A 288358-nucleotide genomic window follows, 5' to 3' on the forward strand; every position below is an offset into this window, starting at 1 on the left:
GAGGGAAGAGAGGGAGGGACGGGCCGGGGTGAGGTAGGGAGGGGGGATGGCCGGGATGGGAAAGAAATAAGAAAGAAATAAGTAAAAGACTACCGCCATGATTTAGGTCGTGGGTAGGGAGGGAGGGATGGGAAGGATTAATCAAATCCCTACTATCTACCCGAACGTCCATCTAGCCATCCCTCCCTCTCTTCTCCTCTCTCTCTCTCTCTCTCTCTCTCTCTCTCTCTCCCTCTCTCTCTTTCTCTTTCTTTCTTCCTTTCTTGACAGGGTCTGCCTATGTGGCCTTGGCTGACCTGGAACTCACTCTGTTGACTGGGCTGACCTCAAACTCAAAGAGATCTACCTGCCTCTGCCTCCCAAGTGCTGGGATTAAAAGCGTGTGCCACCACACCAGGCTGGCATGACTCTTTTGAAATCTCACATCCCACCCCCAAATAGGGACTGAGTAATCAAATGCCCAAGACTTAGGACATCCCCCACAAAGTGCCACTGGATTCTCTCCACCCCCACCCATAGCGTTATTTTGAGTACTTTAAGACTTTGAATTTCCAGCCAGGTGGTGGTAACACACACCTTTAATCACAGCACTGAGGAGGCAGAGGCAGGCAGATCTCTGTGAGTTTGAGGCCAGCCTGGTCTACAGAGTGAGCTGCAGGTCAGGCTCCAAAGCTACAGAAAAACCCTGTCTTGAAAAACCAGGGGGGTGAAAAAGGACTCCGAATTTCCGTGGAGTCAGAATATAAACACTCAGTCAGTTTAGAAAACCCACTGTGATTTTGATAAGGCCTGCATCAGCCTTAAAGGCCAGTTTGGGAAGGATAGACATTTTAGTAATATTAATGGCTTTCAGTTCGTAAATAGGATGAAACGTTCAATTTAGTTAGGTCTTCAATCTCTTGGGAATACTTCACAAGTTTATGTTTTAAGCTACTAGTCAGTGTGTGCACGTGTGTGTGTGTGTGTGTGTGTGTGTGTAGAAATGTGTGTAAGAATGTGTGTCTGGAAGTATATGTGGGGGTCAGAGGACAGCTTTCCAGGAGTTAGTTTTCTCCTCCCACCACTTCACTCCTGGGTACCAAACTTGGGTTCTTCAGGCTTCATGGCAAGTACCTCTATTGGCTAACTATCTCACTAGCATGACCTTGAGATATTAAATGTACATATATTATGTATATTTTAGAAAAATCTGTCCTTGAGTATTTCATGTTTTCTAATTATATTGTAAATAGTATTTTTAATTTTTTAGATTATAATTGACATTAAATCTAATTTCTAAAAGCAGTTCATTGCTTATATTGAAAAAAATTGTTAAACTGCCCCCTATATCTTTGGACTTGCTGTATTTACTTAGTACTTGAAATGCTTTCTGCCCTTGGGGGTACTTTATGATTTGTCATGCATAGAATTATATTATTCCTTTTTAAAATTAATTTTCTTTTAGAATTAAATATCCTAGTATGCCAAGCAATGGGACTCACGATGGCGTTTTCATATATCTGCATCATTATACTTTGCTCTACTTAGTCCCTAGTTCTTCCTTTATTACCTATATCCTTCTTCCTTAATATACTATCTAGGATGTGCACTACTCAGAAGCATGATGTGCTGAAAATGACATTCAGGACTTATTTCCATTTCTTTCTTGTGTGGCTTTCTGTAGTCAAGTAGGTAGAAAACTACACACCAAAATTTTCAGACATTCTGTCACCATCGTTCTTGTAATGGTCTGCTCTGTCCCTTTAAGAGACAAGCCACGCCTACTCCCTCCCTTGTCCATGGAGGCAAGCTGATCTTCAGCTTCCAGCATGAGTCCCTCCCTTTTCCATATCCCTCTCAGAGAAGCAGCTTCTGTCTCTCCCTTCTCCCCACTTCTCCCCTTCCTCCCCCCTCTCCTCTTTTCTTCTTTCCCCTCCATAAGGCACTAAATAAATATCCAACCTCACTCTGCATGGCGTGCCTATCCGTGTCTCTGTCTCTCACCCGCCGCATGGCTCCCTGCCCAGGACCAGCCACCTTCAGAGACCTACGGTGTGGTCTTGCAGTGTTGCCCATCTGTCTCTTCTCATGGGAGTGGCTGCCCCATCGAGGTGTCTCAGCCATCACATATCTCCCTGCCTGGGGGACTCATGGTTCACTGCAGCCACCCAGGGAACTGCGCCATCCCTGCCTGGGACTGGCTGCTCTAGGGAGCTGCCTGCTGCCTGCCGCCACTTTGGGGACCTGCGGCATGGCTTCATGGCCCGTTGCCCACTGCAGCCTCTTGGGGATCCTGCGGCATTTTAATTATTTTACCATTACAGTTCTATTTTTGATAGATTACCATTACTTAGATCTACCTGCACACGTTTAGGATGCTGCCACCCTCTTCTTCCTCCTTTTAGTTCTCTGCTGAGGGCAGGTGGAGTTGCAGGCACATGTGGTCTCTGTGTGCATGCCATAGGCCCTGCAGGGGCAGCAGAAGCAGGCTCACACTTCCTGCCTTACAGCTATAGCTTTGCTGGCTTTGCTTGTTTTGAACTTGAGCAGTTCTGAGAGAAGATCCCTAACTCCAGCAGAGGAGACGACGGTTCCCCAGAGAGCAGCATCGTATGAGACATCCCTTGAGCTTGCCTAGCACCCAGTCTTCTGGCATTAATGACCTAATTCCTGTATATTTGTTTGTTTATAAATAAATAACTTTCACTTTTTATTTTTAAAGCAGGGTCTCACCATGTAGCCCTGGCTGGTCTGCAACTCTCTGTGTAGTCCAGGGTGGTCTCTGCCTCCAGAGTGCTGGTATTAATGGTGTGTGCCACCATGCCTGGCTAATTCTTGTTATTAAATCTGTTTTAAATAGTTCATTTTCTATTTCCAGTATCGAATTCTAGCTAACACAGGTGATCAGGACAGTTATTCAGCAAAAGTCAAGGTTGCCAATTATTAGCAGAGATAAAGACAAATTGTCATTTTAATTAAAAATAATCAAATTGATGGAGAGAGAGATTGACCAGGGTCTCAAAGAGAATCCAAAGCACTTTTCCAGTTACTGTACCCCACAATAGTACCTTCGTGTTGAGGTGGGAACCCTCACTCTGGGGCCCTTAAGGTTCTCCTGATTCCCCTGTCCCTCAGAACAAGCTTAGCCTCTCAGAACACAATGGTCTCTACTGTGCTCTGGGACCAAGAAAGATTGTAACTCAGGACAAAGCTACCTTAGCAATGACAATTAGAGGGACACAGGGACATGGAAGTGGGGCAGTTCACAATTTGAGAAACTTATTTGAAGATAAGTAAAAGATCAAGTTGTTCTATGACTATTATCTCTATATTTATGTACATATATTCATTATCCCATGATGTAAAATAGTTAAGAATGTCTTTCCCCACTTGGAAGGCAGAGGCAGGTGGATCTCTGTGAGTTCAAATCCAGCATGGTCTACAAGAGCTAGTTCCAGGACAGGCTCCAAACCTACAGAGAAATGCTGTATTGAAAAACCAGAAAAAAAAAGACTGTCTTTCCCTGTGGAGAACCATAAATAATCAGACAAGTTATGTAACCCCTTTGTAGGCACCTACACTGATATTTCTCACCAACAATGTTCCAGCTCCTGCTTCCACTTGAGCTCTTTGAGTGACGAGAGGTGGGGCTGGAGAGATAGCTCAGAGGTTAAAAGCACTGGCTGCTCTTCCAAAGGTCCTGAGTTCAATTTCCAGCAACCGCATGGTGGCTCACAACCATCCAAGATGAGAGCTGGTGTCCTCTTCTGGCCTGCAGGCTTATAGAACACTGTATACATAATAAATAAATCTTGTCTCGAAAAACCAAAAAAAAAAAAAGTGATGAGAGGTGTATCATTTCACCAACCCGTTAGTCCACTGTAAAATACTTCTCCATAATTTTTCTGCCGGAGAGAAGCACGCAATCTCTTGCTACTCATTTCAAAGCATGTCTGGCATCTCACACAAAACCTCATTGACAGGACCCATAGTAACCAAAGGTCAGAAAGTTGGAACTTAACTTCTGTTTCTTCAAGGTTATTGTCAACAGTTCAAATAATGGGTCAGAAAGTTCTGCTCTCTCAAGGTTATTGTCAACAGGTGTGGCTAATAGCCAGACCTTGTGCTCCAGGAATAGAGAAGTAGATCTGTTCCTACCTCTAACGAAAGTCTAAGGATCCAACTAGGTTCTTACTCCCTTAAGGAGATAACTGTGGATTCCACCCAGAGAGTGGTTTGCCTACAGAATGTTTTGGTCTAGGGTGTGAGCATTTCTTGTCTTGTTCTGGCAACAGAATATTTTTAATATTTAATGTAGTCCACAACCTTCAACTGCTTTGTCCATTTCTGTGTATCACGTCAATGCCGTTTTTATCTTACTCCGACCTTTTGGAGTCGGGGTATATTAAGCGAATGGAAATTAAACACGGGTGATTTCAGTATTCACTGAATTCCCTCCCAGTATTGTCCTATGTTTTCTGTTTGTTATTTTCACTCACATCTTCGTTCTCTTTAGTTATTTTCTAATCCCCATGCCCCCCACCCTGGTAAGTGGTGTCCTCGTCAAAGCTGGTCTCTGACAACTCAGCTTTCCCTTAGGGAATTACATCACTTCTATCATAGGAGCTTTTCATTGGAGAAGACCTGTGAGTGGTGCCTCCCACTGGAAACCCTCATAAAACCAGGCCTGTGACCTAGGTTTGGCTAGCTGTTCACTGTATTAGTCACGATTATGTTACTGCTGAGACTGAGCAGCTCAAGGGAGGAGCGGTTTATTTTGGCTTTCAGTTTTGGGGGTACAGTCTGTTATGGTAAAAATAAAATGCCACAGGTCCCTAAGTGGCCCTGGGCCACAGGGGGCAGAGGATCCCAGGCAGGGAGTCCTGTGGCAGTGCAGTTTCCCGAGTGGCAGCAGTGGGCATGGGGCCAAGAGGAACTGTGTGTCCCAGGCATGAGCCATGTGGTGGGTGAAAGACAGAGACCTGTTCGGCACGCCATGCAGAGAAAGTTGGTATTTATTTAGTGGGTTATGGAAGTGAAGGGGAAAGGGGAGAAGGGGAAGAGCAGAGAGAGGCAGAGAGAGAGAGAGAGAGAGAGAGAGAGAGAGAGAGAGAGAGAGAGAGAGAGAGAGAGAGAGAGAGAGAGACAGAGGGGTGGGGAAGAGAGGAGAGGAGCCATGGTAGCAGCTACCTCTTCAGGAGAGAGGAAAGGAAGGAGCTCAGCTGAAAAGGGAAGGAAGATCTACCTGCCTCAGTGGTGGAGGGAGGAGGAAGTGGGTGGGGCCTTGTCTCTTAAAGGGACAGCACAGACCATTACATTCCCATCCTTTTTTATAATAAAAAAGTGGGAGGTTAAGTACAACAGGTTAAAGGAATTGGGGTGGCAGATTCTCAGGACTGCTTCCTGCTTATTTGTGGGCATCGTCTTGGGGGTGAACCTGAGAAAGCTGGGTGCTGCTCACATCCTGGCTCTCATTAAGATGGTGGTAAGGTCACCTGATCTTAGTCAAAATGGTCACATGTTGTATGGAAAAGCCACATATTTTGAGCTGCAGGAGTTTTAAACACAATAACAAGAGAGATCTAGAGAGGCTCGATCTGCCCTGCTGCTGAGTCACTGCACGACAAGCTGCGGCAGGGAGCAAAGGCTGGAACTGATAACAGCTGCCTTGCGGATCCGACTAACCTTGTCGGTTTCCACAGGACCAGCGGTAGCCGTGGCAGGGACAATTTGAGGAAAAGCAGAGCTGGCAGGACACAGGCAGAGCATTCACAGGTGGGTTTATACCATAGTTGAATACGTGAAAACAGTGAATGAACACCACAGGGCCTGTAGAAGAGCATTCTCTCTCTATAGGCAGGGTGTTCTCTCTATAGGAAGAGCATTCTCTCTCTATAGGCAGGGTGTTCTCTCTCTATAGGCAGGGTGTTCTCTCTCTATAGGCAGGGTGTTCTCTCTCTATAGGCAGGGTGTTATAGCCTGACTGGCTCCAGTCTGGGCGACTTGGAAACCAGACAGGCTAGATGCCGCTCTCAGCAGTCTCTCACGGTGGGTACCACTGACGAATGGTCCAAAAGAAAGGAAAAGAAAAGAAAAAGAAAAATCCGAGGGACCCTGGGCCCCAAGGCAAATGCACTGCTCAGTGTGTGCAGTGCTAGTGTAGGAGGACTAACCCTGGGTGGTCTGGTCACGTCCAGAGATGAATGTCAGCGAGGGACTCAACCATAGCCGTGAAGGCTGTGGTTGGCTAGACTGGAAGGGGAAAACTCACCACCGAAGCCACTGGTGTGTGTAGAAGTCAGCGTTCAGGCAGATGCAACACAGAGCTGTTGAAAAACAACCTGGTTCCAGAGCCCAGGGTTCCACGCATCCTCCGCTGGCCTGCCCGCTGCTGGGAGGGAATGTGGAGTGGAGAGAGCCTGGCCAAGTCACAAGCACCAAATGTTATGGTAAAACTAAAATGCTGCAGGTCCGTCCCAGAGTGGCTGCAGCAGGTAGTTGGCCGCAAGGAGCTAAGGTCGTAAAACACCGCAGTCCCCTGAGTGGCCTGTGAGCCATGAGGGCTTGCGGGTCCCAGGCAGGGAGCCGTGTGGCGGTGCAGTTTCCCGAGTGACAGCAGTGAGCAGTGGGTCGAGAGGAGCTGCAAGTCTCAGGCAGGGATCCACATGACAGGTGAGAGAAAGACCTGTTAGGCAGGCCATGCAGAGAAAGTGGGTGGGTATTTATTTAGTGGGCTATGGAGGGGAAAGGGAAAGGGAGAGAAGGGGAGAGAGAGGCAGGCAGGCAGACACAGAGAGAGAGGGGGAGAGAGGGAGGAAGGGAGCGAGGGAGGGAGGGAGGGAGGGAGGGAGGGAGGGAGGGAGGGAGGGAGAGAGAGAGAGAGAGAGAAACAGAGGGTAGAGAGGAGAGGAACCACGGCAGCAGCTACCTCTTCCAGAGAGAGATGGAAAGAAAGAAGCTCAGACTGGAAGCAGAAGGAAGATCTGCCTGCCTTGGTGGTGGACACAGGAGGGAGTGGACGGGGCTTGTCTCTTAAAGGGACAGGACAGACATTACACAGTCGGTGTGACAGGGAAAGAATGGTGTTTAGGGTCGCAGGAGTGTGTGGCTGAGACTGCTCACATCTCACAGGACTGGCACTCAGAAAGGAGCAATGCTGCTGTTCAGCTTGCTTCCTTCTGTTTTTTTTTTTTAATTAATTTATTTTTTTCTAATCATTCAGGACTTCATCCCATGGGAGGGTGCGGCCCTTGTTTAGGATGTGTCTTCTCCCCACAGTTAATCCTCTTTCAAAACAAGATAACAAGCATCAGCCAAAGTTGTCTCATTAAAGTCCTGCTCGTTTCTCAGACGGATCGAGTTAACAATGACCGCATTGAAGCTGAGCGTGGAGGGCTGCATCTGAAATAAACAGTAACCAGGGTAACACACTGATTCTGGGAGCAGAAAGCACAGCGACTGTCTCCTACCCAGGATGTGCAGGACCTCTGTGTCGAGGGGCCTCCAATTACCTCTCCAGTTCACACCACATTTTCTCAAGATTGGGTTCCAAGATTTAAAATATCAAGAAAAGTGTGTGGTGACCCCTACTGGTTATAGTGGGAAGAGCTCACTTTAGCGGAAAGGAACAAGACTCAAAGCTGCGGAAGCCGTGATGCCAAGCGACTCGGAGCATGAGGTTAGAGTCGGCCTGTTTTTTCGGTCTAGTTCATAGGACGTCTTGTTCTTGTTCTTGTGCCCTTGTAATAATGTGATGCCGCTTTTAGACTTCGCAGTTTACATTGCTGTTTTCATAGTCATTTTGAAATTCTAGGTTCCTGACAGTTATGAATCTTTTCTACTGTGTCACTGAGTCAAAATGTTATGATGGAGGAGAGAAGAAAGGAGAGGAGAGGGGGGGAGAGGGGGACAGGAGGATAGAGGAAGAGGAAGGAAGAGGGAAGTGTGATCAAAAGTGAGTTCCAGTGTAGCGCAAGTAATAAAAACCAGAGACAGATATTGGGGTTCAACCTGAAGTGAAAAGCAAAGCAGCCAGCCACTAGAGAACTGTTACCTCTAGGAAATCTTCAGAATGAAAGAGAGTGAGTTCCTGTATCATCCCACTTTATATTCCGCTCTAGTGCTGGGGTTAAAGGCGTGCACCACTGCCCAGTCTCTATGGCTAGCTATTGCGGCTGCTGGGATTTAAGGCCTGTATGACTTAAATCACTGCCTGGTCTGTATGAATGAGTAGTGTGGCTAGCTTTGCCCTCTGACCTCCAGGCAAGAGCTTTATTTATTAAAACACAAATAAAATACCATTATATTCTAGGACAATTGGGGCTACACGGAGGAACCCTATATTGAAAACCAAAAAGGAAGAGAGAGAAAAGAACTGAGAACTGATCCTTGCTGTGGATTAACAATGAGAGACAGACAAGAAAGAACCTGCCAATGAGGGTGACACTAGCTGGCCATGAGACAGAGGGAGACCAAAAGAGTGTGACATGTTAAAAGCTGCTAACTCAAAGGAAGGAGAGGAGACTAGAGAAGAGGAGAAGGCGGGGAGAGCAGAGGAGGAGGAGGAGAGGGGAAGAGTACCAATAGAGGTGAATTCCACCCTTCCATACCTGTTCCCTCTCTTCCCTTCACCCGGGGGTCCTGATGCTATTCTCTGGACCACGGAGATTTAAAGCATTTTTATTTCATATACATATGGACAGGATCTCACTATATAGCTTGGTCTATCCTGGAAACCACTATGTAAACAAAGCTGACCTGGAACTCAGAGTTAGTTCCACCGGCCTCTGCTTCTGGAGTGCTGGGATTAAAGGTGTGCACCACCATGCCTGGTATGTGTTATATAGCCTAACTCTATGAATCCCAAATCCTGGTTTTATACCAGATGCAGATGCTTCTCTTTTCCTCTACTGCTCACCCCGGCCTAAGCAGTTTTCACTCTTGCCTGGATTGCTGCAATAGCCTTTCTGGCTTGTCTGCAGGTGTCCATCGTGCCTGTTCTCTCCAGTGTACTCTCAACGGAACTGCCACGGAGACGTCTTTAAACCATGTTTTGACATGTGCCTGTTTCTCTCTCTACCTATAACCCTCACCATGGCTCCCAAACCACTCAGGTACTGTCTAACGTCTTTACAGTCATCAGAAGACAGTTCTTACTCTGTTATATAGACAGTACCCCCCACTAATTTTTATTGAGTGGATTAGAGCTTTCTAATTTTTTTCCAAATCAACACACTAGTCCCACCGATGCTTTTTCTGAGGACCCGGCAAGCAAGTTTCTTCTCTGACCAGGTGGTGCTTCACACCGTTTGCTTTCAGTCTCCTTAAAATGTCACCAAAACCCAAGCAGTGTGACGCTTTCTCCCTAAAGTCCTCTAGCCCCAGGCTTCAGGTTCTCTTTGCTTTACGGCCACATTTCATGTCATGGGATCACAATTTTTCCAGCGAATGAAAATCCCCTCATCTTTACCCAGAAACTAACATTAATCTGGATTGTTCCCTTTGCTCATAGGCAGTCGGTGTTTTCAGGCTATGTAAGGATTGACCCACAATGACCTTGCTTCAAAGAATTTGATTTTTTTTTTCAAAGAAATTTGCATCAATGTCTCTAGTTGCCCAGTCTTGCTACTATGGTGACACTTTTGCTTGTTCCTACTCTTTTTCAGTCATATTTCCCACCGAATCCTTCTTTACTTTTCAACGGATGTGTATCGTGGACATTTTTATTACTTTTGTAGCTGTGGCGATTCGAATGTGCCATCTTAACACTTTTCCTACTAGGACTAATTGCAGGAAGGAAAGTGAAATGGGTTTCAGTAGACCTGCGCAAACCTGCGCACGATCTCATCTGCTCCCTTCGCAAGGAAAATTAAGCTCAGCTTCTCTGTTCCATCATTGTGTGTAGGATGATGGTAGCTGGCGACCGTTACTCAACACCATGATTTTAAAGTTCCAAAAAGGGACCACTGACATAAAGCAAAATAACCAGAGACTCAGAATTGAATCACAACCAAACTAACGTTTCTTTTTCTGTTACGTGTGCGTGCGTGCGTGAGTATGTGTGCGTGTGCGTGTGCGTGTGCGTGTGTGTGTGTGTGTGTGTGTGTATACATGCAAGCAAGTACACCTACTTGTGTGTGCTGGTGCCCATGTTTGCGTGTGGTGTTTAAGTAAGAGGACAACATTGGGTGTCATTCCAGTGACACTATTCTTCCTTCTTTCCTTCTTTCTTCCTTCTTCCTTCCTTCCTTCCTCCCTCCCTCCCTCCTTCTTTTCCTTTCTTTCTTTAGGAGAAAATGGGTTTCTCACTGACCTGGAACTCTCTAAGTAGGCTAGGCTGACTGGGCAGGGAATCTGAGAGATCTTTTTGTCCTCACTTTCCCACTGCTAAGAGGACAGACATGTCATCATGTCCCTTTTTTTTAAAATGTGGGTTCTGAGCAAACTTCAAGCTTAGAAGTCAAGCTTTTAACCCACTGTGCTATCACCTCAATTCAGGTCCTTTTCTTTACAGTAAATCCTCACAGTGTTGGGGATTGGTGAGTAAGTGGTATACCTGGATTTGAGTCTCAATAACTAGTTGAGTGAGTATACCCTGGATTTGAGTCTCAATAACTAGTTGAGTGAGTATACCTGGATTTGAGTCTCAATAACTAGCTAAGTGGAATTAGACAATTAATATAATCTAACAGGCTTTATTTGCTTAACCTAAAAAGTTGGTAGAACTTACTGACATATTGAGGTACCTCTCAGCTCTTAGAATTTAAAAGACGTCTGCTGAGTCACACAAGAATATTAAGCACGCTATTTACTCATTTGTCTTCATCAGGTTACATTTCTGCCGGCTTTTAAAATGGCTCTCGAGATGTCTGTGCCGCATTGCAGATAAGGAGTGGAGGTTTCATCCCTGGAAGGGAGTGTCGTCCTAAGGGAGTCCTAAAACTCCCCACTGACACCAACAAGGCTCAAACACGCCAAGCAACCATAGGCTAAAACTAGAAAGAATTTCCCCTTTACCAAACGTTAATTTTCGTAGCTCAGCTCTCTGCCCCAAACCTGAGTTAAAGATGATAATAACAGTCATGAGTCTCTCTAAAATGAACATAATTAACCTTTTCTTTTGAAATTTAAAACATGCAGAAAGTTGCAATCATTTTTTTCCTTCTAAGAAAAAAAAATGAACCATTTGAATTTCTATGTAGAAAGAATCAAAACTCCACAAAGAGACATAAGTGCTGACTGAGAGGAAGGAATGACAGGTGGGGCATCAACTCAAGCTCATTTCTTGCAGCTTATTTTTTAATGAAAACATGATTGAACATTTGAGACAATTAAAATAGATGATATGCTAGTCAGAACCCTATTTTAAGTCGAAGATTAAATGTTTTTAAAGTTTTATTTCTTTGTGATTGTTATCTTAGTAGTAGCACATGTGCGTGTCATGTCACGCATGTCGAGGACAGGGGACAGTTTCATGGAACTGGCTCTCTCCTACTTTTACGTGGGTTCTGGGGTCAAACTCGGGGTGTCAAGCTTGCCCCGTGTGCGGGCTAGTGTTTTGTTAACTTGGCACAAACTGGAGTCATTTGGGAAGAGGTGAGAAAATGTCCCCACCAGACTGGCATGCAGGCAAACCTGTGGGGCATTTTCTCAATTAGTGATTGATGTTGGAGGGCTCAGTCTTTTGTGGGTGAGGATATCCCTGGACAGATGGCCGTAGGTGTGTAAGAAAGCAAACTGAGCAGACCAGTAAGCCACACCCTTCACGATTTCTGCTTCAGTTCCTGTCTCTAGTTTCTTGCCTTGAGTTCCTGCCCTGACTTTCTTTCTTGAGGGACTGTGATGGAAGTGTAACCTAATAAACCACCCCACCCTGTGGCTTTCGCTCTTGGTGTTTTGCCAAGCAACAGAAACCTGACTAAGTTATACAGCAAGTTCCTTTATCTGCTGAACTATTTTTCTGCCAACTGCTTCTCATTACTTCTTAATCAACAGACATACATTTGAATTCTTTAATGTTGTGGGAGTGTCATCACGCTAAGGCTTTGGTAGAGAGAGTTCAGCATCCACAGGGTGAATACATGACCGAGGAGAGGTTTCCAAACTTTGATTGACAGCTGTTAACCTGTCACACTCCCTTGATTTCCCTCTGTCTCACTACCAGCTAGGTATCACCCTCATTTACAGGTTCTTTCTTGTCTTGTCTGTCTCTCAATGTTAAACTACAGCAAGAATCAGTCCTCAGTCTTCTTCTCTCTCTCCTTTTCTTTTGGGCTTTTCAATATAGGTCTTCTCTGTGTAGCCCTGGTTGTCCCAAGAATTCTCTCTGTAGACCAGGCTGGCCTCAAACTCACAGAGATCCGCTTGCCTCTGACTCCTGAATGGTGGGATTAAAGGTGTCTAGGACCAGCCTTGACAAAAATACCACTTGCCAGGGTAGGGGTACGAAGACATGAAAAGAATCAAACAGAAAAGATAGAATGGTACCAGGAGTGTCAGTGAATGATGAAATTACCTACGTTTAATTTCCAATTGCCTAAAAACCGCAACCCCCATGAGGCAGGAGTAAGATAAAAACTGCATTAAAATGCTACAAGGAAATGAACAGACCAGTTGAAGGTCACGGGCTACATTCATAGTCAAATATTCTGTTGTTAAAACAAAGCAAGTAACACTCACATCCTAGACTAAAACATTTTGTAGGCAAACTACCCCCTGTGTGGAATCCAATGATTTCTCCTTAAGGGAACTGGAACCTTACTTAAAGTTTTAGACTTTTGTTTGAGGTAAAAACATATCTACTTTCCTATTTCTGAAATACAAGGTCTGGATAATATCGCACCTTTTGACAATAACCTTGAGAGAGCAGAACTCTCTGATCTAAATCTAGGTGGGACCTTTGTTTGAGGTAGAAACACAAATAACCTTAAAGGAATAGAGATAAGTTCCAGTTCTCTGACCTTTAATCAAGGTGGATATAGGCTCACGTGTTTGGGCCTCTACATAAAGGTATGTGCCGCTACTGCCCGACCCTTTTCTCTTTCCTAATCTTATAATTTCTACAACTTTAAAATTCTACTCTGTGATGCTGAAGCTCGCCTTACTTCCTCCCAGCTCTACACTCCATAAACAGCTGCTTCCAGAATCCCTTTATTTCATAATCACAGGCATCACTTGACTCCTCAGGAAACTCACTGTAGTAGGCTGCTACAGCTAAGTAAATAATGTCTCTTTTTCTCTGGAGACCCAGCCTCAGACTATGTAGTCATTACTGGTTCCTTCTGAAGATGTCTGGTGTGGGAAGTCCTTCTGTCTATGTGTTGCTTGTATTGGTTAATGAATAAATTTGTTTCAGCCAGTGGCTTAGCAGAAAAAGAACTAGGCGGGAAAACTAAACTGAATGCTGGGAGAAAGAAGGCGGAGTCAAAGAGAAGCCTTGGAGCCACCAGAGGAGAAAGACATAAGCCGCCAGCCAGAACCTTGTGGGTAGGCCATGAGCCTGAACCTCATGGTAAAATATAAAATAATAGAAATGGGTTAATTTAATATGTAAGAGCTTGCTAGGAATATGCTATAGTGATTGGCCAAGCAGTGATTTAATTAATAGTTTCTGAAATGGATAATTAAAATGCTGCGGGATTCCTGGTGGCAACAGGCAGCAGAAACACTGCAGGTCCCCAAGCCATGGCAGCGGGCCATGTGGCGGCAGGCAGTGGGCCCTGAGAGCAGTCAGTCCCAGGCAGGGATGGCTGCAGGTCCCTGAGTGGTGGCTGGTCTCAGGCAGGGAGACATGTGGCAGTGGGCAAGAGACAGAGACATGGATAGGCATGCCATGCAGAGTGAGGGTGGATATTTGTTTAGTGGTTATGAAAGGGAGGGGAGAAAGGGAGAAGAAGAAGAAGAAGAAGAAGAAGAAGAAGAAGAAGAAGAAGAAGAAGAAGAAGAAGAAGAAGAAGAAGAAGAAGAAGAAGAAGAAGAAGAAGAAAGAGAGAGAGAGAGAGAGAGAGAGAGAGAGAGAGAGAGAGAGAGGAGAGAGGAAAGAAGGGAGAGATGGAAGCTGCCTCTCCAAGAAGGAGACAGAAAAGAGAGAGAACTCAGGCTTGAAGCTGAAGATCAGCCTGTCTCAGCAGATGGGGGAGGGAGTGGGCGTGGTTTCTCTCTTAAAGAGACAGAACAATCATTACAGTTTCTGTGTGGTTATTTCAGGAGTCTGAGTGACCAGGAAACAAACGAGCACACTCCTAGGACAGATATCCTTTCCTGGGATCCATGACCCATTTGTAAGAAGATTCTGCTTTACACTGTCTCAAAAAAAGAGAGCTAGAGAGACACAAGGTGACTAGCGGGTACAAAAGTACAGTTGGATAGGAGCAGTGAGTTCTGCTGTGCTCCTATACAGCAGGTTAGGGGGTTGGGGGTAACAAATACGGACTGTACACTTGAAATGGCTGCAAGAAAAGATTTTGAATGTTTTCACTATTATGTAAAGATAAATGTTTCAAGAGATATGGATAACTTGATTTAAATATTCCACTATATACACATGCATTGAAACATCAAATGGTATTCCATAAATACGGGAATACGGGAACTTTGAATGATTTTATGTACCAGTTAAAAAAAACAAGCAAGCGAACTGGAACTAAATCCAGGCATGCTGAAACATATCTGCGGTTCTACCACTCATAAGGCAAAGGTAGGAGGACTGTGAGTTTGAAATCAGCTTGGATATTATGTAGCTAGATAGATCTAGTCTCAAAAATGAATTAAAAAATTAAAATAAAGCCGGGTGGTGGTGGCGCATGCCTTTAATCCCATCACTCGGGAGGCAGAGGCAGGCGGATCTCTGTGAGTTCGAGACCAGCCTGGTCTACAAGAGCTAGTTCCAGGACAGGCTCCAAAGCTACAGAGAAACCCTGTCTCGAAAAAACCAAAAAAAAAAAAAAAAATTAAAATAAAATTAAAATGAGATAAAGACATACCCAGACTCTCAACATCTCTCTACGGACTACCACCATGCCCTAAATCAACACCTTTTTCATAATTTTTGTGTGTTGGTTTGAATAGGAATGGCCCCCCCATAGAATGCTTGCTCCATAGGAACTAGCACTATTAGTAGGTTGTTGGAGTAGGTGTGGCTTTGTTAAAGGAAGTCTGGCCTTGTTGGAGGAAGTTTGTCACTGCCGAGGTCAGCTTTGAGGTCTTATATGCTCAAGTTATGCCCTGTTTGTGACAGGTCACTTCCTGCTGTCTGCAGATCAAGATGTGGACTCTCAGCTCCTTCTGCACCATGTCTGCCTGTATGCCACTATGTTTCTTGCCATGATGATAATGGACTAAACCTCTGAAACCGTAAGCCAGTCCCAGTTAAACATTTTTTCTTTATAAGGGTTGCTGTGGTCATGTGTTGTGGGATAACCCTTTTCTACACTGTAAAGTTGCATCTCTGCCTAAGACATCTTTTGATTGGTTTAATGAAGAGCTAAATGGCCAATAGCTAGGCAGGAGAGAACAGGCAGACCTTCTGGGGGTAGAGAGAAGAACTAAGAGTTAAAATCTAGGCGCAGGGTTCACCAGAAAGACACTGAGGAGTCGGACACACAGAATGGAGAGGTGAAAAGCCATGTGGCAGAATGTAGGTTAATAGAAATAAGTTAATTTAAGTTCTAAGAGCTAGTTGGAAACAAGTCTAAGCTAAAAGCCAAGTTTTAATAGTTAATAATAAGTCTCCTTGTCATTACTGAGGAGCTGGCAGTCCTAAAGAAAGTCGGACAAGAAAGTCTTACTACAGTCATGGTGCCTTTGCACAGCAATAAAACCCTAACTAGGACAGATCCTAATGTCATTTGGTAACAAGCGGTACCTTCCATAAATTTTGACTGATCGATACAGCTGTATTGTTATCTACTGAAAACACAGTAAGCTAGAGCCAGAAAGGATGAGACTTTCAAAGGCCACATAGAGCTGAGGGGCGGAAAGAAGGCAAGTACAGAAATACCCGCGAAGGGCAGCAGTTAAGAAGGCGCGCAGATGCTTTGCGTGTCTCGCGGGCATGCTGGTGCTAATTCACTGTACTTCCCCACCACAGTTTATAGATGAAAGAACCAAGTGGACTGTGGTGGGCTGGAGCGAACAGTCACCCGAGGGGCAGAGATCCCAAGAGTGGCTTAGGATTTTGGACCTCATTGGCATCTCAAAGGACAAATAACAGAAACTCCCTAAGTTTTAGCTTTCCCATTTATAAAACTATTGGGTTATTTTTTTCCCTCCGAGTGGATGTAAAGATGAAATAACATAATAAAGCTTTTTGTAGGCTATGAGGCCGTATAAAATATTACTGCCGTGAGTTGGAGAACTGGAAATAGAATTCAAATCCAACACTGAGAGCTTCATCCATCATTTTTAAAGTGAAACATTTTCTAACTTTTTCCATATGATCGAGGCAATTCCCTCACTTGCATAGTTACAGTAGGATATAAATACCAGTCGTGGCATATGTGTGCTGTTTACTTGAAACCCGTGACTGCTCCTCACCTGTTTGAGTTATATATAGAAAAGCAAGACAGACGCTCTCACGACAAAACTTCCTTGGCAAATTCTCATACTAACATAGGATAAGAATTTTGTCTAACGTTTCCTAATACCCTGTTGCATTTCCAGTATGTTTATTCTGGCTTCTTCCTTAGAAGTGTTAGCATTTAAACAGAAGTTGAGCAATTAAGAGGAGAAATAAATACCAGGAACTTTGTAGATGAAAAACGAGCAAACACATCCGTGAGGCACTTCACGTTGGACTTCCAGTGATAACATCGATATAGGAGTAGTGTGTCGCTGTTTTGATCATCTGTGAAGTGGGTGACTATGTTTCCTAGTTTTCTCATTGCTGCTGCGTGCAGCAGCAACAAGACTAAAAGACAAAGCAATCGTGAACAGCTTTTGTCTTCCTCGGTGCCCCCTTCCTGATTCCTTCCTCTTTAGCGTGGATTAGAAAAGTGGGGACACCAGGCCCCCAGGCTTTCACTTTACCTGTAAAGATACTAGGGGACCCTTGGGATGGTGGGGAGAGCTCTTCTAACCAGGATGTACCTCTCAGCTTCCAGCAGAGCCTAGAAAACTTGTTCCTCTCAACATAGGCTCAGGGACCTTAGCACTCCGGAATAACCTATTCCCAAGCCCCTCCTCCCATGTGTTGGTCGACCCCACTTTCCTGTGTCCCTTGCCTCCACTCTTAATAACAACCTCACCATCGCCAGCTTTGCTCCAGGAGACTAGTGGATGTCTTTCTGGTGCTGTCTGCCTCACAATCTGTCAGAGACCTCTCTCTCCCTCCCTCTCTCCCCATTGCTGGGGACCACTTAAACAGCCCTCCTTATTCAGACCTAATTCTGCTGCCATGGATCTGTTCCTAAGCCCCGCCCCTTACCTTGCTGGTTTTTTCCTTGGCAGGAACAGCGATTTTCTACCTAATGGAGCACCCAGTTCATCCCTCTTGTTGCCACACTGGGCACTCTTCCAGGATGGAAAAACAGAAGGATGGAGGGGTGGCTGCTGTTGTGCTGTCAATTACTCTAGCTCACCAGGGCTTAGAAAAACCTGAAGCAATTCAGATCAGCTTGATCCCCTTCAGGAGAAACTCGATTCTTTGGCTGTTATGGCTCTTGAATTGATGGTTCAAGATCTCCCTGATTCTGCTAACAGAGGGATGAGTGCCCTCCTCTAGGAACAATGCTACTTCTACACTAACAAATCCAAACTGCTTCAAGAAGGTTCCCGAGACTTAGGGAACTGGCTCAAAAAAAAAAAAAAATCATTAAACAGATTTCCTCTGCCAGACCGTCTCTTGGTTCCCTCCCGTTCTGGCTCTTCCCACAATCATGTTTCTCCTTGCAATCCCCATCCTTAGTTTACCCAGCTTTGAAACATTTGACTGTAGCATGAGTATTCAAAACCCAGAGACAGATACTGGGGTTCAAGTTGAAGATCAGAAAAGCCAAACAGCCAAGCCACTAGAAAAGTCTTACCTCTACCGAGGCTGGGTGACTGCAGACTGAGCCCTCCGCCTCTGTCTCCTCCTGTCTTATGTTCCCCTTTAGTGCTGGGATTAAAGGTGTAGGCCACCACCATCTGGATCTGTGTCTGCATTGATCCTGTGTAGCCCAGGGTGGCCTTGAATTCACAGAGGTCCATCTGCCTGTCTCCAAAATCCTGGGATTAAAGGTGTGTGACACCGGTGCCTGGCCTCTAGTGGCTTAGTTTTGCCTTCTGATCTTCAGACAAGCTTTACTTATTAAAACATAAATAAAATACCACCATATTTGACATAAATTCCTCTTGGAATGCATCACTGCCTTCACTTGGTCCAGCCCACAGTATGAAGCAGAAGCAATCCTGCTCTCAGAGTCATTCCAGGCACCCCAACTTCCAAAGGATGCATTTTCTTCCAGCCAGCCAGAAAACAATGCCCCTTCCCCCAGTGTCTGTAATAAAACCCTCACCCAAACCAGGGCCATAAAAACAAGGCCCTAGGCATCAAGAAACTTGCTGCCGCAGGAATTCTGGGAAACAGCCAAACCCCATCCCATGCCCTGGGACATAGGGGTTAGCTTACTTATAACAATTTGCTCTCCAGGTAATGATTCTGGCCCTGTTGAAAGTGGGTGCTCACTCCCAGGAGAAGGTATGAATATATTTTCATTGGAGCTCTGTGCTTATGACCCCTACTCCTCCTGCTACTCTCCCCAAACTGAACCACCCACACTAATATAGTGAGGAATTAAATACCAATATAACCAGGTGGGAACAGACCATTTCAAACCATAGCAGGTAGTTATGAGAAATTCAAGCATCAGTTTGTTACATAAAAGTAGGCTAATGTCTTTCTTTCTTTCTTTCTCCTTTCATTAACACATTCATACAATTTTGTAATACTCAGAAATTCCAATATATAGTTACCACACAATTGGTTATTCCATCCCGAAACACATACTCAAAGCTTTGAAAATGGATACCTAAAAATCGATGTTTATGATAACATTTTGAATAGTAAGCAGATGTAGAAACAATGAAAATACTGGTCCATGGATGAATAGATAAATGAAATGTGGCATGTTCATATAATGAGATATTATCATATAAAAAGACGTTACAACATGGGTAAATCTTGAAAACACTGTGCTGGGTTAAAGGGAGTCAGGTAAATGGTCACATAACTTTTGATTCTTCTCCATGAGTTACATCCACAGAGGCAGGACAATGGCTGTCCACGGGCGGGGGTGTGGGGGAGTAGGAAATGGGGAGTTCTTAATGAGTCTGTGGTCTCCTTTGGAAGTTGTAGTGATATTTTGTTTGTAGTCTAACAAATAAAGCTTGCCTGAAGGTCAGGGAGCAGAGCTAAGTCACTAGTTAGTCATAGAGGCCAGATGGTGGTGGCACCAACCTTTATTTAATCTCAGCACTTGAGAGGCAGAGGCAGGTAGATCGCTGTGAGATTAAGGCCAGCCTGGGCTACTGCCTAAAAGAGAGACAGAGCTCACACAAAGGTGATCCTAGCACTTGGGATCCCACGTCTTTAATCCCAGTATTACGGAGGTGGTGATATGGCGGGGAGGAGAGAGGAATAGGAGTATGAGGCAGGAGGAGACAGGAGCTCAGATGCAGTCTGAGGATTCAGTCTGAGATGCAGTCTCTTTCCTAGACAGAGCTTAAGTCTGAGGATTTGTAGAGACAGAATCGTCCATCTTGTCTGAGCATTGGTAGAGGCTGCTCTGCGTCTCTCATCCTTCAGCTTTCTCCCCGGATAGCTGACCCCAGGTTTAATTATTAGAACAATTAGAATTTGTGCTACAGGGAGTGATGAAAATGTTTGGGGACTAGATAGGGGCGACAGTTGTGCAGTAATACGAGTGTCTTAAATAGCATTTGTATACTTCAACAAGGCTAATTTTATCTCACTAAGGAAAGAATTTCATTTCAGTAAGAAAAGCCAAAATCAAAACTAAATCTACCGATCTGGATAAACAGAACTCTGTTTAGTACTAGGGCCAGAAAGGCTAGTCTTCTAGGAAATAAACCACAAGTGGGATCTTTGACCAGACTATTGGGTTTCGAAAATCATGTACACAAAGTTTTCCAGTGAAAGCCGATGCCAAGATTGTACAGGACAGTCGATCATAAGTGCCTCCCTCAATCAAATTTTCAGAGACATGGAGTTAAGTAAATTTGAGATTGTATTCCCTGTCAAGTATCTGGGTGTAGCTAAGATACAGTTTCATGCGTTAGCACTCAGCCAGCCTGGAAGCTGGAGTAATGTTCATTTGGAAAATGAGGGGCAAGCCACAAATGATGGCAAGACAGTGACAGGGCTGGGGAGGTTCTCCTGAGGAAGTGTCATGTCTGCTTAAGCACCAAAACCGAGGGGAATCACAACCCTGTATTAGCTCCCTACGTTAAATCACGCCCTCGGCACCCACGAAGAAAGGGTTTTGTTGTCGTGTTGTAGACCAAATGAGATCATGCTTACAAAACTTCTTGTAAAACATAAATTTGCATATTAGCATAATGGTCATGTTTTATTCATGTGTGGCAGTAACCAACATGTAAATACCATACTTGGATGTCATTTTCATATACTATGTATTATTCATTGTTCTCATAAGAATTTCTTAAGTACTTGTTGTTTGCTAAGTAGGGAAGGCACTATGTCAACATTTTAAAAGAATACATTGAGATTCTGAGAGCCTAGGATTTGTGCTTGGGTGTATCGCTTGGAGACAGACAGAGACCTAAATTTAGTTCCTGGTTCATTCAAAAACCCAAAGTACTGAAATGACCAAGATCTGTGGTTGACCTGCATTAAGTCACAATGTGATTACTATCTAGGGCAAACTTTGAACAATTCTATTTCCGTCTGTGTAGAAGAGTTTTGATTGTTTTTACATGGAATTACCAGGAAACATACTACCAACACAGACAGGCACAATGACGGCCTTTGCATTACAAACAGTTACTGAGTGCACATTGTGCATTAGGCATGGCACTAAGTATCATGCAGACAATTAATCCCTAAGATAGTCATCCGTGGAGGATTTTGTATATACAGAAAGGAAGGCCCAGAAACATCAATTTATCCAAAGTCAGAGAAGAAAATAAAAGTTGTCTAGCAATCCCTGCAGGAGTACATTTAAGAGTTCATGACAGTTGAGGTAGGATCAATAGATATTGTATTAGTTACTTTACACAATACTCAACCAAAATGTCTGACCATAGGAACTTAAGGAAGGGTTTATTTAGGCTTATAGTTTGAGGCCAAAGTTCATGGCAGCCAAGGAATGAAGCCGAAGCCTGAGGCAGCTACCAGGCCAGGTAGTACATAGTACCAGGTCACTACTATGGCCAGGAAGCAGAAAGTATGGATGTTTTGTGCTGAGTTCACTTTCTCCTTTTTCTCCAGTCTAGTATTGCAGGCCATTGAAGGAGCCCACTTTGGGTTAAGGTGGGTCTTCTCACATCAATTAGCCAAACCTAGATAAGCCCTTACAGCGAGTAGGTGACATTTAGATCTAGACATTGTTAATCAGTGCAGATCCTGGGGTTCCGAAAGGAACCAACAGAGTGGATAATTATGTTGAACTAAGATAAAAAATAGTAGAAAAGACAGAGCCAATATCCAGTTTTATATAATACCAAAGCACTTTGCTATAGAGGCCCAGTAGGTTTATGATAATTTGATTTCCAATCCAAAAGTTAAGGTAATAAATTTGGATCATTATAACTATAATATAGTGTCAGATACTCAGGTCCACTTGTGACACTTAAAGTCTCAGGGATAAAGAAAAAAGGGAAGTAGCCTTTCATATGGAAGCTTTATTTGAAGACAAGGCAAGATTTGCTAGAAAACAAGAATTGAGGTTAATATGTATTTTTTTCATACTTTTTTCCTACTATGGGATGCTGGGTATTAAAAAGCTAGTATCTGTTTTTGACTAACCTATTCCATATAGATACTTTTATATTATAAGGTAGAGCAACTCAGATAAAAGCTATTGGAATGTTTCATACATAGTGCTAGAATTGTCTACTAGCTTCTGGGGCTTAAGTACTTAAAAAATATTAGCTATGTTAGGATTTGAGAAAAGGGAGGTACTCTTTACTAAAATTGTTTTTTTGGGGGAGAAAGTTTGTCACCTTACCACGCATCTTTCCCATGCCTCAAATATTAATCTTATTCTATTATAGTCTGCAGCTCACTACCTACTTCAACAAATGTGTACTGTGCTTCTAGTGTTGAAAACAATAGACGCAAAGTTCCTCTGTAGATGAGCTTACAGCCAAAGGGGGCAATAAAATATTTCAAAACAAATAAAAATGTTTATTAATTATTGTTTGGATAGGTGAGAGAGGAGAGCAGTAGAATGGTGAGCTTGTCTTTCTTCAGCCAAAATGAATCAGACGATAGCGAGGCTCTCTGATTTCTCCATGACTTTTTTTTAAGGTCATCATCATGCTCAGAAGAAGAAAAAACACTTTTAAAAAGTTAATTATGTGTGTGCACACGTCTACAGAGTAGTTAACGACTTTCGAAAGCTGTCTTGTGAACGATCTATCCCATTCCTTCCGAAAGAAGTCTCTGAAAGTCACTTTAAAAAAAAAAAAAAATACACGCAAAAGAGAAAAGGAAAAGGGAACCTAGAGTCAGACAGCCAAGCGGCCAAGCCGGGGTCTCTCCTCTCGGTGTGGTCGCAGCAGGGATCCGAACTAGAGGAGCGTCGCCCGCCGTGAACTTCAGGGCCGACGTCCTCCGCACGCCCGCTGCCCGGTGGCGGGACCCCGGGGAAGAGGTCAAGGTGTGGTGGTGAGAGCGGAGGGCGGGCGGCTGTGGAAGCCCGGGGCGCCCGAGGTCGGCGCGGAGGGCCGGGTCGGGCGAGCCGCCGCCGCCGCCGGCGCTCAGGTGGCGCGCTTTCCCGCTCAGGTGAGCTCCTCCCGCGCCTCCCATTGGCCGAGGCGCCCGTGGCGCTGGCCCGGCGACGCAGCCCGGTCTAGTTCAGGGTCTAGGGCGGCGCGTCACTTCCGGTAGCGCGGAGCTTGTAAAACACCCTGGAGAGAAAATGGCGGCGGCGACGGCGGCGGCGGCGGCCTCGGCGCCCCAGCAGCTTTCGGATGAAGAGCTTTTCAGTCAGCTCCGCCGTTACGGGCTGTCTCCGGGCCCGGTGACGGAGAGCACGCGGCCGGTCTACCTCAAGAAGCTGAAGAAGCTTCGCGAGGAGGAGCAGCAGCAGCAGCAGCAGCCGCAGCCGCAGCAGCAGCAGCAGCAGCAGCAGCAGCACCGGGCGGGGGGCCGCGGCACCAAGACGCGGAACAGCAATAACAATAACACGGCGGCCGCCACGGTCGCGGTCGCGGGGGCGGCGGGCGGCGGGGTCCGGCCGGGCCCGGGCGACCTGTCGTACTCACGGACCCCTGCGGGCCTCGGCTCCCTGGGAGGACCCGGGGGCGCGGCGGGCGTCCCCGCGGCGGCGGGCAGCAAAGTGCTGCTGGGCTTCAGCTCGGACGAGTCGGACGCGGAGGCCAGTCCGCGGGAGCAGGCCGGCGGCGGCGGGGGCGGGGGCGGCGGCGGGGCCGGCGCGCGGAGGGACCGGGCTGCGCTCCAGTACCGCGGGCTCCGAGCGCCGCCGGCGCCCCTGGCCGCCAGCGACGTGACTAACAGCGGCCACCCGGCCGAGCGCAGGAAGCCGCCGCACTCGTGGTGGGGGGCGCGGAGGCCCGGCGCGTCCGAACCGCAGCCGCCGTCGGGCCACGACGGCGCCGCGGAGGACGTGGACGAGGAGCTGGGCGACGGCGACGAGAGGGATCCCGAGGCCGACGAGCCGCTGTGGGCCGGCCGAGCGGTGAACGGCAGCCGGCTCCTCCCGTACAGCTGCCGGGAGCACTACTCGGACTCGGAGGAGGAGGACGACGGCGACGTGGCCTCCGGCAGACAGGTATTAAAGGACGACTCCCTTGCCCGGCATCGACCCAGACGGAGCCACAGTAAGCCTTTCTCGGCGCTGACGGCTAAATCTGGCGGCAGCCGGCAGGAGACCTCGGTTCAGGGAGGGGGCGGACAAGCGATGAATGACAGGGCGGCGGCTGCCGGGAGTCTAGACAGGAGCCGAACCCTCGAGGAGGCGGCGGTCGAGCCGGGAGGAGGGTGCGACCCAGTGGACTCCAGCCCCATCCCTCGATTCCGGGCCGGCGCGAAGAAGCTGTCCCCGCTCCTGGCCCCGGCGATCCCCGACATGGACTCAACCTTGGAGTCACCCACAGGTTCCCTCCTCAAAACCAACAATCACATAGGCGGTGGGGCCTTCGGGGTGGAGTCCCCCGGTGTGTACGCCAACAGCCTCCCTCCCAGTGCGGCCGCGGCCGCCCCTCCGTCACTCAGGATCAACCACGCCAATCACACTGGCTCCAATCACACCTACCTGAAAAACGCATATGGCAAGCCGAAGCTCTGCGAGCCTGAGGAGGAACTTCTTCAGCAGTTCAAACGGGAAGAGGTGTCTCCGACGGGGAGCTTCAGCGCGCACTACTTATCCATGTTTCTCCTGACTGCTGCCTGCTTATTTTTCCTAATACTGGGACTGACTTACCTAGGAATGAGAGGGACGGGCGTACCCGAGGATGGAGGACTCCGTAAGTATTAAGTGAACTCTGAGGGCCCCGATTGTCAAATGCAACGTTGCTAGTGGTGACCTTTCCCTGCAAGAAAGTTAACACCGAAAATACCACAGAATACATGCATCGTCTTTCTATTGAGAAGGAACAGTATTGCCAATCTCAGAATGATATCTTAGGATTGGTTTTTAAGTTTTTCTGCATGGTGTATTGTTAAATTCAAAACAGCTTACCGAAGAAGAAAACAATTCTAGCAAGAGGCACTTGAGTGTCTTAATCGCTTTTAGTTTTTAGTAACTGCAGATGTCGTTTGCTCATAAGGTTTGAAGTATTACCATTTTTAAGCGGTGCCATACACGCAGCGTTTGCTTTTTTAAATGCGTTACGATTGAAGAGACTAATGTACAGTTTCTTGGAATTCTGGTACACACAATATAGGTAGGTCTGTAGCTGAGAAGGCAGCAGGACACACCTCTTAATTCACGTCTCAGTCGTGAAGACAGTCGTGGTAACTTAGCACGTGGAGCTTGGAGTCACATTTCCTTGGTAGGAAGGTGTGTGCATTCATTAACGCCAGTCTTCCTCTGGACTGAGTCATCAAGACACAAGCTAATAGGTCACATCTTTCAAAGACGATAACCACTGTGTGTTCTGGCCGACAGAAGGATGAAGTAATTGGTGTGTGCTATTTTAGACTGCATGGTCAGAGGGGATGCTGTTTGAGGTAGACCTAAAGCTGGAAAAACAAAACAAAGTAGCATTGTAGAGGAAAAAACAAAACAAAGTAACATTGTAGAGAGACCGCTAGACATTGTGGGCAGGGATCACAAGAAGGGGGAAAGGATTGAATGGGGCAGGAGACTTGCTGTAGTTACTATGGTCGGAACTCCTTTCCTAATCTAGATAACCATGCTAATATGGACGAGGATGAGATTACTAAGATTGGATGTAAATTAGTGTATAATGGACTGTTAGGTTTCTTCTCATTTACCCTGACAATTTTCTCCTAACAGGCATTTAGAGTATATGATTTGTATTTATAAAGCTGACTTACTGTATATTTTATTTCACAATAGTGGGATGGATGTAGTTAGCAGAGTTAGTAGTGTGAGCTTTGATTTCGGTATAACCAAGTCCAAGGTTTAAATACATAAATGACCACAATACTGTTGAATTATAGGCTTGCAAGAGCAGTCCTTTCTTGCTTGCTTTAATTGGCTCTCTGGGAGCTAGAGTGATGTACTGTGTCCTGCCTTAAATATTTGAGAGGGAAAAAAATAGCATTCTGGAAATCAAACTCAGAGGTTAAATGACATTACCTGTCATTGGTCGCTTTTTTTGCATATTTGTTTTTCTGGCCCTGAGTCAGCCATCTGGCCATTATCTGAAACCCAAGTGTCTTCCCAACAACTCTCAGAAAAAGCTGTTTCTATGAATTGATTTTAGATTTTTATCTAACTAAGAAGCCCACATTTTTAACATTTTGTGTGATATCTATAGATCGTGTTATAGATAAGAGGGTATCTTTATTGTTCGTAAGAAAATAATAAAACATTTGGTAGGAATTCATATGGAATTACTGATGAGCCAAATTATTAAGGTCACTTTCATATCTTTTCCACCACTTTAAGGTGATGAATGATTATTGTTCTGTCAGGCACTAAAATTTCAAGTTGGAAAGAAATGCTGGGACTCTTCTCTTCTCTTCTCTTCTCTTCTCTTCTCTTCTCTTCCCTTCCCCTCCCCTCCCCTCCCCTCCCCTCCCCTCCCCTCCCCTCCCCTCCCCTCCCCTCCCCTTTTCTCTACTCTTTCCATAAAGAAATGGCCCACGTATGTCCTGGATGGAAAACTAAGGGTAAGTAGCTGAGAGGATGAAGGTCTTGGCTGGAAGAGCCTCATTCTCACATGCTAAGGTAGAAATACCTGCCAACTTTGTAGTTGTGAGGGTCAACTGAGATAATTTATTAAGCGTAAGATATTTATTAGAAGTTCAGATGAAGTTTGCCGTATTTTTGGTAAATTAGAGTGTATATGTAAGAAGGTTATTAATGTGAATTATGTTTACTGTGTTTTTTAATCTATTTAACATTATCAATTCCGTTAGCTATACCTTGAAGCAGTTGATGCAGAAGTTTGAGTTGATGCAGAAGTACAATGAATCCCTTGTTCAGTTGACATGCTATAAAGCATGGCAGAAAGAAGTGCCTGCTAGTTCTGTTAGTTAGGTCACTTAATGGCATTAGGGTTTTCAGATTGAACGTTTTCACTCTCTGTATTCTGAATCTTTTGTCTGTTTTAATGTTTAGCCATAGCGTTCATTGGTCAAATAGTGTAAGTTTTACTATAAGTAATAGCGTGACCAGAAGATTGTAGGGTTATATGTGACTGTAAGCTTTTATTAGTTATCATTTTAATTACATAATGTATAATGGTCTTTTAAGTTTTTTAAGTAAAAAGTTCTTAGTTATTTTGGTCTTTGCAATTTTTCATTAATATTTTAATTATTTAAATTACTTTTACTCATTAAATTTCTGAGTTTGCTTTCATGTCTGTAGAGTTAGGTATCAGCTAAGATGATCTAAGCTTTACCAATTCCAAGGATTAACACTTTTAACTTTAAATACTACCAGAACGACTCGCACATTAGCCTGCAATAAAGTTGTCCTACACACGATTAAATCATGACATCACATTAAAAGAAAAGAGAAAACAGAATAAAAAGAGAGAACAGAATAGATTACCTCTTGTAGATCATTTTTTTTTTTTTTTTTTTTTTTTTTTTTTTTTTTTTTGGTTTTTCGAGACAGGGTTTCTCTGCAGCTTTTTTAGAGCCTGTCCTGAAACTAGCTCTTGTAGACCAGGCTGGCCTTGAACTCACAGAGATCCGCCTGCCTCTGCCTCCCGAGTGCTGGGATTAAAGGCGTGCGCCACCACCGCCCGGCTACAAATCATTCTTAAACAACAAAAGACATTTTTGTAGACAAGGAGAGTGTAATTATATATCCCTTTCTAATTTTGCGGTCCTTCCTGTTCACTTATCACAAAAATAGTAGCTGCTTCCAGAACTTTCTTTATATTTTTCGTGTAAATATAGGTGTGTTGATTTTCATTCAGATAGTATGTGTAAGTTTTCCTTTAAGTGCCTACCATGCCAATAACTTTCCAACAAAGAGGAGTGTTGAACAATATGTGGGTATGTGGCAGACGAAATCACCTTCAGAGCCTACGTACCAGAGAGAAAGATGAAAAATAAGTGAAAAAGTAAGCATTTTAGTCTCGTGTTAGGTTTTGCTGGCCTTTAGCACAAGGAAACGCTAGTATCTTTAGAGAGCTGGGGTGGGGGTGGGAGTGTGATACTACAGACAGGTTCTGGAGGTTCTCCATTGACAAGAAGAGCTCTTTGGCAGATAAACAAGCTGTGTGTTGAGGGGTCACAAAGAATGGCCAGTGTTGCCGGACTGTGAGTGAGGGGAAATGGCACACGATGAAGTCAGTGTTGGCATAGGTGAAGTCATCATGGAAGAGTCTGGATTTTAAGTGACATTAGTCTGTATGTATTAAGCAGCTTGTATTTCCATTTAACATTATGTCATAGGTATCTTTTCCATGAGCTGATTTAAGTATAAAGATGTTTTTTAAACATTGCTTTCACCGCAGGTCTTTCTCTCATTCCGCTAAGTGCTAAGTCTGTGCTATTCTAAAAGTGCTCATGTCTGTATTCTGTAGCTGCTGCTCTCTTCTCAGCACGGCATTCGTTCTCCCCTTCCTGCTAGTTATTGAGTCAGCGGTGGGCTGTCTCCAGTCTGCCTGCAGCCGCCAGTCACCCAGCTGCTCTCCTTTGGCTCACTCAGTGCGTGGCCACCCTCCTTGGCTCTGTACTCCTGCGGACTTGCGTGTTGCCCCGTCTGCCCCTGCTGTAAATATGTTTAGTCTCTGGAAATCTATCTTGAGTGCCATCCTTTATACATATTTCCTAGGGTGTTTCATCCATTCTCAGGTACTACCTCTCAGTTTGTAGTCTTTCATAAACGTCCCTTCTGAATGCTAGACTTGTTGATTACACATCTTTTGGCCATCCCAAGTGCCAGCAGCATCCAGCATTTTCTGTGCTGTCACTTTGGTTTTGTCCTCTAGTTACCGTTGTGATAGTGGTGCTTCCATGTGTGTCCAGAGCCCAAGAGAGAAACTTGGGTTTCTAGATGCCTTCCTAGCCGCCTTCTTACCACCTTCTTCCCTGATTAGTTTGGATGTCTGGTAATTGTAGTTTCTATGCATCTTTTCAATCTTTTTGTTGTTTTGTTTTTTGAGACAGGGTTTCACTGTGTAGCCCTGGCTGTCCTGGGACTTGCTCTGTGAACCAGACTGGCCTTGAATTTAAAAGATCCACTTGCTTCAGCCTCCCGAGAGCTGGATTAAAGGCCTACTCCACCACTGCCCAGCTCAATCTTTGTTCCTATCACTTCTGCTTCTAGGCAGTAGCCTTCACAGTCCATTTCTGTGCTAGAGCAGTATTCCTAAAGCATACATGCAGTTAGTCTTTTGTTTAAAGTCACTTGGTGACTTTCTCTTAGCTACTGGCCCAATTTAAATTTGGTTAAACTGTCCCGAGATTCCGCTTGTTCTTCCTAGCTTCATGGACTACTTAGTCATCGAGTATGGAATGACATTTTGTATCTTCGAACATACTATTCTTTTCCTCTCCTGCTTATTCTTAGAAGTGTGTTTTGTGAGCATTTCATCCTCTTGTCCAAGTTTGGATCATCGCTTTGTGCTTGAAGAGGAGTTTCTTCATCCTTCATAGCGTTTATTACACTGTTTGATTGTGTGAGTCTCCCATGGCAGGCAGTTTATACTTCTTAGGTCAATCTTCCTGTAGGTCAGGTACAGGTTTTATTATTTAGTTTTGGGTTTGAATTTCAGTTCTCTGTTCTTTGACTTTACGGATTGTCTATTGCTAAAAAAATGAGGGTGTTTGATACCTCCCTGGAGGTGGCTTTAAGTACTAAATATACTTACAATGTACATCTATAATAATGTGTAATATATGTCAAATGTTTAGTGCTATTGAAGAAGATGGAAATCATTGTAGTATCCTTGGCACAAATTTGTGACCCAGTAAATTTTGAATAAGTGATCACATATAAAGTCCCCAGCACAGGCCCTTTATTTGTGTAGGTTTGACATCTGTAGATTTAACCACAAATGTTCGTCAGAAATTTACATCTAAACATGTACTTTGTTATTGCCTAAACAGGATGGTACAGTGACTGTTTATATAGCAATTAACATAAATTTATGTCATAATTATATTCATGTACTTTCTGTGTATGGATATTATATAAACATGTCCTTGTTATTGCCTAATGGTATGGTACAAAGACTGTTTATATAGTAATTAACATAAATTTATGTCATAATTTATATTCCATTATTTATATAGTAGTATGCACTAAAAGTAATGTAGAGATCTAGAGAACAGAAGTGGATGAATGAAAGGTATATATAAATAATATGCCCTTTTACGTGACAATTTTCAGTCCAGTAGCCCCATTCATGCAAACTGAAGAACTACTTTAAATACACACCGATGAGCTCAGTGTATATTAAGTATGTTACTCCCATATCAAGAGAGGCCATCCCACAGGAATTTGAACTCTGTCAGCCCAGTCATAGGAATTGGTTAGGAAACAGGTAATATGTGACAAGCCCAGTTCTTTACCCGTGATAATAGAAGAAGCTTGCAGTCCAAGGTAGGATGTAGTTCAGTAGGTCAAGCCGTGGAAATCCACGGAGGATTCAGTGCAGAGAGCGGACATGGTCAGCTGTTCTTCATGGCTAAGCAGGTAGGTAGGTAATGGAGTGACAGAGTTAGTAATAGAAGCACCAAGCATGAGTGCTGTGAAACAGGCTGATAACTGGGAACTGATAGTACTTAGGATAATTGTTTTGAAGAGAGAAATATGCTTATTGATTATTCTCTTTACATATTCAGTCGGAATCGAGAGGTTGTTTGTGCCCACGAGCCTGAGTGATTTAGGATTACTGGTGTCATAGAGAATTAGAGATGCAGAGAGGGCTCTTGTTTGGGAAATGGTACAGGGGAAATGCCTGGAACTGCCCCTGCCCTCTGGGTTACCGCGGAGCACTGGGATAAAGATGAGACTGGAGCTACCCAAGAGGAAAAGGACTGTTTGCTGAAGGAATAGCTCCCTTCCCATACTGTCTTTCTAATTACAAGGCCAAGTGTTACCAGCAAGTGCCCCACTTTGTGGGCTTGGTTTAAGAAATATTTTTACTCCTTAGAGGAATACAGACTAGCCAAGTCTAGAAATTAATACCTAGCATTGACTTGGGGTTAAAACTTGACAAAAATACTTACTGCGTTATTTGTGAAGAATGAAACCAGGGTATCTGTTAGTTCTGAAATTTTTAAAAGTTGATTACTTAGTAAGAATACTTTTTTATACCTCCTAAGAATATTTCTGTAAATTGCAGATGTTTGAACATACCAGTTTGATGATTTTAGAAATTAAAAATCTACTCTAAGAATGTCTTTCTTTTAAAAATTACCTGTAGAATAATTTAAAATTAGAAATTGTCAATGAGAACTTGTTATCCCCATGAAAGTAAGTGGTTTGAGGAAACTCTGGCGGAGAGAACCTGTGTGTGCAAATTGACACTTTAACTTGCTAGCTTTTAAACTACAGAGAAGTTAGCCACTAATCCTCAGCATCCTCATTGTGAAACAGTCCAAAGCGGGAATAACGAAATAATGCATGTCAAGCAAGGCTTGGTCTGTGGCTTTAGTGATAACAGCACTTAGCCCTGTGTGTGCGGTGTTTCATGCTTGAATCCTCACTCTGTAGGTGCTTCCCACTGTAGAGGTGGACAGACAGGGAAGGGTGAAGGAACTGCTCAGGGTCACGGAGCAGTCCTGGATGGGCAGGATTTGAGTGTGTAGTAGCTGTTAGTCACCATGCTAGATTGCCTTTATGTGTGTAAATATGTGCGATTCAGACCATCTTGTTTGTGACCGTTATCCAGAAAACTGAAGAGGTGTGGGTGGGTTAAGCAGATTAGTGTGTGAAATCTAAGACCTGCTAAAAATAATCTATGGAAAGAAAGTACAAAATTATACTCAACTATTAGGGATTGTGTGGAACCATTTATTCTCACTTCAGATTTTAGATTAATTCATAGATATGTGGGGAAGAGCTGTCTGCTATAATACAAACTGTATATAAAGCTATAAGATTTATAAAACTGGTGGGAAAGTCGTGGTCTTCCCTAAATTACCAGTATAAAACTAATTGTTTTGTAGGGGTTATCTTTAAGTGGCAAAGCATTTTAGATACATAATAGAGGTGGTTTTTTTGTTTCATTAAACTTTGTGTTGTTCATTTATTTTTGTTTGTTTTTGTGTTAAGTAGATGTTCAACGGCAGTGGTTCTCAACCTGGGGTCACATGTCAGATATCCTGCATATTGGATATTTGCATTATAATTCATAACAGTAGCAGAGCTACAGTTATGAAATAGGATAGAAGTACTTTTCTGGTTGGGGATCATGACAACATGAACTGTATTTATATAGTGGGGAAGCGTTCGCAGCATTAGGAAGGTTGGGAACCACTAGTCTCTAGTGTTGGTATATAGACTTTAAAAATTAGATGTTTTGATGAGTCCTCAGAGTTGTAAGGACTTAGGGTTTGGTTACTATGCAACAGTGTCTGGGTTTGCATATTGTAATTTTTGAAACATAACTTTAAAAACCATTTTCTGCACATTTGAGTGTCTTATGGAAAAGCTCACCACAACATGTTCTCAGTATAAAGGGCTAAGTGTTAGTGTGGGTTGTCTTTTCCACCTGTCTTTGGTGCCACCATTTCTCAAGTGAAAATTGCATCTATACGTCACACAATTTTAATGGAGATATTATTTCATGCAAGTTTTTAGAAGTAAGGTTTTTGGGAAGAAACATGGAGAATAAATGTGCCCCAAATGAAAATGTTATAAATATGAACATTTACTGCTAAGTTCAACATGTTCTAGACTATTCTTATGCTTATGACAAAATGTCTTGTTGTTAGAATTACCATTTCAATTGTCCCTTCTTTTAGATTTAAAGACTTAGTTGATAAGAGGAAGCATTAGGAACTTTCTGTGTGAACCCCTTAATCTTTGTGAGAGTAGTTACTACTGTGCCTGTGAGAAAATGAGAGGCAGAAGAAAGGAGCAGAGGTCATGGTCAGGGTCCCGCAGCGCAGTGTCAGCAAGGCCCTGAGCTCCCGGCTGGCTGAGCTGCTGCTCGCTGCCTCACTGTTGGGCAGCAGTGGTCGCTGGTGCTTGGCTACACCTTGTGCTTGGGTAAGGAAGTTACTTAGAACCCTTGAGCCTTGGTTTTATATCTGTCAATTGAAAACATAGTAAAATAAGCCTTAGATCCAGCCCATGACTTGTTTTTAGGGGATTTTACCTAAGTGAAGTAAAGAAAGCTGAGATGATCTAAACTGTACTTCTAATAGTGTAAGTTAGGTTCTCCAGCTGTAGTAGAGTAATTTAAGAAACACTGCTTAAGCTCAATGACATGGTTTGCTAATAATGTTAATAAGTAATGAAAATTTGTTAAATTTATAGTCCTTATCAGTGCTTTTAAACTTGTCTCTTATGCTGTCTGAGTAGATAAAAGGGAGCTATTGTCTTATAACACTAATTAGTGTCTTCCTTATTTCCCAGACTGAAGAACCTTTTATTTTTATAATTATATTATTGTGATAACTCATAAAATATACCAGAAGCTAGATTTTAATGGTGCTGAGCACTAGAAGGTAGATTTGCAAGTCAGGTATATGGTACATTAATGTAAAATGTAGAACTAAATTTGAGGTTGAAAATATACTTAAAAATGTAGGTGGGTGTTTTATTCAGAGTTCTTTAAAGGAACAGAACTAATAGAGTGAATATATATTGTGAAAGGAATGGTTAGATTAGGTCACATGGCTGACTAGTCCAACAGTAGCTGTTTGCATACTAAAAAGGCTGAGGACCCTGCACTGCTCAGTCCACAAAACTTAGAGCCTCACTCAGTAGTCCCTGCCTGGCACTGAAGGCCTGGAGGGTGCCTGAGCTGCTGCTGCTGTGTAGTCGGATTGGAAGGCAGCAAAGGCTAGCAGCATGGTTGATGTGTTTACCAGCAAGAAGCGAGGCAGGTAGGCAAAGCAGTGCTTTTTTCCCCTCTTTATATCTGACTGCAACCTGAAGGTGCTGCCTACTTTAGGGAAGGATCATCCTCCCTACTTGCCCTCCTAGACATGCTGCAGTTGGATCTTAGGGTAAGCATCTGCTAATATTAGCTGAGGAATAGTACCAAACAAGTGTTTGCGTGTTAGATGCTCTTCAGATCACTTTCAGAGTAGGGTTAGTATTCTTTTTTTTTTTTAAATTTATTTATTTATTATGTATACAACATTCTGCCTCCAGGTATGCCCACATGCCAGAGGAGGGCACCAGATCTCATTACAGATGGTTGTGAGCCACCATGTGGTTGCTGGGAATTGAACTCAAGACCTCTGGAAAAGCAGCCAGTGCTCTTAACCACTGAACCATCTCTCCAGCCCCTAGGGTTAGTATTCTTATACCAAAGTGGGGATGAACGAACACACTGTTGTTTAAATGCGTACAGTCTAGAAACTGGAAGGCATAACATGGATTTGATAAGTAGCGTATTAAAACCATACTGCCTAAGTTAGAAGGAATCTAAAGTACATTGATATCCCCAGTCTCCTAGATAATTTGTGTGTGACATATAACAACAAATTTATTCCATTTTTAATTGGAAACATCAATGTTGTGATTTATTTGACCAGAATCATTCAGTAGAAATTTAATACAAGTAATATATTCATTTAAAACTTTTACACATTAGGGTGTAAAAGGAAATGGGTAAACTGAATACTAGTAATTAATTAACTTTACTTAATCTGGTATAGCTAGAATATCATTTTGACATAACCAGTGTAGAAGTTGCTGATGAGATATTTTACGTGCTCTTTTGGTGTATACTAAGGATTCAGAACGCAGACAGTCTTATAGTCTAAATAACAGACTGTCGACATTTCTAAGGCTCAGTAGATATGTGGTTAGATCTAGATGTCTCTGAGTTACATTATTGGTTTAATTGGATCTAAGGATTACTAATTCTGAGATGATTACAATGTGCCATGCATTTTGTCCTATATAATTTTGCAGTTGACATTTCTAGTAATATGATGTAGGTTTTGTTATCAATTTACAGATACAAATAATGACATTGTTTGAACAGGTATTCTGTACAAGAGTAGGATTTACAGCCATTCTGATCTTAAGACTCTTGTTCTGTTCCCTGTGCTGCCCTTGTTTAGAGCACAAACACTTCAGAGACAGGGCAGGCGGGTGGCTGACATTCACTCTGTTGCTTCTCATTTCAAGGCACCAAACGCCTCTTTGCATGAAGTGCCAGTGGTACTCCCAGCTGTTCTCATGTTCTTACTGGGTCTATCCCTCCATGCTTACGTTACCATTTCCAGTTTTAAATTGCTTTCCGGTACTCCTGAGATTAGACATAGAAATGAGAGATGGCCTTTCCCGTCTGCCGCATGACTGCGGTGAGGAGGGAAGTCAGCTCCTGCTGTGGGGAGAGAAAACCAATAAGTAGTGAAGCTTGTGTGGGGTAAAGGGTTTAACTTTGTCAGTATTTTGAGAAAGACTTTTGGGAAGCCATTACTCATCACATTGAGTTATATATATTTTATATCATTTTGTAGTGTATTATATAAGGGCCTTTTTTTGTTCAAAAAGGAAAAACAGGCAATCTCTCCTTTTTGCGTTGGTCAAAAATCATGAATTAAACTCAGGTCCTCTGCAAGAGGACAGTGTTCTTAACTGCTGAGCCATCTCTCCACTCCCCTCTGCTCCATTCTTTCTTAAAGCAAACACCTGTGTTGTCTAATATCATTTGTTAGTTTCTATAGAGAAATAATAGACAACGAGTTTCATCACTCACTTGTTAGGTATGAAAGTGTAGTATGGGTCCTAGAGAAAAATAAAAATGTGTGACCATGCTTTTTGAGTTCAAATGTTTTAAAAAATAGAGTATAATAGGATGTAAGTTTGACAAAATGCAACATATCACTTTAAGTGGAAAAAATTCTAGTAAGTCTTCTAGCTAGAGCAGATATTACATGAATATAAGTAAATAGCTTGTTTTATACTTTACGAGACTCTTCATAGATTAACACAGTTAACTCTACCAATCAGTTACAAGGGTTCTGTGTCCAACCCCTATTTCTATATGGGGATTCTGGTTCTTGAAGAAGAGCGGATAGACCTGAGGGGGGAAAATGTATAAATATAAAATCATTTTGGCCGCATAGAATCATTTTAAAGGAGTTTTCAGAGTGTGTATTGCTCATGCAGTGAGGGATGGGGAGGACATTGTTTAGCCGTGCTTCTTCAGGTGGAAGGACAGTTGAAGGAAACTGAGGGTTAGCTAGGCGGGGTGGCGCCTTTATCCCAGCACTTGAGAGGCAAAGGCAGGCGGACCTCTGAGTTCAAGGACAGCCAGAACAACACGGAGAAAGTCTGTCTTGAAAAACAAACCACCACCACCACCACCACCACCCACTCCCCCCGCCCACCCCGAAAATAAAAAAACAGGTGGTAGTGGTGTATGCCTTTAATTCTAGCACTTGGGAGGTGGAGGCAGGTGGATCTCTGGGTTTGAGGCCAACCTGGTCTACAAAGCAAGTTCCAAGAAAGCCAGGGCTGTTATATAGAAGTCTTGTCTCGAAAAAAAGAGGTTCTCCCCCCAAAACAAAAGGGAAAGAAACTGAGGGTTTTACTGTGACTCTGGATTTGTTATTTTAAACATTTAATGATGACTTATTTCAAGGGGCTCTAAGTCTGTTTGTGCCTCTGTTGAGTACTGAAATGTTTAGATTTTGCTTGCATTATTTAGTTCTTCAAACTAACAGATAGCTGAGGGTTTCATGATGGGCTACATCCATCCTTACTCAGAGAAATTTTCTTTGCAGTGCACGCTGGTGAATGCAAAAGATTCTTGGCTGTTCACAAAGGGACAGTGAATGTTCAACCTTAAACAGATCATTTATGCCAACCCCTGTGAGGCTCGGACTACCACAGAGAAAGGGATAGAATGCATGTAAGAGTCAGAAGATGGAAGGGCTGCACATTGCTGTCTGGCATGGGCCAGCTATCCCAGCCATGTTAACATGCTGCCGTGCTGCCTTCGGGTCCTGTACAAGAGCCGACCTGTAAATAGTGTGGGTGGGGAGGGAGCTCAGGAAAGCCCACTCCTTCCTGCTGAGCTGCTGGCTACTAAACCATTCTGGAAGAGAGTCCTTGTCTGCAGAAGTATGCCCACAGGAGAGCCTGCCAGGCTCCATTGACCAGTGTAGATCCATGCTCACAAAGACCACCCTAGAAAAACTCAGTGCGTCACAAAACAAAAGCAAAAGCGTGGAGAAGAACCAATAGGGAGGGCTGGCAGGAGTGGTGGGGTGAGAGCAATCAGAGTATTACATGATAGTTTGCTGAGGAACAAACCTAGTTAGCAAGAGTCCCAGACAACAAAACCCCCTAGTTTTCTGTTTTTTTTCTGTTTTCTTTGTATTGTTAGTATTTGATACCCACATTTAAAGCCTTTTTTTTTTGAAAAAAAAAATACAATCATTATAAACTGTTATTTGGAAGACACACAGGATTATTGCCTCTCCTAAAACAAAGTGAGAGACTGAAAGTCTATGGAGTATGTGAGCTAGAGAGGTTTTAGAATCTTTGTCCTCTTCCCCTTATTTCATGAGTCAGCTACTTTAGATGTGTACCTTTACATTCCAGGTCAGTAAATGGGTTAGCTCCAGGGTCATTCGTGACGAGAATAAAGCTAGGAGGAATGTTCCCCTGAAAGCAAGTCTTACAGGAGCAGACTGGAGATGACTTTTCTGATTTCAGTGTACGTTACGTGCCTGTGCTGTGGAATGAGCGTGTATTTAAAGGGTCAGGAGGAATTGTCAAATTTTCAGGAAACAAATGTGTAATTACTGTTACAAAAAAAAAAATGTCCTGCCTTGTTTGCTGTCCTTACTTAGATCTGTCTGGCTGATGTGACATTCAGAAGTGCTTGCCACACAGGTGCAGCTTTCTTCAGCTGCTGGAAACATTCCCTCTTCTCCCATCCTCCCCTGACGTATAATCCACTAGTAATAGAGATGGGGTTTGCAAACTTGAATATCTCTATATAAACAGATACAACTCAGACCTAATTGGTAATTGAGATGGTTAATGTTAGTGCTTAGATAAATGTTTCCTAGGACTCAGCACTAGTGCAAGGTAATAGTTTCAGAACTGTAAGCCACTGCCTCTGAAAGCCCGCGTCTAGACTCACTGCTCTGCAGAGTGAACTGAGAGGAGGGCTTCTCTTGGTTCTTCAGTTCTGTAACTAAGCGTGGTAACTGGCAGAGAGCCGGGACTTGATGTATCACAATACTGACTCCAGAGGTTACAGCTTTGAAAAACTGATGTCATATGGTAAATGCCAAAGCAATCCTGTGAATGCTTATGTGCCCAGTCTTGTGCAGGCCCTCTGCTTTTGTCAGATAGGGCTGTGACCACTCTTCCCGTGGTCGTCAGGGGACACTCCTGAGAGCATGTGTCTTCCTTCGTTGCAGTGAGAGAACTTAGCGATGAGAACTTGATGCGAGATGTTTTCCTCACCTAAGCACCAGCAGTGCATCTCCAGCCACAGTTCTCTTGTTTTTAATGTCTTGTATCATAAGGAGATTAAAGTTTAATACCTCCAAATATGAAAGTGCTACAGAAAAATGCCTTTTGTGAGTTTTTGTTGTTGTTGTTTGGTTGGTTTTTGATTTTTTCTTTGAGACAAGAAAAAAATACTTTTTGTGTTCTAAATTTACTTTAATTCCAAATGCACAGACCAGAAGGATGTCATGTACACTGAAGCTCATTGTTGTTGGTCTGAGAAAGTGGGAGCAAAGCACCAGTTGCTCATTTCCCTGGTCTTATAAGTAGATATTTATTCAGTAAGTGCTTAGGACTTTTAAAATTACCCAGAAGGACTTGTTCCGTATTACACATGCTTTATTATGTGAACTAGATAAGAAATGCTTCTAGTTTTCTGAAGTTTCTGTCTTCAAGTAAAATACAAAAATGTTTACAATCCTACTTGCTGACCCCTTAAATTGTCTTATAATCTGACTTAAGTTTCTTACTGCTTGCTGTCCATCCCACTGTAGAATATTCTGGCCTATTTCCATCCCAGGAGTAATAGACCAGACCTGCTATTTACTCCCTTCTAGCCTCTGTGTACATGGCTGTTCTTTCTGTGCCTGACCTTCATATACATATTTCAGATATTCCCATGGTGTGTTCCCTCAGGTGTCTATTGAAATGCAATCTTAGGGTGCCATTCTCTGATTATCTTAGTAAATAGCTTCTTTCCATCCAAAGTACTTAGACCTATCTGACTTGCATGCATTTTTAGCATTTCATTTATTTCATTTTATTCATTTTTCAATTTCCTTTTGAATCTCTGTAGAACATAAGTACCACAAGGGCAGGGATTACAAATCTAGACATACCTGGGAAGAGGGAGTCTCAATTAAGGGATTGCCTCTATCAGATTGTTTTGTGGGCATGTCTGTGGGGTCAGTTTATTTCTTTTTTTTTTTTTAATTTTATTGATCTTATTGAGCTCTACATTTTTCTCTGCTCCCCTCCCTGCCTTTTCCCTCCCCTTCAACCCTCTTCCAAGGTCCCCATGCTCCCAATTTACTCAGATCTTGTCTTTTTCTACTTCCCATGTAGATTAGATCTATATATGTCTCTCTTAGGGTCCTCATTGTTGTCTAGGTTCTCTGGGATTGTGATTTGTAGGCTGGTTATCTTTGCCATATGTTTAAAAACCGCTTATGAATGAGTACATGTGATAATTGTCTTTCTGGGTCTGGGTTACCTCACTCAAAATGATGTATTCTAGCTCCATCCATTTGCCTGCAAAATTCAATCCGCCATTATTTTCTGCTGTGTAGTACTCCATTGTGTACCACATTTTCTTTATCCATTTTTCGGTCAAGGGGCATTTAGGTTGTTTCCAGGTTCTGGCTATGACAAACAATGCAGCTGTGAACATAGCACATGGCCTTGTGGCATGATTGAGCATCCTTTGATATTAGTGGGTCTTGAGGAAGGTTGTTTTCTAATTTTCTGAGAAATCGCCACACTGACATCCAAAGGGGCTGTACCAGCTTGCACTCCCACCAGCAATGCAGGAGTGTTCCCTTTACCCCACAACCTCTCCAGCATAAGTTGTCATCAGTGTTTTTGATCTTGGCCATTCTTACAGATGTTAGGTGGAATATCAGAGTTTTTTTGATTTGCATTTCTCCGATGACTAAGGATGTTGAGCATTTCCTTAAGTGTCTTCAAGCCATTTTAGATTCCTCTGTTGAGAGTTCTCTGTTTAGGTCTGTACTCCATTTTTTTATTGGATTATTTGTTCTTTTGATGACCATTTTCTTGAGTTCTTTGTATATTTTGGAGATCAGACCTCTGCCTGATGTGGGGTTGGTGAAGATCTTTTCCCATTCTGTAGGCTGTTGTTTTGTCTTGTTGACTGTGTCCTTTGCTTTACAGAAGCTTTTCAGTTTCAGGAGGTCCCATTTATTTATTGTTTCTCTCAGTGTCTGTGCTGCTGGGGTTATATTTAGGAAGTGGTCTCCTGTGCCAATGTGTTCAGGTGTACTTCCCACTTTCTCTTCTATGAGGGGTCAGTTCTTGATTGCCCACTGGACCAGTGCCATCCCTGGGTAGGTGGGCCTGGCTATGTATAAGAAAGGTAGCTTGAGTAAGCCAGTAAGCCGCATTCCTTCATGATCTCGGCTCAGGTTTTCCCTCCAGATTCCTGTGTTGAATTCCTACCCCTGACTTCCTAAATGATGGTCTGTAACCTGTAAGCCAAATAAGCCCTCTCCTCGAGTTGCTTTTGGTCAGTGGTTTATCACAGCTACAGAAACTAAACCAGGACACATATTTGGTTTATTCAGTGGCCATACTTACATTGTTTAGCATGTAATACTCAGTGCACTGATCTCTTTACCGGCTCTTTGTGACCCATGGGGAGTCCTTTTGAAAGGCCATTAGTTGGTTTGGTTCAGTTTGGAAAATGGCCTCATGGCTGGCTGTGTCCCTGGGACAGAAGTGTGAATCAGGGAGTGCTTGGCACTGTCATTGTTCTGGGGTACAACTGAGACCTGTAGTTCCTTCGATTCTCCTAGAGTAGAAACCAGCTAATACAGTAATAGAGTTCTGCTGCCAGACACTTTTGAGATATGGTCTTGTTTACAGTTGCCAGGTTTCTTCATATTGTTAGATGGGTCACTAGTGACGAGACTATGTGTGGTTTTTAAAAGGATAATTCCTTTTCTCCTTAAAGACCAGACAGTTCCAATGAGGTGATTGGCGTTTTAAAAATAATAATTTTTTTTTATTTGAGGGAAGAAAGATATGTGAACATACTTCTTTCATAAACTTGAGAACTTCATTTTTTTTTAACTTACAGAATTGCCGTGCTTGGATAGAATTTCCTTTAAAAACTTAACCCATAAGGCTATATTTTATTCTTAATATATTGGCATAAAAATTTTTTGACCTTTGACTCAAGGTCAGAAAGAATTCCCCTGTCTTTTTAGATGTACCAGTTCTCAGTTTTAGTCTTGAAGCACAAATCTAGGACATAATGACAGCAGTATTCAACCGACAGTTTTTCTCTGTAGTCTTCTCTGTTACTCCATCCTCCTGCCTTCCTATCCTTCTGATACCTCCAGCCAGCACTTTCAGGACAGGGAATAGCACGGAGTAAATGTGGATTTAACCTAGGCAGCAGGAAGCCTTTCCAGCAGCACTAACTGTGCTTGGCTCCATTCATACAGGCGGGAGAGGCTCAGGGAAGAGCAGTATGTGGCAACCACTCCTGAAGTGCATGCAGTTCTGCCGTCATAGACACATTTGAGCTGGTTTCCCATTTGATGGTGGCAAAGCCATTTTCATATCAAGTGGAAAAATTGCTATATCAGGACTTTCTTCAAAGACTTTAAAACTCACCTTTTCAGGACTACATGTATTTTATGTTTCAAGACTTGCTTTTTGTTCATAAAATTACTGATATTTTAGTATTACTTGACCAATTTATTTTAAGATTGATTAAACAGTTTTGGTAGTATATTGAACTTTATATAGCTTTATCTTAGTATTCAGATTTAACACTAAAATTTAATGCTATTAAAAAGTAGTTTTGCAATCCATGTGTTTTGATTTTTAAATTTAATATTTAAGATTTTACTTTTTCTACTCTTTTGAGAACTTCTAAATTTTCTATCTTTCAGAAATACATCTTTCCCAGTATCGGTACCTTTTTTGTTGTATAGAGGAGGTTGTCTAAAAGACCATTTGGAAAATTTGATAACAGCATAGCAGCATGTATCCCCCCTCCCCCCTGCTTTTCATTGTACCTCATCAGGATGGTCTTGGACATGAACTTTCTTAGAATCAGGCAGTGCTGGTTCCTATGGAACTTCCTGTTTTCTCAGATAAAAATAGAAAAGCACCTCAGAAAGGAAATCTGGTCAGGGTGAACTATGTTATGATATCAGTTGGACTTAGTTGTGGCCTGGATTATATAATATATAATCTGAATAAAATGTGTAAAAATCTTCAAGTACCTTTGAACTTTAAATATGTTTGTATATAGTAAAATAGGTGATATAGGAAGAAGTTCTGGGTAATTGTGAGAGGTATTCTATATTTAGCATTGTAATCTGGCACTGTATTTGGAGATTTTAGGTAGAGGAAGGTTACATGGAAAATACTATAAATTCCCTTTATAATACTTGATTTTCAAATACTGACATCTAATTGGCAACTGCTTTGATCTGTATATATTCTTCTTGCCAATTTTTCTAGATGTTAGCAAAAATCAGGTTTTTGTTTGTATTAGAAGTTTGAATCCTAAAAGAATCACTTAGTTTTAAAGCAACAAGTTAAGGTAGAAACATGATACAGTTGGTAATAATAAAATGGCTAGCATATATGGAGAACCTAGTGAGTGACAGCTGAGACTATGGCGGGCATTTTACAGGGATTATCCCGTTCAGTCCTTGCAGCAGCTGTGTGAGGTGTGTGCCATTGTCACCCCTCCTTAGGGAAGGTTATGGAGTGACCAGTCATTAAGTTGAGGAGGTTTTACTAATACTGGAATGGAGATCTGAGTCGCTGATTCATTGCACCAGAACTCTGGCCTTCAGCTGTGATGCAGAAAAATGAAGAATTAAAGTGAGAATGGCTAGCACAGTTGGTCTTGTTACTTTCCCAGCCTTTACAGCCGGTTTGTTTACATCTTGTTTGCATATGTTCATTGGTTTAACAGTATATGCTGGCTTCTCAGGATACTTGTGGAGGAGGGTTTAAATTCTTGAGTGATGCTAATAGTTCTCTTTTTTCTTTCTTTTCCTTGATAGTAAAAAACCCCTTTGATGAAACATTTGGAAAAATACAAGTAAGTAAAAAATCATAATGCTTATAATTTGTGTCATGCTTTAAAGTGATGAAAAGATTGAAGTGACCATTTATTTCCTAAGGAAGTAACTTTAAGGCCCTTTTAGTTTGAAGCATTGTGTTTTCTCATTCTGGGTATTCCTGCCTCTAATATAACTAAGTCTGACCTAGAACTCCTGACAACTGGAGTGTTTATTGCTTCACTATAAAGACAACTGCCCCATCAAATGGGAGTGGCATGCCACCCCTGTTCTGATGCTTATACTTAAAAGTATCCCTGGTTGTTTTCAGTTGTCTGATATCTTAGTGAGTTTTTTCTTTTGTTCTCATTTTGTCTCTTTTTGGACCTTTGTTCTGTTGATACGCTGACCCATCAGGAAAGCAAAGGTCTGAAAGGGAAGTGGCGAGGCCTTTTAAAGACTCTTCTTCAAGGGGTGAAGCAGTAACCAAAGTTTTATTACATCAAAGTATTTTTGCTTTTCATATCATAGACACTTCGGTATTTAGATATTTAAGACTGATGTTTATATTATAGTACATAATTTTTCACTATAGGAACTGACCATTACATAGATCTGTATCAGAAAGTATTTGTTTTAGTCAGGGCATGTAATAAAGTACAGTGAGACCTGTAGAATAAATAGTATTTCAGATTGCTAGGAGTGGAGCTTTGGGGTAATTTTGTTCAGTATATGCTGTAGAGAAGACATTTGCTTGCAATGAATTTGACAACTGAGTCTTTAAAATGTGGTAGTGTCATAATTGAGGCTTAGTTCAGTGGATTCCAGGAGCCTTAGGAGTACAAAAACTATTTTCTTTGGTATCTTATATTATCACAGATTCAGCGTAAGAATCTTGGGTTTCAGCTCCAGCTTTTACTTCTTGGTGTTTGATTTTGGTTTTTCGAGACAGGGTTTCTCTGCAGCTTTTTCAGAGCCTGTCCTGGAACTAGCTCTTGTAGACCAGGCTGGCCTCGAACTCAGAGATCCGCCTGCCTCTGCCTCCCGAGTGCTGGGATTAAAGGCGTGCGCCACCACCGCCCGGCTTGTGTTTGATTTTTTGAGTTTGAATTATTGTGTTTCTTTTTTTTCCGTTTTTGTTTTTGAGATAAAGTCTTAAGAGGTCAACCTGGCCTTACTGTTACTCTCCTGTCTCAGTTTCCTTATGCTGGGATTACGGGTATAAACCAGTGTTCTCTGCACTTTGACTTTTTAATTTTTGTGTGGAGATAGGAATTGCCTTGATTCATAGTGGCATAAGGATAAGGGCAATGAAAGGGTGGTGTGGCCAAAAGCTGAGGAGCCAGCAGTCACCTCTAGGGTTGAATACTCTGTCTGTCATCATGCCATAATCCAGGAAATGGGGTGAGAATTTGGAGCTTTTTATGAATTTGCTTCTTCCTGTCTTCAGTGATCATAGGTGTACAGACAAAATTATGTTCTCATAGTGTGTACACTTGTTTTCTTGGTTTCCTGGATATGACTGTGGGGACAGAAGGGGAGATGGCAGCTTTTTGACATGTATGTGTCACCTTGTCACATTCTCCGCCTTCTCACCGCGCCTGGACTGGCTCATGGGCATGTTCATCCAGCAACCCTGTTCTGTCATTCATGCAGATATCCCTGCTAATTATGACCTTGCCTCAGTGTTAGACTATCTTCCCTTCCTCCTCATCCCTGATACTGACTGATCTCAGCTACAGTTGTTCTTTTTTGTGTGTCGTTGTTCAGACTACTTGATAGATTCCATAGACCATGCCGCATTTTCTCCAGGTCATTTCTGCCTTCTGCTCAGCAGCATTCCAGTCATGCACAAGTCTGCTCTACTTTTCTCCTGAATTTTCAGAATAAAGACAAACTATTTTTCTTCATATCTAGGCTATTTTTCCTTCAGTTTACTCCTGTTTATGTAAGAAATGTAACCAGTGCTTTCATGGTTCTGTACCTCTTGTGCTGTTTCCTCTTCTTGGAATGCTGGTCAAGCCTTTTCTTCTTGTGCTGGCCAGCTCTATTGCTCTGTCACAAAGATGGGCTTTTGTTTACCCACTCCTCTATGTTTACATTGAACTTAGCAGTTATAATGTGACTCTGCATGGTGGTGGTGGTGGTCTTGAGAACAGGAGATACCTTGTTCGTGTGTCTCACTTTTTCTCTGAAAAAGTAGTTCTTCACTCTAGCTTCATTGAATGCTTCATGCTAATGGTTGGTAACTGTATATGGGGTCATCTTGAAAGTCTAGGACAGGATGTATGTCAAAAGAACAATACAGATTCCTTTAGTTTTACGTCAATGAGTCAGATTAAAACAAGCCATGGAGAATGGCTCAGCAGCTAACAGTGCTTGTCAGCAAGCATGACAACCTGAGTTTGAACATACACAGTGGAAGGAGAGGAACAATTCCTGTATATTGTTCTCTGATGTATATGGGTATTCCCCAGTGTGTGCAACTCACGTGTGTGTACACACAAATTAAGTCAGTCACTTAAACACGGGATGTAACCTGCATGGAAGAAAGACAAGAACAATATATATATATAAACACACATTATATACACACACTGTATACAAGATACATTATACACAATGTGAAATTGGAAGGGTTGCTTTGATGGCTGGGAGGTTATTGTGTGTGAAATCCTATTCTGTAGTTTGTTTTTTCTAAAATGTATTATGTTTAATGATGTGTACATGTGTGTGTCTGTGTGTGGGAATGTGCACGTAAGTGCTGCTGCCTGCTGAGGCCTCAGTTCCTCTGGAGCTGGAGATACACAAGGCTGTAAGCTGCCTGACGTGGGTGCTGGGGTTGACCTCTAGCTCTCTAGAAGAAGACCTCATAATCACTGAGCCATCTTTCTGGCCCCCTGTGCCAACTCAATAGTCCTCAAGAAAGTAAAATAATTAACAGTGAGAATGATAAGGTTCTTTAAAATATAGTAGCTATTGTTTCCATATAGGTTTGTCTTTCAGATTATATAGCTTTAACCATTTTGTCTTGATTTCCTCTTAAATAATTGTAGACATTTTTTTCTTAGAATTGGTTTTTCATAATAACATTTTTTAATTTTAGGAAAGAGAAAGAAATCTTCTGATGAGCACATTATACAAACTTCACGAACGACTGGCCCAGCTTGCAGGTATTTTTTTAACTTTCATTGGCTCCCAAACCATTTCTAAAATTTGTGTGTACACATTGTGAAAATAGAAGTAGTCTGCCTTAGTATAGCCATATTTATTCAATAGTTTTCTTTAGAGAGTTTTAAAAGAAATTTGTACAGATGTAATCAAGGCTTTTTTTCTGCGTGCCAAATATGTTTGATATATGTATATTGTATAAACAGTAGCAAATTCTGAAGTCGTAGATAGCAGTTGAATTGGACAGGCAGTAATGAATTAGAATCTCGAATTAGATACAGAGGTGTAGATTTTCTTTTGGTTTAATGCAGTTGTCATTCATTCCTTTAGTTAAAGTAAATATAGTATTCTATTTTTTTGTTGAATTCTTCTCATATTCTGCTCTTACTAGGTCTACTAGAGTACTCAGGTATCAACACATCTCCAGTCTGAATAATTGAATGAAATTATTAAGTGGGTTCTTACTGTGTTTAATATTTGTAAGCAGTGTCTGCATGCCTGCTGTAGCATATCTGCCTATCCAGTTCAGTATGGACATTATTAACATTTTATCTGTAATCTAAAGAAGTGTCTTTGGACAGGAAACATACAGAGTGGACTGCTGTGTGCCAGTGAGGGCAGACTGGTGACTTCTCTTAAACGTACTTAAGATTCTGACGTTTGTTTCCCATGTCTTATCTAGTTTGCTCTTTAGGTCCATAGTTTTGCTCAGCGTTTTCGGTTTAGAACATTTTGCACATGATTAAATGTTCTCTTTGTACTGATTGGGTTGCCTTTCATTTATTCGGTGCTTTAGCACCTGGAAGTAGGTTGCTGATATCCATGGCTAAGAAATCCTAGTGTTGGCTCAATAGCAGCGTTGTGTCCTAAGTCTGCAGTTTACTAGATCAGCACACGGAGATTGCTCTTTAAAGATGTAGATTTCCTTCCCCAGAGTGGGCATTGGCAAGTTTTTTTTCTATAAAGTGCCTCACAGTAAATATTTGGCTTTGTGGACTAGTGTGCCTCTGTCACTACTATTTTATTTTTGCTTTTACATGCAAGTAACCATAAATAGTCTATTGATCAATTAGCTTGACCATAGCCCAGTGAGACTTCACTTATAAATAGCAACAGCAGGCCACATTTGGCCCTCGGCTGTATCTGCTCACTTCTGGGTCTGTGGAATCTGAGTTTCTGGGGATGCATTGTAGAGCTGGAAACCTGCTCATCCAGCAGCTACTCTTTCCCTTGTCTAACTGCCACCTTCACAGCCTGGCTCCTTGAGCAAACTTGTAAGAACGGACTTTCATTATAGAAAGATGTGGCAGGATTTCACTTTAGTTACTATATTTTTCTGTTGTTTGTTTTGTTTTTTGTATTTTTGGAGACACAGTTTCTCTGTGTAGCCCTGGCTGCCCTTGAATTCGCTCTGCAGACCAGGCCAGCCTCGAACTCAGAGATCTGCCTGCCCCTGCCTCCTGAGTGCTGGGATTAAAGGCCTATGCCACCACATCCAGATTGTATTTTTAGGTTGAAGAAGGTATTTTTAGACTACTTGAAAATAATAGGGCAGCAAAAACTTAGAACTAAAGTTTATTATGAAAAAAATTATCTCTAGTAACCAACCACATATATTCTGGAAAAAAGCTTTGGATTCTCTTCAGTTAGATTAAAGAAGAAAGTAATTTTCTCTAACTTTTATAGCACACCCTTTATAAAGACTAAGTCACAGGTTCATAGGTAGGAATTTTGGCCTACTGTTACTGTTAATCTGTGTTAAACAGTATTCAGGTGTGCACTTCTGCCAGCGGTGAACTTGATTGTGCTCTGAAAGTAGATGTGGCTTAGTGCGGAAGTAAGGTTAGTGCAGTAGTACATTCAGACTCACTCGCGTCGTCGGTGTGTAGGTTAGTGGATGTTTCCCTTAAGAATAACCAACCTTCAGAGTGACACCGCGCCTGCATTGCATTACAGGTCAGAACATGAGAGGAAGGTATTCTTAGTAGACCAGATTCATTTAACAGTAGTTGCTGGAACTGTTTCTAGAAGACATGAGTAACGTTCATCAATCTTTACTGATTTTATATGTATGTGTGTGTGTGTGTATAATTGTATCATTTGTAAAATATTTTAAATTTTAAATTCTCTTTTTTTCAATATTGTACTTATTCCAAATTAGTATGTTAACCTTTTCAGGAGATCATGAATGTGGCAGTTCCAGTCAAAGGATGCTTTCTGTCCAAGAAGCAGCTGCATATTTAAAAGTAAGCAGTGAAATCAGAATTTTAGCCATAGTCTTAAAGTTCATGTATAGCCATACCATTATCAAAACTATTAAGTATTTGATTACTTTAATTGCACTGCTTAGGGCATACTTTTTATATCTTCTTTTATAACTTATTTGCATTATCTGCACTTTGTCATTTTTCATTCCTAAGTTTAGCCTTTGTCTATTTTCTTCATGTTACTCTACCTGAATGGTTCTCAGCCTTCCTAACACTGACCCTTTAATACAGTGCCTCATTTTGTGAGGACCTCAGCTATAAAATTATTTTTATTGGTACTTCATAGCTGTAATTTTGATACTGTTATGGATTATGATGCAAGTATCTGCATTTTCTGATGGTCTTTGGGTGTTGTGACTCACAGATAACCACCGATTACTCTCTTGTACATTTGTTTACATGTACATGTATTATTGGCTAGGTTCCTGGTAAGAGAGAACATGTGGGTTTTTTCTTTCTGAGATTGTGGACATAAAGTTGATTGAAGTGTATTTATATCTAAGGATATAAAGCCAATTGTTTTTCTAGTTCTACTTCTGCTGTGGATTTGGCAGAACAATGTCATGGTTGTTTTGGTGGTGAATAGATTTTGTGTATGGTTAATTTTGGTGTACTTTTTTTTAATTTGTGAAGTTGTTTTGTTTTAATAATGTTTATGCAATTACAAAAAGCAGTCTTAACCACTTAGTGTCGTGTAGGCAGAAATAATCAAAGAAAGTGGAGTTTTTAGTGTTTTTAAGAAGACTGTGTATAAAGAACTGCACATAAGTGTGTCAAGAGCATGACAATAGCTGGGCACTGTGACACACGCCTGTGCTTGGAGCTGCTTGGTAGACTGGAGCAGGGGATGTACTTGGAACCCAGGTATTGAGGACAGCCTGGGCAGCTTAGCGAGACCCCGTCTTACAGAGAGCAAAAGGTAGGAGGGAAATTTAGATAGAATTAAGATAGGTGGGGAACATGCAAGAAAGCCCGCGAGCAGCTAGTCATTTGTTTCTGTCTGCTCTCGATGGGTTTACTCTCAGGGGACTAAGAAGACTTGTAGGTGAGATTTTTCCGAGCTGTTCAACTCATCCTTGAAACTAGTTGAAAAATAATAGAAGGAAAGTGCCATTCTGATTTGTGGGAGGGAAAAATAGAATTTAAGAACCATTCTGGGAAGTTTTATGACTGTCCAGTTCCTTGCAGATAATCCCATAAAGATCCAAATGCTTGCAAATGAAGTGTGATCCAGCCAGCTTGTAGATTGTTGTGTGGGTTCAGTGTGAACAAGTGTCATTCCTCCTACTCCCCCTCTTCAAATATTATGGTTTTAAAAAGTAACATGAGAAAAACCCTGTCTCAAGAAAACCAAAAAAAAAGTAACATGAGTTCTTTCCTGTTAATCTTTTAAATGTATGTACGTACAGTACAGTATGGTAGCTGTATACACATTGTTATATATCCAATCTCTAGGCCATTGGAATATCTTTCTCCCTTCTATCCTTTTCAGTCCATGTGTACTTAAGTCTAAAGTGGGTTCTTTTACATAGAAGGCAGTTGGATGCTTTTTATTCATTTAGCCATCCAGTGTATTGATTAGGTTGCTTCCATTTTCATTTGAAGTCTATTATTGATGGGATAAACTTTTCTTTTTTCTGTTTCTAATTACTTTTCTTATATGAAAAACTTGTTTTCCCATCATGCATTCTCTTTTGTAATTTTTTGTAGTGAAATGCTTTAATTGCTTTTGCGCTTCTTCTCCTCTGTATTTTATGTTGTCAGTTCCATAGAACGTGTCTTTTAGCTCATATATCCCTTAATATGCATAGCTCTTTACATTAACATTTTTAAAGCTTTTAAAACATAATTTTTTAATTTGTATGCTGTAATTTGAAGTGATTTATGCATGTATCACCATTATACAGTGTCTGTATTTATGTGTACCTTTATAAGTGAATTTTATACTTATATGCTTTTATGTTGCTATTTACATCTTTCTTTTAATATTAAATGCCTTTTGACTTTTCTTGTAAGGCAAGTTTAATAGTATTGAACTTCGCAACACTTTTATGGGAAATCTTAGTTTTTGAAGGTTAGTTTTCCGAATATGATATTCGTAGTTGGTAGGGAGTTTTCTTCCTCTTTCAGCACTTTGTATGTTTCGTCTTACTCTCTTCTTTTAAGATTTCTGCCCCCCAAAATCTGTCAATGATCATATGGGTTCTCTTATGCAATGAGTACCTTTTATCTTTAAATTTCTCTTTGCCTTTTCATATTAATAATAATGGGGTGTGTGGTTGAATGTGCATGAGGGAGGCTAGAGGTCAACATTGTCTTCCTCAGTTGCCTCAATTGCTCCCCTTCTTATTTTGAAAAACAGGGTCCCTGAATCTTGACCTCCTCGCTGGTTCACCTAAGCTGTATGACCAGAGAGCTCCAAGGCTCTACTGTCTCTGCCTCCACAGGTCTGGGGTTGTAGCTGCATGTCGGCATACCAGGCTTTTTACGTGCATTCTGGGGATCTGAACTCAGGTCCCTGTGCTTATGCAAGCAGGCACTTCAGCAGCTGAGCCCTCTTCCCTTCTCCCCAGCCCCAGTGACGTTGTCTGTTGATGTGCTCGTGTACAGGTTATTCAGAGATGAGTTTCTTCTGACTTGTTGGGCTTCTTCTATCTAAATGTCTAATTCCTTACCCATATTTGGGGAGTTCTGACTAGGATATTTTCTTTTTCTTTTCTTTTTTCCTTCTTTTCCATCTTATGTTTCCATAATGTCTTCACTTTGACCTTTTTTTTCTTAAGTACCCCTAACTGAATAATATCAAATGATGGAGTTACTGATTTTTTTATACACTTGAACATTTATAATTAATTTTCAATTAATTTTAATAGTTCTGTTATACATCAAACGTGGACTGTTTTTAATTTAATGCATGGTTTATATGTGCATTACAGAAAGATGGAGTAACAATGTAATGCGATCAAGATTAGACCTAGATTCAGATTCTAACACTGCATATTTGTACTATCTCTTAACTTTTCTGAAGATGCTCTGTTGAAAGTGAAAATTTTAAAAAGTGTATTTATATATTTGTACGACTATGACTTGCATTCATGTCTATGCATCATGGGTGTGCTTATTGCCCTTGGAGTTCAGAAGAGGGTGTTGGATCCCCTGGAACTGCAGTTATTGAGGGTTGTGAACTGCCTTGTGGATGCTCGGAATTGAACCTGGGTCCTCTGTAAAAACAGCCAGTGCTCTTAACCAAGCCCTTCCCCAGACTAGAGAGGGAACTGTTAATGTCTCTGAAAATTGTTGGGACATTTCAGTGAGTATATAAAGCACTGAGAGCTTAGTGCCTGGCTCTTACTGTAGCTTCCTCCCAGATTTTACTTCTGTGTTTGCTGAAGTAAATCCGTTCTCTTCTAGAGAACAGTTTCTAATGATAATGATGATGCTTTATTGTAGCTCAACCTTGTTTGTTTGTTTGTTTATTCATTTATTTTTGTCTTGAACTAGGTAGAAGTTGCCATTACTTACAGATTATGTAATGGTTAATAGATTGTTAATAGCCAAAGAATCAAAATGTTGTAAGAATTTTTACTTAAATTAGCATGGGTTCTGATCATGCAGCTCAATGTTCAGAGTAGAAGAATTGGCCGTAGGAATAAAAAAGGAATTGGATTAAGGAGGTATAAAGAGACATACAATAATCAGCAGAAGGGCAAATCTTGTAGAATTCCATTTGATCAAATGATTCCTCAATGAGATCACTGAAGTGATTTTACTGCTGGTACTTGGAAACTGACTGACTTCTTCTTGCTTTTGTATCTAGTTAGTCTCTCACAGAGGTGATAGCAAGATGAGCGTTTGATCATACGTTTCTGGAACAATATGTGTTTATATTTTGGAAGAATAACAAGACTTAAAATTGACTTCTGTACTCTAAAAACTAAAGAAATGGGGTGGTATTTGGAAGTGGAATTTGACTTGAAGGTCTGGCATGCAAGGCTTTTTCAACCTTTCTCTTTCCCAACCACTTGATTGTAACTGCTCTTCAGCAGTACTGTGAGGCTCAAAGAAGTGGGGAGGTGCCCAGAGTTAGACTTGGCCAGGCAGCAGCAAGATGGAGAGTTTGGGTCTACTGAAGTGAGTGTCAGCGTTCACTGGAGTCGTGATCTGACTGTATGTAGTAAGTCATGATATTGATGAACTAGCTGGAGCTTACTGTGTTTTCCAGGAATTATTTTATACGTCACAAAGTTGGATTTTGTTGGTGTTAGGTTTGGTCTGGTCTCTCTCTCTCTCTCTCTCTCTCTCTCTCTCTCTCTCTCTCTCTCTCTCTCTTCTCTCTCTCTCTCTCTCTCTCTCTCTCTCTCTCTCTCTCTTTGATTTTTCGAGACAGGGTTTCTCTGTAGCTTTTTTGGAGCCTGTCCTGGAACTAGCTCTTGTAGACCAGGCTGGCCTCGAACTCACAGAGATCCGCCTGCCTCTGCCTCCCGAGTGCTGGGATTAAAGGCGTGCGCCACCACCTCCTGGCTTCTGGTCTCTTTTTTATTGTTTGTATTTGCTTGTTTTTGTTTTTGCAGTGATGGGGATCGAACCCAGTAGATCAAGTCCCAGGCTTGCAGATGCCGGGCAAACACTCTGACTAAGTTGTATCCAGTTCTTATTTCATGCTACACATTGAGGACTGCACTTTTCTTTAGTTTCTAACTCTGTAGACCTTCACCGCATTTTATAAAAGATTCTAGATTCCATTTCTTAAAGTTATTTTCTTTAAGTATTTAATATTCATCTAGGTTTATGAATGCATATTTGTGTTTATTAGTCTTTTGGGGAGTTTCATTTTCAGGTCTTCAAGTGTTGTGAAATACATGATGGCTGTAATGTCATTCATAGAGTTCAGATAGCTGCCAAAAATACCTCCAGAACAAACAAAAATCACTCAACAAGATTTTTTTTTTTTGCTAAAAATAAAGTCTCAAATTCTAGATAAGTTTCAAGTATTTCTTAAAATAATGTTTTATTTTCAATATAAAATTACTATCGTAACTCACATGAAAATTAAAGGGAAAAAGGTTTTAAATTGGCTGTAGAATGGTAACCGGTAGCATTTTGTATAGCTCTTTTTAGTCTTTTAAAGTGTATCTTTAAAATTAATATGACTGCAAATATCTCCATTTATAAATATTCATATATTTACCTTTAAATTAGTACATTTACCTCTGCCGTTAAACGGCTTAAGTTTTTAAAAAATGTTGGATAATATTTTATTATGTAACTGTATTGCATTGGTTTTTTTTTCTAGTCATTTCCTTAGGAAATAATCCTAGAAAGGAAATTCCTTTTTCAAAGAGTATCAGCTTCTAAAGTGCTTTTGATTCTGTTCAGATTGCTTCCTAATTTAGAATGATAGTTTAGCCTAGTCTAACCTCAGTTTATTTTATCTGTGTAGCAGTATAAGAACTTTTCCCTGCAAACATGGTATCGAACAGTGATTATAAGGCATATACAAAAAGCTTTCTGTTTATGGAGAAATTCTTGTATTTATTCTATGTGTTTATATTATGATTTCATCCACAAAACAGATAATGTTATTTGTATGTAGGGGTAAATGAACCAATCACATCTCAGCCCTTGGCTCAGCTCAAGTGTAGGAGGATGTAGAACTCCTTCCCACAAATGCACACTAGCTTTCCTGGGGTCTAGTGCATTTTCAGTAGTCATGATGAGCAATTCTCAATATGATGCTTCTGGTTTGTTCAGTTTCATTCATTACATTTTATTATCATTTTCTTTATTCTGCTTTATCCTTTAAAAGGAGTTTTAATGAACGTATTTATATAGATGTATTTTTAATCTTACCTACTGCTTTTATTGAGCCTTTTTCATAATTTGGTAGTGAAAGCTGACTTACATTTGTGGAAAGTTGAGAGGTCCCTCTGGTGGAAGTCATAGGAAACACGCTTTGTATTTCCGTGATTGCTTTTGGGAGCATTTTATGATGGTTTTCCTGTGGGGTGAGGGGATATGGGCTTGCCCTGCTTCTAAGTTGCTTTCAAAAGCTGCTCATTTTGACACAGTGAGCAATATTTAAGATTTGTGAGGAATATAGCTGCCAATGCGCCAGGTTATGACCAGAAAAGACTAATAGTTTAGCGTGGTACCTTGATTATTGTTTTATTATTATTGTTGGTGATCATTGTTTTATGTGAAAATTAAAGTATTCTCAAGAGGCCTGTGATGGGGGTAGTACTTTCAGCAAGAGGTTACCTCTTCTGATCATAATGCTTATGAAAATAACATGGTACTCTGGCTTTCTACATTTCTACACATTTAACCAACTCCATTTAAGTTTCGTTTTTTTTCTTGATTCCTTTTGTCTTTCTTCAGTTCTCATTATGCAAAGTTAAATCTTCTAATAGAAATTTGGTAGATGAGAAAAGTATTCTAACGAAAAGTGGGACTTTATCTTTGGCTTTATCAAGTATTCAGTTTATTTTGGTGCTATTTACTGTTCTCAATTTCACAATGATCTAACAAGGTAGGGATCATGAAACCTACTTTATGAGCAAACTAAAGCTTAGAGATTTAATAACTGGGTCACCCAGCTAGAATATGATCAGACTGGGAGTGGAAGGAGAGAGTCTGCTCCTTGTGCTGTTCCACTTCTTCAGTTCTAACTGTGGATAAACATTGAACACTCTAAGGAGGCAGTTAAAAGTAGCACATTTCATAGACAATATATCTTCTTTTCACTAAGTGTATGTATATATAGTTTGTAATGGAACTAAGATCTAGTTCCAGACCTGTTTGATACAGAAATCAACCCTGTCTCAAAACAAAAAAAAGCAGAATTCCTTTCCATTGAGTCAAGTCAGTGGTTAAATCCAGTATTGCTTTTTTTTTTTTTTTTTTTGAGATAAGTATGTGGTTACCCATGTATGCAGTACCTTGCCTTTACATGGGTGCTGGGTATCTGAACCCTCTCCTCACGCCTGTCTTTCAGACTCCCTACCATCTGAACCATTACCCTAACCCAATTAGTAATTTCAAAACAAAACAGTCGTTACCACCGTCAGTGAAGATTTGTATTTTTGTCTCATAAAAGTTCTTGGTTCTGTCTTGGACTTTGAGCTGGTCTTTTACCTGTGTATGACTAACTTCAAAAACTGGGTTGAGAAATGCTGGATTACTGAGTTATTACCATCTCTCCGGTACTGTTTGTTATGCTGTATGATACCACTTAGAAGCCTGTAAGTGCCGTGAACAACACGTGTGAGTTTTCTACTTTATACACTTTCACCTGAAAGTCTGAACTTACCATTAGTTATAGCCTAGGCTGCTGAGCTTCCGGGCTGATGGGTTCACACGTTGAAAACTTAAACCGTCCAAGTGTCAGTAATTTGTCATTTGTTTATTTGAAAATACTGTTCCGTGTATCAAAAGTAAAATCATTTTCACAATGATACTTGAAAACAAATTTAACAAATAGCTAAATCTGTAAATATAATACAACCAGAAAGAAAGTATAGCAGAATATTAATAGTGGTTACATTGGAACCATGAAAAGATGGTGGCTTTTCTTTTTTTTTCTTTGGTACTAAGTTCTATGTTTTTATTATTCTGTTTATGTGATTAAAATAAAAGCAGCATGCTATTTATATGACAGTTTACATAGGACTATTGAGAATGGTTCTCTATTTTTTTTGTTAGGATTTAGATCCTGAGTATGAAGATGTATTTAATACTTCATTGCTGTGGATTTTAAAAAATGGGAAAGATGTTGGAATAAGGTACAGGATTTGATTTACACTTTGATGATTTTGTATACTAAGAAGTAGTTTTTAAAATTTTAATCTCTACCTTCATTATTTTTAAATAGGTGTATTGGTTATGGGCCTGAGGAAGAGCTGGCAAATATAACTGACGTGCAGTTTTTACAGTCCACCAGACCCCAGATGCCTTTCTGGTGTCGTTTTCGACGTGCTTTCATTACTGTAACCCATAGGTTATTGTTGTTATGCTTAGGTAAGTTGTTAGGATTAGAAAGCTGTTATGCTGCTTGCGTCTCACTAAATGTCAGAGCCAAGGGCTTTACTCCTACATCTGTAGATGCCATAAACCACATTGTGTAACTGTGACCAAGTACCTTACAGAAACGACTTACACAAGAAGGGTGGAGAGTGTCAGCCCACGTGGAAGGAGGGTGGAGAGTGTCAGCCCGCGTGGAAGGAGGGTGAGAGTGTCAGCCCGCGTGGAAGGAGGGTGGAGAGTGTCAGCCCGCGTGGAAGGAGGGTGTAAAGTGTCAGCCTGCGTGGAAGGAGGGTGTAGAGTGTCAGCCCACGTGGAAGGAGGATGTAGAGTGTCAGCCCATGTAGAAGGAGGGTGGAGAGTGTCAGCCCGCGTGGAAGGAGGGTGGAGAGTGTCAGCCCGCGTGGAAGGAGGGTGGAGAGTGTCAGCCCGCGTGGAAGGAGGGTGTAGAGTGTCAGCCTGCGTGGAAGGAGGGTGTAGAGTGTCAGCCCGCGTGGAAGGAGGGTGGAGAATGTCAGCCTGCGTGGAAGGAGGGTGGAGAGTGTCAGCCCGCGTGAAAGGCAGATTGGTGGAACAGATAGCATGGTGGCCAGCAAGCAGAGAGGAGAGAGAAGTGGCTGCAGACAAGTATCCCCAACAACCTATCCCCAGTGACTTCTTCCATCTAGAGTCCACCTTCTAAAGTCCCCAAATTAGTACTGTTAACTGGTGACCTGGCCTTTATGAGGAGCCATTTTCATGTTTCAAAGATAACAGTAAAGCTGGGGGTTATTTATGGCAATTGTGGGCCTATGGGCCTAGAAAGTAGTCGTATAAGAAGAGAGATGAAACTTTGTCATGTAAGGTTATAGGAGCAAGTATAATAGTATGTATATGGAAACCTACTTTTTGAAAATAGGAAAGTTGAGTTTATTTTTAAATAATGTAAGCTCTTAAATTTTTGGCTTAAAAATTTATTTTGTCATTTATGAGAATTTTTTAAATTTAGGTTCTTTGATATTTTCATAATTGGGAAGAAGGAACTATTCCCCTTTTCTGTTTTCTTTGTTAGCCCTTTAAACATAATTCAGTTTACTTTACTAGTCTGTTTAGTAAAACTCACTTTTTCTAGTAGTTAATGTTGAAAGGAGAAGAGCCTGAACAGTTTTTATTTTTAATAGTAGGTATTTAAACACTCATCTTTAATATGATGGAAGAACCTTTTTAGAGATAGGTGAAATTTTGGGAAAGTACTTAATAGTTTCTGTGTAGTTTTATTCTATGGGTGGTTCAAACCTTAGCACTCCATTGCTCCATGGGGCAGTGGGGTGGTCAGTGCTATACTAGCGACAGCGTACCTGTCACTGACCACAGTCTTAATGCCAGCCCCGTGAATGTTTCAGGTGTGGTGATGGTGTGTGTTGTTCTACGTTACATGAAATACCGCTGGACTAAGGAGGAAGAGGAGACAAGGCAGATGTACGACATGGTGGTGAAGATTATAGGTACGGAATTTATAAAATCCTAAACTAGCTGTGGGACAGCTACCATGGTAAAGCTACAACATAGTTGTCAGAGTCGATTCACTTGTAAATCTATTTTCAGATGTTTTACGAAGTCATAATGAAGCTTGCCAGGAAAATAAAGATTTACAGCCTTATATGCCGATTCCACATGTTCGAGATTCCTTAATACAGCCCCAGGACAGGTGTGTAACTCAGTACTCAGTTGAGAGGAGTCAGAATGTTGGTACTGTGGAGGCTCGGGTTTCACTGAGAACTGTGACTCCTCCACTTGACTGTGCGCCCCCGTCCTCTCAGCACTTGCAGTGTAATACCATAGCTGGTTTATTCTCATCCCTGCATCTTTTATTCTTGTTTCTCAGTCTTTCTCTTTATCCCCTTATGTTCATTGTACTAAGAAACAGCTAGATTAGCTAGTTAGATTTTTAGTAATATTTTAAGTACTTATGTTGTTATTATTGAAGCTTTTAAAATGAAAGCTAGAATTTAACTTTTTGAAAATCAAAAAAAATTGTCCATATTCTAAAAGATGTGGATCACATCTCATCTCCAGTGGATACTGAGTCGACAACCAAGAGGACGCCATGCTCACGGCTCACCTCTGCAGGTGGGAACTCAGTAACCTTGAGGCAAGGCACAGGCATCTGAGTCATCCTTTAGGTAAACTGCCCCAAGTACATTAGCTGGGGGCGGGGAGACAGGCAGATGACAGGCAGACTAGCTAGTTAACAGTAGCTGTTACTTTAGTCATCGACATTTCCAGAAGATGGCAGGTCAAGAGTAAATCTGTCCTTTTGATTGTGTGATAGGAAGAAGATGAAGAAAGTCTGGGATAGAGCTGTTGACTTCCTTGCTGCCAATGAATCTAGAGTGCGCACAGAAACACGAAGGATGGGAGGTGCAGATTTTCTAGTATGGCGGTGGATCCAGCCTTCTGCGTCCTGTGATAAGATATTAGTAATACCTTCTAAAGTATGGCAAGGTCAAGGTATGTATTTTTAAGCAAAACCAAAGATTTTCTTCTAATTTTTCAAAATGGACTTTATGTAGTTAACCAAAATACTATAGCCAAAGATGTGTGACTGTGAAGCTCCCCTTTACAGCTCCACCATATGGGGCATAAAGGTTAGAACACAGCTGGTTTGTCTGTAGTAGGGCAGATGTTCCTTATCTTTCCCATTTTGTTCACCGGAGCAGCTTAGTATTATAGCTCTAACTGCATTCTTCTTGGTGAACACATGAAATCATTGCTACATTATTACAATCGCTGTTAATGTGTGTTCAGTATACAGTATGTGTGTGTGTGTGTGTGTGTGTGTATGTGCATGCATGACTAACATTCTGTTTTCCAGTTTTTGCCTGCCTTCTTGTTTCTCACTAAGATACCTTTACTGAGTATCTCCCTTCCAAGGATTTTGTGTAGCTCTCTTTGTTGGTTTTCTTAATAGTGTGTGTAGTTTCAGAGACAGATAGTAAATATAAGGAGTTTTGAAGATTATGTGCTTATCCTCTACTATACAGGAGAAGCATGTATATAAAACATATAAAATAATATGGGGATTATAATAGTAAATCCTCTTTCCTACTAAGTACAGTATTCCTAGAAAAGGTAAGTGAAGTGTCTTAGAATTGCATTTTTAAAGTACAATCATATCATCCCCCCGTCAATTTTACTTTACAAAGCTTTAGTCGTGGAGTTGGGTGGGTGAAGAGGATCTGGGCGGAGTTGGGAGAGGGAATATAATAATATAATATAATCAGAATATACCATACGAGAATTTTTTTCAGTTAAAAAAAAGTGTTTTATTGTTCCAAATGCTAAGAACAAATGATTTCCTTGAAAAGTTGCACACAGAAGGACCCTGTGGAACTAGACAGTTTTAACTCATTCCACACGACTCTGCCTGTCTCTGGCGGCTGAGCCCTTCCAGCCATCTCGTGGCTTTGGCAATAGCACCTTTTCCCGGTTTCTCGTCCACACTGAGCTTTTCTTCCAGTCGAATATTGTGTCCCATGCCCCTCCTCTTCCTTCTTCCTACTTCTTATTTTCCTTTTTTCTGGGTTTTTCTGTATTGCAGTTTCTCAAAGCTGCTTTCTTGTTCACTTTTTTATTCACCTTTTCTCATGTGGTGGCTTCATTGCATTTCCATGTAATAACTCGCACGTTTGTAGTTTACATTCATGGTGCTGTTTCAGACGTCCGTACCCGACTGAAAACTCACCTAGGCCATGAGCACTGCAGCTCCACGTGAGTGTGTGCCTTCTCTGGTCCCCAGTCTAGTTAGTGGGGCCACTCCTCTTGGCTGCCCGTGTCCCTGGAAGTCAGTCCTATGCAGGCTTTCCCTGCATCTCTGATGCTCAGTCCTGCGCAGGTCCTGCTGCGTGTGCTGCGTGTGCTCCTGTCCACTTCACTGTGGCACCATGGCCTCCCTTTCCATATCAGTGCCTCTTGGACAACAGAAAACCTTCTGACTGTCTTAAAATCACTTTGCCTGTTTGATTTTCCAAACAATTACTTCAATTTTTTAATATTTAAAGGTAGATCTTGCCATACGAGTGCTCTTAAAACACACGTGTGATTTAAAATTACTCCTATACATTGTTGGGATGCTTGAGATAGTCTGACTTCTCCTTTCCCAGACTTGTCTTTCTGTTCTATTCCAGCCACACTGGGTTTCAGTCACAGTCTCGTCACAGGGCCGGTACATACCTCACCTCTACCTGAAATGTGCTCTCACTCCTCTCCCCTGCTGCTGTAACTCACTCTTCCTTCCTCAGAGTCAGCTTCACTTCCCCAGGGAAATCTTAGCTCCCATTGATGAGGATGTTATTTTTACAACTTCCTGGTTTCCTTAGGACTTAGTGACAGCTCGAATCCCCTGGAAGACACTACCAGTTGTCTGTTTCTTCCACCAAACTATTGGCTCTGGATATTGATGACTGTCTTAATCCACCTTAATTAACTGGCTTATTAAAAGTACACAATAAATATTTTTTAATAAACTAAAAGATTGCCTTTCAACAAAATCGAACAATTTCAAGTAACACAATTATTTTTTTTGTAGCATTTCATTTAGATAGAAGAAATTCACCACCAAATAGTTTGACACCATGTTTAAAGATTCGAAATATGTTTGACCCAGTTATGTAAGTATTATGAAAAGGCATACATATAATTTTTATTTGGAGTATTTGGGTGTAAAATGCATGGTACGTCTATAATGCTGTGTCTAAATAAATTTTTTTATTATTTCTAACTATAAATGTTATGCTTTTTTCCTTTTGTCAAGTCTCAAGCAAAGGGATCCACCGCATGCCTTGCTGATTAGAATATCAGCTCCAGTCAGCATTTGGTTGCATTAGGCAGATTTAAAGTGAAGCTACTTTTCCTTTTGCCCTCCACGTATGACTCGCCCACAGTGAGGCAGCTGAGATAACGTACTGGAACAGGTGCTTGGAAGGTTCGAGCATGCACTGTGTTTGGCCTGGGGCCTTTTGCTTTGGAAAGAGAGACTTGGCGTGTATATTAAATACACGGAGACTTGAAAGTGTGTCTGACAATCAGAACGCAGAACTCCACCTTTGCATCGCTAATGCTGGCACTATAGTCTGCAGAGAGAAGTGAGGCATCTTACAAGTGCCTAGGTAGACAGAGTGACTGAGCTCCTTTGTTAGCTGGTGTGACGGACAGTGGACACAGAGAGGAGTAGCGCAGTTGATTTTCTTTCTCTTAATTTCAGGGAGACAGGAGACCAGTGGCACCTGGCAATTCAAGAAGCAGTTTTAGAAAAGTGCAGCGACAACGACGGCATTGTCCACGTCGCAGTAGACGGGGACTCGCGGGAGGTGAGCGCGCCCCGCCCCGCCCCGCCCCGCCCCGCCTCCTGGGGCGCAGGGCGCAGGGTCTGCGTCTGCTGCTGGTACACCAAGACTTCCTCTCTCTGTTTTCTTTTTGTTACAGGGTTGTGTCTATGTTAAATGTCTGTCTCCAGAATATGCTGGAAAGGCTTTTAAAGCATTGCATGGCTCTTGGTTTGATGGTAAGAAATTTGAATATTACAAGGATTTGGGAAGGAAAATTAGTTGCATCTTAGATTATGCCTGATTTTAAATAGAATAATTTTAGGTTAGAATTTTTTGAATGATTTTAGATACTTTTGCTTTATGTTCATTCTGTACTACAGTTAATTTTTTACAAATACTTAGCATAATTGTATAGATCTAAAATATGATTTTTATCTTGCACAGGGAAGTTGGTTACAGTAAAATACTTACGACTAGACAGATACCACCATCGCTTTCCCCAGGCTCTTACTTGCAACACTCCCTTGAAGCCATCAAATAAACATATGAACTCTATGTCTCACCTGCGCCTTCGGACTGGCCTAGCCAATTCTCAAGGAAGTTCCTGAAAAGACCCCTTCACTCCTAGGACTGTTATTTAAATAGGAAAAGTCCCGTTTGGCTTCCCGTCTTCCTTTTAAAAATGCTTTTTGTATGTAATATTTTTATTGCAGAAGATAGCTGTTTGAAAGTTCCAGAAATCTTAAGGTTCCAGAGGGATTTAGCAGCGAGGCAGCAACGCTGAGTAGGTGGCATAATTGTTCTCTCCAGTTTTTGGAGCTCAGATAAGCCAGTGCATTTGAAGCTGTACACCAGGAACACTGACTTTGTAGTAAGCGTTTCAGAGATGGTGGTTATATTTTTGCACCAAGAAGTGTTTAGATAACCACACAAAAGCATGGTGAAGCCGCTTTTTATATTTCCATAATTTCTTGTGGACTAATGTGAATTTTTGTATACAGTCAGCTGCATAGTTCCTTGCAGGCTACTGTGGAAAAACTATTCATTTCCCACTTAACCTTAGGTTTCTATTGCTTGTAAAAGGTTCATTTGCTGCAGCTGGAAAATGGGGAAATTTATTTGGTTTTAATGGTTACATACATTTGTAAGTGGATGTACATGTACTCAAATTGGCTTTTGTATATATGTATAAATGCTAACGGTAGTGGAAGTCTTGTTTTGTGAGAATGTCTGCATTAGCAGTAAAATAAGCTTTCTATTTTATTCATAATCTAATTTGTGTATATATATGTGCATAGCTGTGTGTTTATATACATATGTAACATGTGCAGTTACATATTTATATATGCACACAGATATATACATATGGCTGTACTGTCATAGATGATCAAACAGCCAAATACCTGGAAGAATTAGATACATGTTTAAAATACTTTTTATAGATTTTTATATAAAAATGCCTGAGTATGATTTTGTGTGAAAGTTCTGGCACCAGTTGTAATGAGTTCAAATTTATGTGAGCAATAAAGAAGCAATTGGCAGATTCTGGAAAAACATTTTGTGAAAAGCTGTATTTATTATAAATACTGGGGCTCTAACAGTGTTATTGGGATTGTCATTTTCCCAGTCTGTTTACAGCTCCTGTTCCATGTTCAGTGTAGAGCAGGCACGTTGTTGCAGCAAAATGTATTACACAAATTATCCTTGGAATGTGGGCCATGAAAGCCTGCAGTGTAGAAGATGCACAAATGGCCCTTGTGCTTCAGTGTTTGTCTCAGTAAAGCCACGTTATCACTGCTTTATGATTTCAGGTCAAAACAGTTACTGATCAAGGTTTTTTTGTAACCTAAAAATTGGCGAAAAGATAACCTTCTGGATATATCATTGTTGGTCCAAATGAATACGTGAAACAGCTGGAATTACCAATCTTAATCTCTGTTTCAAATTTGGTTTTCCTTTTGTTGTATATATGTTTTGCAGCATGACCTTGCACAGATAATGCACGTTTTCTGGCTAAGTGACCATGATGCGCACTATTCTGTAACAGAGAACCTTCGTGCCTTACCTGTGTGCTTTGTGGGCACCATGTTTATGAGGAAGAAATGATTTGCTATCAGAAGAGAATACATTTTAGATTCTCAATCTATGTCTCAGATGTTAATGTGTTAAAATATAAATATATAATATATAAAATAACCAATCTTTCTGTATTTTATGTGCATCATAGTGATTTATTTGAGCTTAGTGACCCATCTTGTAACCTGTTGCAAGAGTGAATGTAAAAATAGTTGTGGCATTTTAGCAGGTCACTGTTGGATGCAGATGCATCTTTTTCTTGCTTCTAAGATATATTTCATGTGAACATTGTACATTTATTATTGTAATATATACTATTATGCAGCTTATTTTACCTGAAACTCTTAAGCTGACCAAGAGTCCTCCCTATAAGACAGATGGGAATGTGTATAATAATTAGGTATTTGAAAAGTTATGGTTTGATGTAATCTGTTTTTTTGTTCTGTTTAAAAAAAGAAGAAAACATTCTAATTAAAAATTTATTAGGTTTTTTAAAAATGCGTCATTGTTTTAAAAGACCTTGTAAAGTGTCTTGTGTCTTTCTTTCTACCAGTGAAAGTAGTTATCTTTATATTAAATCTCTGTATCTAAGAATGAATGTGTGTTTATAAAGATGAGGACCATAAAGTTAGTTTTTTTTGTGAGGTGGAGGTCTCACTGTGTAGCCTAGCCTGGCCTCAGCCTTGGGAAGAACTCCTGCTGTGGCCTTCCAAGTGCTGAGATGAGCACAAAGGTGAGCCCGTGCCAGCTGTCTAATTGTGGCCACCCATTCTCAGCATTCCAACAGTCTGTTAGTGCATATTAACTATGCATAATAATGGGCTTCATTATGATATTTTTATGCATGTAGATAATGTATATTTACCCCTCCCACATTATCCTTTCTTGCCCTCTTCCTATTCTTTTTTTTGTTTTGTTTTGTTTTTTCGAGACAGGGTTTCGCTGTAGTTTTAGAGCCTGTCCTGGAACTAGCTCTTGTAGACCAGGCCTGCCTCTGCCTCCCGAGTGCTGGGATTAAAGGCGTGCGCCACCACCACCCGGCTCCCTCTTCCTATTCTTGCTAAATTCACCTCCTAACTTTTTTCTTTATGAAAATGTCCTCATTTAACCTTCAAGTGTTTGGAAACTCTTTAGGCAGCTAGTTCTCTCAACAAAGACAACAGTTTTATACATTCTGACTGAAAGCCTTAACCCATTATAAACCAATCACAATCAGTTTTTAACTGCTGTACCATTAGATATTTCTTGGTGTTTTAGTCTAGTAGAAGACTCATTAGTCACGTGATAGTCTTATAGCTTGCTAATATAGTCGACATTGGTTGTCTCAGGAATACAGAGATTAAAAAAAACACAGGCTAAAACATCTGGTCACATCTGGAGGAAGAACATAGTAAGTTAAAAGATAATGTGATGTGTTATAATGTGGAAAGAAAATAGGCAGGAAACTGAGATACAGAGAAACTTGGATACATCTTAGTAGGTCAGATACAGAACAGGGGAGTTATGGGCCAAGGCACTGGGTCTAGCATTTGTTAGAGTCACGATGGTAAAGGTCTTTGTCTTGAGCTCTCAGGAGAGCTTCTGTTCTTGTAATAAGGTAGTAAGTCAGTGTGTGGAACCATGTCATGAAGCCTGTATTCATCATGCTCACTGGTGTGTGTATTCCTGAATGTTATCAGAGCCTCCCTCATACTGGGCTTTTATAGTTTGTATAACAAGTTGTTTTTAAGTGAGCAGTATTTAGATGTGCTGTGTGCCAGACATCTTTAATAAGATTCACTCGGGAGGCAGAGGCAGGCGGATCTCTGTGAGTTCGAGGCCAGCCTGGTCTACAAGAGCTAGTTCCAGGACAGGCTCTAAAAAAGCTGCAGAGAAACCCTGTCTCGAACCCCCCCCCCCAAAAAAAAAAAAGATTTGCTTCACAGACCATCCCCTGTTTTCTGTGTCCTGAACTCTTCGGCCATCTACATGGCTTCCTTGCCCTTTCCTCCTGGTCCTACCTCAGCAAATCTCTTTCCAGATGTCTTCTCAGAGGTGCCGACCCAGGCAGAGCATGGGCCGCCGTCCTCAGGCAGTTAGGAGCTGAGAGCAATTGGGAACTGAGACTTCCAGGGTGCTCATCTTTTGGTCTTGAATCCCTGTTAAGGAAACCTGCAGGCAGCATGATAGTCGCATTTTGTTGATTCTTAGATTTAAAAACCAATAGAACCTGTGTGTTTAGATTTATGTTTTCTTCTTAGTCATCAGAGAACTGCATACATTTCTGAATTTGGAAAGATGGGAATTTAGGCATAGAGAACACCGTAACAAAGACAAACTAAAGAACCTCCAGCCCCTAACCCCGTCCCACCACCATCACACACACGCACACACGCACGCGCGCGCGCACACACACGCGCACACTACAGCAGTTGTTCGGGAGTCACTAAGTTTGAAGTGATCGTTGGAAATAGACAAGATAGTGAGTGACCCTTACAAACTTGGAATATTGGCTTATTGTAGAATTCAGATGAGCAATTAATGATTTGTTGGGATAAAAGATTTGAAGAATGAGATGAAATGGGAAAAATTGAATGATTAGCTGGACATTAAGGAACTGAGACTTGATTTTTCTAGTGTAGAAAATCTAAATTCCCAACATTTGGATCATATGGAAATACTAGGTAGGAATGATGATAAAGTGGGTTCACTTATTTTTTTTTTATTTCCCTATGCTACACGTTTAGCAATCTACCTAACCATTTTTTTTTCACAAGCTGAAGGATTTCCAGTCAATACTGCAAAGACAACAGAGCCCTGTTATTAGTAGAGAGAGACTCGGTGATAGTCCCTTTGGTCTCCAGCCAGTAACGTCTTCCGACAGAAAGTCAGAGTATTCTGCTCTATTTTTTTCATGTCATAGGCCTGTTGAAATACTGTTAAGTAAATTCAAATTAAATTTAATTTTCAATATTGGTGTCTACCAGCCAAGCTTAAGTACTCAGTAGCCGCATGTTAACAGTGGCTAATGTTGGCATTTGGCATCTTGTCCAAAGTACACCCTTTCTGTGTAACTCAGTACCGCCCAGGCTACAGTTGTCCTCCGCATACAGGGCTTCTTCTTGGATTCATCTTTTTACAAACTTTTACTCTGGCCCTTCAACACTTCTTTTCTCCGGGAACACTGGTTTTGTCTTACCCGTGAGTATTCTTACCCGTGAGTATTCTTACCCGTGAGTATTCTTACCCGTGAGTATTCCTATCATTAAGACCTCTGTCCTTGCTGAAGCGCTGTTGTTGTATGCCTTCATCTTTATATGACCTCCTTGTTCAGGTTTCTAATCTCTCCTAAGTTACAGTCTGCTTTCTTGCAGTTTATTACTGTCTGGGAGTGTATTGTTTATACGTAGTACTTATTTCCTTTCCTAGAATATAAATCCTACAAAAAAAGTCAGAATTTGTATTGGTTACTAGATTTTTAGGGATCAAAATGATGCTTGACCTAAACTAAGTCTTCAGTGAGTGTATATTGAATCCACCCACAAATGATATTTTATAAACATTATTCTGGGTCTAAATACATTTGTGTTTTGATTCTAGGGAGTTTGGTATAACTTAAGACCTGACTTCTCTGGACTACTTAGCAGAGTTTCACATTTATCTAGGAGAGGTTCATGTGGGTGCACATGTTGGGGGGGGGGGGTCTGTACATGTCGGGGTGCACATATGTTGTGTGCTTTTGGAAGGCAGCAGTCAGCTTCCAGTATCATTTCTCAGGAGCTGGTCACCTTGATTTTGTTGTTGGCATGTGCGTGGGTGTGGTGTGCCATAACTCAGGAATAGAGGTCAGAGGACAACTTTCAGTCTCCTACCGTCCTGTGGGTTCTCGGGCATGCAGGAAGTGCCATGCTTTACCAGTTGCCGTTCCACTCTCTTTGGTTTGGAGACAGAGTCTCATTGTAGAGCTCACTGAGTAGGCTAGGATGGCCCGTCTGCCTGCCTGGGCCTCTCCAGCCCTGGGATGAGAAGCCTGCAGCACAGCAGTTTGTTCTGTGGGGTCCTGGGGACTGAACTCACATTCTCACGATGACGTGGCCAGTGCTTTGCCGACTGAGCTATTTGGATCCCATCCCCCAGTCCTGCAAGGTGTGGTATGTTGTGTTTTCATCTGCACTCACTTTAGAATTCATGCTTCCTTTTTCTCGTTTCTAGTTTCTTCTGTCTCTTTGGATGTTTGGGAATATGTTGCTCCATTTCTGAGTACCTGGAGAATTTCAGGGTAACATTTTGCTTTCTGCTTCTAACTTTACTAATCTATTTTATGATTTGAATCTAAAAATTTGAATTATTTTAGGACTCAGAGCAATCAGGTAGAACTGTGTGCACTTGAAAGGAAGAGTGCTTCCTGCTGAGAGCGGCGTAGTGAGATGAGGAGGCTGGTTGTGCTCACTCAGATCCTCTCCAGGTGCTTGTTAATGATTAGTGAGAAGGCTGTTGAAATCTCTGATAGGAAGCAAGTTTCTTTTTGCTGCTCTGCTTTCCTTTCAGGTTTTGTAAGCTGTATTATCTGGTATGTCAACCCTTGTATTCTTTTGCTGTTTTGATTCTGTATCATAGCAATGGTCTTAACCCCTGGAAATAGTCTTTGCTCTGAATTTACTCGGACTCACCCTAGTATCATTACTCGGGCCTTCTTTTGATTTGTGATAGAATTATCTGTTTTCTCTTTTCACCTTTTTATTTTATTTATTCATACTTTATGTGCTTGGATACATCTGCCACAAAGCGGGTGTATATGGAGGGCAGAGGACAGTTTTCAGAAGTCTCTTTTCTTTCCACCATGTAGGTCCCTAGGGGTCAAAGGGATCAACAGCCTTGGCAGCAAGTGCCTTTATCTGTTGAGCTGTTAATTTTATTTTGTGTCTTTGTATTTAAAGAATGCTTATGTAGGAGTATTTGGGTGGCAGTTATTAAAGTCTGTCTATCTGACTGACTTTTAATTGGATTAGATGCATATTTAAAGTGACTATTAATTTGGTTAGGTTTATTATCTTGCTTTTCGTTATAAAATTTGTCTGTGTTCTTTGTTCTCTTTTCATATATATATATGTACATACATACACACACATATATGCATACACGTGTATACACATGAAAATGAAATAAACTATAGTTCGGTTGGTTTTTATCAAGTATAGTTATTGTATTTTAGCTCCTTTCTGGCCTTTTTTGGTTCTGCTTGTATCATTAGGGTTTATAATACACATCACAAATTGTCACAGTCTACTATTAAGTCAAAATTTACTACTTCATATAAATTATCAGAACCTGTAGAGTATTGCTTTTACCCTCTCCCTTCCCTACCTTCACATTACTGTTTTATTTGTGTGTGTGATAACGTCATTGCCCGTGTCAGCAGGTGCTTTTCTTTCTCTTATCTTGTGCTTAAAATCTATATTAGAATATCTTTTTGTAAATATTTATTTATTATATATACAATATTCTGTCTGTGTGTAGGCCAGAAGAGGGCACCAGACCTCATTATAGATAGTTGCGAGCCACCATGTGGTTGCTGGGAATTGAACTCAGGACCTTTGGAAGAGCAGGCAATGCTCTTAACCGCTGAGCCATCTCTCCAGCTAGAATATCTTTATTAAATTCCAACTCTGATTAAAATTCCAAAAATAACTTAAAGAATGAGTGTAGTTAATTACAGGATACAAAATTGTCAAAGATAGATGGTAGTTTTTGTATTGGTAGTGGTTTTATGTACTAAAGCTGTTAGAAAAAAAAATCAAGAAAGGAATTTAATACACAGTATCTAACAAAAATAAAATACTTAGGGATATATTACCATGGTGTAGCACAAATAATAAAAGCCCAGAGACAGATATTGGAGTTAAACCTGGAGATCAAAAAAAAGCAAAGCAACCAAACCACTAGAGAGCTCTTAACCTCTATGAAGTCTTCAGACTGAAAGGGCAAATTCTTGTCTTATCCTGCCTTATATTCCTTTCTAGTGCTGGTAATAAAGGTGTTCACCACTACTGCCAGCCTCTATGGCTAACTAGTGTTGCTGCTGGGATTAAAGGTGTGTGCCACCACTGCCTGGCCTGTATGGCTGATTAGTGTGCCTGTTTTTCATTCTGGTCATCAGGCAAGTTTTATTTATTCACAAATATTACTACACCAAGGAACTGAAATATATGTAACCTGAAAATTACAAAATAGTGGTGAAAGAAATTCAAGAGTGATTTACACACTAGGTGAAAATATCTCCCATCATGGAAGAATAAATATTGTTAAAATACCCGTACTACCCATAATGATTTATAGAATCAATACAAATTATTGTTCCTTTTTTAAAAAATAGTATAGCTCAAGATAACCTTGAACTTCACTCCCCTCAACTTTACAAGTATTGGGGTTACAGGTATGTGTGCCAATCTGTGCTCAGCTCAGTTTTTGTCTATTTGACTTGACCAGCTAAGACAATCTGATGAAAACAACACAGGAAGCATCACACTAACTGGTGTCAGGACAGTCTGCCAAACTACAGTGACCACGGCAGCTCATACGATGTAGAGGTAGACCAGTAGGCCAAGAACATGCAGTGGGGAAAGGAGTGTTTCCCGTAAGTGGCACTGGAAAGACTACGTGTAGAAAGAGTAGATTGTTACCTCACACTGTATACACAATTAACTCAAAGTGGACAAAACACCTAAGCCATGTAGCCAGAAACAAGCTGCTAGAAGGGAAGAGGGAGTGAAAGCTTCATGGACTTGACCTGGGCAATTCCTTTTATGTTATGACACCAACTCACAGGAAACAAAGGTGAGATACATATACAGGATCATATGAGGCCAAAAAGCTGCTGTACAAGCAAAATTGGAATAAAAAGGGAACCTATATACTCAGAAAAGATTATCTGTAATTTTTGTTTTTTGCACCATAGGGTGAGCTGAAGTATACTGTATCAGGAAGTGTACTATGTAACCCGTACTAGCCACAAACTCACAGTCCTGTGCTTCAGCCTCTTGAATGCTCTGATTTAAAGATGTATAACACTTAAGTCCAGCTCAAAAAAAAAAAATCTTGTACAAGGAGTTAATATCCAAAAATATAAGAAATTCACACAGCAACAAGCAAACACATATCGTGATTAAGAAATGGAGTAAAGAATGTGAATAGATACTTCTTAAACAGCCAACCAGGATGTAAGAAGAGCCATCAGGGAAATGCAAATTAAAGTCAGCAAAGTCCGCTGAGCCCATTGAAAGTCACAGTTGTTGTCAAGGATGTGGAGAAATGGTGATCCTGCACACTGTGGACAATACGAGAGCTGCTGTATAATCCACAGGTATGTCGTTACCATTGCCATAACAAAATACCTAAGGCAGTTAACGTAGATTTCCTTTGGTTCATGACTCCAGAGGTTCAAGTCCAAGACTGAGTTGAGTGATCTCATAACTGTGAACCTTTGGCAAGAATGGTGCATGATGGTGGGGCTCAGTACAGAACAAGTTACTGGCCTTGTGAACCAGAAAGCAGAATTACAGGGACTAGAGGAGAGAAGGCCAGTGTCCCAGCATCACCTGCAAGAGCATGACCCCAGTGAAGGGCTCTCCCAGGAAGCTCTGCCTCCCATTACTTTTGTCTCATTAATTATGTTAGCAGTGAGTGTGACTGTATTTCTCTCATGGTGTTTCTAACTTGAGTTTGTCATTTTGGAGTTAGGTTCTAGTTTGTTAGTTGCTTTTAGCAGGAATCTTTTTGGATGTTAACAATTTTTTATCTATTAATCTATTTTGTCTTTTAAACTATTGAAAATAGGAATTGGCTTTATTTTTTTATATTTTTTTAAAATTTTTATTGATTTTGATTGAGCTCTACATTTTTCTCTGCTCCACTCCCTGCCTCTCCCATCCCCTTCTGCCCTCTCCCAAGGCCCCCATGCTCCCAATTTACTCAGGAGATCTTGTCTTTTTCTACTTTCTACTTCCATGTAGATTAGATCTATGTAAGTTTCTCTTAGGGTCCTCGTTGTTTAAGTTCTCTGGGATTGTGGTTTGTAGGCTGGTTTTCTTTGCTTTATGTTTAAAAACCACTTATGAGTGAGTACATGTGATACTTGTCTTTCTGGGTCTGGGTTACCTCACTCAAAATGATGATTTCTAGCTCCATCCATTTGCCTGCAAAATTCAAGATGTCATTATTTACTGCTGTGTAGTACTCAGCATTGTGTAAATGTACCACTTTTCCTTACCCATTCTTTGGTCGAGGGACATTTAGGTTGTTTCCAGGTTCTGGCTATGACAAACAATGCTGCTATGACCATAGTTGAGCACATGACCTTATAGCATGATTGAGTATCCTTTGGATATATACCCAAAAGTGGTATTACTGGGTCTTGAGGAAGGTTGTTTCCTAATTTTCTGAGAAATCGCCACACTGACATCCAAAGGGGCTGTACCAGCTTGCACTCCCACCAGCAATGCAGAAGTGTTCTCTTTACCCCACAGCATCTCCAGCATAAGTTGTCATCAGTGTTTTTGATCATGGCCATTCTTACAGGTGTTAGGTGGAATATCAGAGTTTTTTTGATTTGCATTTCTCTGATGACTAAGGATGTTGAACATTTCCTTAAGTGTCTTCAAGCCATTTTAGATTCCTTTGTTGAGAGTTCTCTGTTTAGGTCTGTACTCCATTTTTTATTGGATTATTTGTTCTTTTGATGACCCATTTCTTGAGTTCTTTGTATATTTTGGAGATCAGACCTCTGCCTGATGTGGGGTTGGTGAAGATCTTTTCCCATTCTGTAGGCTGTTGTTTTGTCTTGTTGATCGTATCCTTTGCTTTACAGAAGCTTTTCAGTTTCAGGAGGTCCCATTTATTTATTGTTTCTCTCAGTGTCTGTGCTGCTGGGGTTATATTTAGGAAGTGGTCTCCTGTGTAAATGTGTTCAGGTGTATTTCCCACTTTCTCTTCTATGAGGTTCAGTGTGGCTAACATTAAGTTGAGGTCTTTGATCTATTTGGATTTGAATTTTGTGTATGGTGATAGATATGGGTCTGTTTTCATTCTTCTACTTGTTGATATCCAGTTATGCCAGCACCATTTGTTAAATATGCTTTTTTTTCATTTGATATTTTTTGCATCTTTGTCAAAAATCAGGTGTTCGAAGGTATGTGGATTAATATCCAGGTGTTCGATTTGGTTCCCTTGGTCCTCCTATCTGTTTTTATGCCAACACCAGGCTGTTTTCAGTACTGTAGCTCTGTAGTAGAGTTTGAAGTCAGGGATTGTGATGCCTCCAGAAGTTCTTTTATTGTACAGGATTTTTTTTGGCTATACTGGGATTTTTGCTTTTCCATATGAAGTTGAGTATCGTTTTTTCGAGGTCGGTGAAGTGTTTTGCTGGGGTTTTGATGGGCATTGCATTGAATCTGTAGATTGCTTTTGGTAGGATTGCCATTTTTAATATGTTAATTCTATCTACCCAAAAGCATGGGAGATCTTTCCACTTTCTGGTGTCTTTTTCAATTTCTTTCTTCAAGGATTTAAAGTTCTTGACATACAAATCTTCCACTTGTTTGGTTAGGATTACTCTGAGATATTTTATGCTATTTGTGGCTATTGTGAAGGGTGATGTTTCTCTGATTTCTTTCTCAGCCCATTTATCATCTGTGTACAGGAGGGTTACTGATTTGTTTGAGTTAATCATGTGTCCTGCTACATTGCTGAAAGTGTTTATGAGTTGTAGAAGTTCCTTGGTAGAATTTTTGGGGTCATTCATGTAAACTATCATATCATCAGCAAATAGTGAGAGTTTGACGTCTTCTTTTCCGATTTGTATCCCCTTGATCTCCTTTTGTTGTCTTATTGCTCTAGCTAGGACCTCAAGAACTATATTGAATAGATATGGAGAGAGTGGACAACCTTGTCTTGTTCCTGATTTCAGTGGAATAGCTGGGAGTTTCCATTTAGTTTCATGTTGGCTGTTGACTTGTTGTACATTGCCTTTATTATGTTTAGGTATGTTCCTTGTATCCCTGCTCTCTCCAATACTTTTATCATGAAGGGATGTTGTATTTTGTCAAAGCTTTTACAGAATCTAATGAGATGATCATGTGGGTTTTTATTTTTCAGTTTGTTTATAAGGTGGATCACACTGACAGATTTTCATACGTTGAACCATCCTTGTATCTCTGGGATGAAGCCGGCTTGATCATGGTGGATGATGGTTCTGATGTGTTCTTAGATTCGATTTGCCAGTGTTTTATTTAGTATTTTTCCATCAATGTTCATGAGTGAGATTGGTCTGTAATTCTTTTTCTTAATAATGTCTTTCTGTGGTTTGGGTATCAGGGTAATTATAGCCTCATAAAAAGAGTTTGGCAATGTTTCTTCAGTTTCTATTGAGTGGAACAATTTGAGGAGTATTGGTATTAGTTCTTCTTTGAAAATCTTGTAGAATTCTGAGCTGAAACTATTTGGTCCTGGGCTTTTTTTGTTTAGGAAACTTTTGATGACAGTTTCTATTTCTTCAGCAGTTACAGGTCTGTTGAATTTGTTTATCTGGTCTTTTTTTAATTTTAGTAAGTATTTATTCAGAAAATTTTCCATTTCCTTAAAGTTTTACAATTTTGTGGCATACAGGTTTTTGAAATATGACCTGATGATTCTCTGTATTTCCTCCGTGTCTGTTATGTCCCCTATTTCATTTCTGACTTTGTTAATTTGGATATTCTCTCTCTACTTTTTGGTTAGTTTGGATAAAGGTTTATCTATTTTGTTGGTTTTCTCGAAGAACCAACTTTCTCTCATCGAGTCTTTGAATTGTTTCCTTTGTTTGTATTTTGTTGATTTCAGCTCTTAATTTGATCATTTCCTGCCTTCTAGCTCTCTTGGGTGAGTTTGCTTCTTTTTGTTCTAAAATTTTCAAATGTTCTGTTAATTCACTAGTGTGACTGAGGTTTCTGTCCTGCCCAGTTCCATACCAAAGAAATGACACAGATGTCTGCATTAGTTATAAATGAATTGGCCTAGTAGCTCAGACTTTTATTAACTCTTATAACTATGTTAGCCCATTATTCTTGTCTATGGTAACCACATGGCTCTGTACCTTTCTTGGCAAGGCTGTCACATCTTCCTTGCTCTGTGTCTGAATCACAACTGCAGACTGCAGAATCCTCTTCCCAGAATTCTCCAGTTCTTATTGCCCTGCATCTACTTCCTGCCTGGTCACCCCACCTATATTTCCTGCCTGGCTACTGGCTAATCCACATTTTATTAAATAAGTACAAGAAACAAATGTTTATAGGGTAAAACCATTGTCTGACAGCACAGTAGTGTGGGATTTTTTTCAGCTTCTTTATGTAGGCATTTAGTGCTATGAACTTTCCTCTTAACACTGCTTTCATTGTGTCCCATAAATGTGGGTATGTTCTGTGGTCATTTTCATTGAATTTTAGGAAGTCTTTTAATTTCTCCCTTTATTTCTTCCTTGATCCATTGAAGATTCAGGTGAGCATTGTTTAATTTTCATGTGTTTGTGGGCCTTCTGGAATTAGTATTGCTGTTGACTTCTAGTTTTAAGCCATGGTGATCTGATAAGATACATGGGGTAATTCCAATTTTTTTTTATTTGTTGAGATTTGTTTTGTTACTGAGTATGTGGTCAGTTTTTGATAAGGTTCCATGAGGTGCTGAGAAGAAGGTATATTCTTTTATGTTTGGATGGAATATTCTGTAGATGTCTGTTAAGTCCATTTGAGTCATAAATCTGTTAGTACTCTTATTTATCTGTTCATTTTTTTGTCTGACTTGTCCAGTGGTGAGAGGGGAGTGTTGAAGTCTCCCACTATTAGTGTGTGGAGTTTAATGTATGATATAAGCTTTAGACATGTTTCTTTTACATATGAGGGTGCTCTTGTATTTGGGGCATAGATGTTCAGTATTGAGATGTCCTTTTGATGGATTTTTCCTGTGACTAATATGAAATGTTCTTCTTTGTCTCTTTTGATTGATTTTAGTTTGAAGTCTATTTTGTTAGATATCAGGATAGCTACACCTGTTTGTTTCTTAGGTCCATTTGATTGTAAATATTTTTTCTCAATCGTGAGGTGATCGATGTCTGTTTTTGAGGTTGAGGTGTGTTTCTTGTATGTAGAAGGATGGATTCTTTTTTTGTATCCAATCTGTTAGCCTGTGTCTTTTTATAGGTGAATTGAGTCCATTTATATTAAGGGATATTAATGACCAGTGATTGCTCTCTCCTGTTAATTTAGTTTTTGTTGGTGGTGATGTTAATTTGTGTGTTTTTCCCTTCTTTGGGATTTGCTGATGTGAGATCATCAATTGTCTGTGTTTTTGTTGATGTAGCCAACTTCCTTGGGTTAGACTTTTCCTTCTAGTACTTTGTGCAGGGATGGGTTTGTGGCTGGGTATTGGTTAAATCTGGTTTTGTGATGAAGTATCTTGTTTTGCCCTTCTATGGTGATTGAAAGTTTTGCGGGTATAATAGTCTGGACTGTCATCCATGGTCTCTTAATGCTTGCATAACACTTGACCACGACCTTCTGGCTTTCATTGTCTTTAATGAGAAGTCAGGTGTAATTCTGATAGGTCTTCATTTATATGTTACTTGGCCTTTTTCCTTTGCAACTCTTAGTATTCTTTCTTTATTCTGTATATTTAGTGTTTTGGTTATTATCTGGCATGGGTACTATTTTTTTTTTTTGATCCAGTCTGTTTGGTGTTCTGTAAGCTTCTTGTATCTTCATAGGCATATCTTTCTTTAGGTTGGGAAAGTTTTCTTCTATGATTTTGTTAAATATATTTTCTGTGCTTTTGAGTTGAACTTCTTCTATATCTATTATTCTTAGGTTTGGTCTTTTCATGGTGTCCCATATTTCTTGGATATTTTGGGTTAAGCTCTTGTTAGATTTAATGTTTTCTTTGATGTATGAGTCTGTTTCCTCTATTGTATCTTCAGCGCTTGAGAGTCTCTCTTTATGTTTGTGTTTGTGGTTCCTGATCATTTTTCTCACGATTTCTGTTTCTATAGTTCCCTCGGCTTGTGTTTTCTTTATTGTCTCTATGTCAGTATTCAAGTCTTGAATAGTTTCTTTCATATGTTTGATTGCTTTTTCTTGGTTTTCTTTAAGGGATTTGCTGATGTCTTCCAATTTTTTGTTTGTCTATTCCTCCATTTCTTTGAGGGAATTTCTCATTTCCTTTTTAATATTTTCAAACATGGTCCTGAAGTTATTTTTTAGGTCATTTTCTTCTGCTTCATCTATATTTGGTTGTTCAAGTCTTGGTGTTGTAGGGTCTCTAGATTTTACTGGGTGTCGTATTGCTCCTTGTGGTGTTGCGTGTGTTCTTACCTTGTCTACTCATACTTTCCTCTAATTGGTGTGTTGTGCCAGTGAATCCAAGGTTCAGATAGTTGTTCCTCGTGGTACAGTCAGTGCCACGGTTCTAGTTACCCCATTGGTCACTTTGTGTTCCTGGAGGTTGCTCAGCTCTCCTAGGCTTTGCTCTGCTCCCATGAAGTTTGCTGTCTCAGGCCTGCTCTGGTCTAGGTTGTCTGCTCAGACCTGTTTCTGTAAGTGTCCTTGGTCTGGATCTGCTCCTGCAGAGGTCCCTGGCTTGGGGTTTGTCCTGCAAAGGTCTCTGGTTCTGATCTACTCCTTTGGAGGTCTCAGACTCTGGTGTGCCCAGACCCGCAGAGGACCTGGCTCAGGCCTACGGGCTCAGAGGTCCCAGACTCATGCCTGGACCCGCAGAGGTTTCTGGTTTCTGCCTACTCCCTTTGATGTCCCAGACAGACCCCTGGACCTATAGAGGTCCTGGCTCAGGCCTACTGCCTTAGAGGCCCCAAGTTCATACCTAGACCAGCAGAGGTCCTGGCTCAGGTCTACTCCCTCAACGGTCCCAGATTCAAGGCCGGATCCGCAGCGGTCTCTGGCTCTTGCCCCTGTACCTGCTCCTGTGGAGTTCGCTGTCTCAGGTCTGTTCTGGTCCAGGTCACTGGCTCAGTCCTGCCTCCACAAATGTCCCTGGTCTAGATCTGCTCCCTCTCCTGTGGAGCTCACCATCTCAGACCTGCTCTGGCCTAGGTTGCTGGCTCAGACCTGCTTCCACAAATGACCCTGGTCTAGATCCGCTCCTGCTCTGTGGAGGTCACTGTCCCAGGCCTGCTCTGCCCCAAGTTGCTGGGCTCAGTCCTACTCCCGGGAATTGACTTGGTAAAACAGTCTTGCGATTGTGTGATAAATCTCATGTGCTGGTCATGGTTTCCAGTCTTTTTTATATGTTGCTGGATTTGCTGCGATAGTATTTGTTGAGGATTTTCGCATCTACATTCGTAACAGACTGTTGTTTTCTTGTGAGGTTTTGTCTGGTTTTAGTGGGTTAAGACTAGTCCCAGAATGACTTAACAAATGCTCTTTTCAGCTTTTGGAACAGAAACTGATGTGTCCACACCATCATTTTCATAATCTGAGTCTGATTTCTTTCCCTTATCAGCCTAGCTTGTTGACCCTTTCAAAAATTCATACTTTTGTTTTATCTATTTTTCTTTTTTTCTGCATCATTAAATTTCACCCAAGTCTACTTACTTAAGATTTTATTGTTTTTTGATGTCTTAAGGTATTATATTTAGATTTCTGACCTGAAATCTTACTGTCTGCCTTCCATGAGTTTTGGCATCTTGTAGCTCCTTTTCATTCACTGCAAAGTATTTCAGTTTCCCTTGGAATTTCTTGGCCGGCTGCTTGCTGAGAAGTGTGTTCCGTGCTTGTGTACTGGTGAAGTGTGTTCCATGCTTGTGTACTGGTGCGTTCTCAGATTTCACAGCAGAGGCTCTTTGCTGACCTAAGCCCTGAGGTTCAAGGACATCTTTGTATTGGTTCAGCCTTTTCAAATGCCCCCAGGCCTGTTTGGTGGCACAGCAGGTGGCCTTTTTGGAGAGCAGTCCCTGTAGACCTGAGAAGAGGTGTCAGCTGGTGCTGCAGCCTAGGGGTCTCTAGAGATCTACAGATGCCTTTGGGTTGTTAGTTTATGTTTCCTCAAGTAAATGAATGATTTAGTCTAGCTCTGTTATAGCGCTGTGTCGGGGAAACAGGTTGTTAAACTGTTCCTTGTCCTTGGTTAAAGATCATTCTCAGTCATTAAGAAATGGTCTTCTTGGTGTCAGTGCCCACTTGAGTGGAGGCTTTCTAGTTTAGTGATTTGATAGACAGATATGCATCCTGGGAGTAAATTCAACAAGAAATGTGGAAGAGGTACGTGAGAAGCTTTTCCAAGAGAACTCAAAGAGAAGAAAAAGACTTTCCTTGATAGACTTTAACAAATGAGCTAACTCTTCCTTTACATGGTTTAGTGCAATTCTGGTACAGCTCCCATGGCGTGCACTAATCTGTAGTGATTTTAGTTGAAATTCTACAATATCAACTGGAAGAATGAAGTAGGCAGGTAGCATTTTTAATTAAACTATGATTAATAAAATTAGGCTGGCTCTACTAGATAATAGAGCTAATTAAATATGTTAAATTATTAACAAAAACATAGAGCAGATAAAGGGACAGAATAAATGCCTTTATTAAAGGGGATCCTCATTTTGGCTTAACGACACCTAAAGTCACTTAAACCCACCTTAATCAGGGAGCAGATTTTTATAGAAGTTTCGTGAGAGCCTACCTTGAAGTACTTCACTCAGATTACTAAAGTTGTTTATATGTGGCAAGTTAGATTATATTAACTTCCAGAATTTCTTCCTATTTTTTTTCTGACAAAGGTATTTGGAAGCATATGATGGTGACTTCCAAGTGTTTGATTTCTTCTCCAAAGTCAGAATCATTTGTGGAGAATTACCACAGACTGTGTTTTTGTACAAGGCTGTCTCTAGCATGTCTTCATGCCATACAGCTTCAGTCTTTGTCCAGGTCTGTTCTGCACCGACTGGACTCGCCCTACGTAATCTCTGGCCATGCCTGAGGTCTGAGCAGTTTTCCGTCATTCTCCTTGACTTCCTGAGATCTTCCACGTTTTGAAGCCCACCTTTATAGGGTTTCTCCATTGCATGTATATTGCTGAATGACAGTTTTCAAGACACTGGAAAACACATCTTAACGGTGGGAAAATAGATGGTAGGTGCTGGGAAGCAGCGGGAATCTAGTGAGATAGTGGCGTCCTGAAAAGCAGCTTCGTTAAGAATGTTTGGTGTGTAATGACCGAGGAACTAAGCAGAGAAGACCAGTGTTAACAACGGGAGAAGACAGTTCCGGGCATGAACTTAATGCGCGCACACGAAGTTTTGCAAATGAACGTGGAACTCAGCAGACTGCAGCCCGAAGCGAATCTTGAGATGTTTTCTGCCCAGTGTTACCCAGGATGCCACTCATTCTTGACAGCTTCTGAACGACTGTGATGGAGAATTACACTCCGAAGTCAACACTTGTCGGAAACCAAATAAATTGTTGCCTGTGCTAAGGGCTGTTTTTGTTTGCTTGTTTTTCGAGACAGGGTTTCTCTGTAGCTTTGGAGCCTGTCCCGGAACTAGCTCTTGTAGCCCAGGCAGGCCTCGGACTCACAAGAGATCCGCCTGCCTCTGCCTCCCGAGTGCTGGGATTAAAGGCGTGCACCACCACTGCCTGGCGCTAAGGGCCATTTCTAAACAGTAAATGAGAGCTAGCTCTTTCTCTAGGAGGGGATAGAAAGGAAGCAGAGGTCCTCGTCTAGTTTATGACTGTTCCCACATGGCGTTCTGGCAAAGGGAGTTTGCCTGAACGTGCTCACAGTGGGAAGAAAGCGTCAGCACCCTGACAGAAATAGCCCTTAGCATAGGCGACAACAATTTATTTTGTTCCTGACAAGTGTTGACTCTGAAGTGTAATTCTTCATCAAAAGAAGCTGTCGAGAATGAGTGACATACTCGGGTAACACTGGGCAGAAAAGATCTCAAGATTAGCTTCGGGTGTGTGCGCAGTACGTTCATGCCCGGAACTGTCTTCACCCGTTGTTGAAATTGCTCTCCTCCGCTCGTTTCTTCTGAATCACTGCCAGTCTTCGGTAATGACACTCAGACATTTAGAGCTTAATCATCTCAGCACACTGGGAACGGGCCATGTTTGTTTTGGCATGAGCTGGCAGTGTTAGCAGGTATATGGAAAGTCTCCCAACACTCCCAGGTCCCTGTTTGGAAAGAGGGGAGATAATGGAGGGCGTGGTCTCCGGAGTTAGAAGAGTGTTTCCCTTCGCTGGGACCCATAGTGACCTATGACTTCAGGCAAGTCAAGCAGGGTTGCAGTTTGTTCTGTAGCTTTTAAAATTGCCCACCGCGGAGTACTGCTTTTACTATTTCTAAGCTGAGGCTACTTGGTAATAACTTTTAATTTTTTTCTGTTGTGGTCCTTCATATTATTCACACATGAGAGAAACTTGAAAATGTATCAGCTCCTCAGTGCTTCATTTTAAAATGACATCTCAGTTGCAGCAAAGAGAAAGGGGTCAGTTCCTGACTAGGAAGCCGCGGGATAGAAGGGGAACATTTGCAAGGTAGTCTCACTGAATAGACATGGGTGTCATAAGCAGACCACATGGGTCAGCAAATGAGTCCAGTGCACAAGTCAGGTTAATCCGGGAGCAGGCGGTTAGTTTGCATTACTATACTAATTCATCAAATTATCTAGTATAAATCACGCATCATAGCCAAGGCGGGTTAACTCCAGGAGCACGGGGTCAGTTTGCATTAGGATGCTAATTCATCAAATTTGACAGAATAATAATATGGCTGTCTCAAATACCCGATGACATTCAGCATACATACCTTCTTTCCCAGAAAAGAAACTAAACTAGAATTCAAGTTCATAGAATCTACTGGAAGATACATACTGTAAAAGACCTTGTGGGTTTCTCTTGTAGCCCTATTTGGCTTTCTGTTGGACTAAATTTTGAATGCTCTGAAGTCTTTTTCTAAAACTTTTTTAAAAGCTTGTTTGTTTTTTTTTTTTTTTTAAAAAAAAAAAAACTCCTTATTTTTCTTTCTACCGCTGTGACCAAACACCAGTGACTGAAAGCAGCTTGGGAAGGGAAGGGTTTATTTCACCGCACAGTAGTCTGTCATGAAGGAATGTCATGGCAGGGATTTGGAGAGACCTTGGAGGAATGTAGCTTACTGGCTCGCTCCCCAGGCTCACCTTCAACTACTGTTTTTAAAACCTCCCGGGACCACCTACCCAGGGATGACACTGCCCACCCTCTCAAACCAGCCATCAACCAAGAAAATGGCCCCACAGGCCCTTGTAGGCACAACCTGTGGGAGGCCTTTCCTCAGCCGAGCTTCCTCCTCAGACATCCCTGATAGCTTCTACCAAGCTAAAGCTACATAAGCTTCTACAAAAGCTAGATAGTCACTGTGAACGTTTTTCTTTCGAAATAAGTGTATTCTCTTTTTAAAGGATCAATATTTTTGTTTGTTTTGTTTGTTTTTTTTTTCTTTCAAGACAGGGTTTCTCTGTAGTTTTGGAGCCTGTCCTGGAACTCACTCTGTAGACCAGGCTGCCCGCAAATTCACAGAGATCCACCTGCCTCTACCTCCCAAGTGCTGGGGATTAAAGGTGTGGACCATCTCTGCCTGGTTAATCCATTAAATTTTTTTAAAAAAAACTTATTTATGTGTGTCTACCTCCCGCCCCCTTGTGTGTATGTGTTTACACACTGTGCATGGGTGAGTACTCATGGAGACCAAAAGAGGGCCTCAAAATTCTTGGAGTTGGAGCTACAGGTGTTTGTAAGCTACCCTGTGTGTATTCTTAGAACCAAACTGTGTCCTCTGTAACCTCTGGAAGAGTATCAAATATTCCTTAGCGGATCCACCTCTATGATCTGTAGACTCTCTTATTTTATTTGGTTTTGAATCACTATACTTTGCCATAATTTAATTCCTTTTACTGTTTCCCCCCAAATATCTAAAACTTCTTGTGGTAAGTACTTTCACTTCAAAATGGTAAAACAATTAAAATTTATATCTCTTTCCTCAGTATTAACAGCACTGCTATCAGATGCCAAGTGTGGCAGTTTTTAAGACCAGTTGTCCATACTGGTGCAAAACGTTACATCTCGAACATGGTGTCTGCAGTCAGTCCTGTGTTGCTGAACTGTTCCACAGTGTTCTAAGCACGAGGCTGGCCTAATCCCTTCATCAAACAGTCCTAATCCTCGTGGTGTGCACCTTGTAGCCGTGTGCCTCAGTTGTGTGGTGCCGTCCCCAGGGGACCTCAAAGAGCAATGGCAAAGATGAGAAATGCCCAGCGGGAATCCCCACTGCTTCTATAAGCAGGCACACGAGTTGTCGGATCCGAGGCTCACATTCAAAGAGCTTCATAGGCTGCTCACTCTTGTCTTTACTCGTTATTATGCCAATATATAATATTCATTATTATAAGATCTGCATTGTTTCACAATTAAATTTGCCAAGTTTCAATAGCACATCAACATAAAAAATTGCCTTGTCTCATAATCTAATCAGGTAAAAAATTCATTTTCTTTGTCTTCTGTTCTTTAGTTACATGAAATGCTCAAAAACTTCTTTTCTTGGTTTTCCCCCCAAAATTAGTTCAATTTATTTAAAATACTAGTCATAAGTTCAAACCTTATTTGTAGGTATTTATGGGAGAAATACTGCATATATAATTTAAATGTTTAGAGACATTCATGTGTTTTTATTATGTTGAGAAAGTCCTAAGTTCTGTAACCCTCTGTTAAAGGTGTATATTTGTGTATATATGTGTGTGTTTATTCTGTGTGTGTGTTGGTATGTGTGCACTCGTGTAGACTTAAGGAGAGCACCGGACACTCTGGGACTGGAGCTGTGTGTGTTTGTAAGATGCCCGAGTGCTGGGAAGAGCAGCAATCGCTCTTAAGTGCAAGCCGCCTCTCCAGTCCCAACTCTTCATATGATAAATCACATTGTCCTCTGAAATTGGACTTAGGGAGTCAATTCCTGATTACTCAGAATGATAAAAATGTATTCTGATAAATTGAATATCCTAGTTACCTAAGGGTTGACATAATCAGATTAAAGAAAATCGCTACTTTGTGGAGATTATAGTAGGTCCTAGTATTCAACTACATAGAGCTCAGCTCACGAATGGACTCCCAAGGAAGTGTCTCAGTTGGTAGTGTTCATAGCTGACAACTGAGAGGGAAACTTCCCCTTTGACTTGGCTGTTTGGATTACGAGTGAATCGTCTGTCTTGGAAAGGCAATGGAAGTCCCATCTTAGATTCTGATGTGTTTTTCTATTAATCCTTCCCAACTCCATTGTAAGCACTAGAGAAAGGAGAAACCAAAATTTACCCACCCTACCCCCTATTCCCAATTGGAAATTAGACATTGAAAATCAATCCTGATGGCTGGATGTAATGGTGAACGCCTGTAATGCCAGCGATTACTGCTGTTAACCTAAGCCAAAGTTTTTAAAAGTTCTGTGTGGACCATTTATCTATCATCTGGGGTGTTTGTTGGGAACTGAGTCCCTGTACTTGAGAAGGAGCTCAGAATATTAACCACCACCACCACCCACCCCCCCCAGAAGATTCTGTGTTTTTAGTTTGGGACCCCCTTCAGACAGCATCAGGATATGACTGAGGGACACCTTCCTAGAGTTCCCAAATCATCACGAATTTCTTTCTTCCATGAATGTGATTACAGAGGGAAAAGGATAAGGTTGAAATGGATATGCTACTTCCCACAGTAGATGACCAGGAAGTAAAATGGTACCCTGTTGAGGCCAAGGAATTGTAAAGGCAAAGTTGGAAATTACTCAGTGGTTTTCATTCTACCAATGGTACCCGTACTTGATATATATATACTCTCCGATGTATTTTTATGCAAGCATGAAGTCACATGAGATTAGCTGAACACATTTCACTCATGGGAAAGAATTTTTTCTTCTTTTCGTTTTTAGTATTTTGTATCAAGTTGGAACATTACCGAGGCCTCTCTGGGGGCTCTTTCTCCTGAACATCTTGGGGTGTTTTAGAGCTTTGGTCCTGATGCAGTTACATATTTCCATCACTTGAACCGATAATTGTTCCCACCACTGGGAGCAGAGTATTTTTCAAGAATTATTTTTTGTCGTGCCCCCCAATCTATATGAAGGTGGGTGGCGAGTTTATCTGCTGTGTTTTCTCCGTGAGAACTGAACCTTCATGCATTCTAGGTAATCACTCCAACCCCATTGAAGGGCCGGCAACATTTTTAACAGTCACTGTACTTGGAGGCGTCACAAAGCAGGAAAGCTTTGGGTTGGTTTCCTAGCTTCCCCATTGCTAATGAGAGCCCTTCAGGGTCCAAGTCCTGCCAAGCTTTGCATATTTCAGAATGGAATTATAAGGTTGGAGAGACAGAAATTAAAGTTCTTCTTCTGTAGTTTGGGTTTTCCTTTGTCCCACCTCAGTTTCCAAGGGCTGTAGCTTTGAAATGGAGAGGCTACATTTTGACCTGCCTGCCTGACCTGCGCGTCACGTTGCCACAGCTAACGGATTCCCGTAGGTTTCACTAGCTCCTGCTCTCCCACTGAAAGGGCCTCGTGGCCTGGACCTTTCCTTTTCTTGCATACACCACACACTATCCAACCCAAAGCCAGAGATGCATTTGCCTCTGCCTCCCAAGAGCTGGGATTAAAGGCGTGCACCACCACTGCCCAGCTCACATCCACATTCTGATAGACCGTAGAGTACAGTATCAAAATGGTAGAATAAAACTGTAGTTCCAGAATTGGGAAGTTGAGGCAAGGCTGCGGATATGATTCCAGATGAGTCTGGAATAAGACCCCATCTAAAAAAGAAAGAAAGCAAAAGAAAAATAAATACAACCATAACATTACTGAATCACATACTTTGACTGGAAGATAATAAGATGGACCTTGAAAGAAAAATGAATATACCTGATAGAAATACGGACATGGGTGTGGGAGTTCATTTAATGATTATCTCATAATAATAAAAGTGGAGTACCCAAAGTTGGTTTCAGATAAATCACGAATGTTTGAATATGCTCTATACAATATCTCAGACATATTCATGCCAAAAATGATATTCTCTAAGATTCAAATGATTTTGCATATTCTGGTTTATATATGCTGGCTATATTTCTATGGATTTGCTATTGTTCAACTCTAGTCTCACGTTTTAGGCTTCTGATTTCTGCAACACCTTTCTGGGCAGCACCTTCCCTACCTATTGCCTACAGTACACTGCAGAACATTCCAGCTTCTTAGAAGCTATTTTCTTTACATTCCTCTTCCACAAAAAGAATTTATAATCTCTCTCTCTCCCCTCTCTCTCTGTCTCTCTGTCTCTCTGTCTCTCTGTCTCTCTGTCTCTCTCTCTCTCTCTCTCTCTCTCTCTCTCCTTTATAACGTTTTTTTCTCTCTGTGTGTGTTTGTATTTGTAATTTAGTTTGTATCAGGCTCTTAGGGAAGCATCAAGATATGCAAAGAGTGTTGGCTTATTCAAAGAAAGGGCACATTTAGAAAAACACAATTAGCTTCAACCATGACTTCCTTCAGGTATCAGCAGTTCTAAAGTCCTAATAATTAACTTCATCCCCAACATCTTACAGAAATGACAAGTATTAATTTACTTTAAGGTATAAACTAAATCTCAGAGAAGCAAAATGAATTGCGAAGTCCTTCACAACTATCACATGGCATGGAGCTGAATAGCTGTCTGCTACTTACAAGTTGATTGCTCTACTTTTATGACAGCCAGCTTTAAGAGATAACAAACATTCATGTAATCGACTTTTCTGGGGGAGATATGAATGAATGTCTGTCTATTAGTCCCAGACAAAGCTCTGACAGACCAGAGAAATGTTTCTTCTGAAGTTGAGTTCGGTGAACAAATGAGATGTTGAGATTACTAACAGGAAGAGGTGTGACTCAAAGGCAGCCTCAGAGAAGCAGACCCCGGGGATGAATGGGGGGAAGGCTTCAGATGGTTACAATCTGTGGCTCTCCTGCCCAGCATGCAGGTGGCTCTGCTGAAGTCACCACCTCTTCCCCATAATGCTTAATGTTTATATGTGCCTGGAGAAATGGTTCAGTGATTGCGAGCACTTAGTGTTCTTGTAGAGGACCAGAGTCCAGTTCCCAGGTCAGGATGCTCACAGTCATGGGCAACTCCAGCCTCAGGGCAGCTGATGCTTGTTTGCTTGTTTTTGGCCACCACAGGCACCTATACTCATACACACACACACACACACACACACACACACACACACACACACACACAAAATAAATCTTAAAAAATAACTTGAGTACTGGACATGGTAGCACACACTAGTCGCACCAGTAATCCCAGTACTTGGGAGTCAGAGGCAGGAGGATCAGGAGTTTGAAGCCATCCTCAGCTGAGGCCAGCTTAGGCTATGCGAGACTCTGTCTCCAAAGGCAAACAATCCAAAGCCTCTAAATGTCTGTTAGCTTCTGAGTCATACAAGATTCCTTCCAGGATGGAATATTTCCATTTGGAGGAAATAGCAGGGCAACATTCCACCCGTTTCTGTGGCTCTTACATTCTCCCTGCCCTATCTGCTATGATGATCCCTGAATATTGGTGGGGCCATACAGATATCTAATCATTTATAGCTGATCACGGAGATGCCATCCCACAGCAAGTCCCTTAATCCCAATTTGACTAGTTTGGTCCCAACAGTAACCTCTGCCTACTGAAAACAAGAAGTTTCCCTCCATAGGAAAGAGAAAGCAGTAGTGAACATAACACAAGTGGGCATAAACACAAAAGGCAATTTGATAAGCATACTGTATGTGTTTAATGTAACATTGGCAATCGCTTTCCCCATGGGAGTCGGAGTCTATTATCTCCCCAGCTTCAAGGAGTTGCCCTGGCTTACAGAGCTGGCCATGAGCTCCCTCTCCTAGAGTGTGTCTTGCATTCAATAAGAAAGCAGTTAGTTGTACTTTTAACAGCGGTGCATCTTGTCGGGTATGTTGGCAGTTGTGGTTATTTGAATGCGATGTCCCCATGCTTCTGTTTCGGGCATTCGAATACTCGGTTCCCAACTGGGAAGTAGACCACTGGCATCAGGCTTTGAGACGTCAAAGGACTCATGCTATTTCACGTTAGTTCTCTGTTTCCTTACTTCCAGTTTGTTAGGGGAGCTCCCAGCTGCTGCGCCCACCCCGTACTGTCTACTGCCTCTGCTCAGCCATCATGGACTCAAACCTTCTGGAACCGTAAGTCCAAAATAAACCCTTTGTTCTATAAATTGCGTGGGTCACGGTGTCACAGCCACAGTAAGGGACTAATAGAGACGTGTGGCATGTAGCAGGACCATCAGTGGCAATTCTTCCCCATCAGCAGGAGGGACGAGCTTCCATCTCATCCTGGTCAGGTATCTTTATATCCTGCCGCTGAAACATGTGGTGTCTTCAGCAACAGGGTCATACCACCGCTTCCAATGTGTAGTAATAACTTTTATTATGTGACAGACCTCAAGGTCTGCCCTGGCCAACACCTTGTAGGAAGGTGACCTGCCCTTGGTATTAAGATTTTTCATGCAGCAATTAAATAATGAAACTTATTTTGAAAATAGAGGGTTGACACAGCGTCTGAAGGTCCACTGGCATTCAAACAAGTGCCAATTGGTCTTGGAGTTCGGGAGCTGGGGAGTTTTTTTTTTTTTAAGAAAATATTAGCTATTATCATTTGTTTGCCCAAAGAGCAGTGTTGGGAAAAGTGGCATGGGCCGTCTATCTAGTCTACAGCCATTCCTCACGAGCCATCCCGTTTCCTCGTCGTGGGGCACTCCAGTGGAACTGTCACGCGTCTCCCCACCCCTAATGGACTTGGTGGGGCCAGCTTGCACTGCTTGGCTTGGCTGGGTACCCTAGGCTGAATGGTCACACTTTTGCTTGCCACCTCAGTTGACTCTCGAGTTCTGTAGACGAAAGGTTGGTACCTCGGTCATCATTTCTCCGTCAGCCAGATCTGGCTGCTGAACGGACCGAGGGCTGGGTGAACGGTCTCTACACACTCCAGTGCATCCTTCTGCAGGGAGACGTGTACACAGTGTTCTTGGGGAATAACTACCCACCCTTAGGACAAGCTTAATCCTTTTTACCTCTGCTGCTCTTACACCTCTGATGAACTGTTGCTCAGACCCTAAAGCTGTCCAGAACCTCATTAGCACAGGATTGTCTTCCTGTCACCCCCGTCACCTGCCAGGAGCCAGCTTGTCACAGGTCTTTCCCACGTGTGACTTGGAGATGGCCCATCATCTGTAACCTCCTCTCTCAGCATTTGCACGGCTTGATTTCCTACCTCTTTAAGGTCTTTAACATTCCTCCCCAAACACTTTGAGCAACCTTCCCTGCCTTGTTTTTCTTACTTAACATACTAACCATTTTGGAAATTTATCTTGTTTCTGGTATATTTTTGTACAGTAGCAAGCATTCAGCAAACATCTAAATGAATGAATGCAAGAGTAAATTTCCTTTGTTGGGGATATTTTTTTGATTGCACCATATGATTGATGACAAGCAGTTATCACAAAATAGCTTGAACATTCACATGTGAGCTTAGGCTTCTGGTTACGTTGAAGAAGTTGAAGCATTTCAAAAATATCAGTAATTTTGAATATATTGTAAAGTGTAAAAGTTTTAAAATGTGCAGGAAAATTGCTAAACATGAACAGGCTTCCTTAAAAGGTGGTTTCTTTTTTTTTTATTCAAAGTGATTTTATTGCTCGTGTAAACAAGAATTTATGCCACTAAAGCAGAGGCTGTGGATGACTCATATTTCCAGTTGGGTGGGAGGACCCGCTTGGTCTTATAGTAACGAGCCAGCCGGTGAATTCTGCTCTCTATCAGAATCAGGCGGAATTTAGCATCCTTGTCCTTTCTGTTCCTCTCAAGATGCTTTCGGACAGCGACTGCCTTCTTAATCAAATGGTAGAGGTCCTCAGGGAGATCAGGGGCAAGGCCTTTGGACTTAAGGATTCTCAAGATTTTATTACCAGTCACAAAACGGACCTGGGCCACACCGTGCGAGTCCCTCAGGATCACACCTATTTGGGAGGGAGGGAGGCCTTTCTTGGCCAGTTTGTAAATCTGCTCCTTCACGTCGTCAGACGTCAGCTTCAGCCACGTGGGGACGCTTCGACGGTAGGGCAGCGCCGACTGGGACAGGCCCTTCCCGGGAGCGTGCATGCGACCCATGATGGCGGAGGTCTGGCAGCAAAGAGCTAAAAGGTGGTTTCTAAATACAAATGCTGTAGCGCCCGCACTACAGCAGGACGGTACACGAGCCGGGAACTAAGCTGGGGGCTTAAAAACACACGCACACAGATAGACAGACGGGGACAGGGACTTAAAAACACACACACACAGACAGACAGACGGGGACATGGGGACACTGGGAAACGGGTCATCCTTGATATAAGAATGCCCACTTTAGGGGCTGGAGAGATGGCTCAGAGGTTAAGAGCATTGCCTGCTCTTCCAAAGGTCCTGAGGTTCCAAAGGTTCAGTTCCCAGCAACCACATGGTGGCTCACAACCATCTGTAATGAGGTCTGGTGCCCTCTTCTGGCCAGCAGGCATACACACAGACAGAATATTGTATACATAATAAATAAATATTTAAAAAAAAGAATGCCCACTTTATTGTGCTCAGGGGCAGCTTATATGAGCTCTGGCCAAGCCCCAACTCTCGGGATCTTTCAGCTGCAGACCCACCAGCCTGCCATCCAGGTCTTGTGCTCAGAGCAGCTGCAGGCTGCTCCGCGCAGAGGAAAACAAGTTGTTTGCAGAAAATTCAGGGTCTGGTGGTCTGCAGTCCCCAACAAAATGTAAGACCATGGGCTATAAAAAAAAAAAGCTATAAGTCACTTAAGACAGGAAATCCAATAAGGTAATTGTGATTTATAGGTAGTGTGTTTTATAAAGATTGCAGGTTGGTAAGGAGGGATAAAGTTAATAATATTAATGTTGTATTGACATTTTGTGATGTTTTGGATGAAAATGGCCCCCATAGGCTCATAGGGAGTGACATTATTTGAAAGCATTAGGACTTGTGGCCTTGCTGGAGTAGGTGTGGCTTTGTTGAAGGAAGTGTGTCACTGAGGATTGGCTTTGAGGTTTCAGATGCTCAAGCCAGGCCCAAAGGGTCACTCTCTCTTCCTGCTGCCTGCCCTTGGCTCCTTCTACAGCACCATGTCTACCTGCAGAGCTTCCAGCTATGATGATAATGGACTAAACCTCTGAACCTGTAAGCAAGCACCAGATGTTTTCCATGATAAGAATCGCCGTGGTCATGGTGTCTCTTCACAACAATAGGACAGTGACTAAGATACACTTACTGTAGTCTTAACCTGTGCTTACAGGGGACTAATTGCTAAGCATCATCTGTGGTTAAAAAAACCTTTGTGCTCCATTTCATAGATAAAACTATCAAGACTTGGAGATGGTGTTGTTTGTCCACTGTCCTATGTGGCAGAAGTGGTAGAAGCCATATTTGAATCTCAATCAGATGATGCCAGAGTTCACGCCACTGACTCTGAGAGCAGCTCCACCTGACATGGATGGACACTGGCTCAGATTGAAGCCACTTTGATAGACAACAGACACCAGGGTTGGTTTGCACTTAAGGAGAAATAGTGAGGCAAAAGCATATACTCTTAGACATTCACTATGCCACAAGAGCGAAGTGGTTCCAGCGCAAGAAGCGCGCAGGCCCAGCTGGAGAGAGAGAGAGGAGGGTAGCATGGAGTCTCCCCTCGATATTTGTGGCAGCACTCAGCAGAAAGCCGACCCACAGGCTCTGGGTCTGGATTGGGAGCTTGATGCTCTCAAATGTCACCTTCCGTTGTAGAATCTGCCAACACCAAGCAGCTTTGCTGGCTGATGGAGAATTACTATTTCTTCATAATATTGAAACACTTGCTAAATATTTATTACTTGCTGTTGCACATCCAAAAAGGCAGAGCTGGGAGAATCAGACAGTATTTCAATCACTTCAAATCTTTCAAAAATTAAAATCTTTCAAAAATTAAAACACACACACACACACACAACAAAAAAAACCGACAGGGCTTCAACTGTACAAAATTTAAAATGCCCTGCAAGACACAGGCAAGCCATTTTATCTAGAAAAGAAGGGAAATGCTCATGCCCATCCAGTTGTCTCTCTCAGTTAGGAATCCCCTGGATTTTGTGGCAGTCTGTTCCTCTCCAGGGCATATGGTGGCCAGGGACCAGAAGCCATGGCCTTGGCGTTCAGTTTGAAGATTTGAAACAGAAATGTAAAGGTCTTCCATAGTGTTCAGTTCTGGACTCTGTGTCCATCGAATTGAGCACAGTTCTCAGGCCTGTTCCCACTGCTGTGCACTGTTGTGCAATATTATTTTAAGGGCAAAGATGTCTCACATTTGTTTATGCTGCAGAACATTTAACTGTGCAAAGGTGTGTTACTTTGGTTTATGCTGCATTTGTTTAATTATGTAAAGATATGTTGCTTTTGTTTCACCTCGCCTTCCTAAGGCACCTGATTGGTCTACTGAATGGGCAATAGCTAGGCAGAAAGAGGACAGGCAGGACTAGCAGGCAGAGAAAATAAAGAGGAAAAATCTAGGCTCTAGAAGGATAAGAATAGGAAAAGGAGAGAGGAGAGAATGGGGGAGACATCAGGGGCCAGAGCCAGGCAGATGTCAGCCAGCCAGACATAGAGATAAGAAAAGGGAATAAACCCGAGGCAAAAGGTAGATAAAGAGAAACAGGTTAATTTAAGTTGAAAGAGCTAGCCAGAAAACGTACCTACCTAAGCTAGGCCGAGCATTCAAAACTAATAAGTCTCTATGTCATGATTTGGGAGTTGGGGTCCCCAAAGAAAAACCCACTACAGTGCACTGAGGGAGGAGGAGCGTTTCCATCAGTATAAACCCTGTTCTCACCAGGAGTGAGAGCCAGTGCATTCTCTGCCCTGAGACAGAGCCGCAGAATCTGAGAAGCTTGGGAAATCTGCCCTGGGGTGGTACAGTGGTACAACCTCCCCAAAAGGATTATCTTCCTCTCCCGCCAATCACTAACTGGTTTAAAACATTTGGTAAAAGGTTGTTGTATTTAAGTGCTGATTTGGGTTTCTTGCTCTAGCTGGGGTTTTCTGGATAGTAGCAAGCCCTATTTTGCCCATTTTTTTACTTGCAGGACAAGTTGGCGTCCATCCAGTTCCTTTGGGCATGTGGGGAGGGGGGTGGCGTCTCAAAGCTTTGTGTTGTGGCTGGGAGATTGTATTAGGGAGGTGAGAATGGCTTATTAGTGAGGACGTAGCTTGGGCGCTTGTCAGGCTCACACTCCATTTGAAAATGCAAAGGGATTGTCTCTAGCACAACCCCATAAAAAGATCAGGCTGCAGCTCTGGCTCTAGCGCTTCTTGTGTTTTGCTTGTTTGTTTGGGTAGGTGGTTGGTTGTTTTGTTTATCTGTTTGTTTGGTTTTGACTTTTTCCATCATTTTTGTTTTCTTTTTTTTTTACACTTGTTTTTGTTTGGAAAGGGTTCTTTCTGTCTTGCCCAGGCTGTCCTTGAACTTGTAGCTCTGCCTCTGCTTCAGTCTCCAAAATGCTAGGGTCACAAGCTGCTCCACCATGCTCAGCCACTTACCGTTTGTTTCTTCAGCACAGCTCCTGACATTGTTCTGTATGTACTATGTGAGCATTTCATGTTAGCCACAGCTGAACAACTAACAGAGGGTTCGGGTGACCAGAGCCCTGTGACGTAGACTCTGGCAAGAAGAGTGAAAGAGTCAGATTTTTCCCTGTAGGGTATTTGTTTACAAGACACATAATTGGCGAGGGCTGGGAAGGTAGGTGAAGAGACTAGGAGCTGCAATTGTACAAATTACTCTTGTGTTCTGGAAACGTGAGGCGTTAGAGCTGAGCATGCGATAGCCAGCCATGGCTGGCTCTACTGCCCAAGAGTTGATTGTGCTTGTCTATCTTCTCTACACTCTGACCTCAGACACATAGGTGAGTAGGAGCAGTTAGAGCTCGTGAGTGGTGAGCTAATATGACTGGCCCATTCCCATCTCCCCCCACGCCCAGTGTGGTGTAAATGTCTGTCAGGGTGCCACTGGGGCAGGGGAGGGATGGCATAGGAAAGAGGTATACCCAAAAGATGCTCAATCGTGCCACAAGGACATGTGCTCAACTATGTTCATAGCAGCTTTGTTTGCCATAGCCAGAACCTGAAAACAACCCAAATGCCCCTCAACCGAAGAATGGATAAGGAAAATGTGGCACATTTACACAATGGAGTACTACACAGCAGAAAAAAATAACGACATCTTGAATTTTGCAGGAAAATGGATGAAGCTAGAAAACATTATTTTCAGTGAGGTAACCCAGACACAGAAAGACAATTATCACATGTACTCACTCATAGGAGGTTTTTAAACATAAAGCAAAAAAATCAGCCTACAAACCACAATCCCAGAGAACTTAGACAACAATGAGGACCCTAAGAGAGACTTACATAGATCTAATCTACATGGGAAGTAGAAAAGGACAAGATCTCCTGAGTAAATTGGGAGCATGGTGGCTTTGGGAGAAGGTTGAAGGGGAGGGGAGATGCAAGGAGGGGAGCAGAGAAAAATGTAGAGCTGAATAAAAATCAATAAAAAATTATTGTTACTAATTAGGTTTAGGGTGAAAGGGCCTGTAGTGGTTTGAAAGAAAAACAGCTCCCAAAGGGTGTGGCACTATTAGGAGGTGTGGCCTTGTTGGAGTGGGTGTGGCCTTGTTGGAGTAGGTGTGGCCTTGTTGGAGTAGGTGTGGTCTTGTTGGAGTAGGTGTGGTCTTGCTGGAGTAGGTGTGGTCTTGCTGGAGGAAGTGTGTCACTGTGGAGGTGGGCTTTGAGATCTCCTATATGCTCAAGCCACGCCCATCTAGCGGACCACGTCCTGTTGCCTATAAGCCGACTTGTAGGACTCTCTCCTCTGCACCATGTCGCACCATGAAGATAATGGACTGGACCTCTTAAAATGTAAGCCACCCCAATGAAATGTTTCTCCCTTACGAGAGTTGCCGTGGTCATGGTGTCTCTTGGCGGCAATGGAAACCCTAATTCAGGGCATTTAGAAACATTGTGTAGATACGTGGTTACATCCTGGACCTCAGCGCATAGTGGTCTGTAATAGCACCTCTCTTCTTCCCTGAGCCGTCAAAAGTATGGACCACATCCGTGAGGCCTAGAAAGCCAGCTAAGTCAGTGGTTGAGTTTCCGGGTGAGTCTTTACCTCCTGACTGAGACAACTGAGTGTCTGCCGGATACTTAAAAACACAAGAACCCAAGGGAAACACTCTTTAAAGCTACTGCTTTTATTCTTCTTCTTTTTTTAAATGTCAAGAAAACAGACCATAATTACAAGTCCATTGGGGCTTGAATTCCAACACTACTTCACCTGCTTCTGGAGTAAGTTCTATGTCTGTGCCTCATTCTATACAACTGCGAAACAGACAGAAATACCAAGTGTACAGGATTGGCAGGATTCAAAGGAGGCATCGGATGTGAGACGTCTAGCTCAGTATCCGCCGATTACTGTACACCCATTAACTTGAGTCTTCTTTTTCCTCCTTAACATACTTAATTGGGGCATTTAAAGTAACCATTGGCAGGTGAAGCCGGCAAAGTGATCATTAACTTCCCACCCCAGGGGACACAAATCGCTCTGTAATGGCGTCTCTCTCTTACGGCTTTGCATTTGACCGTCATTCGCAGAAATAGTCTAGGCATAGACACAATCGCCACCGTCCTCTGACAGTGCTTTCTCCTCTACGCAGAGCGTCCCTGTCTTTAGTTTATAAATGGCTGCTCTCTTTGTAGTTTTAAATGTTTAGATTATGGGGAAAAGACTGCTGGGAAAATAGAAGAAAAACAACTGCTTATATAATACAAGCTTCAATAGGGAGAGCGAGGAGAGAGAGAGAGAGGAGACAGGAAGAATATTCAGGTTTCCCACTCTATTCCAGCTGTCCATGTTCCTGGTACATAGCTGAATAGTAATGTAATAGTAATATTAAAGGGCCCTTCGAAGGCTGAGTTTGCTCTATTACAGGGTAGTGACTCTGAGTTTCCTTAGGCCATTTGTCCTTAGATCCGCTGTCATTGCTAGTACATAATCTGAAATCTGCCCATTTGTAGGGTGCAAGTTGTGGGACATAATATTTTTTTAATGCCAGATGTTTTAGGGGCGGCCAATTGCAAATGCACTGGGTTTTGGCTTATGGGCCTTCATACTTTGCCAGAATTGAATTTGTTTGGAAATGAGGTTTACTAACTTTCAAATAAAGCATTTTCAAGCACAGTGTGATGTGCAAATTATCTCCCTTTAGTTCATGTTAAAATAATCCACTCTCTAAATCTGTTTGACATTTACCCCTTAAGTGTTTTGCCTCAATTAATCACACTTCTTCAAGCATCTTAATATATTGAGAAGTAATTGTTTAACATCCCACATTTCCAGACCCTGTCAAAAATTTGTTTGGTGGAAATATATATTATAGTAATTAAGACATAATTACATTGTCTTGAGAGGCGAAGGGTCATTTGGATCTGATTAATTGTAGAATTAGCGCCAAAGAAAAGTCAGGTAGTCACGTGCTTGGCCTGTAATTAAACATCTGGGACACTTTGGTTATCAGAGGTAGCTCCTTTTGAATACATTTCCGCGTTACCCTTTGGACAGTCTGCAATAAATACAAATCGTGTGTGTGTGTGTGTTTGTCTATGAGTAAAGGTTGGTGTAAGCAAGCATTTAGCTCGTGTGGAAACTTTTCCTGTCAGCTCTCTTTGACTCCATATATGGTGTTCAAATAAAAGTTCAGGGGGATGCCCTTTTGCTGATCTCACTGCACGCAGCACACACACACACATTGGGATTGGAGAGGACTCTCACCTGGACACACACACACACAGTGGGGGTGGGGAGGACCCTCTCACCTGGACACACACACACACACACACACACACACACACACACACACACACACACACTGGAGTGGTGGGGACCCCCAGGGAAGCAGGCGGTGGCTCTCTGTATTATGGCTGTTCAGTACACTTAGGCGCGCTCATGTCGCACCTTAACTGCCACCTCTCAGTCTTCGGAACAGGCCAGAACTTTGATCCCGTCAGCACGCCGACACGTCATCCCACAGGTCCTCGGCTGGGCTGTCTAGGGTCTCGGGTGGAGACTCCGAGGGGGCTCTGTCCCGGGTCCCCCGCAGGGCTGGCACTCGGGGCCGTGGAGGCGGCGCAGGAGGCGGGAGTTGGCGACCGCCGCGGTCTGGGCAGCGGGCCCCGTCCGCGGCCGGCGCGCTCCGCGGTCCTCCCTCGCTCGGCTCCTATGCTCATATTTGGACTCGGCCGCCCGTGCCCAGGAATTTCCCGTCATGCCTCCCGCCGCCCCGTCTGTCGCCCGGAGCCGGGAGGGAGGAGGGAGGCGGACAGCGGCGGCTGCTCGTCTGCCCCGGAGTGTGCGGCGGACCCTCCCGCGCCCTCTCGCGCTCTGCCTCGGTCTCTGCCTGGCTACGGCCGCGGCCAGCACACTGCCCGGTGAGTCTGCCAACCCCGCCTGTCCCATCCGGCCCTCCGACCCCTCCGAAGTCAGGCTCGGGACCCGAACTCCCCTTCCCCCCCCCCCCCCATCCCGGGAGCGCCCTCGCCGCCTCCCAGCCTCCAGCGTCATCCCCCGGCCGCAGAGCCCGGGTGGCTCCCAGGGACGCGTCCCACCGAGGGACAGCGCGGAACGAGGTCAGGCGGGAGCGCGATCCCAGCCGGCCGCCGCGCTGACACCCTACCCGTTCCTCATCGCGAACCTGAGCCGCGGGAGCCACTGTCCCAGAGCGGGCCCCGCCCGGGGTGACTCCGCGGGGTGACCGGGGGCGTGGGCTGCAGCACCCCGGGCGGGCGCGCTCCGCTTCGCTCGGCTGGGGCCTCCGCTGTCAGCGGCAGCCAGGATAACGGGCCGGGGCGTGGGAACGTGGGAGAGGCCACCAGGCCCGCGATCTCCCCCTTCCCCCCCCCCACACATCCTGTCCCCATCCTGGGGAGAGGGGTGCGCCGGGCGGGGCTGGCATCTCTTAGGCCCAAATCCAGCAGAACCCCAGAGGAGCAGGTAACAGTTTTATTTTGTTTTCAAGTGGAAACAAGCATGTGAATCTTTTTTTATAACACAAAACTTTTCCATTGGGCTATTTCAAGTCCAACTATCAGAACAAAAAGTGCTGTTCCTGCCTTTGTAGGTTATGCGGTAAGTGAGGTAGTTCTGAAGGCGGAACAATAAGGTTTTAAAAGAATTTTTTTGAATCATGTGGGAAGTACTAGGGAGTTTTTATTTGTTGTTGTTTTTTTCTCCCTTGAGTGTCAAAAAAATTATTTGAAGTGTGAGGGAAGATTTTGAGGGAAATATGGAATTGCAGGGGCTCTTGAATTTGGACAGGGTCAACTAATCAAGGCTTGGTTCTTTTGTCTGGCACGACAAAACATTTTAATTATTGAAAACTGGGATAACTTGGGAGATGTTAATTGGTTGCTGTTTTGATATCAATGGACTGAACCGTCAAAATGAGATTTGGTTAACTGGGACACACGTTGGCTAGCAGTTGACTACACCCTGTGCAGCGTGAGAGACAAAGTAGGTTTTTAAAGAGCAGTTTTATGTATAAAATTTTACACATAAACTATTTGCAGGGTTAGCCGGGCTGTGGTGGTGCACACCTTTAATCACAGCACTGGGGAGGCAGAGCTGGGTGGATCTTTGTGAGTTCAAGGCCAGAGCCAGCGTCCACAGCTACACAGAGAAACCCTGTCCCCAAAAACCAAAACCAAAACAAATATACAAAAACCCCCTCAGGGTTATAGAGTTTCCAAAGTTGTTTCCAGAACCAATGACAGACAGTTAACTGTACTGAATGTACACTTGTCAGTGCTCAGGTTAGCGATGACAGCAGTCTGATGTTCATTCCTGAATGACTCTTCAGAAAGGACCTTTTCATAGACTCATAATCCAGGAGCCACTTTATATTCCCAAGTCCTTCTTGGGAGTCAAGAGATTCTGACTTCTCAATTTATCAGTGGATTTCTAAAGCCTGGCCTGGATGGTAAGGGACAGACTGTGCTGAAGGGACCATATGAATGATTATTTCTGTATGCCTGATAACGTTGACTTGCTTATTGCCTGTGGTCAAGCAGACCTTGAAGACCAAAATCAACTGTACTGTGGCCTCTTGCCAGCTTTTGGAACACCGAGTTTATACTTGGACTATTTAAACATAGTTTTAAAATTTTGTTCCTACCTGATATACCAATCAAATTTTTGATGCTTTTAGTAGTTCCCTATGTGGATGTCTGGATTTTTTTTTTATATTAAATACAGTAGCTCTTTGCCATTTAAATTTTTGTCATGGTGCCTAACTGCCTGTCTGCCACAGTTGCAGCAGACATTTACATTACAGTGTCATTTAGATTTTGAATCGAAGTCCTGTTTTCAACTTTTCTATGTACTTGTTCCAGTGCTTTAATCAGAAGTCCCTGCGCTTTTACCAGAGTAGTGAGAATGTCTCATGCCCAGCATGCTGGGACACCTTTCTCAGCCCAGCTCTCAGAGACTGGGGCAGGCAGATTTTTGTGAGTTTGAGCTCAGCCTGGTTTGGATAGCAAGTTCTAGGCCAGTCATGGCTACATAGTCAGATTATCAAAAAAAAAAAAGTCTAAAAACTACCCCAAAATAGAGTCCATCAGTTTTTCTGATGTATTTTTCACTTAATAAGCAAACAGATTTTAAAGCATCAGAAAACAAAGTTGGTAAATAATGCCTTTGAGATCCATCATAACTAGTCAGAGTCCTTTGATTTTTTATTCTCATATATATATGAGAATATCTATTTTGTATATATTTTATAAATATGTATTTTTTGACATTGCAGTTGCAGATTTGGTTGATGATTTTGGTTCCAAAGTTTAGCTGCCTTTTCTGGAAATGCCTTCTAACTACAGGATTCCGAATTACTCCGTGTGTTTGCATAACCCTGCAGAGCCACCCACTTCATTCCTTCAAACATCTGCGAGTCAGTCTGTGGCTTGCTCCACGCGTCAAACTGGTCTATAGGTAGTCAGGTCCGAGGGGCGTGGCTTCAGCCTTGGGGTCCCATCTGCCCTCAGGATTGGCTTGATAGACAGCACAGACCTGACCAGAGCCCCTTCCTTTAAAACCAGGAAGTGCTGCCTTTGTCTCTGGCAAATGGCTGCCTGCTCTCTGCAGGTAAACTGAAGCCTCTGGCCCAATCTGATAACTCTGTTTTTGGTATTTGGGTCAGAGGCAGTACCAGAGTACACTCAATACTTCCTGCCCTCGGAACGCCTGTTGCTAGTTACCTGGGGAATCTTTCCAAATGAAATCCCCTAGATTGAGGCATTGCGTTATAACCCTGCCTCTCCGAAGAAGACTAGGAGCACGATGACGCGAGCCTTTCCATCGGCTCTTTAGTAGAATTTCTGACCGCTGTCCCTGGATCTCATAACTTTGGCTTGAACGCCCTTTATTTTCTCTCCTGGTCATAATTCATTCTCCTTGTAGGACGTCCACCATGGTCCTTGCTCCCCGTGCGTGTGTTCAGTCGCTCAGCCTTCTGGTATTTTTTTCGGAAGCCTTTAAGGGAATGTAGACAAAGGAGGGCGGCGATGAGTCAGTTGACGGTGGACGATTTTGATTGCTACTTGTTTCAAGTGGCAGAAATAAATTTGGAGTAGCTTTAGTCAAAAGGAAGGAAGGGGGAAAGGAATGCACTGGACGACCATTGGAAGCCAAGCGCGGACGACCTTATTAGGGCCTACGATTATGAGCGGTAATGAAGCCTGGCGCTCTCCCTGCCCTGCCTTCATTGCTACACTCGTCTCTGGCTGTCTTTGCTTTTGTTCTTGTGTCTGCTGTTCACACTCCCATGTTGTGTGATGTTCTACTCTTCCGACTTTTTGAGGGGCCCAACACCCAGTTCCCAAATAAATCACACACAGAAGCTTCTTCTTAGTTATGAATTCATGGCCTTAGCTTGGCTTGTTTCTAGCCAGCTTTTCTTAACTTAAATTATCCCTTCTATTAAATTTGCCCCTGGGCTTTTATCTTTCTCGTCTGTAAATCTTACTTTCACTCTTGCTCCGTGGCTGGCAGGGTAGCTGGCTCCTGACATCCTCCTCTCCTTGGTCTCTCTTATTCCCTTTTCCTTCTTTCTCCTCCTCTCTATACTCTCTGCTTGCCAGCCCCACCTATCCTTGCTCCTGCCTTGCTACCGGCTGTTCAGGTCTTTATTAGACCATCAGGTGTTTAGAGAGGCAAGGAATCACAGCTTCACAGAGTTAAACAAATGCAGCATAAGCAAAAGCAACGCGGCTTAAAATAATGTCCCCAGCAGTTACGTGCTGCTTCTCAGCAGCTCTTATTCTCTTTCTGTGTCCGTCCCCCACAGACAGAAAGCTAATTAAATTTGCTCAATCTTAGTTCCTGAGGAGAAGATCCTGATATACAGTTTGGGTCACATAGTTGGTCTAGATTTCCCCCGCAGTCTCTTTTAATTATAGTGTTATGTAGAGAGTTTGTGAGTTGGCCTTTTCATGTGATATATATTTTTGAGACAGGGTTTCTCTGTGTAGCCCTGATTGTCCTGGACCTTGCTCTGTAGACCAGGATGGCCTTGAGCTCACTGAGATCCGCCTGCCTCTGCCTCCCAAGAGCTGGGGTTAAAGGTGTGCGCCACCACTACCAGGCCAGGGTAATTAGTCTTTTCATTGCCGGGCATTTTTTTCTTGACTGCGGTGTGCAGAGTGGACGACATCCTAGTGGGCACTAGGCCTCATGCAGTTCCTCCTGCAGGAATGCTGAGGAGGAACCCTGCGGGGAGTCACCGAGTGCACGTCACACTCGGGAACTAGAAGCATGGTGGTAACCCTGTGTGATAGCCATCATTCCGCTCCTTCTGTAGGCCGTCATTGCCACTTTTCAGGAATCCACCAACTAAAATGTTGAGTCCAAGTGGCTCTTTATGTAAATTCATTAGGAGTCTGTAAATGGTAGAGACATTCGAACAGACATAATTTAGGGAGCATGAGCTCAAGAGGCTTGGCTTGCTGCCCCACCTTTCTCTTTCATAGTGGTTGACGTGGTTATTTATGGCCTCTTGTCAGATCCTATTTTGTGAATCCTTCTGCATTTATGGTGCAGGAGAATTGTCTGTATTCTGTCAATCATGTATTTTAATAAAACACTGATTGGCCAGGCAGGAAGTATAGGCGGGTCAACCAGACAGGAAGCAGAGGCGGGGCCATGAGAACAGAATTCTAGGAAGGAGGAAGCCCATTCCTCTGCACTCCTGCCCAGACTCTGAAGAAGCAACATGTGATCTGCCCTGCTTTGAAAGGTACTGAGCCACATGACTAACATAGATCAGAATAATAGGTTAATATAAGTGATAAGAGCTAATAAGAAGCCTGAGCTAATGGGCCAATCAATTTTGTAACTTATAGAGATCTCTGTGTGATTTTCTTTGGGGCTTGCTGGCTGTGGGGTATCGGGTGGGACAGAAACCCCAACAAGCCGGCCCCTCATGTTACACATCTAATTGAATCTTAACTTCCGTTAGCGTCTATAAAAGCTCGTGCCACCTAAGACCTCATGTATTCATTGTGTGGCAGGCTGGTGGGTCGCCTTTAATTCTGAGAAGGCTCTTAGCACTCGGGCATGCATAGTCTCAGTTATGCTACTTGTGACTTTCGGCCTTCTGAAACCCCCACACCCACCGCCACCTTCTTCCTTGATATTGGAACACGGTGCGCTGTTCTTTCTTAGTCTTTTCGCTTATTAGGTTTTGTAAGCTTTTCCATGAACCCTCCTGTGTGGAAATTGAAGAACATGTGAAGGATAGGAAGTTTCCCCATCAGCTAACGTGATACAGGAGGGGAGGTTCCAGCAAGCTCAGGTGGGAGGGGATTGGCTTTGGTTGAGCACACGGCGTTGTACCGCACAGAACGCACGCAAACGGAAACGGAGTCGATCCAAAGAGGGAGGGTGTGAAAATAAAGAGGAGGAGAATTTGTTTTGGCTCAGAGCATGCAAGACACGTCATGCTAGGCCTGGAGTTTTGGACTGGCCTAATAAGCCATGAAATTGGAGTGTCTTGATCCCTGAAATGTCACAATCGGAGTTGAAATGCAGGTTGCGTTTCTAACAGTTCACGGGATGAGTCGAATTGGCACAGAAACCGCTGGGTGAATAAGAAGCAACGTGAGAGGTTTTTCAAGAAATAAAGACTTGAACTAGGGCGTGGCAGTGGGGTGGGAGAAGCATTGCTGGGGTGCTTTGGGCTGAAACCTTCACCTGGGTATTGAGAAAGAAGGGGTAGATCAAAGCTGTTGGGAACATGTGAAGCCTAGGTGACCAAGAGAATGTGAACTCAGAACAGGTTTGTAAATGGAACAAAATGTGCATTAGTTTCATATCCTTTCTGTTTTTTTGGAGCTGTAAGGACTTTTCCGTGCAAGTGTGTAGTGGAATCGTGTGTGGCTGAGGCTTGGAGGGGAGGAAACAGGGCTAGAAATCAAATATGTGTGAATGAGGAGGGCTGACAGGGCAGGTAAGAGGAGAACATTGGCTGGCTTGTATGCAAGAAGGGATATGGGGACAGCCCCCTAAAGAAGACAGAACTTGATAGGGCTTTAAAAGAGGTCTACCCGGTCCTGCCTGGCATCCGTCTGTGAGCTGCTTGGCTGAGGGAACATGGCTTTTCTAATCCCTCATGTGACAGAGAGGAGGCCTAAGTGCCAGAGGCTGCAGAATGCCGTAGCCTGAAAGTGGGTCTGCTACTTCCCACCGTCCTCATAACTCCACTAAGTTACTCGGTTAGTTCTGGACACTCGTTCTGGCTCACATCCCTCCTCGATCCTCCTTTTATCGTGCCCCGAGGAACGTGCAGGTAGTAGAGACAGAATGGAGTATTCTCAGTTCTCTGCTGACTCTGCCTCAGGGGTACTTTCCATCACCAAGGTCAGTATTTATCTCTAACTACTTTCTGACATCCTCTTCATACATGATGAAGCCGACAATCACATCGCTCCCCTGTGTACAAAACAAAACAAAACAGATCTGCAGGGCACCAACACCCTGTCTGTGTTACCTGGAGTTAGCCACCCTGGCCACTGTCACGGAGAAACATGGCTATCTGGTGTGTCTACTCCAGGTATTCAATTGTGGGAGTTGTAGAAGCCTTAGGACAGGGCACTGATGTTTGAAGCAAAGCTCAGGGGATATCTTTTTTGTTGTGGTGGAGGAATATTAGTTTAAGATGTGTTACATTGGTTTAGTCTGAGGACTGTTTGTTTAATGATGCAAAGATGTGTTGCATTCTTTCATATTGCATTTGTTTAACTCTGTAAAGCTGTGTTACTTTGCCTGTCTAAAACTCCTGATTGGTCTAATAAAGAACTGAAGAGCCAGTAGCAAGGCAGGAGAGAAAAAAATAGGTGGGGCTGCCAAGCAGAGAGAATAAATAGGAAGAGAAATCTAGGCTCCAGAGGGAAAAAATGAAGGGGAGAAGGAGAAGGAGAAGAGGATGCCAGGGGCCAGCTACCCAGCCACAGAGCCAGCCATGGAGTGAGAAGGAAAGATATCTTAGAATTAAGAAAGGTAAAAAGCCCACAGGCAAAACATAATTAAAGAGAAACAGGATAATTTAAGTTAAGTTAGAAAAGCTGGCTAGAAACAAGCCAAGCAAAGACCAGGCATTCATGAGTAAGAATAAATCTCTGTGTATTTATTTGGGAGTTGGGTGGCGGGCCTCCAAAAGAGTAAAGAAACCAACAACACATATTTTGTCCAAAATGAAATAAATGAGGTTCAGAGTCTCAGACTTCAGGTGACAAGTCCAGAGAACAGTGATCACATGAGAGCTGGCAGCCCAGCTCTGTTGACATGGGACATATGTGTCCTGGACACACACACACACACACACACACACACACACACACGGTGTTAGATTGAACGCAGGCCCTCCAGAACACAAGATGAGTGCTCTACCACTGAGCTACACTTCCAACCACGGAGGGTGGGATAAATCATGAATTACAGCTGGATGCAATATCTAACATGGAATTATTATTAACGCTATTATAATAATTAGTATAATTTATGACACTCAGGGAATACCTTTCATGTGAGGCTTTGTTTAAGTGGATTGTAGAAACTGTCGACACCCAGAGCTGATTAAAGGTGAACCAGAGAGAGAATGGTGACCTGGAATGTGTGTTCTCAGGGCCCAGCTTCCAGACTAGTAGGATATCCTGATTCTGAGTTGTTAAAGACAGTGCATTGTCTTCACATGTGGGAAGTGACAGGTTTATGTACAGAATGTATTATTAAGAATGATTTCTTCTGCAAATCAAAACAGCTCTGAGATTCAAAAATACTGATGACAACTTATGCAGGAGAGGATGTGGAGTAAAGGGAACACTCCTGCATTTCTGGTGGAGTGCAAGCTGGTATAGCCCCTTTGGGTATCAGTATGGCGATTTCTCAGAAAATTGGGAAACAACCTTCCTCAAGACCCAGTAATACCACTTTTGGGTATATATCCAAAGGATGATCAATCGTGCCATAAGGACATGTGCCCAACTATGTTCATAGCAGCATTGTTTGTCATTGCCAGAACCTGGAAGCAACCTAAATGCCCCTTGACCAAAGAATGGATAAGGAAAATATGGTACATTTATACAATGGAGTACTACACAGCAGAGAAAACGACACCTTGAAATTTGCAGACAAATGGATAGATCTAGAAAACATCATATTGAGTGAGGTAACCAAGACCCAGAAAAACAATTATCATATGTTCTCACTCATAAGTGGCTTTTAGACACAAAGCAAAGAAAAACCAGCCTACAGTTCACAACCCCAGAGAACCTAGAAGACAAAGAGGACCCTAAGAAAGACATACATGGATCTAATCTACATGGGAAGTAGGAAAAAGACAAGATCTCCTGAGTAAATTGGAAGCATGGGGACCATGGGAGAGGGTAGAAGGGGAGGGGAGAGGAAAGTAGGGAGTGGAGAAAAATATATAACTCAATAAAAACAATTAAAAAGAAACAAAAAGAATGATGTCTTCATCTCTAAAGGAAAGGCACCGAGAACATGCCCATATGCTCACAGCTGCAGTTCTGGCTGTTGACGGAGAGAGCGCACAACAGTAGATCACTACTGTAAATTCCGGAACCTCAGCTTTGAATATAAAGCTACACGTATGCTTGCAGAGTAGAGCGCAAACGTGAAAGTTACGACTTACTGGCTTTGCGGGTGTTCCCAGGGATGCAGGATTCAGCGTGCCCTGGGTCATCATCTCACCTTGACGTTTGAAGGAAAGGAAATTCCTCAAGACCCTCTCACAGGGGCGACCACCTGTTTGTTTGTTTGTTTATTTATTTATTTATTTATTTTGTTTTTCGAGACAGGGTTTCCCTGTAGTTTCTAGAGCCTGTCCTGGAACTAGCTCTTGTAGACCAGGCTGGCCTCGAACTCACAGAGATCCGCCTGCCTCTGCCTCCCGAGTGCTGGGATTAACGGCGTGCGCCACCACCGCCCGGCCGCGACCACCTGTTTTTATTTTATTTTTATTTCCGGCCAGGAGACGTACTGGCTGAGACTGGGTTGTGAAATAATCTTGAGGATGAGGAGACAAAGTCAGCATACTTCAAAAATCCATTTTTGAATGGAGTTTTCAGGCTCCATTCCCAGGTCTGTAATGTGATTTTACGATGGGGTTTGCTTGGCACACTGACAACGCTCACTGTCGGCTGTCGCTGCCCATCATATAAGGAGCTCCTGGAGTTTCTTGGATTGCTTATTTTATTTAGTGGCTGAAGTAAAAGTACTTCAGGATGTGTGTTAAATTTAAGCCCTTATTGAGAATAAGCCAATGCCACATGGGAATGTAAGATAAGACCATCTTGTTTTTATGTTTCTCCTCCTCCTCCTCCTCCTCCTCCTCCTCCTCCTCCTCCTCCTCCCCTCCTCCCCCTCCTCCTCCTCCCCCCTCCCCTTCCCCCCTTCCCCTCCCCTTCCTCTTCCTTTTGTGCTTTGTGACTACCGAATCTGGGCTTGGTTGGAGTTAGGGAGATTAGCAGTGTGCTAATAAGAAGAGTGGGGCCGTGGCTTCCTGGGACCTAGTCCAGATTAGACAGGAGGGTAGGTGAGAAGCCATGAGTGTGCTTGGACTTCTAGCTTCACAGTCATTGAAAGAGGAAAGTTCACTGTCATCTCTACTGCTCATTTTTCAAAAACTATATTAGGTTTTTTTTTTTTTATCTTATTTTATGTGTGTGGATATTTTGCCTACACCATGTTTGTGCTGTGCCTGTGGAGGCCAGAAGAGGGCAGTAGATTCCCTGGAACTGGAGTCACAGCTGGTTGTGAGCTGCCATGTGGGTGCTGGGAATTGAACCTGGGTCCTCTGGAAGAACAGCCAGTGCTCTTAACTGCTGAGCCATTTCTCCATGATGTGAATGTGTCAGACTGCCTCAGTGGGCCAGGAAGAGAGTGGGCTGAAGGCAGAAGATGCTCACCTGTAAGAGGAACAATTTGAAACGCTGCAGGCTCTTCTTATCACTCAGTAGTGTTGAGAGGGTCATGCCATGGCTTGAGAGGGACAGTGGATGGCAGCTGGGAGACGGTCCTCCCAGCTTGTTTGCCTTAAGCCGGTTCACCTGTTTCCATATCTGCAGAATGAATGAGCTTGGCTGCTCCTCTGTGATATCTCTTGTATGCATCTCTAGTCTGTGGGTTGTATGGAGTCTTCCAGGAGCTTCCATAACTTTTACTGGGAATAGCATGGGTAATAAATTGCACAGAATTATGTTTCTCTTGTTATGCTTGAAGCTTCACCCTGCTGCTGAACTGCCCGCAACGTTCTCTAAGATCTCATGTTTGAACTTTGTTTCCAGCCGCGCCCAGGAATTTGATCTATAGCTAATGTCACACAACCTTTTAAAAGATTTAGTGTCTATTTAGAAGATAGATTACAGGCATATTAGAAGTATCATATGAATGCTCTGTCTGAAGTAACAACATTAGGCATTAGAATTGATGCCTGTTTTTTCAAAGGAGAAAGTCCCCCCACCTTTTTTTTTTTTTTTTTGCTTTTTGAGACAGGGTTTCTCTGTAGCTTTGGAGCCTGCCCTGGAACTTGCTCTGTAGAGCGGGCTGGCCTCAGACTCACAGGGATCTGCCTGCCTCTGAGTCTCAAGTGCTGGGATTAAAGATGTGTGCCACCACCACCAGGCCAAGAAAGCCTTCTTTTAACAGTGTAGATAACCAGCAGAATTTCCCTCTGGCCGTCCTAAAAGTAGACTGAATGTTAAAAATGTTAAAGGAAAGAAAACAAAAGAAAGAACAGTCAACGCTTTGCTTCCATGACCCGTGAGCACTGTGAAGTGCCTCTCCTCTCCGGTTCATTAGCAAGCTGTGCTCTCTTGTTATTTGGAAATACTTCATACATACGAGAAGAGTATGCAAATGAGGTATCTATATAAGGCAAACAGAATCTTGTTTTAAAAATCTGAGTGCCCCCGTCCAGCTTCACAATGGCGTGTCAAAGCTGTCACGTCTTCCTCTGCCTGGAAGTTTTGTGATTTTTCTTGTTTCTCCCCAGGAAGAGTGTAAACTCACGCTGCTTTTGTTCCTCCACCACTGAGGTAGCTTTGATTACACTGTCAGTTCTGCACACTCTGGTACTTTATATCCAGAACTGTCGTCTGCTGGGTAGAGTGTGTGTCTTTTTCTTCTGAAACATTTTTTTGTGTTTCTATATTGCTATGCACCATACATTTAAAAAAAAAGACCAGCATTTTTTAAATGTTTTACATTCATTTCTGTGGGTGTGTGCTGGTATGTGCTTGTGTTTGTATGTATGCTTCCCCCATGTGCTTATGTGCACACACACACACACACACACACACACACACACACACACGTGCGCGTGTTCATGGCAGCTATGACTGCACACCCAAGACCTGCACAAGATCAAGCCAGCCAAAAATCTCATATTGAGTCAGGAGGTGGTCAGTGAACACCTTTAATCCCAACACTTGGGAGGCAGAGGCAGGCGCCTTTGTGATCTCTGAGTTCAAGGCCAGTCTGGTCTACACAACAAGTCGATCACACTACAACCCTGACAGAGAAACCTTGTCTCAAAAAACAAAAACAAATAAACAAAAAACTCTGGTGTTGGACAGGGAAAGGAGTCGCAATGTCCCACCCCTAGCTGAGGAGTCATTGAAAACTGAGGACCACCGGGAAAGAGTGAGTCCCTTTTCTTCAGGGACACAGTCCCGGAGAGGCTACCGAGCTCCAGGAGATGGTCCTACGCCCATGCACAGACAGAGAGCACCAAGTGAACTTACGGAATTTAAAACAGAGCTCACAAGATTGGGAAGAGAGAGTGGTGGAGGGCGGAGGACAACCTGTTACACACACGAAATTCTCAAACAATAAAAGGAAGAAAAAAACATTTTAATGCTCCCCCAGCCAAAAAAAAAAAAAGTTAAATCACAGAGGATGCTGGGATAAATGGACTGTGTTTTGTGGAAGAAATCTGAGTGTGTTGGAGGGCGGAGGACAAACACACACAAAATTCTCAAACAATAAAAGGAAAAAAAAAACGTGAGCATCTTCAGGGTGAGCAGATTGACTAACTGTGGCTTTCTGTGTTAGAAGCTGTGATCTACAGAGCTAGAGGGAAGCACGTAGGAAGCTGTTTCACACTGTGTTCATCTAGCATAATAACAACAGCGGTCGGTTCTCCCCTAGGGCCTGCCCTCTACCCCAGTCACTGGCTCCTGGCCTGAAAACATGAGCTCCGTCTTGTATAGTGGGCCTTAAATCCAATCAGAAAGCGGTTGGTTGTTACCATAGAATTTGTGCCACTCTTGCACGGGCTGGCGTTTCTTTCTAGGATGCTTGCTCCTGTAGATTGTGGGGCTCACAGCAGAGCAAGGCTGCTGATAACTCTGCCCCTCCCCCACCCCCACCCCTGGTGGTAGATAACAGAGGTAGCATTTTCAGCACCTGTAGGAATAAAACTGCCACGTAAATACCAATGTGATTTTTTTTTTCATGCTCTATGACTCAAATGTCTTTAGCAGTGTTCTGGAGAATACCAGCAGCAGTCCCAGTGACCTGTGATATTTACAGGGCGCGGGCATCCATGGCATTCCACTGACCAACAACTTTGCCTGCTACTGGGTTTTTAATTTGATAGTCTGTGGTATTTGGGAGAGACATCATAGTCCCATTGTAGGCTAACTCCATTTAAACTATATATATATATACATATATATATATATATATATATATATATATTTGAGGAAGCTTCTACAGTAATAGGTTTCTATTTGGCCTTTCAAAGGCCTGTAGAGTTATCCTTCCCCATGCTCCCTCCTTTACCCTGCCCTCTCATCCCTGACCCCACTCAACCCAAGCCTTCTTGTTTCATTATTGTTCTTCAGACTGGTTTACAAATTCTTTATCTCCCTGCCCTTTCTCTTTTTCTGCTTCTACCAAAAAATATGTATTGACTCTTCTAACGTTAGGGATACAGTGTGAACCAGAGACAGACAGGCCATATCCTAGGTGACAAACAAGGGGCCCCCTCTCCTTGCAACACATCCTAGGGTTTTTCTTCTTGGTTTGAAACTGCCATGTCCTGATGTAAAAAAGTCAAGACCAGGGGCTGGAGAGATGGCTCAGAGGTTAAGAGCACTGGCTGATCTTCCAGAGGTCCTGAGTTCAATTCCCAGCAACCATGGTGGCTCACAACCATCTGTAATATGATCTGGTGCCCTCTTCTGGCCTGCATGCATACAAGGAGGCTTAACATTGTGTATACAATAGATAAATAAATCTAAAAAAAAAGTCAAGACCATGTTGTGCTAGGAGCAAGAGAGAGCACTTAGCATTGAGAATCATGAGTAGGACAAGACCCTATAGGATTTTACACTTTTGATCATATTGACCTGTTTATTTACTTACTGTACACACACACACACACACACACACACACACACACACACACACACACGTCAGCAGCAGGTGTGTGGGGGTTGGAGGACAACTTTTGTACTTGGCTCCCATTCCACTGTATCTCCTGACAGTTCCCACCAATTACTGGATTTTTAGAGCATTCAGAGCATTCAGCTGTGCTGAGCATGGAAGTGGCTAAGTGATGCTAGACAGGTGGTCAGGAGCCCAAGCTTCACTTTTAAATAGACATCCTGGCTGCTGTCTGTGGCAGAGGTTGGAGGGACCAAGAACAGCAGTAGGTACAGCATTTAGGACCATGTCAGTGGTTCAGAGAGAAGGGTCCTGAGAGGACCAGGAGAGAAGGGGCCGCAGGTGAAGCCTTGTTGGTATGACTTCCTTGAAATGAACTGCTCTACGGAAGCCGCCAATGGTGTTCTTTTTTAAACCCAGTGGGTTCCATTTGCTCCTTCTCTTCCTGACTTCAGCTTGTTTGATACACTAGCCACACCCATTCCTGAAGCAGTCTTTTGTCTTGCTTTCTGGCCTGATTGATGAAACCCATGTTTCAGTTCTTCCACTTGCATAATGGGGGTGATCGTGTACCCACTGTTCATAGGTTGTCACGAAATGAAAGGGATAGGCATGAGTTAGGGTGGTGGTTTGAATGTCAATACTCCAACTTGTATTTGAATGATTGGTTCCCGGTTGGTAGGACTGTTTGGGAAGGACTAGGCGGTGTGACCTTATGGGAGGAGGTGTGACACTGAGAACAGGCTTTGAGGTTTCAAAAGCCCACTCCATTCCCAGTGTCTCAACTCCATGCCTTCCTGCTTGCTGCCATGACCTCCACTGTGATTGTCATGGACCCTAACCTGCTAGAACCGTGATCCCCAAGTTAAGTGCTTTTCTTTATAAATTGCTTTGGTCATGGTGTTTGGTCTCAGACATAGAAAAGCAGCTACAAGAATTACTTAGCAGGACTCCTTTTGCAGTGACCACGCAGAAAGCTCTACCAGTAGGGTCACCGCCATTGTAGCTCCTGGGACAACATCTCGTGACCTCTCCCTTCTGAGATTAGCGCCCCTCCTTTAGAATGGCTCACCTGGAGTTGATCTACAGTTCAGCTCTCGGTCTTTTCTCACTTCAGGCATCTCCTCAAATAATCTTGTTTACTTCTTGGCTTCAGTTCCAGTCTGTATTTAGATGATGTTCCTGGTCATCTTCCCATCAGCTGAGTGTTCACTTCCTTCTCTGTCATCCCTGGGCGGATAACCTTGCCCTGGGCAGCCTGACCATGGCAAAACCAGAGCTTCCTTTTCTACCTGAACTTTGGCCTCCTCCTTATTCCCCAGATTAGAAAATGCTGTTATCATTTTTTTACTGTTGCATGAGCTAGGACTGTGGTCTCCTGATTTAAAATATCTACCTCTCACCGACAGCCGACCTCTGCCTCGACGGCTGCCCTAGAGATCATGGCTGCCTTGGGTCCTGTGTGACTCCTGCCCGTTTCCATTTTTGTCACATTGATATTTAAATATGCCTATCTGGTAATAATAATCTCAGTAATTTATGTCGCCTCAGCCACTCCCCCTTTGCGTTCAGGGAGTATCAGTTACTCTTCTCTCCATTAGTCATGTGCTTCTTCAGAACTTTTTCTTTTCCTGTGGGTTTTGGGGATGCAGCCCAGGGCCTTGCAAGTGCTACAAGAGCACGCTCCTCCTCAGCCACATCCCTGGCCACCAGATACTATTTATTTCTTTGAAATTTTATGTGTGTGAGTGTTATGCCCACAGGTATTTATGTATATTGTGTGCATGCCTGATGTGCAGAGGGATCAGAAGAGGGTGTCAGATCCTCCGGAGAGGTGGCCACGAGGCTCCTTGTGGATGCTGGAACTTGAACTCAGGTCCTCTGCAAGAGCACACCACCAAAGCATACTCCTGACCCCTTTCTTCTTTGAAAGCTGGGCGACAATCTTATCCTTTACTGTTAATTTAAATGTCAAGTGAAGCAAGCGTTTCTCGTGTCTCCAGACTGTATTCCTTCCCTCTTTACTGCTCTCAGTAACCTTGGCTTTCATGACACCAACAGGTGAGCTGCCGGGGACCATGGGGTCTGTCAAATAGAGCGAGGGGGAATGCAACACGGGCTTGTCCAGGTTGAGGAATGTGAGCAGCTCTCTGCATGTGGTGTGTGCTTGTCTTTCACATTGACAAAAGAGGAGACCACTGAGCGTTGGCTTCACAGACACAGAGAGAGGAGGGCGTGTGTGGGGGTCTGAAGCAGCTCTAGAAAAGAGGGGTTGTCTTGCTACCGAAAATTCTTGGTTTTGATCAGAGCACTACCCTGAATTTTCATGGCAGCACCCCTAGTATCTCCCAGTCTTGAGAGTCAGCGTGTAGGTGCTTCCTGAGTCCTCTGTGAGGTGACTGCAGTGTCAGTACCTAGAATTAGCCGCTGGATCTGGGCAGAGCACGTGTCCCTTGGTACTTCCCATATGGGGTGACCAAGCTGTGCTGTAACCTTTCTTCTGCTTCCTTAGAACCGGGTAGGAATGTACTGGGCTCTCATGAACTTGCAGGCAGTGATCCCATGTGACATGAGTTGGGATTTGGCCTTTCCCCCCATTCTTCCTCTTTGCAATCTACCCACCAGAAGCCTTTAGAAGAGCCTTGGGTGCAGGTTTTGCTGTTTCTATAGTCTCTTCTCCACCTTGCAGGCAGTGACGACTCTGACTCCAGGCTCTGAGTGAAGAGCTCTTTGGAAATGCATTGCTTCTCCTTTATCTGTGCCTGTGTGTACCAGAGAAAGTCTCCCTTTCTCTCCTCCTCCTCCTCTTCTTCAAAACGCTTCTCTGTCATTTCTTCATTTTGTAACGCTACACTAGTCTCTGTTTTAATAAGCTCATTAAAATCACTATTTTTGTTTTGTAATGTTTTTCTCTCAGTGTTTATTTATTGTAACATGTCTTCTGTTAGGTTTGCCTTCATCTTTTATAGAGGTTATTTTAGTTTCTATGACTGTAAAAAAAATACCAGCAAACCTCATCCAATCTAACCTTTACATTAAAAGTGAAATATCATTTAACTCTTATATGGGAGGAATTTAGGAATAGTTTTCCTGTTATGTTTTTTATTAATTAAAATAGAGCGTATAGTTGAAAGTGATTTTTTTGCATTATTGTTGTTTTTATATTATGGTCTTCTTTTAAGGACTGTTTTCATCTAATCATGTAACAGTCGTTGTATTTACTGATTACCACATGTCTTGGTCAGTGCTCTATTGCTCTGAAGAGACACCATGGCCACAGCAGCTTTTATAAAGGAAAGCATTTAGCTGGGGCTTGCTAACAGAATTAGCTAGTCCATTATCTTCATGGTGGGAAGCATGGCGGTGTGCAGGCACACACAGTGCTGGAGAGGAGAGAGAGACGCTGGGCCTGGCTTGAGCATTCAGAGAGTGACATACTTACTCTAGCACATTCTAAAGGCCACACATTCTAAAGGCGCCATACCCTTGTCACCAAGCTTTCAAACTGATGAGTTAATGGGGGCTATTCTTATTCAAACAACCATATTACCATATACTTTAATTTTGTCAACCTTAAATTAATGATATTTTGACTTGTGTATCATAACTATCATTAGGTAACATTTATAGCCTAGAGTATCATCCTTGAGCTGATACTTATTTAACAAGGAAAGATATACTTATTTCCTAAGCCTAATGGAATTTTATAAAAACAATTATCATATATCCCTTGCAAAAACATTTGATTAAAAAGAAAATTATCAAAGGGCATAATAAGGAGGTTGGGATATTGTTACTGGTTAAGCTGATTGTAAGTCAAAATGTATTATGGATATATAAAAAGTCACCACCATTCTGTGCTGAAGAGGGGCCTAGGACAATGGAATTTACTGGCATTTTGATGAGAAATTACTATCAGTCACAAGGTTATTGTGCTGAGAATTCAAGACTTCAAATGCTGTGGATAATTCTCAGGGTCATGTGCAAAGTTCTCTTTAGGTCCTTGAAAACTTTATCTTTGAGTGACAATAAGTAACATTGCAGCTCTAATTTATAGCTTCTGTTGGAGCTGATAAGAGCTGCTCAGCTCTTTGATTTTGCATGCATGAAGTTGGATCACTCAGAACTGTCTGAAACAATTGACTGCAAAATTTGAAGTTTCACTTTTTTGTTGAAGATGAGATTTTATTTTGAAAATCACTAAAGCATAATTCTTGAAGTGGAAAAATCATCCTCATGAAGTTAAGTATTAATGACCCTGTCTTTCCATATCCTAAACTAAGTTAACTAAATTCTGTAACTCATAACTCACTTGTCTTTCTCCTCTCCTTCCTCCTTTCCCTTCCCTTCCTCCTCTTTGTTTCCCTTCTGGAAAGTACAGTTCACTGCACTGTGTTATATACTGTTATAAACGTTGCATTTAACTCAAACTTTAATGAAAAACAATTATTATCCATATTTTGCAGGTAAGGAAGCTAACGAGCTATAGAGATCTCCAGGAAAGGAAAGATTTTAGGAGGAACTGAACAGGGAGAGACAGATGCAGCAGGGTGACTTAGAGCCTAGTTTCCTGTCAGGTTCTAGGTCTCTCTCCATGGCCTCATGGTGTTGCCTTCTTCATCAAGGAACTCCTGTTTGGGGCTCACCAGTGCTCATGAACTGTTACCATGTCCCAGGAGGGAAGAAGGAATTGAAAGCCAGTGGCTCAGTCTTTAAAGCTTGTCTGAAAGATCACATTTCCTTTTCTACAGTCTAGTCTCATGTTCCGACCTGGCTAGGGAGGCCAAGACACATGGCTGCGTGTCTGGCTAACGTTCAAGGGTCTTCTGCTGTGCCCTGCAGCAGGAAGGGTGTTTCCAGTGAGTGGTGTCCCCTCTGTGCTCCGTGGGATGAAGGTCCTCATGCTCGCCGCTTTCTTCTCATTTTCCTTCTGGCTCCCTTTGCTACTCTATCCTTTTTGTTTTGATGTGTGAAGCTGCTGGTGTTTGCAGTGTGTTCAGAAACAGCCAAATATCTGTCCACAGGTTATTTTTAAAAGCTTGTTTTGTTATGACATTGTATATGTGTGTGTGTGTGTGTGTGTGTGTGTATGTGATTGCTTACTTTTAGGTTAAGAAAAGTAAGCCATTGCTGTGATTGCTTTTCCTTAGGTCTGAAGTAACTATCTCTGGGACACTAGAAGATACACACACACACACACACACACACACACACACACGGCAAATAGATTGTTTTTTCTTATTTTTATTGATTGATTAGAATGAGAGCATTGTATTCATATGGACTTGTGTGCAGACTCCGATTTACTGAATCAGCACAGTGCAGCTGAAGCTGCAATAGATGTGGTTAGTGCCCAGGGAGCAGCAGTCTCTTTAGGATAGAGGATTTCATTCGTTTGTTTGTTCGTTCGTTTTTCACCACTGAGTGACCACGTTGCTCTTTGAAGGGTTGGATCAGTTTTAACTCAGTGTGGTCAGCCTGAACAACATCCATCTGGTCTTCAGTGTGTTTCCAACCGAAGCAAGAGTCCCTCTGTGATATTTAGTGCCAGAGGAGTGACCAATGGGAAAGCCGCTGTGGGCTTGCTGTGTTGCTCCCCTGTCCTTGGCACTGACTTCTCATCTTTTTGGACTATGTCTCCTGAAATAAGTACAGGATATCAGGAGCACCAGAATTCATACTTTTGAGGGTTACAAGCATATATTTAGCTTTTTAAATTATGTGTATGTGGGCTGGTGCGCACCAGTGCAGGTGCTCATGGAGGCCCGGGTATCTGCCACGGAGGGGCTGGTGCCACGGAGGAAGTTGGGATCTGACTGTTGGAAACGAAACTCTAGAAGAGCAATACACTCTCTTTCTTAACTGCTGGGCTGTCGCTCCAGACCCAAGGAATTTTTAATAGAGCAGAAGATATTAAAATAAACTTTCTTCTGGCTCCATCACTCGCTGCCATGGAACTTCAGACAAGTTATTACCTGAACTTTAGCTCTTTCTAGAACAGCCAGTCACAAACACCAGCGGCTGGAGATGCTGAAGGCTTCGTTCTTGTTTGTACTGCAATGCTCATTATGGACCAGGTGGACGGGCTGCTGCTTGCTCCTTATTCCAGATCGTGGCTAGCAGAGTCGCCCTCATCTAATTAGAGAGCCCTGTTGGGTTTTGTTTCGGAAGAAAAACAAGCTCTGCAGGGTTTCACACCAACAGTTTAGAGTCCCGGAAGTGGCACTGTTTTCATTTTTGCTGGAGCTGTCACAGGGTCTCCCTCCGCCACAAGGGGGCGGGAGCAGGAACTGCATGCTTAGCCTGGTAAACGGAGAGCCAGAAAGAGCAAGTGAACTCACTTCAGAGAATCACACTCGCGTTCTTGAATCCGGTTATCCTGGATCATCACGTGGAATGTGTACACGCAGATACTGAAAGGATGCCAAGTAAAACAGGCGATAGGACTGCGGAAGCCCCTGTAAACAAAAGCACGCGGTGCAAACACAGGTTGATGTCACTGCTATCTGGAAGCCCGTAGAAAACAGCATTGGTGCTTTGAGCCAGGTTAGCCCCAGAGCCTCCTAGCTCCCTATCAAGAACTGGTGGGTGAAGTCACAAGCTTCTGGAAGGTGGAGACTGGGTAAGGAAGGGGGAGGTTCCATAAGGAAGAGAGTAAGCATGTCAGAAACCCAGAGGAAGCCCAAGGCTTAAACTGGGGGCGTGATTACTTTGGGAACCAGAAAGAAAGAACATCAGAGATTGAGACACAATTTCTGCAAAGGGAGGAAGAAAACAATAACCAGAAAACTAAGGGAGATCAGCCCTACATGATGAGGCCAGGAAACTCTGCTCCTCAGTTGTGTGGGGTCTGTAGTATGACCTTAGCGGCGGCTGATGTCATAAACTCTGTGTTTACAGAGGAGACTTGCAAAACTCAGAGTAAAACCCCTCCCTGAAATGTAGCCAGTGTGAACTCCAGGGCTAGAAGTGGAAAACCCAAAGCTTTCCTACATAAGAAAACCCTGAAAAGAAGCCATTGAAACAGCAGGACTAAACCAGGTGCCGTGCTGTAGAACTGTCTGTCACCTCAGCTTTGCAGGAGGGTGAGGATCACAAGTTCAAGGCCCGCCTGGGCTGAAGACTATGTTAAAGGCCAGCAAGGTCTTATTTTTTTTTTTAAAAAAAGATTTATTTGTTACTTATACAGTGTTCTGCTTGCATGTATACTTGCTGACCAGAAGAGGGCACCAGATCTCATTACAAATGGTTGTGAGCCACCATGTGGTTGCTGGGAATTGAACTCAGAACCTCTGGAAGAGCAGTCAGTGCTCTTAACCTCTGAGCCAACTCTCCAGCCCAGCAAGGTCTTATTTGAAATAAAAAGTAACAAAAACGCTTGGGGATAAAGTGTTTGCCTAGAATATTTGTCCTGAGTTAAGGACCCAGCCCCCCTCCCTGCACAACCCTGGAAGTGCCCCCCCTCCATAGTAAAATGATTTGTGTGGGTTTTTTCTGTCTTCTCAATGCTTTTTCTGTATTAAGAAAAATAGCTATGGTATCTGAGTTCAGATCTCTAAAACCCATGTAAAAAGGAAGAAAAAAATCCAGCAGAAATACATAAATAAAATAGAAGCTACTTACTGAAAGCAGTGGCCATTGTAGGATGCTGCACAGCTATGTACGGCGAAAGAAAGAGTTTGAGAGTAGGGGTTCTCAACCTTTCTCGTGCTGGGTCTCTTTAATACAGCTCCTCATGCTGTGGCGACCTCCCCAACCTTAAATCGATCTTTGTTGCTACTTTATAACTGTCATTTTGCAACTGTTACGAATTGTAATGTAAATATCTGTGCTTTCCAATGGTCTTTGGCAACCCCTGAGGGGTTGTGACCCACAGATTGAGGACCACTGGTTTAAAGCATCAGTTTGAAAATATGACTAAATTGGTGTGTTCTATTGTGTTCCTGACAAGTCAGGAGCCCTAAACAAAAGGCATTTCATAGAATGGAGTCAGGAGAAGTTGAGTGCATGCCTGTAATTCTCTGCTAGTTACTCCAGTGGGACCCACTGTAGCCCTGGTGTTATCAATATTAGTGCACCTTTTATATCCGCATCTTGCTGTGTTAATTCAGTAGTGGAAATGTAGACGCTGCACACACAGCCCTCTTCTGGTTTCTAATTGGCTGACCTGTAGTAAGTCATATCAGCTTTACTGATTTCAAGATAAAAGGTGTGGTTGTCTTCTGTCCTTCCTTGCTGTGACGTGACGGAAGCCATCACGCTCAGATAGTCCTTTCGAGACCGTCGGACGGTTGCGGAGCAGACGGCACAGGCTGCACATCCGTCAGTACCTGTACTAGATCTTACTTCATTCTTTTCTCTTATGCTAGAAACAGTCAAAAAATCAATAAACGAAAGAAACATTATCGAAGACTATAATTCCATCTAGTTGTTGAAAAAAATCTTGGTTATCAAACTTGGTATGGCAAGTTCTTCTGCATATGTGTTGCTTTTATTGATTAATAAATAAAACTGCTTTCGGCCAATGGTTTGGCAGAGTAAAGCCAGGTGGTAAATCTGAACAGAGATGGAGAGAGAGAGTGGGCAGAGTCAGGGAGATGCCTTGTAGCCGCCTCAAAGGGAGACAGATGCCTGGGAACTTTACTGGTAAACCATGAGCCTCGTGGTAAAATATAAAATAATGGAAATGGGTTGATTTAATATATAAGAGCTAGCTAGCAATATTCTTAAGCTATTGGCCAATCAGTGTTTTAAATAATAAAGTTTCTGTGTAATTATTTCAGGTCTGGGCAGTCGGGAACAAACGCACAGCCTCCGACTATACAAACTTCAGTTCCTAAGGACAGTTTTTTTACAAGACTTCTTACAACTGACATTTTACAGCCAGGAGGTGGTGCCTTCTGGTCTATGAGGTGTTCTCCAAGCTTTTCTAATGAGACACAGAAAGGGGTGGGTCTAGATGGGAGTGGAGGAGGGGAGGAACTGGGAGGAGTAGAGGGAAGGGGAATTATAATCAAATTATATTATGTGAGAAAAAATCTGTTTCAATACATGGGAAAAATTAACTCTCGAAAAGATGCAAGCTAGAGCAGTAGATTTTAATTCAACAGTATGAGAAGGCCCATTGACGTCGTTTCAGGCAGTCATTTGTTGATCTCCGTGTGATAATGAAGACTAGCCAGAGTTATCTGGAGAGGTTATTTAAGCATCATTCCCTTTTTGCTATTTGTCTGTGTGTGTGCATTTGCTTTCATATATACACCAACCAGAACAGTATATCCCTGTGTACTGACTGCAGAAGCACAAATGAGAACAAAACTGTCTTTTGTGACAGCAGATATCAAACAGAATTTCAAGAACATAAAACTCTTCCTATTATATCTCTATTTTTGCTTGGATAATATATCTTTTACTAAAATACCATTTTTATAAATTTATTCAAGCTTTTTAATTAAAAAGTAAAATAGTAACTTTGCAAGTTATTTATTGTCACCAATTCTTTCTTAAGTTTGTTCACTCATAATTTCTCCTGTGGTAAGTATTGATAGATATCGCTACATAAACAAGCGTAGTTGGACTCCTTTGATTCTTTGGTGTGGAAAGGATCTTGAGATAAAAAAGCTTAAGAATGTGAGAACATCACTGTAGAAAAATGAAAGTTGAGTTTTCTTTACACATCTTCCTAATTGTCCCAAATCCTGGTATTTTCCAGCCATTCCATCTTCTAAAACTGGGAGTCGTTCTCTTCAGAGTTTGGCCATATATTTATATTCCCACTTAGGGTAAATTCGAGAGCACAGACTGTAGCTTTGTATCTGTGCAGCTCACTCGCCAGTGATCCATTGTCCTGTCCCCCTCCCCTCCCCGCAGTAAGACTGCTGTGGGCAGAACCCAGTAACTTAAAATTCCATGTCCCCTCCTGCTGTTCCCTGCCTCCCTCCTTCCTTCCTATTGGAAACAAAGATTTATTTTGGCTCATGGTTTCAAAGACTTCAATCCATCCTAGTGGGGAGGCCTGGGGGACAGCTCAGTTCGTGTCATGGTGGTCCAGGAAGCAGAGGAAGAGAAAGTCTAACACTAAAATATAAAATAGTCCATGTCTTGTAGTTGAGTTTTTTTTTTCTTTTAGCTCTTTGGTGGGACCCACCACCCAGCTCCCAAATAAATCACATGGAGCCTTACTCTTATGAATGCCTGGCCTTAGCCTTGACTTCTTGCCAGCTTTTCTTAACTTAAATGACCTCATCTCTCTTTTGCCTTTGGGCTTTTACCTTTCTCTATTTCTGTATACCTTTCTTTACTTCTTCCTCCATGGCTTGCTGTGTAGCTGGGTGTCTGGCCCCTGGAGTCCTCCTCTCCTTTTCTCACTCCTTGATCTCTTCTTCCCAGATTTCTCCTCCTATTTATTTTCTCTGCCTGCCAGCCCCACTCATCCTTTCTCCTGCATTGTTATTGGTCGCTTAGCTCTTTATTAGACCCAATCAAGTGTTTTAGACGGGCACAGTAACACAGCTTCACAGAGTTAAACAGAAGGGACATGGAAGAATGTAACGCATCTTTACATCATTAAACAAATATCCCATAGCATAAAACAGATATAATACATCTTAAAATATTATTCCACAACAAAGTCTTAAAATCATTTACCTTGAAAGAGGCTTGGAAGAGTGAGGATTCTTAAAAGCCAGCCTTCTGTGCAACCCCAGAATCGTCTCGTTAGCAGAGGGGGCTCATCTCTCCCGTCCAGCCGCTGCCTTCTGTGCAACCCTAGAATTGTCTCGTTAGCAGAGGGGTGCTCATCTCTCCCGTCCAGCCTTCTGTGCAACCCCAGAATCGGCTCATTAGCAGAGGGGAGCTCATCTCTCCCGTCCAGGAGTTGCCTATTCCCTCTGCAAGTAAAGTGTGTGTCAGGCCTGTGCTGATGAGAACAATGGCTTTAATCTTATAGCAGACATTTTAATTAGTGGCCCCAAGGTGCTGACAGGGTGAAGTTTCTTCTGCATGAAATGGGAAGACTCGTGAGGTGACGCTGTTCCCCTTGGCTGAGCCGTTTCTGTCAAAGGTGCTCTTTGTGCCAGGACTGCTTTCTTCGCTCTTGCTGCCCTTGCTTTTCTTTATTGAGGTCCTGGTGAGATTTGAATGTTACATTTTTAAAAAATTGTACTTGGCAATATCCAAATTTGTCAGTTCTCTTGGCTCGTTCAGTTTTCGGGAGGACATTTGACTATCTCATGAAAACCACTGATGTATACATTTCTTTGCATTTGTTGGAGAGGGATCTGACCTTTAGGGTTGATGGCTTTTAAGTCCACCGGCACAGTCAGCTCTATCTGGAACTAATTATCAACTTGCCAAGTCCTCTGGATCCCTGGATCCCATCTCTCTTTGGTATAGTGCATTGTCCAAATTGTTAGGGCAAAAAGGAAAAGGGGGAGTGGGGAGGATCCACACCCAAACACTAGCAAACTGACTGTAGTCATGATTTGGGTGTGAGAATTCTGAGGTAGCAGAGACATGGGAAAGCATTACTTCCTGACCAAGGTAGGCATTTGAATTATATTTGAATTATATTTGAATTATATTTGAATTATATTTGAATTATAAGTGACGATGCTTTTCACGAGTCTCCCTCTTATAGGAGCTGCTAGCAACTGTACACATGTAACAGATTTTAGATCTTCTAAGCACTGTCACACGGGAAGTGAGGGCCCTGAGCAGCCGGTTTCACAGGTCCGTCATTTCCATTGAGTCTGCTCAGTAAGTGAACGAGCTCTTGTTATGTGTTGGGAAGTGGGAAGGTACTTCTCCCTGCCCTTAAGAGCTGCATGATCTAGAAGAGGAGAGGACGACGAGAATTGTCGTGAGAGAGGTGAACGCATGGCAGGCGCCCCAGTAGCGCTGGGAAAGCTGAGCTGTGACCAGTGGCTGCTAGGGGTGGCAGCAGAGCGTAGTGACTTGCAGCCAGGACCTGGAGGTGGTGGGAAACACTGGACTTGTTGGGGGACACGATAAGCAGTTGATCCGGCAGGATTATAGGATGGGGTGAGGAGGGGAAAAGAAGCTGTGGAGTTAGATAGATGGGAAGACCTGGGAGGTGATGAGTACTGGTGAAAAACCTTATTTTCAAGACTTTCTCCTAACTCATGCAATACTAAATATGGCAATGATTTGACAGGTTTAAATAATATTATCAGCTTACTTTTTATGAACATGTATCATATGCCAGGTCTTGTTGGAGGTACTTTTAGCTAATTTACTTAGTGGTTATTTTAGAGTCGAGGAATCCAAGATGCTGAGAAGTCACTTGTCCCAGGTTATACAGTGGTCGCAGTCCTGCCAGGATGCTAGCCAGACAGTCTAGCCGCATTGCTCGGGTGATCCACAGTGACGTGCGGCTCTCTGAAAACGGAGTATAGATGGTGTATCTGTTGACAGGAAATTGTTTCTTTCACGGCAAGTGTGAAACACACACACTCTCTATTCAGCACAAAAATATTGTTCCCGTGCTCCAGAGAAAGCCTGTTTCTGACTTCCTGCACGAGAGGCGCATTTCCTGGGTTGTGGGTTTGAGTCACAGGTGGCGTTCGGCAGAACCGCCTCCCGACCTATGGCTCAGAAACATATTCGCAGACACTGCACTGTTCACAAGCATTCTGTTAGTATGTCTGCTTTTTCTAACATTCTTGTGAACATTCATAAAATTAGGGTTATACCAGCTTCCAACCTATGAAGTCATTACTGGAGAGATCTCCAAGTGGATCGCACCACGGCAGGTTGTAGTTCATTCTGCAGCACGAAAAGGTCAGGTGGCTCCAGCAGGAGTTCTGCCAGGAGCGTCACTGCCAGGAGTATAGCCCTTCCGGGGTCAACTGGAAAACCTGCAAAGCCAAACAAAACAGTTTAAACCCCCAGACTGGGCAAAGCCAAGTCGCCACTAGATGGCGCTCTCACACTTGGGTAGGAGAAAGGCAGCGGGGACGACTGTTAAATTGCAATCCCATTGATCCCCCTCCCCATGTTTGCAGTCCTTGGCTTTTAATTGTAGAAGGCATCTTTGTTCTTTGCCTGACCTGCAGAGTGACGTCACTGCCTTTCTTCCTGTGTGCTGGCTTTGACACAAGCCAGATGGCCACAGTGATCCGTAGGCGCCCAGGCTGCCTGGTACAGCGGTCGATGAAATAGAATAGGAAGACATTTTATGGTCAGCTGTGGGAGCACAGCTAGGCCGCAGCTTTGCTAAGTAATTACATTTACCGCACATACTTTGTTCCTCATGGGGCAGGGTCTCATGGAAAAAAACCTCCATTTTTATTTATGGCGTTGTGAGGTATAGACCTTTGATCTTTTATTGGCCGGTAGTCTGTGCCAAAGGCATGCTCTCCTTTGCCGGCCCTGCAGTCGCTCGTGAAAACGACATGTTTATTTATGTCTAACGGTTCTCTCAGGCTGCGCACTGTGATTCTTACCCTCCCTCTCCCTCCAAGTTGCCTCCAGTTAGGAACACAAAAATGTTTTAGTTTTGTAGAGAGTTTCGTTTGTGGAAGTCAGAGTTCAGGCATGTTAATACAAGCAGATTTCCGTCAGATATAGTCCAGAGCAATTTGGTCAAATATATTACTGTTTATTATGTGTTTGCTCTTCAAGGGGGTCACAGGAGTCCAGGAAAAGACTTTTATTTTGGGGTGAGGAAATGGAGGTGGTCGCGGTCAGGAAATGAGCAAGATATTATTTTTATTCCATTTTTGGACATTTGGCAGTTACAGTTACTTAACATGGTAATTTTAAATAAAACACCAGAAATTGATACCCACCGAGTGTCCTCCACTTTCATTTGAAGTTAATCTTCACCGGTTGCAACAGTGCACGAGATGTTTACGGAAATCCCGCGAGCTGAACTTGTGTCTGAAGTTTAACATCAGATGGTTTTGAGATTCTTCTCCATTTCCAGAGACCTTAGTAAAGTAGTTTTTACTCCCTTCCGTGTCGGGTCACGAGTGGTACTCACAGAATTTTATTTAGAAACCGTAAATTATACAATCGGACGGAAGTACGTGCTCCGTATGCTTTATTCAGATATAGCAGCTTGTGGAGTGAAGCCTCTCACTTGTCCTTAATGTTTTTTTTTTTTCATCTTAAAATGTGGGTTTCTGCACCTAATGAAGGCCGCGTGCGTAAGGATAGAATACGGCTCTGTCTTCAGATGAGTTTCCTCACTCTTTCCAAACTGTATTTGTTTGTGTCTGAGCTTTGAGCCTCAATTTCCCCTCACAGATGTCCTGGGGATAAAACCTGCCTCCTCAGCGTACCATGGGAATTAAAGGTAACGGCGAGAGTCAGCTTGGCACCTGAACCAAGCCATGGGCAGTTGGTTATCATCGTGCATACGCTTAGCTCTGTAAACCAAAGCCTGTAGTTGTTTAATGAATGTGCCTAACGTTTGTGATGTTTTAATTCGTTGTTTCTTGTTTTCTTTTTCTTTTCTCCTACTCAGCTTTTGCCCCTGGTTTTGCGTCTCGGTTTGTTGCTGAAGATATCACAGTGATGTCTGCATTCAACCTGCTGCATTTGGTGACAAAGAGCCAGCCAGTGGCCCTGCGAGCCTGTGGGCTTCCCTCAGGTTGCTGCTTGTTGTACTCTGCGTAGTGGGGCACTGGGCTGAGTGGGTCTCTGCTCTAGGAGATGTTGCACCATCGTGTTGGACTAAGTGTCATCTCTTTTATTTGGATGCTGATGGCTGTAAATGATCACTCTGCTCTGAGTAGCACCCATTCCCACAGTCCTCTCAGTGTTAGAGACACGGCAGTCTCCTTACACACACCCATCACTAGTATTTCAGGGCATCTTCTTGTTCTCTAGTGCACAGGACACATCTGCAAACCCCAGTGCAGTCTTCGGGAGAAACTGCCCCGAGTCACACAAAGTAGGACGTTCATCTTGTTAAAGCAAATGCCATGCTTCTCACCCCATTCCTATAGAAATAAAAAAAAGCTAAAATGAACAACTTTAAGGTAATTGTGTTACTTAGATTGTACTTAAGAAGAGAAGATTTTCTGTTGAAGGAGAATCAAATAAACAGAACTAATACAGCATGTTCAAACTGGTTCATAAATTAGAACCACTGTGCTTTTAAAAATGTGATTCTAAACATTGAAACCAATGAAGCACAGAAGCTCAGTATTCCACTGTGTGTCTGTGTCATTCAGGTCAGTGTTTTACTTTTAACGTGAAATTCACAATGGATAAATGTTTTATTTCAATGAATATGATTATCAATACTATTTCTACTCCCGCCACTGTATGTATGTATGTATGTATGTATGCATGTATCTATCTATCTATCTATCTATCTATCTATCTATGTATGTATGTATGTATGTATGTATGTATCTCCTAATATGTTGGGCAGAGGAGGCTTTAGCTTTGGTATTAATCATTCACTAAGTCTTAAATGCATGCCGGGCACTGTGTTAAGCGGCGAGAATAATGATGGTAAAGATGGCTAAGCCGACTGGTTTTTGGTGAGGAGGAGACTGATAAAGCTGTTTGGGGTCTTCTAACTGCGCAAGGAAATGGCTGAATGGATGTATCTGTGCCTGGGGTAGAGTAGGAGGCCAGAGCAGAGTGAGCCCAGCTGTCTTCTGCAGGGAAACAAGTACTGGAAGGGAGGTAGGTCTCTGGAGTTCAACAGGACCACACAAAGGAGACGGCGCTTGAGCCGAGTCTCCATGACCAGGAGCAGGGTTATTTGCACTACACGAAGTAGCAAGGGCGAACGGGAGAAGTGAGAGAGGAAGCCTAGGCATGTCGTGAGCGCTAGAACGATGTGCTCTACGTCTGAGTTGGCACTGGCTTTTTTTTAATCAATCCCTTGGTGGAGTATGGAGGAAGGCCAGGGCTGGCTTTTCCTACATTGCTGTGAGAGGGGTTTGAGACAGCAACTTGATTTCAAGCGCCAGGTAAGGCATTTGTAAAAACTAGATTTTGTTATTTCTATATGACAGCTCATGCTCATCTCTGAATACGGCTTAATGCCCACAGGTGCCTCCCACAACCCCGCACAATCACCTTTGACACCATTCTCCCTGCCCCTGCCTGTCCTGCCCTGACTTCATCAGGTGTCGTAGATGAGGCTGCGTGGTGTCATCAGGGGCTGAGAGTCTCCCCAGGGGAGTGAGAGTAAATGTGAAGATGAGGTGGGCTATGGGCCACGCAGATGTGGGAGTGAGCAGCTCACCAGCGCCAATCTTCCGCCCGCTCTGAGTTTTTATTGCTATGAATATACACAACAATTGGATGGCAAATGCGTAGAACCATTTCCTCACTGTGAATACTGCTTTGGGTGAAAGCCTGCCACATAGTTCTGTGAGGTGGGTCTTCTGTCCACTGGAGGCTAAGTGTTTACGGAAACAGCTTATAAAGAGCAGCGTATTCCTCAGAGTATAGCAGGCCAGTAAAGTGTTTCCTAACGAAACTGTTGAAGTGAAATACAAAGAGCTTTAACTTTTGATAACAAAACAGTTCATAGATTAATTCAACAAAACTGCTAAGGACCAAACCATGCCAGTCCAGTGCTCACTCAGCAAGCAATTCTTGATTCAGACTCACTGGGGTTGGAATCTGGCTTTGACTTTTACTGTCTAGCTGCTTTAGCTCCCTTATTTTCAAAATAAAGATAATAATAGGTTTCACCCGAAATGGTTGCTGTGAGAGTTCAATGTGTTAGCATAAAAAACCTCAGGTACTGTGCGGCATAGATGTCTTCACTAGGTCTATTATAAAAATCCACATGTTTATATCTATTTGGATTTATATTTTTTCATGAAAATATACCTTTAAATATTTAAGTATATATAGTTTTCCATTTAATTATTTTTACTTTAATGGGAACCACAAATACATGCTGTTTGAGAAATAACCATCTCAATCTATTATCTTTTAAACATTGATTTGTTTATATGTGCGCATGTATGGATGTGCCGCTGTGCACTTGTGGAGGTCAGGTGACAACTTCTGGGCTCCTGGGGACTGAACTCGGGCTGCCAGGCTTGGCTGCATGTGCTTTACGTGCTGGGCCATCTTGCCAGCCCCTCTTCATTGTATCTAAACCTCATCTCTTCATCTTGTGTATATGTTGTCCTGTACCAGAACTCAAGCTCTGTAAATACACATTTCCTTTATCTTACCACCTAGTATTGACAAAAGCCCAGAGAAACTCTTTCTTCCCAGACATTTACAGATGTATGTATTTTACTGGCAAAAAATTTGGTTGGACTATTCCTTAATTCCCTAATTTTCAAGGGCCATTAGTGTTTGAAGTATAATGAATTTATTAGCTATTTCTCTACTGGGATTTCAAACTTAGAGATACGGAGATGCTGAAGAAGTTGTCAGATTTAACAGCAATGATACAGACTATTTGAACTTTCAAATTTAAGAATGTAGTTGAGAGGAAAACTCCAGCCTTTATCACTTGGTACAAAGAGGGAAAGAGAGCAAGATGGGAGACACAGGGAACTCAAATGAAAGTGTCATTTCTTGCTTTAAATCGCTGTTCTTTGGCCCAAACCCATTACAACAGAAACGTCTGTAAATCAAAAAGATTTTGGTTTCTTACCACCACTAATTTTGAATTTTGAATAATGATTTGATATTAAATAACAAATTAATTTTTAAATAATGGTTGAATATTGAATTATGCATTGATTTTTTTTGAATAATAAACCAATTGTGAAATAACTCTAGAACTAAGAACGAACTAATTGGAACAGGCTCCTAAAGTTGGTTGTTCCGGAGCTGACCTGGGTGAAGGCTGTGTCTCAGAAATGACTGACCATCTTCAGCTCTCGCTTGCCTTTCTTCTTATTTTTTCATAAAGCATGCTTTTAACTTAGCTCTTATTAAGTGCATCTGAGTTACGGTTCACTTGCGTTTGTCATCAAAGGTGATTTTTCGCATGCAGGACTCCCTGGTGATTCCCTACAACAGTTTCCTGTAAGTATTCCAAATCAGAAGCTCCGCTGTGCTCTGCTGTTAGCTGGTGTGACCTTGAGCACATCTGTGAACCTGCGCGGACTCAGTCTCCTCTTCCCCTTTACTGCGAAGAGGAAGAGCTAGATAACCTACTCTGTGTGTGTGTGTTTCCTTAGCTACACGTTCAACTTTCAGCTTGAGGTGAATTAACTCTTAAAACTCCCCATGAATTAATAATGGTCCAGACTTAGAGGAAAGTCTACTGGGGTGGCACTTGAGCACTAGAATCCTTGGTCACTGAATCGAGACAAAAGCATTATCCCAGGAGGACCCGGCAGCAAAATTTCTTATGTAGTTTCAATACCAGAGAAAAGTTAGGTGGTGAGTGGTAGCCTAGACCAGATATCAGGGTAGTTTTAGTGAACTTGGGGCGCCTGTCTAGAAAGGCCTAGTTACATACAGATAGTCACACTTCAATACCATGTGCACAGTATGCTGTTGTGACTTTTACTTCCCTTTTGGACGTGCTTAACACACGTCTACACGACTATTGGGTTGTTTATGAAGATGATATATGGCGGCACGCTAATGAATACATTAGACCTCCCAAAGACACATTCTGAAAATGGGGCTGGAGAGACATAGCCTGTTCTCTGTGTGAGCAGGGCTCCATGAGTCAGGGCTGTGACTCCCAAACATGACACAGCGTCTGGGGTCTAGAAAGCATTGCTTAAATGAATAATAAACATCTGGAAAGTTTATATGTATATCAGGTCATGACTCTAGCAGAGAGTAAAGACTCATTTGAGATTAGCTCATGGGGAAGATTAGAAGGAAAGGGTTCAGCTATGTGCTTCCGGATTCGTTCTCAGGAAGCAGCTTGTTCTCCTTTGATTGCGTCTTTACAGTATAGGGGTGTCTTAGATAGAGGTCGCACTGTTTCTAGTTAAATAACAAAAATGACAATACAGATAAACTACACAAATCTATAACCACAACATATATGCATATATAATCTGTAATTTCTTTACCTTTTTCTCTAAAATAATTGAGTTTGTTGGAATAGGAACTGTTTGAAGTGAAGAAGTAGATCTTATGCATACTATCAGAATTAAGAACTCTGAAGCCGGGCGGTGGTGGCGCACGCCTTTAATCCCAGCACTCGGGAGGCAGAGGCAGGCGGATCTCTGTGAGTTCGAGACCAGCCTGGTCTACAAGAGCTAGTTCCAGGACAGGCTCCAAAGCCACAGAGAAACCCTGTCTCGAAAAACAAAAAACAAAACAAAACAAAACAAAAAAAAAAGAACTCTGGCTCATTTGATTGCTTCTGAGGAGCAAATTAGCATGTGTGGGCTTTAATTCATACATTTTTAAACAGAATTTCCCACAAATGTGCATAACAGCATCTCTAAGCAAAAAGCACCATTTTCTGTTAAAACTGTCAGTAGTTCGTTAGTAGCAACAGATGTTATGTCTACTTTAAGAACAACCAGCTTGCCCACTGGGACAGGTACATTTTCTGTTAGTGTTGAAAACTCTTGTAAGACTCATAGACCCTGTGACCTTTGTCTGTGAACACAGTGTTGTGGTTCTGAGTTTTCTATTGTGCGGCCTTCTGAAGCTCCTCAGGGAGTGGGCTGTGAGCCTCTTCTCTGACAGTCATGGAACTATATCACATTTGAAATGGACCAGGGCGAACTTGCTCGTGTTTCTCTACTGGTGTCACCAGTAGAGTGCTGTCTTGTGTGTTCACTATTCTAACATGTTCATCTTGCCTACCTTTTGAATTAACATTTTTAAAGACTGTCTTTGTTTGTGTGCACTGTGTGTGTGTGTGTGTGTGTGTGTGTGTGTGTGTGTGTGTGTGTGCAGTTCTGCAGCCTTGATGCAGGCCCGTACATTCTGTGAGTGTGCATCGTGTGTGTGTGTGCACTGTGTGTGCGCAGTTCTGCAGCCTTGATGCAGGCCCGTGCATGCTGTGAGTGTGCATTGTTTGTGTGCAGCTCTGCAGCCTTGATGCAGGCCCATACATGCTGTGAGTGTGCATTGTGTGTGTACAGTTCTGCAGCCTGATGCAGGCCCGTGCATGCTGTGAGTGTGCATCGTGTGTGTGTGTGTGTGTGTGTGTGTGCAGCTCTGCAGCCTTGATGCAGGACCATACATGCTGTGAGTGTGCATCCTGTGTGTGTGTGTGTGTGTGTGTGTGCAGTTCTTCAGACTTGATGCAGGCCCGTAATGCTGTGAGTGTGCATCGTGTGTGTGTGTGTGTGTGTGCAGCTCTGCAGACTTGATGCAGGCCCATACATGCTGTGAGTGTGCATTCTGTATGTGTGTGTGTGTGCAGTTCTGCAGACTTGATGCAGGCCCATGCATGCTGTGAGTGAGTGTGCATCGTGTGTGTGTGTGTGTGTGCAGCTCTGCAGACTTGATGCAGGATCACACATGCTATGCACCCCAACAGGCCAGGAGGTTCTTATTTTATTTTATTTTTTTTTTTTTTTAAGAGAAATAACTTTAAGAACCAACACAAATTTCGCTGTAGTTTACAAAAGCCTTTGAAACGGGTGGATCGAATGGTGTGCACACTGTCCAGTAGGTGGCACTAGTCTTCCATTCGTGCACGCTTGTGCAGCCTAGCCTTAAACTCATAGGTACATCGTAAAAATGTGAAAGAATGTAAGAATATCCAGCTAAGAACATATGGATTTGCAAACCAGACTTTTCCCCGCCTCTGCTATGTTCTGACAGTGTATGTAGAGTGAAAGCCCCTTCCGTTTTCAGAAGGACCCTGACTCCCTGTGCTTGGACGTTTCTTGGAAATGTCTTTCATATGTAGACTTTCTGCAAACTAAAACAAGTTTTCATGAATTAACCTATCTTGTACCAAATAGCTGCTTTCTCAGTAATTTATAGCTTTATATGCAGCTAAGTTTTCTGCAGCAGACCACCCAAGAATTAAAGAAAATTATACATTTTGTTTTGCCATGGTGTGGATTTCTATAGAATCTTGAAATGTTATTAGTTAGACATGTTGAATGTGAGGCATTGATCAGTTTTTGCATGAATAAAATATTTTAGGAAACTAGAAAAATTATATTTTAAATGTTGATTAATGAGTCCTCTGATATAGATTTATGCTTTTAAAGCAAAATATTTTAGTAGCTTTATAATAAAGCTTGAGTACTGAAAAGCTGGTATGTGGTATGAGTTTTAAAAATCATTTGTAGAGAATACATATTTCACCCAGGCCGATCTGTCACAGAACGACATGTCTGCAAAAGCATAAGGTGTTGGGCATATGACTGAGTAAATGTGGATTTTATTAAATTTTTGTTAAATGGCAAATAAATTAGTAATTGTAAAATACAGAGCACAGTAAAACAATTAAGACAGGCATGAACAAAATCTTAGACGCTTCTCAGGTTTTGGAGGTAAATTAAGTGTAACCATGGCTGTAAGGAAGATTAGACTTCCCAGCTTCAACAGTTCTACCGGACAAGACAATCAGGACAGCACGAATCTGAAGATATTGCACAGCTGTGCCTCTGTATCCAAACATGCCCACGGTAATATTACAAAAACACCAGAGAAGGGTTTGCTAAAATGACAGGCCTCTCACCCTTCATAGACGTGCATAGCGAAGGACCGGGCCTGAGGTTACTCTGTAAGGTTCCCATCTAGTTAATACTGATCACACCTGGTCATTTTTATATCTGTCTTTTCCAGTACATAGTTTAAAATGAAACAATTAGAGATCAAATTTCCATGGTTGTTTTTGCTAGATATATTTTAATTTGAAGTTATTTAAACTAGATTATTGAGATGCAGTCATAAATTATATTTAAATATTTTGTTGCTCTGCATTTGAAAGCAAATTTATTGGAAAATTTAATATTTGTTCAAAAGTCCTTAATTTTCCCCTTTATTTACATTCAATATGTACACAGTTGTATCAATTACTTTAAAAAATGTCACAAAAGTATTTATCAGATTTTTAATGGATTAGTAAGTTATATATTTATACACTTAAACTTATTAACTTTTATGACAAACACTTCCTTTAACACTACTTGTGATTATTTTATTCAACCATGTGTTTGCAGAGAATGGCATATTATTTTAAATTAATAGATTATTTGGATTTTAAGCAAGCCAAGAAAATCTACAGTTGTAAATATTTCTACAGTTTTTATTTTGTGGGGTTTTATTTTATTGCCAAAAATACATATTGCTTCAGAATGATTCATTCCATTTGATTAATTTTTAATATATCTTGTGTGATTTTAGATGAATTAACCTCAAGTTTTAGAGCCTTTCTCTATATTATTGGTATTGAGAAGGAACAATTTGTCCCTTACTGCGTTTTTTTTACCAATTTTTTTTTTTTTTACCAATTTGCCTTTGGCCCCCAGAAGTTTCCTTTTATACTTTATATTCCAGTTTTCATCTATAAACTGAGAATTATGTAACAGTTTTATTGTAATTAGAATTCTGAAGTGTCATACTAGCTGTGACTTTCCAAAACCTTGTTGCGTAGCTCCTCAATTCCTTGCTATCAAGGAGAAGAAAGGGGAAGAAAAAAAACCTTATAGAGAAAACCTCCAGATTAGTCTGGGGAAGGGGGTGGGCTGGCCAGGCAGAGTATTTCCTATCGCAGAAAATTCTTGGACCCTGCAAAGTGCCGGAAAGGCTGAGACTTTGGACTCTGATCGTGACTTTCCATTCGTACTGCAGTCGTGTCTGTCACGTGATGGGCACTCCGCACACGCTTGTGCCCTGGACGAATGAGTGTCAGTGAACAAGTAACATTGTCGGACGCACCAAAGCGGTGCCGCATTGAGTGACAAGATCCCTGTTCTTGCAGAAGGTCCATTCTGATTTTTTTTTTTCTTAAATGTCCACTTAGAATGCATGCTTTATTGACTATGGGATGAAAAGAATTACGTTAGTAATGCTTTTCTGAGTCTCCGTAGATACCTCCTCTCTGTTCAACTGTGGAGGCAGGAACAGGCTGACAAGTGCCCAGCAGCCTTCTGCACCATGTGGCGGGGGCTTCCGAGGACTGGATTTCACACAGAGCAGGAAGGACTGTGTGGGACTAGGTAGCTGTAGTTAGTGCGGCGAGGTGCTGAGGCAGAGGATGTGCCGTGGGAGCTGAGTCAGTGCTGGGTGGCGTGAAGCATAGGCTCGGCCGAGAAGGAGTGGAGGAAAACGGTAATCTCAGGGTCCCGGCTCATGTCAGGTAGGTGTGTGACCACATCAGTCACCTCTTCGGGCACTCACTTCTCCTTGGGGGCTTTTGTCTAGAAGTTCTTCATTTTCTACTTTATACTATGAGGAATGCCAGTTCTGTTATTTGCCCTGTAAATCATCAGATAAAACTACATAGTACTGTATTTTAGAAATCTGAATACGCAGGTCTTTCCACTTTTATAACGATGATGAAGAAAAGCCACAGTGATGGAGGCTGGAGATGACTCGAGCCGTTAGGAACACTGGCCGCTCTTGCAGGGGACTGGAATTGGGGTCACAGCACCCACATGGCAGCTCACAGCCTTCTGTAACTCCACTTCAGAGGATCTGATGCCCTTTTCTGGCCCTGCTGCTACCTCACACACATGGTACAGAAACATACATCCATGCAAAGCACCCATGTCCATGAAATAAAAAGAAATAAATCTTTGAGACAAATATTGTGATAAGAACACATCACAGTTTTTCTAGTGGATCACAGATTATGCATTAGCATAATAAGAAACTCAGAGCTGGACCGCATTGTGGAGTTTCCTAACCTGATTTGACCACGGAAACTTCTCTTTTTCAGAGGGACAACAGGGTAGCTTTTTTATTTTTGTCCTAAGAGTCAGTTTTTGATAAAATGCTTTCTGGGCCATCCTTAGATCAAGTGGTCTTATAATCTTATACCCAGAGAATCACTGAATGTTAGTCACAGTGAGAAGATTTGAATGTGGGCCTTCAGAGGAACAGTAAAGGATTAAATAGCTTCAAAGGGAAACATTTACTCTGCCATTAAACATAATTTTTTATCACACTTACTTAAACAAATGTTGCTGGATATTTGATTTTTTTTTTTTTTTTTTTTTTTTGTTTTTCTCTGTATAGCTTTGATGCCTGTCCGGGAACTAGCTCTTGTAGGTAGACCAGGCTAGCCTCAAACTCACAGAGACCCGCCTGACTCTGCCTCCCAAGTACTGGAATTAAAGGCATGCACCACCACCATCCGGCTGTTACTGTATATTTGAAGCTAAGATCTAAAAAACGCTGCCCTAGGCATCTAGAAAGCATTTGTGGGGGAACAGCCATTGAGATGGGGAGTTAAGTAAATACAGCACATTTTAGATCTTCCTCATTCGCCAACACACAGTTTGGTATGCGGTGCGCAAGGAAGACTAGTAAATACGCCAGCACTCTCCCTTGAGTTTCTGATGAGAAACTGAGTGGAAGCCATATGCCTTTTCTGGAGTTGCTCCATGAAAAAGAGCAGCTTTCCCTTTCCTCCAGAGTATCTTGGATTCTTCTGGATAATCGGTCAGCTACTATTCACGTAGTGGAAGCTGCAGACTGGGCATTTGTCATTGGACTTAAATTTGGATTTAAATTTGTTGTTCCATAAATAAGTTTTGGAAACTGGAAAAAGCTGAGTCTTCAGACACTCTATTTCCCTTCTAAGGAAGTGTGCTCAAGGATGTGTTTAAATGACCTTCTGCATGACAGTCCAGGAGTGGGCTCCTTCAGTGGGTGCTTACCTTCTGTCTCCTGAGCAGGCTATGATCCACAAAGGGATCAGGAGGAAGGAGAGATGGATAGGGAGGATATGGTGTGTGTGTGTGTGTGTGTGTGTGCGCACGCATGTGTGTGTGGTGTGTGCACACAAATCTTTTTGATTGCATGTGAAATGTAGAATTGAAATGAGCCTGTCTGGTTTTAATTTCTTTCTTTATGGGCTATGATGTTCAAGTGAAGACCCATGCTTAAAAAAAAAAAAAATTAAAACCAGGGAACTCCAAGTTTGTCAGAAGTTTCTCATGCAATCAGATAGAATTGAAGTTAAGGGACTTTCCTTCCACTGTTGTCACTTGAGGATGGCAGTGGTTCAAAAATTCTTTTTTAGTCATACGCTTTGCGAGCCCGAAAATGCTTTCAGGACCAAGACATGCTTTACATATTTCCCTAAACCCTGAACTTCACGGTCCACAGTAACGTGAACATCATTGCTCCCAGCGTCCGCATTAAGTTTTGAGGATTTGATAAAGTGTTTTCTAGTTCTTTCGGGCATTTAACTGATGCTGGTAAAATGACAGCTGTCGATGAGCTCAACAATTAAAAAGTTACAATGTTACAATGCCTGAGTAGATCTAGATGTAGGAAAGGTGGTTTTTGTGTCACAGCCATTCAGCATTTCTAGTGACGGCTGCGTCAGGATGACGGAAAGGCTAAGAACCCGTCCATCATCTTCTCAAGAGAACCATGCGGCCACTTGAACAAGGCTTGGCTGTCACGGCGAGGACTTCCAGTCATCGTAATCCTCCTTAGGTCCCTTACAGCTGACACTGGCCTCTGGCCGTACTTTTGCTCCTATCACCGTCCAATAAGAAACCCCAAATATTCTCACATTTCCCTCCTTAGTTTTAAAATTACTCCATTTCTCCGATCCCAAAGTTTTGCCCCTTTGAATCTGAATCTACACCTTTTCCTGTTGGGTGAAATGGTGACCTCCTAAAATTATCTGATGCAGCTGTGAGTACCCCATCTCCTGAGTTTTCATCAGGATGGATGCTTACAGCCTGGGCTTACACACGCTGCCTCCCACCCCATCTATCAGTCAGCTGCCGAGGTGTTCTCTTACCTACTGAACCTTCCCCAGAACTCTGACCGTGCCCGTTTGTTTTGTGAATATTTGCGCTTCCCATACTGCAGTGACAGCCAGAGATGGCTGACTCGAGGAGAGAAGCTTGACTGTAGGTGTGTGCTCACCCCTTTACACAGAGCTCTGCGATGTCCTCCCTAAACACTGTGCTGCTTTAGAAGCTGGAACTTTCCCTGATATCTTCCGAACTTCTCAATGCTTATTTCAAGGCTCAGCTCGCTGAAGGCATTGTACAGAGTTTGCGTCTGAGAGTCGGCTGGAGTTCGTATTAGGATATGTAGAGTCATCAAGTTTCTTGGCCTCTGCGTTCAGTCCTTCCGCTTGTGCTCAAGCTGTCTGCCTCTGTCACTCACGTGTGAGCTGCCCCTTGTCTTCTCCGCTGGCTTGGAACGTTCTTGAGGCATCAGCACTGCCAGCTTCCTCTCCACCCCCAGGGCTCTGCCCAAATATCACTGTAGTGAGACAACCCAACCCTCCTACTCCATTAAGAGTGCTGTCCTCCACAGGCCTTGTGGCCCTGGCCTTGCTCCAGACTTCCTTGCGTTTGTTGGGCTCTGTACATCTTACCTCTGCCCCAGTGGGAACCCCGAGACGGACGGTCTCCTTTTGTCTTTGGCTCTGGGCAGAGTACATAGAGCAATGGCTCTCAGAGTAACGGCCGGAGCGGTCAGCGGCTAGAGTTGGCTGCTGCAGTACTTCACACCGGTAGCCGGCACAACAGTGTTGATTCGGTAAAGGAAAAAGTAAGTGGTTTTGGGCCAGAGCTGCCCAGGAAAGCGGTGCTGACCTGGTTCTGTGGAAGCTGGAGGCCCGTCCCGAAGCGCATCCTGATACCTTGGTTTGCATCCTGATACCTTGGTTTGCATCCTGATCCTTTGGTTTGCATCCTGATACCTTGGTTTGCATCCTGATACCTTGGTTTGCATCCTGATACCTTCCTTGGTTTGCATCCTGATACTTTGGTTTATGTAACGGCATCAGGGATGCTTTCTCTGCGTTTACCCTGAGGGAAAAGTTAGAATGGAAGCTGTGTCTGTAGACAGCGACCATTCCCCTCTATAACTTGAAATTTTGTTCTCAAGGCCTTTATCGAATTGCTAGAGTTGTAAAAAGAAGAGAACAAACCAACATTGTTTATGATATAGATCTACATTTGACTCTAAAAGTGGTCTACGTTTAGTTTTATGATCTTCCACTTAGAAAGTCTAACACTGCTAAGCCTGGAATGAAATAGTTGTCCGACACGACAGACTAATGTGTACTTGGAAATTAAAGTTCGTAGTAAAAATGAACATGCGTTACTTTTCTGCCATCTGTAAACAGGGCAGCAAGGTATTTCTGCGTGGACTTTACTGTTTTAGCTTAATGAAGTTAAACCAAAACAAGATACTGATCTCTTATTTATTATTTCGGGAAAATAGTTAATATTTTCATCTTTTTCCTTAGTCCTAGAGCAGAAATTAGACTTCTGAGATCCTTCAGTTTGGTTCTTTCGATTTTTCACTCTGAGATAGAAAACGTCTGACTTCAGCGTGCTCTAAGCGTGTAGGAAACAGACCCGACCTCCTCCTTACCGGGCGCTGAGGGCCTTCAGGACTTTGTGGGTGCGCTGACAATCTTGTGTGAGCTTGTCACTGGTCCTGTGCTGAAGGACCAGACATGGGGAAAGCAGATGCGAGCCAGGGGGCGTGTGTCGCCACTTTCTTACATACGCATCTTGACTCTCCTCCACTTAGTGTCTTGTTAGTGAGGGACTCCTTTTTTTAAAGGCATTGTTTTTTATTGAAATTTTCTGTGTAATTTGAGAAGAAAGTTATAGCATAATTTTTTACTGACAGAAATAGGCCTGTCTCCTTAGTAAGTTACGATATAACAAGTCTCCGAGCCTCAGTTTTTGTGTCTGTAAAATGGGCACGATTCTACCTTCCAAAATTTTGTGTCTAGAGATGCACATGGGATAGAGTAGAACTGAATTTTTAGTTCTGTTTCCCCCCTCACTTCCTTTTTTTTTTCTTTTCTTAAAATAACTTGTTAGAAAAAGACTTTTCTGAGAGAATACTTACAGAGAATAATCATCAGTAGGATACTGCAGGCAGAGACATCTGAGCTGCCACCTTTTAGGCTGGATTGTTGGCTTCAGTATCTTCCGTGAGTTTGCACCTGGGCCCTACTGAGTCCGTTGTTGCTACCCTTACAGGCACAAATCTAATACAACACCCATCTCAGGTCACAGTTGGAAGCAGGCACTACCAGCATGCAAGTTCTCTTTTTCAGAAGTGTATGTGTGTGTGTGTGGGGGGGTGACAAAGCCTTGGGGTTGCAGGTCTGAGCCTCCGGCTCTCAGAGAGTGAGCTCTTGTGTATGCAGAGAAGACCTTTCCTACTGGAGTTTCCACACAGCTCTCTTCAGCAGCAGCGTAGGCGACGCCTTGATATAAATAGAAAAGATACCGGCATATTCCAGCATTTAAATCCCTTTGGGTTGGGTTCAAGATAGATCTGAGTCACATAAAAACCACACCGCAGAGATGTACCGTGCTGCATGTGTGCATATACCGACGTAGGCCTTGAAAGTAATGTTATTATATGTTTAGAGAAAAGGATACCTCTCTCTGTTGCATACTTCTAAGCCAATTCAGAAGCCATTGAACAGATGTCCTATAACACTAATGTAAAATTACCCTGTGTAATAAGAAAATTACAGTTCCTAAGTGAAGATAGTGGAGGGAAACCGCCCAATGAATACTCTCAGATTTCTAGATGAAATGGCGAACTTGGGGACAGAAGTGGGGCTTCTCTCTGGCCTGCCAAACTCTGGGTATGCTAGAAGAATTAATACATTAGTACAGCTTTCAGTTGTCCAAGAAGGATATTATTATTGCACCGCGTGGTGAGATTTTTTAATACAAAAATCGCAGTAACTGCTTCTTGTGTGTATGTCTTCCTTTCGCTACTGGGCATCCTTTAAAAGCCTAATTATTTGAAGAACACAGTATGGCCAAGGAATAAAAACATGTGAGGTTTGAGCACTTTAAATAATCACCGGCATTTCTCAGAGCATGAACCTCACTTACAGTTAGGAAGCAGCATTTATATTTAAGGTTGAAAAGCCAGGATGGAGGGAAATTTTGCTAATTTGTAAGGTGACCTTTAAGCGCACCAAAACCAAATAATTTGTAGGCTGTGACACAGGGCGAATTCCTCCGAAATTTCTGTGAATACGGCTTTCGTGGTTCCTGAAAGACGAACAAAGGAGCTGGAAGGAAGGCTTTTCCTCCAAATAAGAAGGAGAATGACAGAGGACAGCGGGGCCCTTTCATGGTTCACCATTAAGACGGGGTCGCTGTAGCTCGGCTAATGAGACGGCTCGTAGCGGAAAACAATCTGTTTTTAAGAATGTTTAGATCAAAAGTGATTTTTAATCTATGAACTAAGGTCTCTTCTGTACTCTCCATTCACTGGGAGAGCTTTTGTGTTTGTGTTTTTCCCTCCATCAGATGTTCTCCGTTTTACCTTTCCCCTCCACAAAGACATGGCCGGCTCGGCAGTACTGAGCCAGAGTCTTACTCTCTTCCTTCAGAAAAGAGATTTTTTTTTTTTTGAGAGAGAGAAGTGGAATGAAAAAGAGAGAAACATCTTTGCCTAAGTGACTCTCAAGCATCTGTGCTTGAAGCTACTTTTTATGAACACTCCTTGGTAAACGACTCAAGGTAAAAAAGCAGAAAAGCATCCAATGTTAGGAAATTGCAATCCAATACCATGTAATTTAAACCTGCGGTTGCTTCTCTTGTTCTAAATGACACACAGATGGCTAGCCCAGCCCTCACAACTTTGGGAGCACAATTGGTCTTTTTGTATGAATGAACATACAGTAACCCAAAATATTTTGGACAGATTTGCTTAATTCTAATTGTTCATATCATAATTATCAAGCCCATTGGAGCTAATAATTTTAACCATGATAATTTGTCACATTAAGTTAGTAATTAATGAACTTCTTGAGAAAATTAACAAAGATACCCTTCTAACAAATAAATAAATAAAAGTGAAATAACTTTCTTAAGAAGTCTAGAGGGAGGCTAACAGAAGCTCACCATTCTCAGGGCCCTGAGGTTTTGAGAAAAAGCCTTGCTACATTCAGGCTGAACATACAGGCCAGGGAGACATTTCTGTCTGTGCCTGGGAGAACGGGGTTCAGCGAGATGGGGGACCCTCCGCGCCATTCTCAATGTGCCAGTTGCTCCTGGGTCTTTTTCAAGACCAACAAAGGGTCGGGGAGGCCAGCAGAAGTGAGTGTTGAGTTTGTATTCTCTCCGGTTCCAGTTTGCTCCTTCCCCACTCCCTGTTTGCTGGTGGAGAACCAGCCATCTGTCTAGGCACCCCACCCCCTTCTTGGAGCTGACAGCCCTTCTTCAACCCCACCATCAGGGAAACCCGTTAGGTAATCTTTGGGTTTAACTCAGTAATCTCATGTTCTACATGAGGCACCTTAGAAGTAAACGGTGGGACACATTCCCACTGCCGAATCAAAAGGAGTTGAAGTGAGCGCTCAGGCCACTAAGAAGGCTAACGATGCATAAATAGGTGTCGTCTGAACGTTTTACAGCAGTCTGCACACATCGAGACAAAAGCCACCCTTGCTTTTAGTCACATTCGAATCTTTTCATCATTTGGGTCCCCCATGGGTGACACCCTCCCAGCTGAGCTACAGAACAGCATGAGCCTACTCTGAAGCCACCCTCGCTCTTCCATTTGTCTGTCTTGTCTTTCCTCCTTCCTCTCTCCCTCTGGAATTCTTGAATCTGCCATCTCCTGAAGTCTACTGGAAGTTTCTTGCTAACATGGTAAGATACAGTCTTTAGAAAAGCGTGCATTTTGAAAGACTGCATAGAACCCAGCGGAGTATCTGACAGACTCAAAGAAAACAGCAATTCCTACTGTGGAAAAAAAATATATCTTTAGGATCCTCAGAAAAATAAATAGGGTGGTAATTAAGTCATCTTGGATGAAAATGGAAGTGCTAGTCTACCAAGATACAAAATTATCGAATGGGTCTTTATATACCATTATATGTACACACACACACACACACACACACACACACACACAGTGAACACTTGCAAATATATGCATGATATTGAAGTTATCTTTTAAAAAGTGGTTTCACAGTTTCAGGTGGCATAGAGGATGTCCGTCATCCTGGAAACAAATGCCCAGTGAGTTTTTAGTTCCACATTCCAGAGACCATGGCTCTGACACCTTGTTGCTACTCTAGAGAAATCAGTTGGACCTCAAGGGGCATTCTTTTTGAACTTGGAGACCAGCTGCAGCTCAGGTAGGGTTTTGTAGTCTGTTAGGGACTGGTTTGGTCACGGACAAGTGACTGTAGAGGCTGCGCTGTGGCGACCAGCCAAAGCAATTCTTTAGGATTCAGGCTAAAATGGTTCTTTCTCCCCATCCTCTCGTTTCAGGGTCATGTAGGGATAAAAAGAACTGCAAGGTGGCCTTTTCCCAGCAGGAACTGAGGAAGCGGCTGACACCCCTGCAGTATCATGTCACTCAGGAGAAAGGAACTGAAAGGTAAGTGTGCTTAATAAAAACCAGAGAGGCAAGAGCAGCGTGGCTCCCTCCTCCTTGGACTCTTCTTCTGGTTAGTCAAAGAATCCTAGACACACCGACTAAGGCCAGGCCTGCAGATGGCTGTCTTTGAGGAGGTTGGAAATGGGACATTGTTTAGGATAAGACCGAGTTTTGTCTCTGCTTTTCTCCGCTGAGTGAGCGTTCTATCTTATAGAAAGTCACGGAGCTTTTGTTAAGGGCCCGTTTTTTAGTTTGCAACACAATGTGTGGCAGTAATAGCGATTTAGGTACTTTTTTTTTTTTTTGGAAGACATCACAGCGAGGAAACCCATGAGGGACATGGAGCCATGCCAGGATGTTGCCATTTGTGAAGGTGGCCATTGTAAGCGTAGACATTTTGGCTGCAAAAGCAGGTAGCATGATTTAGTTCCTTTCTGCCCCACTCCAATTTCTTTTTGAAGCACATGTGGAGAAAGTATTTATTGGCTCATTTGTGGTTGGAATGTCAAAAATTTTCAATAACTGCCCTCACATGGCTTTGGTCCTTGGAAGTTCGCCCTACATCCTGGAAGGGAAAAAAAAAAGAGTTTGTTCACTTCCAAGACTGTTTCTAGTGATTAAAGTCTCTCTCAGCTGACTCCAGCTAAAAAGTAACTTGCCAAGGCCCAGTGATTTTGTTGTCTAATTTATACCGTGGATCTTGGCACGAAACTATAAATGTACCTGGGATCCAGATTTATTAATGATGTAACTTAGTATTTTCATTCATGAGCTGAAAGAGCTCTTTCCCACACAGGGGATCCTTGTTAATAGGCAACATGCTCTTCCTGTCATGGAACCTACTATTTTCTGAATCTCCTCAATGTGGAGTCTCTGACCAAGTGAGCCCGCATCCCCAGAGCCGGCGGTGGCCAGATTCTCAGCGCAGAAGACGTCTGCCCACCCTGTTGTGTGCACAGCTAGCAAAATGATTTAATGCACACAAACAACCAGAGATTAGGTCATTCTTAAAAATTCTGTTTATAAAAAAATTGGACCTCGTAAAGAGGGTGAAAGGATAATAAAATCAAGCTGCAGAGCACATAGACTTTTTGTTGGGCGACCACAGCTGATTTGTATTAGCCGAATGACCTCCTTGCCTCTAAGATTGCTAACTTAGAAAAATATTCCCTTAAAGCTGCAATATTCCTTTTCAAACTGAAAAATAAGACTCCTTCCACTTGGAGACTTGGGCCCTGCTACATTTTCTGGTCCCCTCTTGCACAGTATGGAGTAGCAGAAATCTTATGTAATAATGTTCTTTATGGGGATCAAACAACAGGCTTTTTTTTTTTTATTTGAAAAATATTCCAGGTATTACATACTAGATGCTTGATATTTTTAATTTACCTGTACTAGTTTGGAGTAGTTATATGCACATTTTATTATATATATATTTGAAGTATATTAGTATGGTTCAGCTTTCCATATGTTTGGTCTGTTCTCATTTTAAGGCCAAAAACTCTGGAAAGATTTAAACTAGAGAAATGTATTTTAAACTAATGTGTTCTGTAAGAAGTAATACTAGCTTTGCTAATATTTTTTGATGATCTGTTTATTTTTTTTTTATCAGTGCCTTTGAAGGAGAATACACACACCACAAAGATTCTGGAATCTATAAATGTGTTGTTTGTGGAACGCCATTGTTCAAGTAAGTGGACTGAGAGCTGGTGGGTATGGCTGGGCCACACGACAGCAGACTGCTTGTTGCTCATTTCCTGGGACTCTTTCCTTTGCTGAATTTGATTCTATCTTTCCCTAGTATAAATATGTAATATATACATATATGTATATATACTTGTGCGTGTCCACTCCCTGAAAACAAGAATAATTACAGACTTTACTGGTTAATTCTCTATGACAGACTGTTTGGGCATTTAAAACACTCACCATTAACTTTGTCCCACCTTAGTAACCATTGTCCTTAGCAGAAGTACGGAGGACATTTTCGTGAGCAGAGATCCGCTCATGTATTTACTGATTTTTCTACCTTCAAGTGATACCCTTGAATCCATTGATATCTCCATGGTAAAGTCTGTTTGTACTCCCACGATGAAGACACACACCTGTGCTTAGAGCAGACATGAGGCGTATGGCAGATTTGTATGGACGGTAACGATATTGTAGACTTGAGTTAACACTATCTTGGCATTGGCCTAAGATTGTCCTTTTTAGATCCCAGCAGTTCACAGTCGCGCAGGCACCACATAGGCCATTTGGCCAAGATAGTTAATTCTTGGTCTGGATAAGAATATTATTACTCATTGAAGGATAATCTTCACCAAAGAAGTTTTATCTGGGTGGGAAATCCGGGAAGTCCTAAATCTCCCCCCAACCAGAAGGCTTTCTGAAGCGTGAGCATCGTTTGACACAGGATGACGAAATCTCATAGAATGAATGAGTAATCTGACAGCTGTAGCATGCAAAACACACTTTAATTTGCTCCATATTTCTTCTTTAAGACACTACCATTTACAGATATTTCTGAAATAACAGGAAAATGGTAGTTTCCTTAAAATTTTTTTAAGAGTTTTGAACTTTTCTCCAGTTGCATAAACCTTCTCACACGTTAGCGCTGGTTGACAATCTGTTCTGAATTCTTACATAGTTTTTCTTTTCATGTTAAAAAACCGACCCTTCAAATTGTCACCCGTTTCCTCTCAGAAAACACACATCCTCGATTTCAACACCCCTAGCTTATGTCACGATAGTTGACATGACACTGAGGATAGCTGCTGAGCCGTGCTAAACTGGTTAATACCCAAATAGTAAAAGCTGCCCACATCCCCTCTGCTTTTTGTTTAAGGTGCCCCACCTCTCCCCCAATCCTGTGATTTCACTGAAGGACTCCGTTGAAGGAAAACTTGCTGTTTTAAATAAGAAACAGAGCCACTGTAGAGGGCGGATTTAACCCTTGTGAGAGTTTGAATCACAAACCCTGAAAGCAAAACCCTTATCCAAACACAAGAGCTGGTGAGAGTCACGGTCACTGTTCACCGTGACACAGCGCCATCTCTTTGAGCATTCCTGTCAGCTCCCATTTTCTACATGCTGTGAGGAATAGGATTTGACTTCTCATTCATACTTTTGCTGGTTTTCACTGTTCACTTGTCTCTTCTTGCTTTCCTGTCTGCTCTGAGAGAAAAGCATCCCCTGCCTTTCTTTGTTGGAGATGGAGTGGTTTATTGGCTTTGTGCAGCTGTCTTCATGTTCAACACATGTTCCCTGGGTCCCACGAAGACGTCAGGGGCCACAGGGCATGGGCAGTTTTGAGGGAATCGATTTCCCCACCGTCCGTTTCTCTGGGCACATTTCTGAGACTCAGCGGTCTGCAGCTTTCCCTCCCGTGTCTCTTCTGCCTGCTGTCTTCTCACTTCACTTGGGGTGGTCCACCCTCCATCCGGCCCAAGTCTGGCTGGAACTCATTGTCCCCAGTTGCGGTCTTCAGGCATCAAGCGAAATGATAGCTCAAGGGTGTGAAGATGAGCTCCCCGAAGGAAAACAACACCAAAAACAACACTAGTGTGAGGTAGTGCTGCCAAACGCCTGCGAGGGTCGGCCGTCCCCTACTGTCTGTTTTGTATGTCTTCCCATCTGTGCATTCTTTTCCCACCTAGGAGCTTAAATGGTAGCCACGAGAACACATATCAGTGTGTTTATTCAAATGATAGAAAATGAAAGTTCGGGGGACTTCATTGTTTTAGAAAAAAGAAACAAGTCTGATTTGATTGATAGATATGTTGCTAAGGACGGGTTTGCAAATTAGTTCACGTGATTTATTTTTCCACATATGTTTGATGGAAATATGTAGATCTGAGATTTTGACAGAAACACTGTAAGCATGTATACAGAATACAAAACAACTGTGAATTTATCTTATGCAGTTATTTACATTTCTGGTAAGTTATTTAAAAGTATAAGGGGAAAAATATCAATCAGCAAGTCCAGGTATAAAACCCACATATTTGTTAGAACGAGAAAGTTTAATGGATTTCCAGCTATAACATAGGGGTTGGGATGAGGAGGTCTATGCAAGTTAAAGTGAATGGAAGTTAGAAAGGATACAGAAATAGCAGGAATAGTGACCATGGAGACAGACGGCAGGGATGGTGACCATGGATACAGACAGCAGGGATGGTGACCATGGAGACAGACAGCAGGGCTGGTGACCATGGAGACAGGCAGCAGGGATGGTGACCATGGAGACAGAGAGCAGGGATGGTGACCATGGAGACAGACAGCAGGGATGGTGACCATGGATACAGACAGCAGAGATGGTGACCATGGATACAGACAGCAGGGATGGTGACCATGGAAACAGACAGCAGAGATGGTGACCATGGATACAGACAGCATGGATGGTGACCATGGAGACAGACAGCAGGGACGGTGACCACGGAGACAGACAGCAGGGATGGTGACCATGGAGACAGACAGCAGTGATAGTGACCATGGATACAGACAGCAGAGATGGTGACCATGGATACAGACAGCAGGGATGATGACCATGGAGACAGACAGCAGGGCTGGTGACCATGGAGACAGGCAGCAGGGATGGTGACCATGGAGACAGACAGCAGGGATGGTGACCATGGATACAGACAGCAGGGATGGTGACCATGGAGACAGACAGCAGAGATGGTGACCATGGATACAGACAGCAGGGATGGTGACCATGGAGACAGACAGCAGAGATGGTGACCATGGATACAGACAGCATGGATGGTGACCATGGAGACAGACAGCAGGAACGGTGACCATGGAGACAGACAGCAGGGATGGTGACCATGGAGACAGACAGCAGGGATGGTGACCATGGAGACAGACAGCAGGGATGATGACCATGGAGACAGACAGCAGGGATGGTACCATAGAGACAGACAGCAGTGATAGTGACCATAGATAGAGACAGCAGGAATAGTGACCATGGAGACAGACATCAGGAATAGTGACCATGGAGACAGACAGCAGGGATGGTGACCATGGATACAGACAGCAGGGATGGTGACCATGGAGACAGACAGCAGGGATGGTGACCATGGATACAGACAGCAGAGATAGTGACCATGGATACAGACAGCAGGGATGGTGATCATGGATACAGACAGCAGGGATGGTGACCATGGAGACAGACAGCAGGGATGATGACCATGGAGACAGACAGCAGGGATGGTGACCATGGAGACAGACAGCAGGGATGGTGACTATGGAGACAGACAGCAGGGATGGTGACCATGCATACAGACAGCAGGGATGGTGACCATGGAGACAGACAGCAGTGATAGTGACCATGGAGATAGACAGCAGGGATGGTGACCATGGAGACAGACAGCAGGGATGGTGACCATGGATACAGACAGCAGGGATGGTGACCATGGAGACAGACAGCAGGGATGGTGACCATGGAGACAGACAGCAGAGATGGTGACCATGGATACAGACAGCAGAGATGGTGACCATGGAGACAGACAGCAGGGATGGTGACCATGGATACAGACAGCAGGGATGGTGACCATGGAGACAGACAGCAGTGATAGTGACCATGGAGATAGACAGCAGGGATGGTGACCATGGAGACAGACAGCAGAGATAGTGACCATGGAGACAGACAGCAAGAATAGTGACCATGGATACAGACAGCAGGGATGGTGACCATGGAGACAGACAGCAGGGATGGTGATCATGGAGATAGACAGCAGGGATGGTGACCATGGAGACAGACAGCAGGGATGGTGACCATGGATACAAACAGCAGAGATGGTGACCATGGAGACAGACAGCAGAGATGGTGACCATGGAGACAGACAGCAGGGATGGTGACCATGGAGACAGACAGCAGGGATGGTGACCATGGAGACAGACAGCAGGGATGATGACCATGGAGACAGACAGCAGGGATGGTGACCATGGATACAGACAGCAGAGATGGTGACCATGGATACAGACAGCAGGGATGGTGACCATGGATACAGACAGCATGGATGGTGACCATGGATACAGACAGCAGGGATGGTGACCATGGAGACAGACAGCAGGGATGGTACCATAGAGAGAGACAGCAGGGATAGTGACCATGGATACAGACAGCAGGGATGGTGACCATGGAGACAGACAGCAGGGATGGTGACCATGGAGACAGACAGCAGAGATGGTGACCATGCATACAGACAGCAGGAATGGTGACCATGGAGACAGACAGCAGGGATGGTGACCATGGAGACAGACAGCAGTGATAGTGACCATGGAGATAGACAGCAGGGATGGTGACCATGGAAACAGACAGCAGAGATGGTGACCATGGAGACAGACAGCAGGGATGGTGACCATGGAGACAGACAGCAGGGATGGTGATCATGGAGACAGACAGCAGGGATGGTGACCATGGAGACAGACAGCAGGGATGGTGACCATGGAGATAGACAGCAGGGATGGTGACCATGGAAACAGACAGCAGAGATGGTGACCATGGAGACAGACAGCAGGGATGGTGACCATGGAGACAGACAGCAGGGATGGTGATCATGGAGACAGACAGCAGGGATGGTGACCATGGAGACAGACAGCAGGGATGGTGACCATGGAGACAGACAGCAGGGATGGTGACCATGGAAACAGACAGCAGAGATGGTGACCATGGAGACAGACAGCAGGGATGGTGACCATGGAGACAGACAGCAGAGATGGTGACATGGAGACAGTCATAGCGGAATTGTAGTCATAACCTTTAGGGCAGAAACAGAAAGGCCTAGGAAGACCTTTCTCCTCGGTACTACTACTCCTTCCTTTCTCTGGGGTTGAGGAGATGGCATGATTTCAGTGACTGGCAGACAACGCATGGCTATGCCACACTGGTGTCGTGTACTGGAAATAAGAGGTTGCACGGGACACTTGCCTCTTGGGATTCTCTGGAAAACTACTGTTTTGGGGGGTGGGGAAAGCTGCTGGCAGAAAGATGCCTCAGTGGAAGCAGTTGGGAATGTCGGGGAGCTGCTGGGTTTTCAGTTGGCACTGCAGCAGCCTGGCACCTGGGAAGCTACTCTTGCTGTAATGGTTTAGCTCTTGGTACTTGAGTTCGCTGGAGAGAAGGATGCAGGAAAAACCGTTTCCTATGGGAATCAGGTACTGCAGAAGCCGTAAACATAGAGGGACCATGGTGTAGGAGAAACTGTATACACGGAAGGAGCCTGGCCCCAGAGCTGCCCGTGTTCCAAGAGCTCGAAAGGGAGCAATTTCAATATTCTCTTTAGGGATCCCCGATCAAAAGCTTGAAAACCACTTGTGACGCTGGATTCTCAAAAGGCAGTTGGCTTCTTGCTTTAAATACCAAGTATAGACAGCAATTGCTGAGTGTGGGGTGAGCAAGTGCGCATTTGTGGTTTTTTGTTTGTTTGCTTTTTTTACTGTTGTTTCTTTAGAAGGAAGGGGATGAGAGATGAAGAACAGACTAACTAGGAATATTCTGATTTAAAAAAAGTAGGGAGTCATAAGCGAAGTGATGAATCTGGAAATGCCTAAATGCTTCTCAAGCTTTCATTTCCATTATCTGGTCCATACTTACATTGTGTGCACAAGCCTCTCTTTAAAACTCTGTGTGTGTGTGTGTGTGTTTGTGTGTGTGTGTGTGTGTGTTAATGTATGCGAGTGAGGGCACATGCCATTACTTGAACACGGAGGTTGGAGGGCCATCTTGTGTGTTGGTCCTCATCCTCCATCTTGTTTGAGAGAGGTGTCCAGCTGTTCATTGCCCTGCATACCGGACCAGCTGGCCTTTAAGTTTCTGAATTCTCTTGTCTCTGCCCCACTTCTTCTCACAGGGGCCCTGGGAGCACCAGCTTGCTCTATGGCATCTGGCTTTTCCGTGGGTTCTGGGACTCTGAAGCCAGTCCTCACACTTGGGTAGCCCGGTACCCACCGAGATGCCTCACCAGCCCATATCTTCCTTTACTCCACCAACACACATACGTTACATCCTCACAAAAATGTCTATTTAGTTATTTTCACTTCATTTCCAAATTTGTAATGTAAACTATTTCCCTCTTTGAAGAATATTCTGCTTTCTTGCTTCTTCACAGGTCCAAGAACCCCATTCATGGCCTCTTAGACACCAAACGTGTGATTTATCTCACAGTTCCTCTTTTCTTCACATTCACAAATTTTACCAAGCTGGTTGATTTCTCATGGTACTACCGACTTCCTGTTAGTAAATTTACTGACAGAAGCAAGAATGTTCTCACCTCTGGTTATTTGAACTTTTAAAATTTCATAAAGTGAATTTATTGCACATCAGATAAACTAGAGAGAGAATTGGTAAAACAGTTAGACTCAGAAAGTAGTTTTGGGTATCTTTACTGTGCTGTGGCCGATACATTGCCAGGTACTATGGAATAAATCAAATGACATTACAAAGTATTTTTCTCACTCTAGCCATGGCTTTGTTGGGAGACCGTGAAACACGGCCAGCAATAGTAAGCTGTCGCAGTGCTGCTGGTTGAAATGCGCTCATGTACTTGGAGGTTATGACTGTCAAGTCGGCAAGGGTTCGTGGGACAGGAGGCTATCTGTGTTTTACTAGCGGGAGGGAAAGGAGGAAGGGGAGAGGGGAAGGGGCAGGGGGAGAGGAGAAGAGGAGTGAGCTCCACTTTTCTCTGGTGGAGGATCCTGGCAGAGAATTATGTGGAAAGAAGAATTAGAGATAAGATTGAAGGTGCATGTTTTCAAGAAAATGGAGCCAGTAGGAATGGAGAGATGGACTGTGTTGGGACCAATGGGAGATGCAGCTTTTAAAAGAAAAGTCTTTTAACTACTCGAAGTCCTGTAAGGTCCAGCATCCTCTTCATCACAGGCTGTGTCTTCCCCTTTCACAGCGAGCATGGTCCCACATCTCTGTTCCTCGCCATGTTCCTCCATCACTGCAGCTACTGCCTCCTTCTGGGTTATCTGTGCTTGTGCATGGGTGTGTGTACATGTGTGTGCGTGCGTGCATGCGTGTGTGTGTTTACTTTCCCTCTACTAAGTGAATTTTGCAATGGAAAGTCCATCTCCTGGTAATATTTTTCCCTTAGCTCCAAGCATGTAATAATCACCAAATACCTATTGGTCACCGCATGCGCGTCTTACTGTGATTGGATTGATTTTGGAGAAATTTTGAGCAAAGGGCTAGCAGGATAAAAGATGGAGGTGAGTCATAGCAATAAATAAAATGGATTTCAGGGAGTCAAAAAGAGGATATAGGGTTGTAGTAGAGCCATTGGGATGCTTTTTCCAGGTTAGCTGATAAATTGTGGCATTATCTATGTGCAGTCACCACCTGGTACTTTTGTTTGTCTGCACACACAGTAATCCTCCATTGAGCAGTTCACTTTGTAGTACAGGCCCATTACTGAGAATAACAATACTACTAAAATAATATCTAATGCTTGCATAGCAGTTATTATGCCTGGCATGGACCTATAAGTGTTTCCTATGAAAATCACGTAATCCTTCCAGCTACACATTTCATAGATAGGAGAACTAGGTAAGGAAAACCTCTGAGGAACACAGTTAGCAGGTGAGTGTATTTTAAATAGTAATGCTCAATTTGGAAGGAAACAGAGGTTGAGGAATTATGTAATACAATGCTTTGTCTTTTATCTTGGCCAATCAGACATGGTTATTTTTAATCAACATCACTAGAACAAATGGATCACACACATCTCCGTTCTTTGTAAAATCTTATTGTTGAAGCATTTGAAGACTTCTGCAGAAAATTGGAGATGATATCTATTTAGGAAAAAGGGCGCACTCTCGTGTGGCTGATTGCCAAGAACGACTCTGTTTGAAAGACCCTTGGAGCCACCCCGGTAAGATGTACTGAACGCGCAAGAAGCCAGCAGCTGTCCAGCTCCAGCAGGCAGAGCTGGACTGACTGGCGAGGCCCTGGGCAAGGGAAGCATAGTATTTTCACATAGTGATTTCTTGTCTTACTTTTTTGCAAGTAACTAGCTATATTTCATATTTATCACTTAAAATTTTTTCTTGCTATATTTCTGAGAAACCTGATGTCAACTGGCATGAATAATTCTAAGTGGCCTTTTTGAATTTCCATCTTCATCGAGCAACCAGATAGGGACTGGCCAAAAGCAAATCACAGGACATGTAGAATGCCTACCCGGATATGTGAGCTTGTGTCCATTCTCCCTAAAACGGGGAAAGTGAAGCCAAACAGGGTCAGAACTAAATACACAAACATGCCTAGTATATTCTACTTACTAAAATAATATTAAACGTAGGTGGCTCGCGTGAGTTTAAGGGCACACGCCATCTCAACAGTCTAGAAGGGTCTGTGAAGTGGAAGAATGTAGAGCATGTCAGGTTAGCACTTTTCTAGAACTGTGGCCAGTTTCCAGCAGAATTCAATGAAGAAGTGGTCTTGAGGATAAGTTCATGTTGTCGCCAGAATGCTACCGTGGCTGCAGTGGTCAAGACCGCAGGGGTGGTGTGGATGGGGGTAGAGGAAGCAAGCTCTCAACAGAGGAGAACAATAGATAACCCTGTCCTTACCCACTTCATCCTCCCTGCCGCACAGGCACAAAGTCGTGCCAGGGGGCGAAAGGGTCATGTTGAAAGTCTCCTGTGGGTGGAAGAATGCACAGGGGCAGCAGAGCTGAGCCCACTGTGTGGCGCTGGGCTGGAGTTCTCCTCATGAAAGACCTTATGTTCGGAAAGCGCTGAAAAACAGCTTCAATTTTCTGGTGGCCTAGGATAAAATAATAGCAGGGGAGGGGCTCGCGTGAAATGCGGGGTGTGCACGCTCGGCAGCAGGGATCTGCTCAATGGTGGCAGCGCAGGGTTGAAGCAGTGACTCCTCACGCCTGCCTCTACCACTCACAGACGGACTTTCTTGGGCTACTGGGAAAGAAAGGGAGTAAAAGCCACCACTGATACCTGACCTTGAAGCCAAGGTGGGTAGGGAGACCACACTATTCAGAGACCGAGAAAAACCGTATTATAGAAACTACAAAAGTGTAGCAAGACATAATTCAGCGGGAGGTGCTATATAAACATAACCACAATTTTTTAAAGTTATATACATATACATACAAAAATGCTTGAAATTATAGTGTACACAAAATGCCAAACTACACAAAATGATCATGAAGGTGTGTTTGTGTGCGTGTGCACGCGCGCGTGCATGCGCCCTGGCGAAAGGAATATGGAGAAAGTCATTTCGCCTCATATTAACAAAATCATAGTGTTAATTTCCACATGTAAGTCAAAATGACCTATATTTATCTCAGAAAATTACAGTGTTTAGGATAAACGGGAGAACACTGTGAAGGCAGATTTATCTTGGGTAAGCATGGGCCAGATAATTAAAACTTATCATGGGCTTTGAAGTCAGATAGTTTGTGAAAGCAATACGTGAGCTCCAGTAAGCACTCGTGAGGTAATCCACCAAACGGCTGGTCTCGAAATACGTCCAGAGCCTGATTTGGAAGTAGCATTTTTTTTTTTTTTTGGTCCCAGCACAGATCTGCAAAATCACAAACCAGTTATGTGAAGATGTCTCTCATCTTTCCCATTTGTAAAATGGTTGGGCAATGGCAATTTTTTCCCCTAGCAGCATTATCGAATTAAATGCAGGAATTATGGAGATGATCTGTAAAAACATTAAGGTTTGCAAAAAACCATAACTTTTAATTTTATATGATAAACTGTAAGCAGCGTACCAAACTAGAGTTCTCCAAATTAAGTCATGTAGTTTGGTTTGTGTTTCATTATTAGAACTGTGTGTTGTGTTGTCAGAAGCCCCGAGGGAGTAAAGCCTGATACTGAGTGTGTGCAGTTGAGTGTGTGCAGTGGAGTGTGTGCAGTTGATGTGGGGACAGTTGACTCGGGGGCAGTTACATCGAGGTTGTAATAGCCTTAGGCCCGTGGGAAAGGGCAAAGCCTTCCCCAGTGTAGATTAGAGAAACGGATGATCCTTCCTTCCTGGTCCGAGTGTGGTTGTTGATAGATAGTGTGTACCGAAAATGCCCACCACAAGCCCCCACCTAGACTTTGTTGCCAGAATATTGCTCCCCTGGAGAGACAGCTCCTACCTAGAGTAACTAAATTGTTTCATTTTACACCATAAACCCTGCTTCCTGTTTACATGTGTGTGATAATACATCCCTGTTCAGCTACATGCAGGAACCCAACTCTCTGTTCAACTCTATAAATAAAGACAGTGAGCTTCCAGGGACCTGAGGTTTCTCTGTCCAAGAGTCCAGACCTCCCACACCCGGCTTCTTTGTGTATTTTCTTCTTTCCCTTTCTGCCACATCCAGATCAGCAGGGTTGTGCAATGACTTGATATTTTATTAAGCAGTATTTAACCCAGTGATTCAGCTCATCCAAAAACTTTCAGTTTCTTATAAAAGATTTAAAAAACACTTTAATGTGGATTCTAAATTTCTTAAGTATTGTACTTAAAGGAATAACTGTAGGAAGGCATTGTTCATTTCCAAATCTCTTCCCAATAACTCTGTCAACTTCTTGAGAGAATATGCTATAATTGAGGAATTTGGGGTTCTGCATATTCTAAGAACTTAGCTATTTGTTAAATAGCTTAATTAGTAGAATTAGCTGACTCATCTAGACACTAGTAGCAGAGACATATAGACACTTCTCTGTTGCAAGCATCTCCAACTGTTCTCTCTTATCTCATTCCCCAAAGTGATTCTTTGAACCACAGGGCTCACATAGCTTGCCTTCAGTAAATGTTCGCTTTCTTTATCAATGGCACTGTTGACACCTGCAAGGGTGTGTTCCCACCACGGAGGGAAAATGGCAGTACTGATGGTTGTCACATTCTTACAGGAAAGTGCTGAGCTGGGGAGAAACCAAACCAGGACTAGACATCTAAAGCTGTATTAAAGGAAAAATAAGAACCAGCTTTTATTGTTGAAAATAATTGTAATGCACATTCAGATGAAAATGCTAGAAAAATAAGAAAGTGTAAGAGGACTTCAGCGAAACACACTGGGATAAACAGCTGACCTTCTCTCAGGCGCTCGAGTGACAAAGACAGTCCCTGCAGAGACCAGCTAGGCAGATGTATCGGAAGACAAGGGTCTTAGCTGCATCTCCTAACATACGCAGTGCAGGGTGTTTAAATCTCCCTCTACTTCACGTTAGATGGCTACAGCACCTCCCTTCCCAGTCACAGCCAGCAAAAATCTCTCTAGGCATTACCAAATATTCCATAAAGGACAAGATTATCTTCCGTTGAAAACAACTGATCTGGATGATCCACAAAATAATAGCTCAAGCTCTGATGATTTGGTGTTTTTTTGTGGTGGACATATTTCCAACATGGGCTGTATCAAGCTCACATGTGACACTACTGAATATGGAGCTGGGAAGAGATTTAGTAGTCAGGGTTCTCTCTCCGTCTCTTTCCCTCACACACATAGAGGGGTTCAAATAGTCCAGCTATGGCTGTCTCCCACAGAAAGGCCAAGGATTCAGCAATTGTTCAGTCCCTGGAGTTCTGGGGGAAGTCTTCAAGAGCTTCCAGTTTTTATCTGTGTTGGAATCCTGAAGAAGTAGGCTCTAACACCAGAGGAGGAGTGTCTTAGGAACAGGACATATGCACTTGCTAGCAAGAATGAGAGCAAGCAGGCAAAATACTAAAGCTTTCGGACTGCTACCAGCCAGTGTGGCCCAGATTCCAAGTGGATCTCCTGACCTCAGATTATCTGGATGTAGTGTGGATCTCCTGACCTCAGATTATCTGGATGTAGTGTGGGTCTCCTGACCTCAAATTATCTGGATGTAGTGTGGGTCTTCTGACCTCAGATTATCTGGATTTAGGGTGTGTCTTCTGATCTCAGATTATGTGCATTTAGGATGTGTCTTCCCCCTCAAAATATCTAGCCCAGAACCCCCTCCCAGGTGTGCTCTGCTGCTTGAGAGTTAGGTAATTTGACAGCAGGATTAGCAGTCACACACAATGAGTCATATTTCTGTTGGGGTTTCTTTTTTTTTTTTTTTTTTTGGTGTTTTTCGAGACAGGGTTTCTCTGCAACTTTTTTAGAGCCTGTCCTGGAACTAGGTCTTGTAGACCAGGCTGGCCTCGAACTCACAGAGATCCGCCTGCCTCTGCCTCCCGAGTGCTGGGATTAAACGCGTGTGCCACCACCGCCCGGCTTCTGTTGGGGTTTCTATCTGTATTGTAAATGACAAACACAAAAAGTTAAATACTTGGGAAATGATGAACTGTGTTTCCTTTGAAAATACAATTTGTTGGACAGTAGGTTTATCTGGCTTATTTTTGATATTGGTTTTATTTGGCAACAGGCTATGAACATTGCCAAAACATACATTACCAGTTGGCTCTCTTAATGTTTAGGATACTATTGGAATGGACATTAACTGATTGTTGAGGGTGATACAATAGATGCCTGGGAGGGAAATAGGGGTGGATATGATCATATTCCCTTGTATGCACATATGAAATTCTTAAGGATAAAGAAAATCATTAAAATATAACCCCTCCAACAGAACACAAAAAGAAAAACAGCAGTAGAAGTGTGTTTCGCTTCTACTGAAATCTGAAAATCCAACTGTAAGGAAGCAGAAGTGCTTTTCCCCCCTCCCCAGTTCTATTTTACTGCTTACGACAACATATCCCTATCGTTCTGCCATAATATGAGGGCCTGGGGCAAACCCAGCTCCAACACGCTTCTCATTTGTCTTTCTGCTACTGCACACTCGGCAACACACAAAACAGACTGCTTCTATGAGCAGATAGACGTGTGTGAGGTTTTCTCCACACGTCAAGCAAGCAGTTCCCCAGTGGTTGGCAGCTGGGGCTACAGGGTTTAATTCAGTTCTGGCGTTGTGTACCTGAAGGTAGCATCAGACCACATAGCCTGGAGGCTCCTGCCACACGATTGCCCCTCCTTCTAGATACATCAGTTGCAGTTTCTAGGTAGTGCGACTCTTTCTGACCAAAAAAGTGAAGCTAAAAGTAAGCTAGGGTTTGTGTGACTCAGTTGATTCGGTGGAGTGGCGCATAGAGCCTAGAAGACCACCTGCCTTATCTAAACTTGTTTGCTTTAAGTCTTATGCAGTGTTTTAGTAAACTGCCAGATAGACTAACTGCCCAGCACAGCCCGTGGAAACACCATAGTTTTTTGTGCTCCCCTAGGCATATCTTTCAGGAACCCTCCACATATTAAGCTGTTTAAAAGCTCCTCATTCTCAGTCCATTGGGGGATTTTGTGGAAGCTTCATGTAGTCATGTTTGAATAAATCACTGGTTATTGGTGGTCAAGGTACCTCAGCTCCTTTCTCCTCTCTGAAGATTGGGGAAATAGGAGTTACTGTCCTAAACCTTAATCATGTCTTGGGAGCAACCAAGGACCTGTATGTTTTGGGTCTCTTGGACAGCCCTAAGCAACAGTTCAAAAGAGGGCTTCTCATGTTTACCATTGGAATATTGTTCGATGGTCTTTGGCTCTTGAAGGGAGCTTGTCAGCCTAGATGAGAAAATTTTGTTTAAACTCTGTATGCATATTTATACATAGACTTATGTGCATTATAAGGCTTTTCTTAGGTAAATAGCTAGCAGCATTTTCAGACATCCTTACCATTATTTTATCCTTCTCCATCCTCCCAAGTGAGACCCCTGTTGTTTCCATTTCCCAGATCAGATAACTTGGCCTGCCATTCTTCTCTTTTGCCCCACCCCTGCCCAGGCAACAGTCCCTTTTTGCTTTTCTGGTTTCTGCAGTTGCTCCAGGGCCTGCACTCACATCTGAAGACTTGGTGCTAGAGTGGCTGGTGCGAAATCATGCGATGTTTGTCTTTCTGGGTCTGGGTCACCCACTCAGTGTGACCTTTTCTAGTCCCCTCCACTTACTGCAGAGTTCCTGGTTTCATCTTTTTCTTTACATCTGAGTAGTTTCCTACAGTGTATGCGAATCACATCGTCATTATGCATTCATTATTTGAAGGACATTTAGGTCGCTTCCATTTCCTAGCTATTTTGAATACACTTGGCTGATCAAGTATCTGTGGTGTAGGATCTCATATTTTGGGCAGATGTCAAGGGATGGTATAGCTGGGTCAAATGGTAGACTGGGGTTTGTTTTCAGCTTTCCGAGAACTCTCCACACTGGTCCCTGTGTTGGTCAGACCCACAAGGACCCTTGTCCTAGCTCTCCCTCCCCCCCCCAGCGCTTGATGCTGATGTTTGCTGTCTGACTAGGCTAAGATGAAATTGCAAAATTGTTTTGATTTGCATTTCTCTAATTTCTATGGACAACAAACATTTTTTGAGATATTTCTTAACCATTTTTTTTTCTTTTGAGAAGACTCTGTTCAGATCCCAGGCCCAGTTTTCAAATAGGTCATTTGCTTATTTTTTTTCTTTTATGTCTTGCCTTTTGAATTCTTTATATATTCTGGATTTTAGATGTAGAGCTGACAAAGATCCTCTCCCATTCTGTGGACGTCTTCTCCACCCAGTTGATTGTTTTGTTAGGTGTATGTGGAAACTTTTTCATTTTATGAAGCCCCACCTGACCGTTGTCGGTCTTAACTCTTGAGCAACTGGAGTCCAAACAGGAAAGGGCCTTCCTACACCTGTCCTGTTTCTAGCAGTCTCGGTGTTTCCAATTTCACATCGAAGTCTCTGATCCATCGGAGTCAGCCTCTGTGCAAGGTTTTTCTGTGTGTGGACATGCAGTTTCCCGGCGCCTGCCTTTGAAGATGCTTTCCTCTCTCCAGGTCATGCCTCTGTCATCTTTGCCAAATATTCAGTGGCTTAACTTATGTCTGCTCATGCCTGGGTCTTCAGTTTTGTTCTGCTGGCCTACAAGGCTGTTTTTGTGCTAGTCTCATATTGTTTTTATTATTATGGCTCTGTAATATAGCTTAAGATTTGGAATGGTAATCCCCCCTCATTGTTTATTGTTTCTGGAGGTTTTCTAGTGGAATTTTAAATTTTAAAGGATCATGTTACCTGCGGTAGGGATGGATAGTTTGACTTCTTCCCCTATCTGTAGTCCTTTAATCTTCCCCTCTTGCTTTACTGCTCCAGCTAGTGCTGAGAGCACAGTATTAAAAAGTATCTGGAGTAACGCACACCCCAGTCTCATTCCTGATGTTAGTGGGGTTGCTACAGGCTTTTCTCCACTTAGGATGACCTTGGCTATGGATTTCTCATTGAGAGCTTTTATTATGTTGAGGTCTGTTCCCTCTAGCCTTACATTCCTTAGGACTTTACCATGAATGCATGTTGGAGTTTGTCAAATCATGTCCATTTGTGTGATTTAAGACATTTATTGGCTTACGTATATATTGAGCTATCTCTGCATTTTATAGATACAGCCAACTTTGTCATGGTGGAAAATCTTTTGGATGTATAACTGTATTCTGTTTGCAAATGTTTTATTGGGAATTTTTGAGTTTATGTTCATCAGGGATACTGGCCTTTCTTTTTTTGTTGTATCTTTACCTGGTTTTGGTATTAGGATGGTATTGGCTTTTTGGAAGGAGTTTAGGAGTGTTTTTTCTGTTTGTATTTTTTGGAATAGTTTAAGAAGGATTGTCTGTAGGTCTATAAAAGTCTGTCTGGCCCTGGACTTCTTTTTTTGGAAATATGAGAGATTTTTCATTACCATTTTTGTTTCCTCATTTGTTATGGGCATGTTTATGTTGTTGACTTTCTTAGTTTAATGGTGGTAGTTTGACTGTATTTAGAAATTTAGCCATTTCTGTTGGGGTTTCCAGCTTAATGCAGTACAAGGTTTTGGTTTGTTTGTTTATTTTTTAATATTCCCATATAGTATCCTGAATTTCTTTGGTGTCTGCTGTAACATTTCCATATTCATTGCTGATTCTCTTCATTTGTGTCTTCTTTTTCTTCCTTTTGGTTAATTGGGCCAAGGGCCTGTCTATCTGGTTAATCTTAAAGAACCAGCTCTTTGCTTCATTCATTCTTTGTATTTTTTTCTTTGTTTCTATTTCATTGATTTTCTGCTCTGACTTTTATTATTTAATTGCCATTGACTGGGCTTTGGGTTGGTTCCCAGATTTACAAATTGTTGAGCTGCATTATTAAGTCATTTATTTGTGCTAATTTTTTTGTTGTTGTTTTTGAGACAGGTTTTCTCTGTGTCCCAGCCTGGTTGTCCTCACGCTAGTGATTATTTTTGAATGTAGGCACTAAGAGCTAGAAGTCTCCCCATAGGACTGCGTTCAGTGTCGACCAGGGGTTTCATGGTGCTGTGTTTTCGGTTACATTTAGTCTCAAAAATTGTTTTAAGATTTTCTTTATGGATTCCTTCTTTGACCATTCATCATTCAGTATGAGTTGCTTAATCTCCGTAAGTTTGTGTATTTGCCAGAGATTTGTTGTTAATTTTAAGCTTTAATGCACTGTGGTCACATAAGATACAATGAGTTACTTCGACCTTTTAGAGTTTATAACGATTTGTCTTATGTCCCCGGGTATGGTATATTTTATAAAAGCTTTGGCGTGCCGCTGAGTAGAATGTGTATTCTCTGATGTTTAGTTGGAGTATTCTGAAGATATTTGTTAAGTTCATTTGATGTATGGTATTACTTGGTTCTGCTGTTTCTCTGGTTTTGGTCCAGATGATGTCCTTTGAAGATAAGAGGGATAGATGTTAATCTATGTTCTATGTCTTTCATTCAGTAGGACAGTCTTATGAGGCTGGGTGCCCTGATTTTGGTGCACCTGTATTTAGGATAATGATGCCTTCTTGGCTAGCTATTCCATTTGAATACAATGTTCCTCTTTCTCTCTTCTGATTAGTTTTAATTAGAAATCTATTTGGCCAGACATTAGGATAATGACACCTGCTTGCTTCCTGGCCCCATTCGTTTGGGGTGTTTTTGTCCGTCCTTTTACGCTAAGGTGGTGCCATGGTTTAAAGCTCAAATCTGTTTCTTGTCGATAACAGATGGAAGGGTTTTGTTTCTTGATCCAGTAAGTCAGCCTGTGCTTTTGAACAGGATGATGAGGCCATTGTTACTTAAAGTTTTTATTGAAATGTGTGTGTTAATTGTAATCATTGTATGGTTGATTTTTGGTATTGTCTGTGTTCTCATTGGTATTATGTGTTTTAATACTGATGGCTTTGTATTTCCTTCTACAATCTGTCTGCTATGCTCAAATCCTCTATTCAACCTGAAATAATGCTTCTTTTACATTATTTTTTTTACATTATTATTTTTCTTTACATTTGTTTTTTTTTGGGGGGGGTATAATTTTTAAAGGTTGTTTATATTGTGGAAAGTTTTTCTTTTTCCTTCGATTATTGTGTAAAGGTTTGCTGGGTAAATTATCCAGGCAGGCTTGGAGTACATTGCTCCAGGTTCTTCTGGATCAGCTGTTATTTCGACAGGTTTTCTTTGACACGTGATGCGTGGCGGTTGTCTTGTTTCTTCCTCTCGCAGCTTTCAGTGTACTTTCTTTGTTGCCTGTACTTATTGTCTTAGCTTTGACAGGCCGTGGAAATTGTCTTTTCTGGTCTTGTCTATTTGGTGTTCTGTGTGCTTCTTATATCTTTATAAACGTATCTTTCCATAGTTTAGGCAAGTCGTTTCTTGATCTTGTTGGATATTTGATACATGCCATTGACTTTGGATTCTTCTCCCTCATCTATGTCTATAACTTGAAGGTTTGGTTTTTCCATGGTGTCCCCCATCTCCTGTATGTTTCTCCCCCTTCCCCCCTTATGTGTGTGTGTGTGTGCTTGTGCATGGGTGTGTGCACACACATGTAAGCCAGAGGTCAACTTTGGGTGTCATTATTCAGGTACCACCCCCTTTATTTTGTGAGACAGGGACTGCCTCGGGTTCACTGAGTATTGGACTATCCTTGCTGGCCAGCAGGCTCAAGAGATCTGCCTGTTTCTGCCTCCCCGGTTACAAGCATGAACCACCATGTCCAGCTCTAGGAATGAAACTTGTAGGAATCAAACGCAGGCCCCCATGCTTGCAGGCTGTACACATTACTGACTGGCCATGTCCCTGCCCGCCTCTTTTTTATTTAATCATCTCAACTTCCTGGCTGAATTTTTACTCTTATTAATACCATCCATTGTTTTCCTAATTTCACTGAATTGTCTTATGATGAAAACTATGTCTCGCTGAGTTTCCTGAAGATCATCATTTTGAATCCTTCTCAGGCATTGTGTAGAATTTTTTGCTCTTCTGGGTTTTTACTGGAGAGCTGTGTTTCTTGGAATGCATCGTTACTGGGAGATCTGATTTGAGTGCTATCAGTAGCGATTTAACACATGCTGCAAAAGCAAGCACTCAGCAAGAGATCGAAATAGCCGTCAACACCTGTGAAATTGGCAACAGAGCTCTTACTAATGATTAATTAGATGTTCGACACCTTGTGTGGGAGGGAAGATAATGAACGCAGTTTAGGTAGACTTGAGCTTATAACCAAGAATGCAGTTTAGGTAGACTTGAGCTAATAACCAAGAATGCAGTTTAGGTAGACTTGAGCTTATAACCAAGAATGCAGTTTAGGTAGACTTGAGCTTATAACCAAGAATGCAGTTTAGGTAGACTTGAGCTTATAACCAAGAATACAGTTTAGGTAGACTTGAGCTAATAACCAAGAATGCAGGTCTGTATAGCAGCGTCCATGCAAATGGGTCCTCTTAGTTTTGCACAACTCTAGGTCAATGAAATATTAATTTGTGTTCTGTGCCTTCTATTTAGGGATAAATTGTTTATTGATAAACCTAAACTAACAGAAATCAAATGAGTACCTACCTATAACACACACACACATGTTCAGGGCAGAATACCATGAGAAATGGTTTCAGAATCCTTTGGCCACAGAATCAGTCTCTCAATTGAAAAAAAAAACATATTTTGAGGCTAGTATTTCTGGTACTGTGATCTGTGAGAAGCTGGAGTAGACATGGATGTGTAAGTTTAGAACAAAGAGGATGCTAGCAGCCTTGGTATCCCAGAAAGCTAGGAAAGACTGGAGATGGGGGAGGATGGGAACCACTGACCTGGTAAGTCTGTACTGGAAAAATACTTCAGTACGAGGACTACAATGTTGGGGTATGCTTGTATGCTCTGACATCCAAGCCCCAATCGTAAGTGGAGGATTATCTCAGAAACCACAGCAGTCATGATTGGGCCAAGAGAGTTAAGGAAGGAGTGGGTAAGACCCATCCCCTACAGTGGGGAGGAAGATGGGCTCAAGGAAATGCTTTGCTTTCTTTTTTTTTTTTTTTTATGTGGAGACACTGATGGTGCTAAAGATGAGGGAAAGAGGGCTGAGGGTCCTGGCATAAACTTTGGAAGAAAGATTGGGTTTTCTCCCGGGAATAGCCTCTTCTTAGGTTAGTAGCTGTCCATCCCCAGGGTAAGTTTCAGCTTGTTTTTAGTTTTCTCGGTTAGCTGGCGTTCCTACTGCGTAGAGCCCTACTTGGAACCTGCAGCTCTTACGGATATTGCTGTTGTTTTCACTGCGCCATACACCAGGGACTGAGTAGACACAGTCACTTTGGGTCAGTAACTGCTTCATCCATCCTGTATGCCACGATCATGAGTCAGTGGGAAGGGGCTGGCTCCTTATGTTTTATGTTTACTAGCTGGCATGGTATGCCAAACAAAAACACTTAAAAATTCATGGATTGCTTTGGGTTCCGGCGGCATCCAGTTGCACGGTTTCTGCTGTAAGGAAAATTGGCATTATACGGCTAGGGATTTGCACGTTTTACTTCCGTGCATTTAGTTAAGTGTATAGTGTTAATGGCAGTCCCATGACTCGTAGTCTGCATAACTATAAATTAGCACTGCTCCCTCTGGTGTGCCTTGTTTTGAGACTGTTCTGAAAGACCACCCAGAGTGTGGAATTCACATAGACTGCGAAGACTCATTCACGCTGAGACACCACTCACCACCGACTGACCAGTTACACCTGCCTCCTTCAGTATGAACCCACTACCCGTTTGCTCTTCAAGGAGGCTCAAGCTATTGATCTTAAACTATAAAGGGCTTTTACGGGTTGAATTATGGCAACTTTATAGAAGGCCTCCTCTTTCAAATAGAGTGCTTTGTACATAGTAAGCACTCCATAAATGCTCTCAGCTATGACTTAATGCAGGTTTTGACCTTCCAGTGGGTTTCTCTGCCTGGTTTCCAGATTGGCGGGAAGGCTTCTGGATATGTGTCTTTCATATGTCTTTCTGCTTGGGGCTTTGATGGAGTATCACTTTACTGATAACATGAAACTTGTCTTTTTATTGACAAGTCATTTTAGGTGGTTTGCTGACCAGTCCAAATCCTTGCAACCCAAGGTGTCATTGTTTGACTTGTGTTCTCAGAGATAAGAGCTATACAATAAAACAGTAGTTTTAATAAGTTCACTAAGAAAGTGTGAATGAATACACACACACACACACACACACACACACATATCTCCTAGGTGGGTCTGGGGCTTTTCCAACAGATTTCTCCTTGCTTGCTGTTTAGTTCAGCGCTTCCCACAAAGATATCTTTATTACAGTGATATGAAAAATATTTTCCAGGTGAAATTTCATACAGTGTGTAGGGACCTTCTTTAATTCCCCATTGGGCAAAAGAGTTACTTTGAAAATTAGTAAAATAAACACGTCGGAATACTTAGGAAGGCGAGAAACTTTGCGAGTGTAAATAGGAGAGGTTTTCTTCACGTTAAAGGAATGCTGGCTCAGTTAGCAGGTCTCAGGATTACTCAGAGAACTTACAGACATGCGTTTTCAAACTCGACTCTGCTTTTCAAAAGCTCGATATGATCTGGAGAACCTCATGACTTCTGGAGCCAGTGGCACAGGGCTTTGGAACTGGCGGTCCAGTGTGCCAGACCAGGTCTTAGGGTGATGGTGAAGACACCTGCCACCTTCTCGTTTCACTCCCACATCAATCACTAATTAAGACAGTGCCCCGTAGGCTTGTCTAGAGGCCAATCTTCCAGGCTTCGTAGTGCTGTGGAGATGAAGCTCAAATCGCAGTGGAGAATACAGGAATGTGCAGAATCTGCTAGGGAGCTTCCCAAGGGGCCCTGTGGGGCAAGGCTACCCTAACCCACTAGCACTCAAATGATGCTGCCAAGAGTTGTGGGTGCTGAACATGGAACTACAGAGTTTATAGTGTTTGCCCCATTGGGTTTCAGTCTTATCTTGGTCCAGTGCTTCCTTGCTATGCCCTCTTCCTCCCTTTTGTGGTGGGAACGTGCCAATGTAAGTCAGGAATATGTAACTTTAGATATTATTATTTTACAGGGACTCACAGCGCATGTTTGCCTGCAGTTTCACAAAAGACAGTGGGCTTTGGGGCTGTGGAACAGCGTTAGGACAGTTAAAACTGGACGTTGGATGGCATGCATTTTGTATTATGAGGTGTTTTCTGGGGATCGAGGCAGAATGCTATATTTAAATATTCAGTGTCCTCCACGGGGTCGTGTGTTTGAGCTCTTGGTCTCCCGTTGGTAGTTTGGTCTGAGAACCTTGTGGGAATTTGAGAGGCAGGACCTGATTATTGTAGGTCTCTGGGGATAGGCTAAACCTGTGTCCATCTCAATCTGGCTGCTTCCTGATTGGCTAAGATGTGAGCAGTCTTGTTGCGAGCCCCCACCAACATGGGCAGAGTGGCCTCGGCCTCCGTTATGGATGGACCTCCTTACGGGTGGGCTGAAGTGATTCTTCCCTCCTTCGAGTCACTCCATCAAGTGATCATTTTGTCAGAGAACCAGTAACACAGAGCCGTTCTTCCTATCTCCAGACATTTTTACTGCTGTTCTTTTTTTTTGTCTTTCTTGTATCATTCCACACCGCACCTACACAATTTTTTTTTTAATGATACAATCTGTTCTCATTTAGCTGAAGCATTGCTAACCGAGCTTGCTGCCATAGGTTAATCCCATACAGTATTACTGCTTAGAATGGTTTTGCTTGACTTCTACTACATACCAGGATGTGACACAGGCTCTTAATCCGCACAGAAGTTCTTAAAGTTAGTTTCCTACCGTATTCTGTGGGTATTAAACAACCCTGGAGTGGGAATGAACATGTCCTAGGGTCATTGGGTAGAAAGTGGAAGAGCTGGGGTATGGCTTCAGGCTGCTCCTTTACAGGGTTCCCTCGGTGAGACAGAAGGTCTGTTTGTGTCTCTAGTCTCTTGGGCTCAGAAAACACCCATGAGCTGGGCACATGGCATGCAGACACCCATGAGCTGGGCACATGATACGCAGAGTCCTAGCAGATTTGATACAGATTTTGTTCCTTGCCTTCTCATCATTTTATGTCTCATTTAATGTTTTGAAATGAATTTAGGCTTATCTTATGAACATGAATTATTCGTTTTTAATATTTGCAATTTTTTTCATTCTTCTCTCTTGCATTACACCCCAACCACAGCTCCCCCCTCCAGTGCTCCTCTTCCCCCAGATCCACTCCCCTTCTATTTCCCTTTAGAAAAGAGCAGGCCTCCCAGGGATAGCAACCAAACACAGAATAACAAGTTACAGTAAGACAAGGTACCAACCCTCATAAGCAGGCTGGATGAGGCAGCCCATTAGGAGGAAGAGAGTCCCAAGATTAGATGAAAAGAGTCAGAAACACCCCCACTCCCACTGTTAGGAGCCCCACAAGAACACCAAGCCGCATAACCATAACATATGCAAAAGACCTAGTATTTGCAAACTTTAAATTTTCTTATTTTCACAAGGAAGTGAACGATGTACAGTACAATATGCTGTTAACTGCACAACCCGCCACGGTGGATGTAAGTGGATCTTGTTTTCAGCGTGGCTTGGCGTAATCCTGCTGCTCTCTTAATAAGGATTAGTGGATCAGCTTGATTTCTAAACTTCTGGACATTTGTGACTGATTAAAAGAAACAACTATAGCCGATAGACAGACCTTTTAATGTTCTCGTGGGTTTTGGTTGTGGTAGCCTATGTGTATTTAAACATTGAAGTTGGCTGTGGTTTGTTTTTGTGTGTTTTGTATCTTGTCTCTATCTGTAACATTATTATCAAAATATAATTTTAAGTACAGGGATAGATGAGGAATCATCTATTAATTCTCTGATTTAAAAGAAACAGAATGCATTTGATTTTGACTAGAAATTCCCGACTAGAGCACTGTTAATACCTCTAGGCTTGCCTCTCGCTTAGCTGATCTGCACTGAGCGGCACCAAGGTGACATGCTGCATCTCTGGGATGGTCTTGGCCTTTGGCTCGGGACTGTAAGACACTGTGGCAGTCCAAGACAGCATCTTCACACAGTCACCTTCTGAAGGCAGGAAAGGAACAGAGATCCTAAGGAGGGTCTTCCCTCTCAATACCCTTTCTCTTCCTTTCAGTGAAGGACGACACTTAGAAAGAACACTCACTGACAGACTTGACCTCTCAGGACTCAGCTGGGCTAAGGGGCTCTCCTGGAGTCACTGAGTAGTGTTCACATAGGGGTCTCTACTGCAGTGGTGGGAATGCCCCAGCCCCTCTCAGAAGCTGCAGTTCTGTTATTGGCGAAAAGAGATGCTAGCTCTCAGGAAGGCAATTAATAGTTTCTGCTGCCGCTGTTGAACTCTGGGTATCACGACAAAGCAATGTACGTATACGTGTGTGGGGGGGAATGTCACAGTGAAGCCTACTTGTATTCACAATTAATATGTAATTAATACATATTTTAAAAGCCCACCAAGATGCAGTATAAGGAAACTCCATATAACAGAGATTATAGAATTATAATTTCGATGAGTGTCAGAAAGGTGTGCCAGGGCTGTGGAGCCAAAGAATTAGCCTGGTCTGGTAATTCCCCGAAAACTAACGATGGAGCTAATATGCGTTACCTTTCTGGGTTAGGCAGCAGGGGGAGTGGGAATATCACAAGGAGAGCACGCACACCGTTGTTGCTCTATTGTTTGGCAGGCGTGTGAGTACTCTGTTGCTCGCTCAGTTGAGTTTCCTAGTGTCACCCTTCCTGACTCCCAGTTCACTGGATCTTTGTTTTCACACTCAAGCGTTTGTAAATGCTAGTGTAGGCTGTTCCCGTATTTGCCTGTGGATGCAGTGTGCCCACCAGAAGTTCACAGACTGGTGCATTGATCCCCAGTACGCTGTATTCGGGTGCTGGACCTTTAAGAGATGGAGCCTGGTGCGAGATAATTAGGTCACATGGTCGCAGCGAACCACAAGAGAGGTGCTAAATAGGTGCGGAAATATTATCTCACCTATGCAGTCGAGCGCCTAACAAACACTCTGGAAAATGGAAACGGGTGAATGCGTGTTGGAAAGCAGCAACAGCACCAAACTCCTTCCCTTGGTGATTGCCAAAGGAACCGACTTTAGGAATAGAGTGGGTGTCATGGGAACACCACGATTCTCTCCATTTGGTGGCCTGTGTTGTTCTTTTTTTGTATTTTGTTACCTAGTATAGCTACTACTAGAACTAAGCCTGCAAGGAATGTGCCTGCAGTGGTGGCTGAACCCCTGGCCTCCGTCTGCCACCCATGCCTGTATATTATGCGTTCTTTTTTTTTTTTTTTTTTTTTTTTGCCCTGCTGATTGCTTGTGTCCCTATTTTACTCATGTTCTCAAGGAGCATTTATGAACATGTTAGTATAGCAGATGCTGTGATGTAGCATGACACAGTGGACTGCATCTCTGGTTATGTGAGTGTGCAAAATCTCATAGGAACTTGAATGAACAGATGTTGTACGACCAATTTCCACTAGCCCCAAATCTGACCATATTAATTTTATGATCGTGTTTTAATTATTAACAATGTATTTTAACGTTTAATACTATATCTGAGGATTATGAAAATGTTTTCTACTTTTTAATTGATGCCTGGGGGATTAATTGGTTTGTGAAAATGCTTTATGTGCATTTTATGGGTATATTTTATACGTTGACCAACTGTCTCAGGACAAGGTAAGATTCTTGGAAAGTTTTTTTGACATAATATTTCATATCTCAAAATGTATGTTTTATCAAGATCTTTATCATTAGTTTCCCTTGAGAGACATCTGAATGCATATACCAGGTATATTTTCGTGCTGTAGCTACAAAGATTAAAAGGCCTAACTGAGGTCTAGGGAGGAAGTGGGTAAGGATGACAGTAACACACAGAGGCCATAGTTGTCATCAGGGATGGTGTAACCATGAGGCACGGCTCCCCAGAATCCTGGATATCAATGAGTGACATGAATTTGCCTTGGGAATGGGAGGGCATAGAAAGGAAGGACAGAGATGAGGACTGGGTGTGGTAAGGAAGTTGGGTCTGCATTCTAGAGGTGGTTGCTGAACTCTGTGATTTGCCATACTAGGGGAGAGCTAAGGGGCAGAGTGCTTGCCTAGCACGTGTGAAGCCCTAAATTCAATTCGTAGCACCACATAGAGAAAACCCCCACAAACCAGGTCTGTGGTTACACACACACACACACATTTATGTCTATGTGTATATAACCATCAATGCTTATATATAATATGTATATGAAAATTTGTTGATTTTGTTTAGAAATAAAGTAAAAATTGAGAGTACTTGAGAAAATTTTTGTTACTAAAGAAGCCCCCTTTCTTTCCCCCTTTCTTCTTTGATGAGCTCTCTCGAAGCAAGTTTAAGTGAGGGAAACCCCTCCTTCCAAACACGCTTTGGTACTGTGGCATAATTTCAAAGAGTTCCCTTTTCCTAGTTAGTTAACTGCATTTCCACAGAGGGACAAATCTTCTCTGTCAATGTGATATCCTAACAGGACTCCTGCTGTTTGGCTCTTGTATCTTGCCGTGGCAGCTGTGAACGTATATACCGTTGATTGTTAATGTGTGATATAAACCCGACTGAGCATGCCCACTAATTGGTTTGAGAGCTAGATATAGACAATGCTGTCTCATAGTGGCCTGTGTGGATAGGCCCAGTCCCGGGGTTAATTCTGCTTGACAGCGCAGCGGCGGCTTCTCGAGAGTAATTACCAACAGCAGTTTCCCACAGCCAGACCAACGGCTTCAAAGGCTTCTGGATTTACAGCCAGAGTTAACCTGTATCTGAAACCTAATGTTCCCACAAGGAACCGTTTCTTCTTCCTCCTTATTAAGGGTTTGGGGTTACTGAGTTCATTTGCCCTGTGCTAAGGACCTACTTCATGTTAAGGAATTGAAAATCTTTAATAATAGAGTAAAAGGCATAATTATGGATCGGACTTTTTGTATCACTCCATAATACCATTGAAGAAAGATTATCTGTGAAGAAAGGTTGGATATTTTGAAAAATAAAATCCTGTCTCTGAAAAGATGACTTTGAAAGATATTTTCCTTGCTATGTAATCTGAATTAATATATGCATTCAATCGAATGGTTGCCATAAATATAGCTTTACACATAAGGAAATGATTTTATCTCTTGATGGTTGTATAAAAATCTATAGCTACTGCACCTCCCCACCCTCAGACCTCTCACAATTTTTATATTAATTTGTTTGTTTGTTTGTTTGTTTTTCAGGTCAGAAACCAAATATGACTCTGGTTCAGGTATGTTTACATTAATAATGTTATTCTGAGTGATTTTTTTTTACATTCTCTGAAAAGTGATTCAGTACATCAAGAACTGTTTTGATTTTAAACGACTGACAATCTCCTTTCAAAATACGAGCCCCACCTCAAAGCAGGGCTATGGGCTGCTTCAAGTCATGATTGACAAGTTTACTTCGGGCTTCTTCACAGTTTTGAACTAAGCAGTAAATGCCGTGCGTCTTTCGAGTGCCCATGCTCCCCACTCACAGCAGTGACGTGCATGAGATGCACTTTGTAGACAGATGCACAGAGCATCTTAGATAGTTGAAGAGTCTCTGCAAATGATTGGGGGCCATGGATACACAGAGATGGGAACTCGTCTCTGACGTAGGCTGTCTTTATTGGGGTGCTGATGGAAGTTAAAACCGTCTTAAGCTATTGTTTTCTATCCATTGAGACAGAACTTGCCTCTTACTGCGGCGTTACCAGTCCCATGAGTGTTTTCTTGTCATTAAGCATGGATGTACTTACATCACCCTTGGGATTGGCTGTTATCTTTTACCTCTTGCTGAGATCTGGGTATTGCAGAGTTCCTGGTATTAAATTAAAGCACAAAATTTGTCTCATTTTGGGTACCAAGAAATTATGCCCTTTGGTGGATTCTTAATGTATCAACATTAGTTTTCAATTCTAAGAGATAATAATTTGCAGGAAAAATGACATAACTTGTTGGATTTCAGAGGCACACTCTGACTCGTGAGTTCCGCTGCGTCTTCATATAAAGTATGCTTGCTTGTTGCGCACAGGGAATCCAGTGGCTGCGAATTGCTTTGACAAGTACCACAGACCTAGCCTGCCTTTCTTTCTTATGAGCCTAGTTGTCCTGTGGGAGCAGCCTCATGAGCTTCTCTAGTTTGGAGGGACCCTCACCTCAGCTAATGAAGTCTGCAGATTTGACCTAACAAATTCAGCTAATTAAATACCAGGATGCCGCCACTCTGCCTAGTCAGAGCTCTGGGCTTCTGATCACGTGTGCCACTAATGTTACAGGTAAATATTTCTGGTTAAAAAACCAAAATAATAACAATATGGAGACTAACACTGAGATGCCATAGAAACAACTACTTGACTCTTTTATGACTCAAACAGGGTGAAAACATTTTAATAGCTGAAATCTCTAAGTATAAAAATAAATAAATTGATGAAGTATAAATTCTTTACACAAAACTACATGCTTTAACAATCCTGTCAATTACCAAGTCATAAGATAATTCCTGTTACTTATTGATTATATAATTTAGTTCTCTAAGAAAAACAAAAACAAAAACAAAAAACAAAACCCAGGCAAGCTGGTGTTAAAAGCACAAGCCCTGGAATGTGGCTTTTAAAAGTGAAAAAGTCCACTAGCTTCATTTTGAAGGTGAAAGCTAGGAATAGTGCACAAAACTGAAATATTAGGCTGCTATTGTCAAAGTCAAATAATTTATGTTAAGATTTTTAATCCAAATTAGAGTGTGCTGCGTAGCCCATGCACAGAAGGCCAGTGTGTGCCGTGGAAGAGCTTTAACATCTGCACAGGCTCACGTTTCACTCGCTGACCTCGCTCTCTGGCCGCAGTTACAGCTCTTTTCTTCAGTCTCTGGTTGGGGTTTTTTTTTTTTTTTTTGAATGACTATCTGAAACAACGCCTGCATCTTTGAAAACTTCAGTTAGAGATGCTTAAGATCTTGTGGGAAATATGCATTAAAAGTTTATTTGTTCTTTGCTTTTGCATTCAACTATGAAGTAAATTTAGATGTTTTCAAATTAAGAAGTAAGTAATTTCCCCTCTAAGCTCACCCCTGATGAGGAATCAGACAAAGGAAACCTGGCGTTAATGTGTTGGTATTTTGTATCATGCAAATTTTATCATGAATTATATCATGAATAAGATAACATATTGGAACAATTAAATGTATGACTTTAATAGGTTCAGATTCTTTGTTGTTCATCAAATACAAAAGTTGTCTAATGCTGTACAGTTTGACAAACTAAGCTCTTTAGCTGAAGAACGGTGCCGCACTTACTAAAGAGAAGGAAACATTAAATAAGATGATCAATAACTAGCCATAGAGGAATATGTACGTGTATGCAAACATATTTTACAAATATATGTATACATGCATACAATTATTTGTTAAGGAAAGTATCCAGTTTTTGAATTGAGCTTACTGCACATCTGTCATTTGTATAGAGAGTTTCTGGCTGTTCAGTAAGATTTAGAGAAAGGAAAGTTTTCATTGCCATCACATAGTTGAAAAAAATCAGTTATTGAGTACACATCAAATGAGCAATCAAAAGAAATAAAGTTTTGCTTATATCTTTTTATAAAAACAAAGCCTACAGATCGCCTTCTGCTAATTTTTAAATGTGGTGTGTGTGTGTGTGTGTGTGTGTGTGTGTGTATGAGTGTCTGTCTGTGTAGGCCAGGGGATAATTTTTACTTGATTAAAGGCATGTACCACTATGTCTAGCCTCATTTCTCTGACTGAGAGCTTGCCAAGTAAGCTAGATTGATGTCCAACAATTTCAAGGACCCTATTCTCCCTGTGTCTAGGCTGCTGTGATGTGGTTACAAGCATTTACAAACATGTGCCACCATGCCTAGCTTTTTTTTTTAATATGTGGGTTCTGGAGATCAAACTCAAGTCTTCATGTTTGTAAGGCAAGAACTTTACTGACTGAACAATCTTCTTAGCTTCATAAATTAATTTTTAAAATTAAGAATTTATTTAATTTATGTGTATGTGTGCCTGCATGAGATTATGTACACCATATGTGTACAGAGGCCAGAAGAGGGTGTTGGGTCTCTCCAAACTTGAGTTACAGGCAGTTGAGAGCATCTGTGTAGGTGCTGGGAACCAAACTTGGGTCCTTTGCAAGAATAGTAAATTCTCTTGACCACTATGGCATTTTTCCAGCCCCCCCAAATTTTTTATACTGAAAATTTCAATCATGCCTAAAAGTAGGGGGGTATAGTATTCCTCAAGGAGCACCACATAACTGTCATCTAAATTTTACTATTATTAATAATTGCTATTAATTTTGCTTTTATCATCATATTTTTTAAGGGACAGTACATTTTATGTGGCATTCAAAAAAATGCAAATTGTTTTGCCCTACTGAGTGGAGGGCAAGTAAGTTTTCAGGACCTTTGCCTGCTGTAGAAGTTTGAGCCACACATGGGTTATCAGTCAGAGGGTTGCACCACTGAGTGTTCACACTCAGGTGGCAACTGAAATTCTTCTTCCGGCAAGTCATCTAATGAGGAAACCCTGCAGCCGGAGCAGGGGCGCTGACTTCATTCTAATCTGAGAACCACAGAGACGTCCTCTCTTCGTGATGAGTCTGGATGGGATTTGAGCTCCTGTTTCTCTCTGTGACTTCTACTTACTGAGTTTTACACTGATTTAAAAATGTGTTCCGTTGATTTATGACTCACTGACCTGAAGTTTGGCTTTGCCGGTTGAGAAGAATGAGCTGGCCTTCTTTCTAAAGAAACTTGGAAGTTTTTTTTTTTTTTTTTATGTTAACACGAGTTCCTAGTTGCTGTCTCTGGCCCAAGAGCTTGCTGACTTGGAGATCTTACTAAAGAGAGTCAAACAGACTTCCTTTTATGTTCAGAAGAAGCAAGAAGCTGTGCTTGTCACTTCACCACCCAAGCAGGCATGTAAGTTGATGCTGGAGGAAGCCGAGCATTGAGTTTAGTGCAGTGATCAAACACGACTGTCTACCAGGTCTCAGGAGAAACACGCTATGAAAGGCCGGGGACTGTGGAGTGCATTCATTGCTCGATAGGCTTTATAAACAGAGCCCTGGAGGTCAGTGCGTGGATGCAAAGCAATTAAATAAAGAACTCTGGCTTTGCTCTCTGTCATCTGGGTGGGAAGGATCAGAAACCCACGTGGACAGAGCTGAAGTGTGAGCTTTGCTGGAGTAAAGCTTGGCACCTCTGGAAAATCCCTTCACTCCTTCAGCTCACAGGCCAAAGGCTCCTAGAGAGTTAGAAGTAAAATGGGAAGTGCGCTGTTCTGAATGTAGCCCTTAGCAGAAGTGCCAGGGAATCGGGCGGAGAGAAACTAGGGTCTTCAGTGAGATTGTGGGACTTGTGTGCCATCCAAGACCTTGCAAAATAACTACAAGAACACATGGGCTTTATTCTTTCCTAAATTCTAGGGACAATGCAAAGATGTAGTTCTAATTTACTAATCGGCAATGGGGTGTTGCTATTTTCTGTCTAAATTCTGGTGGCTACACATGAATAACTATCTGCTGGAGCCCGCCTTCAGCCAGCCTTGTGCTGCAGTTTTACCTCTCAGGCGATGTTCGGGTGAAAAGCGAAGTACCAAGGAAAAAGGTAGAGTTTCAAGGCCCATAACCATTCCAAACGAAGTTTCCTCCAGAAAGTGAGTGCGCTCATGTTTAGTGCTTGCTGCTCCTGCACTTGTTGGAATAGCTACAGAAACAATAAGAAACAATAGCTGTAAGGAAGTGTGCTCAGAATACGGTGTCTCAGAGGCGCTCGATTTCCTGAAAGCAAATGGAGGAGGATTAAGAAACCTAATGAGCGTGGTTTAGTGTGGAGAGCAGGAGCGGGGAGCGCTCTGTTAACTAAAGGCCGAGTGTGGAAGGCTAGGAGGTCCTAATCGACAGGATAATCAAAGGCACAAAGGAATATAATTATCCCAAAGGGTGGAAAAAATGCAAGGAACCAAGAGCAGCTAGTGTCACTATTATGATCTACAGTTAAAAGGAATCTCCACACTAGGGCAAGGAAATCAAAGAATAGACTCCGTTGATGCCCAAAGGCACCGAATGCTGCGTGGGTTGTTACGAGGGCAGCAAGCTAAGGGAGATGGAGAGCTTGAGCAGAGCAGAACTGGAGTTTTAAGCTTGCAAGCAAATTAAACAATTTCTCCTTCTCCAGAGATGTTAATATGGAAAATATTTTCCATTCTCGTATGATTACATTGACAATACATTTTAGCTTCACAATTTTGTGATTTAAATTTCTTATTTTAATGACAATGAAGAAAAAGGAAATAAAACATGAATCTCTCTGTATGAATATTGAAACCCATATTTGGACTTCATTCAACAGAAACAAGAAAAATACTGGCTGTTCAACAATTCATTTATTCAACATCTATTTCCTGGGCATGCTATGTCCCAGATGTTGAGGCAGCAGCCGTGAACACGGTAGACACAATTCCTTCTCTCATAGAATCTTACAGTGCTTGGTCCATTGTATGAATTCCCTGGATTTCTCTTTGCTTTTAGCAGAGAAGGGTGAACAAGACTAATTTTAGATCCAGATGGTGACTTAGGAACTCTGGTATTTAAGGTTGAGCTAATATATTTTAAGTTTGGACAAATTCACTCTTCTTTACATTGTTCAATCCATAAGTGTTTCCTACTCAGCTTTTAAGAGGACAGCCTGATGCTGCTAATGTCTGTGTCACAGTGACATTACACACCCGTGGTCACCAAGCAAGGGTATCAGAGTGACATTACACACCCGTGGTCACCAAGCAAGGGTATCAGAGTGACATTACACACCCGTGGTCACCAAGCAAGGGTATCAGAGTGACATTACACAACCCGTGGTCACCAAGCAAGGGTAACCGGAGGGTAGCAGGAATGCGCATTCCTTCATTCGCTTCTCCTGTTCCAGGCTGGTGTGAGAGGTCAGGTCGCCCTTGGACAACCTCTGGCTGTGGAGAAGCACACAGTACACCATCGCTTGTCTTTCATGAGCGAAGCGAAGGCAGGAAGCCCCCCAGCACGGGCCGAGTGCTGAGACTTTCTCAGAAGTAAAGTCGTCTTATTTCTAGCACTTTTTCGTTGGTCTTTTGGCTTCTGTGTTTGCTGCTAGAGCACAAATTTAAAATTTGTAATAGCTTCTTTATTTTTTTCTTCTTTGGAATTAAGTCCTATAAAGCTATGGATTCCCTCCCTTGAAATTACAGCTGACTCCTAGGAGGAGTTTAGATAGTCTTTTTAAAACATCGCAGTTTTGGATTTCTTTGGGGAAATGTTCTCACTGCTAGTGCAGGTGTCCTGGTCCTCCTCTCTAAGGAGGAGCATAGTTGAGATACACAGCACAGAGGATGTGCAGCAGTGGGCGTGGCTAAGAGTCCACAACTAAACCACGGCACGAAACACATCCTACTCTTCTTTTTCGTTTTTGGTTTTTTGAGGCAGGTTTTTCCCCTGTAGCCCTGACTGTCCTAGAACTCACTATGTAGATCAGGATGGCCTCAAACGCACAGAGATCCCCTGCCTCTGCTTCCTGAGTGCTGGGGTTAAAAGCGTGCGCCATCGCTGCCTGGCACACATGCTACTCGTCAGTCAGTTATTTTATAAAATATTTACAGGGTTGCAGTGATGACTGGATTGGTGAACTAGGTCCAGCTCTTTCTTGTTTCTCATTAGGAAACCTGACTTTAGACGTGGTGTTCATGGTAACGGTGAAAATATTTGCATAGTACTTTATCATTAAAAAAAATTTCATAAATCTTATTAAGTTTTATACATTCTCCTGGGCCATGCTCATCAGTGAAGGAAACAGAGCTGCAGAAAGTCATGCAGCTTACTTAAGGCCACACAGGTGTTTGTAGATTCTAGTAGTTATGGCTGAGTAGTTTAAGTTTGGATACATGTTGGCACAGATACGGCTGTCAGTGATCTATTATAGTTGTCAGAACTCTGGCCCAGAGTAACGCTCTCACAGTGTTGGAACAGTACATAGATCTATGCGTTTACTCCAGCTTCTGCTTGGACTTGCGTCGTAGTTAGGGTTTCTATTGCTGTAAAGGGACACCATTGACCATTGCAACTCTTATAAAGACTAACATTGAATTGGGGTGGCTTACAGTTCAGAGGTTCAGTTCATTGTCATCATGGTGGGACATGGCAGTGTGTAGGCAGACATGGTGCTGGAGTTCTACATCTTACAGACAACAGGAAGTGAACTGAGACACTGGGTGGTATCTTGAGCATATATTAGACCTCAAAGCCTGCCTCCACAGTGACACTTCAACAAGGCCACGCCTCCTTATAGTGCCACTTCCTTTGAGGAACATTTTCTTTCAAAGCCCCACATTCCACTCCCTGGTCCCCAATAGCTTTTAGTCCTATCATAATGCAAAAATGTATTCAGTCCAACTTCAAAAGTCCCCATAGCTTATAACAGTCTTAAACTTATCTAAAAGCCTAAAGTTCTAAGTTCCTTCTGAGAGTCATACAATCTCTTATGTATAATCACTTGTAAAATCAAAATCAAAAAGCAGATCACATACTCCCAACATATATTGGCACAGGATATGTATTGCCATTCCCAAATGGAGGGAAGGGAGCATAGTGAGGAAACACTGGACCAAAGCAAGACCGAAAACCAGCTGGGCAAACAGACTCCACACGCTGCATCTCCATGTCTGACGTCAAAGTGCTCTTCATGTCTCCAACTCCTTTCAGCTTTGTTGACTGTAACACACTTCTCTCTCTCTGTTGACTGTAACACACTTCTCTCTCTCTGTTGACTGTAACACACTTCTCTCTGTGTGTTGACTGTAACACACTTCTCTCTCTCTGTTGACTGTAACACACTTCTCTCTCTCTGTTGACTGTAACACACTTCTCTCTGTGTGTTGACTGTAACACATTTCTCTCTCTCTGTTGACTGTAACACTTCTCTCTGTGTGTTGACTGTAACACACTTCTCTCTCTCTGTTGACTGTAACACACTTCTCTCTGTGTGTTGACTGTAACACACTTCTCTCTCTCTGTTGACTGTAACACTTCTCTCTGTGTGTTGACTGTAACACATTTCTCTCTCTCTGTTGACTGTAACACACTTCTCTCTCTCTGTTGACTGTAACACACTTCTCTCTGTGTGTTGACTGTAACACACTTCTCTCTCTCTGTTGACTGTAACACTTCTCTCTGTGTGTTGACTGTAACACACTTCTCTCTCTCTGTTGACTGTAACACACTTCTCTCTGTGTGTTGACTGTAACACACTTCTCTCTCTCTGTTGACTGTAACACACTTCTCTCTCTCTGTTGACTGTAACACACTTCTCTCTGTGTGTTGACTGTAACACACTTCTCTCTCTCTGTTGACTGTAACACTTCTCTATGTGTGTTGACTGTAACACACTTCTCTCTCTCTGTTGACTGTAACACACTTCTCTCTCTCTGTTGACTGTAACACACTTCTCTCTCTCTGTTGACTGTAACACACTTCTCTCTGTGTGTTGACTGTAACACACTTCTCTCTCTCTGTTGACTGTAACACATTTATTTCTCTCTGGCTGGTTCCACTGCCTGTTAGCTGCTCTCCTTGGCAAAGTATGCCATGACTCTGGCATCTCCAACATCTTGGAGTCCTCAGGGTAACTGAGGCTTCAACTTCACAGATTCCCACAGTGGTTTCTCTAGGCCTCTGTTCAGGGGCATTCCTGACATAAGCCTGGCCTCAGTGCCTTGCCTTAGCCTCAAAGGGAGATTCCATAATGCCTCCTTTTCTGTCCTTGACTATAAAGCCAGAACCATGTGGCTTCAGCTGCCAAGTTCTGCTGCTTGCTGAGGCTGGAACATGGCCCCCATTTTCAGTGACATCTTCACCAGCTTTCTGGTTTTGATGGTTACCTTCACTGCCTAAGCTTGGCTGTCCTTGAACTTGCTCTGTAGACCAGACTGGCCTCAAACTCAGAGATCTGCTAGCCTCTGCCTTCTGAGTGCTGGGATCAAAGGTGTGCACCACATCTGGCTGTAAGCTTTTCTTTAATTTTTATTTTAGAAGTTGGAAAAATTAGTTGGGTGGGATTTTGCCCTGAGGTCACCACTCTCTTGTTTCATTTCTTAATCTGTTTATCTCCGTGAACACAAAATTTATCTCTATTCCACTTTCTGGTGTTCCTTTCTATCCAAATCTTGCTCAGCTTGCCCCTTTCCATTATAAATCTTCTTTGGAGTTAACACTAGTAACCACACACACAGTCTATACTAGGCTGTTTTGAGATTTCCTCTGCCAAGGGAATTAATCCAAAACTCTTCACTTTAACCTCAGGCAATTTTTTTTTGTACAAGGGCAAAAAGCAGCTAACATTCTTTACCAAAATATCACAAGAACAATTTCTAAGTAGCATACTAAAATTCTTCTTCTCCAAAACCTCTTGAGCCAGCCCCAGCACCACTGTCTTCCGTGCGTCTGCTGGTGTGGACTGTTAAACAGCTTCCCTGCTTTCCTAACTCCCAATGCCTGGATTATTCCAAACGAAAACTTGGTCTGGCCTATACCCCACCTCTAGTATCAACTTCTGTCTTAGTGTTTCTATTACCGTGAAGAGACACCATGACCATGGCAGCTCTTATGAAGGAAAACATTTCACTGTGGTGGCTCTCTTACAGTTCAGAGGTTCAGTCCATTATCACCATGGTGGAGCATGGCAGCGTGCAGGCAGACGCGGTGCTGCAGAGGTAACCGAGAGTTCCACATGCAGGCAGACGCGGTGCTGCAGAGGTAACCGAGAGTTCCACATCTTACAGGCAACAGGAAGTGAACTGAGACATTGGGCGGTATCTTGAGCGTACGTGAGACCTTAAAACCTGCCTCCACAGTGACACACTTCTTCCAATAAGACCACACCTACTAATGGTACCACTCCTCTGGGGGCCACTTTCTATCAAACCACCACAACACGTAAGATAGGGGAAGACATGCGACGCTACTTACTTTCAGTGGACCTTACAATCTCATTGAAGAAATGATATCCATAGGTTCAAGGCAACATGGTTGATTCTCACAATGGAAGTCTGGGAGAATCTTTAGAAAGGGAATTAAAGTGTAGAAGGTCTCCACGATAAAAATAGAACATTTTAAATAGCTATTTAGGGTCAAATGCAAAGACCCAGCTGCAAGTATATTTCAGGATGAATAAGTAAATCACCCACTAGAACGAAAGAATTTTGTTGAAAGAAATCTTATTACAGATCATGGGGCAAAGAACAAAGAATTTGGGTGTAATTCTGTAGATAACAATAACATTTGGTAATGTTGACTTTATATGTACTAAGTTTTTAAGGATTACTAGCTTATTTAATTTGAACAGATCAGATATTATTAGCCCAGGTGTGTTGGTTATTTACTGTGAGCCAATCGCCTAGTGATAGACTTGGGTTAGAGCTTAAGTGGTTTGATTTCACAGTTTACAATATAATGCTCTATATAAATTTAAAGACTTAGAGTTAATGTGGTAAAAATCTATCATATATTTACTTCTATTTCCCACCTGCATATCATAATAATGTTCACATATGCACATGGCTTTTGATGTTTTCCTAACTCGAAAAGAATTTAGATTTGGTAGTCTACTGAGGAATGAATTTTGAAAGTGATATTGGCCAGGCGGTGGTGGCGCACGCCTTTAATCCCAGCACTCGGGAGGCAGAGGCAGGCGGATCTCTGTGAGTTCGAGGCCAGCCTGGTCTACAAGAGCTAGTTCCAGGACAGGCTCTAAAGCTACAGAGAAACCCTGTCTCGAAAAAACCAAAAAACAAAAAAAGAAAGTGATATTGATAAGTGTGTTTTCTACCTATAAATTATTCCAACAGTGTGAAATTACTTGCTGAAAAATTACTTGCACAGGATAGGTCATAATGAAATACTTGAGACTGAACTGGTTCCATAGAAATAATTGTCACTTGTTCTTTGAATTCATCTTAAAATAGAGGTGACTTTAGTTTATGTAGGGCGTGCAAATACTTGCCTTAGAGTTGGTGTAGGAGGTCCTTCTGTATTTGTGTTGTTTTCATTGGTTAAATAAAGAAACTGTCTTGGCCTTTTAATAGGGCAGTACTTGATAGGTGGGAAAAAACTGAACTGAATGCTGGGAAGAGGAAGGAAAACGGGAGAACCACCATGAAGTCGCCAGGTCAGAGATTCTGAATCTTTCCCAGTAAGCCACGACCTTGTGATACACAGATTAACGGAAATGGGTTAGATCAAGATGTGAGAGTTGGCCAAGAAGAGGCTAAAGCTAATGGGCCAGGCAGTAATTAAATTAATACAGTTTCTTGTGGGTTAGTTTCGGGGTAAGCAGGCTCGTGGCATGGACACAGCGCCCGTGGTCCCTCCTACTAAGGGGTGTAAGCTAGCCGGGTGGGATGGAACAAAAGGGGCCTCACTCCTCATACTACATAGAGTGGAAACCATTGTCCAAGTCAATCTCTGATGTGGCCATTTTCTTAAGGAAACAGAACAAAGAACATTGCTAGAACATTCCTATCCGGGACACATCTTGTTCATTCCTGGGCAGAAATAGGCTGCATCATGCTGTGCTCTAGGAACTCTGGAGGTAACATGCTTCTTGGTTTGTAAGAGTAAGAATCTAGAAACTTATTCTAAAATGAAAAGGATTTACTTATTAATGAACAAGAATATATAAAAGAAGCTATGCATTATTTTTGTTTATAATATTAAAACACCCTGTTACATATTTTAAAAATACTCTTTTAGGTCTTGCTTTGTTTTAGACATGGTTTCACTGTAGCCCGGGCTTCTTGCCTCCACCTCCCAAGTGTGGGGCTACAGTTGTACATTGTATACTTCCTTCCCCTTCCTTCCCTCCTTTCGCTCCTCTCCTCTCCTTCTTTTCCCTCCTTTTTTCTTCCTTCCTTCCTTCTTCCTTCCTTCCTTCCTTCCTTCCTTCCTTCCTTCCTTCCTTCTTTTCCTTCCTTTTTTCCTCGCCTTCCCTAACCCTCCCTCCCTATCCTTCCTTCCCTCCTTTCCTCCTTCCCTCCTTCTCCCTCCTTTCTCCTTCCCCCCTCCTTCCTTCTTCCCTCCTTTCTTCCTTCCTTCCTTCCTTCCTTTTTTCCTTCCTCCCTCCCTCCCTCCATCCCTCCCTCCCTCCTTCCGTCCCTCCCTCCCTCTTTCCCTCCCTCCGTCCCTCCCTCCGTCCCTCCTTCCGTCCCTCCTTCCCTCCCTCCCTTCCTCCTTCCTCCCTCCCGCCCGTTCCTCTTTCTCCTTTCCCTCCCTCCTTCTTTTCCTCCTTCCATCCCTCCCTCCCCTCCATCCCCTCCATCCCTCCCTCCCTCCTTCCGTCCCTCCCTCCCTCTTTCCCTCCTTCCATCCCTCCCTCCGTCCCTCCCTCCCTCCCTCCCTCCTTCCGTCCCTCCTTCCCTCCCTCCCTCCTTCCCTCCTTCCCTCCCTCCCTCCCTTTCTTCGTCCCTCCCTCCTTCTTTTCCTCCTTCCATCCCTCCCTCCATCCCTCCCTCCATCCCTCCTTCCTTCCCTTCCTCCCTTTTCTATGCTGGAGTTCTAGCTGAAGGCCGTATTTACCAGGCGAATGTCCTGCCACGGAACTCTATATTCAGCCAGACTTTTAAAACTTTTTATGTGTAAATAGCTTCTCTTTTTCTTTTCTGTTATGTATTACACCACAGAAAAGAGCTTTTTGTTGGAGGTGCTTTGGGAACTGGAGAAATGGATCTATGCTTAAATATGCTTACTGCCCTTGCAGAGGACCCAAGTGCCATTCCCAGCACCCAAGGTTCACAGCTGCCTGCAACTCCAGCTTCAGGAGATCTGATCCCTTTTTCTGGATTCTGTGGGCACCTGCACTCATATACACACACTCTGGCACACACAGACATAATTAAAAATGATAAAAATACATCCATTTATTGATTGATTGATTGGTTTTTCAAGACAGGGTTTCTCTGTAGCTTTGGAGCCTGTCCTGGAACTAGCTCTTCTAGACCAGGCTGGCCTCGAACTCACAGAGATCCGCCTGCCTCTGCCTCCCGAGTGCTGGGATTAAAGGGCATGCACCACCACCACCTGGCATCAAATAAATCTTTTATAAAAAGTATTTTCTATTTTTGAATTTTATTTCCCAATTTCTCATTTTAGGAACTAAATATGAACAAATTTTGAGTAAATTATTGCTTGACAATTACTGGTTTTATGATTTTTCAATTTATATATAGAAGAGATTCACATACTGTTTCTTAGCAACATGAGTGGACAAAGAGATGGTATCTTCTTCTTGAGACAAGGTTGCTCTGTGCAGCTCTGGCTGTCCTGGAACTCAGTCTGCAGACCAGGCTGGCCTCAAACTCAGAGATCCACCTGCCTCGCCCCCCAGTGCTGGGATTAAAGGAGTGCACCACCACCACCACCACCACCACCACCACCCAGTTTATGGGAATCTGTTTAATGCATTATACTTCGTGATTTGATTTAAGTCCGTTTTAATCTACATACTTGTTTTCTCAATTGTATAAGAATTAATTCAGCATATTTTTTTTTTTTGATTTTTCGAGACAGGGTTTCTCTGTGGCTTTGGAGCCTGTCCTGGAACTAGCTCTTGTAGACCAGGCTGGCCTCGAACTCACAGAGATCCGCCTGCCTCTGCCTCCTGAGTGCTGGGATTAAAGGCGTGCGCCACCACCACCCGGCTCCTAATTCAGCATATTTTGCATCACAACTTGCCTTTTGGTCGTCAGTTTTCCTTGAGATATTGTCAGGACATGTGCCTTTTACTGACTTATTTATTAGAAAATCTGAGGTTTTTTTGTTGATTATCTGTCTGCTAGAATATTCATTTTCTTCATTGTATGCTTATATGATTTTTCAGTTCTTAATAGAGAACTACATGGCTAGATCTTATAATTGTCCATTGTTGCTAAAACATGTTCTCAGTAGAGTTATCATATTTATGAAACAATAGACAGAAGATATATTTGAATACAAAAATTTCCCCCAGAGCTTAAGAATATTAAATTTAGTCATGATGCACTACAACTATTTTCTCAAATTTTTCTTTGTAATATTGTTGTGCCTTTATGTAACTTAAGAATTTGTAAGCCGGGAGGTGGTGGCGCACGCCTTTAATCCCAGCACTCGGGAGGCAGAGGCAGGTGGATCTCTGTGAGTTCGAGACCAGCCTGGTCTACAAGAGCTAGTTCCAGGACAGGCTCTAAAGCTGCAGAGAAACCCTGTCTCGAAAAAAAAAAATTTGTAAGCTTCCAAGTATAAGGCATGAGAACCATAGAGGTGACTTTGTGTATAGCTGTGATGTTTTGGAAAAAGAAACGTTCCTAAGTGGCTAAAAGGAGACGTTGCTGTCAAGTGAAAGCTTCGTCAGCTTAGATGTTTAAGTTACAGGTTCGGTTCCACACAGACTTGAACATAAGTTAAGGTCAAGGTTTCTGCATTTCCTCAGCTAGCTGTGAATTGCTTTAGACTTACTTGGCATCTAGCAAAAGTAACTCTTAGAACAAAATTATATTGCTCCTTCGATATTCTTACATGGTTAAGCATAAAGAATGTTGCTTCTCTCTGCTGTTTGTTTCATAATTAACAAAACCAGACAGATAATGTGCTACTTTGTACCTGTTTGCTTATCCTTAAGGAAGCAGGAGTTCTTTTCCAATACCTGGTTAATTATACAGATGATTTAGCAGTTACAATAATATTTCAGCTCCTCTGTACTCTTTCCTGGAAGGGATGGCACTAAAGCAAAGCTTAGGGATGCTTTTCTCTAAAGCAGGGATGGCAGAAGTGGGGGTGCTTAGTCAGGGTGATCTCAGAATCTTCACATCTGTCGCTATGGCAACCTTATTGTCCACCACCTGGTCAGGGTGCTTTCCAGCATCTCTGCTGCAGCTTCATTGTTCCCTACATGGGCTCTGCACATTTTAAAGACACAGGTAAAAACTGCAGTATTAAACATGGTAATTTTACTCTATTTTAACTTAGTTTCTCTGAAAACAGTCTTGTGTGGTTTTTCAAAATACGTATTTGTCTTGATGTTGTGGGATCATGTATAAAATTGACTGGTAGCAGCTTTTCCATTTTATTTTTCTTACTGCTAGGTTTATGATTTTCCCCCTTGGCATTAACTTTCTTAAGTATGATTTTCTAACTCCTGCGAATCATACAATGTGTGGGGCACCACAGTTCAAGTTACGGGTTTAGGTAACAAAACACCCAAGGCTTCTGTATCTTTATCTGAGTTTGTCACTGAGACAGTAGGATGGCTTTATATAGAATGATCGAAAACAGGAAACCTGTAGTTTAGAAAACGCCTTCATCTACTTTAAATAGCTGAGTGGGGGAATCTGGTAAAACTGACATGATTAATGGCTGAAGATTAAAATATTTTCACATTCTGTTTTTAATGACCACTATCTTGTTTCTGCCCTAAAATTTACAGCTAGTAAAATATTACAGGAAAAATATATCAATTACCATCCACTTGAAGTTGTTTAACCTTATCAAATTGTGCCTGTTTTTTAGTCAAAAAGCATAAATTAGGAATTAATTTCAACTCAAATGCAGCTTTTGTGATATCTTTAATATATTCATTAAAGTGTTAAGATTTATTAGGCTTAGCATAAAGGGCCTGAGATTATTGTTTTCAATTAGGCAGTGTGTGATTTAAAAACTTTCCTTTTACATCCAAGCCGATTGTCGTCGCGTGAAAACAGGCCAGAAGGAGTCTCTGGTGCCTAACTAGGTAGCCAAGTGTATCTCCGAGTGCTGGGCGCTGGCCTGCTGAGTAGCTGCTCTGCCTGTTTAATCCCCAGATAATGTTGTGTACTCCTTCTCTGTCATATTTACCTAGAGGAAGTCTCTCCTAATCCCTCATTTTTCTCCTTCACTGAGGTTATGTGTAAATACTACATAAAATGGCCAATGGAAGGAAGTCTGTTTTGTCTAAAGATAACCATTCATCTTAGACAGGCACATCAGCCTGGCTCTGAAAGGGTGGTAATAGGGGGTGGTTTGCCGGGAGGGAGGGAATGGAGAAGACAGCGTGGATCTCTCTCTGCTGGTGCCCTCCCCCCCCCCCCCCCCCCCCCGCACTTACTCACCACAGCTTGCTTTCTCCCTCCCGGCAGAGTGTTTCTGCAGAGCCTGTACCGATTTCTGGCAGGTATGGGAAGGTAATCGTCACTCTGCTATCTTTGGGTTTCCGACAAGTGGTGTATGGTGATTTATCAGCCCAGTTGAGGGAAGAGAAAGCGCTAGTTTCTCTCCCTCTCTTTGTTTTAAATGTGGGGAAACAATGCACAGCCCCAAACTTAACCCTTTGGGCCTACCTCATTTGTTTCTGACTCATCCCCTTTTCCCTGAACACAAGGCTTTAAGTACAATACAGTGAACTTGACCTTATTTGTGGGAACAGCCTAAGTTTATAAAAGAGATAAGAGAGAATTGAATCAGAGGTCAATAAACATTTCCAAAGTTTAAACAAATTGGGAATCATAGAAATATGAGTGATATCAACTATTTAAATGACGGCCCAAAAATTTAGGGCTTCAAGAGTATAGCTAGACAAAGTTCAAATGTTAGTAATGGGAACAGAATTTGATGCAAGTTTTTTTTTTTTTTCTGAAAAGCAATTTGATGATTGTTTAATACAGAAATTCTAATTTCAGAAACTTTATAGAGAAAATATTCAAAGGCAAATGTGAAAGAATGTCTATAAAACACAGTCACAGAAAAAGAAAAGGAAAGAAAGAGGAAGGGAGGGACGGAAGAGAAGGAGGAGAGCAGAGGGAGTCTAAATATTCAAATCTCCATGACAGGGGCAAGTCACTATATTTTTTCTATGTAGAATTAAAAAAAATCCACAAAAGAAATACACCAAAAGTTTAATGGTGATACTTCAGTGAAGTAAGATTATGGTGGCTTTATCATCTTCCTTATAGTTTCTTATAATTTTCTGGTTTAATTTACAAAAGCACTCATTGCATTTATAAACAGAAAAAAAAGGGGAAATATTATATGTAGCCTTCCCTAATGCCCCGTCTCCACCATGTATTCCCTTGGCAAAAGAAGAGTGTTTTCTGCCCAGTGGCTTTAAGAATATTCCGGATGTCCCATATTGCCTTGAAACATTGGCGCTCGTGATGATGGAAAGGAGGAAGATGGTTTACACAGGCTTCCCATCAAGTGAGCAGTGATAGGAATTTGTTGGCCTGGGCGATGAGGAGCTTACCTCAACTGAAATGTGAAAGCAAGAAGAGCAAGACCCTGCTGCAAACAGGAACCTGAAATTCTCAAGCCGGAAAATGGTAGACTCGTGGCAGTCTTGAGTGGCTCCACTGAATATTCAAACGAACAGCTAAAACATGGTTTAGTTGAAAGGGAGGCTGGACTGGCTTTTTCTCCACAAGAAGAGAACAAAGTGATCAGTGACTGTGTTCTCTTCAGAAACCACTGTTGGTTAGACGATGCTACTGTGAACATGCTTCCCTGGAAGGCTCTAACCTGTGACTTTGTAAATGTAGCCAAGAACGTACGGCCTCTCTCTTCTGACTCTACCCTTTGCCCATGAAAGTAGTGTCTCTTCTTGCCCTGGCTGGTGTGTGACATACAGACACTCTCAGAGAGAGGTGAATGGGCTGTTTTTTTTTTTTTTTCAAAAGTTTGTTTGTAAGTTCAACTGCTTTGAGCTTAGAATATATTTTATTATGCAAAAATAGCCGTCTTCAAGGCCAGTTTCCCAGGGTTAGAACCTAAACTGTACTTGATAGTACATAATAGTTTTTAGTAGACAGTTTATTGAGAATGTCAGGTTGGGATGACAAGAATCGGTTTCCCATTTGTGGGAGGGAAAGGGCCTTCACTCAGCTCCAAACTTGCTGGGAGTTTAAAGTGATTGGTATGGGATTTGCACCAGCTGTTAAGCAGCGGTGGCCTGGAAACGAATGTGGCAGAGACAGAGGAAGCCAGCGTTCCGGGAGAGTCATCAACAGTGCTATGTCAGTTGCATACGAAAGATCATGAAAGGTTGGATTAGAAAGATAATTTGAGTTAAGTGCTAAAAGAAAATGGGAGTGAATCCCAGGGAACCACAGCCGGAGGGAGGAGAGGATAATGGGAGACTTGGGGAGTAGAGCGTCTCCAGCGATTTCCAGCAGTGCTGGGCCCATTGCCCGCACCTGGATGACTTACACCCTTACCCTGCCTGCTAGGTCCTACCTCATTTGAACAGTTTTTCTCAGTCCTAGTCACATGTCAGAATGGCCTAATGAATTTTTAAAATAATGTCGGTCCCTGGACTGTTGGTGACCCTTGTCTCAAAGTCTCTGGTGTTGGAGCTTAGCTGTGCGATCCTTTAAAGGCCTCCCAGTGACTCCAGTGTGTATCTAGAGGGACCAGGGGCTGGTAACTCTCGGACGTGATCACAGATGCGTGGAGACTCTGGTCTGGTTCATTCACTGTTTTTTCTGCTTCCACAGGGAGTGGCTCTTGCTAGACATTCAGTGAACATTTGCTTGAACTCAAGAATGAATCAAAGAACAGAGAGGGATGGAGTTAATTAGTCTCTCATTCCATGGATTATAGTTCAGCAACAGGTCACATTTGTGGCGAGTCTCCTTCTGACCTTGTCCCAGTTCAGACAACTGGCCTTCTGTGTGATTCCTCCCAGCCCCCTTTTGGTACTCCATGTCTCCTGGGGCCTCTCTTCTCAGTCCTTGTTGTCAAGAACCTGTCAAGAGCTGAGATCACACGCCAGAGTCATTTTCTACAGCCCAGAATGTTGCTCCTGAATCTCAGACCAGAAGCCGAGGGTTTTAAGTTTGATTGGCAATCTGGTCTCTTTGATACTGCATTTCCCAGACACTCCTCAGCATGTTGTTTCTGCCGTTTCAGAGTGGCCCTGGCTGCCCTGTTGCTCTAGAACTAGCTGTAGTTGGTAAGTGGATAGGAAGATTCAGAAAGTCTTTATTTTCTCCCCAGTGCTTGGGATCAAATCTGTGACCTTGTCCATGTTAGGTAAGAGCCCTCACTGACCGTTTCCTCCCGATATGGCTCTTGATGCAATTCACATAATTTTTGTCCTCTTTATTATTGTTTGCTTTTTTTGTTGTTTTGAAATATGTGTATTAACAGCCCTTACAGTGAGAATTACCAGGGGGTTTCTTCTGTGTGTTTCTAGTAATTTTTGTTCTTATAAAACCATAGATAGCTCTGTTATATGTAAAACGACATCAAAGGTTGTGTGTTTGTGAATACTGCACTTTATTAAAATATCCCCTCGTGCTAGTTGATGCTTTTAGAATTGAACATATTATTGTTCTGGTCAACGGGATTTGTGTCATCCCTGCTTTTCCTGTATTTACCTGGTGGAGTTTGCTATTTTTATATTTTAACCTCTTGTCATTTTATGACAGTTCATGTGAGCTTCTTATAAAGTAATATTACTGATTTTTTTATATTTTTTACTCAGTATGAGATTCTGTGTATACAAATATACAGTTTTCTATTAATTTAAACTTTTCATTTTATTTTGGAGGAAGAGTTCCTGAAGGTATCTGCCATCTTACCTTAGATTTGTTTGCTCTCCTTGATTTTCATATATGCTTGTATTTATCTGTTTATAAAGGACATGTACACCATACAGATACTGTAAGATATGAAAGTCACGAGCCAGAGAGATGCATCTCACAGAGCTATTGGCCTTACATGGTGCTTTCGTGCCGGTGTCTGTTTCCTGTATTCATACTGCTTTGCTTTTTGACTCACTGGGAAAAGAAATGGTAACAGTTTGTACCACTAGATCCCAAGTTTGGAGATTTCAGGTGTGCGCCGCCAGACTTTTTAGATATAGACATTTATTTCTGAAACTTCCCACTTGCTTTTGCTATATCCATAAGTTTTGGCGTGTTTTCATTATCCCTTGTCTGAGATTTAAAAAAAAAAAAAATTCCTCTTGTAAAATTTTTTTGGTTCTTTAGGGGCATGCCATTTTTACATATTTATGAGTTTTCTGGGCTTTCTTCTCTTTCTGACTTCGGGTTTCATGTGGTCGTAGTTGAGGATGCTTGGCCAGAGCTGCCTCACAGATTCTTTGGTAGGAAGAGCAGCTGAGTGGTAAAATGTCTTCCTGGGTTTTCTTTCCCTTGCCTTTTCCGGGGCGGTGTGGTGAGACTGCACCCTTTTCCTCTTCTTTTGGCCTCAGCTTCTCGTAGAATTTTAAGCTTATCTGCAAGGTAAATATTTACTCCTTGAGGACCAAAAGATACTGTGGTAAAGAATCAGGACAGTTTACCTAACGCTCTCTGTTGTGAAACCAGGAAAGAAACATGGGCGGCTGATAAGAACGGCGGCGGTGGCGGAGGCGGAAAGGCTGGAAGGACCGGGATGCGAGGGAGGCGGCACTAATCTAGATTGGGATTTAGAGTGATCCCACTGAGTGAGCGTGATAGTTGAGCTAAATTCTAAAGTGTGAGAACTGAACTATATACAGAACTTGGGTGTCCTAAGCATTGGAGAAACAGACGGCTTCGTGCGGCTGAAGAACGCTGGGCGCGTGAGATCCGCTGGGATGTGTAGGCGGGCCTGGCGAGGTGAGGCAGACCCAACGCCCCATGTTTCTTGAATTGAATGTGTTAAACAATGAAATCTAGTTTTGCATTTGTGTCCTTAACCATCCAGTATTTGCCACGGAATATTCCCCTAGGGCCCGACAGCACCTCAGTGGCAGAGTTATGTGTATCTCCATCTCCCCAGCTTTATTAGGGGAAGGTCACCATGTCTGGGAGCAGCAAAAGAAGCAACTCACGTACAGAGTTTAGCCAGTTGAGGCTAGGCCTTCAGCACAGCCGTATGATGGTGAGTTTAGGGTGATGTACACAGTAGGCACAGAGGAGCAGGAGCAAGCAGAATTCACATTAAACAGGACCTTCCAGACTTTCGTGTCTGGAAGCCAAGAACCTACCAAAGACAAGGACAAAATAGGAAGAAACAAAAGCTTCACATCTAGTGACCAGCCCACCCCACACTAGCTTAAAGTTTGCATTGGATGTAGAAAGCAGACATGGGAGAAATTATACTGTGTTTTCAGGAATAGCAGTAAATTGATTTCTTTCCTTTTCTGTCTTTCTTCTAATATGGACATTAAAGGATGCAACGGCTGGTTCGTGGTGGCAGGGGCTTCGGGGAACGGGGAAGTGGCGTTCTTCTTCCAGCTGCCGTTGTTCACAACACTTTTGACAGTTAAAATACATCACACATTCTCTTGTCCTCACAATGTAAACATTTACTGTTTTAAGTGGACTATAGAAGCAAACCAAAATAGAAGGATGCAGACTGATATTTCAGAGGTGAAGCTGAGCCCTAGACTAAATTAAATAAAAGTAATTTGCCATTCAATTCATAGTTACATATTATACAATTCACAGTGTTTGTCCCTGGGAACGATTAAACAGAGGGGTTCCACTGCTGGCTCTATTTTTACAACCTGTTAGGAGAAGGAAATTTAATATAGAACAGACAAAATTTTGAATTAGAATTGTTAGAAAAAAAGTTGGAACTAGTTTAAGGTCAAGGTGGCTTTCTTAGTGTTGATTATGGGCTTAGAACTTGTCTAAAGCCAACACAACACTGCCGGCTCTCGTTCTCTGTTGTGAATTTCCCTAGGAAACCCCGACTCTCCTCCTGTTTCCACGCCTCTCATCTGTGCGTTAGCATCAGTTCCAAGTCTTTACCTTCAGTTTTTATAGCTGTTTTTTCAAATACATAATTTTAAGAATAAGAATTTTCAAAACGACTTAAAACTGAGTCCCAGGAGTAATCTTAAGATAACAAAGTGCTTGTCCACATTTTTAACGAGGAGGGAATTTTGATTCAGATCCTAGATGTTTCGAATGTGCCGTCTATAGAATGCCATGCCATGTGGGAAAGTGGGTTTCTCAAGTTAGTTTTATTCAGAAAGGAAAGATTACAAATGAAAACACATCCAAGTTTTTTTTCAATTTCCTGTTTTGCCTACGCTTTTCCTGTACAGCGTACACATCCATCCAGCTCCTTCCCAGTGACCGTGCCTCACTAGATCACTTGTGTGAGTATCCAGGAAATTTTCATCTGATGAGTCATAAAATTCTTTTATTCCCTGAAGAACTTCCTGTGTCCGAATGGAATTCCATGTCTTTGCAGTTTCGGCTAGGTTCCTTGACGGTGTTCCTTCCTAACTGACTCTGTTCTTAGAGCCTGGGAAATGGGTCACAGATTGACTCTTGTTCTTCAAGAAGGTTGAAAAATTAATCTCCCTTATCACTTTCTTCGGAAATGCTCTCAAACATTCAAGCTGTTCCGCCCGTGGCAGAGCGCCTTCTCTTGTGCTGAGGCTGGCCCTCATTTGGTCTGTCTGTGCTGACTTGGGCTGTTTGTCAAGAACCCACCGATTCCATTCTCGATCCTATTCGGTGTCCCATTTAAAAGGAAATCCAGAAAAGCAATCATCTGGCAGGCTGCGACTTCCACATTTCAGGAAACATTGACAGTTCTTACTGTCTTTCGTGTTCTCATCATGGATTGTCTCAGCTTGACCACCCTCCGAGCTGCTCCAGAGAGAGCTCGGTATAGCATTAGGAGCAAGGACTTGAAGGCAGCAGGAAAGAGATCTCATGAAAGAGTCACACTCTCTGAACCCCAGTCTCTTCCCCTGAAAAGGAGAACAAGAAGATTTGTATCTATACATATACCTGCTGTATGCAATATATAACTATATGTAAAATATAATACATTTTATAATTATATGTGTATAGTATAATATACATAACTACAGAGTTACGTAGGACATTTGATATCATCTAACCAATATCCACAATAACACTCCTTGACGATGGTCCGGAGTATGGCCTGCCAAACATAATTTCTGTTTCAGTCTCTTCCAAACTAATGACTGTAAGAATTTTTTGCAAGAACGGTTTGAATGCAATTCTTCCTAGAATTGCTGAAGGGACTGTAGAGTAGTATTGTAGACCACAAAGGTGAGATTTTGGCTATCGTGGACCATGGGGGGAGCTACAAACACCAAGAGCAAAGATTGGTATGCCACTCGGAGATGGACCCAGCCTTCTCATTCCCATTGGAAGCAGCTCTGTGGCCAGGCCGACCACCTTCCTGATACAGTAAGCCTCCTCTTGTTTTTGTCTTCTTGTTCCCTCAGCAGCGGCTGGGTGTGCACAGTCACCTTCTGAAAGCCTATCCAGTTTTAAATTATTTTACTAACTAGTTCTGAGCCTAAGCGAGCCCAATCATTACAATCTAAAGAGCCTAACAGATGAAGAATTTATCAAAATAAATAGATAAGAGTTCTCCCATATGAAAGAGCCTTTGTGTCGGGGTATTTATGTAGGATGAGCATCTAGAAAGAGAAGTCTACCATGCACAGAGCCTTTGTGTCGGGGTATTTATGTAGGATGAGCATCTAGAAAGAGAAGTCTACCATGCACAGAGCCTTTGTGTCGGGGTGTTTATTGGAGGATGAGCATCTGCCACATTTTTATTCATTTCCTTTATATCAGCATTCATCAATTATATAAAATAATGGGCTTCATTGTAACAATTAAAATTTTTATTATTTATGTGTATGTGTGTTTCCACGTGTGTGTGCACATACGTACTCGTAGGTATCCACAGAGGCTAGAAAAGTGTGTTGCATCCTCTGCAGCTGGAACCAAACTCGGGTTAGCTGAATGAACCACAAACACTTTTAACCACTGAGCCATCTCTCCGCCCCTTCATTGTAAGATGTTAATACATGTATATAATTCAGTGGGACTGTATTCACCTCCTCATTGCTCTCGCTTGGCTTCCTCCCACACAGTTTCCCTCCCTTAGCCCAAATGTTACATTAGGGTTGGGGTGGGGTGGGTTAGAAACAAAGTCATTGCTGTGACTTGGGATGTGGTCACACAGTGGAATGTTGTGTGCATGTTTATATGTGTGTGTGTAGATGTTTATGATTTTATATGGCTGTCAGAACAGAGGCAAATATGCAATAGAACCATAATGAGGTTGTTAACATAGGTTTCCTGTGGGAAGGGAAAATAGCCAAGAAAATAAAACAGGAAAAAATGTATACATAAGGTATGTCTGCTATATTCACATTTACGCATTTCTTTATGGTTAATAAGTGTATGTATGACTTTTTCAAAAGCATCAGGAGTGTGGTAACAAGGCATTTAAAAAGTAACGACATTACTATATCTCAGAGGCCTGAAATCCAGGGCAGTTCTAGGAGCCGAGTGAAAAGCTGAGATTAATTGGTAGGTATAAAGTTACGTGAAAGGAACATTGCAAATAAAAATGAATAAAATAAAAAAAACTGTTACAGATCAAAGAGCTATTCTCCTGACTCTCAGTTTATCCTTAAATAAAAGTATGTATATATATTTAAATCTTATGCATGTATAGCACCAGACCTTGGTCAAACTTTTCCAAAGGAAAAATTTCAGGATGGGAAATGTAACTAAAATTCATTCTCACATAGTGTCTAAGACTATAAATTTTTCCACATTATAGTATGTAGCTATAATTTAATTACCCTTTAATTTCATTATTCTTAAAAAGATCCTCGGTATCTGTGGTGCTGCTTTAGATGTGTGAATGCTAAGCAAAGCTTTCAGAAAGTTTTGCTACCAAACTAAAAGAAAATCAGAGAGTTTTCATGTTCTAATAAAATGCTACCGGGCGGTGGTGGCGCACGCCTTTAATCCCAGCACTCGGGAGGCAGAGGCAGGCGGATCTCTGTGAGTTCGAGACCAGCCTGGTCTACAAGAGCTAGTTCCAGGACAGGCTCCAAAGCCACAGAGAAACCCTGTCTCGAAAAACCCAAAAACAAAATAAAAATAATAAAATGCTGCCAAGATAGTCTTCCATGCCACAACATACTGTCATTTAGTGACACCAAATATAAACGCTTGAGAAGTGAGAGTTCTCAAAAATTACCTGTGATTTTCTCAGACGTCACCATTATTGATATGTCCCGTTAACATGCAGCACAGTTCCCATGTCTTAACCCATGTCTTCATTCCATGCATGCATGTGACTCTTTCTGGGTCACTGTTTCACTGGTCTCTGCATCCTCTGCATCCTCTGCACTGCTGCAGTTTGTGAGTATGTATAAGGAGCCGTGATGGCTCAGTGGGCTAAGAGACCGGCTGCCAAGCCTGCTTGACCTGAGTTTGATTCTTGGGACCCACACAGCAGAAGGAGAGAACTGATTTCTACAAGTTGCTTTTTGACCGCCACACATGTGCTGTGGCATGCACACACATGTGCACACACGTACACAGACATCATGTTAAAGTCTGTATCTAGCGCTCTCATAGAGCTAGTCCCACAACATTAGTGTTTGATCAATTTTTGTGGTCATTCTTAACCAGTTTTTACAGGATATTTTTTTGTTTAAGACAGGTCTTACTGTGCACCCCAGGTTGGTCTGGAACTCTAGGCTCTCCTGTCTTAGTCTACCAAACCTTAGGTTTTAGGTGTGTGTTGCCAGGCCTTGATAGAAGTTCTTTTCAAAGAAAAATTTAATACTAGTTTATCAGTTCTGGGACTTTTATTATATAGATTATGTATTTAAAATGTATGATATGATTTTATTTGAATTTTTAAAGTTAGAATCAGTGTTATAGCACAAGATAATGTGCTATAAATTTCCATACATGTAAACAACATGATTTGATTATATTCCCCCTTCATTGTCTTTAGTCTGCTTCCCAACATTTTGTTGTTGTTAGTATTTTCCTCAGGTTGGTTTGGCTTCTTTTGCAGCAAATGCTTAGCTAGGTATCACAGTGTGCACCTCTGTTCTTAGCACGTGGGTGAGAGAAGAAAGTGCGTGTCTGTGAGAGGGGCCAGCACGGCTTATGTAACAAGTTCCAGGACAGTGAGGGCTACATAGTGAGACCCTATGCAAAGAAACCACGAGAAAAAAAACAAAAAAGTTTTTCTAGTGCCCATTAAAGCTACGTGGCCATGTCTTCTTGCACCTGGTGCAGTAGGTAAATCGGGTATTATTGCGTAGCTGACAAAGTGATGTGTTGGCCTGCAGGGTGTTGTATGTTCTGGGAATGGTTAGATCGTGAAATTTTACTCTTGGGTCTCGGAGGTCCCGTGCCAGTTCACACAATGGCGTGTGTCCTGTTCACATTAGATAAACCTGTTCATACGAAGGTTAGCTCTGCACGCGATGCAGTCCATCTTTCCAGCTTCTGATTACTGTCAGTGGTTAGATTTAAAACCGTCAAGACTTTCAGACTGCCAGGGCCACTTGTACGCCTACATCTTGATGTGTGATGTCTGAGGTCCCCAGAGGAATACTCTTTTTGTACATTAGGAAATGCTCAGTGTTTGTACAAATCGCTCTAGTTTTGCCATGTGTCTGTTACAGAGGCAAAATGTATTTTTTTCTAAATTAGTTTATTCTAAAATTTTATTTTGAATAGCTTTTTTGAACAGTCTGTTCTCTTTCAAGTTTTTTCAAGATGGGTTTTCAGACATTTAAGTAGAAGTAGGTGACATGTCTTGACACATGGAAAGTTGGTGCTGACCATAAAGAATCGTATATTTATGAAACAAGGAGATACTTTAAACTGTAGTATTTAAGCTTCTATTATAGAATACAGATCAAAAGCCCAGCTGCATGTTTCGAGAGACCAGTTAAAGAGAAACATCAGGAGAAATTTGAGATGAGTAAAAGAATTTTGATACTGAGCTGCCTTTTAGAAAAAAAAAAAAAAACGTAGTTTTAACATTTTCACCAGGCCCACACATTTAGACAAGGAATTATGTGAAATTCTGATTGGCAGCAAGCTGAAGAATGTAGGTTCCAGGGTGACACTGTCAGATGATGCTCTGTAGTGAGTGGTCCTGATTCAGGACTGCACTTGGGACATTGTTTCTTTTGGTGCACACTAGAGTACAATCTCCCTGTTTTAGCTCTCCTGGTATTTCTAAGGTCAGTTAACCACAGTCAATAATGTTCAGTCAGCCCAAATCACCATCTTCCTGTCTAGTGTAGCTAACAAAATCTAAACAAACAGCAGACTCCTTGTGGAGCTTCCTATGGACGGCTCACTGGACTCAAGAGCTTTTGGAAGCAAAACAAAATGATCATGTGAAGTTGAATGTTTTGGGGATCAAGGTTATTAGGTCAACACTAAATTTAAACCCAGTTTGAGAGACATTTTTTTAATGGCACTTAGAAATTATGGCTCAAGCCAGGCTGTGGCACCTGATGTGGCTGACATCCTTTGATGCTGAAGGCCTTCAGCTGATGTGTGTAAGATACGTCTCCTTAAACATGAGCTGCGATTTAAGTAACAAGAGGCTGTGTTGTGGCCAGGGAAACTATAAGCCCCCTCCCCAGCCCTTTTGTGGAAGTTGTTTGAGTTCCGTAATTTTATTGAACTTGAAAAAAAAATAGTATTACTAGCTGCCTCCACTAAGGGAAGTAGAGAAGCTCCCCTGTCGATTTTTTGCTTAGGAGTTAGGTACAGCTTGCGAATGTAAGAAAAACCATGGGTGAAATCCATACCAATTAGAGGTCGTGTGTGTTTGGGACCATTTCAAAATGCTGTCCAGGCCTCAGAGGAATCAGTGTGAAACCTGTGCTGTACGGTTCCGTTATTCATCTCTAAGAGAATAGATACCAGATGTTTACACTGCCCAAAGGACACCTCTGTGTTCTTGATGGTCTGTGGTCATAGTCTCCTTAAATAGACTCAAATGTTTGCAGTGATTATGGGTGATAAGGCCACATTATTTTACATCTAAAATTATCAATGAACATGCTTGGAAAATGCATTCATTTTGATAGGAAAGATAACTCATGTTTTATTGGTATTTATTAAAAATCGCCTAGGGAAATTAGACTTTCTTTGCCTATTTTGCATATTTCTTCAGTTGGTTCAGTAACAGACACATTCAAACATTCCTTTTCCCTTTCTTCCTCTCCCCTCCCCTTCTTTATCTCCCTCTCCTTTCCCCTCAGCCCTCCTTTTCTTCCCCTCCTCTCTTTCTTGTTTAAAAGAATGAAGTCTGTTTTCCTCCAGTTCGGAGACTGTAACCCCAACATTGCTTCAGACCCTGGCTCAGTTCCTGTTGAGGGTCCTCCTTCACGGATTGAGATGGCACATGCACATAAAATAGATGAGCGTGGTGGTTCATGCTTGTAACCCAAGCACTGGGGAGGTGGAAACAGGCAGATTGCTTGGGTCTGCTGGCCAGCAGGCATGGTCCAGTACTCGGTGAACCAAGGCCCATCCCTGGCTCATAAAATCAGGTGGATGGTGCCTGAAGAATGGTAACCACAGTTGACCCCTGGCCTGCACGTACGCACATGCACACACACGTTTTCCGCTATATGTTAGATATAATAAAGTGTACCAGGTCAACAGTGTCTTCGGTGTGGAGTTCATGGCATGAAGTAAATTGATGTGCAGTGCGACCGCCGCCATCACCACCTGGCTCCACAGCTTTTCAGTGGAAATGCCAAACCATTAAAGATCGGCTCTTCCTGCTCCCCTGGATCCAGAAAACACCATGATAGTATCTGTCCCTCTAATTGTCTCCAACCTAAACAGGGACCTATTTGCTGTTAATGAAATATATTCTCTTTATTATTTGATTCACTTAAAATATCTCATGGGTTAAGCATTAAGAATATATTAGCAAACAAAGCAGTCATGGTCTCTTGGTGCTTAAGGAATCGTTAATTTAAATGGTTCTTATAAGTAAGTAATTACTAGCCAAGAGATAGGACTTGAAGTGAAAGTACTGGGTTCTGTCAACTTGTGCAGTGTAGACACTTGACCTGGAGTTCTCTGGGGTCGTTTCTTCAGCCATATTTATTTCTGCCTACTTGGTACCAAAAGCAGAACACATTACAGTGGCTCTTTAAGGCATTCCGCTGATTACTCTCAGTTTAGAATATTTTATATCCCGAAGATATATCTTATAGTCTTAGACCACAAGATGCTAGGAACAACAGAAAAGAAGATAAATACAAAATTAAGGTTCTCTCTAAGCCTTTTGAAATATCATTTTTGTTTATTATCTTTAGGGGCATTTGAATAATGTTTATATTTTTTATCATTTCCAGTGGTTTCATATCTCTTATTCATTTTTATTTAGAAATTCTAGGAAAGTATTACTGTTACTTTGCCATGGATTGAAAATCAGAGAGACATGGGTGAATGGGAGGGGCCACCAGAATCTGGACACGAGACGTCATGTGTCCTCTGTGTAGCCACTCTCTGCTTTCCCCGCCTTCCTTGCACCCTCTGTAAGGAGTGTGTGCATGTCTCCTGCGTCCTCACAGCACCCAGTCTTCCACCCTGACACTAATTATTGAACTCAGGGCCTTTCAGAGCTCAATGGACTTTCTGTAGATGATGTCACTGCCATAGGCCCTTTAGCCCTAGATTCCTCCTTGAACTCTGACCTAATCCTCTTGTCTTCCTAATTCTTAAAGCATCTTTATTTCCTGCCAAACTTAAACACCCGGGTGGCTCTCCTCCGTTGTATCCTTACCCGTGTGATGTTTTCATGTTCTGATGACTTCAGATCTGTCCCTCTGCCTCCGTCTTTCCTTCCAAGTCCACATACCTCTCTGCCTTCTAGTAGTTACATAGAGACTGCTCTTATGAGCTGCATGGGAAGTGTGTGTCTACTATGATCCAGCTGGTAATGCAGGCTGGAAGTTCTGTTTCTCCTTCATCCTCCCAGATGGACCGCAGTCACCAAAGTCAACGGACTTTCTTTTCTTTTCTTTGCTTCCCCAATCTCTCCACTGTTTCCCCGTGCCTTTGCCAATGCCTTCACTTAGAGCAGTGGGTCTCAACCCCTTTCAAATTTCTATGTCTAAAAATACTAACATCACAGTTCATAACAGTAGTATCTTACAGTTATGAAGTAGCAACAGAAATAATTTTATGGTGTGGAGGGGTCACCCCCACATGAGGAGCTGTGTTAAAGGGTCACAGCATTTGGAAGGTTGAGAACCTGTGTACTAGTCTATCATAGGTTCTGTTTTGGTGTATAATCTTCTCTGTAATGTTCATTTCACAGTCCTTCTTTACTTTACAACCTGTTTCTAGAACCATCTTTTCAGAAGACAAATAGGATTATGTCAGTAGTCTATAAAGCCTATAAGCAGACCCTACATTCTCTTATCATCCAGCCCTCAAAATACAGAGTTTAAAAAGCAGGGAGGCAAGGGCTGATAAGATGGCTCAGCAGCTAAAAGCACCTGCTGCCCTTGAGGAGAACCTGGGTTCAGCTCTCAGCACCCACAGTGGCTGGCTTAACAGCTGCCTGTCACACCGGTTCCAGATGATCGGATGCCGTCGTTGGAACACGTAGATACATAAATAAAAAGTAATACTTTTAAAGGTATGTATTCTAAGTATCTCTGTATTTTTCAGGTACTTAGTAAAACTGGATGAACTATGGAAGATTGTTTGCTAAAACCATAGCTTCGTTTTTTTTTTTTTTTTCTGTGATTACTGTTAATCCTTTGTTCTGCCTGGGTCTTTTGCTTCTTGAGACCATTTTTTGCTTGTAGAAATGAAATCCTGTGGTCTTCACTTAGGGGGTTCTTGTTCTTATATTTACAATGGCAAGAAAGAATGCAACAAATTCTCAAATAATGCGAAAACCCATAAACCTGAAAAGCTGTGTTAGTAAAGTGTTTCATAGACTCAGTGAGAATATCCTGACTGCAGACTCTGAAGGAGTTGGCAACACAAACACCTTCAGAGTCTTAATCTCAAACACCCAGCCCAGTCAGTTCCTAGCCACGAGGCTGAATGTAGGCCAGTTAAAGCTGCTTAATGTAACACTGACTTCAGTTTGCTTTATTCATTTTGTTTTCCAATGCTGAGAATACAACCCAGAGTCCCTCACACACTCTTAGCAAATGCTCTTCCACCAAGCCACAAACTCGGGGCAGACTTTAGGATCTTTTGTTGGTAAGGTTAAAAAAAAATAATTCCTGTTGGTAGAAAAAACTTGAAGCCTTAAATCTGTTGCTTCGTAACATAAAATATTAGATTGTGGCTAAAATCTCCAATTTTCTTGTCTAAGATGTTCAGGATCTTGTACAAGGTAGACAGGATGAGATGGACATTTATTTCTCTCTCTCCCAAGAAACTCTGAAAGTTGGAACCAGAAGAGCAATGAGCAGGAAGAGTCCTGGAGCTGCGGGTGCCTGATGGCCACACAGGGATATCTAAGTAATCTTTCTGAGGGAAAAATGTGGTGAAAATGTGTATTAGTAGATGTTCCTGATTTTAGAAAGCCTGTACAACAACAGTTGAGGCCCAGCGGAATTACAAAGACACTCAGAGCTCAGGACCGGCAAGCACAAGATGGTGGGGTGGAGAGGAGGAGAGCCTAAGGAGCAGGAGACCAACTCTACACCCTCCTCACTTTTGTGTCTGAAACGACAGACCATCAGTTATCCACATGGGGGGAAAGAGCTGGAATACTGTTCTCTTAAGATATTATTAAGCAGGCTGTCAGTGAATTGGGGCTGCTATTGAGGTTCTGGTCCTGCAGTAGGAGCTGTTTCCCTTTTAGGTTTTGAAGGAACTTCAGACACGCCCTTGCCTGTCAGCAGCCTTTCTGACAGAGATAAGACCCACTGAAGGAACAGACCCCCATTATGCCTGAGAGCAGAAGCAGCTACAGGCAGGCAGGGCAATTTATCCAGTCTCCATTCTTAGATAGAAACTGTGACCAAGGATCACCAGAGAAGTGAGAAAAGCACTAAGAGCTTGAATGAATAAATCCAGACTTACAGTTGCCCCAGAAAAAAAAATAGTTTAGAAAATTTAAAATGAAACAACCCTCTAATTCATATTCTTGGAAGTATTTGAAAGGCATTACATTTATAAAATTAGATGATACCGTTAAGAAAGAACAAGCAAAGACCACGAATATCAAGAAAAATGAGTCATCAGAAGAGAGCCCACAATGAGATGCCACTTGTGTAGACTTTAAGTAGGTCTAGATGCTCATGGAACCCAAAGGAACATGGCGGTGGTCCACAGAACAGCTGTCTCTGAGCCATCAACAGGCACAGATGTGGAGAGCTGGACTCAGAGCTGCCTGCATTTACAACATTTGCCTGTTAAAGGGGGAAATACCTGAAGCAAAAATTGTAAACTGAGCTATCTGTTAAATCTGAGTAGTTAATGTCCAGGTACCTACTAGCCTGCATATTTTGATACTTAAAATATTTCAATTAGAAAATGAAGATCTTGAATTATAGAAACCTTTTGTATTACTATATTATAAAAATATGATACAACTCCCCCATGGGGGCATACCTTTAACTGTGATGAAATAAAAATTAAAAAAAAAAAGAAGAGGAAATATTTTTACTTGGTCAGCCTGGGAATTAGACAGCTCAACATGGAAGAAGAAAATGTAATTTCCCAATTCTCCAGCTCTATAGTAAGCAAGTGGATAATGTCTGTTCATTTTCCACCTTTAAAGTCTGTATAAAGAAAAGCACAGGAGATTTAATTATATTTGGTCATCGTAATGCATGGAGCAGTAGGTGCGGCGTGAGGGGGCTAAGATCCTTTCTCAGAGTGGGAAATCCAACAGCGTCACCCTGGATTCCAAGTCTGCCATGCGTCCCTTTGTTCAGCCATCACATGATGGTTTGGAGTGCTGTGTGTGTTAGCAGGCCCCGTGCTGATGGTTAGAAATTAAGGGATGAACAGAACAAAGTCCCTGATGTTATTGAACTTAGAATCTGTTCCCAGAGGCAGACATCCCCAAGTGAGGTTTCTAAAGGAAAAATGAGGTAAACAAAAAAACTCGGAAATGAGCCGGTTAGTGAAGGCAGGGTTACCAGATCGCCATCTCTCACAACAGCATCAGTTCAGAGCATCTGAAACCACATTGTCTGGTGATAGAAGTCTTCCCATGTAGAAGTCATGGGAAGAATGTTCTCTGTGTGTCTGCGCTGTCCAAAGAGCAGCCATCATCTGGAATGTTTGATTGCTGAGGACTTGACAGGTGGCTGTCTGGAAGTAACCACTAGTAACCACTGTATTGGAGCAGCACAGGTTGAAGGTGAGCAAATCAAGAGATATTAGAATAAGGACCTTTATGAAAAGAATTAAGGAGGAAAACTATCAATCACGGTTGGCTGTAGGTAGGTGGGGGACTGAATGGAAAAACTCACGCTGAGCCGTTTGTGCTGCGCTTCTCTGCCTGGTGCATCTATTTCGCTGGCTACTAACACTTTTGGAAGACTAGATTGCAACCAAATGGGCTCTGTGAAGGAGAGTGGAGAGTCATCCTTTTTTAAAATGAGATAAAAGTTACACTGGAAATGTCAGATCCAGTGAATAATTTCGCAAGGATTAGGGATCTAAGCCTCAAACAATTCTTGTCTGCAGGGGGCCTGTTATTATTTGTCTTAGCCTAGCTGTGAAGGTAAATTGTGGTCAGGGAGGTGAATAGATTCAGGTTTTTAGAAAATCCCAAACTTATAAATTTTGAAATATTTAGACTTACAGAGCTCTGAGACCTGGCGTACACTAATATGAGTTTTCACCAAAATTGTGCTCAGATGAAACTCATGATTACTTGACATCGCCCAAGGCCAACTGGAATTCAGTGTGTTCTGACTTAGTCTTTGGAATTATCTTTCAAGTCAATAAATTTTTGTTCAACTGTTGCCTACTGACTGATCATGTAGCCACCTTACTGAGATTCTCACTGGGTTAGGAGCAAGGGAAGAATGCAGGGGAGGCGGGCACTGCATACCGTACATCCTTCTGAAGAGCGGGAAATAAGGGTCACGTTTGTGGACACGGTGCAGATGGGATCGACTTCCAGCTGATTTAGAACCTGTTGCTAATTTTAACAATGGATGTTTTAAAAAATTTTTTTTTGAAAGGATAGAGGAAGAGATAGGCCCAGGAAGCTGAGAAACTTTTTCTTGGGAGGAAATTGAAGCGCAAACTCTAAACTTTGTCCACACTGCTTGAGGAGAACCAGGCCACGCTTGGTTGTGAGTGGGATACACTTAGCTGCACTGTGGATCAGGTGAAATAATGTTTTCTTGTCATTGCTAAGTCTGTTGTAGTATAGATAAGGACTACCAACGGACAACTTAGCGATAATAGTTTGGATCATTTGCTTTGGGTCAGAGACATCAATGAGCATGTCCTGAATTTGCCCCTTATATACAGAAAGTTAAGATACAATTGCAGATAATGTGGCCTGATTGTTGAATGAAATCAAGGCAGAACCGTCGCATTCCGAGTGGCCTCTTCTCCTTGTAGTCGCTGTGTTTACCATCTTGAGATGAGAATTCCTCCAAGGGAGAATATATTTATTAAAAAATAAGACATTCTTGGTACTCGTAGGCTGCGATCTAAAAAGTAGAGTTTATGTTCTTTGAAACGGAATGATAATAGGCCCCAATCCAACCTCATCAAATAGAAACAAAGGGGCAGACTGGGGGTGGAGGGAGCCCCTGTTTATACAGGTTTTCATATGACTTAAAAAGTGCATGGAACACATCCAAAACAAATGATGTTTTGTTGGATGAGAAGACCAAAAGGAAAAGCCCAGAGAAAGGAGGAGAGATGATGTTTCTTTAATGTCAAAACTGACATAAACACACTTCCCTCCCCCCTCCCTTTTGCTCAAGATAATTTTCTCAACAAGGCGCAGATTGCTTCAGTCCCTGCCTATCACCCTTTGAAGCACTCTCCTTGGTATTAGCAGTGGGGGCAGGGTTTCCTTTGAGGCCTTTTACAGCAGTGAAGAGTTCCTCCTTTAAATACTATCACATGATGAGGGAATTCTGCTTCCAGAGTGCTGTCATCACCGTGGGTCCCCTGTCAGAAGACAATTTATTCCTGGTGATGGTCCTCCTTAGCTTGATTGTCCTTAAGGACAAACCTTCCTGACGGATTCGCTCTCTAGTGCAGTTCACTTCTCTGAGAGACACAGCAAAACAACCAGGGGTTTCCTTTGTTGGCCTCATTAGTGAAGGTAGCCACTATCCTCTTTGGAATCGAGAGCCACCATGGGAATTGTTTCTCTTGTCGCTTCCCACTGATTAAGAACGGAATGGCTTGCCGAACATGTGATTTTTAAAGTGCCTTTCTTCCACGGTGCTCAAGAACACTGTAAATTGGAGGGATATTGAAATGTCTTTATGGATTTATTTTTAGTGTCTCCTCCAATGTTAATTGCATAGTAAACAACAAACTATTCAGACATCAGTAATTTCCCAGCAACATGGGAGTTTCTTTGAGCACTTCCATACTGGTTTGCCCTCCCTGCCATTCTCTGGTCTTGAATGTGGTCTTTTGGAAAATTTTGTGAATGTTTAACTCAGGTTGACAAAATGTGTTTCTTTATGGTCGGCCAGATCACTCGAACTGAGTGTGCTCTGTCTTTGTGGTGACTGAAATAAGTGAATAAAATTTCTGTAGCCTCCACACTAGACCCGCTCACATCGTGGCTTTTGGATGTTTCCCTGTGAATAGTCTCAACATTCGAAAACAATGTTATTCATTCATTGTCAACTTCCAGAGGAAACAGGCCATGGTCAACCTGTGACATTAAACCAATTCCATAAAGCGTGCAACTGCCTTCCTGGAAGTACTCAAATGAAAGACTGTTCAACTTTTCATAGAGGAATAGTGGGGTGTGAGAAGGGGTCCCTAGGCTGATGTCAAGTTACCAGATTCTAGCTTTGGTTCTGCTGTTTGCCGCTTCTTCATTCTCTGCTCTCTCCCAGAAAGTTCTGTGAAACGAGTGGCTTAATGTTCTGCGTATTTCCTCTGCTCCATGGACATAATGAAACAATTCCCTGTCTGTGCACAGAGCTTAATCCTAATCGCAGTGACCGAGCCAAATTGGATACCTCGGTGTGTTAGAAAGGAGGATGTGTGTGTGTCTCTGTCTCTCTGTTCAGAGGAGATGAGAGGGGTAGGAGGGAGACGAGAGAGGGAGGAGAGTATTGTAAGAGAGAGGGTGAGAGTGGAAGAGAGAGGGGAGAGAGAAAGAAGGGAGACGAGCGAAGAGAAGAGAGAGAAGGGGAGAGTAGAGAAGAGAGAGAGAAGGGAGAGCGAAGGGAAGAAGAGAGAGGGGGCGAGGAGAAGCGCGAGAGGGAGGAGAGAGAGAAGAGGAGAGAGGGGAGAGAGAAGAGAGGGCGGCCGGAGAGGGATGCGAAGGGAGGGGCAGAGAGAGAAAAAGAGAGAAGAGAGAGGAGAGAGACGACGAGGGGAAGATAGAGGGGCGAGAGCGAGAAGAGGGGAGAGAGCAACAAGAGAGAAGAGAGAGGAGAGAGAAGAGAGAGGGTAGGACGAGAGGGGAAGAGAGAGAAGAGAGGGGCGAGAGAGAAAAAGAGAAAAGAGAGTTCTCTCTCCTCTCTCTGTTCTCTCTCTCTGTTCTCTCTCTCTCTGTTCTCTCTCTCAGTTCTCTCTCTCAGTTCTCTCTCTCAGTTCTCTCTCTCTCTCTCTCTCTCTCTCTCTCTCTCTCTCTCTCTCTCTCTCTCTCTCTCTCTCTCTGTCTCTCTCTCCCGCCCTCCCTCAGGCCTCTGTGATGTGCTTTGCTCATTCATCCCCTTGTTTTATGCTTCCTGGAAACTAAGGTGCTAAGCGACCACGCTGCCCTCCGAGCTGTGTCAGCCCTTGTGAGCGGTGAGTTTAGACTGCCTTCAAGTACTTACATCTGGTCAGGAAGAAGGCATGGAGCAATGCTGGAGAATCTCAGGGCAGATAAACAAAAAGATGTGGCTGTATAGAAAGCAGAGCGGCACGGAGTGAGACACATCCGTGTCTCAGTTCCTAACGAAGTGGAAACAGGAGTCTGGTCTTTTATCTTCTGCTGCCGAGTCAGGCCCAAAGATTCTACCCCCCCCCCCCAATACTGGCATCAGGTGCCTTCAACTGCTTTCAAATGTGTTGTTCTGTGGAAGGTTTAAAAAGGACAATACACCACATTTTCTTTCTTTTCCTAGATGAATGACTTCATTTATTTATCTGTGTCACCATGAAATTTACCCTCACTAGCAGCCGGCACTTCAGTGATTTAACAAAGAACACCTAAATGCGGGAAGCAGCATTGTACAGCACATGGTGGAGCCTCGCATTTATTGGATGTGGAGGTGGTTTTAGGGTTGAGAGGGTAGTGAGTCGTGAGTTACGTACTTATAGCAGTGGAGTCTCAGAAGAGCCGAGCTGTGTTCAGGGTGAGGCTTCCCTGCTGTGTAGGAGTCCTGAGCTCTCTGAAGGAACCAGGAGTGTTTCAGGTCCTGCTGGGAAGTTTGGCTGTGACCTGAAGCAGCCAGCGCTCTATGCAACGAGGGAGTGAGGAGTTGGGCAAGTTTCTGCAGAAAACTTGGCAAGGAGCTAATTGTTTGAAAGTGCAAATCCTGTTGTTGGAGTGCATTCCATTTTCTTTCAGTGTGTGTAATAAAGTGAGCATCGTTCTTAAGTGTCACTCCCTTTCTGTGGAAATAAATGAGAGAAAACAATAGCTATGCCGGCAGCTCCCAGCCTGGTACCTCTTTCCTCAGCAGCCTTCAGGAGCTTGGGCATCTTTGGAAGAAACATTACAAAACCAAAACCAAACAAACCCAAAGCATATCCAAAGTGTGCTCTACTCACCAAGAGTTTCCTACAGTATGACGGCAAAACACTGGTAGACTGTGTGGGAACTGGAGGGGGCGCTGTCTGAGAAATAGCTCTCCGTCGAGATGCCTGGGCATCTGCTCTCGCAGCTTTTCCTAGGAAGCGAGCAAGGCATTCACCCACAGATACATGCTTTGTGCCGGATACACTAGACCAGGAAGGAAATTAGATGGAGACACTTAATAGGATAACCATCTTTTTTTTTTAAATTTTTAACCATATAAAGCTGAGAATTGAAAAGACATGATTTTCTAAAGAAGTGTGAAATTGTTGGAAAAGTTATCCAAATCAATTGGTTGTTTTGGAAAATGCCACAAAGGAAGATTAATAGTGCTTCTCAGTCATGCCTCGTGACTCTGAAGACAAGAGGAAGTGATGACAGAGCTTTCCAGAGTCTTGGAATATTCTCAGAGACGATCTGTTGATCCAAGGCTGTCTCAGGAAGCACACACTAGCCCGGCTCTGCTGTTGCCTCAGCGTGAGAAAAGGGTTAAACTTCTATGCAATTGTACTCTTGTGGCTTTGACCCTTTCTTCCAGGCTGAAGAAGCCCAGCATTAGTCACGACTGAAGCTTTGCCTCGTTTGCTTCATCGACCTTGAGACTCGAATCTAACGAAAGGTTTTTGTCTCCTCCCTTTTGGCTCTTGCACTTGTTCTACCCCAGGTTGGCCTTCCTTTCATGACGTGATCAGCTCTGAGGCCATCGAGTTCACAGACGATTTTTCCTATGGGATGCACAGAGTGGAGACAAGCTGCTCTCAGGTGAGTTGACCCCACCTGTGTCCCCAGGAGGGGGCTCGCTCTGTCCTGCAAACACTTTCGAGGGTCCTCTTTGTACTTACATGTAATGACAAGGCCAAGGGACTGTTCAAAAGAGGGACAGACAAACATACTGGGTCCTTTTTAAAGTCTGAACGATGCCTCCATCTTTAGATGTTTAGCAAGACTAACACAGTGTCAGTCATTGGCTTCAACGATATTAACCAGTCATTGATTGGTAGGGGGAGTTTTTTTCATTTGATCTACTATAGTAGTGAATGGGGCATTTTGGGGACATATGGTGATTTCATTAGATAGCCTTGCATATGATGTAATGATAGCTTGTCCTCTGCAGTTCTATTACCCAATCTTTATTCATAATATCTTTAATGGCTCTGATCCAAACCCAGTCTGTGAAGATCTCAGACATGGCTTTTCCTGGGGAGAGGTTGGAGAGAAGTCACCTGAAGTGGAAATTCAGTATAGGGCTAGTTCAAGTCTAGTTAAAAGGGAGTCCAAACTAAGGCAGCTCTTCGTGTGTTTCTGCTAGTGTCTGTATTTGTCCTTATTTCTAAGGATGCTCTATTTAGTTTTGCCCCATTCTTTTGTACCCAAATCAATGCTGCTTCTAAGGAAGAAAGTGAAAATGTTTTGAGGGGGTAGTAAAAACAGCTAATGCACTGAGAGAGTATAACTTACTGGTATTTTGTGGCTACCCAAGAGACATGGCTGACATGCCCATGCAGAGAAAGAGCCATGGCATGTTCTACAGAAGTATTCAGTTTGTGTCTGCCCCAACGAGTGAAAGAAGGGTTCTGAGGATCGGGGTACTAATATTTACTGGTACCCAAGAGTGTTTTGTTGGAAGATGTTTTTGTGCAGATTGAGTGAAGAGAGGTACCATTGGGTGGCTGCAGGGCACAGTGAGCACCGTGTGGGCTTCCCTTGGGACTCTTCTGCCTGTCCTTTATCTGGTTTCTCACCTTCAGCGGTTCCAAGATTCTTAGAGAGTGGGTGGTGTTTTTACTGTCAAGAGGGAAGAATATTTGTTCAAACTTGACCATCTGATGAGTTTCTAGTTTTTGTTTTATTACTAAATTTCTTTGACAATTTCAGTTACATGCAGAATTTGTTTTTAGTTAAAAGGTAAGGTTTTTAAGTATACTATCTACCATGTGAAGACCCTTCTCCCTTGAAAAGCATATCATCATTTCTTTAACTCATGTTTTCAGCTTGCCCAACTCTGAGAAATGGGTCTAAGCATGAGAGTGGGACTCCCTCATGCTGGCTTTGATGCCCATAAACTCGAATTTGATTGCATTGAGCATTGCCTACACAATATCATTTTCTAATGTTCTCCTGGTTAATGCTCACTGTAGCCTTATTCTCATTTTACAGTTGGGGAAAATAAGTCCCAGAGAAGGTGGTTGCTTGGGTAAAGTGGTGTAGCACTAATGGCAGAGCTGAGATTTGCATTTAGGTAATCTGACTCCAGAACACTCTATTGAAGAAGGGTGTGTGGTAGGGAGAAGAGACACTACAAAGGGTCAAGTTGGAGAGATGTTTAATAACTCCAGGATTCCCCAGCATTTGCTTTACTGTGATTCAGTTTTTCATTAGATTGGATTATGACTGAAAATGTAATAACTGTCTGCTGGAGGAAGCCACTTGTTAGTTCCCGGCTGCCCAGCTATCTTAGACTGAAAATAATCACACACAAACTGTATTAATTAAATCACTGCTTGTCCCATTAGCTCTAACTTCTTATTGGCTAACTCTTACATCTTAATTTAACCCATTTCTATTAATCTGTGTATCGCCACGTGGCTTTCCTGCTAAAGTTTCGGCATGTCTGTCTCTGGCGGCTCCATGGCTTCTCTCTCTCTCTCTCTCTCTCTCTCTCTCTTTCTCTCTCTCTCTCTCTCTCTCTGCCTTCTTTCTCCCAGCATTCAGTCCAGGTTTCCCAGCCTAAGTTCTGCCCTATCAACAGGCCAAGGCAGTTTCTTTATTCATTAACCAATAAAATCAACACAGAGACAGAAGGACCTCTTACACCAACTGTCCAGGAATCAACTGAGATTATCTATTCAAAAATCTAAAATTTTAGACAAAAGGTAATGTTCTAGGAAGGATGGTATTCTAACTTGTGGTGTGGGCACATGGTAACTAGTAAACCTCTCTCTCATATATGTGTGTATGCGTGCATGCATCCCTCCCCATACATACACCACAGCCTGTGTGTGGGTTCCAGGGACTGCACCCAGATTCTCCTGTGGCTTGGCAGATGACTGTAACAAACGAGCCTCAGGCGTCCCCCTCTTTGTAAAAACTGCGTTAAAGTCGCTCATAACACATGTTTAATTCTGAGTTCTCTAGACAAGGAAACAGAGTCAGGCAATATTAACACAAATCCCTAACTTCTGATGATTGTGTCTAATTCCTGTAATTCAGGGTTGAGCTGAACTTCCTTCTACCCTGTGCCAGGAGAGATAGCATCGGCAATCACTAAGGAAAGGCCTTTATGGAGGTGTCCTGAGATGATCACAGAGACTATATCAAAATGAGGTCATTCTCACAAAAGGTGTCCAGCGCTTGGCCCTATGGCAAAGGCCAAAGTCTCTCCCTGTTGTCCACCTCCTCCACATCTGTCACCAGACTGTCTGACTCTGCCCTTCAAAGGCTTTGTCCGTAAGCAGAGGGAGACACTGCTTCTCTCCCGGGTTCAGAGGCTCTAGGAGGACTTCTCTGGTCCAGTCTTCCCAACCCCCTGCTGGTCAGTAGCACTCTGCCAGGGGCTTCAAGACTGTCAAAGAGGTAATCTTTCAAGGTTAGTGATGCATAGTCCAGCCAAGTCAGGGTCTCCTGGCAATATCAGAAAAGAATTCAGGTCAGAATTTTACTTCTGGAGTGAGTGGGAACCCAATGAATGCCTTCACTTTGTATAACAATCTTGAAGGGAACCATCAAATCTGAGTTTACTGAAGTTATAGTCTCTTTGTTACTGCTGCCGTCACTATCGGAGCCTATCGGAGAGTCCTTTCAATTTGCTTTAGATCATTACTAACTCATCTCCTTAACCCAGTCAACAGAAAGGTGACTGTGGTTAAGTCACAAATACGAAGAATGTTTCAAAAGTTAAGCAATGCTCTAGTAAAGCTCCAAGCTTATGAATCCCAGCAGATGACAGCTCCCGTGCAGCTGCTGCTGCAAGACACGGTGGGGCTTCACCTGCACAGCCCATCTCTCCTCCCCGAGCTTCCAGTAAAACCGTAGTACTAACCTGGTGACTTCACAACACTCCTTGACAAAAGATTAATACTGCAAGCACAGAGAAGCGGGGCCCCTACTTACACACAGGTGTCCCAAGGCACCGTGGGAGGAAACTGCTAAATGACAAAGTGAATTGCTTTTCTCTTGGAAACTGTTTCCTCTTTCCCTTCGTGCTGCAGATCAAACGCTTCAGAGAAACTGACAGAGCGGCCTGCAGGGAGAAAGGCCTCCGGGACAGTGGGAAGTCCATCTGTGCCCCGGGGTGGGGGACGTGGGGATGCAGTCTTTGTGTTTCTCGGGCCATGGGTGATCCTGCAGTCGGGTTCTCGGTCACTTCTCTAGGTTGCCCTGGTCCTGTGCTCTCTGCAGGCTCCATCCCTGAGCACTCAGACTGGAAGCCTGGGGAGGAAAGACTCCCGTGGTACTTGATTTTCCCCTTTGAACTGTTTTCATGCGCATCTTTGGAGTAAAGTCCAGGGCACTCAGGTGCAGTGTTTCCCTTAAGATAAAGAGCTGCATAGGCACCAAGAGAACTCTGAAGCACACACCAGAGATTCCATACCGGACGAAATCACTACCAGCAGGGTTCGGAGATTTCTTCATCAGTTTGCTTCAGTTACTACCAGGTGTGCTGACTGAGCCCAGCACACTGCCAATTAACTGGGCCCGGGGCAGAGCTCTCAGGCATCTAAGGAAACAGCACATCACTGACAACTCCCATCCATCATCCCAGCCTCTAGCCAGGCTCGAAGCTGGAGCGAATGGGCTCCACGTGCGCTCACTCCCTTTGTCTGGTGTGCTCTTGAGCCCAGACCCATATACCTGAGAGGAAGCCTGCTTGGGAAGTTAGTTTTTCCCCCGAGAAGCAGCGTGCATTGGATGGTAGGCACCGATGCTGGGGCAGAGGTAGCCATGGACACCTATGCTACCATTTGTGACCTCCCGAGCAGGCCTCTCTGCAGCGGGTCTCACCTTCCTAACACAGCCACACTTGAATACAGCTCCTCATGTGGTGCTGACCCCAAACATAAAATTATTTTTGTTGCTACTTCATAACTAATTTTGCTACTGTTAGGAATCAGAACATAAATATCTGATATGCGGGATATCTGGTCTGCGACCCCTAAAGGGTTGTGACCCTCAGGGTGAGAACCACTGCTCTGGAGCATCTTGTGGTAAACACCATGACATCACCTCTGTCGTTTGCTGCAGATAGCTGTTGTTCTCTCCTAACGGTGGTTTTTTTCTCCTTTTCCTTTACTTGTATCAGGAATACATTTTGAAGTGAACTTCCCTTTCTGTCTAATCCAGACTTGTTCCTAATTAGCAAATAAAAGGACGTATTGAAAATCAACTTAGTTCAACAGATTGAATTACTGTTATTTTAAAAAAAAACTGATGTAGGAAGTGAAGACCACATAATTTCTAATCGGCTTCCTATCTATCCTTATCACACTTTTTTGATAGGGAGGCATGCACACAAGACAGTTTTGACCAGCAAGCTGTGTTCTCTCGGCAACTCGGCAACATGATGTGCACACACGCACATATGCATGCACACATGCACATCCACCCCACCTCTGGCTTTTATATGCAAGCTTCCCCTCTCTGATGCTGACTGATCAAAGTACCTGATCTGCACATGAAATCAGTAACTGCGCACCAGTCACCGAGAATGCTAGTTCCTGCTGGCCTGCTCCGTGAATGCTGTGCCAGACAGAAATAGGTGTTTTTCTATGTTCACAGGGCAAGTGTATTGAGTTTTTCTGGTATATCTTAGCTGCTGATCCCTGAATATTTGGTCACAGTTGTTTATAGAGAAGAAAAGCAATCTGAGCTGTCATCTTTGATATTGCCTAAACCTGCATAGAATGTGATAAAAACGCCAAGATTTGTTTTTTAGGCCTGTTTCATATTTTCCAGGCAATTGATCAAATCAGTTTGGGGTTCATTTTTAGTTCTTTAATAAACTGACACAATATGTTTTTAGCAATATAAAGCTGCACCTTTAGCACGGAAGTGCCGTGAAGCCAAAGCTGCTATGGGTGCTGGTTGTTTAATAGTAACTAGAGGACCCTTTTGTATTGAGCTTAGCACCTTCAAAGGGCCAACTGAGAGTCCAGGTGTTTCTGTTGTGAGAGCATCCCCCATCATTTCTGTCCCATCGTCCCCACTGCAGCTTAACCCCAGCTCCGTGTGAATTCATACACCCTTCTTAATTTGTAAGTGTCTTATGAGCAGCCCAGTGAGTAGAATGGAGTAAGTCGTCCCTTCCCATCGAACATTTTCCTAAACTGTCACTCTTTCCTCCCTTGCCCACTTCCTTCACTTATGTTTCCAAAGCCACCAAGGAGGCTTCCCGATACCTTGATATTTTTCTCTTTCCTCTGTCTTCTCTTCTTAGCTGATTTCTACTGGCCACACTTTATGGGTCACTGGTTTTCTTGTTTATTGTCCGTATCTCCTACTGGCAGATAAGCGCTCGGGGGCTAGGGATTGTTGCCTGAATTTCCAGAATGTAGGACCTGTGCCTGGCATGTAACAGGAACTCCACAGTTACCAATTACACAACTCAGTGGAAATCATTGAAGCCAGCCACTGGTTTCTTTGCTGCATGATGGGTTCTGTGTTTCCAAAGCCTGGTGAAGGTGGTACACTGATACCTCCATCTATCTCCCCATCCCAGCTGCGAAGTGGAAGATGTGCACATATGGTACACACCACCATCTAGAGCTACAAAGCTTCAAAAACAGTTGTCACAAACGTTTATTTAGTAGCTAATCTTTGTGGAGAAACTGGTCCGACGACTGCATCCAACGCTGCATCCAACACTGCATCTAACCACAGCATCCAACCACAGCATCCAACCACTGCATCCAACACTGCATCCAGCACTGCATCTAACCACAGCATCCAATCACAGCATCCAACCACTGTATCCAACACAGCATCCAACCACAGCATCCAACCACAGCATCCAACCACAACATCCAACCACAGCATCCAACCACTGCATCCAACCACTGCATCCAACACTGCATCCAGCACTGCATCTAACCACAGCATCCAACCACTGCATCCAACCACAGCATCCAACCACAGCATCCAACCACAGCATCCAACCACAGCATCCAACCACAGCATCCAACCACAGCATCCAACCACTGCATCCAACACTGCATCCAACACTGCATCCAACACTGCATCCAACACTGCATCTAACCACAGCATCCAACCATAGCATCCAACCACTGCATCCAACACTGCATCCAGCACTGCATCTAACCACAGTATCCAATCACAGCATCCAACCACTGCATCCAACACAGCATCCAACCACAGCATCCAACCACTGCATCCAGCACTGCATCTAACCACAGCATCCAATCACAGCATCCAACCACTGCATCCAACCACAGCATCCAACCACTTTATCCAACACTGCATCCAGCGCTGCATCTAACCACAGCATCCAACCACAGCATCCAACCACTGTATCCAACCACTGCATCCAATCACTACATCTAGTCTTTTAAACTCGACATACAACAGTCCTTCCTTCTGCCTTTGTCCTTCCTTGGTGTTTTAATGAACAGCCTCTTTCTTCTCTGTATCTTTAGTTCATTTGGGGGTGGGTGGGAAGCCATTGTGTCAACCCACCTATTAGAAGCTAGGAAAAAGCAATTGTGTGGTCTGGGAACTTTCCACTTGCTGCATTTGTAGCTTTGGCGACCATGATATATATCTCCCGAGTCTTGCCACTGCTTCATTGGGTTCCAAGAACATCCAGTGCTGATGTTAAGTTTTACTGCCATGAAAACAACCATCACCTCTGTCATGGCCAGTTAAACAGTATCTTTTACAGTAGATATCTGCATATCTGAAACCCACCCATCCAAAGCCAAAAGTCATGCCAGGGGGAAGAGATTTCATTCTTGTTTCTTACAAGGGGAGATCAAGGGTCAATTCAATTCAAAAAATTACTGCAGTTGTTTTCCAGTTGGCTGAGAGAGTTCACAGGCCACAACATACGGTGTCTCCTAATGATTTCTGATACACACAATTCCAATGTTTTTTATTCTCGGCATGTGGTACAAAGCCTGCCTGAACCCATCTCAAGCAGCTTTTGACAGTCAGAATAGAAATGGTCCAGGATGCTTTCCATCATTTCTGCACAGACCAGCCATGCACTCTGACTGCTTAGCATGCATTCCCCTAGAGCCTGCACTGTGCATGTGTCTGCCTTCAACATCCCTTTTCTCTTACAGTGTGGTGCTCATCTTGGACACATTTTTGATGATGGACCTCGTCCGACCGGCAAAAGATACTGCATCAATTCGGCCTCCTTGTCTTTCACTCCCGCAGACAGCAGTGAGGCAGAAGGAGGCAGCGGCAGAGCTAGCAGCAGCCCAGCATTGGCAGACAAAGCAGAGCTGTAGAATCCAGGAGACTGGTGGGAACAAAGGGTCTTAGTGCACAGCTGATTGAAAAACCAAAAATGGTTCATCTTAACAGAGTTATTTTTTCAGAAGCTATATGTTATTGAAATTGTTCTCTCTCTCTCTCTCTCTCTCTCTCTCTCTCTCTCTCTCTCTCTCTCTCTCTCTCTCTCTCTCTCTCTCTCTCTCCAGGAGTTCTGTCTACCCATGTATTCTGCTGTTGACTAGATCATGAACTGTGTGTAGGTCTTGCAAATGGAGACAGCTTTGTGGAGCTTTTTCACAAGCTTCTGAGCAGCCTTGGCATTGTTTTCTTTTAGCATATAATGTCCTTTAGATTTGACGTGGGTTCACCCCTTCTTACTAAGCGGTGGAGGCTGTTTGGTCTTCTAAGGAGAAACCAGAGATTTCCTGGTGCTCAGGGGCAGGGAGCAGAGCTGGGAAGGGCAGGGCATCCAGACACGTGGCCTTATGATAAAGACGGAAGGATGTCTTAGATTCCTAGACTCTGTGGAAACTCTGAGCTAAGGTGTTTTTCTCACTAAAAGGGTGTGAAGGTCTAAAGTCGTTCCTTATGTTAGATTGTTGCCAGATCTGAGAGGGTTCTGAGGGTTGCCGCAGAGACCTAAACATTACCTCGTGGGCAGGTCTTTATTTTATATGATTTTCCTTTGAAAATAGAGGAATGTAAGACAACTGTAAAGTGCTGCACCCCGTTTTTGCCCAGATCTCACAAAGGATGCTTGCCTGTTGCCTTTGTATAAGCCTTTCTCTCCACCCCTCATGAGACCTACATCTGGGTGAGCATTTTGGAAGATTCCCCAGTGTAAAAGAAAACATTAGGGACAACATACTTCATCGAGATGGTAGAAAAGAAAATGATCGTAGAAGACCAAGTGTTCTTAAAGTCTTGAGGACTAAACAATCCCATGCTGTGCAAAATGGTCAATAGGATCTTACAGGTACTGCACCTAAACCAAACGTCTACGTAGCATCAGGAGGCTGGGAAGATACTGGGCATTGAGACAGAATAGTCAGGCCCAAGTTCCACACTTCACTGTGTGTACAAGGGACAAGCCATTTAGCCTCATTGTGCCTATAGCTTCGTGTACACAATAGGAGTCATATATTTATAAAATATATCAATCCTCTCAGGGCAAAATTACTATATTGCTATACAATTAAGATCAGCATTGTAAAGTCACACTGATCAGGTTTAATTGTCTCAACGGCCATAGAGCAAGCATTCGCAATGGGAAGAAGCAGAGGAGGGCTAGCTTGGTTGCTGTGGAAACAGATGGACCAAAACCCAGACCTTTTCTTATAGCAATATGGCATGTTTTGCATAGAGAGGCTCTGCATGGTTGCCTGAGGTTTTCACAGGGACAAACAAAGGTGATATCTCACAAATAAGCATCGTGACTTTGCATGCTGATCCTGAAATTCGCCTTTAATAGATACTTACGTTTCTAAATTTTTATGAAGACCAGCATCTTTCTTCATAAGCACGAAAGACAATGAGAAGGGACATATGACAGTCCTAGACACAGTAAATATGAAAATCTGGGTCAAGGAAATATGAGATCACCACGTCCGGAAGCTTCTGGGCTTCTCTGGGTACCCCCTGGAGGTCTTGGCGTCCTGGTGAGTCTTCATTGTCAGACAGTTCTAGAGAAGTTTATGCTCTTAACATGAACACACAGAAAAGTCACTTGAACATCACCCCAAGCCCAGGGCTTCCCCGGACTCAATGGGCTTCACTCTTCTCTAGAAACAAGGGGGGATTGAAGACAGCACATCTGGGCTACAGTAAGAGTCTTCCCAACACCACGAAGGATCCCATGTAGGGTGGCTAAGGACAGACACGAGTCTCACATGGCATTGACACACCTTAACATTCATCCTCCAGATACACACAGCCCTTTCTGTCCACTCCCATCTGTGTGGTGGCCTCCCCAGGGTTCCTTGGATATGAACCACAGTGTTGGAGTAGACAAAGAAGATAAATGAGGAGTTCCTTCCTCCCCAGAGACTCTGGGTTGTTACTCTTCCTTGTTACTCTTCCTTCATTTTTATAGTACTATAGCATTACACACACACACACACACACACACACACACACACACACACCGTAATAGTTAGAACTTTGCTTTCTAACTTTTATTGTTTTGATTTTAAAAAAGCAGCTTTTTCCAGCACCAACTTTTAAAAATATATAATACCCATTAAAAGAAAGAAAGAAAGAAAGAAAGAAAGAAAGAAAAAGAAAGAAAGATGTGTGCATACGGTTTAATCTCAGACTGCTTTTTAAACTTAAGTGGTATCAAATTTCAGTATATTTCTGTCTTATGTTAAAGAAATATATTGCTAAAGTATCGGTGAGCAATAATGTCAGCCGTCGAACACCCAGTTTACTTTCGGAGGAACTGTGCAGGGAACTGTGGCAATACGGTGGGGTGTGTGTGTGACCTGTGAGAGGTCTGCCACTTAACGCGGGGTGCACAGGCTTCCCTGGCTGCATCTCCAGCTCCAGCTGCACCACTGAGCAACCAGAGATTTGCTGGTAGGCAGGGAGTGTGTCCACATGAGGATGCCGAGGAGATCAGAAGGAGGCAGAGATTTGCTGGTAGGCAGGGAGGCATCCATGTGTGTGAGGATGCCGAGGAGATCAGAAGGAGGCAGCAATATCAATTGTATGCTGTGCACTTAAACTTTTCACTTCTGTGTATTTAAAAATCTCAATACAAATGGCATAACGATTGGAACAAAGCCTCCCCATGTTGTCTAAAATGTCTTGCTTTTGATATGAAGAGCGATGAGAATTAGCACCATTTGTTTTGAAGGTTGTGTATGACTCTTGACTTAGAAGGCTTTTTAACAACTTTTGTCCCAATAGTTTGAAACTTTTGAAAAGTGACATGAAACCTCCTTTTCCTATATTTGTTGTATACAGAAATTAGATAATAAAGTTTCTTTATAAAAAATGCCTCTCTTCTTGAATTCCTGAAGACTTCATTTTGTTTGTTTGTTTGTTTTGTATATGATGTGCTGCCAGCACATATGCCTACAGGCCAGAAGAGGGCACCAGATCTCATTACAGATGGTTGTAAGCCACCATGTGGTTGCTGGGAATTGAACTCAGGTCCTCTGGAAGACCAACTAGTGCTCTTAACCTCTGAGCCAACTCTCCAGGCTCTATTCCTGAAGACTTCTACTTTCTATCATGATGGCCCACCTTGCAGTGACTACAGTAGATGATTCCCCTACTAGCAGTGACTACAGTAGATGATTCCCCTACTAGCAGTGACTATAGTAGACTCCCTACTAGCATAGCAGTGACTACAGTAGGCTCCCTGCTAGCAGGCCTGCCCTTTGTGCCCTAGTACGCTTCTCCTTCACTCTAGGCTTTGGAACTTGGGGACTCTTTGTACCCCAGGCCATAACAATCCTCAGGTCCAGGGGAAAGAAGGACATTTATATATTCCCCCAGCCTTCCCCTCTCCACAACAGAACCTTTAGCAGCTCATGTGTGTGCGTGCGTGCTTGTGTGTGTGCGCATGTGTGTGCACCCTGTGGTAAGTGCAGCTGTGAGAATGCCGGGCTGGGGCCATGCTGCCTAGACTCTGATAAAATGTCCAGCACTTACACAGATGTCAAGGGTTGATTCCTACAATCAGAAGTACAGAGGTCCCCACTGCTCACGGATTAATGTTTACCTTTAAAAGTCATCTCGACAAATGGGGCAATAGTGGCTCTCTCTGTAATTCCACAATTTAGGGCACTGAGGCGGGAGAATCACTGAGTTTCAGGTCAGTCTGTACTACCTAATGAGTTCCAATATAGCCTGGGCTACATGTGAGCTCCTGTCTCTGAAAACCAGATAGATTCTGATATAATATTTGTTGTTGAAATATTTGGGTTTTTTTTTTTTTACTGTTTTGTTGACCTATTTATTTGGAGAGGAGGAGCAAGGATATTGAAGACTTGGTTTTCTTTTCTCTTCTCTTTTCTTTTCTTTGAAGCCGAGGAGCGAACCCAGGACCTTGCGCTTGCTAGGCGAGCGCTCTACCATTGAACCAACCCCTGAAGACTTGTTTTTTTAATCAGCTCTCTCTCCAAGTCCTATCCTGAGACCCCAAACACTGAGCAGCAGTTCATGCAGGGAACCGCCTTCAGCATGTTCCTCTTTGCACGGCCTCCGTCAGCATCTGCCTCACCCGAGAGCTCACTAGAAATAGACTCCCATCTCAGCCACACTCACGGCATCAGAACTTCTGAGTTGGGGCTTTGGCCAATGTGCTTTAGTAACTCCTCCATGTGATTCTGGTGTTTGCTCTGGGACACCATTGCCCAGCACCTCTACTGAGTAGATGTCCATGAGCATTCCTTTTCAAGAGCTTCTATATCTACTCCTGGAAAACCACTAGCTCTCCTCCTGTAGCAAATGTTAAGGTGTGGCCAAGCCTTCGTGCCTTTCAACGTCCCTCGTCGCTCCTCACCTGTCCTCACCAGCTTGCCATGGTTCTTCCTTGCCTGCTTGCATCCCTGGGCTGAACCTGGATGCTCAGTGGAGCACAGCAGGGCCTTTCTAGAACCACAGGATATTACAATATATTACAGTGAGGTTCAGTCCAGTAGTTTATGACTTAGACGACAAACCTCGGTGCACAAGATCGTTCCACTGCGTTTTTCCTGTACCTGCATGAAGACGGACGCTTAAAAGAAATCCCACACTAGCTCAGAATTGAGAATAATAGAGGTTGTTTGTTTAGGGATAGACTCACAAGTCACAATCCTCTGCTGGAACGGAGAACAGCAACCGAATCCCAAAGCCGGAAAAGAAGCCAGATGGGTGCTTTACATGGGCATAAATAGTACAAGAGGCCACGCCCAAGTGGGTAGTAACCCAAAGGCTACTGGCGGTAGGAATTCCTACAGCACCTCCCACTTTGTTTAAATAAGAGAGTTCTAAACCTAATACAAAATTATATACAATAAAAATAAATATATCAAGCAAGGGCCTCCTCCTACACCTGCACCACTAAGAGTCCTACAAAGGTACTATGTACTGTCTCTGCTGTATATATAAAGGAAACACACACACACACACACACACACACACACACACACGTCTTAGTTACTGGTCTATTGCTGTGACCCCAGGACCAAGGCAACTTATGAAAGAAAGCATTTAATTGGGGGGCTTGCTCACAGTTTCAGAGGTTTAGTCCATAATCACTGTGGCAGGCAGACATGTTGCCAGAGCAGTAGATGAATATTTACACATGATCCACAGGCAGACAGGCAGGCAGAGAAAGAGAGAAAGGGGGGTGGAGAGACGACATGAGAAACAGCCTTGCAAGGGCTTTTTAAGCCTCAAAACCCACCTGCAGCGACACACCTCCTCCAACAAAGACACACCTTCTAATCTTTCCTAAATGGTCTACCAACTGGGAAACAGACATTCAAATATATGAGTCTATGGGGCCATTCTCTGTAGACCAGGCTGACCACAAGCTCATGGAGATCCCCTGCCTCTGCCTCCAGAGTGCTGGGATTAAAGGCGTGTGCCACCACAACCAGGCCAGGGCCATTCTCATTCAAACATCATATATATATATATACTTTTTACATTTTTCATAGTTTAGTGATAAATTGACTTGTAGACAGTATTGGTATGGTAGTTTAAATATAATTGGTCCCCATAATCTCATAGCAAGTAGCACTATTAGGAGTTGTAGCTTTGTGGAGTAGATATGGCCTTGTTGGAGGAAGTGTGTCACTGTGGGGGTGGGTCTTAAGGTTTCCTGTGCTCAGAATACCACCCAGTGTCTCAGTCGACTTCCTGTTGCCTGCAAGATGTAGGACTCTCAGCTCCAGCACCACCTCTGCCTGCATGCCACCATGCTCCCCACCATGATGATAATGGACTGGACCTCTGAAACTGTAAGCCAGTCCCAATTAAATGTTTTCCTTTATAAGACTTGCCTTGGTCATGGTGTCTCTTCACAGCAATAGAAACCCTAACTAAAACAACTGGTATCCCTTGAAGGTTAAATTTTCAAGCTATCCATGGGGCAGTCTCAAAGGCACCTGGTTCTGATCCTAGCCATTGTTTCTTGTATTGGTCAAAACTGATTGATATTTCATCATTTTGTCATGGGGCTTGAAGAAGTGCAGTGACTATTCTTCATGAGCTCTGTCCCTCTCCAGTTCAGAGACTGGTCTTGTCCTAGGCCAACCTTGAGAGCGATCAGCTTGTGATGACTGCCAGCCCCATACCAGGCAGCTCCGAGGCCTCCCAACCCCAAATACCAGAAAGGTTAGCATGTGACCATGGAAAATTCTGCCACAATTTTGGGTCAAAGCCAATGACCTGAGAATTGGGAGCCATCTTAATTAGGGTTTCTATTGCTGTGATAAAACACCATATGAAAAGCAACTTGAGGAAGAACGGGTTGATTTCTCTTAGACTTCCACATTACAGTCTGTCATGGAAGGAAGTCAGGGCAGGAACTCAAACAAGGATGGAACCTGGAGCAGGAGCTGATACAGAATCCGTGGGGGAACACTGTTTGCTGGTTTTCCCAGGACCACCTGTCCTTGGGTGAGACCACCACCAATGGGCTATACTATCACTCACTAATTAAAATACACCATGGACTTGCCCACAGGCCAATCCAGTGGAGGCGTTTTCTCAGTCCCTCTTCCCAAATGACTCTAACTTAGGTCAAGTTGACATAAAACTCACCAAGACAGTCACCAATCCACACAGTTTTCCAGACTTTTCATCTGATTATAGACAATAATAATGTCAGCTTGTGGAGCCCACGGGGCCTCTGTTATCTGAAGGTTTCCAAGCCCTCCCCTGTGTGTCTATCCTGATACTCCCAACAAACACAAGCATGCTCTTAGTATCTATCACCCAGAGGTGCAGAGCACCTTGGCAAGGTTTCATGAATAAGCAGAAGAGGCAAGTCAAATAGTCATTAACTATTAGAGCTTACTTCAGCTCTCACAATGGGGTGAAGATACAGAAAAGTGAAGGAAGAAAGAGGTCCATGTTTTAGACAATTCAACAGATTGTAAGGGTTGAGAAGGGGCTGCTTGGGGTTTACTCCTAAGGACTTCCTTTCGTATCAACATAGGAGTTTATCCTCACCTTAACGGCACCGTATGTTAAGTAATCTTTATGTCAGCCATTTGTTTCATTACCTCCAAAAGGAGATGTGTGGCTCTTTTAAAACTGTCCCACTAAGGCTCAAAACAATATGCATCACGTCACCAGTAATGACACATGGCCGATCACAAAGGGAGCTCAGGTTCATGGAACCTCAAAGGCTGTCCCTGTCCCCTACTCCCTGCTCCAGTGCCATTCACTAATTATTCTTAGTGCTCCATTGTTGGTAGACCTGGCCCAAGGATGGAAATTTTAAATGATTTACTTATCGTCAAGTTAGATGAAAATATTTTCTTTTCAATATATTCTGTGGTGTGACTGTTATTTCAGAGGAAGCTGATGGAGTAAAGGACACTGCAGTTTTGCACTTTGGTAAAAAAAAAAAATCCTATGTCCTCTGCCCCTGTGGGTATCTTGGTACTTCTAATTCTGACTGCTACAGGAAACAGTAAGCCACATGTGAAGTTAAATGGAAATGGGGAAGAATAGGGGTGATGCTGGGAATGCATAGGCCCAAAACATCCAGCTTCTGGGAAAGCTGTTCCAATAATCTTTCCAGGTGATGGAGTGGGCATGGGTGTCCTGACGAATGTCACCAGAGAGAGAGAAACAGCACGTGAGTGTGGGGAACGAAAGGGATTTGTTCTCCTTATTCTGTCCCGGGAACACCGGACGGGCTAAGGAGAATTGACTCTGTTTGATTACAGTTCATAACAGATTGATAAGCGCAAAGGCATTCAGATTTGGGGTTCTGCCCCCCTTCTTCACACTGCAGCCTGGGAGGCTGGTCAAGCATCTGGTGTCTGTTAGGTGGCTCTGGAACATCTCCTAGCATCCGAGCGATTGCAGAGAAGGCTGTGGGGCACAAAATGGCCTCATCCGGTTTACATCTTCATTACCAAGCTCCACACATACCTGCTCCCATCTGGAACGAATCTTCAGGTAAATCTCTTGGGCTCTTTTTCTAAAGAGCAACTGTAATTATTAGGGCTATACCCAAATTCAGCCTAGACTAGGTATGTGGCTGAACTTCAGCCAAAATCCTGTGTCTGACTTAAAGAGATTTTCTTTTTTAACATCCAATTACATAGGAGGGGTCTTTTCCCTATGCACGGGCAGTGGGATTCCGATGCTCTTTGCCCGAGGCTTCTATTTATGCCTTGAGGGAAAAAACAAGAGACTTTAGGGAGGAATAGAGATCTTTTGGAGTTACTCCTGGGTTTTCCAGTACCAAGTCCCAGAATTCTGATATGGATTACACAACATACTAACCTTTTACAAATACGAGTTGTTTCCCCTCTAGACACTGCCCTAAACTTCACATCAGCAGTAACTCAAAACAAACCAATCTGTGAATAAACCAACTGCTGCCCATTTCCTGATTAGTCCCCTGGGATGGGCAGCATCCACCCACTCAACACATGTGTCTTGAGCTGGGTACCAAGCAGAGAGGCAAACAGTTATCTGCCTCAGTTATCATGCATGCAGTTATCTGAGTAAGCAGGCATGCAGCTAACTGCACAGATCTCAGTATGTATGTCCCACGAGGCTGGGAGGATGCATGCAGTTATCTGAGTAAGCAGGCATGCAGCTAACTGCACAGATCTCAGTATGTCCCACGAGGCTGGGAGGATGCATGCAGTTATCTGAGTAAGCAGGCATGCAGCTAACTGCACAGATCTCAGTATGTCCCATGAGGCTGGGAGGATGCATGCAGTTATCTGAGTAAGCAGGCATGCAGCTAACTGCACAGATCTCAGTATGTCCCACGAGGCTGGGAGGATGCGCGACTGCACCAGAGAGCCCTGCGGGGAGAAGAATTTCTGGCATCTCTAAGGATGGAGCTGAGAGAGTGGCAGATGTAAGGTTCCCCTTAGAAATGGAGCAGAAGTAGGATAACAAAACAAGGTGGTCCAGGAACACTGTTAGGGGTTCGTGAGGTCCTTATCTTTTTCAAATTATTTTTCAAGATCCTATATAAGACTCTTTTCCATAGGTGTTCTTGCTTCTCTTTACAACATCCATCTTCAGAGAGGAATACATACAGTGTTTACTGGTTGACTTTGTTCTGTTGTTTTTCCTCTTTCAACTTTCTTCTTTCAGACAGGCTGGCTTCAGTGGCTGTGGACGGGAGAGAGACACCCACCTGATTCTTCTGCCTTCCCTTTCCCAGCGGCGTGATCACAACCTAAATGGTACCATGCTATGTTTAGGTTGTACCTGGGATTGAACCCAAGGCATCATGCATGCTGGGAAATCACTACCTCCTGGCTTCATCTCCAGCTCCTGAAGTTTATTTTTTATTTTATAAATTAAGAGAAATACAAAAGGAGGAGGAGGAGGAGAAGGAGGAGGAGGAGGAGGAGGAGGAGGAGGAGGAGGAGGAGGAGGAGGAGGAGGAGGAGGAGAGGAAGAGGTGGACCTTAGGGAGGCTTCAGTGGGCCCTTTGCCTTTTTTTTGTCTTTGCCCGCACAGCCAAGGAGACAGCAGCCTCTGTGGGCTCATGTCAGTTCTTACCTCAACTCCAAGTCCTTTACTCTTGAGTTTAGCTGAACTGTCCCAACAGTTGTTACACTGGATCCTGTTCCAGGCTCCCCGCTTCCTCCTGACTCCAAAGGAGGCGAGACAAGCCTGCTGTAGCGGAGATTCTATTATGTATAGATTAGGTCTCTTGGTGATTTCTTGTAACATGAATCTTAATTGTTCTTAATAATAAAAACCCAGAGTCAGATATTAGGGGCGAAAGATTAGAGAAGAGCAGTCAGCTGCTCTAGAGTTCTTACCTCTACCAAATGCTCAGACCAAAGGGGTCTCTATGACCCCTCAGACTGCATCCTCAGACTACATCCTTAGTCTTCATGCTCAGATTGCAATGTTAGAATGTATCCTCAGACTGTATTCTTAGACTTCATTCTCAGACTTCATCCTTAGAATGAATGCATTGAGCTCCTGTCTTCTCCCACCTTAGATTCCTCTCTCCACTCAGTCATGTCTTCACCTCCACAGTGCTGGGATTAAAGGTGTGTGACTCCCAAGTATTGGGATTAAAGGTGTAAGCCATCACTGCCCAACTGTTTTTCTTTTAGACTGGATTAATTTTGTGTAGCCCAGGGTGGCCTCAAACTCAGCAATCTGCCTGCCTCTAAAACATTGTTATGAATTATGTATACTTTCAAGCATCTCCTTCCTTCAGGGCCATGGTTAGAACTCTGTTAGTTCTTCTAGAGTTGCCTGGTGATCTAAATCTTCATAACCTTCCATCCTTACACTGATGCCTATAGGGAAAAAAAGACACCTATTTTGGCTTTCATGGGTGTCATTTTGAGCTTCACCATTAACTAGATTGATTCTGGGTGGGCCAGATTATGGTGCCATGGACAGGTGAGTGGTCAGGTTACTGCTTGTTATTTGGATTTAGAGGGACAGCTGGCCAGAAGTTGCTATCTAGAAAGACCACCGACCCAGGTCTACCATCCGGCTGAGCTGTTCGGTGAGCGCTGAAGTCCCATCTGGTCTGGTTAAGCCAGGTACTAATATACTCCAGGGCCAACTTAGTACCACTATTTGTGTTCACCGAGTGGACAGAGTTGCTTCAAGGGCAGAAATGTATAACTGAGGCTCAATTCCTCTTCCTCCTCCTCCTCCTCCTCCTCCTCCTCCTCCTCCTCCTCCTCCTCCTCCTCCTCCTCCTCTTCTGTTTTTGGAGACAGGGATTCTCTGTGTCCTGGAACTCGCTCTGTAGACCAGGCTGGCCTCAAACTCACAGAGGTCGGCTTGCCTCTGCCTCCCAAGCACTGAGATTAAAGGTGTGCACCACCATCACCCAGCTTAATAAATTGTTTCTTTAATTTCCTACTTGATAAAAAGTGCTGATTTCCATGTTTATTGACTAAATTTATGTGCCTTATTTGTAAGTATATACAACATATATGTTAACTTTTTAAATGTTTTTGTAACTATTCTTTCTGCATTCTGGAGATATCTTTCTCTTTTATATGAAGTACATATTATTTTTCTCAGTCCATTGTTTCTCTTTTTGTTTTGTTTATGGGAATTTTTTTTCCTTGTCAATTATTTTATTACATTGTATTCACTGAGAATATATGGATATTTAAGCGTCAACAGTAATTTTAGCCAATCTGACACACTCCAGTTTAACTTGCTTTTTTACATAGTTATAGGTTTAAAATTAGGCCTCTCACAGTCAGGGGCCCAGGAAAATGGCTTCCACCATACAATTCAAAACAAATCAGAGAGGTCATACATTCCTACCCTTCCATTTGTGCCCCCACCCCCTTCTGCTTAATCTCCATCACATGCCCCGGCAAGAGGGCGATGGATGAAGAGGAGAGAATGAGTAAGGTGCTAAATACAGACAGTAAAAGAAGGGGAAAGGGAGTCCAGAGTATGTGGTTACAGACCCTGCGGTCTCCCAGAAGAACAGGTCTGGGAAAGGGTTGCTAAGGAGCAAAATCAGATAAAAAGTAAAACCAAAAGAACAATGGACAGGTGTTGAAAAAAAAATAAGACAAAAGTTAAACAGCAAGACTAATGAGAAAGTGGCATTTCTATGCTCCACTCTGGCTTCTTGGTACTAAAGACAGTTGTCTCCACTCCCTAAGAGTCCAAAAGAAATAAGAGAGGTTAATAAGTCTGAGTTCATGTTCTAAGCCAATCAATAAAGCAAGCTCTGCACTTCCTGGACAAAAGGCTTTGGAAGGAACTCATTTCTGTTAAGTCCTTTGCCCCAGGCCATGGAACTCCATACTAGGGCTCAGCTCTCACTCGTAGGAGCTCTTTGTGAGTCGGATCCCCTTTGGTCTGTCCCATTTGCAGAGTTTTCTTTTACTTAAGCAGAAAGTCCAAAATGACTTTCTGCTAAATGCAAGGGTCTGGGACAAAAAAGACTTGCTCAGGGAGGATCATGCTGACGCCCCTCCTAAGTCTAATCCTCGAGATGTCGTGCACTACATGGGTCAGGGCTAGCCTTCTCATCAGTGTGCCTAGGGCTCTGGAAGAAACCTCAGAGGCTGCATCTGTGGCCCCATGTTCTTGCCAGGACCGGTGATGGAATCTGTCTCAGTGATGAATAAGGAACCAAAGCACGTGACAATCAAACAGGTCAGTGTGGGATGAGCTACCTTCACTCCGTTCCCTCATTCCTCAACCCTGTCATTAGCAGAGGCAACAGCTGTGGGCACCTAGAACCTCCCATCTGCTCGCCGGCACAGACAAGTGAGAGGAAGACTCACAACAGTTTCCCACACCTCCCTTGTCCTCCCTGACAATCCGAAGGACCCGGAAGAATGATTGCTCCCAGTGCCTTTGCAGCCGATACCGCACACCAAAGCCCACCCTTGGGACCACAAAAGCTGACATCTTTTCCTGTGGCGTTATCCTTGTGACTTTTACATCTCTCAACACGCTAGGCCTCATCACTGGGCGAGGAGGTATAACCGATGTCATGCCTTCGTCATTGTGGTGCCTCTGTGCCCTAGCGACTGCACACAACAAGACAGGTGGTACTTGCTTTACACTCACCATGCACCAAGATAAGGACAGCCTTTCTTGAGTACCCCTCTATTCTCATCCTCCTCAATTTCCCCTGGTCATACATCCTTCCAGAATAATCTTGCCCAGGCATCGCAAACTGTTGGGCATTGACGGGTTCATACACGATGTAATGCAACCCTACTTTCTTCTTCTTTTTGTTACCAGCATTTTACAAGCTGATCCTACCTCTTGTCAATAGGGAAGAAACACTCTTGACCTGTGGCTAGGGACATACAGCTGCAGTCTCATTCCAGGGCCGGCCTGTGGAGTGCTGCCCTATGCTGGGCCACACACGTTGCATTCCTGCATCGCTGCAAGGCAGGCAGTTCTGCTACTTGCATTTTGCTCATTCCAGGCACATCGAGCAGAGTCACCACGGTTCCAGAGTATTTCTGGAAGGCATTACTTTTGTGGCCACTCTCAAAGGTGAGAACTGGCTGCCCCGGCACCCAGTTGCGAACCATCGCCTTCATGTCACTGGACAGGCAGGTGTCAAGATGATTAAAGGGAAAAATGTTGACAACCTTGGTATGGTCCTCACACCATGCTGCTGGTAGAAATATGCCAAGATGCTTGCTCCGCAAGCTTCAGAGGGCTCAATTCAGCTTCACTTTCCCAAGGGCAGGAAGCGCTTGCTGGTAAGGTTGGAGACGAAGTTATTGTCTCTGAGCGTAAGTAATCCTCCCACATGTGATATGAGGAGTCCTTGCCAAGGCTGGCTTGTCCACACCATGCTAAGAAAGCCCTTCCTCCTTTCCTCCCAAGTGGGCAAGAACTCAGTTATCATTGGTAGAAAAATGGCCAGAGCCTTCCATGCTGTCATTGTGGCCTGGAATATTATGTGTGGTGAATATGACAGATTGTTCCGTCTGTTCTCAATGCGCTTAAAAAAAAACATGAACACTTTAATTGATAGATCTGTCCTATGATCAAGCCATTCATCTCATTTGCGTCTTTATTTTTCTGTATGACCTACTAAGAGCAATAATTAGAAATTCCCCAATATCATTGTGGATTTTAAGTACCTTCTATAGTATTTATTTGAGACCAGCTGCAAACATCTATGGCTGGTGAGTTAAACTTTATCTATATGAAATGATTCTATTTATCCTTGATAGTGATTTTTATTATCTGTTTTACTAAGCAAAAAATACAGAAATTCCAGCTTTCATTGTTTTGAAATATGTGTGTGTATATATATATGTGTGTGTGTGTATGTGTGTGTATGTTTAATTAATTCAAATTATACATGATATACAGTTCATATACTTATATATAATTATATAACCTATATTGCTTAATATTGATATATACATGAATTATCAATTATTGTGTCTGTCACACACACAAACACACACACACACACACACACACACACACACACTTTCTTAGTGAATTTCAAGTACACAGTGTATTAGCAACTACATTAAGTCAGGAAGAGCCAGGAGCTCAGTGCAGCCAGTCTCTAACAGTCTGAGGACAGGATCACCTCTTGGCATGAGCAATGGTAGAGGTAAGAACGCTCTAGTGGCTGCCCTGCTTCTCTGATCTTCAGCATCAACCCCTCTACCTGACTCTGAGTTTTGAGTGTTAAGATCAACTGGAATCTGTGCTCCAGCAGTTACTTGTCTGTTTTCTGCCACATCTGCAGTTTGATTTTCCCTGTTGCCAGGATGGCCTGCGAGTGTCCTCCTTCCAGGACTGACCTGTGAGCTCTGGGCTGCATTTCATAAGTGGACCCGAGTAGATCGTATCACACGGTGAATAGACATCCTGTCCATCCTGTCCCTGAAGCCCATGACTTAAAACGAGGAAGACAATTTTTATTAATAATGAACATTAAACAACAATATAACAATGAAAACAACAACAAAGAATTAAATGAAATGGATGTGGACATCTTCCCTGTATAGAGGAGCAGAGCTTCTGCGTGCAGGTGGAACTCCGTGGGTAATTTGCTTCTCTACACATCAGCATCAGGCAGCGGGACAACACGCACAACTGCAGGTGTGTGCCCTGCAGCTGACACATGAAGGATCACATCTGCTGAATCAGCTGATGTGTATTCGAGCTGCTCTGGTCCATCCCCGGGCAGAGTTGGTCCCCCTATTGCCAAATCCGCGCTCTCGGTGTCCTCTGTGGGGGTCAGGTCTCCCCGTGGCCCTGCCACAGAAGGTGCTGTAGGACACAGCTTCTCTTGCATCTCTTTGGCATCCGGTATCGGGGCTAGTGATCTTGTTGCCCTGTAGAACCTACAATCTAAGGACAGAAAGAGATGGACCATTAGTGGAGTCAGCCTGGCAGCTTCCAGGATGGGGTGGCCTTCCCAGAGGTGGCCTTGTGGGTCACACAAGGCCTGATCATGCCAGAGAATCCCCATTCCCCTCTCCCTACAATAAGACGTATATCTGACTGGTGTCCTGTAGTTGCTTTTGGTCTTTTTGGTTTTTATTTTATTTTTTATTGACTCTTTGGTAGCCTACGACTATGCTCCCAAATAAATACACGGAGATGTAGTACTTCTCATGAATGGACGGCCAAATGTAGCTTTTGTCCATTCGGCTTTCCTAACAAATTATCTTGTTTAAACTTTTTTACCTTTATTTATTCAATATATCCTTCTTTTTTTTATTTCTTTCTGGATGCCTCTATGGCTGTGTGACCGTGTGACTGTGTGGTTGTGTGACTGTGTGACTGTGTGGTTGTGTCTCTGTGTGGTTGTGTGACTGTGTTACTGTGTGGCTGTGTTACTGTGTGGCTGTGTGACTGTGTGGTTGTGTGGCTTGTGGTTGTGTGACTGTGTGGTTGTGTGGCTATGTCACTGTGTGGTTGTGTGACTGTGTGACTGTGTGGTTGTGTCTCTGTGTGGTTGTGTGACTGTGTTACTGTGTGGCTGTGTTACTGTGTGGCTGTGTGACTGTGTGGTTGTGTGGCTTGTGGTTGTGTGACTGTGTGGTTGTGTGGCTATGTCACTGTGTGGTTGTGTGGCTGTGTGATTGTGTGGTTATTGGCTATATAACTGTGTGGCTGTGTGACTGTGTGGTTGTGTGACTGTGTGGTTGTATTACTGTGTGATTGTGTGGCTGTGTGGCTGTGTGAGTGTGTAACTGTGTGGCTGTGTGGTTGTGTAACTGTGTGACTGTGGTTGTATAACTGTGTGGTTGTGTGGTTGTGTGGCTGTGTGACTGTGTGACTGTGTGGTTGTATTACTGTGTGGTTGTGTGGCTATGTAATTGTGTGGCTGTGTGGCTGTGTTTGGCTCCTGGCATCCTCCTCTACTTCTCCTTTTCGTTTTCTCGTTCCTTGCTCTCTTCCCTAGTTTTCTTCTCTTATCTATTCTCTCTTCCCAGCAGCCCCACCAGTTTCTCTCTGCTGACCACTCAGCTCCTTATTAGATCAATCAGGTGTTTCAGGCACGCAAGGTAACAAGGCTTTACAGAGTTAAACAAATGCAACATGAAAGAAAAAAAACCCACATCTTTGCATCATTCAACATAAATTCCACAGCATAAACGAATGTAACACATCTTAAACTAATATTCCCCAGCAGTGTTCAACTCTACATCCAGGTCAAGGCTTCTGCAGAATTCCCTGGTGGAACGCAACACTGAAACTTCCTCCAACCTTCCGAGGTACCTACTTCTGGCCTCGTCATCTTCCTCAAGCGTTTCCGTGGACTCCTCCGCCTCCAGCTGTGACAGGATTGTCTGGACCTGCCGTTGGTAGAACTGAAGAGGCAAGAACTGATACAGGTAGTTTATAAGTTTTTTCAGGGCAATCCGATCTGGAGCCATCCTAAAATCTTCTGGCATTTTCTGCAGCCAGTGGACCAGAAAGAGCAGAATGTCTCTGCAGGAAAGAGCGGGTTAGCAGGAAGTAGAGTCAGAAGCTGGCCTCCCTTCACCAGCACAGCTGCGGGCCCTCGGATGAGGAAAAGGCTCCTCAGCCCATGTGCTCCTGGGTCTAATGTGGGGAGTGAGGGCTCTATGGAGAGGGCCCCAGACTCTTGCTGAGCCTGGGAGGACAGAATGGGCAAACTGGACTGCGCTGTGGTGGGGACGGATTCCCCTCGGGCCCTTGAGCTTTGTTCTTCCTTCTGCTCCTCAGAACCAAGGCTATCACTGGAGATCTCGGTTTCTCCACCTGCACGTGAAATCTCTGCCACCATCCTCTATGGGGATCCCAAGAGGAAGGTGACCGCTAATGGCTTAAGTCCTCAAGCCGAGCCACCCCAGACCTCCCACTCTGCAGCTGGGCCCTTACCTCCCTCGTCACCAAAAGCCCACTCACCTCTTTCTCATGTAGTCTCCCAGAAAGTCAGCATCGGGAGATCCAGACCTGTGGCATTTTATGAGGGTGTCACCGCTAACGTCATATGTCCCCAAGCCACCCAGAGATCTAGAAGGGGCTCTTATAATCCGGTATAGGAAAAGAAGCTAGGGAGTGGGTTGGCAGTGCAGGGGGCTCTTTGTACTCTTCTGACTTCCATGCTGAGGGCATGGGAATGAGCCTCTGGACACAGACCTTTAAGGTCATGAACTCAACAGGTGGAACCCAAGCTGCCCCTTTTCATGGTTTACAGGGTTTCCTTGGGCTCCTGCAGGGATCCTTTCTGGCTCCATTATTTTCCCATAAAACCTTATCCCTTAGAGCCTTCTTTGCAAATGGGCAAAAAGCCTTTGCTCGAGGCTTAAGAAAGAGTAGCATTTGACCCTACTTGGGTAAATATCACAAACTCGGTTCATCTCCTCGCCCTCAATCTATGTCATGTCAGTCAGAAGCAGCAGACAGGAGAATAACTCTACCAGGACACAATTGTACTTTTCCTAGGAGAGCACACAGCCCTGGAGAAGAGCAGTGTCCTCCTAAAACCAAAGCAGGAGGTGAGGGGGTCAGAACTTCAGGTATAGCCACTCACATAATCACGCCCCGTATTAATTCCAGCACCTTCCCCGTGTTGGCGAATACGGGATAGATAGCAAGGAAACTTATTCACAAAGTCGCAATTCCCTCTTTCTCAGAGCTTTCGGGAGGTAGGCCACCACTTTCTCTATAAAGTCTGGCCTTCTGCGGTTATATTGAGAGGTCTGAAATATGCGCTCCAGGTCCTCTTGATCCTGAGGAATGACCAAGGAAGGAAGGAGTTCTAAATGTGGAAACTCTGAGAGGCATCAACAACCCATTACCTACGCACTAAGGTGAAAAGTAGGGCAGTAAGAATGTTCCCCAGTGTTCTCACAGGAAGCCATCCCCAGGCAGGGATTGCAGTGGATTAGGGGGACCAGAAAGGACTCCTGGTCCCAGCTGGCCTGTCTTACCTGGTCCTTCCTGGTCGAAGATGACCAGAATGTGTGATAAGACACACCAAACGTCCCCAAAGGTGGCCAAGGAGACCACCCTTGCCTTTTCTGCGGCCTGAGCCATGAGATTTCCTAAAACAGGAAAGCATCCTCACTCGTTGAGTGTCTCAGGACAAGTGAGTCAGCCTCAACTGTGAGGCTGCTGCCAGTCTCCATCTGGACCATTGTGAGGAAAGTGAGGTCACTTCCTGGGGCCTCCAGCCTGAGCCTCCTCCACATAGGCTTTCTCTAGCACTGGCCAGGGCTGCCAACTGCCCTCTTCTGCCTTAGGCGTGTGTACGGTGTGTCACCGAGCTGTTCATATGCTCATAGCCCCTAGTTGTTGGAACTCTTTGGGGAAGGATTAAGACGTGTGGTCTTGTTGGAGTAATGTGTGTCACTGGGAGTAAGCTCTGAGGTTTCAAAAGCCTGTGACGGGCCAAATCTCTTTCTCCCTGTCTCCTTTCTGTGGATGAGATGCTTATTGACACATATTCTTTACAGTATTATACAGAATAATCCCACCATCCTGAGAAGGCCTCTGTGCTAGCCATCTTCTCAATTGGGTTGCAGGTGTTCCAATATGTTAGCCCAGAGGAGAACATTTCCCATTCAAACCAAGACACGCCATAGACCAACTGGATAAGCCAATGAGTTTACCAAAATCAGTTCCAGGAGCACGGGCGAAGGGTTACAGGAGCAGGGTACCCCTTGAAGACAGCTGTGTCTCTGCACAGACCATCACCTCCTGGGCGCTGACTCACAACAGCTGCGACTGTGGTGATCTTAGTGCACGTGCACACGGCCAGCCAGGGCAGGGTCGCTTTGCCACCAGCTGTCTAAACGTCTGTAACCTTGAGTGGGGTGGGGCATGAACCTGTGTCAGCTATAAGTGGAGCTGTGGAAAGCTTACCTAAGAGGTCAGGATGACAGAGGAGGAAAACCTCATACACATCTCAGCATCCCACTTGACATTTTGATTTTCACTTCTACCTGTTCTTTGGAGCCGGCTCCTTGGAGCACCCTCCTCATTAACCCTTTCTTGCACTCAGAACCTTTTGTTCTCCCAAGGACCAATGGTTCTTTTGCTGAGCTATGGTGATGCACACCTGTAAGCCCCCCCATTTAGGGGACTGAGACTGAGACGGGAGATCTGGATGTCAAGGAAGGTGAACTCCAAGGCAGCCAGCACTGCATAGTGAGACCCTGTGTGGTCCGTGCACTTCAGAATCATTTTCTCTGTGGATTTCCATGCTCTTGCTTCAGCTCTGCTGAGCTTTCTTTCTGCTTGACAGTTGAACACACTTTCCTGGTCGCAACTGCTTCAAGTGTGTTTTGACTTCAGTAATAACTCTAGGTGTCTCTGCTCTCTCTGCTCTCTCTCTCTCTCTCTCTCTGTGTTGTGTGTGGTGTGTGTGCACGCACTGTGTCTCTTGTGTGTATGTGTAACAACCTATGTAGGTATGTGTGTGTGCATGTGGGCTTGTGTTCAGGTAGGTATGTATGTGGGTGGAAAGAGGAATTTGACATTATGTGCTTCCCTACTTCCTCTACTCTAAGTTTTCTTTGACACGTTCTGTCACTGAACAGCTCACCAATTGGAAAAACTGTCTGACCAGTGGAACTCTGTTGCCCTGCTGTCTCCTCAGGTCTCTCTGCCTTCTTCTTCTTGCTGTGATAGAATACTGACCAAATATACCTTCAGAAATACAGACATTTCTTTCATGCTTGCTAGATTAATGTCCACCATGAAGGGAAGCCAGGGCAGAAACTCAGAAAGCAACTGCAGGCAGGAACAGGAGCAGAGATCATGGAGGAACACTGCATACTGGATTGCTCCTCATGGCTTATCCAGCTTGCTTTTTTTTTTTTATACCCACCCAAAGTGACCAGTGCTTTATGGCACCGCCCACAGAGGGCTGAGCTTCCCAAATCAAGCACTGATCAAGAAAACCGTTGCCACCCTATTTGCCTTTAGGCCACTCTGAGGGAGGCAATTTCTCAACTAAGGTTCCTCTTCCCAACTGACCTTTCTTTGTATCAAGTTGAACACAACGCATTAAGAGACGGGTAGAGAAAGAGAGAGAGAGAGGAGAGATGAGAGCGAGGAGAGGAGAGGAGAGAGAGAGATGAGAGAGAGAGATGAGAGATGAGAGAGAGAGAGAGAGGTGAGAGAGAACGAGAGAGACCAGAGAGAAGAAAGGAAGGAAGAAGAAGGAAGAGGAAGGAAGGAGAGAAGGACGGACGGAAGGAAGGAAGGAAGAGAAGAAGGAAAGAAGAGAAAGAAATAATGGTGTCTGTACTAAAGGGGAAGAAAAATGAAGGAAAAGACGAAAGGAACTTCCCAGCCCATAGGGTCTGAGATTCACTCAAACCATGCCATTTTAAAAACTATGAATGCTGGGTTTGCACTTTAGGTCCCTGTGCTTTCTCAGCAGGCAGCACACGGATGGCCTTCTCCCTGTCTTCCATCTGCACTGTTTCCAGGCTACATCACCTGCATAGGGACAGTGACGTCAGCATTCCCACAGCTGTCCATAACAATCGAATGGATGTGCAGATTGATTCCTGTGTGAACAATTTTAAAAGTGTGGTCCTTTATCCATGAACCTTCCATTTCTACATTAACTGACTTTCCCTGTCGTTTTAGCTCCATGGTATGATTCCTGCTATCTGTCTCACCCATTGCAGACATTTCCTTAAGAATTTCTGCAGAGAAGATAAGGTACACTCTGGAGAGCAGGCACAAGGCATGTAGCAGAATCGATGACTGTTTGAATGGTTGTATCTGTGTATTTTCCTGCTGATGTGCTTCTAAGTTGATGCTCTCATCTGGATTCCTCCCTGTTCATGGCTGCTGTGCAGCTGTGTGGTGTGTTCCTTCCATGTGACCTGTGTTGGCCGTGTATGTGTGTGTGTGTGTGTGTGTGTGTGTGTGTGTGAGACTTTACTGAATTGTTTACTAGCTCTAAAAATGTTCTGTCAGTTCCACAGAATTTTCCTACACATATTAATTGGTCATTATGGTGGTTTGATAGAAAATGGCACCCACAGGGTGTGGCACTATTAGGAGGTGTGGCTTTGTTGGAATAGGTGTGACCTTGTTGAAAGATGAGTGTCAGTGTGGAGGTGGGCATTGAGGACTTTGTTGCTAAAGCTACACAAGTGTGTAACACACAGTTGCTTATGTCACCTGCTTATCAAGACGTGGAAGTCTCAGCTCCTTCTCCAGCACGATGTCTGCCTGCATGCTGCCACCCATGATGATAAGGGACTAAACTTCTCAAGTGCAAGCCAGCTCCAGATAAATGTTTTCTTCTGTGAGTGTTGCTGTGGCCATGGTGTCTCTTCACAGCGACAGCAACCCTGACTAAGACAGTGAGGGACAAGTTCACCAGTTCTCTCTGCCCGTGTGTAGTGAGCCACAGTTAGACCACCGCCGTCAATCACTTCTGGCTACTGTGCCAATCTGTCCTCTGTGCTGGACAGTCATCCAATGTTCTACAGGGAAGCCTGTCTCCAACTGCAGCCTGAGTGGCTGTTCCCTCAGCCTGGGTAGTGCATCCTTGGGTAACTGAGTGGTAAGAGACCCTGGCCTTGCCAGCTCTGTGACTAGATGATATCGACAGCTCACTTCTTCTTGAGTCATGAACCAGCCTGATGTATATAACCTTTCACCAAGTCGCATGCCTAGGAGGGCAGTGATGTGGAGTGTGTGTGTGTATGTGTCTGTGTGTATGTGTGTGTGTCTATGTGTGCACACGTGCGTGTGTTCATGTGTGTCTGTCTCCTGAGGAGAGTCCAAATGAGGTGCTCTACACCCTGAAAGGACCCTGCCTCCACTCAGTGCCCTCTAAGTGGTTGAAGGCTCTCACGTGCCCAGCAGGAGGCCCACAGTGAGCCATTTGTGATGCTGTTCTCTAGTGGTGTCCCAGTGGAGGGTTGTCTGTGCACAGTGAACAGTGAAGCCTGCATCCAATCCATTGCCCACAGACAAATGTGTAAAATATCCATGGGCTCCACCTTGTCATTTGTTGATGCCTTCCAGAAATGTGGGAAAAGCCTTGCAATTCTTTACAAAAATGATCTGTTTAAAACATGTTGGGCGGGGTGTGCGACTATTGTCACAAGGTGCAGCTGAGTGTGTACGCACAGCTCTGGGTTCAGGGTTGGATGAAAACGATGAAGCACCATTATAGTTAAGATGACTTCACCCTTCCTCTGCATGACCCTGCTGTCTGCTAGGACAATAGTAGCCCAGGGAGAAGGGGAAAACTATGTCTGTGACCCTTAGGGTGAGTCAGAGCTCAGAAAGTAATGTCCCCTAACTGTTAGGGGCACCACTGAGCACAGGGCTGCCTATTCACACTTGTATACTTTTTCTTGCCACTTAGATTTTGTAGTGATATTCTTTGTGTTTTAACAAACAAAGCTTCCTTGAAGACTCAGACTGCAGTGCTAAGCCACTAGAGGCCAAGGAATGGTAGCACACTCATTTAATCCCAGGACTATGAAGACAGACACAGAGGGATCTCTGTTAGTTCAAGGACCCTGGGCTACACGAGATTATCTGTCTAAAAGAGAAACAGAGCTGACCTTAAGGCAATGCCAGCACTTGGGTTCCCATGCCTTTAATCCCAGCACTAGGGAGGTGGACTGGTGGAGACAGGGAGTGAGTATGGCTGGGCAGAGAGAGGAATACAAGGCGGGAGGAGACAGGAACGCAGTGCGGTCTGAAGCAGTCTGAGGTCAGCCTGAGGACAGGATCACCCTCTGGCAGAGCATGGTAAAGGTAAGAACGCTCTAGTGGCTGCCCTGCTTCTCTGATCTTCAGCATCAACCCCTATCCCTGACTCTGAGTTTGAGTGTTAAGATCAACTGGAATCTGTGCTCCAGCAGTTACTTGTCCTGTTTTCTGCCACATCTGCAGTTTGATTTTCCCTGTTGCCAGGATGGCCTGCGAGGGTCCTCCTTCCAGGACTGACCTGTGAGCTCTGGGCTGCATTTCATAAGTGGACCCGAGTAGATCGTATCACACGGTGAATAGACATCCTGTCCATCCTGTCCCTGAAGCCCATGACTTAAAACGAGGAAGACAATTTTTATTAATAATGAACATTAAACAACAATATAACAATGAAAACAACAACAAAGAATTAAATGAAATGGATGTGGACATCTTCCCTGTATAGAGGAGCAGAGCTTCTGCGTGCAGGTGGAACTCCGTAGGGTAATTTGCTTCTCTACACATCAGCATCAGGCAGCGGGACAACAGGCACAACTGCAGGTGTGTGCCCTGCAGCTGACACATGAAGGATCACATCTGCTGAATCAGCTGATGTGTATTCGAGCTGCTCTGGTCCATCCTCGGGCAGAGTTGGTCCCCCTATTGCCAAATCCACGCTCTCAGGTGTCCTCTGTGGGGATCAGGTCTCCCCGTGGCCCTGCCACAGAAGGTGCTGTAGGATGCAGCTTCTCTTGCATCTCTTTGGCATCCGGTATCGGGGCTAGTGATATTGTTGCCCTGTAGAACCTACAATCTAAGGACAGAAAGAGATGGACCATTAGTGGAGTCAGCCTGGCAGCTTCCAGGATGGGGTGGCCTTCCCAGAGGTGGCCTTGTGGGTCACACAAGGCCTGATCATGCCAGAGAATCCCCATTCCCCTCTCCCTACAATAAGACGTATATCTGACTGGTGTCCTGTAGTTGCTTTTGGTCTTTTTGGTTTTTATTTTATTTTTTATTGACTCTTTGGTAGCCTACGACTATGCTCCCAAATAAATACACGGAGATGTAGTACTTCTCATAAATGGACGGCCAAATGTAGCTTTTGTCCATTCGGCTTTCCTAACAAATTATCCTGTTTAAACTTTTTTACCTTTATTTATTCAATATATCCTTCTTTTTTTTTATTTCTTTCTGGATGCCTCTATGGCTGTGTGACCGTGTGACTGTGTGGTTGTGTGACTGTGTGACTGTGTGGTTGTGTCTCTGTGTGGTTGTGTGACTGTGTGATTGTGTGGCTGTGTGGCTATGTAATTGTGTGGCTGTGTGACTGTGTGGTTGTGTGGCTTGTGGTTGTGTGACTGTGTGGTTGTGTGGCTATGTCACTGTGTGGTTATGTGGCTGTGTGATTGTGTGGTTATTGGCTATATAACTGTGTGGGCTGTGTGACTGTGTGGTTGTGTGACTGTGTGGTTGTATTACTGTGTGATTGTGTGGCTGTGTGGCTGTGTGAGTGTGTAACTGTGTGGCTGTGTGGTTGTGTAACTGTGTGACTGTGGTTGTATAACTGTGTGGTTGTGTGGTTGTGTGGCTGTGTGACTGTGTGACTGTGTGGTTGTATTACTGTGTGGTTGTGTGGCTATGTAATTGTGTGGCTGTGTGGCTGTGTTTGGCTCCTGGCATCCTCCTCTACTTCTCCTTTTCATTTTCTCGCTCCTTGCTCTCTTCCCTAGTTTTCTTCTCTTATCTATTCTCTCTTCCCGCCAGCCACACCAGTTTCTCTCTGCTGACCACTCAGCTCCTTATTAGATCAATCAGGTGTTTCAGGCACGCAAGGTAACAAGGCTTTACAGAGTTAAACAAATGCAACATGAAAGAAAAAAAACCCACATCTTTGCATCATTCAACATAAATTCCACAGCATAAACGAATGTAACACATCTTAAACTAATATTCCCCAGCAGTGTTCAACTCTACATCCAGGTCAAGGCTTCTGCAGAATTCCCTGGTGGAACGCAACACTGAAACTTCCTCCAACCTTCCGAGGTACCTACTTCTGGCCTCGTCATCTTCCTCAAGCGTTTCCGTGGACTCCTCCGCCTCCAGCTGTGACAGGATTGTCTGGACCTGCCGTTGGTAGAACTGAAGAGGCAAGAACTGATACAGGTAGTTTATAAGTTTTTTCAGGGCAATCCGATCTGGAGCCATCCTAAAATCTTCTGGCATTTTCTGCAGCCAGTGGACCAGAAAGAGCAGAATAGTCTCTGCAGGAAAGAGCGGGTTAGCAGGAAGTAGAGTCAGAAGCTGGCCTCCCTTCACCAGCACAGCTGCGGGCCCTCGGATGAGGAAAAGGCTCCTCAGCCCATGTGCTCCTGGGTCTAATGTGGGGAGTGAGGACTCTATGGAGAGGGCCCCAGACTCTTGCTGAGCCTGGGAGGACAGAATGGGCAAACTGGACTGCGCTGTGGTGGGGACGGATTCCCCTCGGGCCCTTGAGCTTTGTTCTTCCTTCTGCTCCTCAGAACCAAGGCTATCACTGGAGATCTCGGTTTCTCCACCTGCACGTGAAATCTCTGCCACCATCCTCTATGGGGATCCCAAGAGGAAGGTGACCGCTAATGGCTTAAGTCCTCAAGCCGAGCCACCCCAGACCTCCCACTCTGCAGCTGGGCCCTTACCTCCCTCGTCACCAAAAGCCCACTCACCTCTTTCTCATGTAGTCTCCCAGAAAGTCAGCATCGGGAGATCCAGACCTGTGGCATTTTATGAGGGTGTCACCGCTAATGTCATATGTCCCCAAGCCACCCAGAGATCTAGAAGGGGCTCTTAAATCCGGTATAGGAAAAGAAGCTAGGGAGTGGGTTGGAGTGCAGGGGGCTCTTTGTACTCTTCTGACTTCCATGCTGAGGGCATGGGAATGAGCCTCTGGACACAGACCTTTAAGGTCATGAACTCAACAGGTGGAACCCAAGCTCCCCTTTTCATGGTTTACAGGGTTTCCTTGGGCTCCTGCAGGGATCCTTTCTGGCTCCATTATTTTCCCATAAAACCTCTTATCCCTTAGAGCCTTCTTTGCAAATGGGCAAAAAGCCTTTGCTCGAGGCTTAAGAAAGAGTAGCCTTTGACCCTATTTGGGTAAATATCACAAACTCGGTTCATCTCCTGGCCCTCAGTCTATGTCATGTCAGTCAGAAGCAGCAGACAGGAGAATAACTCTACCAGGACACAATTGTACTTTTCCTAAGAGAGGACACAGCCCTGGAGAAGAGCCGTGTCCTCCTAAAACCAAACCAGGAGGTGAGGGGGTCAGAACTCAGGTGTAGCCACTCACATAATCACGTCCGTTATTAATTCCAGCACCTTCTGGGGGGTGGCGAATACGTGATAGACAACAAGGAAACTATTGACAAAGTCAAAATTTGCCTTTCTCAGAGCTTTTGGGAGGTAGGCCACCACTTTCTCTATAAAGTCTGGCCTTCTGCAGTCATATTTGAGAGGTCTGAATAGGCGCTCCAGGTCCTCTTGATCCTGAGGAAGGATCTAGAAAGGAAGGAGTTCTAAATGTGGAAACTCTGAGAGGCATCAACAACCCATTACTACGCACTAAGGTGAAAAGTAGGCATAAAGAATTTTCCCCAGTGTTCTCACAGGAAGCCACCCCCAGGCAGGGATTGCAGTGGATTAGGGGGACCAGAAAGGACTCCTGGTCCCAGCTGGCCTGTCTTACCTGGTTCTTCCTGGTCGAAGATGACCAGATGTGTGTGATAAGACACACCAAACGTCCCCAAAAGTGGCCAAGGAGACCACCCTTGCCTTTTCTGCGGCCTGAGCCATGAGATTTCCTAAAACAGGAAAGCATCCTCACTCGTTGAGTGTCTCAGGACAAGTGAGTCAGCCTCAACTGTGAGGCTGCTGCCAGTCTCCATCTGGACCATTGTGAGGAAAGTGAGGTCACTTCCTGGGGCCTCCAGCCTGAGCCTCCTCCACATAGGCTTTCTCTAGCACTGGCCAGGGCTGCCAACTGCCCTCTTCTGCCTTGGCGTGTGTACGGTGTGTCACCGAGCTGTTCATATGCTCATAGCCCCTAGTTGTTAGAACTCTTTGGGGAAGGATTAAGACGTGTGGTCTTGTTGGAGTAAGTGTGTCACTGGGAGTAAGCTCTGAGGTTTCAAAAGCCTGTGACGGGCCAAATCTCTTTCTCCCTGTCCTCCTTTCTGTGGATGAGATGCTTATTGACACATATTCTTTACAGTATTATACAGAATAATCCCACCATCCTGAGAAGGCCGTCTGTGCTAGCCATCTTGCCAATTGGGTTGCAGGTGTTCCAATACGTTAGTCCAGAGGAGAACATTTCCCATTCAAACCAAGACACGCCATAGACCAACTGGATAAGCCAATGAGTTTACCAAAATCAGTTCCAGGAGCACGGGCGAAGGGTTACAGGAGCAGGGACCCCTTGAAGACAGCTGTGTCTCTGCACAGCCCATCACCTCCTGGGCGCTGACTCACAAAAGCTGCGACTGTGGTGATCTTAGTGCACGTGCACACGGCCAGCCAGGGCAGGGTCGCTTTGCCACCAGCTGTCTAAACGTCTGTAACCTTGAGTGGCGTGGGGGATGAACCTGTGTCAGCTATAAGTGGAGCTGTGGAAAGCTTACCTAAGAGGTCAGGAGACAGAGGAGGAAAAACCTCATACACATCTCAGCAACCCACTTGACATTTTGGTTTTCACTTCTACCTGTTCTTTGGAGCCTGCTCCTTGGAAGCACCCTCTCATTAACCCTTTCTTGCACTCAGACCTTTTGTTCTCCCAAGGACCAATGGTTCTTTTGCTGACTATGGTGGTGCACACGTGTAATCCCCCCATTTAGGGGACTGAGACTGAGACGGGAGATCTGGATGTCAAGGAAGGTGAACTCCAAGGCAGCCAGCACTGCATAGTGAGACCCTGTGTGGTCCGTGCACTTCAGAATCATTTTCTCTGTGGATCTTCCATGCTCTTGCTTCAGCTCTGCTGAGCTTTCTGTCTGCTTGACAGTTGAACACACTTTCCTGGTCGCAACTGCTTCAAGTGTGTTTTGACTTCAGAAATGATCTAGGTGCTATCTCTCTCTCTCTCTCTCTCTCTCTCTCCTCTCTCTCTCTCTCTCTCTCTCTGTGTGTGTGTGTGTGTGTGTGTGTGTGTGTGTGCACACGCACATGTGTCTGTGTGTGTATTGTGTACACCTATGTAGGTATGTGTGTGTGCATGTGGGCTTGTGTTCAGGTAGGTATGTATGTGGGTGGAAAGAGGAATTTGACATTATGTGCTTCCCTACTTCCTCTACTCTAAGTTTTCTTTGACACGTTCTGTCACTGAACAGCTCACCAATTGGAAAAACTGTCTGACCAGTGGACTCTGTTGCCCTGCTGTCTCCTCAGGTCTCTCTGCCTTCTTTCTTCTTGCTGTGATAGAATACTGACCAAATATACCTTCAGAAATACAGACATTTCTTTCTGCTTGTAGATTAATGTCCACCATGAAGGGAAGCCAGGGCAGAAACTCAGAAAGCAACCTGCAGGCAGGAACGGAAGCAGAGATCATGGAGGAACACTGCATACTGGATTGCTCCTCATGGCTTATCCAGCTTGCTTTTTTTTTTCTTTTTTTACCACCCAAAGTGACCAGTGCTTTATTGCACCACCCACAGAAGGCTGACTTTCCCAAATCAAGCACTGATCAAGAAAAACCTGCCACCTATTTGCCTTCAGGCCACTCTGAGGGAGGCATTTTCTCAACTAAGGTTCCTCTTCCCAACTGACCTTTCTTTGTATCAAGTTGAAGACAATGAAACAAAGAAAGAAGAAAGAAAGAAAGGAAGGAAGGAAGGAAGGAAGGAAGAAAGAAAGAAAGAAAGAAAGAAAGAAAGAAAGAAAGAAAGAAAGAAAGGGTTTAAGAAAGGAAGAAAGGAAGGAACTTCCAGCACATAGGGTCAGAGATGCACTCAACCATGCCATTTTTAAAAACTATGAATGCTGGGTTCGCACTTTAGGTCCCTGTGCTTTCTCAGCAGGCAGCACACGGATGGCCATCTCCCTATCTTCCATCTGCATTGTTTCCAGGCTACATCACCTGCATAGGGACAGTGACGTCAGCATTCCCATTATGTCCATAGTAATTGTATGAAGATGCAGATTGATTCCTGTGTGAGCACTTTTAAAAGTGTGTCCTTTATCCATCTTCCATTTCTACCTCAACTGACTTTCCTTGTCGTTTTAGCTCCATGGTATGATTCCTGCTATCTGTCTGACCCATTGCAGACATTTCCTTAAGAATTTCTGGAGAGAAGATAAGGTACACTGTAGAGGCCAGGGACAAAGCATGTAGCAGAATTGATGAGTGTTTGAATGGCTCTATCTGTATATTTTCCTGCTGATGTGATTTTAAGTTGATGCTCTCATCTGGATTCCTCCCTGTGCATGGCTGGTGTGCAGCTGTGTGGTGTGTTCCTTCCATGTGACCTGTGTTGGCCGTGTATGTGTGTGTGTGTGTGTGTGTGTGTGTGTGTGTGTGAGACTTTACTGAATTGTTTACTAGCTCTAAAAATGTTCTGTCAGTTCCACAGAATTTTCCTACACATATTAATTGGTCATTATGGTGGTTTGATAGAAAATGGCACCCACAGGGTGTGGCACTATTAGGAGGTGTGGCTTTGTTGGAATAGGTGTGGCCTTGTTGAAAGATGAGTGTCAGTGTGGAGGTGGGCATTGAGGACTTTGTTGCTAAAGCTACACAAGTGTGTAACACACAGTTGCTTATGTCACCTGCTTATCAAGACGTGGAAGTCTCAGCTCCTTCTCCAGCACGATGTCTGCCTGCATGCTGCCATTGCCACTCATGATGATAAGGGACTAAACTTCTCAAGTGCAAGCCAGCTCCAGATAAATGTTTTCTTCTATGAGTGTTGCTGTGGCCATGGTGTCTCTTCACAGCGACAGCAACCCTGACTAAGACAGTGAGGGACAAGTTCACCAGTTCTCTCTGCCCGTGTGTAGGGAGGACAGTTAGACCACCGCCGTCAATCACTTCTGGCTACTGTGCCTCTCTGTCCTCTGTGCTGGACAGTCGTCCATTGTTCTACAGGGAAGCCTGTCTCCAACTGCAGCCTGAGTGGCTGTTCCCTCAGCCTGGGTAGTGCATCCTTGGGTAACTAAGTCATGAGAGACCCTGGCCTTGCCAGCTCTGTGACTAGATGATATCGACAGCTCACTTCTTCTTGATGAGACCTGGACTAGCCTGATGTATATCACCTTTCACCAAGTCGCATGTCTTGTTGGCCAGAAATGTGGAGTGTGTGTGTGTGTGTGTGTGTCTGTGTGTGTGTGTGTGTATGTGTGCACACGTGCGCGTGTTCATGTGTGTCTGTCTCCTGAGGAGAGTCCAAATGAGGTGCTCTACATCCTGAAAGGGCCCTGCCTCCACTCAGTGCCCTCTAAGTGGTCGAAGGCTCTCACGTGCCCAGCAGGAGGCTCACAGTGAGCCATTTGTGATGCTGCTCTCTAGTGGTGTCCCATGGAGGGTTGTCTGTGCACAGTGAACAGTGAACCTGCATCCAATCCATTGCCCACAGACAAATGTGTAAAATATCCATGGGCTCCACCTTGTCATTTGTTGATGCCTTCAGAAATGTGGGAAAAAGCCTTGCAATTCTTTACAAAAATGATCTGTTTAAACATGTTGGGCGGGGTGTGACATTGTCACAAGGTGCACTGAGTGTGTACGCACAGCTCTGGGTTCAGGGTTGATGAAAACGATGAGCACCATTATAGTTAAGATGACTTCACCCTTCTCTGCATGACCCTGCTGTCTGCTAGGACAATAGTAGCCCAGGGAGAAGGGGAAACCTATGTCTGTGACCTGTAGTGAGTCAGAGCTCAGAAATAATGTCCCTAACTGTTAGGGGCACCACTGAGCACAGGGCTGCCCATTCACACTTGTATACTTTTTCTTGCCATTAGATTTTGTAGTGATACTTTGTGTTTTAACAAACAAAGCTTCCTTGAAACTCAGACTGCAGTGCTAAGCCACTAGAGGCCAAGGAATGGTAGCACACTCCTTTAATCCCAGGACTATGAAGACAGACACAGAGGGATCTCTGTTAGTTCAAGGACCCTGGGCTACACGAGATTATCTGTCTAAAAGAGAAACAGAGCTGACCTTAAGGCAATGCCAGCACTTGGGTTCCCATGCCTTTAATCCCAGCACTAGGGAGGTGGACTGGTGGAGACAGGAGTGGTATGGCTGGGCAGAGAGAGGAATACAAGGCGGGAGGAGACAGGAACGCAGTGCGGTCTGAAGCAGTCTGAGGTCAGCCTGAGGACAGGATCACCCTCAATGGTAGAGGTAAGAACGCTCTAGTGGCTGCCCTGCTTCTCTGATCTTCAGCATCAACCCCTCTACCTGACTCTGAGTTTTGAGTGTTAAGATCAACTGGAATCTGTGCTCCAGCAGTTACTTGTCTGTTTTCTGCCACATCTGCAGTTTGATTTTCCCTGTTGCCAGGATGGCCTGCGAGTGTCCTCCTTCCAGGACTGACCTGTGAGCTCTGGGCTGCATTTCATAAGTGGACCCGAGTAGATCGTATCACACGGTGAATAGACATCCTGTCCATCCTGTCCCTGAAGCCCATGACTTAAAACGAGGAAGACAATTTTTATTAATAATGAACATTAAACAACAATATAACAATGAAAACAACAACAAAGAATTAAATGAAATGGATGTGGACATCTTCCCTGTATAGAGGAGCAGAGCTTCTGCGTGCAGGTGGAACTCCGTGGGTAATTTGCTTCTCTACACATCAGCATCAGGCAGCGGGACAACAGGCACAACTGCAGGTGTGTGCCCTGCAGCTGACACATGAAGGATCACATCTGCTGAATCAGCTGATGTGTATTCGAGCTGCTCTGGTCCATCCTCGGGCAGAGTTGGTCCCCCTATTGCCAAATCCACGCTCTCAGTGTCCTCTGTGGGGATCAGGTCTCCCCGTGGCCCTGCCACAGAAGGTGCTGTAGGATGCAGCTTCTCTTGCATCTCTTTGGCATCCGGTATCGGGGCTAGTGATATTGTTGCCCTGTAGAACCTACAATCTAAGGACAGAAAGAGATGGACCATTAGTGGAGTCAGCCTGGCAGCTTCCAGGATGGGGTGGCCTTCCCAGAGGTGGCCTTGTGGGTCACACAAGGCCTGATCATGCCAGAGAATCCCCATTCCCCTCTCCCTACAATAAGACGTATATCTGACTGGTGTCCTGTAGTTGCTTTTGGTCTTTTTGGTTTTTATTTTATTTTTATTGACTCTTTGGTAGCCTACGACTATGCTCCCAAATAAATACACGGAGATGTAGTACTTCTCATGAATGGACGGCCAAATGTAGCTTTTGTCCATTCGGCTTTCCTAACAAATTATCCTGTTTAAACTTTTTTACCTTTATTTATTCAATATATCCTTCTTTTTTTTTATTTCTTTCTGGATGCCTCTATGGCTGTGTGACCGTGTGACTGTGTGGTTGTGTGACTGTGTGACTGTGTGGTTGTGTCTCTGTGTGGTTGTGTGACTGTGTTACTGTGTGGCTGTGTTACTGTGTGGCTGTGTGACTGTGTGGTTGTGTGGCTTGTGGTTGTGTGACTGTGTGGTTGTGTGGCTATGTCACTGTGTGGTTATGTGGCTGTGTGATTGTGTGGTTATTGGCTATATAACTGTGTGGCTGTGTGACTGTGTGGTTGTGTGACTGTGTGGTTGTATTACTGTGTGATTGTGTGGCTGTGTGGCTGTGTGAGTGTGTAACTGTGTGGCTGTGTGGTTGTGTAACTGTGTGACTGTGGTTGTATAACTGTGTGGTTGTGTGGTTGTGTGGCTGTGTGACTGTGTGACTGTGTGGTTGTATTACTGTGTGGTTGTGTGGCTATGTAATTGTGTGGCTGTGTGGCTGTGTGGTTGGCTCCTGGCATCCTCCTCTACTTCTCCTTTTCATTTTCTCGCTCCTTGCTCTCTTCCCTAGTTTTCTTCTCTTATCTATTCTCTCTTCCCGCCAGCCACACCAGTTTCTCTCTGCTGACCATTCAGCTCCTTATTAGATCAATCAGGTGTTTCAGGCACGCAAGGTAACAAGGCTTTACAGAGTTAAACAAATGCAACATGAAAGAAAAAAAACCCACATCTTTGCATCATTCAACATAAATTCCACAGCATAAACGAATGTAACACATCTTAAACTAATATTCCCCAGCAGTGTTCAACTCTACATCCAGGTCAAGGCTTCTGCAGAATTCCCTGGTGGAACGCAACACTGAAACTTCCTCCAACCTTCCCAGGTACCTACTTCTGGCCTCGTCATCTTCCTCAAGCGTTTCCGTGGACTCCTCCGCCTCCAGCTGTGACAGGATCGTCTGGACCTGCCGTTGGTAGAACTGAAGAGGCAAGAACTGATACAGGTAGTTTATAAGTTTTTTCAGGGCAATCCGATCTGGAGCCATCCTAAAATCTTCTGGCATTTTCTGCAGCCAGTGGACCAGAAAGAGCAGAATATCTCTGCAGGAAAGAGCGGGTTAGCAGGAAGTAGAGTCAGAAGCTGTCCTCCCTTCACCAGCACAGCTGCGGGCCCTCGGATGAGGAAAAGGCTCCTCAGCCCATGTGCTCCTGGGTCTAATGTGGGGAGTGAGGACTCTATGGAGAGGGCCCCAGACTCTTGCTGAGCCTGGGAGGACAGAATGGGCAAACTGGACTGCGCTGTGGTGGGGACGGATTCCCCTCGGGCCCTTGAGCTTTGTTCTTCCTTCTGCTCCTCAGAACCAAGGCTATCACTGGAGATCTCGGTTTCTCCACCTGCACGTGAAATCTCTGCCACCATCCTCTATGGGGATCCCAAGAGGAAGGTGACCGCTAATGGCTTAAGTCCTCAAGCCGAGCCACCCCAGACCTCCCACTCTGCAGCTGGGCCCTTACCTCCCTCGTCACCAAAAGCCCACTCACCTCTTTCTCATGTAGTCTCCCAGAAAGTCAGCATCGGGAGATCCAGACCTGTGGCATTTTATGAGGGTGTCACCGCTAATGTCATATGTCCCCAAGCCACCCAGAGATCTAGAAGGGGCTCTTAAATCCGGTATAGGAAAAGAAGCTAGGGAGTGGGTTGGAGTGCAGGGGGCTCTTTGTACTCTTCTGACTTCCATGCTGAGGGCATGGGAATGAGCCTCTGGACACAGACCTTTAAGGTCATGAACTCAACAGGTGGAACCCAAGCTCCCCTTTTCATGGTTTACAGGGTTTCCTTGGGCTCCTGCAGGGATCCTTTCTGGCTCCATTATTTTCCCATAAAACCTCTTATCCCTTAGAGCCTTCTTTGCAAATGGGCAAAAAGCCTTTGCTCGAGGCTTAAGAAAGAGTAGCCTTTGACCCTATTTGGGTAAATATCACAAACTCGGTTCATCTCCTGGCCCTCAGTCTATGTCATGTCAGTCAGAAGCAGCAGACAGGAGAATAACTCTACCAGGACACAATTGTACTTTTCCTAAGAGAGGACACAGCCCTGGAGAAGAGCCGTGTCCTCCTAAAACCAAACCAGGAGGTGAGGGGGTCAGAACTCAGGTGTAGCCACTCACATAATCACGTCCGTTATTAATTCCAGCACCTTCTGGGGGGTGGCGAATACGTGATAGACAACAAGGAAACTATTGACAAAGTCAAAATTTGCCTTTCTCAGAGCTTTTGGGAGGTAGGCCACCACTTTCTCTATAAAGTCTGGCCTTCTGCAGTCATATTTGAGAGGTCTGAATAGGCGCTCCAGGTCCTCTTGATCCTGAGGAAGGATCTAGAAAGGAAGGAGTTCTAAATGTGGAAACTCTGAGAGGCATCAACAACCCATTACTACGCACTAAGGTGAAAAGTAGGCATAAAGAATTTTCCCCAGTGTTCTCACAGGAAGCCACCCCCAGGCAGGGATTGCAGTGGATTAGGGGGACCAGAAAGGACTCCTGGTCCCAGCTGGCCTGTCTTACCTGGTTCTTCCTGGTCGAAGATGACCAGATGTGTGTGATAAGACACACCAAACGTCCCCAAAAGTGGCCAAGGAGACCACCCTTGCCTTTTCTGCGGCCTGAGCCATGAGATTTCCTAAAACAGGAAAGCATCCTCACTCGTTGAGTGTCTCAGGACAAGTGAGTCAGCCTCAACTGTGAGGCTGCTGCCAGTCTCCATCTGGACCATTGTGAGGAAAGTGAGGTCACTTCCTGGGGCCTCCAGCCTGAGCCTCCTCCACATAGGCTTTCTCTAGCACTGGCCAGGGCTGCCAACTGCCCTCTTCTGCCTTGGCGTGTGTACGGTGTGTCACCGAGCTGTTCATATGCTCATAGCCCCTAGTTGTTGGAACTCTTTGGGGAAGGATTAAGACGTGTGGTCTTGTTGGAGTAAGTGTGTCACTGGGAGTAAGCTCTGAGGTTTCAAAAGCCTGTGACGGGCCAAATCTCTTTCTCCCTGTCTCCTTTCTGTGGATGAGATGCTTATTGACACATATTCTTTACAGTATTATACAGAATAATCCCACCATCCTGAGAAGGCCGTCTGTGCTAGCCATCTTGCCAATTGGGTTGCAGGTGTTCCAATACGTTAGTCCAGAGGAGAACATTTCCCATTCAAACCAAGACACGCCATAGACCAACTGGATAAGCCAATGAGTTTACCAAAATCAGTTCCAGGAGCACGGGCGAAGGGTTACAGGAGCAGGGACCCCTTGAAGACAGCTGTGTCTCTGTACAGCCCATCACCTCCTGGGCGCTGACTCACAACAGCTGCGACTGTGGTGATCTTAGTGCACGTGCACACGGCCAGCCAGGGCAGGGTCGCTTTGCCACCAGCTGTCTAAACGTCTGTAACCTTGAGTGGCGTGGGGGATGAACCTGTGTCAGCTATAAGTGGAGCTGTGGAAAGCTTACCTAAGAGGTCAGGAGACAGAGGAGGAAAACCTCATACACATCTCAGCAACCCACTTGACATTTTGGTTTTCACTTCTACCTGTTCTTTGGAGCCTGCTCCTTGGAAGCACCCTCTCATTAACCCTTTCTTGCACTCAGACCTTTTGTTCTCCCAAGGACCAATGGTTCTTTTGCTGACTATGGTGGTGCACACGTGTAATCCCCCCATTTAGGGGACTGAGACTGAGACGGGAGATCTGGATGTCAAGGAAGGTGAACTCCAAGGCAGCCAGCACTGCATAGTGAGACCCTGTGTGGTCCGTGCACTTCAGAATCATTTTCTCTGTGGATCTCCATGCTCTTGCTTCAGCTCTGCTGAGCTTTCTGTCTGCTTGACAGTTGAACACACTTTCCTGGTCGCAACTGCTTCAAGTGTGTTTTGACTTCAGAAATGATCTAGGTGCTATCTCTCTCTCTCTCTCTCTCTCTCTCTCTCTCTCTCTCTCTGTGTGTGTGTGTGTGTGTGTGTGTGCACACGCACATGTGTCTGTGTGTGTATTGTGTACACCTATGTAGGTATGTGTGTGTGCATGTGGGCTTGTGTTCAGGTAGGTATGTATGTGGGTGGAAAGAGGAATTTGACATTATGTGCTTCCCTACTTCCTCTACTCTAAGTTTTCTTTGACACGTTCTGTCACTGAACAGCTCACCAATTGGAAAAACTGTCTGACCAGTGGACTCTGTTGCCCTGCTGTCTCCTCAGGTCTCTCTGCCTTCTTTCTTCTTGCTGTGATAGAATACTGACCAAATATACCTTCAGAAATACAGACATTTCTTTCTGCTTGTAGATTAATGTCCACCATGAAGGGAAGCCAGGGCAGAAACTCAGAAAGCAACCTGCAGGCAGGAACGGAAGCAGAGATCATGGAGGAACACTGCATACTGGATTGCTCCTCATGGCTTATCCAGCTTGCTTTTTTTTTTCTTTTTTTACCACCCAAAGTGACCAGTGCTTTATTGCACCACCCACAGAAGGCTGACTTTCCCAAATCAAGCACTGATCAAGAAAAACCTGCCACCTATTTGCCTTCAGGCCACTCTGAGGGAGGCATTTTCTCAACTAAGGTTCCTCTTCCCAACTGACCTTTCTTTGTATCAAGTTGAAGACAATGAAACAAAGAAAGAAGAAAGAAAGAAAGGAAGGAAGGAAGGAAGGAAGGAAGAAAGAAAGAAAGAAAGAAAGAAAGAAAGAAAGAAAGGGTTTAAGAAAGGAAGAAAGGAAGGAACTTCCAGCACATAGGGTCAGAGATGCACTCAACCATGCCATTTTTAAAAACTATGAATGCTGGGTTCGCACTTTAGGTCCCTGTGCTTTCTCAGCAGGCAGCACACGGATGGCCATCTCCCTATCTTCCATCTGCATTGTTTCCAGGCTACATCACCTGCATAGGGACAGTGACGTCAGCATTCCCATTATGTCCATAGTAATTGTATGAAGATGCAGATTGATTCCTGTGTGAGCACTTTTAAAAGTGTGGTCCTTTATCCATCTTCCATTTCTACCTCAACTGACTTTCCTTGTCGTTTTAGCTCCATGGTATGATTCCTGCTATCTGTCTGACCCATTGCAGACATTTCCTTAAGAATTTCTGGAGAGAAGATAAGGTACACTGTAGAGGCCAGGGACAAAGCATGTAGCAGAATTGATGAGTGTTTGAATGGCTCTATCTGTATATTTTCCTGCTGATGTGATTTTAAGTTGATGCTCTCATCTGGATTCCTCCCTGTGCATGGCTGGTGTGCAGCTGTGTGGTGTGTTCCTTCCATGTGACCTGTGTTGGCCGTGTATGTGTGTGTGTGTGTGTGTGTGTGTGTGTGTGTGTGAGACTTTACTGAATTGTTTACTAGCTCTAAAAATGTTCTGTCAGTTCCACAGAATTTTCCTACACATATTAATTGGTCATTATGGTGGTTTGATAGAAAATGGCACCCACAGGGTGTGGCACTATTAGGAGGTGTGGCTTTGTTGGAATAGGTGTGGCCTTGTTGAAAGATGAGTGTCAGTGTGGAGGTGGGCATTGAGGACTTTGTTGCTAAAGCTACACAAGTGTGTAACACACAGTTGCTTATGTCACCTGCTTATCAAGACGTGGAAGTCTCAGCTCCTTCTCCAGCACGATGTCTGCCTGCATGCTGCCACCCATGATGATAAGGGACTAAACTTCTCAAGTGCAAGCCAGCTCCAGATAAATGTTTTCTTCTGTGAGTGTTGCTGTGGCCATGGTGTCTCTTCACAGCGACAGCAACCCTGACTAAGACAGTGAGGGACAAGTTCACCAGTTCTCTCTGCCCGTGTGTAGTGAGGACAGTTAGACCGCCGCCGTCAATCACTTCTGGCTACTGTGCCTCTCTGTCCTCTGTGCTGGACAGTCGTCCATTGTTCTACAGGGAAGCCTGTCTCCAACTGCAGCCTGAGTGGCTGTTCCCTCAGCCTGGGTAGTGCATCCTTGGGTAACTAAGTCATGAGAGACCCTGGCCTTGCCAGCTCTGTGACTAGATGATATCGACAGCTCACTTCTTCTTGATGAGACCTGGACTAGCCTGATGTATATCACCTTTCACCAAGTCGCATGTCTTGTTGGCCAGAAATGTGGAGTGTGTGTGTGTGTGTGTGTGTCTGTGTGTGTGTGTGTGTATGTGTGCACACGTGCGCGTGTTCATGTGTGTCTGTCTCCTGAGGAGAGTCCAAATGAGGTGCTCTACATCCTGAAAGGGCCCTGCCTCCACTCAGTGCCCTCTAAGTGGTCGAAGGCTCTCACGTGCCCAGCAGGAGGCTCACAGTGAGCCATTTGTGATGCTGCTCTCTAGTGGTGTCCCATGGAGGGTTGTCTGTGCACAGTGAACAGTGAACCTGCATCCAATCCATTGCCCACAGACAAATGTGTAAAATATCCATGGGCTCCACCTTGTCATTTGTTGATGCCTTCAGAAATGTGGGAAAAAGCCTTGCAATTCTTTACAAAAATGATCTGTTTAAACATGTTGGGCGGGGTGTGACATTGTCACAAGGTGCACTGAGTGTGTACGCACAGCTCTGGGTTCAGGGTTGATGAAAACGATGAGCACCATTATAGTTAAGATGACTTCACCCTTCTCTGCATGACCCTGCTGTCTGCTAGGACAATAGTAGCCCAGGGAGAAGGGGAAACCTATGTCTGTGACCTGTAGTGAGTCAGAGCTCAGAAATAATGTCCCTAACTGTTAGGGGCACCACTGAGCACAGGGCTGCCCATTCACACTTGTATACTTTTTCTTGCCATTAGATTTTGTAGTGATACTTTGTGTTTTAACAAACAAAGCTTCCTTGAAACTCAGACTGCAGTGCTAAGCCACTAGAGGCCAAGGAATGGTAGCACACTCCTTTAATCCCAGGACTATGAAGACAGACACAGAGGGATCTCTGTTAGTTCAAGGACCCTGGGCTACACGAGATTATCTGTCTAAAAGAGAAACAGAGCTGACCTTAAGGCAATGCCAGCACTTGGGTTCCCATGCCTTTAATCCCAGCACTAGGGAGGTGGACTGGTGGAGACAGGAGTGGTATGGCTGGGCAGAGAGAGGAATACAAGGCGGGAGGAGACAGGAACGCAGTGCGGTCTGAAGCAGTCTGAGGTCAGCCTGAGGACAGGATCACCCTCAATGGTAGAGGTAAGAACGCTCTAGTGGCTGCCCTGCTTCTCTGATCTTCAGCATCAACCCCTCTACCTGACTCTGAGTTTTGAGTGTTAAGATCAACTGGAATCTGTGCTCCAGCAGTTACTTGTCTGTTTTCTGCCACATCTGCAGTTTGATTTTCCCTGTTGCCAGGATGGCCTGCGAGTGTCCTCCTTCCAGGACTGACCTGTGAGCTCTGGGCTGCATTTCATAAGTGGACCCGAGTAGATCGTATCACACGGTGAATAGACATCCTGTCCATCCTGTCCCTGAAGCCCATGACTTAAAACGAGGAAGACAATTTTTATTAATAATGAACATTAAACAACAATATAACAATGAAAACAACAACAAAGAATTAAATGAAATGGATGTGGACATCTTCCCTGTATAGAGGAGCAGAGCTTCTGCGTGCAGGTGGAACTCCGTGGGTAATTTGCTTCTCTACACATCAGCATCAGGCAGCGGGACAACAGGCACAACTGCAGGTGTGTGCCCTGCAGCTGACACATGAAGGATCACATCTGCTGAATCAGCTGATGTGTATTCGAGCTGCTCTGGTCCATCCTCGGGCAGAGTTGGTCCCCCTATTGCCAAATCCGCGCTCTCGGTGTCCTCTGTGGGGATCAGGTCTCCCCGTGGCCCTGCCACAGAAGGTGCTGTAGGATGCAGCTTCTCTTGCATCTCTTTGGCATCCGGTATCGGGGCTAGTGATATTGTTGCCCTGTAGAACCTACAATCTAAGGACAGAAAGAGATGGACCATTAGTGGAGTCAGCCTGGCAGCTTCCAGGATGGGGTGGCCTTCCCAGAGGTGGCCTTGTGGGTCACACAAGGCCTGATCATGTCACAGAATCCCCATTCCCCTCTCCCTACAATAAGACGTATATCTGACTGGTGTCCTGTAGTTGCTTTTGGTCTTTTTGGTTTTTATTTTATTTTTTATTGACTCTTTGGTAGCCTACGACTATGCTCCCAAATAAATACACGGAGATGTAGTACTTCTCATGAATGGACGGCCAAATGTAGCTTTTGTCCATTCGGCTTTCCTAACAAATTATCCTGTTTAAACTTTTTTACCTTTATTTATTCAATATATCCTTCTTTTTTTTTATTTCTTTCTGGATGCCTCTATGGCTGTGTGACCGTGTGACTGTGTGGTTGTGTGACTGTGTGACTGTGTGGTTGTGTCTCTGTGTGGTTGTGTGACTGTGTTACTGTGTGGCTGTGTTACTGTGTGGCTGTGTGACTGTGTGGTTGTGTGGCTTGTGGTTGTGTGACTGTGTGGTTGTGTGGCTATGTCACTGTGTGGTTATGTGGCTGTGTGATTGTGTGGTTATTGGCTATATAACTGTGTGGCTGTGTGACTGTGTGGTTGTGTGACTGTGTGGTTGTATTACTGTGTGATTGTGTGGCTGTGTGGCTGTGTGAGTGTGTAACTGTGTGGCTGTGTGGTTGTGTAACTGTGTGACTGTGGTTGTATAACTGTGTGGTTGTGTGGTTGTGTGGCTGTGTGACTGTGTGACTGTGTGGTTGTATTACTGTGTGGTTGTGTGGCTATGTAATTGTGTGGCTGTGTGGCTGTGTGGTTGGCTCCTGGCATCCTCCTCTACTTCTCCTTTTCATTTTCTCGCTCCTTGCTCTCTTCCCTAGTTTTCTTCTCTTATCTATTCTCTCTTCCCGCCAGCCACACCAGTTTCTCTCTGATGACCATTCAGCTCCTTATTAGATCAATCAGGTGTTTCAGGCACGCAAGGTAACAAGGCTTTACAGAGTTAAACAAATGCAACATGAAAGAAAAAAAACCCACATCTTTGCATCATTCAACATAAATTCCACAGCATAAACGAATGTAACACATCTTAAACTAATATTCCCCAGCAGTGTTCAACTCTACATCCAGGTCAAGGCTTCTGCAGAATTCCCTGGTGGAACGCAACACTGAAACTTCCTCCAACCTTCCCAGGTACCTACTTCTGGCCTCGTCATCTTCCTCAAGCGTTTCCGTGGACTCCTCCGCCTCCAGCTGTGACAGGATCGTCTGGACCTGCCGTTGGTAGAACTGAAGAGGCAAGAACTGATACAGGTAGTTTATAAGTTTTTTCAGGGCAATCCGATCTGGAGCCATCCTAAAATCTTCTGGCATTTTCTGCAGCCAGTGGACCAGAAAGAGCAGAATATCTCTGCAGGAAAGAGCGGGTTAGCAGGAAGTAGAGTCAGAAGCTGTCCTCCCTTCACCAGCACAGCTGCGGGCCCTCGGATGAGGAAAAGGCTCCTCAGCCCATGTGCTCCTGGGTCTAATGTGGGGAGTGAGGACTCTATGGAGAGGGCCCCAGACTCTTGCTGAGCCTGGGAGGACAGAATGGGCAAACTGGACTGCGCTGTGGTGGGGACGGATTCCCCTCGGGCCCTTGAGCTTTGTTCTTCCTTCTGCTCCTCAGAACCAAGGCTATCACTGGAGATCTCGGTTTCTCCACCTGCACGTGAAATCTCTGCCACCATCCTCTATGGGGATCCCAAGAGGAAGGTGACCGCTAATGGCTTAAGTCCTCAAGCCGAGCCACCCCAGACCTCCCACTCTGCAGCTGGGCCCTTACCTCCCTCGTCACCAAAAGCCCACTCACCTCTTTCTCATGTAGTCTCCCAGAAAGTCAGCATCGGGAGATCCAGACCTGTGGCATTTTATGAGGGTGTCACCGCTAATGTCATATGTCCCCAAGCCACCCAGAGATCTAGAAGGGGCTCTTAAATCCGGTATAGGAAAAGAAGCTAGGGAGTGGGTTGGAGTGCAGGGGGCTCTTTGTACTCTTCTGACTTCCATGCTGAGGGCATGGGAATGAGCCTCTGGACACAGACCTTTAAGGTCATGAACTCAACAGGTGGAACCCAAGCTCCCCTTTTCATGGTTTACAGGGTTTCCTTGGGCTCCTGCAGGGATCCTTTCTGGCTCCATTATTTTCCCATAAAACCTCTTATCCCTTAGAGCCTTCTTTGCAAATGGGCAAAAAGCCTTTGCTCGAGGCTTAAGAAAGAGTAGCCTTTGACCCTATTTGGGTAAATATCACAAACTCGGTTCATCTCCTGGCCCTCAGTCTATGTCATGTCAGTCAGAAGCAGCAGACAGGAGAATAACTCTACCAGGACACAATTGTACTTTTCCTAAGAGAGGACACAGCCCTGGAGAAGAGCCGTGTCCTCCTAAAACCAAACCAGGAGGTGAGGGGGTCAGAACTCAGGTGTAGCCACTCACATAATCACGTCCGTTATTAATTCCAGCACCTTCTGGGGGGTGGCGAATACGTGATAGACAACAAGGAAACTATTGACAAAGTCAAAATTTGCCTTTCTCAGAGCTTTTGGGAGGTAGGCCACCACTTTCTCTATAAAGTCTGGCCTTCTGCAGTCATATTTGAGAGGTCTGAATAGGCGCTCCAGGTCCTCTTGATCCTGAGGAAGGATCTAGAAAGGAAGGAGTTCTAAATGTGGAAACTCTGAGAGGCATCAACAACCCATTACTACGCACTAAGGTGAAAAGTAGGCATAAAGAATTTTCCCCAGTGTTCTCACAGGAAGCCACCCCCAGGCAGGGATTGCAGTGGATTAGGGGGACCAGAAAGGACTCCTGGTCCCAGCTGGCCTGTCTTACCTGGTTCTTCCTGGTCGAAGATGACCAGATGTGTGTGATAAGACACACCAAACGTCCCCAAAAGTGGCCAAGGAGACCACCCTTGCCTTTTCTGCGGCCTGAGCCATGAGATTTCCTAAAACAGGAAAGCATCCTCACTCGTTGAGTGTCTCAGGACAAGTGAGTCAGCCTCAACTGTGAGGCTGCTGCCAGTCTCCATCTGGACCATTGTGAGGAAAGTGAGGTCACTTCCTGGGGCCTCCAGCCTGAGCCTCCTCCACATAGGCTTTCTCTAGCACTGGCCAGGGCTGCCAACTGCCCTCTTCTGCCTTGGCGTGTGTACGGTGTGTCACCGAGCTGTTCATATGCTCATAGCCCCTAGTTGTTGGAACTCTTTGGGGAAGGATTAAGACGTGTGGTCTTGTTGGAGTAAGTGTGTCACTGGGAGTAAGCTCTGAGGTTTCAAAAGCCTGTGACGGGCCAAATCTCTTTCTCCCTGTCTCCTTTCTGTGGATGAGATGCTTATTGACACATATTCTTTACAGTATTATACAGAATAATCCCACCATCCTGAGAAGGCCGTCTGTGCTAGCCATCTTGCCAATTGGGTTGCAGGTGTTCCAATACGTTAGTCCAGAGGAGAACATTTCCCATTCAAACCAAGACACGCCATAGACCAACTGGATAAGCCAATGAGTTTACCAAAATCAGTTCCAGGAGCACGGGCGAAGGGTTACAGGAGCAGGGACCCCTTGAAGACAGCTGTGTCTCTGTACAGCCCATCACCTCCTGGGCGCTGACTCACAACAGCTGCGACTGTGGTGATCTTAGTGCACGTGCACACGGCCAGCCAGGGCAGGGTCGCTTTGCCACCAGCTGTCTAAACGTCTGTAACCTTGAGTGGCGTGGGGGATGAACCTGTGTCAGCTATAAGTGGAGCTGTGGAAAGCTTACCTAAGAGGTCAGGAGACAGAGGAGGAAAACCTCATACACATCTCAGCAACCCACTTGACATTTTGGTTTTCACTTCTACCTGTTCTTTGGAGCCTGCTCCTTGGAAGCACCCTCTCATTAACCCTTTCTTGCACTCAGACCTTTTGTTCTCCCAAGGACCAATGGTTCTTTTGCTGACTATGGTGGTGCACACGTGTAATCCCCCCATTTAGGGGACTGAGACTGAGACGGGAGATCTGGATGTCAAGGAAGGTGAACTCCAAGGCAGCCAGCACTGCATAGTGAGACCCTGTGTGGTCCGTGCACTTCAGAATCATTTTCTCTGTGGATCTCCATGCTCTTGCTTCAGCTCTGCTGAGCTTTCTGTCTGCTTGACAGTTGAACACACTTTCCTGGTCGCAACTGCTTCAAGTGTGTTTTGACTTCAGAAATGATCTAGGTGCTATCTCTCTCTCTCTCTCTCTCTCTCTCTCTGTGTGTGTGTGTGTGTGTGTGTGCACACGCACATGTGTCTGTGTGTGTATTGTGTACACCTATGTAGGTATGTGTGTGTGCATGTGGGCTTGTGTTCAGGTAGGTATGTATGTGGGTGGAAAGAGGAATTTGACATTATGTGCTTCCCTACTTCCTCTACTCTAAGTTTTCTTTGACACGTTCTGTCACTGAACAGCTCACCAATTGGAAAAACTGTCTGACCAGTGGACTCTGTTGCCCTGCTGTCTCCTCAGGTCTCTCTGCCTTCTTTCTTCTTGCTGTGATAGAATACTGACCAAATATACCTTCAGAAATACAGACATTTCTTTCTGCTTGTAGATTAATGTCCACCATGAAGGGAAGCCAGGGCAGAAACTCAGAAAGCAACCTGCAGGCAGGAACGGAAGCAGAGATCATGGAGGAACACTGCATACTGGATTGCTCCTCATGGCTTACCCAGCTTGCTTTTTTTTTTTTTTACCACCCAAAGTGACCAGTGCTTTATTGCACCACCCACAGAAGGCTGACTTTTCCAAATCAAGCACTGATCAAGAAAAACCTGCCACCTATTTGCCTTCAGGCCACTCTGAGGGAGGCATTTTCTCAACTAAGGTTCCTCTTCCCAACTGACCTTTCTTTGTATCAAGTTGAAGACAATGAAAGAAAGAAAGAAAGAAGAAAGAAAGAAAGAAAGAAAGAAGGAAAGGAAGGAAGGAAGGAAGGAAGAAAGAAAGAAAGAAAGAAAGAAAGAAAGAAAGAAAGAAAGAAAGGGTTTAAGAAAGGAAGAAAGGAAGGAACTTCCAGCACATAGGGTCAGAGATGCACTCAACCATGCCATTTTTAAAAACTATGAATGCTTGGTTTGCACTTTAGGTCCCTGTGCTTTCTCATCAGGCAGCACACGGATGGCCATCTCCCTATCTTCCATCTGCACTGTTTCCAGGCTACATCACCTGCATAGGGACAGTGACGTAAGCATTCCCATTATGTCCATAGTAATTGTATGAAGATGCAGATTGATTCCTGTGTGAGCACTTTTAAAAGTGTGGTCCTTTATCCATCTTCCATTTCTACCTCAACTGACTTTCCTTGTCGTTTTAGCTCCATGGTATGATTCCTGCTATCTGTCTTACCCATTGTAGACATTTCCTTAAGAATTTCTGGAGAGAAGATAAGGTACACTGTAGAGAGCAGGGACAAAGCATGTAGCAGAATTGATGAGTGTTTGAATGGTTGTATCTGTATATTTTCCTGCTGATGTGATTTTAAGTTGATGCTCTCATCTGGATTCCTCCCTGTGCATGGCTGGTGTGCAGCTGTGTGGTGTGTTCCTTCCATGTGACCTGTGTTGGCCGTGTATGTGTGTGTGTGTGTGTGTGTGTGTGTGTGTGTGTGTGACTTTACTGAATTGTTTACTAGCTCTAAAAATGTTCTGTAAGTTCCACAGAATTTTCCTACACATATTAATTGGTCATTATGGTGGTTTGATAGAAAATGGCACCCACAGGGTGTGGCACTATTAGGAGGTGTGGCTTTGTTGGAATAGGTGTGGCCTTGTTGAAAGATGAGTGTCAGTGTGGAGGTGGGCATTGAGGACTTTGTTGCTAAAGCTACACAAGTGTGTAACACACAGTTGCTTATGTCACCTGCTTATCAAGACGTGGAAGTCTCAGCTCCTTCTCCAGCACGATGTCTGCCTGCATGCTGCCATTGCCACTCATGATGATAAGGGACTAAACTTCTCAAGTGCAAGCCAGCTCCAGATAAATGTTTTCTTCTATGAGTGTTGCTGTGGCCATGGTGTCTCTTCACAGCGACAGCAACCCTGACTAAGACAGTGAGGGACAAGTTCACCAGTTCTCTCTGCCCGTGTGTAGTGAGGACAGTTAGACCACCGCTGTCAATCACTTCTGGCTACTGTGCCAATCTGTCCTCTGTGCTGGACAGTCGTCCAATGTTCTACAGGGAAGCCTGTCTCCAACTGCAGCCTGAGTGGCTGTTCCCTCAGCCTGGGTAGTGCATCCTTGGGTAACTAAGTCATGAGAGACCCTGGCCTTGCCAGCTCTGTGACTAGATGATATCGACAGCTCACTTCTTCTTGATGAGACCTGGACTAGCCTGATGTATATCACCTTTCACCAAGTCGCATGTCTTGTTGGCCAGAAATGTGGAGTGTGTGTGTGTGTGTGTGTGTATGTGTGCACACGTGCGCGTGTTCATGTGTGTCTGTCTCCTGAGGAGAGTCCAAATGAGGTGCTCTACATCCTGAAAGGGCCCTGCCTCCACTCAGTGCCCTCTAAGTGGTCGAAGGCTCTCACGTGCCCAGCAGGAGGCTCACAGTGAGCCATTTGTGATGCTGCTCTCTAGTGGTGTCCCATGGAGGGTTGTCTGTGCACAGTGAACAGTGAACCTGCATCCAATCCATTGCCCACAGACAAATGTGTAAAATATCCATGGGCTCCACCTTGTCATTTGTTGATGCCTTCAGAAATGTGGGAAAAAGCCTTGCAATTCTTTACAAAAATGATCTGTTTAAACATGTTGGGCGGGGTGTGACATTGTCACAAGGTGCACTGAGTGTGTACGCACAGCTCTGGGTTCAGGGTTGATGAAAACGATGAGCACCATTATAGTTAAGATGACTTCACCCTTCTCTGCATGACCCTGCTGTCTGCTAGGACAATAGTAGCCCAGGGAGAAGGGGAAACCTATGTCTGTGACCTGTAGTGAGTCAGAGCTCAGAAATAATGTCCCTAACTGTTAGGGGCACCACTGAGCACAGGGCTGCCCATTCACACTTGTATACTTTTTCTTGCCATTAGATTTTGTAGTGATACTTTGTGTTTTAACAAACAAAGCTTCCTTGAAACTCAGACTGCAGTGCTAAGCCACTAGAGGCCAAGGAATGGTAGCACACTCCTTTAATCCCAGGACTATGAAGACAGACACAGAGGGATCTCTGTTAGTTCAAGGACCCTGGGCTACACGAGATTATCTGTCTAAAAGAGAAACAGAGCTGTCATTAAGGCAATGCCAGCACTTGGGTTCCCATGCCTTTAATCCCAGCACTAGGGAGGTGGACTGGTGGAGACAGGAGTGGTATGGCTGGGCAGAGAGAGGAATACAAGGCGGGAGGAGACAGGAACGCAGTGCGGTCTGAAGCAGTCTGAGGTCAGCCTGAGGACAGGATCACCCTCAATGGTAGAGGTAAGAACGCTCTAGTGGCTGCCCTGCTTCTCTGATCTTCAGCATTAACCCCTATGTCTGAATCTGAGCTTTTATTATTAATACCAATTAGAATACATGCTGCAGCATAGCTAGCGCCTGTGCCATTCAGCTGATCTCTATAACGTAGGTAGCTGAAATTCATGCCATTCGATGGGTATCCTTCCACCCCTCACCATCCCCCAACTATCATCCTATTCTCCCCTCCTGTGAGCCCCATGTGTGTAGATTTTCTAAGTGAGATCATGGAGCGTTTGTCATTTTGTGCCTGTCACATAGCATCGCCCATTTGTCCATTTGTTGTTGCAAATGACAACGTTCATCCTTTTTTTTAAAAGTCTAAATAGTATTATCTTTTGTGTGTAGAACACATTTAACTTGTAGGCATACCTGATGGTGTCATTAGTACCTGACTCTTGGGAATACTAGTGCTGTGGTAGGACTGCAGCATCTCTCATGAACTGGTTACACTTCCTCTGTCTTTATAGCCTGAAGCAGAATTGCTGGACCATGCTGTGAGCCTATTTTTAATCTTCCGAGGGAATTGCCTACGATTTTCTGTCACAATCGTATTATTTATTACACTCTGCTTCAGGATGTGAATTGTTCTCTTTTTCTTCATCCTCACTGATATGCTTCCTGTCTTTTACCTTTCTGGGTGACAAGCATTTGAGTAGACATGAGCTCTTGCGGCACTGTGCTTTTTATTGTTATTTCTCTAAAGATCAGCGATGCACAATGTATTTATTTTAATGATTTGTGGTTTTTTTATATGCCTGCATATATGTAAATGTGTGTAGTTCCCTCAGAGGCCAGAATAGGGTGTCAGGTACCCTGGAACTGAGCCACCCTGTGAATGCTGAGAGCAAAACCCAGGTTCTCTGCAAAAGAAGCAAGGTTTTTTTTTTTTTTTTTTTTTTTTTTTTGTTTTTTTTTTTTGCTGCAAAGTCATATTTCTGGTCCAGAGATGGATTAATTCATTCATCCATCCCCTCATCGTATGTCTTCTCTTGAGAGTATCTACTCTTGTCTTTTGCATTTTTTTTCTTGATTGTTTCTTTTGAGAAAGTCTCCCTATGAAAACGAAAGTGGCTGTTGGTTTCTGTTTATTGAGTTGAGTGCCTTGTATTTTTTTGGCTAATAATTCCTTATGGAAATTGTAGTTTGCAAATGTTCTTCGGGATTTTGTAATTTGGTTTTTGATTATCTTGAGTGTTAGTTGTTGCTGTTGTTGTTTTGAGACAGCGTTTCTCTGTGTAGTCTTCGCTATCGGAAATTCACTCTGTAAACCAGGCTGGCCTTGAACTCATAGAGCCTGCCACTGTCTCCTGAGTGCTGGGATTAAAGGTGTGGACCACTAGCATCCAGCCTTGAATGTTTTCTTAACTGTGCAGAAATGATTTAGTTTGATGCAAATATCTGTCTACTTTTGTTTTTCTTGCCTCAGCTTTTTATGTCTTGTCAGAAAGTTACCAGATCAATTTCATTCTTCTCCATGGGGATGTTTATCACTGATCATTTGTTGAAAGGAATTGATTTACCAGTAGCATTATCTAAAATAAGTATGTGGGCTTTCTGTGTGCTGTTGATCCATTCCATGGGGTTCAATGTCTGTTTATAATATCAGTACAGTGTTGTTTTGATATGCAGTGCATTCCATCTAATTACTTCTAATACTGTGTAGAATATATTAATGTTTAATGTTCAGTGTTTTCAACTTTGCTCAGACCAGTTTGCTAATTTTATAGATACATATTAATTTTAGGATTATTTTTTGCTATTTCTTTGAAAATACTATCGTGGTTTTGATAGAAGTTTGAAAAATCTTAATGTAATTTTGATAGAGATAACATTAAAGGTACAGATTTCTTTGAGTAGTTCGGACATCTAGACAATACTAATTTTTCTAGTCCATGATAATATGTATATATTTTAAAATTTGCATTGAAATTTATCATGTGTGTGTGCATATAATATGTGTGTATGGATGGATTACATATGCATGGATTATTTGTGTAAGTTGCCTTAACCATTTTATTTTATACCTTCTATTTTTCTTGTTCTTTTGATGCCTTTTTTTCTCTTTTGAATCTTATTTTCTTTTACTTCCTTTTCCCTTTAGTCTGGAAGTGATGGACCTCTTCCTTAGAATTTGCGACAAATGACAAATACCTAACATTTCAGATTCTATAATCTAAGACTTTATAATCTAAGGGCTTTGATATTGACCATCTTCCTCTCAACTTTAGTCTAATTATGGAAACTGAGTTCTTCTGATTTCCTTACCTTAAAGCATGAATATTATTAATTATGCCAATTGCTCAGAGAGACAGTGATGGCATGTCTACATGTTCACTAATTTCATTATTCATTCATTCATCTTGTTTCTCACGGTGTCTTTTCATAGGACTTTCTTCTTAATCCTGAAGGTTGGTTATTTATTTATTTATTCATCTGTTTGTTTGTTTGTTTTGGAAGTTTCTTTAGTCAATGACTTCTTGAAGACTGTGGTAGTTGGAAGAAAATGACCCCCATGGGCCCATAGGGAGAGGCACTGTTAGGAGGTGTGGTCTTTGTTGGGGTAGCTGTGCCTTTGTTTGCGGAAGTGTGCTCAAACCAGACCCAGTGACTCTCTTTTTCTGCTGTCTGCTGATCTGAATACAGAGCTCTTAGCTCCCCTCCAGCACTGTGTCGGCCTGCACACTGCCATGCTTCCCCCTATGATGACAATGGACTAAACCGTGAACTGTAAGCCAGCCCCCATTAAATGTTTTCCTTTGTAAGAGTTGCCATGATCATAGTGTCTCTTCACAGCAATAGAAACCTTAACTAAGACATGGGTAAATCCTCTATTTCCTTTTTGTTATTCTCGCTTATATGAAAAATACTTTTATTTGTTCTTCTTCTTAAAAGCAATTTTTATTGTTGATCTATAATTCCCATCTGATTGTTATTTTCTCTCAGTACTTCTCAGGCCATTCTTTCCTTTTTGGTTATGTTTACTCTGTTCTTTTGTATATAGTGCTCCTTATAGCACTCATTTTCATTAAAGTTATTCAGTTCTACATTTTTTTTTTAAAAAAATCTTGTTTAATATATACTACGTTGTGATGAATAAAGACAGGTACTCAGCTCACTTTCTCCATTTTAAATAGTTAAGAATGCTCTACCCAGGGAATGGTCCAGCCCAAAATTAAGATAGGTCTTCCATTAATTAATGTAATCAGAACAATCCTCATAGGCATGCCCAGTGATTCCCTTGTGATTCTAGATCCTGTCAAGTTTAGAATAAACTCTGACCATCACAGAGTCCAAGTCTGAGTTTGCCGTTTCAGCTCTGTATTATAAGTGGCCCTTTGCCTTTTGTAATAATTTTGGCTCGTGTGTACATTATTATAGACCCAGGTCCTTGGGAATTTGAGGATGCATTCTGCTAGAAAAGATTTGCATTCACAGATGAAACCTTGTGTCTGTCTTCATAGGCTTGAATTAATCAGGAGCCTCATCCCATCTCTCCAGGCTGTCTTGGAGTCATACATGATTAGTCTCCCAACACAGATTCAGCTATTCACATATTTACTTGCATGTCCCAGAGACACCAAGGTAGGAAAGTTATTGTTGACCCTTGCATGCTGTTGTGATTCATCTATGCTTGAGCTTCACCCAGGTCTTACCTGAGTACAAGGGGAGCAAAGGGGGAACCTTCTTTTTCTCACTCCCCAAATAGATTAAAATTGTCATCGTTACGTCTCTTGCAGTCTCACAAGCCTGCCAGGCTACTGGATGGATGTTTCCTCTACTGAGTATTTTCACCAATCTTTTTTTTAATCACCACCTGGCTTCCCACCACAAGTAAGAACAACCCTACCCCGGCAAACTGGCTGCTTCTAATCCTCGTGTTTTTCTTTCGGACTATTGTTGTTGTAGTTGTGCTTGTTGATGATGGTGAAACGGGTGTTGCTCTGCAGTTATGGCTGCCATGACATTAGCTTCTAACCTCAGCAACTTCCTTTCTCTGTCCTTTGAGTACTAGGGCCATCACGTCAGTCTTCATGCTATCGTTCAAGCCGTGGTTCCTTCTAAAGTCCCTTGGATTGCACCTTTGGTTTCTGCCCTACTGTGTTGCTTCACTTCTTCTCCGGGGCTTATAAAAACTTTATTTTCTAATCAAAGTGATTGAAGTCCCAATATAACACATTATCTACTGACATGCCAGCCATGAGAAGTGATTGGTGTTATCTACTTCTGAGTGGACAGGATAGTGTCATTGCCCTATTAATTCTAATTAGATTGTGAATTGCAAGAGGAGTTAATTCTAACTAGGTTGTGATATGTGATATTATATATATATATATATATACACACACACACACACATATATAGTGTATACACATATACTACTGATGTGGAATGTCCTTCTGTATATGTGTTGCTTTTATTGGTTGGTGAATAAAGCTGTTTTAGCCAATGGCTTGGCAATAAAGCCAGGCAGGAAATCTGAACAGAGATATATAGAGTAGGCAGAGTCAGAGAGGCACTATGTAGCTGCTGAAGGAGAATGACGCTACTGCTGGAATCTTTTCTGTAAGCCACAGCTTTGTGATAATACACAGATGAATAGAAATGGGTTGATTTAAGATATAAGAGCTAGGTTGGAGTACACCTAAGCTATTGGCCAAACAGTGTCATAATTAATATAGTTTCTGTGTGATTATTGGGATCTGGGCGGCCAGGAACAAACAAGTAGTCTCCACTTAAATATGGCGCCCAACATGGGATGGCATACTAGGTAGATTAGTATGAGATTAGTCATACTACTATTACTACTAATAATAAAAATGATAATAAGTAATAGAGTGAATAGCTATAAATGATTATTTATAGACAATTTACATTGGAATAGATTCTTATATATTGATACAAATTCAAATTATATTTGTTATATTGAATGTACTCCTATTTCTGTTTATGGTATTTATACACCTATGCAAAGTTATTTTGTTATATTGTATGTATTCATATTTCTACCTCTGCTGAAGATATTTTGTATATTGATGTACTTTTAGGATATATTTATCATATTGCACTATTCATTGCTATCTCTGATCAAGATACTTATATATTGTTTACATTTTGAGGTAATTGTCCTTATTTGCTGCACATTTGTTTAAAGATTGTTTAATTTTTTAAATATGAAGCCTTAGTCTTTAAGCTGTATAAGTATTAACATTTACAGGTCAATAGTCATCCATGTTTGTCATACTTATAGCTAAACTAATCAGGTTCTTTAGATGCATACAGATTGTATTCCACATAGAGTTAATCTTCAAACACTTCAAAGGACTATAATTATGACTTTTAAATAACTTAGAATTCTCTTGACATGAAACACATTGCTCCTGGCAGCACCCATCTATTCCCAAAAGAATGTTGAACACCGAATACGCTCCACTTGGAGCTTGTTTTCTTACTGAGAAAACTGGCCTTTGGGCAAAGAACTGCCCCTGTCTCAACTGTTAACAAAATACACAGTGTCCAGACTAGACAAGCAGGATATAAGCAAAAAGACTGCCAAACCTTTCTAAGACAGGGTAAGATGACTTTTCAGATTTTCCTGCCTCTGAAAATGGTCTGTCAGTTATTCTAGGCCTTAGCTAAAGTTGGTCGCCCCAACATTGCAATTGAGACTTTGGGTGATTGCCCAGGTAGCCAATTGTTTCTGCATTTTTTACACCTTTTGTTTGATTGCACTTCCTGTTTACTCAAGTAATATTTTTTCTGTTCTCAGGTATTTGATGGGGTTGAAGACTAGATAGTCATAGTTACTTTCCTCTCATGACTTAGCCAAGCCATTTTTAATATAAGACTTAGACTCCTTAGGATAGGATAACCATTGAAACATTTAGCATATGTTTATTGTTTGATGTTGTTCATGCTGGTTGTAATTCTAATTTTTATGTATGTTCTTGCCTCTTCTTTTCCCTGGTCAATACTTGATATTTTTATTTATATCGTTTTGTATTAGGCTTATAATTCTCTTATTTAGACAAAAGGGGAAGGTGCTATAGAAACTCCTTCAGCCAATAACCTTTAAGATACCAGCCTACTTTGGGCATGGTGTCATGTACTGATGGAAAGCATGTGTGGGCCTCTTGGTTGCTGGATTCGGTTACAGTTCCCAGCACCTGCAGAAGACTGTGAATTGCTACTATTTCAGTGAGTTTATCTACAAATAAATAAACCTTTGCTATACTCCATTCCAGGCCATTTTGAAACTCTTTTGTATGCCAACAAATTATATGTATATATTATATTATGTATTATGTATGTATACATTATAATGTAGATATATCAACATTATTTGCATATTAGCATAAATTTTAAAAAGAGAAAATTCAATATTGTAAAATATTTCATAATTGGGACTAATATTTAAAATCTGAAATCAAATAAAGACAAAAGTGGAGCCAGGGTCTTAACCACAATCTGCAGAAATAGATAGTAAAAATATTGCTTCTCAAAAAACCTGTAACATTCAGCATTGAAAAGAACATTTTGTATGCAGTTTGTTGAATTCTAATCATGAGTCTGTGAAAGCATTTTCATTGTCTACAGTGAAATTATGTTAAGTATAATTTCTGATTAAGTACTCACCAGAAAAGAAAGGAAGGAAGGAAGGAAGAAAGGAAGGAAGGAAGGAAGGAAGGAAGGAAGGAAGAGAGAGAGAGAAAGAAAGAAAGGAAGGAAGGAAGGAAGGAAGGAAGGAAGGAAGGAAGGAAGGAAGAAAGAAAGAAAGAAAGAAAGAAAGAAAGAAAGAAAGAAAGAAAGGAAGGAAGGAAGGCAAGAAAAATCACAACATTCTTCAGGAAGTGTGCCCGTGTGGAACAAATGTTTTTGTACCAAATAACCATTCATTCAGAGTCTCTGTTATTGAGCAGACATCTCAGAGTTGCTGGATGGAATTATGTTGAATATGTTCTGAAACCCAATCTAAAAAAAATCCCAATACTTGATCTCATCAATAGGAAGGTATTTAGAGGCCCTACAATGTTCATAAAATATGTCCATCTTAGTAATTATGAATGCTGAATATTGCCATGGATTCTCTGGCGTTATCAGTGTGGTGGGGAATTCTTCCAATTGGACTTTTAACCAACAAGAAGAAATAATCATAACTCGAAATTTAAAACAAACAGTGCTGGTAAAGTACCTTGCCCCCAATCAGGTCCAAAGGAAACTCCATTTCCCCTAATTCTGGCAGTTAGACAAAAGCCTCAGGAACTCGTGAAGCTGGTTTCTTTCTACCAAAGGAGTTGTTTTCTTTATCACTGGCCGAAGAGACAAATGCCTATGTGTGGTACCTGTTTACACAGGGAGCTGCCCTCCAAGCTCCAAGCTCCAAGCTCCCCGGAGTGTCGTGTAGCAAGTACCCAGCTCCTCCCACCTCCTCCGCTCCCCAAAACTTCTCCAGCTCTGGGCTTCCCTCCCTCTGCTTCCCTCCCTTACAGCCCTGCTGTTTTGGCTGTGCTGCCTCTTTTGCCCTTCGTCTCCATCTCCAAACCCACTCTCCTCCCCACAATCCACTCCGCTTCTGCCTCTTCTTCCCTGGCCAGGTCCAGTCCGCTTGCCACGCTCGGGTTCTGACTACTGCTTTCTCTCTCTGCTCTGGACTCTTCCAGATGCCGCTGACTGCTTTCTCCCTGCTGTCTACAATAAAAACCTTCCCCTAACCATACCATGGAGCGAGCGGTCATGTGGTCAGTTTACTACCCCCCCCTCCCCGCCCCCGCCAGCCATAAGCATTCAGGGCTATTTGGAATTTAACACGGATTGAAAGGGAACGTGAATGCTGGTCCTGCAAGCGTTGGAATGGGTGTTGCAGGCAAACAGTGTTAATGGGCAGGATGGCTCTCCAGAGGCATGCATCTAGCCATGGGTCCTCCCACGTTTCTGCAACTATCTGTTGATGCTTTTTGCTGCAGGAATATGGATCCTCTCAGTGCTGGTCCATCAGAACAGGGTCTGTGGATTATTAATTCTTGGTGTCTCTCTCTGGGGTAGAAAAGAAGAAAACAAATGAGTCAGAAAAGAATCCGACCTCTGAGCTCAGGTTCTCTCTGTGAAACTTCATTGGCTGATGGAAAAGTGGGAAGAAGAGACTTGGGGATGGGGTGGGATGGCCTCAGTGGGGTCGTTGTCTTACGTTTCGCTCTCAGAATCCCTTACTTCTGAATGGAATCCTATCCCAACATCAGCATTCATTACTGATTTATTGATTTACCCACTTATTTACTCACTATTTTCTCCAAGCTGAACCCATTGAAAGGCAGCAGTGTTGGGATGCGTGAGGTTTTCTTGATTTGCGTGGCCTATCCAAGTCGTCTATGCTGATTCGTTGATTGTTCTCAGTGTCTGTTCTGCCTCAGACCAATTAAACATTTCCAGAAAGCCTTGCCCTCCATCAGTCATGTGCAAATGCCCTGCTTTTCCTCTTGCCACAGGGAGAGGAGAGATTGAAAGGAGAGGTCCCTTTCCAGAAAGTTCCCTGCTAGGGTGTGGTTAAGCAGTATCAGCTTTACTCTCCAGCATCCCCCATTCCCCAAGAGCTAGGATGGCGTCAGGCTGCAGGCTTCTCTCAGCATTCACACAGGGCAACAAGGAAAAGAGAAGCTGTTTGGAGTCTCTAGCAATGGCAAAGCACGTATCATAGAGAGACTGTGTCTGAGAAAGCCAGAGCCAGAGAGACTTGGAGCCCTCAATGCATTCTCCATTGTTAGGAAGGTAAGCTGTACTTGGTATAACTTGCCGTGTAAATATTTTTATTTATTAACAAATGTTCCTATGTTAGCTAGCTTTTTTGTCCTTTGATGAAATATTTACTACTTTGATTCGTAGTTTTCTAAGTCTCAGTTCATGACTCCATTGTTTTTAGGTCGCCTTGGAAGAAGTATATGATATAAGAAAGCTGTTAGACTTCTGGCACTCAGAGAACCAAAGAGAAAGTGTCTAGGAACAAGAGTCACCATTCATAAACATGTCTTCCAGCTACGCCACACCTACTAATAGCCCGTTTGGTAATAGTTATGAACTTCTCAATGGATTAATCCACTGATGAAGTCAGCAGTCTCATGAAGCAGCCACCTCAACCGCCCTGCCAAGTAGGACCAAGTCCTCAACATATCGGTCTTTTGGGGGTGTTTTCTGCCCAACTATAACAATTTCTTTAATCTTTTGTGCAGTTATTTTCTCTCCTGGGAAAATGCTTATGTGTGCTTTAGACATAGCTGCCAAGAGTGAAATTGAGCTCTCGAGGGGAAATCCGAACTACTGTGCTCACTGCAGTAGTCCCTGCCGCAGCAAAGACGTGGAAGCAAACTAACTGAGCAAACGGAACACAGAGACGGTGGTTTATGCACACGGTGGAATATAAGACAGCATCACGAAAGAAGGTTGACCGTACTGTAGGGCAGGTCCCACTCTCAAGAGTAGCTGGAAACATAAACTGACTTGATATGAAAGAAAAAGGAGAGGAGGAAGAAGTGGGGGGAAAGGAAGAGGAGAGGAAAGGAGGGGGGAGGAAGCAGAGGGGGAGAGACAATGCCTTCAAGTTTGGAGGGTAAGGAGGTGAGAGTAAAGAGGGTGGATCCGGGAAGAGTTAAGGGCGAGGGCAAATAGACCAAAATATGAAAATCTCAAAGAATTTCTATTTTTTAAGTTATCACCACAAAAATTATAAGAATGTATGGTGATAACTTATTATAGATTATTATAATTAATATATTATAATCTTGTTTTAATATTTTAAAAATGTACAGAAAAGCATAACACATTATATAAACATTACACTCACAGCCAAATAAAACCATCAGTTAATTAAAAACAAGCTGCTTAGTGACTTTTGTTCCATTTGAAACCTTTATATTTTCTTTTTCGTGTTTACCCTGCTCTGCTGCCTGTATCCTAAGCTTCTCGTTTTCTATTTCTCCCTCAACTCATCATGAATGTTGAAAATCAAAAACAAATTAATCTGACTTTTTTCAAGATGTATTTCTTATTTACCTGTATATTTCTGTCTGTATCTGTCCCCAACTGTGTGTGTGTGTGTGTGTGTGTGTGTGTGTACACCATGTGTCTGCTGTCACCTGCAGAAGTCAAAGAGGGCACAGATAGATCTCTTGGAGCTGGAGTTAGAAGTGAGCTGCTTGGCATAGATGCCCAGAGCTCGTGACATCTGGAAGAGCAGCGCGTTCTCTTAACTACTGAGAGGTAGTCCCTCTGCCAGAATCCTTGAGTAGATCCGCGCTATTGGTTCTCTAGAATTTTAAAACCTCTTCACGAGAAACATAATTGGGAAATCTTAGGTACAACTATCTCCTTACAAGTGAGGAATGCTATTTCAGGATAATGTTGCAGGTTCAACAGGATGGAAGTCCCCACTTGATCATCTAAACATCAAAGAATAAATACAGTATCTGGAAGCCTTGCTTTTGCTATTCCTGCTGTTTTTCCAGATAAAAACCATATCTTGCTGGCCCATGGTGGTGCATGCCTTTAATCCCAGCACTTGGGAAGCAAAGGCAGAGGCAGGCGGATCTCAGTGAGTTTGGGGCCAACCTGGTCTACAAAGTGAGTTCCAGGACAGCCAGGACTGTTGCACAGAGAAACCCTGTCTCAAAACAAACAAACAGAAAACAAAAAAGGAAAAAAAATAGAATAGAAAAAAAAAACTAAAAGAGTTGTATCCCTGTCTTTTGCCCTTCGCTGGCTTTCTGTCTAGTTGCTTTGTTCACAGAGTGGAGGGGACGTGTGTTTCCTGCGTGGTACTGGGATGGGCTGCTGTTGCTGGCAGCTGTCAAACTGGCCCTGCACTCTGCAGTCACTCTGTGTTGGCTGAGATGGAAATGGCAGTCAAAAGTTAGGCAATCTAGACTATAACCAACACTAGGATTTTATTTTCCCTCTAATTGAAGCCTTTTTCTCGAAACCACTTTGTTTCTCCTTAATTTGGCTCTTTTAGGAAAAGCATTGATGGACAAGGCTTTCACAGCAGCTTCCTCAAGCAGCACGGCATCCTCGTTTGGAGAGACGTGGTTCACAGTGGCTTCAGGACCACAGTGTATGCTGGAGAGATGCTTATCTAAGTGCTGGGGCCAGTGCTATTGAATTTGACTTCCTCCTGCAAAACTCTCTAGACCAGTGGTTCTCAACCTGTAGGTAGCACCATCCCGCAGGGGTCGCATATCAGATATCCCGCATATCAGATATTTACACCGCATTTCATAGTAGCAGCAAAATCGCAATTATGAATTAGCAATGAAAATAATTTTAGGTTGTGGAGGGGAGGTCACCACAACATGAGAAACCGTATTAAAAGGTCGAATTAAGAAGGCTGAGAACCACTGCTCTAGACTCTCAATGCTCTGAGTTATCCTGGGAGACCAAACCCTTTCATCAGTCATAAGCAATCTGAAATTGACTCAAAGCAAGTGCTGCAGGGAAAATTATTTGAGTATATGATGGCTTGGATCTGGAATGCTGTGATGATTAACTCAGTTGTCAACTCGATTGGATCAAGGAAGAACTCAGAAACAGGTCTCTTAGAAGTCTGTGGGGATGTTTCCAGAAAGGATTAACTGAATGGGAAGACACTCCCCTGGAGTGGGTGGCACCGCAGGAGGCCCTGCTATAAAGAGATCCCATAGAAAAGCAGGCTGCTTTTCCTGCCTGCCTTTGCCTCTTGCTCGTGGATGCATCGACTCTGGCTGTTGTGTTGTTGCTGCTATCTGTTTTATGCTGATATGTGAGTCCAGCATCTTTAGTCCTCCAATGTCCACTGAAGGCAAGCGGCTCTCCCAGACCCCCTAGGCCATCTGGCCTCATGCACTGAGCAGCTCTCTGGTTCACAGCCTTACAGCCGTTGACCACTCAGTTCCTATTATGTATAATGCATAATGATAGTGGATTCCGTTTGCAATAATATGTCCATTCTGTTGACTCTGTTCCTATGGAGAACTCCAAGTAATACAAGGATGTGGTTGATGTTCTGTAGCTGAATGTGCCAGCTGGACCAGGTGGGCTGGCATGATGCACTGGAAGAGTTTACATCACCCCATCCACCTGCTGTTACCCAGCTGAGGTTAGGAGCTCTGCCTTGCCCACCCCTTCCCTCTATGATGCTCTGTATTAATTACATTTCCTGTTACTGCGACCCAATAACAGAGGAGGACCAGTTTGAGAGAGGAAGGTGTTGTTTTGATTTGGGGGTATAGTCTGTCACCACCAGAAAGGCATGGCAGTGGGAGTGGCAGCAGGCACATGAGGCTGCTGGCTCACATCTCAGTGGACCAGGAAACAGAAAGGAGGGAATGATGGAGCCCAGAAGGTTTTCTTCTTTCCCATTTTGATTCAGTTCAAGTCCCCAGATCATGGGGACTGTAGGTCTGCCCTATATTCAGGAAAGTCTTGCCCTCTTAATCAGTCTTCTCCAGAAAAAGGCCAAAGGTATTATTCACTAGTGCCTCAGGAGTTCCTTAATCCAGCCAAGTCAATGATCAGAGTCAGCCCTCCACATTCTGCCTCACTGTGGCCTGTAGACGATGGGACCAGACGACCACAGAACTGAAGCCTCCAACTCTGAGCCCAGAGGAAAGTGTTCTCCTTTAAAGTTAATTTTCTTGGATATGCTTTGTATTTTGGTAGCACCTACAACTAATTTATGTATAGATTTGCTTCACCTATGCGTTGATACCCTTATCCTGTTCATGATTATAGGCTAGAGCCGGAGACTTAACGAGATACTGGGGAAGGAGAGTCTGAGGCTGACCAGGGTGCAGACTTGTGCCCCAATGTGTCCATCCGACTGTTCTGCTATCTTGAGCTGCGTCTTGTTTTTACCTTTAAAAAAATGATCACACTCTTGTTGCATTGGAAAACATGGCAGAGATTCATTCATGTGCTAATTTAACAGAACCCGAAGCCTGTGGAATTTCTAGCTATACAGAACATATCTGTAACATATGCCTTTCCAGGAGCAATGGCCCTTTTCTTCCTGATAATGATGAAAATGGCCATGCAAGCCAAGACAGCTTTGGAATGCTGTTCCAGACACTGGCGAGGTGCCATGTGTGTCTCTGCACACCACCAGCAGATGCCTGTCATCCTTATCTCTCTGTACAGATGAGGAAATAGGGCTGCAGTCAGGCTGTTCGGGATCTCCCAGTTAGGGAGTGGTGCACACGGAGAGAGGTCTGAGCCTTTCGCTTCCTGGGGTGGACCTATTAGGTCATCTATTGTACAGCAGGGAAGAAAGAGATGAGGAGATGTGCGGGCAAATTCTGTGGCCTTTTGAGTCTGTCAGCAGGGCTCTCTGTTCATAAAAAGCTGCTTCCTCCAAAGCTGTGACTTCGGAAGTCTGGATGCAGTCTGCCCCTGGCTGACTGAGAACAAGGAGTTAAGTTGATGCTGCCTCTGCCTGCATGGGTCCTGCCAGCAGCTGTTCATCACAAGCAAGGCCCTTTCATCCTGACAGCTTTCCTTCCACTCAGGGGGAGCTGCCCTGGGAGGACTTGACACAGGGAAGCAGGAAAGACGAAAGGCCTAGAGAGAGGAAGGGGTCTTGTTTATTTCCTGGGTGGATCACCCCCTTCTTGGCAGGCCTCCAAGAAATGAGTCTTCCTGTCCTAAAACATCAAGGAAATAAATCTCTCTTCTAGAGAACAGATCCGGGAGAGGCCCCAGGGCAGCGGCGTGACATCTGTCAGGTCCAGCAGCTTGGCTGCCAGAGTAGCCAATGTGTGGCCTGGGTGGCTATAGCTCTTGGCCAGAGCCAAAAGTGTGTGTGTGTATGTGTGTGCGTGTGCGAGTGTGCGTGTGCATATGTGTGTGTGTGTCCGTGTGCGTGTGTCCGTGCGCGTGTGTTTGTGTGTGTGTGTGTGCGCGTGTGTGTGTTTGTGTGTTTGTGTGTGCGCATGTGCGTGTGTGCGTGTGCAAGTGTGTGCGTGTGCGTGTGTGTGCGTGCGTGTGCGTGTGTGTTTGTGTGTGTGCGTGTGTGTGTTTGTGCGTGTGCGTGTGCGTGTGTGCGTGTGCGAGTGTGTGTTTGTGTGTGTTTGTGTGTGTGCGTGTGCGTGTGTGTGCGTGTGTGCGTGTGCGTGTGTGTTTGTGCGTGTGCGTGTGCGTGTGTGCGTGTGTGTGTGTGTGATGGAAAACAAGAGTGTTGTCAGAGAGGTTACAGCCAGATGGGCTGGTGGCCAGAGGGATCTAGGTATCCTGAGGTTGGTCCACAGCAGAAGGGAGCCTGAGAGAGAAAGAGCAAGTAACTGATAGTGGGCCTCCTTGCAGATGTCACCCAAGCAGGGCTGTCCTGCGTGAGCTGGAGAGGTCTCTGAGGTATGACAAAGGCAAACTGTGACAAAGAGTTGGGCACTGGAAACGGGAAGAGTAGAGGAATCTGCAGTTGTCACCCAGGCGCAGAGAAAGCCAGATGAGAATGCCTCGCTGATAAAAGGGTCTCTCTGCGTAATCCTGGCTTGGGAGTCTCCTCTTCCCCCATGTTCCATTGGCCACTGGGATACAGAGACAAAGGGGGCAGAAGTGGCAAGCAGGACCTTTTCCAGTCTGAAAAAAAAAAAAACCCTTCAGCACCTAAATGTCAGGATGAACCTAGAATGAATGAATCTGTCCACAGAACACATACGTGTTAAAGAGGGGACACAAGTGACAAGACTCTCTGGCTGAAACCCAGACTGCAGCTTCGGTAAGAAGCATGTCCCCACATCTCTCCACTCCACTCAAGACACCAAAATGCTCTGGATCCCAACTGGACCTCAGATAAGACTCCTTCCTCCTGCTCTCACTGCTTAAAGGCTCCTCTTTTGTAACTTCTTCTATCCTTCAGGATCCAGAACCAACACCACCCTGTTGTGACTAGCCCTGAATGGAAGTCGAGTCCTCCCTCCCCGGTTCCAACACAAGGCAGGTCCTGTCTTCCTTCCACTCAGCCTCTTCTTCCGTGAAGCACAGTGCTGAGGAGCTGCTCCCTCTGTGGGCGTCACCTGATTTCTCTCGTGGACACCCACGCTGAAATAAAATGTATTTAGTGATTAAGGCAGCTGCAGCCAAGCCCCAAGTCCTGATTTCAGTCCCTGGAACTGAATTTAGAGAAGTCAGGAGTGGTGAGGAGTTAGGGTGTCTGTTAGAGGACCCCGCTCTCACAAAGACAGTGATCCTCTCCTGGAGATAATGTGAGCACAGAGAAGATGAGGGAGTCCTAAAGGCTCGTCCAGACAGAAGATGCCCCATCACTTCACAGGTCAGAGGATGGCCTCAGGTTGGATGTCTAACTGCAAAGGGAGAAAGACTTTTATTTTTTTTTCTGTGGCCAATTAGGGTGAGAAAGAGGGAGGGGAGGAAGGGAAAGCAAAGAGGAAGGCCAGGTGTATTAACAAGTTAGCAGTTGGGAAAACAAGCCCAGCAAGTGTTTGGAGAGTTGTCCATGCCAGGACCCAGTAGTCTGGATGAACAGGTCCTTGATCCAAGGCAGTACGCAATCTTCAGTCCAGAGAGCTGGCAGAGGAAGGGCGAGTGAGGGAAAAGGTGGGGCGGTTTCAGAGATGCAGCAAAACAAACTCTGTGACACCTCAGGATGGAAGGGTTAAGCCTGGATGAACTGAGTCTTCATGTGCTTCCAGGGTTGCAAGAGGGTCTCTTCCTGCTCCAAGCACCTGTTCTGTGATTGAGAACCAGGTTGGGAAACAATGTGGAAGAGGAAGATGTCAGGAGACTGGACTCCCGTGCAGGCGGGTTTGTTTCAGAGAACCCGAGAAGAGCTCACGCTGAGCGAGCATGCCTCTCAGATAGACTAGGAACCTTTCCCAAGCTAGGAGGAGGAGAGAGGAATGGGGCTGTGTGCTCAAGCAAGTGCTAGTTCTTTTTTGCAGACAGGGTTGGCCTTTTGTGTTTAGGTTGTCTCAAGAGTCGGCATGGGGTGCGGAGCACAGCTGTGTTCAGGGTGCGTTGCACACACGGTGGACTTGTCTTGGGACCAGTCACTGTAGGAAGTGGTCTTAAGGGAGCTGGACAGTTGTCTTGTCACTCTGCAAGAGCAATTTAAGAGTTGTTAGACACCGAGTCATCTCTCCAGCCCACCTTTCCGACCCCCAGCACCCTCGTTTTTCTCAAGGCAGGGTCTCATCACATAGTAGTTCTAGCTGTCTTGGAACTCACTCAAATCCAGTATGTAGCCAAGGACCTGAAGCACAGGACCTGCTCCTTCTACCTCCTGAGGGCCGGGATTAAAGACAGGTGCAATCACCCCAGGTTAAATGCTTCTCCTCTTTGACAAGCATTTATGGGTCCCACTGTGGGACTTTGCTTTAAATTACTCTGACCTGGGAGAGCATGTGGAGATGAGGGATAAGATTGAGGGTGAATGTGGGTGCCACGGCCCAAGTGTGGAAGGCAGCAACAATGTTCTGGAGTTGGTGTCTCCTTCCACCAGGGATCTGACAGGCTAAATCAGCTGATCAGGCTTGCCTGGTAACCACTGTAAATCCACTGAGTCATCTTGCCAGACCAAAATTACCCAACGTAATAAGGGGTGAAAGTTGGACCAGAGATCGTCACTCTGTGACTCTCTGCTTTTGTATGTACTTATAATTTTCCCATAATATAATTTAAAGTAGACAAAATTAATGTATATATTGGGGACTTCTGAATGTGTCCAGCCCTCCCACCATGTTGAACTTCAGACATGTATTTTGTTTTCCTTTTGGCTTTACCTTGTTTTATTCTTTGTCAACTTCACATCATGTACTTCAGCCCCAATCTTCTCCCCTTTGCCTCCACATCCACCATCCACCCTTATCCCCCAAAAAAAGAAAAAAAAAATCTAAAAGAGAAAACAGAAGAGTGGAGTCATGCGGGCTGGGTGCGGGGGAGTGAACAGCATGCGGCAGGCAGGGGTGGTTTTTCCTGTGGCCCCGGCGGCTTCGATCCATTCTCCTGTGTTCTGACTTCCGCCTGTGGGATTTAACCAGTTTGAACAACGCAATCTACCTGTGCAGCCCTAGTCATTTATTGTGTTCTTGTCCCACACAGTGGCAAGTACCAGATGGAGCCTGGGGATGTCCCAGTGAACAGAGAGAAGTGACTGGACTTGCTCAGACTTGATATTTCCCTTTAACCAGAAGCTAAGAAGTGACTCTTCAAACTGTGTGTGTGTCTTTGTTGGGACTAGATAGAGGAAGGTCTCTATTAGACACAATGGCTCAGGCAGTCACCATCTTCTCCCTTCCTACATCAGTGAGAGGAGTCCACTGCTTAGCCACCCTGGTTAACAAGCCTGGTGTTGGCCTGGAAAGTGGCATACTTTATAATGAGCAATTCCTCAATCTAGGGTTGGTCATGTGACTCACTTTGGCCAGTGACACGTTAGCAAATGCAACCCAAGCAGAGCCTTGATACAGTAGAGACCGGTCTGTGTATGTTTCTACATTGACAATAAGAAGACCTCCCCAGGGAAAGTCCTTCTTTCTCAGTTGCTCAGAAAGTGAACCCCCAACCTATACTGAGGACCAAACTTACTGGGAGTCTTGTGTGAAGCGAAGCCATCCAAAGCCCAACTTATTTAGCTCCCCAAGGGGTGTGATTAAGTCCAACTGCCCTTAGATGACTAGAGATATGTGGTGGTGTGGAGGCATTTTTAATGTCTCTAATATCCGTTGCTGGCTAGGGAGCCTCATGGTGGCAGTAGCTAGTGCGGATATAGTCTTTCAGAGTGAAGGCATCATGGTGGCACAAGGGCTAGCAAATAGAAAAAATAAGCCCCTGTATTGGTCTGCTTCTCATTACTGTACTAAAATAGCAGAGGCAGACTAGCTTATTTAGTTCACAGTTTGGGAAGTTAACAGGCATTTGGAAGTTAAGAGACCCCACGACATTGTTACCTGATGAATATCAGTCACGGGAGCCTTGTTGCAGGAAGACGGAGTGCTTCCACATACACCCTCCGCCCCGCGGACATGCCTTCAACTGATGGGAAGACCTTCCTGTAGAGCGTGTCTTTGTAGCCCGGGCTGACAACGTTGGAAATGTTCTCTTACAGTCAGAGCTATGTGGCACCATGTTGTTGACCATGTCAGGAAACAGGCTGTTTTCCTCTGGAAAGCACCCTTTCCTTGTCTTTGAAGTTCCTTGTTTCTCCTGCTCCACCCTCCTCATTGGTGTTCATGCCCCCCCCCCCCCCCCCGGGGTACGAGCTTAGACTGGGAGTAGAAATTTTACCTACAGTTCCTTTGGTTGAGAAAATTTTCCTTCTTGACTTTTCAGCACCCATATGTGGCAATGTGTTACTTACAATGTCTAAGATACTTGGGGTTGGGGGGGGGGTGGAGGCAGGCGAAGTAATAATATGAGCAGCACATCATAAATCTGCAGAGACAGGATGCTGAAAGTGGCAGCCTTAAGGATTTTGAGAAACACACAAGGTCAGCTGGGAAGAGGGCACTGCTGCAAAACACGTGAGGACTGTTTTCCTAATCCTGGTGTGCAGCGTGGCACAGAGAGCGTTTGGGAGTCACACCATCGGAACACTGATTTCAAGCGAGTTTAGCATTTCATGTTAATCATTTTGACATTTTCAGACATTGGCTAATATCGGTTCTTACTCTACAACAACCCATTTCCCCTTTTCCACACGTAGATCTGTTAAGCGTGCATTCCCTGTTGGGTCTGGAATTTCACCAACTGTCTAGGCGAAGTAGGACTCCTGGGTATGGGAGAGAACCACAGTGCTATTTCTGTCTGGTCTGAAGCTCGGAAGGACACACATGGTGAAGGGAGTATGGGTGAGAAAATTGCATTAGATTCATACAAGTGGGAATCTGCAGGTTTGCAGATTGAAGCCAAGACGTCACCCATGAGAAACAAGTGTTCTAGCATTGGGCAACGCCCGCACATCTCTAAAAGGAGAACTCAAGGTTTTCAGAGCCGGGTGAAGGCACTTGATGGAGGACTCCCATTGGCTAATAAAGAAACTGCCTGGCCCATTTGATTGGCCAGCCCTTAGGTGGGCGGAGTAGACAGAACAGGAAGAAGGAAGTGAGGTAGATGGCTCAGTCAGATGCCACGCATCTCCTAAGTTAGACAGACTGCCATGCCTCTCCTGAGAGGGACAGATGCGAAGGAGCCAGCCGCCAGTTCAGACATGCTGAATCTTTCCCGGTAAGACACCATTCGTGGTGTTACAAAGATTATTAGATATGGGTTAATCAAGATGTGAGTAAGAGGCTGAAACTAATGAGCCAGGCAGTATTTAAAAGAATACAATTTGTGTGTTGTTATTTCGCGTGTAAAGCCAGCCATGTGGGAGCCAGGGCAGCAGGAACGCAGCCCTGCCATTCATCACTACAGGCACTTGCCTACAAACCTGATGACCTGAGTTCCTCCCCTGGAACCCAGATGATGGAAAGCGGGAACTGGCCCCCAAAAGTTGTCTTCTGACTTCCATATATGCCATGGTGTTTGCGTGTACAACACACACACACACACACACACACACACACACACGGGGGAGGAATAAATGCAATAACTTTAAAAATAATTTAATATTTTCTTCTCTTTAACAGTGCATGAAATTAAGCATATATCTTGGGTTTGGGAGTCCCATACTTTTGTTGCTATCTTTATTTGTTATTGTTGACTTTATCTCAAAATAATCACTCTTTTTTTTACAGCTCATAACCATAAAAATGAGATCCCACCATGCTAAGATGAAGGTTCATTTTCTCCAAAAAATAAAAAACATATTTCTTTATAGGTAGTTGGAAATGCAGCAAAAAGATACAAGCTGTGGTTAAAAAGAAAAGAACTTTATTCTGAATTCTTAATGGTTGTTTATGAAATTGATGTATACTCACTGGATTTTACACTTGGTAAAAATCTGGCATCTTTACTAGGATGAAATCCCAGCAGCAATAGGATAGAGAAGTTCTCTTTGTACTCAATTAAGAGAAGCTGCCAGTAATCACTATGCACACTGGTGAGATAGGGCCAACCTGAGAGATGATAGCACAGCAGTAATGTCAGCGGTCCTTAACCATGCCACACTGTGGTGAAGGTTTTGTCGGTAACAATAAGATAAGGAAATAAAAAATGATAATGATTAGAAATTGAGAGAACCCCGTGTACCTAGACACTCCATGGTGAAGCTCATGTGAGAAAAGCATTTGAAATGGCAAAATAGTTCAAGAAGGTACCCAACGTACGGTGTCTGGGATGTGTAGTCATAATCAGAGGCTGGAGAGGGAAACAGAGCCTCTTGGTAAAACTTGAAGAGCACTGGAATGAATCTATCAAGATCTGTATGCAAAAAGATACAATAAATTCTTATGTGAAATGCCTAGGACCAGAGGCCTCTCAGATCTCAGAAACATGTTGGAACCTAAAATATGGAGTTATGCCTAACAAAATGCATTAGGCACACAACCTACATCTCAAAATAACATCCATTTGGTGTATCATGTACACCTCACTGGATCACCTGAAGGTAATTGCATACAATATTTTTAATGCACCTGCGTTCTGAATGTGACCTATAAAAATGAAGTGAGGGAATGTTCCACTTGTAGCTTCATGTCAATATTTTAAAAATTGCAGAATTTTGTATTAGGGATGCCCAGCCTTTATTAACTGCTATAACCGAAATCCTGAATGAATTGGGAGTCATGGCGCATCCTTTGCTCAACACTGAAAAGTTGTTGACTCTCCTTCAGTTAATGTTCATTCACTGAAATGTCTCTCAAAACAAGAAGCATTTCCAGGGCAAAGGAAGGGGGTTTAAAACAACAACAGCAGCAGCAGCAACCACACTGAAGCCACCAAAGCGAGCTGCCTTGTCACCAGGGCACACACACCCTAACCGCAGTTCCACTGAATGACAGCCGTCCTCTCTGACACACTGACTGTGTGGTGGAGAGCCTCAGGTGCTCACTGCATGAGTCAGCGAACCTCCACAGTCAGGAGCCAGGCTCTGGGATGAAAGTTGACCTCACCACACAGCAATCAGGGGCAGCAGCAGACTCGGTCCTGGCATCTCCTGCAGCTTGAGAAAGGTATCAGGGAAGGAAAATTAAATGCTGCTTATTGTTTGTCATGGTCTGGGACCAGCCCGGATCATAAATTATTTCTTGTTCCAGAGTGGAGGTGTGGGAATAAAAACACAAACTCACGTGACTCTATCGGGAGGGAGTTCTCAGGGATCCCTCATGAAATCCCGAATTCATATCCCGAAAATCACCTGTATTTATTCTCCTAACAGCTTTTTTTTACCAAAATGTAAACTGTGGGAGAAATTCTTTAGCATTCGGTTTCCCAGGTAACCGGGAGAATGACTGTGGTCACATCCACACCTCCTATGCCAATTTTGTCACGCCTTCCTATCTGTGCCTGCTCTGTCAGGTAGACTGATTAACACCTCTTCCCCAGACGACCTCCCATAATTACAAAGAAGGAGCAGAGGGACATTAGCACATCCTGATCCTTTGTTTAGGATGGGATCAATTTGTCTGGAAAGGCTAGGTGACCACCTTCTGTGTATGTAGCAGGTGCAAACTGTGGCCCAAAAGTCTGGCCGCCACACAATGTTATAATACGGGCCTGTCTAATGCGGCCCTACAATTATTATCAAGACAAGGCCTTTTCTTCTTTTGTAAGAATTGAAAATTTGTGAATGACTTTACTTTCAAAGTTGAAAAAAAACGGGCAAATTTTTTAAAAGATGATGAGGTGTCTGTGTGTGTGTGTGTGGTGTGCGTGCACATGCGCACACACGTGCATGTGTCTGTATGTGTTCCACAACCTCAAAAGTGCCCAAGGAGGCCAGAAGAGGTTTTAGATCCCTTGGCCTGGAGTTACAGACAGCTGTGATTTGCCTGAAGTGAGTTCCAGGAACTGAACTCGGGTCCTCTGCAACAGAAGCGAGTGTGCTCTTAACCACCTTGCCGTCTCTCCAGGACCAGACAGGATTCTTCATAATTGTAAAGATAACTAATTTATCAACTTCCTTATTTCCCTTGTATTTATGACCAGAAGACAAGCCTGTGCCGATCCCTTAATTAGATCTGTGTCATCACTGTGTCTTCCTTTTGGAGCACTGCTTGATGTTTAAATAAGTTTTCCGGTGAAAAGCATCCAAGGAGGAATGTCCGGAAAGACTGCCTGGGAGTGCTGGTGGCATCGTCTGCTCCAGCTTGTCTCTGAACCGTTTAGAAACACAGAGTAGATGCCAGAGAGTGAGAAAAACGCAACGGTGTGGAGAATCTTCAAAGCGGTTCCTCTTGAGTTAGTTACTCTTCCTCGCTGTCAGTTTGGGAGATTGGGGCATAATTGTATAAAGCTGAAATATAAAAAGACACACACGCACAAGCCTCACAGAGCAACTTGAATATGGGTCTATAAAAAAGGATGAAAAGACTGGGCCCCAGATGGTCACTGTGCTTCTTGCTCAAACGCATTGCCTGCCAAGGACCCATCCAACTTCATGTCTCAAAGTCCTTCCCCTTGAAGGAACAATCATGATGACTTCACTCAACCCCCAAAGCAGCAAAAGACACCAAGGGGTAAAGGCTGGGTTATAGCCGTACACTCCAGAAGCAGGAAGGCCAGGTCACTTGGTGAAGTTTGATAGAATTTTGAGCGATGAGGAGAGAAGAAGGCCAGAGGACCCCACTGTTGAGAAAAACCAAACTCCAGTAGATTTAGAAGTTTTGTCAGGAAGGGGGCAGATGACTGAGAGCCCCGAAATGATCTGAGAATCCATGCCAATAGAAGAGAGAGCTTTGGGCAACCAGGCTCCGGCAGGACCGGAGAAGACTGTGTGACAAGGTTCACGGCACTGAGGGTTGGCTCTGGTGTGCCCAGGGTCCCCTGAGAGATGGTGCTTTGGTTACAGTGGTATCTGTGGGCAACGTGGAGGTGGAATTCTGATATCTGCAGTGTTAAAGGCCACAGCAGAACCCAGGGTCTGTATTTCTGAATTCCCAGAGGTTACTTTGGGCTTGTGGTTCTAACCACAACCCTCTGATAGCACGAACACTTCACTGGGTCTGAAGTTTGGTATTCTGCCTCAAGAGGGTTCATAGGACCTAAGCGACCAAGGCTTTGATTCTTGGTCCTGTTGACACTTAGCCATGTCTGAATCAGCAATTCACTCAATAATTCAATAATCAATACCAAGTCCATCAGCCCTCCTATCTGAATAATCAATACCAAGTCCACCAGCCTCCTATCTGAAGCTTTCTTCACACATATATCTCCCTAAGAAGAGTCATGGGAGCCAGGATATCCCAACAGGCTTGGAAAACGAGGGACGACACCAAGGTATGTTCTCCACCTTCTCCAACAGATACACAGAA

The 288358-nt window shown here is 43.5% G+C and overlaps 3 protein-coding genes across 7 annotated transcripts; 2 read left to right on the forward strand and 1 right to left on the reverse strand.

The window, feature by feature from the left end:
• The first annotated feature begins 23081 nt into the window (after window positions 1-23081).
• Window positions 23082-64570, forward strand: Lemd3 (LEM domain containing 3). Its single transcript, XM_038314887.1, has 13 exons — window positions 23082-24648; window positions 43217-43254; window positions 46320-46386; window positions 48563-48630; window positions 56353-56432; window positions 56522-56667; window positions 58053-58154; window positions 58255-58357; window positions 58982-59160; window positions 61238-61319; window positions 61913-62018; window positions 62134-62212; window positions 62421-64570. Exons 1-13 carry the CDS (start codon window positions 23082-23084, stop codon window positions 62582-62584), a joined length of 2781 nt encoding a protein of 926 aa, XP_038170815.1. The 3' UTR covers window positions 62585-64570.
• Window positions 64571-68163: 3593 nt separating this feature from the next.
• Window positions 68164-219488, forward strand: Msrb3 (methionine sulfoxide reductase B3). Of its 5 annotated transcripts, none has more exons than XM_038314410.1 (7): window positions 68164-68182; window positions 125694-125819; window positions 142531-142639; window positions 144252-144329; window positions 171196-171224; window positions 209410-209507; window positions 217043-219488. In XM_038314410.1, exons 2-7 carry the CDS (start codon window positions 125744-125746, stop codon window positions 217211-217213), a joined length of 561 nt encoding a protein of 186 aa, XP_038170338.1. In that variant the 5' UTR covers window positions 68164-68182; window positions 125694-125743; the 3' UTR covers window positions 217214-219488. The 5 variants fall into 5 exon arrangements, with proteins under 5 accessions (XP_038170338.1, XP_038170337.1, XP_041910175.1 ...); XM_038314409.1 differs by lacking the exon at window positions 68164-68182 and adding an exon at window positions 88215-88302; XM_038314408.1 differs by lacking the exon at window positions 68164-68182 and adding an exon at window positions 97414-97671.
• On the reverse strand, window positions 89790-90309 carry LOC119803245 (40S ribosomal protein S13-like). The gene has a single exon (XM_038314412.1). The coding sequence runs from the start codon at window positions 90283-90285 to the stop codon at window positions 89830-89832; it is 456 nt and encodes a 151-aa protein (XP_038170340.1). The 5' UTR covers window positions 90286-90309; the 3' UTR covers window positions 89790-89829.
• Window positions 219489-288358: the final 68870 nt, after the last annotated feature.

Source organism: Arvicola amphibius, chromosome 17 (assembly GCF_903992535.2).
Source record: "Arvicola amphibius chromosome 17, mArvAmp1.2, whole genome shotgun sequence".
Lineage (NCBI taxonomy): Eukaryota > Metazoa > Chordata > Mammalia > Rodentia > Cricetidae > Arvicola > Arvicola amphibius.

Bases quoted from the DNA above. Each gene is read 5' to 3' on its own strand.
- Lemd3 (XM_038314887.1), top strand. From the start codon at position 23,082: ATGGCGGCGGCGACGGCGGCGGCGGCGGCCTCGGCGCCCCAGCAGCTT. The intron at 48,631-56,352 runs GTAAGCAGTGAA...TTTTTTTGTTAG, and splicing joins AAGCAGCTGCATATTTAAAA to GATTTAGATCCTGAGTATGA. The intron at 59,161-61,237 runs GTATGTATTTTT...TTTTTTTTGTAG, and splicing joins TAAAGTATGGCAAGGTCAAG to CATTTCATTTAGATAGAAGA.
- LOC119803245 (XM_038314412.1), bottom strand. From the start codon at position 90,285: ATGGGTCGCATGCACGCTCCCGGGAAGGGCCTGTCCCAGTCGGCGCTG.
- Msrb3 (XM_038314408.1), top strand. From the start codon at position 97,509: ATGCCTCCCGCCGCCCCGTCTGTCGCCCGGAGCCGGGAGGGAGGAGGG. The intron at 142,640-144,251 runs GTAAGTGTGCTT...TTTTTTTATCAG, and splicing joins CAGGAGAAAGGAACTGAAAG to TGCCTTTGAAGGAGAATACA. The intron at 209,508-217,042 runs GTGAGTTGACCC...TTTCTCTTACAG, and splicing joins TGGAGACAAGCTGCTCTCAG to TGTGGTGCTCATCTTGGACA.